The 288,358-nt window shown below is 40.6% G+C and overlaps 8 protein-coding genes and 3 long non-coding RNA genes across 25 annotated transcripts; 6 read left to right on the top strand and 5 right to left on the bottom strand.

Moving 5' to 3' along the window:
• Positions 1-5,003: 5,003 nt before the first annotated feature.
• LOC106034424 (uncharacterized) lies at positions 5,004-39,821 on the bottom strand. The gene is made up of 3 exons (XR_001206056.3): positions 39,667-39,821; positions 14,601-14,679; positions 5,004-5,307 (listed from the first exon to the last, which is right to left on the bottom strand). It is a non-coding gene; the product is annotated as an uncharacterized lncRNA (long non-coding RNA).
• A 5,069-nt stretch (positions 39,822-44,890) lies between these two features.
• Positions 44,891-47,815, top strand: LOC125182897 (uncharacterized). Its single transcript, XR_007163668.2, has 3 exons — positions 44,891-45,300; positions 45,561-45,994; positions 46,819-47,815. It is a non-coding gene; the product is annotated as an uncharacterized lncRNA (long non-coding RNA).
• Positions 47,816-60,360: 12,545 nt separating this feature from the next.
• On the top strand, positions 60,361-82,127 carry ADRA1B (adrenoceptor alpha 1B). Its single transcript, XM_013178582.3, has 2 exons — positions 60,361-61,806; positions 78,114-82,127. Exons 1-2 carry the CDS (start codon positions 60,834-60,836, stop codon positions 78,674-78,676), a joined length of 1,536 nt encoding a protein of 511 aa, XP_013034036.3. The 5' UTR covers positions 60,361-60,833; the 3' UTR covers positions 78,677-82,127.
• A 10,852-nt stretch (positions 82,128-92,979) lies between these two features.
• TTC1 (tetratricopeptide repeat domain 1) lies at positions 92,980-126,086 on the top strand. Of its 3 annotated transcripts, none has more exons than XM_048064782.2 (8): positions 92,980-93,085; positions 93,526-93,876; positions 105,414-105,474; positions 107,316-107,428; positions 109,779-109,815; positions 111,533-111,681; positions 117,722-117,776; positions 125,468-126,086. In XM_048064782.2, exons 2-8 carry the CDS (start codon positions 93,535-93,537, stop codon positions 125,599-125,601), a joined length of 891 nt encoding a protein of 296 aa, XP_047920739.1. In that variant the 5' UTR covers positions 92,980-93,085; positions 93,526-93,534; the 3' UTR covers positions 125,602-126,086. The 3 variants fall into 3 exon arrangements, with proteins under 3 accessions (XP_047920739.1, XP_047920738.1, XP_047920740.1); XM_048064781.2 differs by having other exon boundaries at positions 92,980-93,124; XM_048064783.2 differs by lacking the exon at positions 92,980-93,085 and adding an exon at positions 93,155-93,239.
• A 765-nt stretch (positions 126,087-126,851) lies between these two features.
• PWWP2A (PWWP domain containing 2A) lies at positions 126,852-166,236 on the bottom strand. 6 transcript variants are annotated; one of them, XM_066977222.1, is made up of 4 exons: positions 165,343-166,236; positions 152,313-153,280; positions 128,845-128,925; positions 126,852-128,190 (listed from the first exon to the last, which is right to left on the bottom strand). In XM_066977222.1, the coding sequence occupies exons 1-3, from the start codon at positions 166,038-166,040 to the stop codon at positions 128,918-128,920; spliced, it is 1,674 nt and encodes a 557-aa protein (XP_066833323.1). In that variant the 5' UTR covers positions 166,041-166,236; the 3' UTR covers positions 126,852-128,190; positions 128,845-128,917. The 6 variants fall into 6 exon arrangements, with proteins under 6 accessions (XP_066833323.1, XP_066833321.1, XP_066833320.1 ...); XM_066977220.1 differs by lacking the exons at positions 126,852-128,190; positions 128,845-128,925 and adding exons at positions 136,424-138,464; positions 138,896-151,730; XM_066977219.1 differs by lacking the exons at positions 126,852-128,190; positions 128,845-128,925 and adding an exon at positions 136,424-138,464 and having other exon boundaries at positions 138,896-153,280.
• Positions 166,237-166,476: 240 nt separating this feature from the next.
• Positions 166,477-206,511, top strand: FABP6 (fatty acid binding protein 6). 2 transcript variants are annotated; one of them, XM_066977225.1, is made up of 7 exons: positions 167,406-167,845; positions 186,177-186,264; positions 191,874-192,010; positions 202,139-202,243; positions 203,118-203,293; positions 205,544-205,633; positions 206,384-206,511. In XM_066977225.1, exons 4-7 carry the CDS (start codon positions 202,177-202,179, stop codon positions 206,435-206,437), a joined length of 387 nt encoding a protein of 128 aa, XP_066833326.1. In that variant the 5' UTR covers positions 167,406-167,845; positions 186,177-186,264; positions 191,874-192,010; positions 202,139-202,176; the 3' UTR covers positions 206,438-206,511. The 2 variants fall into 2 exon arrangements, 1 of the variants encoding a protein (XP_066833326.1); XR_010824944.1 differs by lacking the exons at positions 186,177-186,264; positions 202,139-202,243; positions 203,118-203,293; positions 205,544-205,633; positions 206,384-206,511 and adding exons at positions 166,477-167,241; positions 199,337-199,380; positions 199,477-199,636; positions 199,925-199,988 and having other exon boundaries at positions 167,758-167,845.
• Positions 206,512-206,647: 136 nt separating this feature from the next.
• Positions 206,648-238,951, bottom strand: CCNJL (cyclin J like). Of its 3 annotated transcripts, none has more exons than XM_013178502.3 (5): positions 238,681-238,951; positions 226,120-226,330; positions 215,159-215,458; positions 214,218-214,377; positions 206,648-213,121 (listed from the first exon to the last, which is right to left on the bottom strand). In XM_013178502.3, the coding sequence occupies exons 1-5, from the start codon at positions 238,756-238,758 to the stop codon at positions 212,683-212,685; spliced, it is 1,188 nt and encodes a 395-aa protein (XP_013033956.1). In that variant the 5' UTR covers positions 238,759-238,951; the 3' UTR covers positions 206,648-212,682. The 3 variants fall into 3 exon arrangements, with proteins under 3 accessions (XP_013033956.1, XP_066833324.1, XP_066833325.1); XM_066977223.1 differs by having other exon boundaries at positions 214,218-214,335; XM_066977224.1 differs by having other exon boundaries at positions 215,159-215,296.
• On the top strand, positions 220,586-240,298 carry LOC106034383 (uncharacterized). Of its 2 annotated transcripts, none has more exons than XR_010824945.1 (4): positions 220,586-220,711; positions 224,253-224,385; positions 229,896-230,045; positions 239,474-240,298. It is a non-coding gene; the product is annotated as an uncharacterized lncRNA (long non-coding RNA). The 2 variants fall into 2 exon arrangements; XR_007163671.2 differs by lacking the exon at positions 220,586-220,711 and adding an exon at positions 220,742-221,124 and having other exon boundaries at positions 239,474-240,297.
• Positions 240,299-245,970: 5,672 nt separating this feature from the next.
• C1QTNF2 (C1q and TNF related 2) lies at positions 245,971-254,391 on the bottom strand. Of its 2 annotated transcripts, none has more exons than XM_048064784.2 (3): positions 254,072-254,391; positions 249,371-249,619; positions 245,971-248,171 (listed from the first exon to the last, which is right to left on the bottom strand). In XM_048064784.2, the coding sequence occupies exons 2-3, from the start codon at positions 249,609-249,611 to the stop codon at positions 247,558-247,560; spliced, it is 855 nt and encodes a 284-aa protein (XP_047920741.2). In that variant the 5' UTR covers positions 249,612-249,619; positions 254,072-254,391; the 3' UTR covers positions 245,971-247,557. The 2 variants fall into 2 exon arrangements, with proteins under 2 accessions (XP_047920741.2, XP_013034039.2); XM_013178585.3 differs by having other exon boundaries at positions 254,076-254,389.
• A 7,215-nt stretch (positions 254,392-261,606) lies between these two features.
• Positions 261,607-273,498, bottom strand: SLU7 (SLU7 homolog, splicing factor). Of its 2 annotated transcripts, XM_013178552.3 has the most exons (15): positions 273,081-273,498; positions 272,271-272,424; positions 271,909-271,989; positions 271,141-271,305; positions 270,087-270,152; positions 268,565-268,612; positions 268,000-268,131; positions 267,615-267,712; positions 266,156-266,223; positions 265,811-265,950; positions 265,002-265,163; positions 264,435-264,539; positions 264,213-264,287; positions 263,832-263,936; positions 261,607-262,809 (listed from the first exon to the last, which is right to left on the bottom strand). In XM_013178552.3, exons 1-15 carry the CDS (start codon positions 273,242-273,244, stop codon positions 262,630-262,632), a joined length of 1,743 nt encoding a protein of 580 aa, XP_013034006.2. In that variant the 5' UTR covers positions 273,245-273,498; the 3' UTR covers positions 261,607-262,629. The 2 variants fall into 2 exon arrangements, with proteins under 2 accessions (XP_013034006.2, XP_047920666.1); XM_048064709.2 differs by lacking the exon at positions 268,565-268,612.
• A 135-nt stretch (positions 273,499-273,633) lies between these two features.
• On the top strand, positions 273,634-276,950 carry PTTG1 (PTTG1 regulator of sister chromatid separation, securin). Of its 2 annotated transcripts, XM_013178551.3 has the most exons (7): positions 273,714-273,773; positions 274,164-274,248; positions 274,366-274,468; positions 274,751-274,929; positions 275,352-275,445; positions 276,274-276,423; positions 276,794-276,950. In XM_013178551.3, the coding sequence occupies exons 3-7, from the start codon at positions 274,387-274,389 to the stop codon at positions 276,865-276,867; spliced, it is 579 nt and encodes a 192-aa protein (XP_013034005.3). In that variant the 5' UTR covers positions 273,714-273,773; positions 274,164-274,248; positions 274,366-274,386; the 3' UTR covers positions 276,868-276,950. The 2 variants fall into 2 exon arrangements, with proteins under 2 accessions (XP_013034004.3, XP_013034005.3); XM_013178550.3 differs by lacking the exon at positions 274,164-274,248 and having other exon boundaries at positions 273,634-273,773.
• Positions 276,951-288,358: the final 11,408 nt, after the last annotated feature.

The raw sequence follows: 288,358 nt of genomic DNA, 5'->3' as shown, positions 1-288,358 counted from the left end.
TGTGGTGTTTAGCTGCCAGCCGGGTTAAACCACAACAGTATCAGACAGAGGAGGAACTGCTGGAAAGCTGGGGCTTGAAAGGGGCCTTGCTGATGGATATTGTTTACAGCTGTCAGCGCAGTTCGGTTTCATCTCACTGAAGCAAGAAACAACCTCTGAGACAAAGATCTCGGTCTCACTGCTGTCCTGGCAACACACACACTGCACCAGGGCACTGAACAAAGGCCCATGGAAATGTAACTCTGAAGAAAAAGGCTCATCATAGCACATCATGTGTAATTACACCGCTCTGGAATAAAGCAAATTTTTATGTTTATGAGTGAAACACCTAATCAATAATCAACAGGTCCTCTCAGCTCATCGCTCTCCGCCCACGCTGCGCTGCTGAATAACAATGATGTTTTGCTGTGATAGCTCCAGGCAATGCCCTGAAATGCAGTTTGTTAGCATAAATTCTTCTACTAATCTTAATTTTCTGAGGATTTATGTATTTGCAGATTTTCCTCAATATAAAACTAACCATAATCATGGTCTTTGCTCAGGTTTCATATATAATGTCTTCCCAAGTGTTAAATCTTGCAACACTTACGCATGGAAAAATAGCAAAAATAGGGCAAAAATTCTAATCAGCACTTCTCCTCTTTTCTACTAAGTAAGATTAGTCATTATTAATTTTCATAAGCCCCAAATTATTTCAAAGGTAGGAAATTTAAACCCCTCTAGTTAGTAAAATCCCTCTAGTTAGTAAAAAAAACTCATTTATTTACTGATTCTTCAAAACAGATAGTACCTTTTCATCAATAAATAAATCAAAAGTTTAAAATTTGATGAGTTATAATCTTGACTATTAAAGCACAGCTAACAGTGATTTGTATCAAGTGTCTGATGAACTGTTGCACAGCCAAGTTGATTAAATCCTGGATTTAGAATTGATATTAGAGAGCGTTTTTTGAAATTCACATTTTGGGTTTTGTCTATTCATTTCTGTAGTGCTCTAGGCATAAAAAGATCCATAAAGTGGAATATATAATTAATATATCAATCCCATTTTTGATTTTTCTATTTTTATCATTTATATCACACCAAATTAAAATTAAGAGAAATAGAGCACAATAAATGGTTTAAAAGTAGTTAGAAGTTGCTGTGTTTATTTTTGTTAAGTATAAAATAACCTATATGCATAAAAACATTAACATAAATAATATGCCTGAATAATGCACTTGCTCAAATAAATGCAAAACAGTTCTCATATTTATTTTTCAAATTTCTTCCAGGAACACATACTCCACTGGGTTTCTCAGTTTTTATATACTTGACCTTGGAGCTCAGGAGAACTCCTGACTCGGTGGTTCCACAGCAATTCATCCAACTTTTTCATTGTACTACTTCAGGAGTCAAATGGACTCAGTGCATGAATTTGTCTTTTACTGTGCAATATTACCTAGAAATTCTTCAGAAGAAATCTTGCTTTGCTGGCATGGCATGAAGCTTTTTCATAACTGCACAGCAATTTCTGTCTGCAAATCACCATAGAGATTAACAAGTAATCTGTAGCAGTTTTCTCCACAGAATTACAGAATCATTAGTTTAGAAAAGACCCTTAAGATCATCAAGTCCCACCATCGACCTAACACTGCCAAGTTCACCACTGAACCATGTCCCTAAGCACTACATCCATACATCTTTGAAAAACCTCCGGCGACTCCAGCACAGGGCTCAGAGCTTCACAGAACATTTCTCAGCACTGCTGGTGATCCCAGCCCAGGACAGCCAGTTCAGAGGCTCCCCTCAAAGAGCATTTTCTGTGGCAGCACCAGGAGGGGAGCCCCTGAGACCAGTATCCCCAGCCCACCCCTCAGCAGCTCCCCACTGCTCTGCATCAGCACTTTGGGCAGGTAAGGCCCCCGACGCTGCCTGTGCTGCCTGACTGCTGGCCCCAAGTTGTATGAACTTGAATCTTTTTTACTTTCCCTGTGTAATTTCTACATAAACATACTGCGTGTGCAATAAAAGCTCATCAGGGTGCTTGTGCTCTCATAATTTATAACTTGAATATTATTAGTGTTGTTTTCACTTTCTGTGAGCATTCACACGTATAAGAAACTCACTGATAGTGAAGAGATGAGAACAACCACTAAAGGTCAGCTGAATCAGATTATTTTTGTTGTATTGAACCAACACATTGAATTGAATGATGAAGCTTCCCTTACAAAGACACGACTTGTTGTCACACTATTTGCTCTTATCTTGCTACACCTGCACCACAGCCCCACAGAGGGAGTTTTAGCCCAGTCTGCTCCCATGGCCCCTTCCATTTTGTGCTTTAAAGCTTTCAAGTTGTAATGCTATATTAAATGTGTGAGAAAATGCTACCAGTTGCAGGGAACAGGTAACCCCACACCCCCAGTAAGCCAGGGTGATAGATCGTAGAAGCAGTTGGGCTCTCAGCAATGGCGTCTGGTCTAATATCTAGTGATAAAATCCATACATATTCCCTCTAGGCTGAAATAAAAATCTAATGCATCAGGAGAAATTACTCTTTTTCTTTAAAGGTGCATATTCAGTCCATTAATTGAAAAGCAAAAACTGGAAATTATCAGATAATTGATTCTTGCTGTAAATGATTTATTGGGCATTGTAATAAACATAACAGCTCTTTCCACTTTAAGGCCACAGCTTTCCTCACCTAGCTGCTGCTGCTAAGTTAATTGTCCTAGGTTGGAAATACATTTATATTATACAGCCTTTCCATTAATGATCCAGGTTTAAATGTCATAAAATTAGATGTGTTTTTCAGTAACACTTGAAAACGTACCTTAATTACAGCAATGGCTGCAAAGGTGCAGCTGTAAACATGATACATTGCCCTGAAGAGTCTGGAATTCTTTACTGATCTTAAAAGCTTCCATGTGATTGAAAATCAGTGTTGTAACAGCAAGATTCAGCAAGGAATTTCACCCAATATCACTTCAGCAAGTACAGCCAGTGCCTTCCCAGGAAATGACCACAGTGTGTATGGCTAACTAGACCAAGGTGAAGCACAGAGCACGTACGGATTTACACGCACACATATATGTGCATATATATGGACACATAACAGCTTTCATTTTTTAAATTGCTGCTCTTAGCTGAACTGCTTTGCACCCTCTTAAGAAAGCAGATAGGAGAGATGAAATAATATTGTATCTCTAGGATGCATTTAGAAAACATCCTTGCAGCTGAAATGAATGCAGCATTATCCGCTAAATTAAGCTGGCTCTTTCAAGGAGAAAGTCAACTTCCAGCTGCTGGAGTGAAAGAACATTTATTTACGAGAAGAGTATGGGTGAAATGTTTACTGTATTGTCCAGGGAATTTTTTACTCATCTTCCCAATGTGCTTTTGTGAGATCCCAGCGAACTATGAGGAACAAGCACCCAGGAGCCCACCCAGCCCAGAACATTGGGCCTTAGAGAAAAATGTGAAAGAGGAGACTCAGAGTCTCCACTGGCTGATATTTCTTGCAGTATTTAATCAGGTTGGTTTTCTTGCTTCCTGTTTTTTCAAGATCTATGAATATCATCTGCAACAGAAATCATAGTGATTTCCTCATGAACTGAAGGATCCGAGCTGCCCTTGCCATGGACCTGGCTGCTGCCTGAACCAGCTCCCCCGCTCACTGCCTGGCCACAGTTCTCCAGACGTTGTTTTCCAGTTATACTTTTTGTTGTGTAAATTCAGATACAACAGAAACAGTTATTGTTGGAAAAGGAGAGAGTAGGAAAGTCACAAATACTATCATGAAACAGTAATTCTGTTAAGAGCAAGCCAAGCATTCAACTTTGCCAACCACAAGCCCCAATCAAAGCTCTGCTAGAGTACAACCCTGTTTCTTACTTCAGAAAACAGCATTTTTCATCAGCTTAATTATTTCATAGGAAATTTTAATGCAAATACAACATTAGGTGGGGAAGCAGATGCATTTGGTGAGAGCCTTACAGCTGTGAAAGAGTCATGTAACACTGTTTTTTCAATTGTTATTCTTATTATTGCTTCCAGATATTGAAAACTGCTGTTTTCCAACTGGAAAACAACCAAAGCTGGAAGACATCTCTATTATCATGCTTGGATGTCAAAATAATACCTTTTTTTTTTTTTTTTAATAGAATAGATGAATAGATTTAAGGATTTAGATCAATCACAGTGGAAACCAAACTCCCGTGTGTCCCCAAAAGCTACACATGTAGTAAGTTTACCCAAAGGTACGCATGCCCCCTGAGTGATTAAAATGATTTACCGTGGTCTGTGAGCTCTTGCTAATGAGCAAAATCCTTGAGTGCTGCTCTGCTCATTTTCCCCAAAGAGGTACTAACTTTGGCCATTTTTCATGGAGTGACTCACACAGCTCAAATCATCCCTGCTCTCTCTTCTCTGTCACCCATGAAAAATCCTTGAAGCCGTCTATCCCTAATCAGCCTGATTATAATTCAGTTCCAAATCAGTGAGTATAAAACAATACAAGGACTGGAACAGGACAGAACGCTGGCCCAGAAAACTACAAATCTATGAAAAATAACACTGTTCAACAATTGTCCGGATTTAATTTTAGGATAAACAGTAGAATACATCACCTCTTCTTCTGCCTGGCCTTGATTTAATATTTGCAGTACTAATTTAAACCTTTTAATTCGCAGAATTTTTAGGTCCATCATCTGTTCCCACAATTCAGTCAATATTGTGGTTCAGCTCACACAAGAAATTGATCTGCCGGCCACGCTTCACAAGCCAGATTAATTTTTGTTGATTGATTGATTGGCCTCTGTCCACGACGCATACTAATTTTGGACCATTTTAAGCTCATAAGGCTTTATATTGAGATCCATTGATTGCAGTTATGAAATGATGAATGGGTTTTCAATCAAAAGCAGACAACTGATGCAAGTTTGAGGAGAGAAAACAAAATAATCCCTATATAGCAGAAAGTGCAGAGCTGCAATTTTCTCTCTGGTTTTGTTCCGATTTTCCCCAGGTGGTTGGTGGTTCAGTCTTCCAAGCCATGCAGACCGAAGCAATACTTAAGGCAACTCCAGGCACTTTTTCCAGGTCTGTGCCTCAGAGGGCACTTTGCTGTCTCCCAGTCCTAATGTCCAGGTAAAGATCTCCTGGTTAAAACACAGCTGGAAGAGCCAGCCTGTCCCTGGCTCCATCACAGCTGGTGACCATGGATACACCTTTTGCAATCTTTTCTTCTGCTTTTCTTATCTATTAGTGGGGCATACTGAGGGTTTTGATCACTCTTCATTAATGCTCTAAAACCACATATCCTTCCTGGAAAACAGTTTAAGTATTATCATTATTGGACTATGATTTCTTATAGAAATGTAATACATATGCCCAAAGGTACCCAAAACTACGTAATTTTATGGTAGAATATCATGTCTTTAAAAGCATTTTCATAATTTTTTTCCTTGTAATTCTGGAAAGATTATGCAAAGAAATTAAGATACTTGCTGGTGTTTAAGAAGATTTTGTATCCATTCAGTTATCTCCTAAAATTTCCTAGTTGAAAAATCGATCTCACCATCCACTTTTCTATAATCAGCCCCGTCACAACACAGCTGGGAAACAGAAACCTGAACATTTATTAAGCATTTTTTCCAGGTAGTGTTTAAGGTGTAAAGAAAACCTCTAGTATATGTAGCCCTGCTGGGGATCTAGTCACTGAGGAATACCAGCTGAGAGCACTTGGCCTTCTGCACCTGCCGTTCAGTTTTCCAGTATGGATGGAGGAATGTTCTCCAGAGGGGAAGCATCATTTGGATATGGTTTCTCATATCAGTCTGCGGTATTCAGGGGCCTTCAGGTTACAAAATATGATGTGTGAATTATGTCTTCAGTTTGGTCTTTGTGTTTTGGCAGCGTGCTGTGTCTTACAAACTGAAATATATAACAAAATGATTCTCTCTTCATCATTCCTCAATATTTTAAGTTATAAAATCTGGATGCCTAGAAAATAAGCACCATCACAATTAAATAATAAACACGTGAATCTGGAACATGATCCAGTACCTGAGCACAAGAAGAATCCTGTCCAGAGGAAAGCCACCAGCGCACCTCTGTTGGAATCCACAGAATTCTTTTGATTGAAAGAACCTGACCCCAACCCTCTTTCTTTTTACAGGTTATAGTGTCAAGATTTATTTTCACAGACTATTCACTACTTTGTATGTTCCCCACAGAAGACTGGAAGATTTCCAATCCCCTTCCCCTTGGAAGACTTATCTCGAGAGAGAGAAACACATACTGCTTCAATTTTACCTTGCTATTATAGCATATATATTATGAACTACCACTTCAGCCCACCTCCAGTTCCATCAAATGGCTCTGAAGCAGATGTTAAATGGCCAAAGACGAAAGCATTTAAGTCTGGTCTGAGCTACACTTTGTAAACGAACGGTAACATTTTTGAATTCATTGCAATTACTCTAATTTCTGCACCAGCATATCTATGCGTCTCTTCATTTTTCTCTTCCATCAGGGAGATTTGTATACATTTTGCATTTAGAGATTTTGTCATGCTGAAAAATAAATCTTCTACCCAACTTCCTACTAGTTAGAATTAATTTGAAATGGAACTTGTTAATTTGCGTATCATTGGACTATAGCCTTTCCAATTGCATATCTTTGTAACTCCAATAAAACCGTTAATTGATGTTACTGCCTTCAAATTACAAGCTTTTTGTATGTACAGATAACACGGAAAAGAGAGAAAATCCAGAATTAATAAAAAATAGCAGCAGGTTTTAATTTTCAGAGTACTGTTTGTATTCTTTTAAGACATCTATACTATATTGGCTGAATGCCCCAAGAATAAATGTACTTATTTACTTTATTAGTGGTAACATTGGTTTTGCGTGCTCTGAAATTAGGACACTTCCTCAAAGAAAGGCAATAGAACCAAGTATTAACAGTACTCTTGGGCTTGCCGCAGAACCTGGAGCTGGAATTCTTCAAAGCCTTGTGGGAATAAAAATATTGTTTTTGCAGAGCTACATTGTTTAAAGGTAAGGAATGGAGTATTGAGATATGCTTGCAGTGATAAGAAAACTTAGCAGGCAACCTTGTAAAATGCAGACAACCAGACTCCTTAGAACAATTAGGTGAAAATCACAGTGTTCAGATAAGTGAAGAAACATTACCACTTCAAACAGTAAAAAAGTCAAAAGAAATTTGAAATTTAACAGGCCGGCAATGGAAGGCCATGCATTGTCTGTGAAGCATCAGATAGATTGTGAACCTGGATTACCCACTCAGTGGGGAAACAGGGGAGGGTCCTGTCATCAAAAAGTATATAAACTGTGTTTTGGAACCAGTAGGTGCGCTCCTGCTTGTGGGACGCCCGCCATTGCAATCGCGAATAAATTACTACTTCACTGAGATCCTCGCCTGAGCCTAAGTTATTGGTTACGGAGTGTTTCTCACAGCCTGCCCCAAAAGAACGTTTGTCAACCTCTTCCTATAAGAAAAAATATTTTTTGGGAAAAAAAATAACAACAACAAAAACTGCACAACTATCACTTGCCTTGTGCAGCACCAGCATCATGAGCATACTCATTTATAAGCAAGTGAAAATAAATTTTCTGTACATTTCTATACATTTTTGTACCTTTTCATAGTTTATTGTGTTTATTTTCACCCATCTTATTTATTTGCTTGTTTGCATGAATAGGAATGCATGGATGCAGTCGTATTTGTACATTGTAAATATCTCACAGGCTGTTTTTTCATGTCTCACAGAAACACAGCCACAGACAGAAGGCACTGAAGGCCGAGTGTTATTACACTGCGAGGCAGCTATGAAGCACAGACCTGGAAGTCCAGCAGCCCCACTGTACAGACCCTCCTTTACATGTACTTGCAAGGAGAGCTGAAGGCAGCTGCTGCTTCTTCCAGCACATCGGGGGATTTCTGAACCCTATCATCATATGCAGCCTCAAGAGAAAAGAGCAGGGGATTTAGGGAAGATCAAGAAGGAGATGGACAGTGAATATGGGGCATAAAAGAAGGTCCAAAATAGTGAAGACTTCTTTAATTGTACATATGTAAATTTTACAGAATACATTAAAATGAGTTTAGCATATATGCTCATGTGTCCAAATAGCTCAGTATCCTGGTGGAAAACTGACTGAAGAGATTGGAGCAAAGGCAATATGGTCGTTCCCACTGCAGAGCTTGGAGGAAGATACGCTCTCCCATCCTGGCTTTACCTCTTGCCCTCTACAGTCGTGTGGATACAGTTCCCTAATTTAAAAGGAGGATGTTTAATTATAGCTGGATATTTTAAGTTCAGGAGAGAGGAAGGAGGGGAGAAGCAAACAGTTTTAAGGATAGAACAACGCCCTTTTATTTTTTTTATATGGGAACTCTACTGCCTTGCTCTTTATTTACTCTAACTTAAAGGAACATCTGAGTTTAAAACAAACAAACAAACAAGAATCTGCATGTACTACCAAACACTGAGAAAAAAGTTGCAGACTAAGAAGACCTTTTCACAATACTGCCACGCGGTAGCTGCCTGGGTCGTAGAGAGAGTGCATCTACTCATAGCACTGCTTTGCCACTGGGAGACGTGGAAATGGAGTGGTAATACCGGCCTATTTTGTGAATTGCTTGGAGATTAATGGATGAAAAGCAGGTAAGAGCAGGAATATAATTAAAGAAGGGCCCAGGATATTTCTTATTCTCTTCCCCTTTCCCAGCTCTCACACCAGTATGACGTGTCGTTAGGCTAACAGCAAGGATTATTCACTCTAAATCCCTAGTTATACAGAATAAATAACAGCTGCAAGGCACAGGATAAAAACATGTCCCTCTCACAGGTGTTAACCTTGAGACATATGAATGTTTCTGGCTGGAGGTCCGCTGCCTGCAGGCTGGGCAATTCAGAGCACTAGGGGCAGTAATTGACAGCCCATAGTTTGCAGGGAGCATCCTGGGAGACCCTCCAGGCTTGCTGACGGGAAATCCGTATTGAAGCTGAGGCTGGCAGAGAAAAGCACTGTACTCTCTGTGGTGTGCTAGGGGTTAGCTATTGGTGATCAGGGGTGTAGGACACGTGGGATGGGACAGGCACAACAAATGCTCTCCAAGGAAAGCTCTGCCATTCAGTGCTAAAGTGAAGAGCACATGATTCCGTGCCACTCGAGTCCCAAAATTTCTGTCCTTTACATAGGCATATGCAGAGAAACCTGTAATGGGGATGATGATTTCCTTACAACAGAGACTGAAGTTCAGGTTCAACACTTTAATTTCAAAATCTGTCACTAAAATCACCATTACTGGGTAATGTTTGTCATAGAGTATGGCCAATGAGTGGAAATTACCCAGAGAAGTTCACCACTTTTTTTCTTTTTTTTTTATTTTTTTCCAATGAAATCATTGCAAGTAGTTGGCTGTATGAAACCTTTCTTTATCATTTCAGTAGTACCCCACAACAGACATTACTCTTTTAAAATCCACAGAACTGCTTGCAGATTTGGATACTGGTTAATGAATAGCATGACCTGACCTGAAGTTATATAACTTTCAAAGTGGCAAAAATGTCTTGCGTGGGCAGAAACCTGTGGCTTTGGGTAGTTATAGGCTGGGAACATAACAGATTATTTCACAAGATTCATTATATACTTGCTATTGTAGAATCATAAAAAATTTATGTGGATAGCTTTATTCCACTTTCCCTTCCTCTCACCTCTCCTATAAATCTATCAGAAACAGATACATCAATGTCAATAAACAAGGAGGAATATTTATCACCTTCATTCCTTTAACATGATCTGGACATCAGCCTTTTATAATAAAATTAAAATATAATAATAATTAAAATAAAGTACCAAGATAAAAATGATGGAAATAGTGCAGAAACCCAAATCTATGTCATTAATGAGTGATACTTGCACACTGCTGCACCAGGTAAGATGGAGAGAACTTAAGGTCTCAGGATTTAAACCTGCATTTTATCCAGAATTAATTCCCTTTAATCACATTCTCAGCAACTTCAGGGCTATTTCTCTACAATTCTCTACAGGCCTTGTTAGCTAATCTACAAAATGTGTCTTGTATTGAAAGAGTGAAAATAGGCAGCTTTGCATACTAATAACATGGTAAAGAACTGAAAAAAAAATGTAGATCAGCTTTATATTGTCAGAGGTGTTATCATGTTACCATCAAAAGTTGGGCTGAATAAAAGTTATAATTAAAGAAACAGGAGAACCAAAATAAACTGTCATCGTATTAAAAAGTACCTTCACTAACACAGTTTTCAAAGACGTTTACAGTATTGTGGGTTGGCAGCTAAATTTTGAACACATCGTATTAAATAGAAGCAGTAATAGAAGAGTTGCTTTTTTGAAAATTGATAAAATTCCTATATTTTGTAGGATTTTAGGGCAAAAGAAGAATACAGTACAACTAATCACTGGCTTGGCATCTATTTCTCAAGCCTAGCCTGTCACTTAACCTGTAAAAATGAGATGCAGTGGAGATTAAATACAGTTGTTGATGCTGGAAATACATCACTAAAATCTAAACTGGGATTTTTTTCTCAGTCACTGAGCTAATGAACATTTCATTTCCACATGTGATAATGCTTTTTCTGACATGAAAAGATGTTTTAAATATACAGCCTATAGGATTATAACAGACCTATAGGACTGTAACAGACCAAATTTAAAAGAAGGTTAAATTATTGGGTGCCTAATTCTGCCAGTAACAACTGGCATATCTCCACAGTGAAATCCCATTCAGCTGGTCCTTACTTCAAAGCTAACAAACAAATACCAACATCTGGCTAGCTGTCTAGACCCCCTTCAGCAACAGAGGGGACAAATAGGCTTTCCTAAATGGCAATTCATTCAATATTTTAGACTTCTTTAGGAATCATCCCATAAAGGTGCTACTTTCCCAGTATGGATAACTTGGGCAAAGGGCTCAGAGCTGATGTGTATGTGACAGATATCTCAAGTTCTATCATAACATCTATGTCCAACATTTCCGTAGTACAGAAAGCTCATGATGAATTCATCTTAAGGAGGGCATTTGCAGCTGGCAAGGAGTCACAGAATCATAGAGTGGTTTGGGTTGGAAGGGACCTTAAAAACCGTCTAATTCCACCCCCTGCCATGGGCAGGGAGCACCAACACACAGTGTTTATGTTCAGATATTATTCTCCCAGAGAGAGGAAAGTAAGCAGGCCAAAGATCAGCTATGTGCATTAGATATTTCTCTGTACTGGGCTATTCCTATCTAACATTTCACAAAACTTCTTTCCAGGTCTTCTGGGACTGCAGACTTCATCGTGGGCTGAAATAACTGTTTAATAAAGATAGGAGGCATCTGTGATTCTGAGCAAATGTATGTTTTGGCTTAGAGGCACCGAGCAGAGTTGTGGGATGCTGAAAAACAGCATGTCATTGCCTTCAGTAGCTGGCAGGTGTCACTCATGGAGGAGGCTAAAAGAAATGCTGTGAGCCTGCTGGCTTTGACAGACAGAGGTTCAAAGGTGCAGCAGAGCTGCCTCTTGGGTTCAGCTTCCAGGAGGTGACAGACAGTGAAGTGCAGCCTCGAGAAAAGAAGGGCCTCCCTTGGGAAAAGCCTTCTGAGAGAGCTTTATCAACCAAAGCATGGCTCCCCACTATCCCATCTGCAGTTAAACTAAATTTCGGTCCTGCTGCTTATTATTCTATGGAACTTTCTTGCCAAAAATAACCACGAAAGGGTCAGAAGCTAAGCCAAAGGTCCATCTATGCATGGACAACATTTACTTGTTCACAAAGTTTGCAAAAACATGCACATTACCAGCAGGACTCTGACAGCAGAACTTCAGCATACGGAAAAGAAAATCCACTTTTTCCAACTAAAAATAAACACAAGATGTTCCATTGCTTAATTTAACTAGCAGCATTTCTGATTCTTCCCTTTGAATTTCATAAACCCAAATCTTAAAATAAAGGGTGACAGACAACACAAATCAGGCTGGAGAAAAGGGAGGTCCTGCATTTCAGCCTCAACTTTGCCTCACATAGCTTCAGAAGGTAGGCATCAGCCAGTGCTTTTATTGTGAGCAGCTGTGGGATGGAGGCAGCACTGAACTGAATATAAAGTATCCCTGCAGTTCCCTGCACTGTGAGGAGGGAGCTTGCGCTGCTCTGGAAAGTGCCAATAAAATACTGGATATTTTCTTAGCTTCTCCCCAGTAAGGCCCTGCTTCTGAACACAGCTGAAGACCCTGGATCTTCATAAAACTCATCAAAAGTACAAGGGATGGGTATAGTACAAGCCTTTTGTCATAGTTTTTATTGGTGCAACACCCTCTTCCAGCAGGAAAAAAAAAAAAAAAAAGGAAAAAAAAACATTATAGGAAGGCAGTAGGAAATACTAAAGATGTTGATTTTTAAACAATCTGTATGCAAAAGCACACTTTTCTCAAGCATTACAGTTTGTTTCTACCCGAATGGTTATTTTACAGACGGATGCATTCACTGAGCTGGACCACCCAGGAAGTCGTGATAGATGGCAGAAGAGAAGCCAAAAGCCACAACTAACTAAGCCACTGACCAGGCATCTCCAGAAAACTGAGGTAGCAGGTTCCCGAGGAGCAGAGGGGCCTTCCCGAGCGTGCAGCAGTCAGAGTTCCCTCTGGAGGCTGCACAAGTCACACTCCAAGGGATAGTGCACAAGAAGAGCTGAGCACCTTGACCAGGAAGATGAGAGTTTCCACACTACTCTACAACAAAGGACATGGTTTACATTTTACGTCAACTCACAGCTTGGAAGATGAAAGTAAGTTTTCTGCTAACACTTCGAGTGGTGACGTTTTTACCCAACGAGGTGTAGAGCAGCACTGCCCGTCATGAAATTACAGAATAGGAAAGTTAAGAGATGTGAATTTCAGTTCAGAATATTCCTCAGACTTCAGCAGAAAAAAAAAAAAAAAAGTAGAAAAAATAGTGATACTTTAAAAAAACATTGTATATGTTTATATTGGTCATCCCATTGTGGATGGGACTCTGGCCAAAGCATTTTTCATAGCAACTCTTGTTGCTTCAGGGACAGTAACATCAGCAAAGTACAGTGCCATACTCTTAATTACTCCTCAGTTTTATGAGCTACGTCCCTGTCATATTCATAAAATTATTTCATTTCTGAGTCCTTTAAAACAATTTTTAACTACTTAACCAGCAAATGTTCCTGAAAATAGCTAGAAAATGGCTAGACTTAGATGATGTATTTATGTTTACATTAAAAAGGCATCATAATCGATCAGAATCATTATTATTTAAAAAAAAATATGTTAAATGAAGAAAAATTATTTAAAGCATCACAGTTTTAAGAACATAAATTAAGAAAAATGCAGTATCTAAGAAGTTGTGGAAATAATTTTGGCAATAAAATGACTTCTCAGAAGTAATGAAAAATAAAAAAATTGTTTCCTTAATGATCGTATATTGCCTTCATCAACTTTAAGGTAAAGCGCCTCTGTTTGTTTAATATAATATTCTATATTAAATGCACATGCATACACAACTAATTCCAACATAAAAATTATTTTTGGCCTTTCTCTGCATGCAGATTAATCCATAATTTCTGCAGAAACATTTGGAGCATCTAAAGAAAAGCAGAACATATTCTGCTTTTATCCAAAACATTTTATATCTGTTTAACGCGAATACTCAAAACCACTCTGAGAGTGGGAGGGGGAAATTCGTTCATTGGCTGTAACGGTGGATGGAAAACGTATGTGCTTCAGGGAAAAGGAAATATTTCTAATATGAACTAAGGCATCTGAGGACAAGGGCAGGGGAGAGCAGGGGTCTGTTTGTTGTTGCAAATTTCCTAGAAGACAGCATCTGTAAATATGTTATGTCTACTCATAACTAATAACACAGAAAGTGCAAAGTTGAAAAGAGTGGGAAAAACTCTTCGGCATTCAGATACAGAGTTCATCAGATATTTGGTAAATACAAGCTATTGTGAATCTCCTGCCAACAATATACTTTCTAAAAAGTAGTACATGGAATTGCTTGCAGTGAATCCAGGCTCCCTAAAAGCTGGGAAAGGCCTTTCTTGCAGAACACAAATAAGGCGTTTCAAAGAGAAGACTACCCAGAAGAAAATACATCTTTTTCAAACAACGGCGGTTCATTTCGTAACAGTGAGATCCATCTGCCCAGAACAAATACAGGAGTGTCACCGCTAGAAAATCGCTGCTCTGTATATCTCTGGTTCAGCCTCACCATCCCCACCACCCTGCCCCAGCCTGAAGCAGGACCAGCCTCACCATTAGATCTGGCTTCACAGTCAGGACGTGTTGCCCAGGGCTATGCCTCTTCAAGGTGTGAATGTCTTGGAGGATGGAGATTCCCCTTCCTCCCAGGGCAAACAGTTCTAATTTAAATGCCAGTTATATGGAGCTGCACGTGTGCGCACAGCTCAATAACAGAGAAAATACAATGCTTTTCAAAGAGTGGAGCAGTGCCGTAGTGGAATTATAGACAGGGAGAAGCTCAAGTGCTGGGACACCTTGGCAGCATCTGTAAGAAGCTGAATTGACAGCTGTGCCTTACCTTGGTAATGAACATCTCTAGCTTTATTCAGCCTTTCCGAAGATTGCTGTGTGTTCCAGATGTATCTGTGCTAGGAGACCTGGGAAAAGGAGACGTCTATCAGATGAGAAAACTTAACTCTTAATGACAGGTTTGGTGGGCAGTAACCTTCTGTTAATTAATGTAATATTAATATGCAAATTAGAAAACTGCTTAACAGAAGAAAATCCAAGCAAAGCTTATTCTGCTTGTGCATACAAATCATTTCATATTATGCAGTCTACTTAGTCCTTGAATGCTAATGTTAAACAAAGGGACAGATCCCTGCAATATCTCTATACTGGCAGGTGCTTCCAGCTCCTGGTACAACAGATGAGTTGTTATTTTATGCTCCCCTGTGCTGAAAACCAGCAAGGTTAATCTGAAGAGCAAATGGGAAGATTTATGAAGACAAGACAAATAAAAAACCTCCCTCAGAAGATCAGGAAAAGAAATACTTACAATGAGAGGCAAGATTATCTAAACTCAAGTTATATTTTTTACTTGGTTAGACAACAGGGATGTGGAGTAAATGGTGTGGAAATTAAGTACATTTATTTTAGAAAATTAATTAGAAAATCACTTTCAAATGGGGTTATAGGTATGTGGAAGGATTATCTGATTGAGATAACTGAGACAAAAGTACTGGAATCATTCCTGAATCCCATTAGGTTTAAATAAATTAAGACTGTGAACAAACATGCCAGGAAGAATGTAAAGACTCTGGCTCCTGTCCCTGTTATTTTCTTGGGGGCTGTCCTCTAGGGCAATATTTGTGTATCTCTTCTGTTAACTGAACTTTTTCAAAGTCAAGTTTTCTGGTGACCCTGTGTCCAAATATTTACTAGAAAAGAAATAATAAGCTTATATGCAACTGATAAAAGTGATGAAGCTGCCACATTTCATTTCAGAGGGCTACAGAAAATACTTAACCTTGAGAGATATGGTGGGAGGATGTAGGAGGGTGAGATTTTTCTGCTTTAGAATGAAAAACATTATGATGCCTCCCTCTTCCACTGCCAATTACCTTTATTCCTCCATTTAAGGGTTACCTCTCCCTGGTTGAGAAACATCTCCAGTGGTAATTCTGTTAATATGTAAACCTCCTTTGGGCACATATTGCTTCAGAAATGTTAAAAATAGGAAAGACTGTTCAGATCCTACACTCAAACCCCAGCCCAGTCAAGGTCATTATATCTCATCCAGTAATTCCTGAACAGAGCTCAACAGACTGCAGCTGAATTTAAGACTGTACCATAGACAGACATCACTCTGTAATTAATAGCCCTCTAAGACGAAGAAAACACCAGATCTCCCAGAAGCTGTTTCGGGGTCTCATTACTCTCATCGATAACATTATTTGCATTTCTTCACTTCTTGATCTTTTATTTATTATGCAAGTGAGGAAGGGAAAAACATTTTCTTTGAGCCAAAAGTTACACAACTCGTTCTGGAATCGTTGGCCAAGTTGTATCTCAGTTTTCTGTCACACTGTAGAGCATGAATCATGGACTGTAAACCTTCAGTTAGTTTTTTCTTTCAAGATAACACTTACTATCTGACAGAGCAATCCAAGAAGCGGTGAGGAAGAATGCTTAGTTCTGAAAATATTTTTTAATAATATGTGAGCTGATAAAACTCTCATGTTATTATAGAGAAAGGTGCAAGAAATTTGACAATGAACAACCACCTTCTTCCCAAGACAATTTATATCACGAAGCATGAGGGTTACTGCTTTTCAAAATTGTATTAATTTGTTTTTAGTATGATGCTATCATTATTCATATCGAGTATATTAATAAGACAAACCTTTGGGTGTAGTATCTGATGGTATTGAAGTCCTGAGACAGCTGTATGGGCTGTGGGGAATAAAACAACCCATCAACTCCAACCCTTTTCCATTAGATAACCAGAATAGTATGTGCACAATAGGCTTCCTTTGTCAAGAGCCATGACACGATGATCTTGTTTTTAATTTAGTGCTGACCCAGATGTGAGCACACAATAAAGGATGATATGGAAAACTCCTTATGCTCCCTTTCATGAGCTCAGCTTTGTATTTAACTGAATGATGTCATCCCAGGGGTAATGAAGATACAAACATCATCAGCTATCTTGAAATTCCTAGCATGCAGTTGTTTATTGGATAGTTTATTTTGTTTTTACCAGCTTAAAAAAATAGCAGCATCCCTCAACAGGCTGTCCTAACTGTGATTCAGTGAGCTTCAGTTTAAATTCAGAAGAATTAACATTCCCTGGTTTCCAGGTTTATCCTGAAAACAACTTTTGAATGAGCAACATATGCAGTTATCTATAAAAATACGTCAGAAGGATGCTTGGGATATGTATCCTTCAGCAGTGACAAACACCCATTTCTCTTACCCCATGCCTGGCATACTTTCTGTGTGACATTCAAAAAAAACCAAACAAACAAAAAAAAAAAAACAATGTCAACCAGTGACCCACAAAAGAGCTCCTGGGGGACTGGAGGAGGTAGAAGAAATGGAGCTGCTCTCTGAAATATTTGCTATTAGAAATGGCCATAATGAGGTGACAGAGGCTTCCTTGGGATCTGTGCAAATTGATAAAAACCACAATAAATATTTCATAATGCTCAATTTACAAGGCATTTTCATGGAAAGTGGTCAAACTTAAGTATCCTGCCCTGCAACTTTGCCAACAGTTCAGGGTACAACCAGATTAAGGTGACAGTGTACGCGTAATTCTGCTTGCGTTCACACAGCAACTTTTGTGCCTTCAGAATGTGCCCTCTCTCTCATCAGTTGTTTTAGGGCAGTGCTCTGGAACATTCTCGCAGTCTGCCTTTGCCAGGAAGCATAGGCTTTATGAAAGTTGATTTATTCTTTACTTTTTCTCTCCTGTTGATCATTTTCCTGTGTTTGTTCTGTGCTCCCGATAGGAGAATTGCTGGTTTGTAACTTAGGCACAGTGGCACAGTGTGGACTCTGCGTGTTGGCAATCACACTAAGCTGGCCAGCACATTCAAAGAGGGTGTTTTGGTCAATATTGTTGTATACGGGTGGTTGGGAAATTAAAGAAGTGAAAATGGGTAGAATTAGACAGGGATTTAATTTGTGCCAGCACCCAATAGTCAAATACAGAACATTTCTATTAGATCAAGGCCCTGAGTTCAGGTGAGGCTACTATTGCACAAAACAAACTTACTCTTGCCTAGTGACCCCACTGGATCTAAGAGAAACAGGTTTGTGACTCCAGGCAGGATAGAGGAAAGGAGAAAGCTTCAAAAACAGAGGAACCATGAATCCATCCTACTGCCCCTTCACACTGCCAGTGAACAGAAGGTGTACCTCAGTGCATCACGCGTCCCATTCAAGGTCATGGGATTTTCTATACTACAGCCAACTAGGAAACTGCACTCTGAAGTGGGTTAGAAACATGTAAAAGACGTGCTGGAGGTCACCACTTTGATTATGCGGGAAAGTTCACTGGCAGTGCTTTGAGCACGGAATTGGGAAAACCGTATTTATCAGGGCCTTTGGAAACAGCCAGTAAATAAGAGGCTCTCCACCTGAACACAGGCACGTTTAGCACAAGCAGTTCCTAAATATCAAATTATACACCGTATTTCTGACTCTCCATAACATTTAGCTGCACAGTGACAACTGAGGCATAAATACAGTCAGAGTCTTCACGATACCAGTTTTCTGTTGTCGCTTTTTAATTCAAAGCCCACGTACACTTTTTAACTTGTCATAAATCCAATAAAAATTGGTACTTCTGATTTTCCTTAGAAAATATACCATAGGCTCCAATTTGCAAGTTTTACAAATTGCTGTAACTACAGCAAAAGACACGTTCAACAAAGCAGTTTTAGGGCTTCATAAAGACCAAGCTGACTTCAACAACCCCTTCCCAGCCACCATTAGAGAACTGAGCTCCAAACATTCAGAAAGCTCGCCATGACAAAGAAAAATGCCAGATGCTTTCTTAAGAGCAGCACTCAAGTATTTACTGTTCACGACACCAGATATTTATGATTTTTGAAAGATATGGTGGAAAATAATAGTTGCTGGCCTGAGCAAGTTTCCATGACAACTGCTTGCATCACTGCAATGCTTTCTGTTTTATATTTTGGTCACTCACTCAACTTTAAATAGAGGGCTGTTCCATAAATCACCGAATTATGCTTGAAGCACGTTGGTAAAGCATTGGACAAATCAGCTTGCCAGGCAGCCTACTTTTTCTAGAGATACAAAACTGACTGAAGAGGTGCTGAAAGAAACTGATTAACGAGCTAAAAGTCGTATTTGATACTGCGTGTTCACAAGCTGTCAGTGAGCCGCTGGGTCAGCAACGCGAGGCTTACCCAGCGCAATGGGCAGCATATGGCTCCAGCTGTTCTGCAGGATGGAGCACAAGTTCCTGGCCTCACTGCTCCAGCACTGATTTGTATGAAAACATCATTGTGAAGAAAAAAAAAAAGACAAACCCACATGATCCCAAAATGTTTAACTCTTTTTTGCCTTAGCTCTTCAATTTATTTTAATTGTAAATGATCTTGCTTTAGGAGCAAAGAACCCACTTATCCACCAGTGTTTGAGCACCAGACAATGTGCTGAGATTGTGCCATGGCAGAATGAAAATAAAGCAAATTTTAAAATATTTTATTGACACTATAAAATTTAAATACCCAGTACACTGGACTTAGAGTGAAAAAAGTACTTAGCATTATAAAAGCATCAGGAATTGGAAGAGCTATTACTTTGCTGTGAAATCAAGATGTTTAATACTTCGCAGTGGTGTTATTTTATTTCTCTGGTTTCCTTTTGCATCTTTTTAATATAGTTTATTCGTATTACTGTAGTTAGTTATAAGACTGTAAGCATTTTTCAGCTAAATATTGCTAAAAATTTATTATTAGAAAAAGACATCTGAAATTTCTAAAGCCACCTCAGTAGCCAAAATGCCTAGTGGCACTAATTTTAATGGAGAGAAATTTCCAGCCTTACAAAACACAAATTTGCAATCTAATTTTGCAAAGAAGCTGTATATATTTTTAAATTAGGTTCTAGTTTAATAAAAATATTAAGAAGTTGCGGAAGTATTTTCTCCTCAACAATTTTTGTTAACAGTACCAGAGCATAGCTGTAACTAAGGCTCAGTTGGTACTCGCATATGAAATCCTCAGAGTATTTAACTTCATGAAGTCATTACGTTTGGATTGATTTTTTTTTCTGCAAATTTTCCACCAAAATTGATTTTTTAAGCCATTTTGAGGACTGTGTGCTTTAGCAGACCTTTTTTTTTTTTTTTGACAGACTATGTCACTTTTGCCAGTTATCTCTCAAACTGGAAAATAAAATAAGAACACTGCCCCTGAACTGATGCAACTTTAAACTGGAGGTTTGATGAGCATATGTATTGAAGAATCAGGTGTCAAGATTTTTGCACAGAATCTCAAAACCCTTCCCTTGGCTGGAATTTTGTTGTGGACTGTCTTCTTCAGCAATCCCCCTCTTGCCCCTTTGGCAAGACAGCTGCTGCTGAAAGTCATGGATCTGCTGCTGCAGAAGGAATATTTACACAGACAAGGAGCCCCCACTCTGGAAAAGCTCAAGGAATGTGCTACAAAGAGCTGGTCACCACAAGTGGCATGGGGGGAGCAAAGCAGGAATGCCCAGGCATTGAATCTTCCAAAACAGTTATGAGGAAGCATCTAGCAAAAATTAGCAGAGAGCAGATTCAAAATAACTGTCCTTATAACTGTCCCTATTGTGAGCTGGAATTCCTTGCCATGGGATGCTGCAGATGCTAGAAGCGTGTATGAATTGAAATGTAATTGAAAAATTCCCGGGAGAAAATCCATTAAAGACTCATATCAGCTGTGAATGCAATGTCTGCTATTTCCTCATTTCTTTTCCCCGGGACTGATCCCTAAGCAAAATTAGATATAATTTTTACTTTCTTTCCTTTACCTTAGTTGTGCATATGCAGCTTTTACACCACTTTGCAGAAGAGCACTTTCTACGCCTTTCCAATGAAAGGGCCTGAAGGCAAGCACAGTGGAAGAGCAAGGACAGGATGCTGAAGAATTGCAGGGGGAATTGGATCCTCCTTTTCTCTTTAGAAAACTTAAGCTTAAGGAAGTCAAGTTTGCTCCAAGAATCTAAGTGGACTGTTCTCTGGACAAAATCCTACCCTGCGTTTGCTCAGGATCAGACAGCAAAAAGGACCACCACATGAGAAGAAACGCTGGCTACAGAGAAATGGCTTTGAACTGCTGGTTTGCTCACCAGGACAAAGTGGCACAGGCAGATTTAGCAGGCAGAGCTGATGTGTTTGAACAAGTCAAAAATCAGGAAGTGTGAGGATGGAATCAAAACCTACTGAGCAGCAAAGCAGAATTCATGCATTATCAAGAAACTGCATTTCATCTGCCTTATAGGAACCAAATATAGCAAGTAACAGTTATGGATTTACTAGACAACCTTTGTAAGCCTATGAAAATATGATTCATTGTCAGACATCTTTTGAAGATGAACCTTGACTTCATTTCTTTTTAATGGATGCTGACCCTGATAACCTGACTAATGCTTTTCTGAGGAAAGGCCTGGGTCTGTAGTTTCCGTGGTGCCATCAGGTCTGCATTGAAGGGTCCATGCACTTGCCAGTATTTGCAGTTGTAAAGGAAACACTGCAAAGGTTTAAAAATTGTCGTCATCATCATCCTTATCAGGTTTTCTGAAAGATTGTGAAATGTAAATTGAACACAATCTGTGGTGGGCAGGCAATGAGAAAAGCTTGCTAATAAATGTCCTCGCTTCTGATGTACAGGATGGTACATTACTTAGTTACTTGGCTACTCAGAAACGTCTGTGTGTTTAAGTTCTACCACATGTCCTGTGCTATACCTCTGTATCAATGGTATTTCACTTAATATTAGTAGTTATGGTATAAGATAAAAACAGGTAGCAAGCGAGGAAGAGGAAGCTTTTCCGTATTTGAAATAACATCTGGGGCACTTACAGCTTGTGAAGGACACATTTCTCTTCTGAGTTATGGGACTGAAGCAGAGGCTAGTTTGTGCTCTGCAGTGCAGCCAGTCCAGCAAGTCTTTCTCTGAGCAGCCAGGGCCAGGAGCAGATGGAGACCCAAGGGTTCCAGCAGGACACAATTGCAGGGCAATTCCTAGTAATGTCTTTTAAGAACATTTCTCTCTTCTGTGACCCTAAGGCACTACCTTCCAGAAAGTTTCTTACTTTCACTAAATGGTAGAGATTGAAAACAGCACCAGTAGAATTCTTAGAAATATTTTTTTGCATTGACTGTTATCATGGGTCATGCATTATCTGCCATGCAATGTTGCAACCTCTTTCCTTTCAGTAGAAGGGAAGCAATACTGTTTTCCAAAACACTGCCTAACTAAGGAGTTCCTGGAAAAAAAATGGAGCCCTTATGGCTGCAGAAGAATGTTGTGCCACTTGAACTGAAAACAAAACAAAATCAAGCTACTGACCATATTGTCTTGCTGTACGTTACTGTTAATTCAGTTTACAGAGTTCAGCGGCTCAGTATGTAAACTAATCAACTTGGAAGAAGTTATGCTAAGTTATGCTATGGGATTTTTCAGCCTACAGTCAACAATGAGCAAATGAACAGGCCTCTTCAAGATGCTTTGTGAATAAGCAGCATTCCTGTTTGCTTGCACTGGATATTTAACAGGTAACAGATTCAACAGTTAAAGCGTAATGCAAACACCACTTCAAACAGCTCGCACCATGCTGTCTCATATTGAAGAGCCACCTTTAAATATCACCTCAGTGCATTCAACTCATGAGTTGCCCTTTCTGAACTCCTAAAACTTATCAAAGGCTACCACAGAAAAGAAGCTTGGCCTTCGTGGTTGAACTAGTCCATTGTAAAAATACACAGCCTAAGCCTGATCGTGCTATTGACTCTGTAGGGACGAGTTTCAGTCTGTCAGTTACACATCAAAGTATTTCTGCAGTAATGGAATTTTCCAGGTGTCAGGCAGATTAATTATAAAACAGAAAGGAATGACAGTATCTAGGAGTATTTCAGCCACCACATTTCCAATACGCAGCATCCAATTTCATTTCACAAGTCACAGAACGCAATTTGTCCAGGCTTTCCAAACCTGACTCAGACTCCCAGGTATTATGATACAATAAATGTAATAATTACCCATGATGGCACTGTCTTGAAAGAAATGTATACGACAAAGGTAGATTTTATTGTTTTCTTTGTTTCTGTGGTTCTTGCACTCACATGCAGAATTGTCTTTTAAATGTAGATCGAATTTGTCATTACAAGCATCTTAAATATCTGTCCTAAAAATATTGTGTCATTGACACATAAATACAAGTATTTAATACTTATAGTAGAAATGCATTTGCTGGATTCCCTGCAAATGTTTGATAGCTTATGTGTTTAATTAAACTGCTTAGCTGAAATTTAGCCGTGTACATGACCCGAAGTCACTAGCTCTTCTCCAGAAATGGCCAATGTACTTAAAATTCTGCTCTTGAAAAATGTTCAGTGCTTGCAGGCAACTCTGCCAACTGTGCCAAAACCACAGAAAGTTGAACTTCCTAGAGCAGAGCCCTGGACGATACATAGTATAAAACAGCATGCAGATACAGTAGGATATTCTATTCTAATTAAGCCATCAAATTATTTCCATTATTAAATATAATCTAGTTATTTCCCTAGCTGATGTTCGAAGGTTTTCAAAATTCCAGTTTGTAAAATTTCACTTTCTGGAGTGAACTAATTTGATCATTGTCCCCTTTCTATACATCCTGCTATGGATGTGCACAAACCTTTGCGTTTAATTTTTAAATGACAGTGTTCAAGTAGATTGAAAATATCTGATTTATCCTTCCAAAATGCATCTATCTCATGGTTCAGGTGAACTTAGTGAAAGGACTATTTCCCAAAATAACATTTAAACTAACTGCAGAAGTATTCCTGAGAGCTCATTTTGAATAAGCAGTTCTCCCTATTGACACCGACTCCCCAAGTCCTATCAGCCCTGCACAGGCTCTGCACCTTGCCCCCGAGCCGTGCACATCAGGCCCGAGGACAAGCAAGTCCCCGACAAACTCTAGCACACTTTTCCAAGTGCATTCAAAGCTTAGGAGAGAAAAAAAGAAATCAGCCTAACGCTCACTTCATTGAGATAAACTTCTAGGGCAGTTAGGGTCAGCAAAAAAAAAAAAAAAAAAGCAACTGTGAACAGAACCCTTCAGAACCTTTTCATTGTTTTTTTTGTTGTTTGTTTCTTTGTTTTAATTATTATTTATTTTTACCTATTTGTTTTGTTTTGTTTTTCAATCAATGGGATTATTTAATAAAATACTTTCACAAAAGCATGCTGCTTTTTGACAGAAGATACTGGTGTTTGAGTTACTAATTACATTTTACTGACTGTAAAATTTATGCTTAAATGTTGTGTTTTTTTTTTTTAATTTTGCACTTGTACATAGTAGAAAAATATTACAAACAATATTGAATTAATTGTTTGTCCATGACCCTCACAAACTTCTGCTATCTTGGATGACGTTACACTCCCCATATCTAATGCTTGCTCAATATGAAATTTTAATAATGTGTCTGTTTACAGTTTATAACATGGTAGAAAATGTTCGTTTTCTTAGATTTTGGGAGTGAGCATTTGTTTTATCCTGAAAGGATGAGAAAGAAGAGAAGACAGAAAAGTTGCCATTTTTTATCTGTGTTCAGCCTCTTAAATTCATGTATTATTAAACTTGATATTTGCAAGGTCTTCCGCAAGTGCCTTGTAGTTCAGGTGTCCCTTTGCTCTCTCCTGGCCCTTGAACGTGCAGCAACAATGTTGCAGTAAATTTCTATTTCTGCTTCCAGGCAGGCTCACGGTACAAGAAGAATATTTTTCCTTATAATTTATTTTAGGCCCTGAGTAAAGCTAGTACCGCAGAACCACAAACAGGAAAACATAACACGGGGAAGGGAAGAAATTAATTCACATTTTCAAAAAATGCACTTACTCATCAATAACTATTGTATCTGTACTGTCGCTTATGTTCCACACAAACCTGTCCATAAGCCTGAGGAATGAAAATGAAACTTTGGGGTGGCTATCGTGCACAATTGCTTTAACTGGATGGTTATGCATTACCATGTGAACAGATGGGTGCATTGACTGATGGCACATTCGGCTATTGCTTATAACTCTAGGCCAAACTGACATTCAAATTCCCTTCCCAAATACTTCATGGGGTATTTTTCAGCATCCTTATGTACATATTCGCACTCTCTCTGCCACGTCCTGGCACCCCGCAGCCTGTGCTCAGCCCCTGTCTACATCCCATAGCTCACGCTGGGGACTGTGCTGTCTCCCAGCTTGGCAGCAGGCTATCACTAAGAAAGCTGATTTCACAGCTGTCTTGTCTCCTTATCCCACCTCCTTTCTGCTCAGCGCCCACAGTGTTTAAAAGGCAAGTAAAAATAATATAGCTGGGCTCCAAATGTTATTGACACAACCAGCCCTGTGCTTACTTGGAATAATGATGTATGTGTCTGCCTCGGCTATGGTGCCAAATCCAGTTATTTTCTTGCAAGTTGCATAGTATGTCCTTAAGGCCCCTGTTGTGCAATTATGTGTTGAAAAGAAAGTTTCTAGGCTACATGTTTCTGGTGAAAGGTTTGAAAACACAAGAAGCCTTATAACCTAAGGTTCCAAAAAAGGCAATTAAAATTAAAATAAAAACCCTGTGCTGTTTTCTTTTTTCTTTCTCTAAAATGTTTCCATTTTATCTTTCATGGTGTGAAGAAGACTTCTGCAGTTGTCTGGTACACCACAGTTTCTGAATCATTCTTTCTTCTTCTGCCTGTTAGTTGATACCATACAAGTGAAGCCTTGGAGAGAAATCTTTCCTCCCCTTTTATACTTCACATTATCTTACACCTACCAATATAAATTATCCTTTCTGGAATTATCCTGAAAAAAATGAGTAATAATTCACATCAAAATTTCAGGACTGGCTTTTGGTGCTGGATACGTAATTTTTTACATGCATTTGAGAAAAAAGTTCAACACTGTGCATAAATATGTCTAGAAGTTTCTCTCCGCTTTGTGGACACTGCACTGGCTGGGAATCTAGCAGTTTCCAAATCTGAACCTGCTTTGTTGAATTTGATTACATCAGCTCCCTTGGACATAACCACCATTCCTATATCACTGAACTTTGTGCTTAAACACAGCTAGAGATGGAATTACATCGAGCACTATCAGTACACGGAGCCTTTCTTATCAGGGACTCCGAACCATAAACCCCAGTGGTAAGTCAAAACCTACTAAGATGCATCTGAATGACATGAAAAAATACTGCTCTGGCCTGCTTCACTGTTAATCACACATTTCTGAAATCCCAGAAGTTCAAGGAGGTTAACTATGGCTTTTAAGTTACACCAAACCAGCCTGCTTTGACACATTGGGAGCAGACTTGAAGACACTGGCTAAATTCATTTGATCCCAGTAATTCCCACAGAGCACCTAAGACACGCATCACTTTGCATCATGCAGCGCATCTTGGCCATGCCCAGGAGCTGTTCATCAAGTTGCAGGTTATAACAGCAGATTTTAGTATCTACTGCCTTAATTAAACTGTCTTAGCTAATCATTGATTTATTTACTATTTCTCCCCTAAGATACAGCTAAATATGGCTGTAATACAGACTTTCCTATAAATTAAATTATTATTTTGAAATTTAAGGGTTGCTGCTGCGACATGACTGATCAACAACAGAAAACAGGCATGGTTTAAAATAAGCCTACAGCTTTATACTTCGGAAGTCAGGTTTATCAATTTAACGTTGGTTATCTCAAGCTATACAATTAGTTCATTGTCTGGGCACCCTCTACAACAATGAGGAGATGCACTGTAAAGGACACCTCCACTCCTGCAAGTCAGGATGGGGTGACTCTCAACCCAGTGAGATTTCTGAGTGTGGCTGTTCCCAAGGAAAAGCCTCTCGGTGCAGCATGGGGGTGACCAGCCACATTCAGAGGTCACTCCGAGTTCAGTTCCACTCTTTGCTCATCACTCCAAAACAAAACGTTATTTTTATGGCAGTGTCAATTTCTCACACACACACATACACACACACAAAAGCATTTTAAATATGAGAAGTATAAATCCTATCCATTGCATGCAAGACAGTAGTTTGAGTGCAGTACATCACTTCATGCTGTAATTGAAATCACTGCACTTCCACAGATACTGAGTTGAATTATGTACTGCAACTGAAAACTGATAAGGAGATTCCTTTGCACTTATAGGAGCAATAACACTTAATCCATTTATGTCCTACTACATGTTCACCAGATATTCCCCTCCTTCAGGTATCTTTCACTAAAGGACCCAGCCAGCACAGTCCTGATGGAGGTCCCGGAAGACAATGAGCAGGCAAGACAAGCTGTCTCAGATTAGAACACTAGTTCTCTTCTGGGCCATTTTAGCATGCTAGGAAAAATGCATCCATAGAGATAGGGGTAAGGAGTTATGACCATTTCAGAATGCAGGCATAGACAGAGAAGTAAATTTACAAGGGTATACTGAACTCAAATGTGAGTAGTCAGCTTGCCAACAGGAAGATATTTTATCCTGTTACTACAGGGCACTTATGGAAGCTGTTATGATTCATATATGAACTTGTGAAAGAAATTATTATTATTATTAATAGTATGTGAACAGTAGGGCTTTGGTTCTTGATCTTTATCACTGGCAATTTCTTTCTTAGCTCCCTAGAATTTACCAAAAGCAAAATGTGTGCCCATCTAAATGTGCAAAAAGCACACTACTTGCTGTCCTCTGGTTCTTAATGAAACTGTAACTCCAGTACTCATCCAAAAGCAAAATGTGACCCTTTGTATATTAACTACATTTATGAGGCACTTGGTAATCCAAGACAAGACATGTTTGCTGAAATGTAAAACAATAAGCTGTCGGGAAGGGTTGGTGAAGGTCTTCTGTACAGTGTGGCATAACAGCACTCAGCAGTTTCAAAGTAATTTGCATCACTTCAGGAAGCCCATTTATGTTGGTGTTAAACAGAACTTTTTTCTGCATTTCAGGAGGTGGGACATACAAGTAGACAGGCTCAGGACAGTTTTTGTAAAGTTTTTTTTCATCTGCAGAAGTGTATCATCTCCCTGCTCTACGTCAATGACAGCAAAGTATTCCACTCAGTTCTAACAGGCCTCCACTCTAACGCACCCTCCCTTCTTCCCTATGTCCAGCTGTCACTCAGTTCGAATGACGTTGTTATTCCAGTTGTCAAGGTTTTAGAAGGGCAATACCAAAAAAGGTATTCAGATTGGAAAATATGTTATGTGTTCTTGGAACTGCCTATAACTGGTGACCTCATGACTTTAAATATAAACGTGGAAACTTAAGAATTTATCTGAAGGAATAGTATGATTTCATGCACGTTTTGTCAATCATGCTCAGTTAGAGTGACTCAAGAAGAGTTCTTGTTTCGTTCCTTTTTTTTCTTAGAATTTGCTTCTCTGTACTTGAGAGCACTGAAGGGAGCGGGCCAGCACCCGCACGCACACACTTCTCCACCAGGCCCCTCATGCTCTCTGGCCTTACCTCAGAGCGGCTCTGCCAACATGCCTCAGTCTCCCCTTGCAGGTCCTTACTCCTCCTCCACCTGCCCTGTTAGTCCTTCTCACTCACTCTGCACTGGGATGCTGTCCAGGACTACAAAACAGGTCTGTAACAGCACTACAGCTGACTTCTCCAGAAGGAATACCAGCGTGGGCGAGACCAAAGGTCCACTGCACTCAGTATCTGCAATACCAGATGTGTAGGAAAGGGCTGTTAGCAGCAGGGTGGGCAGAGGGGGACTCTTCCCAGTCCCACAAGCACTATAGCACATCTTTAGCTCACATGCACCTCCACATGTCCTTACTTCCATATGTTCTTAGTACAAGTTGGCTCAGAAACAAGTTGCAACAAGGTGGCTCTCTACAACATCATGAACACTGCAGCCTTTTACAAATTGCTTCATAAATATAGCTACCAGTCCCAAAGCCACGGTTACTTCCACACACCACATCTCGGGATGCTTACAGAGATGCAAACACGAGACAGCTTCCAACGACTGAAGCCATTACTTCTGTTTTGGGAGAAAACGAGACAGGACAGGTCAAGTGTGCTGCCCCCTGCCCGAGGCTGCTGAACGAGGAGCTGCTGCTGCTGCCCAGCCGTGGGGAGCCGCAGGGCCGCGGGGCTCTGCCCACATGCACCAAAGAAGAGGCACGAGCACGGGCACTGACCACGGTCTCCTGCAGAGCTTTCCCCTGCAGACAGGGCAACCAGCAGGGAAAATCCCCTTCATTATAGACCCGCATGGACAGCGCACAGGGAACAGCGGAGTTTGGTGTAAAAACTCCAGGTGTTCCCAATTTGACTGCAGTTCATGCCTGACTGTAGCCCCAGGGAAGAAAGACCGTGATTACTTGCATCAGCATGCATGGATGGAAGGAGCCAATTTCACTTTACCCTTTGTTTGAGCTGAGTTGAGGGGGATTTCTCATTGCAGTAGCACTGACGGAATAACTATGCCTGTCCCTGTGCCCACATGTACCCCACCGTGCACACCGCATGGCAGGATAAAGGTTTTCTTACTCCTAGTAATCACTGAACTGCCTGGGTTTAGCTTTAAACAGTCAATGGTTGCTTGTGTTTCCTGAACAAGGTTGCAGATGTTTAATAAATATAACATGTTCCTAGAATAAATAATTTAAATAAATCTGGATTCTTAATAGACAATATGTACAGAGGCAAAAAATATTTTAATTTCTTTGTCTCCCTGATTCCTGGTTTGTTATATTTTTGAACTTGTAATTTCATTTCCCGTTCCTTATTTATATTGTTCAGTACACAACCCCTGAACTATGCTTTGCCTTTCGATGAGCGTTCCCTCTGGTAAAAACATCAGTACAACGGGCCAAACAGCCACTGTCAACTGAGCTGGTTCCTGTAGCTGGAAGCAGAGTTGCTCTTATTAGTGCAATTAACTTTGGTAGCTTAGAAGAACATGCACCCTTGCAGATCTACAGTACGCAGCTGATGATTAAATTCCAAAAAATTCATTTCACTAAGACATTTTGTTCTATTCCAGTTCTCCTGGGATGATCACATGGTCATTCAGAAATTGTTGATATGCTCTATTCTGTCTTAAAAGGACCTGAGAAAGCTCCTAATACAGGGACATGAATTATTTCTTTTTAATCAGACTACAACAGACATTCTAAAAATAGCTGAGGAGAAAACAACAGCTTCTTAAAAGCCAAAAACGTAAACAATAGATAAACCTAGCAGAGGATCAAAACCAGCACATGCCAAAAAATAAAATCAGATTCTCCCCCACCCAAACAAACAAAAAACAAAAGCAAAGAAAAGGAAAAAAAGAGGTGTAAAGTGTCACTGGAGACAGTCATGAAGGCTGATAAAGTCAGAAGTGCACAAAAACAAGGGCAGAATAACATCTTCAGCCAGACACAGAGAAAAAGGGAAATCTGGCTGTGGAGAGCATTTATCTTTGTGTACCCATCATCGGTACAGAGGCACCAATTCCTTCAACATATTTGCTAAATTTATGTACCTTGTGGGCACCAGATATTCAATGATTGTTCAGATCTTTCATATTAAACTACCAAATAGGTGAGATTTGTCCTGGCACCGCTGGACATATCAACACTGTTTCTTTGAATCATAGTCATTATGCATTCAGTGGAAGAAACAGTTACTGGCCTGAAGAAAAACAAAGTTAACTGACAGGCACTTCTGTGCAATGGCAAGTGATTGGAATGGCCTCTAAGTCTCACCTGACTGTTAAATAAAAAAGGTAAGCCCTTGAAAGTCTGTTGAAGCTTTAGCACAGACAAGTTAAAAATTGGCCCTCAAGGGAAGTGATATTCCTGGATATTCACAAAAGAAAATCTTGATTTTTTTTTTTTTTGTCATTGAAAAACTGCTTTAAAAGCAGATAATTTTCTGATGAAAGCTAGTTTTGACCCCCCCCCCAAAAAAAAAAAAATTGTCTAAATTTGAGTGAGCACTCTGTTCTTCTAGTCTATTTTTCCTTGTCACGCTGCCATCATCCCCTCCTTTCAACTCTTTTCTCTTGCTTATTTAAAAACAAAACTAAAAAGCCTCTGGAATAACCTTTAGTTTCTTGTCTGACCAAGGGGACTGCTTCAGTTCTATTGGTCTTTGCTTACAAGCATTGCCTTGACAGTTCACACCAGGTCTTCTACTAGAAAAAATTGTTCTGTCTCCATGCCTTAGACTGTAAACATTTTACAACAGGGACTGACTCACTTTTTTTCTGTTGAAGAGGATTCTTATTCTGCTTCATGAACTATATATCTCTGTTCATATACTGGATATATAGATTTACGGCACAAAGATACTGAAGAACTGCAAATCTTATTTACAACTCAATGTATATTCCCTGTTTTGTAATCACATGACATTATCAATCAAATTAAATGTTTAGCTGAAATTTCAGTCTAGCTGAAATTAAATAATACTTTTTTTTTTTTTTGGAAACTCTCACCTGTAGCCAAATGTCAGTCATTGTGGTATGCTTGCTTGGAAAGAACAGAAGACTCTTTCCAACAGAGATACTTCTACCCATTGGTGAGAGGTAAAATAAAAGACCCAGTTGCCTTAAAACTGAAACAAGCAAATAAATTTTCTTCTGCCCCAAGCCCTACCTAAACCTCAAAAAATGTTAACATCTCACATGTGTCAAGAGGGTTATTTATGAAACTATTTGCTTGTCAGCCACTGCAGTACATTCTGTCCCTTTGCTAAGATACTGTAAATTCATGAATGATGAGTAAAAGTCTTACTTTGGCAGAAAAATTTATATTTATCTGAAAAAGAAAATTATCAGCCTGCTTCAATGCTGAGATAGTCTTTCAATGACTAGTGGTAGACAATTATACCACGCTCTCTCCCTGTGCTAGGGAGAGACAGATGCTGGGAGTGCAGTAAAGGATTTCAGTTTGGCTAAAGCAGATTTTCTGCCTTAACAGCTTCAATTTTTTCTTCTAGTGCTAAGTTTACAGGCTTTGTGCACATGCTTTCTATTGTGGCAACTTACGGACAACTGCAACACCCTCCTGCAGAGAGCTGGGTGCTAAAAGCACCGTGTTCGCCAGCCTGTCCCGCAGCTTCTGTGCGCCGGTGCCCAAGCAGGAGAAAGCAGCGCTCTCCACTTGTAAAGCTGGGCTTGTAGCTCACTTACTGCACTCCCAGCCGATGGGCTCTGGGCTGAAACTTCTTACTGACAGGTTTTCATGTAACAGCCAAACTCTTTATGCCTCTCTTTAGCAGTCTGAGCCAGAAAAAGGCTGGTGTCTGGAGATGACGGTACGTGTGACTAACTCCATAAACCAGGCTCACCAATAAACCAGGCACACAGATGCTTTCACTAAAGTACAATATGTTTTGCTGCTGTTTAGGGGAGCTGATGATCGGAAACCAGATGAATTTCCACAGCCAGCACTAGGCTGGACTCAGTGATCCAGTTGTCCATCTGCCCATTCAAAGTGCAAGTGAAACACAAGATGTTTTTCAAAGAAACAGAGAGAAACAGGCTGCTGTTTGAGCACAGCTGTAAATGGCTCTCCTCTGAAAAGATCAAACAGAAAGGACAGGAGACCACGTTTATGCTACATCCCGAACATCTCCCTAGGTGAACAGTGTAGAATGGACTCCCCTGAAGCTCATCTCCACATTTCAAAGGGACAACAATTGGACCCTAGTTTTCTCCATTTTTCTTTTAAGCCAGAGCATAAGAATAAAGCATGCCAGTTAAAAATAAAAAATTGCAAGAATGTTCTGCAGTTCACCTCAGTAATTCATCCCAAATGGTGGATGCTCCTAGGACAGCACGGATCCAGAAGCACTACAGAATGAGCCTTCCTCATGACAATGCCCCCTCATCAACGCGGGCTCCAACCAGGAACGGTGGTCTCCTCCCAGAAACTCTCATCAGTGAACTGGTGTACACTTGAGACCGGAATGGGAAAAGTTGATCTAATTAAGTTTCCATTAATGGAATGTTAACCTCTTTGCTCATCAGAAAGAATGTGGATTGTGACTTTATAAATACATGTCTGTAATTATAATCATAATGCTTTATAAAGAAGAACAGCCATCCTGGCTGGAAATTAGCTGTAAATTTCCATGCAAACCTGTAATCTATATTAAGTGAATGTAAGTTTGGTACATGTTATCAAACAGTCAGATGTAAATTTGGGTAATGCACTCAAGTAGTCACTTACTAACAATAAATAGAATGTTAAAAAATAATTAAAAAAAAAAAAAAAAAAAAGCTTTCCATGGGACTGAGCACAATTCCAGCTCATTAAATTCTCATTTTTTAATGCAATGTTTGTTCTCGTTATTTATTTCATAACAGAACACTTGTTCTCATGAAAACATAACCTTGTTCTCACACCCTTTCACTGTGCATGCCAAACTTGTTTCTAACATATTTAATTTTGCTGGTAATCCACTACAACTTGGAAAAAGCAGTTACTGAATGACATGAGGGAGCCATAAACTTTAGCATAGGATGATCTCAATGCCAACAAGTTATCTGTAGCATTTGTTACAAAGTTAGCTGAGCTTCTGACCATCTGAAAAACAACCACTGATGAAATTCTAACAGAAACAAACACATATTTACTGTTATCAGAAAATCTTCAATATTTTGACAGGGAAGCAACCTCAGATTTATAAGCATTTTCCCACAGTGCAGACATTTTATAAAATGCAATAACCAGGTAAAATCACATTTGTAGCTTAGAAGAGGTGTGTATATATATCTATATATATATATTTGTATTTTTCACAATTTATGCAAAATAGAACAGTTATTCTTTCATGGAACCACCAATAGAAAGAGGATGTGCTTAGGGAGAGGACTGGATGTGTGTGAAGGACTAGCTGATGATTTCCAAATCTCAGCTCTGCGTAGCAAACCCTGTGCTCTGTAAGTCCGAAGAGCACCATTTTCAACACTCCCAAGGTCAAAGTCTGGGAAGAGATCCCTGAGAACCTCAAGAGTTTTCACCAGTTTTCCCAGTGCTGTAGATTCTTCTCTTTCCAGTTTGACAACGAATTTAGATTCCTTTTCCTTATTTATGGATTTTAAACAAACAAAACTTCACCCACACAATATGCAATACCCATGAGATATAACTGAGGCCAGTGTCTTAGATCTGCAAATCTAACCAATAAATTATCCTTGACCTCCCATACATTTAACAGAAAACAAAACCCAATAAAACTTCCTGGGACGTTAATAGAGACATACTTTGCCATTTCAGAGTTGCTTCCAAATATAGTTTTAGACCACTCCACACCAAAAGGAAACACAGCAATTGAGGTGACTCAAGAATTATCTTCAGTGTACGTAAGTACACTTTAATGCTGCTTTGCACAGTAGTGATGCAGAACAGCTGTGCAAACGGAGAACCATACATTATTGCTTCCACTCAGAAATAAAAGGGGGTCTGAGCCAAGCTCTCATCGCCAAGTACCATTTTGATACTCAAACTCCTCGCCTTTTCTTTTTTCCTCCCTCTCTTCATTCAAATTTCATTTCCTTAAAATTAGTATGTTTAAAATTCAAGTCTCATTCTTGTGTCTTAGCCCATTTCTAATCAATACCTGTTGTACTATTTTCTTGTTTTCCATTTCACTGAGCAAAACAGAGTGCTGATCTGTCCATCTTCTGCGACAGATATGAAGCTAAAAAACAATATCATCTTCTTTATTCAATCACCTACAAAACGATGGGCATTGCACCCTGTTTTTCATCTATCATCGAATTTCATTCTGGTTGGAACACTTTAATAACAAAAGATATTGAGAATCCCTACAATTGGTGAATATTCATTAATGCAAAATCACATAGCAATTCCTTATAATTATATGATGTGTCCAAAGCATTGACCATTGAAGGAAATTATAATTAAAGTTATTAAAATGAATTAGAAAAGGAGCCAGTAATTACATCACAGTTGCTGGAATGTAAAATTACTCTGAAATTGAACAATACGGGTGGTTCTTCCAGAAATGGGAAGGTTGGCAACATTTCTTACTTATGGCCATTCAAAAGTTAAGGTAACTTTTATGGTAAGACTTTGTCTTTAATAAAAATACTTGAATAAAATTCTATACCCAAGAAAACATTTCTAAGATATTTATCCTGCTGGGTTTTTTGTTTTGCTTTGTTTTATTTATTTTTCTTCCTGCAAAACACATATGAGAATAGAATAGTTCGGTTGGAAGGGACCTATAAAGATCATCAATTCCAACTGCCTGAGCACTTCAGAGCTAACCAAAAGTTAAGCATATTATTGAAGGCATTATCCAAATGCCTTTTGAACACTGGCAGGCATGGGGCATCAATCACCTCGCCAGGAAGCTTATTCCAGTGTTTTTTACACTCAGCTTCAAGTCTTTCTTGTACAAGAGAGACCACTGCTTAAACAGGTCTCGCAGAGCTCCATGGCAGGCAATTCTGCCGCAAGGAAATCCAGCGGCAGCTCCCAGACTTGAGAGCAACTAGAGGTAGATTGCTCTGCCTTGCTGAGAAAGCAAGCTAAAATTTGCTGGCTGTTAGCAAATAACTTGAGCCCACCAAGGCAGATCTCCCACTTGCTCCTCCACATCAGGCACTGTTTGCTCTCCCGAACGTTCTTCCAGAAATCATTTACATTTTTTAAATGAATCAGTTCAGTGGAAAGTTGAGTCCCATACACATGAAAAGAAAATTTTAATGACTACTTCTCTAAAAGTTGAGTGCATCCTCGTTTGTGTAGACAACCAACAAATTAATCCGAGTCATCAGAAAACTCAGTGCTCCACTATGAACCTCTGAAAAGGAAGATGTGTCCATGCAGAAGCTAGGTGGAATATCTCATTTTCCTGGTTATAATGAAGTCAGTCTGTCATTTTTCAATGACATCCCAGAGATGGGTAGACCAAAAATGGTAGAATTCTTATAAAAACAGAAATTAACTATCTTTTAAGACTTCCAAGACATTAACTACCTGTGATTTAAACACAAAAACATGAAACACATTATGCTATAGGGCCACAAGAGACTAAATTATATCCTTATGAGTAACAAAATCATTTCAATGCTGTTCTTGTGACTACTAATGGACATACTGATTCACTGTCCATTGCTAAAATAGTAATGGAAAAACATTCCTGTGCAGAAAAAAAGAAAACAGAAACTCCAGAAAAATCCCTTTCTCAGCCATGAGTAAAGGAAAACTCTAAGTAATACAACTCCAATTAACCATGCTGCACAATGCTTAGGATTTGTGTTTAGTTCCTGTATGAATACAGTAGAAGATCTGGTCTGTACTGTGGTCAATTCAGAAGTTACAGAACCCAGTCCCTTGGGTTTTGTTTCCTAGTCTGACTGGTAATTGTGCAGGCAAAAACAGTAAGATGGAGTCTGGGCTGATGAGGACCTGCAGGTCTGGACAGCTACAGAGAAGTCTGCAGAACAGGCTTATCTATTCTGTGCTCACATCCTTCTCTGTTCCTTATCTCTGATTTATTACCTCACTTGAGTTTTATTTTTTTCAGTCAGATCTTCTCACCAGCCTCTCACAGAAGCGTATGTGCAGGTCCTTGTCTCCCAGGGCTTTCTCCTTCCTGACACCTTGCTCCCAAATGAATGCTGTCCTACTCTCCAGCATCCCTTCACCCAGAGCGAGACGGAAGCAAATCAGAGCTCCAGTACCTTGGAGGGATCAGACACAACCAATCTGCGCATGAGAGAGCTCCCAAGGAAGAGCCTAACTCTTACTATAACAGCCTTATAATCCTCCTGTCCGGGGAATGACTATGTGACACATAACCATTATTCCTGCTGCCATACCTGACAGCTGGCCAATGGCTCCTGAAAGCCTGGAAAAAAATGCTAAGGTTAACCACAGTCAGAAGGAACTTGCTGCAGTTGGGTTCATGTCCATAATGGCTTCTGGGAAGAGGCTCAGTGCTGATCGAACTGTGCTTGCTTTACTGGGATTTCTTCAGCAGGTCGAGCTGTCTTTTAAACTTGCTTACTTCAGGCTAGGTTTGAATATATTCCCAAGACTGACTATTCCTTCCTAGCAATGATAGAATTTCAGAAAGAATATTGGGAAGGAAAGGCTGACCTTCTGTTGGATAGATTACACATGACATTTTATGTAGAAGGAAGAAATAAATTGTTCCTTTTGAAACGAGAAATCATCACCAGTTATCCAGGCAAGACTGCTATACTTCTGAGTTTACACACCCATGTTTACAGCTCTTCATCAGCAAATGTCTGACATAAGCCTGAAATGATGTCTTAAAGTACGCTCCCTTCTTCATTGTAACTGGTATCACATTACAGCAAATGAAAAGGCACTCAAACACTATAGGAAGTTTGTTACCTTTCCCTGGAATATCAGATCACGAAACAAAACATGGTGAAAAGGTTTCACAGCTTCTGGATGTTAAATCAAGTCCTTTGGAAGCAAAGCTGTCATTAGTTTAGAAAAGAAAAAAAAATAGATTGCTTTCATACCTCCTTACTGAAACTGAATTCTGACTGCTCTGTAGTGTACTCTGCTAAATGTCAGGCTGTGAAGAACAACTGATTGTAATGACAGCAAAATGCACACAGCAGACTTCAGAAAAGCTTTTGCTATGAATGCCATATGTTGCATCTCCACTGTTTTTGCTTTCAAGTCAGTACAGCATGTGTTTCAGTGGCAGATGACAGTGCCATTTCATCCCTGTTACAGATGGATTTCCTATAGTCTGATATTGAAAACAGCTTAGCTAAAGGAATCAAATGATTTGTAGTGTGCGTATTACAAACATTTCATTAGCATTCCTTCTTTCCTGGGAGGAGAGGTTCTATTAGCTGTGTTATTGATTACCTTGAATTCTCCTCTTTCAGAAAGTGATGTGTAACTCAATTAGTTTATGGAAAAGATCTTCAGTGAAACTCAGTGGCTTCTATAGTTGTGGAAGCATTTTTGCTTGTACCAAGACTTGTCTGAGTGGTGCTATACTCTTCCCATAGACTAAGCACCCTAAGGCTGATGTAAAAATGGTCTAAAAATGCAGTCTTTCTAGTAGCATCTCATAAGAAACTCTTTTGAGTCTATTAACCTATATAGTTCCTATTGGCCTAAACGGTTTCTTTTTTTGGAGAAGAAAGACAAATTAGTGTCTACAAAGAAGACAAAAGCAAATACACATTCATATGGTACTTCACCAATAAATCTTTTCTACTAGATTTTGTATTTCTCTAAAGAGCTTATTTAGGAAGTCTAGCACAGTCATAATATAGCTGGCTCAGAATACCAAATAATGTATCTTGATTAGTTTGAAAACCAAACTAATTCTTTCTGTGATGTTTTCTCCATTGAGTCCCATGACCTCATCCTGATATTCGAAATAATATTTTCCCACAGGTCAGGGGATACAAAAATAAATAAAATAAATAAAATGTCCACAGACGCAAGTTGAAACCATTTCAATGACTATACCTCACTTCAGCGACGTGTTCCAACAGAATTTTGCACTGATCATTAAAACAAAGTAAAGACTCTAGCTATTTTCAGCTTTTCAAAGACCAAATATGAACTTCTATCTTAAGTCGACTGCAGCAGCAGATACACTGGTAGGAAAACAACCAGTGAAACGGTGGATTAAAAGAAACCACTTGACTCTTCAGGTGACATCTTTATTTTCCCTGAATTATTTCTGGCAGCAAACTCTCTGATATCTTATTCGAGTTTGGGTAGAGAAAAGAACTAAGATTACTTTCTATTTCCTTGCCACAACCAGAAATGTTTCAAATACAGCTAAGTTTTAAAAGGAGATTATTTTCTTTTTCGTCTTGTTAGAGACAATGTATTTTGCATGTGGTAAACCTGCAAAGTTTCTCTCTCAGTGACATCTGCATTGAATCTGTTTTATCAAGCCAACAGATGATTTTCCTGTTCAGCTCTGTCAACAGCACGGTGATGTGAAAAAGAAAGTGATGTCCCCTATCATAAGCATTGAGCCCTCTCTCTGCCAAGGGGTGATGTTTCAGAGGCAGAAATCTGTAGAAACACGTCAGCAGCAAGCTTCCGTAGGTCCCTTGATGCTGCTGGGTCCAAGAAATAGCATTTAGGCAATGAACTTCCACAGAGGTCATGAGATATCTGTGGGTTTACAGGCCAAAGCCAGCTTCTCTTCCTACTCAACAAGGGTCAAGCAGATCCCAAAGGAAATGACTGACATGTGTTGCCTGGAGCTATTTACTTGTACTATTAATCCACCTCTGGTTGTATCCTTTCTCCCACATACCCTCCCAGTTTTATACAGAATTTTTATAGTATTTTAATCTCTAAGGATTTCATTCATTCAAATAAAGCCAGCCTGAAGGGAGACGTCTCTGCTGGATAAGGAAGAAACATCCAGTAACTCTTAGCCACAAGCAAGAACAGAGTTAGGAGTTATTCTCTTCTTCCACTCAGATTCTTTTAAAAACCCAGCCACTGCTAGTCCCTAGGATTTCAACGATGCGCTTGTTGTTTTAGCCATAGCTCATGGCAAATACAAAGGGGAAAGACAGACGCTAAACAAAAGGTTCTAGCAAAGAAACGACAAATTAGTCAGAAAGAAAACTGGCTGTTTCCTTGACAGATGATCTCTGAAAACCAGCAAGCTTCCAGCAGCAAACCTGGCCTATCCACACTAGCTCAGGCCCACTGAAGCCAGGAAATCTCTCTGCCACCAGCAGTAAACGTTACATTAGCCCCTAACCATCATCCCCATCATCTGTTATCCTAGAGAAGAATTTATCTACGCAGTCCCTATGTAACTAGCTTTGTAAGATCTAAATCTGTAAAATGTAAAATATTTTTGAATGCACACAGTGCTCTCAAATCAGAGTATCAAAAGGGGACAAGACTTACCCTTCCTCATGAGACAGAATAACCACCCAGCCCCAAATCCAGCCTGACCCCAGCCAACACTACCACAGGTGGCAGGCTGTTAAGCAGCCAGGTGGAGTCAATTTGAGGAAAATCTTCCTTAATCCCTGATAGTAAGACTGCAGTGTAAGCCAGGAGTGTTTGTAGCCTTCCAAATTTCTGCTTTTTCCTTTTGTTGTTTGCTAGTATTTCTAATTCTTTCTGTTATACTCCATTTACAAACATTGGCTTAACTTTCATTCATGCTGCTCTTACGCATTTTGAAGACGTAAAAACTGCATGTGAAAACCACTCATAACAGCGCCTGCTTTCAGCCCTCTCCTTGGCTTCTTTTTAATGTATACAAGAGAAGCCCACTTCTTGCTGTCACACTCAGCCTCTTATTTTGGTTGCCAGTGGTGTGAGCACAGGACATGAGGATGTTTTCACATTCTTGAGAGCTTTGTTTTGCATCCTTTGACAAGGATGTTACTGTACCATTACGAAAAGCTTAAAGTCTGCTCAGCTGAAGTGCAGAGACTTCCCTCACATCAGCTTCATAGTTTAGTCTCTAGGTTTGATCCTGGTCCTGACCCCAAGTCTTTCACAATAATTCCTAGTCCACTTTTCCTCAGTTTATCATATATACACTGAAAATTAAATCAAACTAATTTCAATTGCAAAGTCAGACTCTTAAAGGTTGCAAAAAGGCACGTTTATTGAAGCTGAAGCTAACTTTTTCTCTCATTGTTCATTCATTTTGAAAATTGAAGGAGACAAGGGTATACGCTAAAAATAAATTTAACTGCTGCCACATGGTTATGATAAACTAACACCTGCTACTATGATAGGTGGAACTGCATATGTAATACAGGTATATTAAAGGGAAAATTCAGCTCACCTCAACCTCCTTAATTCATTCTTTCTAGGACCCCCTACTTCAGGTGTGGAAAAGTGGGAGGCTGGACATATAGCGGGTATATACTGCTGGGGAGAGTATCTAAATCATGCCCGGGCTTTCTCTGTCCTTTTAGTCCTCACTGCAATTTGTACTGCTGTTGACCTCTGGGGAGAGAGACCCAGGTCTGTGTCTAGTTTCAGTGTTTGTAGTTATCAGCCTGGCAATATTGTGCTGGAGAAGATAAGGGAGAGAAGGGAACTCATGGCTTTTTACTGTTAATAACACAGCCAAACCTGAACTGCCTAGGAGATGAAAAGATGCAAGGGCTTTTCATCCTGCTGAATGTCAAACCTCATCTGCAAACAATGGAGATGTTAGAAGAGCTTTTAAAAATAAAAGCAGTTTGCAAGAACGCTTCTATAATCAAGACTGTCAGGCACCTAAGAGGCCAAGAGCATTGTGTAGCCCTGCCTCAGGAAGCTGGTCGGAGAGCTCTGGTTAGCAACTCCGCAGTGAGGACAGGTCCCCCAGCCTGCCCAGGAGGCACCAGGGGCACATGTGAAGCCATGTACAGTGCAGGCCTCTCTGCTGCCAGGCGCAGGCCCAGTTACGTGCTAGAGGCAGCACCTTGGACCCTTGGCAAAGCAGCCAGCACTGAAAAACTTGTAGGATACCAAGAAGTGTCCATGGATTACTCCCCGCTACAGGCTTGCCTTGAATGTAGAAACTGGAGTCCTCCAGGTGAGGAGCAGCCAGCCGGGCGGTGTGGCTGTCGCGGGGGTCAGAGATCCAGCCCAGCTCAGACACTAGACAGGGGCTGAGTATAATCTGGGCACCTCTGGAAAAATATACCCTCTTCCACAAACAGCAGTCCTGCATCATCAGTACACTGTCTGCCTCTAACACTGGCTCATATTTTTGTCAATTTCTAAGGGTCCCAAAATCTTGGAATCTTCTCCACTTTTCCCAAGTACTGTCTTGGCATCAGCACAGGCTTTCAGTGTGCTGAAATTTTATTTATCATTCTTAACTGATCAAAGTGGCTACCAAATGTTATTCTTCACAATTGGCTAAAATTCTGCACTGTATTCTCACTTGTAAAACAAGCCTTTAACTGCATTTGTGTCCTCCTGGCTCTATGTCATGGTGCTGAGAAAGAAGTTCCTATTCTAGGAAGAGGAAATTTGCAATGAACTTTAAGCTATCCTGACCACAAATTTATAGATGGTTCTTGCTCCATGCAACCACAAAACAGTAAGTTTGTTTTCTGTAAAATGTTCATTAAATTCTCATTAGATATAATCCAGAACTTCCGTACCTCTGTCAAGCTATCTGCTATAATTCTGCTGAAAAGTCAGCTAAGTATCAACCCATTATGCTCATTATCCAATCCATAAATGTCTGAATAAGAAGTGGAGGAGAATCGTGAATCAGAAACAGAGGTCTGTAGGAATAGCAGCACTCAAGCTGTGAGTTGCAGCAGCAGTCTTCTCATCAAATGTAAATCACCGCTGTGTTAAACCAACTTGATGTAGCCATGATTTGACTGAAATAATAGGACAGGAAACAGTAGTCATTACAGCACGGAATGGGTAAAACACACAAATGAAACAATGTCTGGAGAAGTTCAACCTCAGGGGGGTAATAAACTTGAACTAATTTAATTTAAAAGAGTTAGAAGCTTTCGGAAAGGAAGCAAGACACAGTTTATAAGTACAAGAACAGAGGGTTGAAATGACATGGTCATTTTTTTTTTATTTTTTTTTTCTGGCACCACTTCTTAAATAAGCTCAGTTTCTGCCATCCTTTCCACATGAGCTCAGAAAGCTGTCATTGCCTCACAGCCCCATATTCTGACAGCAGAGCTCCTAGTTCTCCCAGTTCTGTGATGTGCCGAGCCTCTCGGATGATTTCATTCAAAGTGCTTCTGATTTTGTTGGCTGCCCCTACGTCAGTGTGCCCACAGGCTTGGGCTGAGAGACCCAGGACTCAGGTTTTTCCTCAGCACCTGTAGAATTTCGCACACCCTGATCTGGCCTAGACAGATGCAGGCGGGTTGCAGGAATGGGGGTTACTCAAAATGAGACAAAGGTAACACTTTCAGAGGATTGTGGCCTTCGGGGCACTGACTTACGCAGATAACAAGCTCTTCTCTGTCCAGATTGTCTGTATCAGAAGTGCTACATTTATATCCTAGAAGCCTGTGTCTCAGAAAGCCGAACGCTTTTGCAGGGCATCTCCTCCCAGCAACGTTGGCAAAGCTCTTGAAAATATTTCTCGTTTTTGGCTGGCCTTTCTCAGCAGCTCCATGGGTCAATCAGCCAAAATCCCCAACTGGGTTCAAGTAGCATGCTTAGCAAAAACCTCTGAAATGTGGGAAGGTTCATAAACTGTTAAAACAAGCAAAAAAATATCCTGCATCATATCTTTTGGATGAACACAAATGAAACAGACCATTTTGGAGATATCCAGTCTAGTATAAATTCTGTTTCTGTCAAATCAAGTAGGTCAACAGCATGCCTACAGATGACACAGCATGTTGTCCTTGCTTAAACCTCTATAAAACATGGGACAGCTGGCATAAGGTTTAACAAAAATAAATATTATGACATGAAACGCTAATGTTGCTCCTTATCTAAGAACATTAATAATGGTTTGCACATATTCATCCAAGTCTAGGAGTCAGGAAATACGTGTGTATGTCTCTTAGAGGATGAAAGGTTAAACTGAGTAACAAAAACGTAGCAGGGATGATGGAACAGAGCGACAGGACAGGGAATGAACTTTCAGTGTTCATTAAGTACTGCACTACAAAATTAAATTGATTTTTGGAAAGCACCCTGAGATACAGAAAAAAAGCTACTATATATATGGTGCAGTGTTAATGTTACATCTGAACGTTTCTTGCAATTCTTTACGCTTATTATCATATCTATTTTAACAGAGTAATGCCATTTCCTTGATGTCCATAATAATAGGAGCACTGAGGAGCAATGATGTTTTATTTATACAGATGCTTTTTTTTTTTCTTGTATCCTAATTAAGCAGTATTTCAAAGCCTTATTGAACTCATCAAATACAAAAGAAACACTACATCTGCTTACAGATGGGCCCAAAGAGATGAACAACCCAGGTAACAAAGCCATTCTCTGATTAAGGATGCTTCCTATTTACGAAGCTTTAAAAAAGATGACTCTAGTCAGAACACGAGGTTTGTGCTTAATAAAAATTAGACCATTGTGTTCTTTAGTTTTTTGGTTTTGTTTTTGTTTTGAGGCTTTTATTGGTAAGACCTTTACCTGCAATATTTAATAAACACTATTCCAGCTAGCCCACAGCACTCCCATATGTGGCAAAACAGAATGAAGGAAAAAATCAGGCTTCAGTATGATACGAATAATAATTGTAAGTAAATAACATTGTTACTTACTACCAGTTGATCAAAGACTCTGTCTTTTCAGATTATTAATTTTGTGAGGCTTACCATCATTCTACTATCTGAACTTGTTTTTTCTAGATAAGGCAATAAGAAAAGCAGCTAACATAACAACCACGCCTTTCTCCTTAAAATGCATTTTACCTGAATCAGTTATAGTAATGTATTTTTAGTGTGTGGAGAGATAACATAAGTGGAACAGTAACAAATGCAGGTCAATTATTTATTTGAAGGTAATGTGCTCAACTCATTACATATATACAGGAGTGAAAACATTATTTTCAATAAATAGGCAAAATGCATTTACTGTAGAAAGCTATTTTCTTTTTGCGATACAAGTATACTAATAAGATCCGTTTTTTCCTACAAAGGCCTTTTCAGCTAACACACAAAAGATCAAAGATCTGTAAGAAGGTTTTGTGTCTTCTGAAATGAAGGTTGAGGTTTGATTTGTGGAAAATGTGGCTATATAAAAAAACAAATCCTCAAATAGGCATAATGACAACATCACAGCAAAAATGAAAATAGCTGGTAAAAAATGTTGTGCAGTGAAACATCTTATTTCTTCTTTACTTATTACTTCTTTTTGCTCAGTATATTAAGCCATTAATTAATTTTCCACTTACTTACAGCGCCAACGTGCTACCCAGAAAATTGGAGTTAGATTATGCAGTTAGAAAAGTCCTAAGGAAGACAAAGAATATATTTTATGATGAGAGCCCAAAACCCCAGGATTAAGGAACAGGCAGTCTCTGGCATAAATTACTCTAAATACAGCTATATCTCAAAGCAAAATGAACACTAGGGAATCATACTCCTGTTTGTCAGAATGCCAGCAACTGAAGCCCCCTTTTGTCATTTTCAGAAGATCACTTCAGGTCAGACTGCTCTAAATCACCATCACCACAGCTGTGGATCTCCATATCCACGCCAGCAGCAGCTAAACCAACAGCTGCAGCCTTTCAGCGAAACGCTCACTCGTTCACCAGCCAGGGAAGAGCAGCAACTTGTAACTAGCTGAGAACTCCAGCACTCAGCAGTCTCATCAGTCCAACTCTGAATAAATGCCAGCAAGGAGAATTTTACTGTAGTATTGTTAGCTTTTAGTCTATGTTCAGACATGGACCTGCCAAAAGAATAAAAGTTTCTGCTTTCTGCCCCTCATGCTTTCCCTCCATGCTTTCTGCCGTCCGGGGCCTTGCCTCACTTGCAGCCAGTGTTTCTTTTCTGGAAGGGACCATCTCATGATGGAGCTTTATCTCTCTGATACTGAGCAGAACTTCCACCCTGCTGCTTAATAGTAAGTAAAGTTTTAGGAAAATCTGTATGTTCCCATGGGAAGTTTGGATTACAAAGAATTACAAGGAATTTGTAATGATTTCAAAGAATTTCTAGTGGAAATCTCTTTCCTTGGAAAATTCTGATCGGCATCTCTGTAAAATGTTTGCTTACCAGAGACACAGTTTTAGGCATATGGAAACTTCTTGTGGTACAGCTCAGCAATAACAGTGAAAAAACAGCTATTATTGCCTATTTGTGAGTTACCTGCATTTCTTTTAGTGGCAGTTTGCATTCACCACACAGCTGCTGTGAGCGAGACTTGCAGTTGGAGATGCATCATATATTCAGCAGCGCTGAGATCACAGTGACGTGCAAAACAAGGCGAGAGAATCACCCCTTCATCCATTCCAAAAATACTCCTCTTACAGCCAGCGAGAGCACGCGCTGCAGCCAATCCACCTTCCACCACAAAGACCCAAGTTACATTTCCAACTGCTCCATTTTTCCAAGACTGGAGGACATCACAGAGACAGGTACCTCAATAAAGTTCTCAGTTGCTCGTTTATTTTTAAATGTTTATGTTATTTCTCTCTGTAATAGCCTCAGAGTCACACGAGAGACAAACAGGCACTCACCCTGTTAGTATGCGTAAAAGGCTCCACAGGCTTTGTGAAAGATTCACTCTAGCAGAAGCAGACACAGGAATCATGATTGTAAGTATAAACAGAAGGGAATCACACTTGCACTAAAGTGGGTCTGGGTATATATGTATGTGCATGTGCGAAGGGGGGAAAGCCTGGGTGTTCACTGAATTCTATTTCTCCCCCCGCTAGTAATAGTATCCTACTGTTGTATTGCTTTTAGCCAAAGATCTAAATGTATTTTACATAAAAGACAGGCAGCATCATTTTCTTGTGAAAGGATGAGAAACTGAGGCACTGGAAGAGAGCATGGCTTGTCTTTTATCCAGCTGTGGGCTCCCCGGTAAAAAAAGGGACAGGGATCTCCTGGAAAGAGTCCAGCAGAGGGCCACAAAGATGATACGGGGCCTGGAGCATCTTCCCTATGAGGAAAGGCTGAGAGACCTGGGTCTGTTCAGCCTGGAGAAAAGAAGACTGAGAGGGGATCTCATCAATGTTTATAAATACCTGAGGTGTGGGAGACAGAGGGATTTGGCCAACCTCTTTTCGGTGGTTTGTGGGGACAGGACAAGGGGTAATGGCCACAAGATGGAGCCCAGGAAGTTCCACACCTACATGCAAAAGAACTTCTTCACTCACAGTGAAGGTGACGGACCACTGGAACAGGCTGCCCAGGGAGGTTGTGGAGTCTCCTTCTCTGGAGATATTCAAGGCCCGTCTGGATGCCTACCTGGGCAGCCTGCTCTAGGGAACCTGCTTTGGCAGTGGGGTTGGACCTGATGATCTCTTGAGGTCCCTTCCAACCCCTACAATTCTGTCATTCTGTGATTCTGTAAACTCATTCAGCAATCCATTAGAAGAGCACAAACTACAACTGCTGTCTCATCACGCTCCAGCCAGTGCCCTACCCAGCAGCAATGCTACTTCTCTGCGCCAGACCCCAGAGGCGGGGTGTTGCAGAAATTGGTGTGGTGAGAAGAGACCGCAGCCCGAAAGCTGAGAACTGTGGTGCGAAATCTGTGACATTCTTCATGTCCATGACAATTCTGCCGGCTTGGTAGGGCCTTGCCCTTGCATATATACACAGGCAAACATAACACAGACAAAAATAACACACGTGACAGGAACTTTTTTCTCCTGTGTCAGCTCTGGAGAAGTCCAGGATCTAACTCTGACTGCAGTTACTTCATGCTCACAGTCCAGAGTGAAAGATGTTGCATCGAGGCAATCTGATTTCAGCCTTGTAAATACATCTGTCCCTGAATATATTTCAATACATTTGTGGTAGTATCAACACTCTGAGGCGGTAGGACTGGAGAAAAGATAGGCACAAGGATGGGATGCAGACTGCAGTATTATTCTGAATATTCAGAATGAAGGTAAAAGCAACAAGTGAAATGCAACCTTTCATCCAATGTATATTCCAATAACTCTTGCAGGGCTCCACAGAATTAACCTTGTCTCAGCTCTTTAGCAGTTTCACTGTCATAGTGTGCTTGTTTATTTTGTGATGGAAATAGTGTCTTTCAGTTATCATTATTCATTACTTTAGCTTCTCCTACAGTTTTATTTGTCCTCCTAAAACTCTCCATTGAGTTTGGTCGGGATATAAATAAAGATCTCTTGGGATTCTGGATCTTGCTTTCTGAACAAAAATTTCAGTGACTCATTCTCATACATATTTTCTTCCATTATCTTCATCACGGGCGAATGTTCATTCTCATTCCAAAAGGTCAGAAGGAAAGAAGCTGCGACCAGCTCCTGTCAGAATTAGGTCAGAACACTCTTTCCTTAGATGTCCTTAAACAAAGGTGAGTTATTTTGTAACCAGAGACTCTTGGAGTAGTTTCTGGTTACAACTAAATCTCCTGAAGCCGTGGAGTTGTGGGGAGATTCCTGTCCAAAAAAAGGCAAGTTGCTAATCAGAAGAGTGGTGCCAAACTGACTGACAAGTCTAATGACTTCATTTGGCATCTCTAACTTGTAAGCTAGTCGACGCCTTATTGTTTTTTGTAACGGATATGTATGGCTCTGGCGTCAAGAACTGTCATTCCTGATCACTACAAATATTAGTCTGAGTAATAGACTTGGAAAAGGACAAAGTCTGCAGAAGCACTGCCTGGTGGGGACACAAATTATCTGACATACACCCTGTATATCAGTTCATCAACAGATTATTTCTAAAGGATAATTTCCTATCTACTTGAAACAGGCATTTTGTATAACTATAAAAATCCAGGGCCGGACATCACTGGCAAAATCTCAAAACATGAATTTCTGAGGATGCTATCAAGTCCCTAGTCCTTTTTCATACATTTCAATGTACAGTAGACATTGGTGCATTCAGCTTTTCTAAAATATTCCCATTATATGTCCCTTCACATACTTCTGACAGATTCATTCAGTTTCATTCACAAAGCTCTCAGATACTTCTCCAATCTTTCCCCAAACACAAAGTCAGCCATATCTCTCCTCCATCACTTAGTTCTTTACACCAAACACTGGCAAGATAATCAGAAGTCTGGTGGTTGTGACTGGCTGTAGATCATGCACTGCCCAGTGCTGGTGGGGGACAACGTGTAGGATAATCTTGAGAAAACTCTCTGAAAGTGAAACTTTTCCTGATGGGTCAAAACTGTTGCCCTCAGCTCACTTTTCTTTCTGACTCAGTGACTTCAGACAACTTCATAAATATCACTTGCAATGTGTCTAAAAATGCAAATTTAATCAAAACCCAACTTTTTATCTCAGTTGAGCAATAGTTTGAAGCCACTGCATTTTGCAGAATCACACTGCTTTGCTTTTGGTAAATCAATCCAAGAGTAGATATTCGTGCGGTTATAGTCCTTTTCTGGAAAAGGGCTTTATCTCGTATGCCTGGTGTTACGGCTCTCATTGTTTATGTAACAAAATGACAAATCAATAGTTGTGTTTACATTTAATAAATTATTGATAGCTCTCTGAGGAATCTAAGGCAGAGTGGTACTGAACTATGCAATCTCTTCTCTGTACCAGCTCTACACTGCTGCCAGGAAACTTCAGGTTGCAGTCAAGGTGCTAGTTACAGACTGTAAAGTTCTTAATGGCTTGAATTCCATCAGCTTTCCTTCCCTGTCTTGCAGCATTTAGCACTGCAATAATTCAGCAAGCTTTCCCAATGCTGAAACTTCAGAGGGTCTGGTAGTTAGGGTCAGGCTGTCCCCAGAAACAAGCCTTCCTGCCTGGTGGCATTAGCAGGAGTTGGCCATTGGAGCATTGTTCGTGCTTCTCGATCAGATTTTATCTCCTGTTGGAGGGTATTTCTTGTTCTTGGCTTATGCTAGTTACAGATGTTAAAAAAGATTATAAAGCGTAAAGTCCGTGTAATGGTGAACTCTTCTAACTCCAGATTGTGTTACCAGGTTAGAGCAGTGCATCAGTGGGCACAACATATCTGTGCAATCTGTAACAAACAGTCAGACTCCTTAGGCATTGCAAAAGTATTTAAACAACCAAAGGGATACCTGAAAAGGAGCCTTGTACTTTTTTTTCTACCTCGTCTTTGCAATATAGAGAGGGGTGAGGTGATTTCCTTGGCTTGAACCCATCTCCACAACGATTCCCAAACCATCTGCCCTCTCCTGCGTTGCGTTGCCATAGGACACATGTGGATAAGCAGCAGCCAGATGTGGCGTGTCCCTCTGTGAAACCACAGGAATATGAAAGCAACAGAGATCATTTTAGTTCTCCGAAATAAAGCTGTTCTCATTGTTCTCTGACACTACTGTCAACAATGAGACAACACACACTGCAGTTCACTGTTGTATTTAATGCACGCTTAATTAGAATTAAATAGCATTAGGTCTTTCACATTGGCTTTAATCGTAGACATAATTCTTCCAAATCTTGACAGGAAAAAGACTAAGAAAATATGTTTCCTTTCACCTAATTTTTCTCTGGAGAATTGAAGAGTTGTTACAGATTTTTAAGGCCTCTCACAGGAACAAAATGTGGAAAAAGTAACAGGTCCATGAATATTTAACATTTATTCAAAAAAGAACCCATTGTTCATTTTAGCCAAAAATACCAGCTAAACCCTGTCTAATTCTTTTCTTTGAAGTTCTCACAGTCCCATGTATGTGTTCTAGCTCCCAAGTACTTGACAGTCACTGATGCACTGGCTAATACTGATAAATGCATTTATAACTCCTCTTATATCAAAGGATGGAGTAGCATGTTCTTCTTTTATATACTGAGTTGGGTGAAACCACTACTGCTTATTTATAACTATTATGAGATGTTTATATGCATTCAAAATATTATCATGAAGGAAGAAGAGAATCTGTAACACTTGAATACCTGGCTATCATGCTGAGCCTTAGTGAAGTACTATGGAAGAGGGAATATCTCGATTCACTAATTAAATAGGATTTTCTAATTGTCCTTACAAAAAGGGAGACAAAAGAGATAGTCCTTCCTGGCAAGTTCCAGATTTTACACCAGGATAGTGCAAAACTTTCTTTAGACTAACAGACGAGTTAAGAGCAGCACATTTGCAGATGCAATAGAAGTCACTGTACCAATTCTGTTTACTAATACAGCAAATATACTTTTCTTTCTCTTTCTTTCATTCCCTCCTTGTATAGCAAGGATCCTCTTTGTCCTTACTACCTTCATGTTTTCAACGCTGCACCAAAGAAGCTGTCTATCTGGTTTCAATCTTTCTCTGAGCAATTCTGCCATTTCTTATTATCATTTCTACAGCAATGAGTTCAGCAAAGGAAAGGGTGGATAATTACTGAGATACGGAGGAGAAATACAAGTTTCTAGCTTCCCTAGGATTTCTAGTTGGAGTAGGGAACCAATAAGACAAGAAGCCTAGAATTGCTTCCTTTTCTCAGATATCTACATTTTAACAAAACTGTAAGTCAAAAATGCTTCCACAAGAATAAACAAATGGCTTGATTCCAATAAAGACACCCTGGAGTACACCTAATTACAGATTTCTGAAAAACAATACATGAAATCAGATGATAAATTGGTATCAGTTTATTTGAATGTAGATCTAGGGGCCATATTTTAAGACCTGTATTACTGCGCACATAAAACTCAGTCACTGCCCTTCCTAGGCATTTCTATCAAGGCAAAACGTCCGAGTGGGTTGGTATATCACCACAGCAGGATGAATTTCAGACTTTATCGGCAGTAGGTCCACATCCACTTACTGGCAATAAGATATTTATGATGCAATTGCAAATTCTCAATGCCATAAAGATGTTATGAAGTACTGTGTATACCATGATCAGAACTTAATGAAATGGAGATGAGAAATAAGATTATTTTTTTTAAAAAAAAAAAAGGAAATAACTGACCTTTCACAAAAATCTCCCTAGCTGTAAAATTCAAGTTTAGATTTCAAATGCCCCAGTACTTTGGGACCCAAATTGCTACGACCTGCTAGAAGCAGAATAAACCATCTGGATATTTAAAAACAAAGGAAGGGCTATCAGCAGGTTCAGAAGTAGTCCTGGCTCTCATGCACAGTCCCAGAGGGAGGTTTTCAGAAGTTCCTAAGGGCCAATAAGGTGTTCTGGTGATAAAAAGCAAAGATTGAAAATACCAGGCCAGCACAAATTCCCACTCAGTGCAACTGCATCGTTGAGCCAGCAAAGTATTTTTGAATAATCTCTTTCTCTGTGACATTTCTGCTCTGCTAAAGAAGTTACTAAACACTCATCACCTAATTTTTAAAATGAATAAATGTTTCAGAGCAAGGCACAGAAACGAGACTAATTACTTATGACATAATCTGCCAGTGCGAGATGATTCTAGCCAGCCTGAATTTACCTTCAAGTTTATTTCTTGAGGCATGGAGATTTATAACTTGGCTGTCATCTTAGTTAGTTTATCAGTGATTGTTTCATTAGCCACATGAATGTCTAATCTGCTTCTAATCTTGCACAGCTCTTGGCGCAGTTATTTTAAGAGAGTAACGCGAGTTATGTGTTGTGTTAAAAATGTTTTCCTGTTTTTCAGCATTTAATTTTTGTCCTTTTAATGTCACATTAAATATTTTAGATGAAGACTGGTTTATTTATTGTAAGTGAATATATCCAGCAATGTTCCTTTTGTTTAAAAAAAAAAAAAAAAAGACTGCAGTCTTTATTAATTTTAATTTTTACAATATAGAACAGACTATAATATGGAGACGGAAACCAAACGTTCATTTCATTGTAATTCTATTCTAAAAGATTCAAATAATGAAATTGCTTAAATGTACAGGAAAGGAAAGGATTCCTTTGGGAAAGCCTGGCATTCTCCTTCAGCCTCACTAGCACAATTCAACCACTTTACCTTGGCAGTGCAGGCCAGCATCCAAAGAGATGGGTGTGTAATTTTGCAATTTTTGCATATAGCCACTCGTAATTCATAATGAAACATTATTTATCTCTGTAACTCGGTCATTCTTGCTGAGGTTGGCAGCAAGGTGTGGAAGAAGACTGGTTGCTAAGGGTGACCCCCAGGCAGGCATGGACAACCCGGCCTCACTGCACTCATATACCTCGGCCACACGTTGGCCAGCTCTGGTCAGCGAGCCACAGAGCTGTCTGCCAGAGGCCAGGTTAAAAAGACTTTCTGGGAGAAATAGAGACTGAGTGCAGCTCGGTCAGCCCCTGCAGAACATGGAGAAACTCACAGAAGCACAGAATCACTGAAAGGATTGGGTTGGAAGGGACCTTAAAGACAATCTAGTTCCACCCGCCTGTCATGGCAGGGACACCGCCCACCACACCAGGTTGCCCCAAACCCCATCCAACCTGGCCTTGAGCACTTCCAGGGATGGGACAGCCACAGCTTCTCTGGGCAGCCTGGGCCAGGGCCTTACCATCCTCTGAGGGAAGAATGTCTTCCATATATCTGAGCTAAATCCACCCTTTTTTAGTTTAAAGCCATTAATTGGATTAAAGTTCTCAAAGATTGCACATGTCAAATTTCACTAAGGCTTAGGACTCATCTCTAGCTGGGGTCAGGAAGAAATCCTCTTTCCTTGGGGCTGTTTGGAACAGCACCACAAGGGATTTATCTTTTGTTTCGGACAGCCTCTGTGCAGGTTATCATTGCAGAAGGGATACAAGCCAGCCGAGACCAACCACCACACTTTCACTACAGGTCTATCTTCTTACACCCTACAAAGGCAGACTCATTCACTTTGTAATAACTTTGTAATTCTGCTGTGTTTCATTTCAAGTGTGAGCCCTTCAAACGGCCCGAGCTGTTCAGCTCCTTGGATGCCAGGTGATTCCTGGCAGGAGCTGCCAATTGACCAAGAGTCAGGGCTTCTTGCAGGCAACTGAGCCTTGCCAAACTGTAGTATATAATGTTCAGGCTGCTGGAGCTTAAATCAATTCTCAGCTAACAAATCGATAGGGTTATAAAATAATCTAAACAGTTTAAAAGGTCATAGCCAGGACTGAGGGAAAATCTGACCATTAAGAAAGGATGAAAGATGAGAAGAGAAGAAAATTAAATAGGACTTCTGATCAGCCAAAGCATCAATCATTATTAGAAATTCTTTACAGGCAGCACTTTAACCTGCATTGCCAGTTACCCAGGATTCGCCACTACAAGTCCATGGCCTTAAACAAAGCTCTTTAGTTTCTGTAAAGTTTGATCCTTGTGAAAACAGCTCCTAATGATGAAGCTAACGCCCAACATCCACTGACCGGCTAAAATACCTAGATTATCTCAATAGTAAGATAAGGGGAATAAGCTGCTAAATAGTGGAGTCTCATGGAATTAGAGATGAATTCCTGAACCCAACACACATTTTCCTTCCATCACTTTTAATTTCAAGGTATAGTTAACAAGGGCTATCAACTATATTTCGGGGTGCAGATTGGTTTCCCTGCAAGGCCTACATATTGCAAGTACCAATTAAGGGAACACAAGAGTACTGTCTGAAAAATTGCCGCTTCTCCTCCTGCATTTATGGATTTAATTCATGTTGTTCTGGTCAGACACACTGCAGTGTGATAGCAATTAAGTGATCAAATTTTTAGATAGAGAAGAAAAGAAACCAAACAAGACACTGTACAATCAGACTAGCAGCACCTATGCTGCAGGGGCAGTTCCATCTTGTCAGCTCACTGAGCACAAGACATTTTTGCAAGCACCTCTGCATTGATATTCTATGACATATTTTCACTATTTTGCATTTAAAAAAAAAGGGGAGGTACAACACCATAGTCCTGCACACATCAAACACAGCTTCATTGCTTTTTCTTATTCTAGTAAGGATATCCTACACTTTATATCAGTAAGTTAGTAAGGTTTGATTTTTATTTGGTTGGTTCTTTTTACTGCATTACAGTTTGTCAATTAATACTATCTTCCAATAGCTCTGTGATCTCCCCATAGTTTACAATAGATCCTAGCCAGCAGGACTTCCTGGAAAAAGTCAAAAGAGACTCAATAAAATGAAATTCTCTTTCACCACAAAAATTTCTTTTGATGCTCCCAGAAATGTGCTGTTGCTCAATTCTACTCAATGTCAGTAGATGGAAATACTTAAGAAAATACCTGCAATTTATAGAAGAACCAAATGAGTGATCGTTCCTGTAGAAATATTTTGATTTTTGTGTGTGTGTGTGAAAATAGAGGCAGTTATAGGACAGAACCATGTGTTTTGTTTCACTGATGGTCCCACTGCAACCACAAGCAGAAAAGAAGTTGTCTGCACAAATTGATAAGAGGGTCATAAATAAGGAAATTCTATTCTCTGTGCCAGCTTCCCAGCAGACCATGAAGAAAAGTCCAGACTTCACAAGTTCTCACTTTCTTCTTCATACTCTGGTGATATTTCTCTGTAGTCACTTTTCCAGCAGTTTCAGTCCTCTCCTGGGAAGATGCTTTCAATATTACCTCAGAGCAGGGCAAAGCAGTGCGGGTGTTTTTGAAGGTCAGCAACCCCTACGACCTAGTTCAAACAGCTGGAAGGAGCTTGTTTATGGTGCTACTGGCCAAGTGCTTCTTTGTTTTTGTAGCAGGAGAGGGGAGGCCACAGCTGCTACTGGAGCAGCAGGAAGAAGATAGATACTCTCTTCCGAGTACTGCCCTCTTCCGAGCTCTGCCCTCTCCTTTCTCCCCAGCTCTAGGGAACAGAAGGCAGGTGCTAAAAGAAAGCAAGTGGTCAAGAAAGCATGTGACCAAAACATGGAGATAAACTGAAAAAAATGCATAGTTTAGATACATCATGATTTAGATACATCATGAAAGAAAAGGCAGAAGAGACTCAGCTGTAGCACCTCATTACTCTTGTTTCCTCTTGTTTTGGGAAGGATGAAACAGCTTGCAGACATCTGTGCTGACTGGATGCTATGGTGATATTATGTTGGGATACACAGAGAAAGAAAAAGGGATCCTGGAGCTTGCTGAGATTAACAGATCTCCCTGACTTTGCTCTTTGTGGGCCTACTTAGCACAGTGCTTGGTTTTAACCTGAAAGGCAGGTAAGACAGAGCAGAAGACACAAATCAGTATCTGTCTGTCTAAAGCTACTCCCTGCAGTGCACATGCGGGCTGCACAGGAGCGGAACCTGGGCACCAAACTGGCCCTACAATTTCTGATAAAGTACAGTTTGCATTGAAAGAGCAGCATCATCCAAACTGTCTCAGAGATGACCTGTAACACTTGGTTTGTCTTCAGAGAGGATGCAATTTGCAGTACTGTGAATTCCCCATTGGCATGTCTTTGTTGAGATTTTTGAAATTCTATTGCTCTGTGACATTTTTGTAAAGACTGACAGCATTAAGTGGGCCAATCAACTTCTCAAGCATTTTTAAGCTGAAAACTACACAGCAACAAGCATTTATTCCTCCTGTTGCTGGAGAGAGAGGCTGTGTTTATTTCTCTCTCTTGAAGACAGGGACATATTTTTTTCCAGGCTTCCAAATACTCATTTTTAACCAGACCTAAAGACATAGTCCCTTACCCTCTGCCCACAAAGGTTCAATTGGCATCATCCTCATGAAGCTTGTTTCTGACATAGGGCCTATATCCATAATTGGTAATGTTGGTGGTCTTCAGCACAGCTGTAGCAGCAATGCACAACTGAAGGAATGTGAGAGAAAATAAGCTTTAATGTGGGAAATGTGTCCACAAAACCTAAAACTGGAAGAGGAATTAAGAGCCACTGAAAACATAAAAAGTATAGTATTTTAGTTAACTGACTACATTTTAATTAGAAAATACTCTTTAGGGTTTTTTACATAAAAATGACAAGCATTGAATCATAGCAGGGAAAAAAAAAGATCATTTAAAATTGCAAATGTTGGCAATTTCCTTTTAGTGAGCTCAAGTTAATAAACTTAGCTTTTAATAAAATCCTATGATACATTTTTCTGACTCTGCAAATGCAAAGGACCAGAAGTTTTTAAGTAACATTACTGGACAACTGAAAAGTTAACATTTTAAATGCACGATTTTCTCCTTTTATCGTGGAAATTGATCCTTTCCTGAGGTTTGGGGTGTGTGCACATACAAATGAAACTAGCTTCTGTTTAGCCATGAAATGCAAGGAACTATATAATCTTGTGCATTTACAATGCCAGTGGAAATTTTGCACTACTCTGATTAAGCCAAAGAGCCTTATGATGGACAAAGATCTGCTAATCCACAGTAATAGAAAGGAAAGAAAGAAATCTTGTGGATCTCACTGTCTGTGGATTTTAAGGGTAGTCCAGGGGTCCTGACAGAAAGATAGAAGACTTCAGAAGGAGCACTTGTGCCAAAAGACTAGTAACATTTTGCAACACCTGCAATTAATACAGCAAGGAAACAAGTAAGTGGATCTATGTAACTAACAGTGGAGTTATTTAATGAAAACAGTCAAGAGGTTCACATTTCTATCAGTATATTTTTAATGACCAACATCATCTACAAAAACGCTGTACTATGTAGCAAATAATCTAGTGCCAATCAGCCAGACCAAATGCATCTGACACAAGTCTACATGCACACCCAAAATGAAAAAAAACAAAAACACAAAAAACTTCCCCCAAACCCACCATGCCCTCACTCCACTCCTCAGGAATTGTTTAATATCAGAGACAGTGGCAAGGAAGTGTGATATTTCTACAACTGCATACAACACCCTCCTCACTGCTTCTTGTTTGTCATACCTCTTTGACGGGTGGAAGGTATTCTGGTTTGCGCTGGTATGGCAAGAACATTTGTATCAAATATGATAGCATATTCATGATACTACTCAAGTCAGAGTGAAAATATTTTTGACACTATAGCCTTGTTTTCTTCAATCACAGGTTTCTAATTAAATCAAAGAACTAAGGTAAATTATATGAAACTCTATGTAGATACACTCTTAAATTCTCTTTTGGCTCATATGGCTGGTTCCCAAGCACAATTAAGAGCAGGCTGCATTGTTATTCACTGCTGTTGCAAAGTGTTCTGGAAGTACTTCAGCTGTGTTTTTGAACTCAGATCAAAATGCCAATAGACACTTTTAACAACACTTTATAAAGAAGAATAAAAAGAACATAGCTTATCAGAAAACTGAGCTATGACAATAGTATCATTTTAATGACACAACAAACTACATTTTAGAAGTTAATCATATTTCAGATTTTGAACTAGCCTGAGAACATATGAAGATGTTCTCCATGTTTCTTCAAATATGTTCTGTATCCAGCTTTTTGCTGCTTCAGCAAGCTTTCAGCAGAAGTACATTAAACAGCTAAAGGGCATTCTGTCTTGGTGACATTATTGAAATAATATTGAGTAGAATCTCCAGGTTATTGAATTTACTTTTTCATTGAAAATTATGAATCATCTGAATGAAAGCAACTCTGCAATGAATATAATCTACGTTTTTCTGATCAGATGTTTTTGAACACGCTAGCTTGAAATGCTACCTTGAACCTGGCAGAAAAAGTAGACTATTCTTCATGGTACCTTTTCTGTTATCCATCCAAAGACAGCTAACTGGTTAATGTTCACGTCTGGGTTTCGGTACATGATGTTGTGTTATAGCACCTGTCACTAAAGATCTCAAAGCAATTTGCAAACGTTAATCAGCTGAGCCTCATGACTATTCAGCCAGTATGTTATTACACACGCTGGTAAACAGAGACGTGAAAGCATGGCAGACTTCTCACTAGCGTCATAAGAGATAAGCAGTATCTTTGTCTTCCACTTTGTCTCCTAGAAAAAGAATTTTTTGTTGTTGTTGATTCATCTAGGGAAGCACAGAAAGCTGCACTAGTAAGGGAAGCGAACTGGCCCCAGTACTCCTGCCAGCAAAAGACACAGCACAAAGGAATGTGCGTGATAGTCTAGGCACTACCAGTCAGAATCCCCATTCCCTTCTGTCTCCCTTTCCTGCCACAGCCATTGGCATGGTGTCCCAGTCGTTGCCAGCAAGCTGGAACCAGCTGGCTCCTGTAAGGCACTGCTGAAAGACCACTGAAATACCTGGCTCCCTGGGGCTACAAAATCCCAACATGGTGTGGCCAAAGCCAGGGAGGAGCTACAGGCCACTTCCTTATGCTTGGTAGGCTAGGTATTTCTCATGCTACCAGCTAAAAATCTGGAGTAAACCCATGTACTCCCTTGCTGATCTTTTCTTCTCCAACCCCCTCATTTTGCAGCCATAGCATCTTCTTACATGCCAAAGGCTGAAACATTGCTATGCCTGGAGAAATCAAAACGCTTCCTTTCAAACACACTGCTTACACACTTGGCCTGCACCTAATCTGTATTCAGAGGTAGCGTTAGTACCTGTGCAGACTGAATGAAACCAGCTTTAACCAAGTCCATAGAAGTATCACGAGCGGGAAGGTGCAGGCTGGGCGACCCCAGGGAGATGCTGAGGCTGCTGCTGCCCGAGAACGGTGCCACCAGCTGCGTCCCCACCTTCCCAAGGGAGTGAGCCCTAGACTGAGGAATTCACGCTTTGAACAGACAAGGCAGAGCAGCAAAATCAGCAATCACAAACAAAACTGAGAGAGGTTAGGTGGAGTCCAGAGAGAATGGGTAAGTGCGAATGATACATGTCCCAAATCAAGGGCTGCTAACTGCATTCATTAGCAGTGAAAGCTCTGTCTTGGAGAGAGCAGAGACAGAAAGCTGAGGCTAAGCTCATAAATCGAGTGTTTGTTCCTTTTCCCTTCAGTGACTCCGTGACATGTCATTCTTGTAAATGTTTCAAAGAAAATTTTTTGAGTGATGGTGCTTTGCTATAGTCACTGCTATTGGGAAGGGCTATACAAACATCTGCCACACACTCCTCAAATAAAATTCAGCCAGAGCTTTTGTTTACATGGTTTGTCCTTTAAAACCGGCACTCAGCTGCAACTTTCAGCCATAGCTGCCTTGTTAAGAATGAACTTTTTATTTTAAACACAGTACATTTTGTAACAGGAAAATCAATATACAGTAACCCAGAGCACTTCAGACAACAGCTGTAGGATATAACCTGATGTCAGAAAGTTGAGAACAGCATTTTGGCAGACGTGTGTTCAGTTAACCTTCCACTTTTTGTTTTCAGTAGTACCAGGCTATAAAGATCTGATATTTCTCCTTACCTGGTGACCAAATGCTACACAAAATGGAGAAACCACCAGTGCTACAAGATAAATCACTTGTTAGTGATCATTTTCTTTATAGGGTACTGTAGGTATTTCCAGAGCTGCAACAGCTTAACAACAGGCCCTGTCTCTGCAACCTCATAGCCCTTGCAAAGATATAAGACCCATTAGCGTATTGAGTACATTGAAAAACTCCTAAACACTTTTCACTACCTTCTCTTTAGCTGTGGGTAAGGATGCTCAGCTCTTTTCAGGGCTGGGATTCACAATCCACCTATGCTTGCAAAAGTTATCGAGCTGGAAAAGAGGAGATGAAGCCACAGATGTGGCTGGTATACACAAATATAGAACAAACATAAAGACCTTACTACAGATTTGGGTTCTGATCATCCATTAATGGAAAGCTTACCACTAGAAACAAACTACTCCATGTACCTTTCTATGTCATTGTTAAATACTGAATCTAGGAATAAAATAGGGATTTTTGGAACCTACATGTTTCTCCCTAGAAAGTGGGAGATGATTAGTCACGCCATCTCTAACATGGCATGCAATTCACTTTGATTACAAGATAAACCCAAAGACATTTAGTTGGTGAGTGAAAGGCAAAGGGTGCTAGATCATTTCGTACCGAAATTGCTTTTTTCACCATAACCCTCTGAGTGTATTTTCCTCAGATAATGAAACTTTTTTTTTTAAAAAAAAAAAAAAAAAAAGGCTTCCAATCCAGATTTCTGTGTATCAAACGCTTTAATTGGGGTTGATATATTCCATTTGTTTAGCTTTCAGATCTGGAAGTTTTAACTTGAACTGCATTGCCCTCTAGCGCTGCGCCGGGGTTGGCCCCGGTGATGTCAGCGGCAGAGGCAGCGAGAGCGCAGGCAGCCGGCTCATGCAGAGCTGCCTAAGTGCTGACAAACCCTTCCTGGAGACGCATGTCACAGCAGCTAGACAGGGGCATCCTTCCAGCAGGACCACGGATGCGCAAGGGAGAACAGTAATACCTGTCTTTTATTTCAGGGACGTCATGATCAAAGCAGCTACTTTGGAGCTCCAGCCAAGCCTTCTGCCTGCTAATTTCTGTTTCAACGAGTTGAGAGGAGAAATTAAGCAAGTTTGAACAGCCTATTATTTCTGACAGGCTTCAGAGGACTTCACACTGGGCAAGTTTTACGTGCTCAAAGCTGACAGCTTGCTGGAGAGATGAGTTCTCAATCCAAAGCTGGCCGGGGCATTGCAGTAACTTCTTGGGTAGAGAGATAACTTCCCACTGAACTCAACCATCTGTGTGTTGTGCACGGGACCCAACTACACCTTGCTATGGAGGATGATTTTAAAGATGAATACCTACTTTGATGAGAAATCCAATTCATCAATACCTGGCTACTTGAAAGTTTCTGCATCAAATAGCGGCAACCTTTCTGCGAACAACTCCGATGAGACAACCAGCAACCTGGATTCACCCACCCTGGATATCAGTAGGGCGATAATTGTGGGGCTTATCCTAGGTGCCTTTATACTCTTTGCTATTATAGGTAATATTTTGGTAATTCTTTCTGTTGCTTGCAATAGACATTTAAGAATCCCGACAAACTATTTCATAATTAACCTTGCAATAGCAGATTTGTTGCTGAGTTTTACTGTCCTTCCATTCTCTGCTACATTGGAAATCCTCGGCTACTGGGTTTTGGGGAGGATATTTTGTGATATCTGGGCAGCAGTTGATGTGCTGTGCTGTACAGCTTCTATTTTAAGTCTATGTGCAATTTCCATAGATAGATATATAGGAGTACGTTATTCTCTCCAGTATCCAACTTTGGTAACAAGAAGAAGAGCAATTCTAGCTCTCCTAGGTGTCTGGGTCCTTTCCATGGTAATTTCTATTGGGCCTCTTTTGGGCTGGAAAGAACCAGCACCCAAGGACGATAAGGAGTGCCGCATCACTGAAGAACCGTTCTACGCTTTGTTCTCTTCCTTGGGGTCCTTTTACATTCCCTTAATTGTCATTCTTGTGATGTACTGCCGGGTCTACATAGTGGCCAAAAGGACTACTAAAAACCTGGAAGCTGGGGTTATGAAAGAGATGTCCAACTCCAAGGAGCTGACTTTACGGATCCATTACAGGAACATTCATGAGGATACATTAAACAGCACCAAATCCAAGGGTCACAATCCCAGGAACTCCTTAGCTTTCAAACTTTTTAAATTCTCTAGAGAAAAGAAGGCAGCCAAGACGCTGGGAATTGTGGTCGGCATGTTTATCTTGTGTTGGCTACCTTTCTTCATTGTTCTGCCGCTAGGTAAGTCGGTATTCACAGGACTGTGGGGAGGGGGAGGAAGAAGGTTAGTTGTTTACTACAAAAATGTCACAGAGAAAAATCAGATGAATGATAAGTAGATATCATTTTGAGAACTGCAGTGAACAGATGAAAGGGAGGGAAGTGAAAGTAATTTAATGCTGATGTTGGCTTTTTTAAAGAAGCTGAAACCTTGCAACATGTGCAGCCTGCAGAAAGCCTGCTCATCTGTTAGCCCTCCTCATGGATGGAGCAGATGACATCAGGGGACGATACCTTCAAAGTTTATGTATTAAAACCCCCCTTATGGATTGAATTAGCTCTCATAAATATCTTTACAGGATGCTTTAACAAAAATTCTGGATAGGTTTGCAAAAAGTTTCAGCATTGGAGTGTTCTTGTTTTAGTTCACTGTTAGATGGTCCAAATGTACTACAGAAAGTCTTCTGGCATCATTAGGTGTTTTAGGTGAAAATGGGCCTGACCTAATGATGAGATGCAAAACTCCCCCGAGCTTTGGGAAGCTGAAAGAGCTCTAGTTCTCAGTTCAAACTTCACTGATCAAATTCCAAAAGCAAGTATGTGAAGCCCACTGATTCTCACAGAAAGGTTCCCTTTGGTTTCAGTAGGTCTTAGTTCAGGCATTTCAGGAGACTATCACGTGCGTTGTGGCAGCCACTCTGTTCACTTCAGCTTCAAAATATTATTAAAGCATTCAATGTAGCCTTAACAGTGCTCTGTGTTCTCAAGTCCTTGGGAAATTTGCTTGTATCATCTTTAATACAAGCGTCAGCTCTGAAATGGAACATTTCAAGACCCATTAATACTGAATTACTAGCTCTCAAAAATATCTGTCCAAAATTCACTTCTCTGAGACACAGACAATCTGGCAGCCTAAATATGGAAAGAGGTGGGGGGAAAAAAGGGAGAAGAAGCCCTTATTAATGTTCGGTATTCGTGTTTACTTAGTTACCCCACCAAAACATTTCTAATTGAGTGGTAAGTGAATACTTTTAGAGACTTGTAGAAAACTAAACTGAGTTCAACTGCATGGTCCTGGTGAAGTGTTTTAGAATTACAATTTCAGTAAATATGTAATGTCATCTAGACGAGAATCTCTGTTACAAGACAACTACTGAAGCTACTCCAGAGCAACTTTATCATCTCTAGCTTAGTGTAGCTAAAGCTGAAAAATCTTAGTAATTCAAGATCTGCAAAAAGTTAATGCTGAGAATGTGACAAATTCCAAGCAGAAGGAAAACTGTGAGCAAAGTTCTCTTTGGCTCCTGAAGTTTAAGTCCTTGCACTGCCTCTTAAAGAAAGTTTATGACAGAGAACAAGTTTCCAACTATTGCAAAAATACACACCTAAATGAACAGAAACATGTTTTCACCACATATGCTAGCAGCACAACCAGTGGTAGCAGCAGGTATGTATCGAGTAGATCATGATCTCCCGATAAAGTAGGTTAGCATCTCCTCCTTGATTTTGAATTATTGAGGGAACTCAGGAAAAAAAAAAGAAAAAAAAAAGTCAGCATGAATGCAATGGAACCTATCCTTAGCTAGCAGAAACCAGTACTGTTCCTGGTGCTATTCAGCAAACACAGATGCAGACCAGTCCATTAAAAACATTTTGCACACAGGACAGAACCAACATGAGAAACAATTAAGTTTCTTGAAAGAGAGTCAGTTTCCCCTTAGAGGGAGAAAGTCCTGGGCTTTCCCAGGAGGTTTAATGGGTCACTGCTTAATACACACGAATGGAGAAGTTATTGCTTGTCAATTTGATTTTCTCTCTCATCTCACTTGTGTCCAAGGCTCCAGTGAGGTGACAGGATGCGAGCCTCCACTACAGCAGGCTGCACGCTGGCAGCAGTGCCTGGCAGGCTGAAGGGCTAACAGGCTGCTGTGGGCTCTGACCTGGCACTGTCTGCATGTCTGCAAACCCTAGCATGCTCACGCCAGAGCTGGGAACTCCTGGTGCCTCACCGAGCTGTGGTTCAGAAAGAGTAGCTATTGTTAGTTAGTATTAGAAGAGTGAAAAAATCAGCATCTCAGTACGGCAGTGTAAACTGCTGGCTCTCCTGTTCTCTGTTTAGAAATCATTTCAGGGGTCCAACTCTTTACTGACAGCCTTTTTTCTAAGAAAGGGAGGAAATGAAGGTATGCACAGTATCCAACATAACATCCACATGTATTTAAATAGCAGGTACATCCTCTTTGTTTTGCTGACTTGAAATAAGGCTGGTTTTGTTCTTTGTGACTGATTTCTTCTTCTAAACTCTCCAGAACCTTGTACTTTTTGTGTCTGTGTACCAGTGCAAAGCTCATTAATGGTGTTAGGGATGACTAAAGCACTACACACTAATGCAGTTGGAGAAAATACCTTTTCCCGACATGCATAATTCAGCTATTCTTAACTGGAGGACTGGGTCAATCAGTGGAGGAGGACTTTTTAAAGAGCTTAATACAGCTGTGTGCTGTATTTTTCATACCAGAAATCTTCTGCTGTGTGTCCTGAAGACAAAACCTTAATCAAGAAGCTATTAAGAACCCTTACGAAAAGCCCACAGTAGTATGGAATCACTTTCAGTGACAGGCAAACTGCAGAATCCAAAACATATCAACGATTTATGAAACTCTCCGTAGGCGCCCTGGGCTACTCTAATCACAGTCTTCCCACTTGTCAGTGCAGGACTGCGAACTACAATACCTTTTCTGCTTCTGAATCCAGACTATATATTTACCGTCACTGGCTTCTTCCTCAGTCTGTATTTTTCACACCTAATATCTGCAACTTTAACTTAAATCATACCATCATATCCACATCCTTACAACTTGTGCTCCTTGTTTCACTCAGTAATTCAATGATTCTGCACAGTGGTGTTAGCAGAGCAGCTCTGGACTTCTGAGGATTTAACCACAAAACATTTGACAAGTCAGTAATCCTTGTTTCTGCAGCACCCCAAAACCATGTCTTAATAAATCTGATTATATGTAGTTTTTTTCATGTCAAAAGTGTTCTCAGCTGTTCTAGTTTGCCAGCCAAAATTATAATTCTTCAGTTGTGACACTTTAATATACTCCACAGCTACTCATTTTGATATCCCAGACAAAGGATCACTGCATCAGGTGGCAGATATATACTGCGAACCGACGTGGTGTTGAAAGCAGGGATATTGCTTGAATAAATATTCCACAACAAAGGAAAAGAAATAATATTAGCACTGACAGTGGTTTTCAAGCAGAAATCAAAAGGCTCTGTGAGGAAAGCTCTCTGACAAAGTTCTGTATACAGCTACAGGGAGGAATTAGAGCACTGACACTATGATGTGTTGAGCATCATGAAACTATCAGAGCAAAGAATGACCCACGATCTCTTTTTGTCCAGAGTTGGATGACTGAACCACGCTTCCTTTAGTGTTAAGTACCTGATAATGCAGCAAAACTGGTATCAAAGAGAATTTGTTTTTATTCCAGTAGCTAACAGATATCATTTCCAGATAGAAATAGAGCTATGGAATGCCCTTGTTGTGCACATTCATAAATGCTCCATAGCTTTGTAAACTGTCATCTTGCCACCCAAAATTATTTGTGGTACAGCATAAAAAATAAAATGAAGACATATGTGTCTTCAAGACAACTGCTTGTGCCATAAATTCAGTGACTCAGCTTTGAAGAGTAAATATCTTCCTTCTTTAAAATAAATGTTTCTTTTCTTTCCCCTCATACAAATTTGGTTTTGGCTATCAGGGCTATATTAAATATGCATTGCTGAAAAATGGTAAGAAAAATTAAGGATTTTTATCCAAAGACTAGAGCTCATCAGATATAAGGTATCATTCAGTAAAACTTCCTCCTTTAAACAAAGATGCAATTTATGCCAATAACTTTATTTAAAAAATTAATCAAAAATGAAGGATCATATGTTTCCCCCTGGCTACTCGGTAAAAGTTTACTCTCATTCCTGTTAAATGAGGCATCAGACAGAGCTTGCCAGCTCCCAGCTGTAGACCTCACACAACACACAAATGAAAACACACAAAACCCACCACCTCCACTACTTTCACCAAAGCATATGAACATCCCCAGCCCATTGCTTAACTCTAGTGGAGATCAGCAGTACTACTCGCTTCCATGCTCAGAACCTAACTGCCCCTGCTCCCAGAAAACCTTTCAACTTCTCCACTAAAGTCAGAAATAAAATTGTCATATCTTAACTGGCAGTAGGATAAAGTCCCAAGAGCCTCATAATGAAGATACAACTGTTTTGACTATCCTTATATATTAAGTTTTTGAAACCTCTCTACAAAATAATAAAAAAGAACATAAAAATATTCTGCATGCTACAGGTCAGCCAATACAAAATGATTCTTAAAATAAAATGTTGTTCGAGTACAGTATGTAGATTTATGTTACACCAGGCCAACCTCTGCATCTCTGCACCAAGAATACCAAATTAGGCTGCTCAGTTTCCCATGGGAAACACTTCCAGGCATTAGGTCCACTGCTATCACTGCTTCTCCTTTCTGCAAGGCTTCAAGCCTGCTTTGTCTTCCACCTCACTTTTGTCTTGCCTCGCCTTCACCTCACAAAGTAGCCTAACTCTCTAGATTTCTTGTAATGGTCACACAGGACTGGGAGGACTTAATGATACGCGTTGCAATCTGACCCTCTGCCCTCTTGTAGGTCCATCTGGTACAAAGTCCAATCGCACAGGTGAGAGCAGGAACCTGCTCCTCCTATTTTCTAGCCAGAAGCCTAAATATGAGCACTTCTTGACCAGTACAGCATGTTTTGCCACAGGGAGAACTAGCTTATTTCAAGGTGATTCATTTTACTACTAAAATAAACTCCCTTAAGCCTTGGTTTGAGCCTTCTGTCCAAAAGTAAATCGCATTCCTGGGATCCCAGTTACCAATTACATACAAAGCTCTACTTTTTAGAACAAATATGTTTCATCAAAGCAGGTGAAAGTCCACAAATTCCGAAGGCTTGGGCACTTCTTATGCAAACTTTCATTTGCAGGTCAGAGGATCAAAGGGAAATCTGAAAGCGTACAGCCTTAGGAAAGTAAATTTGCAAAGCAGTACAGAGAAACGTGAATACAGAGAAATCCACTTGTGATGACTGCTCAACGGCAGGGCTGGGAGCATCTTCCTATCTCAGGTGTGAAAGATGGGATTCTCAAGAACATGACTGCAAGATGACCATAACATAGGAGCATGAACCACACCAGCAGTGGTAATGAAGGAACAAAGCCCTGCTACTACTTTCATTAAACCATGTTTGCCCCTAGAAAAAAATGTTGTGGTTAAACACCAGGGACTCTTAGTGGAGATAGCAGAAAAAGATACTGCAGTTTCCAGGCCCACAAAGCAGACCCAATAGTGTTCTTTATTGAATCAGAAAGCTCCAAGGCAAAAAAAAAGTCAGGACAGAGCCACTGGACAGCAATATCTCAAAAGTATTGAAATCAAAGACAGGAGAGAAGTGATAATTTGAGAGGGAACACTGCTTTGAGCATCCAGCAAGGCAGTGGACACAAGGTTCTTGTGCCATGGGCTTTTGCAAACACATGCCATTGCTCAGGTTAGTAGTCATGAGAGTAAATAAATACATGTGCATACAGCGCTAAAGCATCAAGGCCATACCACAGGATATCAGCTGTATGCTCTTTAGTGCACCTATCTGTGAAATACAGACATGAACAAAAAAATTCATCTTTTTTTAGTAGCTTCACTAAAGCCCTGCTCCATCATCCACTGCAAGATTTAGAGCTATTTTGATGGGCTTTCAAGTGATACCTAGAAACTGAAAAGCAGTAACAATCAGTCTCTAAGTTACAAAGGAGAAAATATAATGGAAGTTCATACAGTATCTTTGTAGCAGTGTTATTCAATTCCCTGCTAGAGTCCTATTGTTTACCAGTGATGTCCAAGACAGATTGCCTCAGCTGTGTCAGAACTGAGAAGGGGAGAAAAAGACACCGAAGCATGCCCAGTAATTGAAGATATTTAAGTATAATAAATGAAATGTCAGCAGACTTAGATTAGTTTTTCTAGATTCCTTTAATCAGCTAATCCTTTGCAAAACAAGCATAAGCTCAGCCCATATTCTTTCTTGTTAGCAAGCCGCTGAAGTCTGTAACTCTTCAGGACAAAATAGTAAAAATATTCTATTTCTGTCCCTACCTACTGTCAGTTTTGGAGTGCTGAACAAGATTCTTCCTAAACTTGTTCTTGATTTTACCATACTTTTGTAATGGCAACACGGTTTACAGAAGTAAATTCTCTCTATGGTGTACACCATCATAGGCATTCTGGACAGAGAGGCGGTAGCTATACCTATATGCAAGGATGTACGGAGTTTGTGTCAAAACTCTAAGCACCTGATGGATTTTTCCATATCTCATTTATTTTCCATATCTCACTCATATCTCTGTATTTTGTTATTGAAGACACACTCAGAATTTTTGTTAACATAACAGCTACAGATAGGGCATGAAACACCTCAGCTCTGTTGCTTTTTTATTTGATTTTTTCTTTTTTGAACTACAGCTTTCCTCTTTCTTTTTCTTTCTGGGCTGAGGAAAGAAAGCTCCTATTTTTCTTTTCTATTCCTCTAATACATACCAACCTGCAAATAGTCTGTTGTACTGTAAGTTTTTAAAAATCATTTTCAACTCTCAATACTTTAAGCATCAACAGCACCTTTTGAATGAGACTGTAGAAAGGAGAGTTGTGGACTTCAGGCCTGAAAAGGATCTCTGGACATCATCTTGTAAAATCTCCCAACCCAAGGCAATTTTGGCATGCCAACATCAGTAGCTCTGCGGTTAGGTATGTAGGCACTGCTGTTTCAAAAATGCAAATATAGCTACCCCGCTTTGCAACTGCTTATACAATAGGTGGAGCAACTTTAGGTTTTAGTAAAAAGATCTGATCCCTATCTGTACTACAGTTGCAATCAGCAAAGCTTCCAGGGATGTGAAGTCCTGGTTTGATTTTGGCCATTCTAACTAAATCTCTATTTTTGGAGCCTTTAAAAGCATCTCAATTTTGAGCTATTGTGAACAAGTTCATGCGGGTCTCATAGAAATGGTTTATTCATTTGAAATAAGAGGCAGCTTTTATCAGAGATAGATAGTGCAGATGGTAAGAAACCGTGGATTTTAATTAGGATAAGAAAACAAACTGTAACCTTTCCCAGTCTATAAAAAAGCAAGGAAAATGTTTTTCTGGGGCTTGTCTCTTATTTGTGAACTTATCTATACGGGAAGGTACTTTTTCTGATCATATTTTACATTAGTGCATTTCTGCTACTTTAATTTACCTGCTTAGGAACTCATCTACAAAGGATCAGGCCTTAGGTGGGCAGAAGTGAATGAATTTAGTTAATACGCATCCCAAGGCAATCCACAGACACACCAATGTACTCCAAAGCCACATACAAATTGCTCACCATCATAACTGGTTTGCAGTAGCTATAACTTAACTATCTTCTTTCTTTCATTTTCTTTATTGAATTTTATTCTATTGATTTTGGATGCACTTCCTAGTTCTCAAGATCTTTTTTTCAGTGTTACCCTGACCCTCTCCTCCAGAAGGCCTGCGGTCCCATTGGCTCTTAATTTTATAACCATTCCCTCTACTTCGTCCTCTGATGTTTGTAAACTGTGGGGTTTCTTTCCTATATCCAGTGGAATGTAAACAAACACTGAATGCTGGAAGGAAAGAAATCAGGAGCTTGAGAAATCCAATTAGCTTTAAAACCTTGGCATGCCGACTTGGCCAAGCATGTGGTAAAAAGGACCGCAGAAAGCTTAAATAAAAGACTAACATCGTTTCCGCATTCTATAAACTCATAACAAGCCTGGTCAGAGGCAGCTTACTAGTTTTATAGAGAGAGTTTTACTAGCTATATACATGTAGCACTCAAAGCTTCCCTGTTCATTAGGCAGCCATAACTCAGCTGCTACCAGCAGGTACGGCTACAGCAGGAATCACAGCAGGAGCTGCAGGGCAGAGGTGGAGGTTCCTGGCCAGGCCATCAGCAGCCATCTACTACCTAGCACCAAGAAAAGGCTCTTTTCAGAGCAATGATGATTTCCAGCATAAAACAAATTTCTTGCATTTCATTTTTTGCAAAATGTTGTCTTCTTGAGAACAAGCTGAGAGACGGGGTTTGGTATCGCTGATGCTCCCTGCTTTCATGTTTCAGGACTCACTTGCTATCATTTTGCATTTTGCAATGCTTTCAACACTACAGAAATTTTTAAAACATTGGAATTTTCTCCTGTGGAGAACATTGAAAAGGTCAGATTTAACTCTGGTTGGAAAGTCTCCATGCTGTAATAAAATGTAATAGTCATCTCAGCTGAATGAAGGAGGATTATGTTTGTCTTCCCGGGATACCTTAACCATTTACATTTGACCAGATTCTACAAGAAAACTTCCAAATACTTATTAACAAATTCTCTGCCTACTTCTCCTTTATGGTACTCAGACAAGACGGTGGCGTTCTCTCCAGAATACCTCTATTCAGCATTGCAAGTTTTAAATTTTCTACTTGTTATGAATAGGGGCAAGTAGTTTCAAATTTTATGTCTTGTTTTAGAGATTAAGACAATGCTGAAAACCTGTGCAGTGAAGCTCTCTTTCGACACGGTTATTGTTTCACAACATATTTTATTGTAGCTGGTTTGCTATTACTGGAATATCAAGTGACACACAGCACAGCACTGAACTCCAGACCATTCTGTTTCAGTAAAAACAAATGCTGTATTTGTTCCAGTAAACAACAACATACACTCACCCTAGGCTGTCTCGCAGCTAAGCGGAACCAGATTTAAAGTTTTTGAAATACAAATTTTTGTAAGTGGTAGAAAACACAGCATGTGACAACCCAAAACTTATTCATAGAGATTTCTTCTCTTTAAATCTAGGAAATTCACGGTGGTACTCCTCCTCAAATGTTCAACCATTATCTAATCTAATTATCAAATACTTCATTCTGAATACAACTGATAATTCTGAGTAATTTATAGACTTAATTGCTATCAAATACACAACTTATATTAAAAATGGATGTTTAATTAATAGAAAGGCAATTATCACAATAGAAAGTGATTTGAAAATAGATGAGCAGTTGGAGTTAAGAACTGAACAAGACATGAGAGGAGCAGGAATTATTTAAAAGAGGAAGAAAGGAATAACTGGGAAGTGAACACACCAAGGTGGGAAAAGAAAAAACAGAGGTATTAAAGAGAAGGCAGACAGTAAAGAAGAATGTGCTTAATTTTGGACTAATTAACCATCAATAGTGTAAAATGTTGCTCCCACTAGGTGCAGATAATAAATACATGGCACTCTTGAAAATCCTCACTCAGAGAATACCCTCTCCCATGAAGATGACTCAGATGAACGTAACACAGGACGTAAAATTATTCAGATGTCCCTATCAGATGCAAGCTGGCAGCATGTTGGGCTGTATCAGCAGGAACAGAGCCAGGAGATGGAGGGAGGTGATTGTGCCCTTTTAATTCAACACTCATCAGAGCATGTCTGCAACAGGGCATCCATGCGGAAAGCTGTATTACAGGGAAGACAATGATAACCTGAAGTGAGTCCAGTGGAGGTGACAAGGATGTTGGAGCCTGGATCACATTGTGTGAGGAGAGGCTGAAGGGACAGGGCTTCTTTGGCCTGGAGCAGGGAGGGCTTCAGGGGACCTAAGGCAGCATCAACTTCTTGATTTTCAGTCCCAAGTGTAAATATATGTATATATATTCCTTGCATGAAGGATGAAGGGAGGAGATATAACCACAACAGAACCCAGGGGTATTTCACAGATGACCACCTGGTGTCACAAACAACTGTTGGTCATTTATCCACACTTATTTCTTCTGCGTGGCTGGAAATAGCTCACAGGGCACAATGATACAGAAAGATCAAAGGCAACTGCAAAAGTTTTGTTTAGCTCATAAACATTATCTTATATCTTACTTTTAAGGCTTAAACTCCAGCTAATTACTGTAATATGTGGTCACCTTGCACACAACTGGAGCACGTTTTGTCCCTTCTCCTGGAAGGAAGTGGAGGGGTGGGAGTGCCTGGTGGGTTGGTTGCATTGGCTGGCCTAATTTTGATGCTAAGCTCTTTCTTCCATAAAGTGGAAGTGGAAACTCAAACATGTCCTGTGTACTACTCTTTCATCAAGAACCTCGCCAACTATTACATTAAGGATCCTTAAATAGAAGGTCTTAACTTTCCCACCCTCCTTTCTGTACGAATATAGCAGTCAGCGGAGAGAGGTAGCAATGAAGCAGATATTTAGATAGAAGAAAAGTAACAGAGCAGGAAAAAATATGAGAGAGCAGTGTGTGTGGGTATTTATTTACATATGTGTATGTCTGTTTCATCTCTGTAGAGGGCAACATCAAAACTTCCTTCAGTGACGAGTTTTCCTTAATTAAGAGGATTGGGATTAAAGCAGTCCAGAAGATTTTCCTGCTGCTCACCCTGCTACTTTAGGGATTGTTCCAAAGTCCACTGAAGCCCTTACGAGCCTTTACAAAGGCTTTCAAGTACTCCCACTGACTCCAGTGGACTCTGAATGTTAATAGCTCAGTGATGTTCTGGCCAGTAACTCTGCAGAATGTGCGAATACCACTGACATGCCAAATTGTTTCCCACGACGTCCCCTAATCTCATTGAGGGTGCTTTACTTACCTTCAGCATAATAAAGCATTCATTATAAAAAACAGTCAGACCCTAAATGAAATTACCTTTTACTAAATGAAATATTTCTTAATTACTTTTCGTGATACTTGCTGTTGCTCAGTGTGTTTCCAAACCAAATAGCTCTGTCAAGTATGGTGAGCACAGCCTGTTAAATTAACGGTCAAAATACAATAAAACCTGATCAAGTTGATTGAGTTTCTGAAATATTTCCTGTTCCGCAATTTTGCGCGACACAGGCTTTGCAAAAACTTCAGTGGTGTAAAAGGTGCAGTCAGAGGTTAGTTTGTGGTGCTATGTTTAATTTATCACAGGGTTTCGCTCAGCAAAATAAGAGGACAGAGAACACACATTCCTTTTGAGTGAAGCTGTTAAACATGAAGCATCAGGAAAGAGATCATTTTGAGCAAGGGAGTCACTCTGGCTACTCCCCTCACAAATAAATCACCCAGGAGATAATAATAGGCAACATTTTCCAGCCATTTTGAAAAGCAATCTAAATCAGTACAGGGAAATATTTAATCTGTTTATCAGGCTGTGATGGGAAAATAGTTGGAGATTAGGGGAGGAAATATTAGTTTGATGTTTCGAGAGTGTGTGTGGTAGGCTTAGCTTTATCATTTTATCAAGGTACCAAAATAGCCCCCAGTTGTTTGCTCCTGACAGGTGAATTATGAGGTAAAGCCAGGGTGTGCAGTTAAATAAAAGGTATTGTTGTTAATTCCAAGAACAACGTAGGGAAAAGGGTAACATTAAAAATATACAAGCTAATCAAAATATTTGTCATATCTTTATATGGTGAAAGGCAGTGGTGCTTTGTATAATAGTCACCAAATTAACCCATATTTAGAAGCACGTGGCATGTATAGTGACTTCCAACTAAACCACCTTCTGGATAATTCAGAACATCTTTTCTTCTCTCTCTGTAGAGAATTCAGGCTGGGATTCCAACCAGTAAGGAAGGACTGAATACAAAAAACTCAGAAACTTTCCGAAGCCTTGAAGAAAATAAGTGCCCAAATAAGTATTGGTCTTGGACATTCCATTTTTCTAACAGTTAATCCTCAACCTAAATAGTGGTTATATTTACCAACGGGATCTAAGACTACAGTGTCAGTGGGATTCCAGTACTGCAGATGTAAAACTCTGCTGGGTTGCCAAAACTTAAGCCATAAAGTTTTCTTGATGAACAAAGTTACAGCCTACAGAGCTAATCAGAGAAAGCAGGACTAGAAGGGATCTGAAGAGGTCATGCAGGGCATCCTCCAACCCAAAGGCTGGATCAGCCATACATAAATCAGGAGATGTGTGTCTGCTCTGTTTTTAAGAGCCTCCAGGGTTGGATTTTTACACCCTTCTAAGGCAGTATGTTCCAGAACTTTCCTGTCTTGGTAGACTGAAAGTGTTTCCCAAGCTGTACTCTTGATTTGCCTTGCTGCAATTTGAATCACTGTGCTCACTATATTAGCCACTGTGGACATGGAAAAAAAAATTCATTTAATTCCTCTTTGTATATAAGTTTTATGCTGTTACATACTAATTGTTGAGTCTCTTCTCAGCTCTTTTTATTCACCATGATGTATCACAAAACTATATTTCATAGCATTTGTAGGTTTCACTGGTGGTCCTCTTTGTTAGCCATGGATCCTTTCATAGGTGGGGCTTTACTAAGGTCATGTAGCAATTCCATACAGCCCCTGTACAGCCAGAGATGGGGATTAACTAGTTTCTGTTGATCTCAGGAAATGCTCCTGAATTCTGCGTTTTCTTTGGGTGGTGGCAAAGGTAGCAGGAGTCACCAACACACTGTTTGAATGCACTGTACTGCCAACTGTGTGTTCTAGCAGTTACGAGTTGTGCCAGACCCCATGGCTTCATTCCTGGTAAAACAAAAACTTTCTTCCTGGTGAAAATTATTTAGTACACGACCTTCAGCTGATTGCTTTTACCTTCCTCCAGCTCTTATTTCCCACTGGTAAAATCAGGAGGATGGTATAAAGGCAGGATGATTGACAGATGAAAAGTGTTACCTGACAGCAAGTGAGGCATGCTCCCATATGTGAACTTGTTCTCACTTGTATTACAGTGACCTTGCTTATTGCTACAGCCTTCTTGGAGTAATTGCCTACCACCTGGTTTTTGAAAACCTAGGAAGTAAAAGTGCATTATATGGTAGACAAAATTCATAGATGCAATTCTTCTCCCTTCAGGGCAGTGTATATATATATATATATATATATACACATATACAAGGAAGGGTGGAAGAATTATGTAGAATTCTGCCAAGTTTTAATGTATCAGCCTGAAATACGAGAAATTAACAGAACAGTATATAAAACAACAGCTTTTTAATCAAATTAATATTCCTTGTTCAGAAAAGCATATTTCTTCCTTGCCTTCTTGTGAAAACAACGCAATAGCTTCCGTGTAATTTAAACAAGCAGCATTTACATTGTGCTGTTTGCAGAACCATGAAAAAAGCGGAGGACGAAGTAGTCATTAATGATCATTAACTCCTTGAAATTTTTTCCCAAATTTCTTAGTTTCAGAACTTTTCTATTATTGTAACTAAACTCTGATACATATTTTTAAATTATACCACCACACAACTTTCCTAACTAACGTATTTCCAAATTTTCTTGTTAATGACTCATCTAGGGTCATGATAGCTTTCAAACAATCAATCAAGGCTCAGTAATTTTTCTAGAATCAGGACAGAACACAAGGTGCCTCTGTCACTCAGGGTCATTATGAGGAAGTTCTCTACACTTTTGTGTTGCTGCCCTTTAATATAAAAGAGCTTTGTAAATTCTTGCTGCAGGTGCTGAAAATAGCCTGCTGTCATTTTTTTCAAATGACATTTGAAAAACGGATTATTGTAAAAGACAGACATAAGCTCCTTACTTTTTTTTATTAAGGAACACATATTTCTTCCAGCAGTTTACAAAGATTAAGCTTTTTACAGCACTCAGCTTTTTACATTTTTCCCTACTTGGTCTCTTAGTTTTTACAGTATGTGGTTTATATTTGGTTCATGTGAGATACTGATTACACAAGTATAACCCAGTTGTCTGCATTGGTTCCCAGTTTTCCTCTCTAACTTAGCTTATTTTATTTGCCCTTTAGGGAATTTCACAAAATTTTTCAGTAAATTTTCTTAAAAATATTTAATTTTATTGAAAGCTATACAACAGCATTTACTATGTCCATATTTAACCTGCCTAAAAAATACTTAAATCTGGTAGAGGAATGTCCCATAGATTTTCAATTATTATAGTATAAGAGAAAGGCAAACCAACTGACCTGGAAAAAGTCACCGCTGTCCATTCAAAATTTACACATAAGAAAAAATGGGAGCTCTTCAGCCACTTCATGAAGTTTACTGGGTTTTAAGAGTTAAAAAACATTTACATTTTAAGGGAGTTCCAGAAAACAATTTAAGAAATTTATCAGGATGAGCTCCATTAAGTTCCTTGGTGTACATAATTATATTTACTTGTTTTGTACAGTCACTAAGCTTTTTCCTAAATCGAAGATAAAACGTTAATAATTATTATTTACAAAATGAATCCTGAAAAAGTTTGCAACTGTGCATGTGGGAAATTTTGGAAGATCTTCCTTATCTTGGCCGCAGTTTTTAACTTGGATCAACTTTTTCTAAAGCTTTATAAGAATCTGATATTAATTTATTGGCTTATTCAGTGGAATCACATGAATTGTTTCTGGATCTTTCATCAAATAGTATTTAACACTAACAATACACAGTTTAAGTGCATGCAACACTTTGATTCATTGACTGGAAATTTATCAGCCACAACTCATAGTTTCTCCCATATTTCTTATGTTCTACTTGTTACTTTCTGCAGTATCAATCAGAGCAGACATAGGATCTCAAACAAATGGAGAGAAAACGCACGTCAAACCTTGCAAATCATTAGCAGTAACAAAGCAAGAAGGGACGTGAATTTAACTTACAAAAATCTTGCACGTGATATAAAAATCAAGCATAGGAGTTATGAAAGAAGTACTACAAACCTTGCAATTTAAAACTTCCATTTTAACCTTAAGGGATGACATGATGCTTAGCTCCAAGGTAATAGGCAGAGATAGTGCTAAGCAGTAGCATCCCTGTACACAACCAGGGGAAAAAACTATTATTCTGGATCCACAGGATATCTCCTGGATCCTGTTACCCAAGGTGGGGGGAGAGAAACAGACTCTCCAGAGAATCAATGCCATTTTAGTACCTTATTTTCTGAGCCAGCTCAGGAACTACTTGACACACTGAGGTCAGTGGATGTGTGAGGAACAACGTGTACTTACCTGGCTTCCTTGTGAGCAGAGGAGACTCAGACCCCTACAGTCAGGACCTGGCCAGAATTGTCCTCTAGATAAACAGCAGTATCTGCAGTGACATGTAAGCGCTATTTACCCGAGTAGCTGGGAAATGCTTTTGCATAGTTTTCAGGCACAAGCCATGGCCTCTACATTGCTATGAGACATGGGAAACATGCCTAGAATCACACCCCTCCCCACTAAGGCATCCTGACAGTCACAACTGACTCAGCTGCTTTCACAGCCCAGGGAATCTGAAACTACTCCAGTGTACGTGTTGCACTTCTCAGAGATGTGACACTCGGGTTTGAGCATCACCTTCCACTTGAAAAACCTCTACAAATCAAATTCTACTTCTTGAAAGGAGGCTTCTCTCCTGCACCCCTGCTCTGTGATTTCTTTACCAGACACAAATGTATTTTCCCAGCTGGGTAACTGTTGAATGTCTGCTCTGCTTTAAAAAATCCGGACATTCTTTTATAGAGCTCCATTTGCTAAATTTAGTTGATCAATTACATGTTTTTAATGCTAGAAGTACATGAAATGGATTTCCCAGTATGAGTTTTTCATTTGGGCAGCTTCTGTAGGTAAGCTATTTGGTCGTGAACAGAAGAGGAAATAAAGTCATCTGTTTGTTTGGGTTACATCATTTTTATGATTGGCTGAGATATATGACCTACCACAATTAACTTCTGGTTTCAAGAGGTTTGTACCCCTCTAATAATCTAGATAAATGTGGTGATGTTTATGAGCTGCACAAAAATGTATAAGAATTGGTAAGTGTGTCTGTGCACAAATATTCCCAGAAGCCTGGGAATATTTAGATCTTTTTCTTCAAAAGGTGATAGTTAATAGCTCTTTGCAGAAGGCATGACCTTGTTCCATGTGTGCATCATAGAGCAGCTTGAACAATGAACATTTTGTCTTTCACTGGTATCCATACATGTTAGTGCAACAGCTATACATATAATGACAAAGAATGCTCTTTATTTTAATTCTACATTAAATACGTGCTCCTTTATATTTTGGATGGTGGATAAAGCAGTTCCTTGTTAGCTTTTAAAATAACACAAATAGCATGTAATTACTAAAAGACCAAAAATGAAAGCTGCATGCATTAAAGATGTTTAATAAATAGATTCTGAGAATGATCCGATGGGACATTTACCTTTCTTAAGAACAGACAAACCATTTATCTCACGTATTGTCTCTGCTTGTTTCTTCTGAACAGGATCTCTGTTTTCGGCTCTGAAGCCCCCTGAAACAGTCTTCAAGGTGATTTTTTGGCTTGGCTACTTTAACAGCTGCTTGAATCCAATCATCTACCCTTGCTCAAGCAAAGAGTTCAAGAGGGCTTTCATACAGATCCTAAAATGCCAGTGCCACCGTCGAAAGCAGTTGGGGTGGTGGGCCTACAGCTACAGAAACTGGAATCGGTGCTCCTTTGAACACCCTAGGAAGGACTCTCTGGAAGACAGTGGGAGTTTCCTAAGTGGCAGTCAAAGGACATTATCTTCAGCATCTCCCAGCCCTGGCTACCTGAGCAAAATCACTCACCCACATATGGAAATGTGCACATTCCAGGAATGGAAAAACTCCAGCTCTTACCTGAGCCCCTTACAAGAAAGCAGCAGGCAAAAGGACCCATACCAGTTCTTCACCTTCAATCTCTTACCAGAGCACAACGGACACATTGCTGCTAGCAGCCAAGCTTCCAGCAACAGGGACCCTGAGGCCATCTGTGACACACTGAATGGTAAAACTGACTGCAGAGCAAACAGGATGCTGGACTGATCAGATTCTAAACAGTCTGTGCAGTCTCAGGTCTCTTCATATGCTACCTGTTTGACATTTAGCCCAGGTGAAGAAAGAGACCTTTGCACAATTTTTCAGCATGGTATTAGAAGGAAGCCAGCAAGGAACAGGCAGATTAATGTCACGAGAGTGGCAAAGTCTAGGGGCTAACTGTATTCCCAGTTAATTGCCAAAGAGGCTACTGAAGCAAGCGCAGAATGCATGGAAGGGGCTGGATAAACCCAGGGAAGTGCACAGGCAATTATTTAGCTATTGTGGAAGTGCTGTAGAACAGCCGAACACACATGTATATAGAAAAAAAAACGTATAAATATGGGGTTGGGCAGGGGATATGTGTATGAAAGTGTGCGTGTATACATGTGCTAGCCGCATGTTTGGATGCCTGAGAGTGGAAGTGAGCAACGCAGCTGTGTAGTGTTGGTTGTACCTCTCCAGGGTACTAGTTGCCACTGATTTTGCCTGTAAAAATCTTGTTGTTGTACTTCACTGTACATTTGCACTTTAGAAATGGAAGACAATGTCTTAATTAACGATTAAAGTAATTTCGCAACAATTTAAGCACTTGCACATATCACTACAGAACTGGAATTTGGCCAAGTTCCCTCACCACAATACTAAATCCAAAATAAAAGACTCGTGGCAGTTAAATTTGCCATTGTAACTCCTAGGATGTTCTTGAATCTCTCTACAGTTGCTTCCCTGCCATTCCCTTATATCAACAGTTGAGAACTCCTCTATCCTTCACCGTGTTCTTTTTTGAAAGTTTGAAAATACCACCAATGATAAGAGCCCAGAATCTACAGTTCAGCAGATCAGTAAGTGTCCTGAAAAACATACAGGCTACCAGATCTGATTTCTAAAAGCAACACTCGTAAATCCCTCCCTCGTAAACAGTGCGGTGAACTCAGCACAAGAGAGCACTGACCGCTGGAGGCCCAAAACCTGACTTCAAAACAGATGTGCTGAGCCCTTGGTTCTTTCAGCACACTTGGAAAATAGCACTGCACTCTTAGAGGCTTTTAATTTGCCACTTAGGTAAGAAGAGAAGGTATAAAAACAATGCAGTATTGTAAGAGTTTCACTGCCATTAACAGTTTTGTGCCCAATCATACAATACTGTAACATAATTCCCAAGAATATCGTCTATGACATTTTAGGTCATATTTGGAATTTATTTTTGTCTCTTGCAACTAAGTGTCAATCACGAACCTAATGACTGATTGTTTTTTTACTCGAAGTGGTATAAACCATGAAAATTGGCATTTACTCCTTCCTCCAACTGAGGCTTTCCTCCTTTGGAATTTTAGTGACATTTTTATTAAAGCCTGAAACAGAGAATGAACCATAAACAGATGTACTAAAAACACCCAGGGACAGTTTAACAATGCTAGGTCCCAAGGGAGAGCCATTTCCTTTTGTTTCCTTAAATGTGTATTCTCAAATTAAGTTGACAGGAATGGATGTGGCTTGTGGTTAGATGAAATATCTCCCAGTTCACTGAGCAAAGATAGGAAAGTCATGTTCCAAGGTCTTCCCATGGTCATATGTTATAGTGAGAACCATGTAAGTACATTTGGAGTCTTACCCTGATCCCATTGTAGTTATGGCAAATCTCCTATTTAAATAATGACATTTTGATTGTAGGGAAGGCTGTAATTTCTTCTTACGAAGATAATGCTTATAAAATTTTAAAGTATTATAAGACAGATAAACAGACTCTTGTTGCTCACATATGGAGGTTGCCACAAAGGATATTTTATCTACCTATGATATACTAGTATGGAGTTACCATCTTTGAGCCTCTAAATGGGAGAGAACTATATTTTTAACATCTGCTATAATTTTTGGAGGGAACCTACAGAAGTCCTTAAAAATTACTGTTAATTGAAAATAAATTTGTGTAACCACCTGACAGCACAATTCAGCTAAATTTATGTATCATCCCTGCACATTTTTACATATAATATTACAAAACCTACAAGGAAAGTTCCCATACTGTTTTTTTTTAATGTACAAAAAGCAAATCTCAGTTATTTTACTACTGGAAAAACAGCTTTCCCTGAATACTGCAACTGATCAGGAAGAAAAGATATGCATCAACATCATGCTTGTCCACACCATTTACAATAGCCAGTGCCCCTAACCCTATGAATCATAGGCCAAAACCCTCAGAGTGCAAAAAACCCCAAGACACATGTCCTATAAGACTTAGAGAGTGGAGGAGAGAAGGTGTTCACAGGCAGACCGCAGTATTTTTCCCAAAAGATCTACCGTTCTTCTGAAGGTTTGGGCTGGGAAGGCTACTGGGCTCTGCCGGGACAGCAATATGGACTCATCTATCCCTGCTACTATGCCTTTTCTCACAGTCAGCCACAGTACCACCGATCTTCACATCATAATGTTTTAGTTAGCATGGGAGGCATATTTGAACTGCATGCAAAATGAATGAGGCTCAAGAGCCAGAAGACCTCTCCCCTGCAGTGCTTCCCTTTCTCAAGCCCGAGCCCAGCAAGTATATTAAGGGCTTCCTTCCTGGGAACATGAGGAAGTTATGCTGCTTTGACAAGAAACAGGAAACTAAGGGAAGCTCTGCTTTGGGATCTCTAATACTAGGGAAAACAAGAAAGTGAAAAAAGTTTATTGAAGTTGGAAATAATCACAGGCAATCAAAACAAATATATTCTGTCATCTCTAAGACAGATATTTCCATCAGACTCACTTTTCTTAGCGTATTCATTAGGCCACATCCTAAGATGATCTTAAGGGATCATCTGATATCCCTGGCATCAGACAGATGAAGGAATGACGGACTGTAGGCTCCTGCACAGCAAACAGTGATAATAGAAGGAAGTGAGAATGAGTTCAGGCAACACACAATACATACTTCAGATACCATTTTAACAAACTGTCTTATTCTTCATCACTGCCCAATTAAATTTTAAGATTAGAGAGCCCACAACATATAACTGTAACAAATATAAGATGGATGGATTCCTAACATATCTCCAAAACACATTTCTGCAATATTTTTTCCAGGTCATGAACATATCTTGCCATGCCAGGCTCTTCACAGCCATGCATAACATTACATGATATTTCCATAACAAATAGACCACTGCTCATCTTCTAAGTTCTTTACCTTTTGTCTCATCAATTCCTATTTTTGTAAGGTTTCATACAGCCTGTTCTTTTACTAAGCAACACTACACCAGTGGGAACCAACCCATGCAAGTTTGCTAAAAGCACGTAAGACTTCAAAAGTGTCGTGTCACATCTGCTCATATATAGAGCTTACTTCATCTCCAGCCACAGCTTCAATGAAGTTACAGGCAACCATAGTGATTGTTAACACAGAAAAAAAGCAATACATGCATCTGGAGGTAGGACCACGAGGCTTACAGAAGAGAAAGTCTGCCATACTCACCTTAAAATATGAAACTCTTGCAAGGCCACCTGATTTCTCTAGAATTAATCCATTCTAAATGCCTTTATTTTTGCTACTGGAATCTTCTGTGACTGCCAAGCCAAATGAGACCGTACAAATTACCATCATCCATTAGTCCTTCACCTGTAGCAATGTTTGCCTTTAAAGGAAAAACTATTTGGGTCAGGGCATCATCATCAAACTGTGTGGGCCAAGCCCATATTAGCCCGATTTTTTAGTACAGCCAAAATTCACTTGACAATCAGAACATCCACAATCTAGTGAAATGGCAATTGGAACACCATGGCAGTCTATCAGATGCAACTACAGTCCATCATGCATGTTTTTTTCTGCATAATAACAGACCTGCTCACGAACCCATTTTGTGGGCAAATAGCTTTGCCTCCAAAGAGGAGTTGCTGCCATTTAGCACAGAAGTTGCTCGTAAAACACTGTGAATTTCTCCAGGTTAAGCTACTGTGTGGAGCTTAATCGCTAACTAGAGGTTTGTACAAAGCCATTCAGTTGAGAGGCACAGCTGTAATGGCTCACAGAGTATTGTTACAGCCCAGCTGCACATAAATTAAACCCATTAGGCTTCAATGCACTCAGCTATCATGAAAATGCTTATTTTTGAAAAGAGTTATGGTAAAATCAATCCAACTGAATGAGACTGAAACTCTAGAGCATTCTACACTCTTTAGTCTTTGGAAATGCAGTTTTCTATTATCTTTCCAAATGCGATAGGAAGAGAAGAGGGGACATTAATATTATAAAGTGCAGTTCTAGCCTGGAAAATGTAAAAATAGTAACTTTCTGTTGAACAGATGTGCTCCTTGTTCTCAGTCAGTGCGCTTGACTTTCACCTGACACAAATGAGCATGAAAATGCACATCACAAGAGATGATTATCCACAGCAGATATGGTATGAAGGTATTGGTATACTAACAACTGCTTATTTCTGTCAGTGACCACAAACTAGCCAGCTCATTCCCAAGAGAATAAACTGGACTCTGTTTTGATACACTCTACAGCAGATACACTTACCTTTTTTCCAAATCAGGCTTGCAGTGCTATGGCTCACACACTTCATCAAGCAGAAGATGGTACTGTGGGGATGATGCATCATACAAAGAAATGTCATTTTCATCCTGAAGTAGTGAAAAGGAAATATTTCAGCTACAGCTAACATGAAGTCACATCGTGATAGTTTTAGTCACTTTAATGTAACCAAAAAACGTTTCTGCCCACCAGGACTTTTTTGGGTCTTGAAGGAGTACTAGTTACCTTCTATGTGAAGCATATTATAATGCAAAAGGTAAATCATGATTCCCAAGACCAGGAAAAACACCTGATTCAGTAACATAGTGGTCAGCATTTAGGAAAATTGCAGCCTCTGCTTTTTTTTTTTTAATGTTTCATCTGCAGGGTGTATAATATAGTCTGCACAGACACTGCACAGAGCAAAGAACAGTACTCCTCCCTTTCAGACGTCTGTGCACAGCACTAATGACATATCCTCCTCTGGCACAATGCATCTTGAGGTCCCAGCTATACATGCTACAGAAGCATGGCTTCCACAGGAAACATCCACCAAAACTTTTTCTCTAGGGTTTAAGGCACTCTCCAGAGTGATGAGAAAATTGAAGCCAAGGGTCTCTCTTACAGAATGACTGCTATGCTAACTGCCATTCTGTTCCAGTTTGTTCTCTTCCGTTTTTTTAAAAAGGTTGAGCTTTACTCTCCCCTACAAAGAACAGTTGAAAGTGCTTACCCTCAGCAAAAGTATCTAGACTGTGGATCCTAAGCATTTGCAGATACCAAGGTCCTTGGACAAGGCAGGGTTTCGGGATGCCCCATCTCCTTCCAGCATGTCCTAGTGCATGCCAGCAGACATCTTTCAGCTTAGCGCATGTTTCAGGGAGCGTGTGTTAGATCCCACTGTCAAACAACTAACTCTCTCCATGCATTGCATAGGACCCATAGACAATAGTATTTTGTTCTCTTTTGTTAGCATCCTAGATAACCTTTATTTATGCATGGATATTTTTTATTAACAAATATTTTTCCATACACTTGTCCTGCAAAAGTATAATACTTTCTAGAAGACCTATGCATAGCATTCAGCAAATATATTAAGTATGAAGGAAAACCTTCAAAGGCTCACAGAAGAAAGGGGAGAAGCTATTTTACATATAAGTGCCTCACTGGAGCCATCTGCTCACTAACATTACAAACAGACAGAAATGATTTATTTTCTTAAGCTCTCTCTATCCATTACTTACTATTTTAGGTTTGTATACATATATATACAAACAACTCTAAATTCCTTCATGATTCTCTTGGGAAGTGTAATTATTGGTTTGTCTATGAAATGAGAGAGAAATTTCTCTCTGAATGCATAGTAATCAAAGCATCATTAACCATGCTATCTGTGGTTAAAGTGTACAGAAATCTTTTACTCTGTTCTCCTGTCTGTTTAGAAATATTTGTGCCAGCCAGCTGAGAACAAGCATGATGTTTGAAAGGCACCAACAAATTTCATATACATTGAACAGTATATAACATTTTCTGAGAAACACAGAATGAAATCTAGATATAAAAACAGATGTGGTTTAGCCCATTCATAGAAAATTCTGGATTCAGGAAGACGGTCCTTATTCCGATATCTTATGCAAAGCTGTTTTCACCTTGGTTATAGATGAAAACATGGATACATATATAAGTTTGCGAATAACATATGGCTCATTAACTTGCATGAAGCTTTACCCTGGCATTTTAAAGAACTGAGGCTTACACGGTCACGTTGTCTGTCCATCCATCTGTCAGCTTCTTTTCCCATCCTCTTCTCATTAGCCTTTGAACCTCTTCATTGATTTCTACCAAATTGAACCAGAAAATAAAATAAGAAAGATAATCAATTCCATATTATGAAAATTGGTGGCAGAGTAGAAAGGACCCAAACTAGTGTCTCCTCTCAGATGAAGACCTTTCTAAGTCTGTCCCTTGATCACTTTCAAAGCCTGCTGGCTACTTAAGCTTGTACACGCTGACTAGCTAGTCAGCACATATACAGCCCTGAAGCAGCTAAGCCACATGCTCCCATTTGCCTGATAAAACAGGGCAACGTGCAAGAGGGCATGTTGACAACATGGAAGACAAATGAGGGTGCTGAAAACACTACGTGAAACAGAGAATAGCCCTTTTTCATCTTAGTGGTCACAGGACAACTTGTTATAACATGTTTATCTGACTGGTTTATAATTAAAATGAGCATAGTGTTCCTGTAGAGAAAAGCAAGACTATTATGTCCATTTTATGTCACTACAATGTTAACTAATGCATCAGCATTCCTCTGCTCTCTCATCTTAGTTGTAAAAGCATAAAGTTAGGTTCAATTTATACTCAGTTGCAATCTATGGTTTGGCTTTTTCCTCAAATATCCATAATTTTTGGAATATCATATTCAAAACTGAATGCACAGTTCTAAAAAGGTATGTATCAGAAACATTTTTTCCTACTTCTTTAATCATTCACAATGACATAGAATCATAGAATCATAGAATATCCTGAGTTGGAAGGGACCCTTAAGGATCATCAAGTCCAACTCTTGACACAGCACAGGTCTACCCAAAAGTTCAGACCATGTGACTAAGTGCACAGTCCAATCTCTTCTTAAATTCAGACAGGCTCGGTGCAGTGACCACTTCCCTGGGGAGCCTGTTCCAGTGTGCAACCACCCTCTCTGTGAAGAACCCCCTCCTGATGTCGAGCCTAAATTTCCCCTGCCTCAGCTTAACCCCCTTCCCGCGTGCTTATCACTGCTTTTAATCAAGCACTGGGATAATGGTAAAGCTGTATTTTTTATTTATTCCTGTAACCAGTGGACTCCATAGACATTACAAACATGTCTCAGTAACTTCATTTTTCCGTTAGCATCACTGAGGGTGTAAGTCTGAAACCAAGTGAAAAAGCAGCATGTCCCAAAGGAAAGTCATTATCTGCAAGATGAAATTATTTATCTGAAAACTATAAAACTTACTGTGGCATATCTTACCTGAGGGAAATATTTTATTACCATATGTTAATAATTAAAAATATAGACACATTTACAACTGTTCATAATCTTTGCAACAGGCAACCTAAAATAACAAGATTAGTCAGATTTCATGTATCAGGATAAAAAGGCTATCTGCTGGGCCTAGTAAAATTTTTCTCCCAATGTGGAACACTGAAATTCCACCTATGCTAGAAATCACTAATCCAAAATTTTCATATTGCAAAGAATATTTGCAAAGAGAGAATGGAGTGATGACTACAGCCATACATCATTCTGCCATCTTTTCTTTCAGGAAGGATCACGTAACATGCTTTTTGCAACTGTTTACATGGATAATCAATACGAAAACATGCTCTGTTTTATCTGTTCTTAATGTAGTAAGCCTTTGAGATAGCCAGTCACATTGAGTACTTCTGCTTCTTCTCACTTCCACTCGCTTTTCTTTTAGGAGTGGTACTTGCCCAGCTAAATCTGCTGACCAGCTGTGAGAGCCACAGATTACAGTTTGGGAATTCCTGAATTAAATGTCCTCAGGGGATTGTTTATAGTAGTCTGAACCCCTCCATTTTTTAGTGTTTAGTATTGTCATTGTTGGCCATGCAATTCCACTAGATGAATCAGTGACTTCACTCACAATGGTAAATCCTGTTTTAGACACTCTAATGATGTGAATTGGCATAGTTTTGAGCTCTAATGAGACAAATTCATTAACACTGGCTGAATAACAAGCATCTTGCTCTACAAATCATGTAAACAATGATAAAGACAAAGAATAGTCTTAATTAACAGGCTGGGATTTTATTTTATACCCACTGAATTTGAGTCAAAATGAAAACAATAGGTATTGGCATAAGGTCTTTCAGGTAACTGGAAGATGACAGGGAAAGGAAATCTAGTGCTGTTACTGGAAATTTCTGATGTTAAAATATATTAGCTGGACCAGCGAAGAACAATATGCCTATTTATTGACTTCCATCCATTTTATAGGACTTCAGCCAAGGCATGGATAAAAAGAGAATGGACAGTCTAAATGAGTAAGCATCCTTCACGGTTTCTTGAATAAGTCAAACTAAAAAGCAGATGTAGTAGAACTTTAACTTATAGCAGATTAAAAACCCTTTAATTGCCTGTTTCAAAATTTCCTTTAAAATGTCCTATGGGAAGCACAATAATTTGATTCTACTGAGACTTGTGTGCAAATGTTTAATTCTAGCATAGAACCTGAACTCTATATGACCTCCAGAAAATGGTAATTATTTTTCCTTTGCTTGATTTGTTAAGGTTTGGTTTCTTCACTGTGAAGATCAAAAAAACTGTCCTCAAAACTAAATTTAGAATATGCTCTCCAGCCTGAGGTAATTATAACAGCTTATCCCCATTCTTTTAGTTAGCTTAGCGTCCAACCCTGAACTATTTTAATAAATGGGATCTTCAGCCTTGATTTCCATGAGAACTGCATCAGGTTTACAAAGAACAGGGAACCTCAGCATTGCAAATCCAACATCGCCACCTACTGGATTTCTATTCCAGTTGGGGTTCACAAATACTGTACAGCTCAGAATTTGCTGGAGTTTACACACTACTAATTCAGCCTCTTTAACAGTGAATCAGGAAGATCTTTTCTTAAGGCAGCAAGAGTGTCACCCAGAAGTGATGAGTTCACAAAGCTCAGCTGGTTTTGTCTAAGAAAAATGTTTCTTTTCCACAGTAAAATCCATGAATTAAAGCTAAGATTTGCAAGATTACAGATAAAATAGTCAGCTAGTTGAACTCTGCAAGTACCTTTAAAAAAACCCTCCTTAAAATTTAAGCACCTAAAGCCACAATTTGGTTTCCATAGAAATTCACATCTTAAATTTTTATTCTGTGTTTTTTTTTGGTTTTGTTTTGTTTTGTTTTGTTTTGTTTTTTAAACAGAAAATGCTGTACAGGCAACTCAGGACTAGAACCTATTAAAAAAAGTATGGCTGCTTCCAGAGATAACATGCATTCTTTTAGTAGAAACTCTCTTACTTAGCCTTCATTTCTAAAATAATTTGCTTCCTGTGTAAAATATACAGGTTTATTACCATTCTGAAAAAAAGAAAGAGAAGCTACGGTCCCAAATGATGAATTTCAGCAGCACATACTGTACTTTACTTCCACACATGCCCACCGGCCTACCTGCAGCCAAGCAGCGCCTCAGGCGGTCCGGTGCCAGCGCTGCTGCCACATGACTTGAAGCTCCTCAAGGCCTCGACACCCACACGATAAACTCTTGTACGCCCGTTCATTTACGTTATTCCTGTTTTAAGAAGCACCAATTTGATTTTTTTCCTCAAGTAATGCATGCTTTTAACATACATCAGGAATTACCACCAGCAGATATACTTTATAAAATTGGCTGTAAATTTGGCCATTTTCACCCAACAGTAAATGTTCCTGCTTTCATGACTGAGACCAGACCAGGATCCTACTGCAACACTTAAACTGAGAGGAGCTGCATGAGCAAGATGGGCAAAAGAACAAGCCTGGGTCAGGTTGCTGGGAAAAGGCCTTTTCAATAGGCAGAACTCAGAACCCCAAAATGCTCTGGTCCTGCAGAGCTCCTCCTGTAAAGCTCACACATTCTGTGACAAACAAGAGATACCAAGATGCATACACAGCACCCACTTTGTGGGCCTCACGCTGCCCCTACCCTGTGAATCTTCTGCTTTAAATGTTAGTATTTGAGAAAGTTTGAAGCCTGCAACATTCAAATGCATACCCTCATAGTCTCTGGCTGCTTGGGCCCAAAGGTTTGGTTCTGTCTACTGGAAAAATTCAAAGCTTCCTGCAGGCCCAGAGTTGAAATTCCTGAAGACCTTTTATAATTTATGAAACAAACAAGTTCAGGATCACCCCAAACTTACATGAGAAAATCCACATATTCCTGAGCTATATGAATATGAATTGTTCATCAGATAAGGGAGCTCAGAACTTGAATAAGTAACAGTTAATGGAAACTTTTAGAAAAACAACGTGGCTTTCTGGAATTAAATATTAGAAAATCGTCATCCGCAAAGAGAAATGTGTAATAGATTGGTATCAAGTCTGCAGGAGGGAGTGCAAGATTTAACAAGCAAAAAGCTGCTTTTATTTACCACAAAACAAACAAAATGCTTTAAGGATGATTTTTCAAAATGCAGGGATATCTGTTTTTTACGGTCAGCTTTCTTCCTTTCTCATATAAACCAGACAAATAAACAAATGAATTTCATCACTAAAGTGTCACCCAGTGGGTCCCTCAGATCACCGTAGTTGTTCATACAGATTAGATGCCTAGTTATGTACAGAGCTCTCTTGAAAATCTGGCCATAAATACTGGAGCTACAATCTCCCAATGTGAGATTTAGTGTCAGGTACTATTCTCAGGAGTTTGTTCAGCAGAAAATCATCTGGCCTTCAGTACTTAAAGCTATTTTATGTCTACTAATAGATTTTAGGAACATTTTACCCTTGGAAATAAACGAAATTCTGACCATCTTTGGTCTTGTTAGAAGATGTTTGAGTCAACTCAAGGGTATTGGGCCATGAATTTCCATAACTTTACTGAAAGAGCGGAGCCATTTCACCAAATGCCAACTAGGCATTGCTGCAAAATAGAGCGTAACTACTATCAACTGTAAAAATGGGATTTTAACAATCTGAATAAAATGCTCTACACTTCCCTGCTGCCCTCTTGTCTTCTGTAATAGCATTGACAGTTGTAAAAGATAGGCAAAATTTAAGGTTATCTTGAAAGGAGTAAAGAGTAAAAAAATATATATATATACACAATCTAGTAGAAAACTTTCATGTTAGAAACAAAAGAATATAAATCTTACATATTCGTCCTCCCTTTTTTTCTTTCAGCACTACTGAGAAAGTTAAAGCCAACTCAACATTCTTCACTTCCTTCAGCTTGTCTTTTCACACACTACATTGCACTTGAGTCAGTTTATCATGCCAGACAACATCACCCTCCTCAGGCTGTGGGTTTGGGAAGAAACAGAAAAAGTTTGGAAAGACAAAGAAGGTCTTGGTGGAAGAAAGTATTGAGATATAAACTCTTTCTCTGACTTTTGTCTCTTCAGCTTATGTCTGGCTCAAGAAAAGTGTTGTAATATTAAAATGTTCCACCTGAGGTACTTAGTGACCCTGGATTTTGCTGCATGCTTACCCTGGGGAGGTAAGCCCATTTAAAACGGGGAATGAACCTCAACAATACAAGTTAAGGCTTCCATAGCTCAACTCTTATCCAAACACATCTACTTATGCAGGATTACATGTTCTTGATTTTTTCAACAGGTATTCACTTAAATAAACATCACTGCTCTGAAAAATCCCCTAGCACCAAGAAGATTAAATAAATGATACTCAGATTTCATTTTTTGTATATGTACAAGCTTCAGCTATTCATACACTTCTACTTAAAGCAATGAATTACAGATTCTAAAAGGTGGATTAAGGCAGTAACGTGTTCTGTTTGAACAAATAATAGTTAGCAGCAAAAGCCGACAACTGCCCTATAACCTCCAGGGTAAGTGTTTCTTACTAAAATGTGTATATTTGAAGATACTACAAGAGAATTTATTTCTTCGTTTTCCAAGCATAAAGCAACCTATGAAGACAACTCTTCTCTAAAGTTTCAAGTGCAGTGAAGAGAAAGTGAGACATACAGTTGTGAGCACTCAGGAACCTTAAGGACAAAAGTCACACACACTGACTACGTTGGTACGTCATGAGGAGTTGGAGTCTTTCTGCTCATTTGCCAGCTGGAGGACTGGCCCCCTGCAGAAGGCAGAGAGCCCCTCAGGTTCTTCTGGTGGCTTCATGCCCTGGACACCAGTGAACTCTCTGGACTTCTACTCCACAGTGGCATTGAGGGACACTTCTAGAGAAGGGATATTTGAAGACTTTCACGGAGCTGCATGTGCTCAGGGCTAACATCAACAATCATAAACTGCAGTCCTTTCTGCTAAAAAGGACTCCTGGGGACACCCCCATCTTTAATGTACTAGGACCCTGGGAAAGCTTGCCCTTCTTGCTAGATTTAGAGTAAAGATTCATGAGAGAATGAATTCGTGAGAAACCCTTGATGCCCAGTATTATTCTCACCAGTACAATTCTTTTGGGGGATGGAACCCTGTGTCTTTTTTCCCAAACCCCTGTGCTCTTTGCACAGCCAGGGGAGTTTTAAATAGCATTTTATCCAATTTAAAACTGCACAGCTTGATTTTGTACCACAACTGTAATTTCCTTCTCCCTTTTCAAATGAAACAATATTTAACAGGACAGTGTAAAGGTTCAGAAATATTTTCTGTAAACCAGAATAAATTACAGTGCTAGCAGAACAGCAAAAAGGCACATTTTTGTGGGTTAAATCACTGCAGCTGGGATGTTGCAGAATGCTGAATCTACTTTTTTATCCAGAGAGAGAGGGAAAAAAATCAGCCAAAGACATCCTGTTTGCTTTCACTGTAACTAGCCATGTTCTTGCCAACTTACTGCAAAGGACTTCAATATAATTTAATGCCCACATCCATTACTGATACCAACACACTCAGTTACTAGAAATGTTCATCTAGAAACCCAAATCAAACCAATTAAGACCAAAGATGAATCTAGCATCTAGATCTTCAATTTTTACTTTAACTTTGAAATGCTGAACAACCCACAGGCCCTTCAGACTTGCATCAAAGTATGGTGATATCATTTAGAAGTCTGGAAGACAGGACAGGTCTCAAAATATTTTTAAGGACCCATCTCCTCCCCAGGACGTTCACATATGCTACATATGCTTCAGTCCACCAGTGGAGATCTGGAGATTTAATAATTTCTTGGTGTTTTTAACAACTGTGTGTGGTAACATAAAGAGCTGGCACAGCTTTAATAGTCTCAGCTTATTTTGCTGTGATATAAAGGCAAAGAAGAAAGGGAATCCCCTTCCTCATAAAAGACCAATTACTCTGTTTTTAAGAACCCATATTCACTGAGGATCATCCTCAATCACATCCTGCTGATCAGGACAAATTCTACCCAACATGAATCTGGAACATATCTCTCTATGTTGCAGCGATCTTTTAGTTGTTGAAAAGCTTGCTGAAAAACTGTTTAGAGCAATGAAAGCCTCATAAGAATACGTACTGACTGCCCCATGGCTTGGCACAGCGATTTTCCATAAAAAGACGCTGCCTTGCATACTTTCCACTAGGTCAAAACTTGTGGAAAATTCAGTTTTGTTTCTAAGTTCGAGGCGCAACATTTGTGTGGTATGGAATGACCGGATGCAAAGCAAAGTGACAGGTGACAGGGGGCTTTATTCCAGTACTTAAGTTACACAGAATTTGGTTTTCACATGCTACTGGAATACAAGATATATAAACCTGAAGTTCGTCACACAGCCAACCAGTTCAGGGTGCCCTGTAAGCGGTACAGCCGTGACAAGCCATATAGCTGTTGTCACTAAAGGAACAGGCAATAGGACCAGTATCCTTGGGTCCAGTACCCGGGCCCTCTTCCTGCTCACCCACCGGGCCATCCCTATTTCCCTCACCCTTATTTTTCAGGGGAGGGCGTCTCGACCCAACGTGCCTCCTCCAGCCCTCCCCCAGGCCTTATTTGTGGCCTCGCCACAGCCGGGGCCCTGATGGGGCTCCGACTCAGGCTCCACACGGCTCTGCCCTCAGGGCTATAACGCCCCCCCCTCCCCTCTCCCCTCCCCTCCGCTCCCGCAGGCGGGCCCGCGGGCCGGCACCGCCCTCTACGTCCCGAGAACTACAAATCCCAGCAACCGTCAGAAGCCGAAACCCCGGCAACGCGTAGCGACTACAAACCCCAGCAAGCCCCGCGCGCAACGCCCCCTTTCTATTGGCTGGCCCGGAGGCAAGAAGCGACCCGCGAGGTGAGGCGGGCGTGGAGGAAGGCGGAAGAGAAGGCGCAGGTCGGGGCCTGGGGGTGGCCGGGCCCGGTGGAGGCCGTACTGGGGGGGGCGGCGGGGGGTCCGCTGCACGCAGCTTGGGGGGGCCCGCGGGGACGGCAGGGCCCCCGGGCTGCAGGTGGACGCGGTGGGGCCCCGCTGCAGGACGGTCGGGGCCTGGGGGGGGCCTGGGCTTGACGGGGGCGTGGCGGCAGCGCGGTGCCCCCCTCAGCTGTGTGGCGGCTGGGAGGGGTGTCTGCTGGTGCCTTCCTCCCCTGGAGGGGCTATGGGTTCCTTCGGGTGATGTCATCTATTAATAGCTCGGTTATTTAGGTGTATCTATAAGCATTTTAGATACTTGTTTGCTGTATTGGGCTTATTTAGGGTGATTTCTTTCTCGTTTCTAAAAATCTAACCTTTCCAAGGACTCCAACATGGAAGAGTTTAAAGATGGAAGCCCACCTGAAGAATTACTTGGTCACTTAAAGCTTTCTGATCAGAAGGCATCGCAGAGCACCAGCTCGTTGGCTTCTGGCCCTAAAGATATCCACAATCCCCAAAATATGGGAAGTGGCTATGCAGCATCTTCAGCCAAAGATCCCACGATAGCAGATGAGTGTTTCCATGACTGTCATGACTCCTTTGAGGTGAAAGAACCTATACTGGATGATGAAAGGAATATACAGAATGATGAGAATAGCACAAGGAAGCAGACAGAACTAGATGAAGAATACTTACTGGAACTAGAAAAAGATATGCCAGAGGAAGAAAAACAGGTAATTCAAAGTACCCACTTTCAGTGTCACTTCTCTGAATGGTTTGTGACCAGCATGAAAATGGACCTTTAAAACTCTTTTATGTGACTAATGTTACTGTTCCCAATTTCTTTTTGGTACCTGTTATTTTGTTAGCTTTGCTTACTGTTGCTAATCATCACACTCTGTCGCAGGTTTTTATCTGCTTTCTGCAGTGTGTAAGGTTGCTGTGACTTAAGACAGATTGTAAGAAACAAAATTTTCCCTGTTTCACGTTGCTGAGTTTGTGTGCATTATTTGTTTTCCCCAGATTATCTGCAGAATGCTTTCCAAACACTCGGGGGGGGGGGGGTATTCAAGATACTTTTGATATCTGAAAGGCTAGCTGATGTATTAGTGTTTTGGGATTAACGTTGAAATTTATCCCTATAGATTACTGAGGCTTTAAACAAAATGCTTTAATGTTTGGTTTTTGTTTGTTTTCAATGTTGGGCAAAACGTTTGGGTAACAAGCTGTGTGAGCTTGTGAGGAATAATGAAATAGGCCTGAGGGTTTGTTCAGCAGCCTCTAAAAGTGTCTACGCCACAGTAAGTCTGTGTGAACCAGTTGTTGTGACACTTAGTCAGTGGTGTCACTTGACAGACATTAGCTTTCAAGGTTCTAGGGTATTATGGTCATCATATAATTTAAAAAAAAAAAAACTTTTTGCAACTTGAATTTGTGAACGGTGGGGAAGTAAAAATACTAAATCAAAACCTATGTGCTAACATACAAGTCCTGTAGAACACTTGTATATTGTGTTTCTCCCAGTTCTTGAGCACTCTACTGCTGATAAATTAGGAGGAACCAGGTTTTTATAGCTTGGCCTTTAGAACAAATAACGTTTCAAAGAGCTGATCCAGCCTCTTAAAACCTGATTGCATTACCCTGATGAGCAGTTAATTATACTAAAAACTGAAATATTGATGAATAATACTAGTATATTTATTGGCAATTGGGGAAAAGGTGGAGTTTTGACCTATCATAATTTCAGAGGGGAAGACTTCAGCAAACTTCATTTTATAGTCCTGTAGGCGTGAACGTTAACTCTCTAGGGAGAGAGTACCTAAAGGGGGCCTACAGGAAAGCTGGAGAGGAACTTTATCAGAGAACATAGGGATAGAACAAGGGGTAAAGGCTTAGAACTAAAAGAGGGTAGGTTTAGGCTAGACATGAGGAAGAAATTCTTTTCTGCGAGGGTGCTGAGGTCCTGATCCAGGCTGCCCAGAGAACCTGTGGCTGCCCCATTCCTGGCAGTGCTCTAGGCCAGGCTGGATGGGGCCTTGGGGCAACCTGGTGTGGTGGGAGGTGTCCCTGCCATGGCAGGGGGGTTGGAACTTGGTGCTCTTCAAGGTCACTTCCACCCCAAACTGTTCTGTGATCTTATCCCTATAAGGGGGATAGAGTCCTTACTGGAAGTAGGTGCACAGCTTGGATTGTAGGTAGCATTGCATAAGTGATTATAATGAGGGACAGAGAGAGTTGAGCAAGGAATGACAGCTGGTAATAGAAGGTGGGCTCCATCTCCAGAAAGCATTACTTCACAGGGGAAGATATCGTACTGAAGGGCTTATTTCAGAAACTCCTAAATCATCATTACCGATGGTAATGGACATGGGCTATCAAAATAAGGAAAAGAAGAAATGAAGTGTCATAACTCTGTTAAGTGCATAAAATATGAATGTGTCAGTGAATGCATAGGGGCTTGGTACTTTTTTTTTGTATAGGAAGGCTGGTCCTTTCTTATTCAACTCACTTGATAAAGCTGTGCCACTCTCTTAACTGTTGACTAGCCCTGTCTATGTTGTGTAAGTAAATAACAGATGTCTGTACGTTGCCCCAAAAAAGCTTGGAAAGAGGGAGGGGCTAGGCAGTAACTTGACTATACCATGGTCTTACTGTCAGCTAGTGTAAACAGAGAATGGTGAGCAGAAATATGCAGAGCTAAGATCACACAGGCAACTGAAAACTAAATTCTTTTTTACAAGCAAGTATAGAGAAACTTAATCGAGCTGTGGCTCAGATAGCTCCCTTGCTGATAGGGTGGGCTTTCTGACCCAAATACATTGGTGAAGATAAAAGGTAAGTTTTCATCGGTGGCACGGTTAGTAATGTCAATGTAAACATTCTGTGGGGTGGGAAAACTATGGAACTCGTGGAGGAGAGGAACATAGAATGCAATCTTTTTGAAATAAGAATGAAACTGAGAATAATACATGTCTTCTGGTTGACCTTGTGGAAATTACTTCATCTCTCTATGTCTCTCCCTCTGTTTTGACATCTGTAAAATGGGCATAATGATGCTCGCTGGGTGTAACACTTTGAGATTTAATAATGAAGAATTGAAAAAAATCTCAAGAAGTTTTCTGGTACATACTTTGCCTCAAAAGGGCCTGTGAAGATTATCTAGTGGAAACCCCTGCTGAAAGTTGGATCAGCCCGATCAGGCTGCCCGGAACTGTGCTGACATCTCCCAGCCTGGAGATTGCACAGGCTCTACAGGCCTCTGTTCCAGTGTTTAACAGCCCTCATGATGGTGTTTTTTTTCTTCTTTGTATCTAATTAGAATTTCCTTTTTTTGCAGCTTGTGACCCCTGGACGTGTTTTTTTCTGCATGCCTTCAGGAGGAGTCTGTCCCCATTTTCTCTAGTAGCCAGGTCTCCCTGCGACACCTTTTCCTAAGCCTGGATGGACTCAATTCTTATAGGCAGGCTGCTTTGGTCATGTCTCCAGTGTCCTGACTGTCCTGGGGGCCTTCTACTGGACTCCATCCAGGAAGTCAATGTCTTTTTTCTTGTATGGAGGATCAGGAAGGGAGAACACCATCAACAGACACTCTCCAGATGCAGTCTATCATGTTGCCCTTGCATCTCTTCCGGTTTAGATTAAAAAGTCCCTTTTTCATACCTGTATTTACTGCTGGTGCGGCAAGGGTTATTGTGAGTGTGAGTAACGATGAGGCTTGAAGGCAGTTTGAGAGATTCACAGACAAAATGCTAAACTTTCAGGGTGAAAATTATGTCTGAGTTTTAAGCACCAGAAAGAGAAACAGGCCTGGAAATGTGGTGTCATAGCTTTTGTGCTTCGCTTGTTTTTGTTGTATTGTTAGGTAGTCATTTAATTTCTCACAATAATTTTTGCCCTCTGTAACATAAGCAAAAGAATGTTGGATACTTACATTCTGCTTTGTTACATTCTCCATTGAAAGATGCTGTGCAGGTACAAAATAATAATCGTTTAAAGCTGGAGAGATTTTCTTAGAGAAAGATATCTGCAGCTGCCAATTCTTTCTGCAAGATGAGATCTTTCTAATTTTTATTTTCAGTGGCATTGAGAGGTTATGCCCTTCAACTTGGTTTACAATTACACTTAATGAATTAGAGAGAATTCATCTTGTAGCATCACCACAGCTATTAGATTAGCAATGTTTGTAGTGTGAACATTAGGTTCCTTAGAGAGCTTTCTGAGTTAAGTATGTAAGCAGTCTTTAAAATACATCTTTTTTTTCTGCAACAATATATTGTTGGTATCTGTTACAAGTACAGCTTGAGAAATCCAGAAATGAGAGAGAAATTAGAAGCTTGCAGCAGGAGTTACAACTAATGAAGTAATCTCTTAGCACACTCTTACTTGACATCACTGTATATTTTCTGTTTAGAAAAAACATGGGGATGGATTATTTCCTGAATTTCCACTCTTAGTTTTCTTTATAATACTTAGAACTGTTGCTTAAATTTATTTTAGAAAGTGAAACCTTGTATATTTTCATTATAAGGAAAATCTGTTAAATGATGCCGGTTCTAAGAAAAAAATACTTCTGTTATGGTCTGCAGGCAGCTGCTGCACATCCATTTATTCAATTTTTTAAAATATTTTTAACCACAAGTTACTCAAAAGGATTTTCTTGAGGAGAAGGGCAATATGATTTTCTTGCAGCTGAAGAAAATGAGGCAGAAATATTCAGAACTTGTTTATTTGGTAGTATTACTAGGTCATGACTATATGCTGAGCAGCAGTTCTGTTTGCTGCTTCGGCAGTCCTTGATCAGTTATTCTGAACCCCTGCTGCCTCCCTCACTGTGCCAGCACACCTCTCTCTGTGAATGTGCAGTGAACCAGTTACGGGGACTGATTCAGATGGGGGGGGGGGAAAAAGGCTGTATTTTTAGATCACAGGCAACGCTGCTGAGTCACAGGCAACGCTGCTGAGAGTAGGCATCAAACTGAAGTCTCATGATGGCATTTACGTACAGAGTAGATGGATTTTCTTTGATTAGACTACTTGCCCATCCAAGAGGAAGCTGTGTTAACTGTGGTTGCAACACCAACCATAAATTATATGCTCAAAATACTTGTAACAACAAGAGCTGGATGTTAGCCCTGCTCAAATCAAATTATGGAGTATATAAACCTTTGTAGTTTCTTAACTAAATACACTGTTTTTGAGTGGTTTTAATAAATTGGTACTTCTGAGCAATGTTGTCTTATAACTAGGCTGTAGAAAAAGACTAATTTATTCTGGAGATGCGGGAAGAGATTTTTAGTCCTTGCGCTGTGTTTATGCACATCTTTGTGTAGCACAGTAGCAGCTCTGAGTAAAAATTCTCACCTATGCAGAAGCTGCTGAGGAGATCAAAGGGAAGGAGCAAGTGGCTGTGTATTTTCTCTGAATTATGTTTCAGGAGCCCTTTATAGTGAGAATTCTGATTTTAAGTAATAAGAATTATTTCCAGGGAAGCAGTAGGATGACATAAGAAGCTTCTTCTGCACAATGAAGTAAAATAAAAACAGGAAGGAAAGAGTTTATTAAGACATGAACCTGCAAGAAAAATTCTTAAAAAGCAGAAATAGCTTAGAACAGAGTCGGGTTACTTGCTTGGACTTGGAAGTCTGAGTTTTTTAAGAATTATACAGCCTGAAACGAAATTCTGTTTTATAAGGTATTTTTTTAAGTATGCTTATTGCTATCTCAGCAGAGGCACTGAGCAGTAAATTGCTTTTGATGCATTACAGACAGATTTTCTGGTTAGTTGCCATTGACATTGATGGCTTTGACGTTGGTCTAGTCTGCAGAATTAATCAGAGGACACCCAGCAGCTGTTACTTGGTAATTTTTTCAGTCTGACCTGGTCCTCTTCTGGAGAGACACCCATTAATTATGAGTTTATCCAGCAGCAGCGTTCTAAATCCCTCACGCTCTTCCGTCATGACAGATGTTGCTTGTTCTTCAGGCCTTGTCTGGCAAAGACTTGAGCACCTGGCCTAGGAAGCTCTCATGGATATAGAACACTCCTTTCTAGCTGCTGTAAGGCCTGCAATAAATATGTAATATTCCTCAAAAGCACTTGCCTTCTTTGGGCTGTTGCGTGTGCATTAGAGCTACAGCTGTCTGTTACCATGCTCATCTGCTATTCAGGAAAAAGTCAGCAAGATGAGGAGCACAGCTCTAGTAGAGGAGTTTCTTCATTAATTTTGTTAGCAACTCTGTAAGAGTTAAGTAAAACTGACCTTTGAGAAATATTTTTTTGAGTTATACATGAGATATATTCAGTTCTGGTCTAAACAGTAAAACTTTTTTTTTCCCCAGAAATTCTAGGATGTGTTAGAGAAGATCTCTGTCCTCATCAAGAAATTTCCTTTAAACTGCTCACCTATTCACCCTTTCCTTCCCCATGCCTCAGGTTGATCCCATTGTTCTTCCATAAGTTATAGCTTCTGTATAGAATTTGCTTTTTCAGGGGCTGAAGAACTGATGTGGGATTTCTTCTGAGATAGCTTCTCGAGTAAAGTCATTCGTTTCAGTATTTGATGTTTTCCTAGTTCCAGGTATCTGCCCAATATGGAGTAGTAACCTTGGCTGTGAAAGTTTAGCTGTTTTCATCTGCAATAGTTACAAAATATAAGGTAAGGTACAAAGTGGAAGAGAAGATGCAAAGAAGTACGTCAAAATTTGGAGCAGACCTCAGGTGTTGGTCACTTAGAGGTGGTCTTAGAACTTTTCAGGAAGAATGAGCTGGTTGGACCAAAGCCAGATAATTAATACGAGACAATGCAACTGACTGTACAGCACTTCTAATCAGCATTCAAAATTATTTTGCACAGCAATAAAACTTGCAAGACAACTGGGTTTTGAAGGGGTCACAATGCAATTGTATGGAAATATAATATATAATATAATATATAATTTAAAGGTGATTCCCCTATTAAAATGACCTACTTTAGTAATCTGAATCCTGTATGCAGTACAGCAGTAACACTAGATATGTTGTTGCTTTGGTCAAATCAGAGTAAAAGACAGATTGCTGGATTAAAACAGCCCTGTCTGATGGTTTTAAAAATAGAACAAAACATCCTGTTTTATTTTCTGAGTTAAAGCACATCTGAAAAGTCTATCTGTATCTGCTAGAGTAGCTAATTCCAAGTGCTGGTGAGAAGAACCTGGGTAAAGTCTGCAGTTATAGTCTCCCTATGAGATTCAGAGTTTCAGTTGCATTTATAAACTTTTTTAAAAAAGTCTTTGGCAATTTAATAGAGTGAAAAATTATACCTTTGGTTTTCTTGCAGTGCTGCTGTTTTTATGCTTATATTCCATTTTGCATTTCTCTGGAAGTTGCTGATCCTGTCGAATCGAGACCTTCAGTTTAGAAAACTGAGAGGCTTGTGCATGATTGAAGGTTTTCACTCGTGGTGATGGATTAAGTGGTCAGCTTCACTTTTCTGCTGGAGGCTGTTGCCTCCGGAGCAGGAATGACAGGCTGGCACTCAGGAATAGGCACAGGTTTCAGTCTGGCACACTGTGGATGTGCCCTATTGTTTCTGTAAGTGGATGTGCCCTATTGGTGGATGTGCCCTATTGTTTCTGTAAGTGCTGCTTACAGTTTTAGGAGAAGGTAGTGATTGGCAACAGAAAGACTAAATCCATCTTTACCGTGAAGTTACAATGAGCAGGAGTTGGGCGGTCTAGCAATACCAATTACTCTACCTCTTCAGCAGAGAGGACAGATTTGGCACAGTTTTCAAGTGACAACTCTAACCAGTTTTGAGAGATTTTGAGTGACTACAACCTTAAATTGAAGTTCCTTAAATGAACGTGATACAGCAATAACTTCACAAAACTGCAGGGGGAAGCAGATGACTGCTAGTAGGTGGCTTACAACTAGAAGTGGTATTTGAAGGTGTAAAATATATTCCTTATCTGTTTAAATTGCTTGCTTCCACAGACCCTTTGAACCCCAGTAATTTTAAATGACTGCTGCTGGATGCCGATATGTAAGGGTTTACGAGCTGCAGATGTGCATTGTCACCCTGTATAAATATCATGGGAGAGGAGAAAGTATGCTTGCTGCTCTTCATGAAACTGGAGCCAGGAACAGTTCCATTGCAAAGTTAAATCAATTAATCAAATAAAATTCATAGGAACAGCCAGAGGAAGCGTGCTAGAAAGCATTACAAACTGTGGGTATTCAACCTCCAGCTCTCACCAGCTATATTTAGGGATTTCATTGCCAGCACTGTTATTATATTGGTTCCTTCTGAAGTAAACAGCAAAAATGTGTAGGTTGCTCTCTCCCTAATACTTGAATAATGCTTTAATTTATTTAACTGAGCTTTTTGGCAGAGAAGCTGAAGCTAAAGGACTGTATTTGATGATGGTCTGTTCTTTTTTGTTCTTTTTTTTTTTTTGAGTTGTTGTACTTTATTGTCAGAAGACCAAGCTGTCTTCTCTCTTTACTTCAGATCAGGCCTTAATTCTCTGCACCTCTTGCTTGCCAGGCAGGTTTAGGTTACGATCCTAATTTCTTCAGAATACGGATGATCGTAATTCAGCATCCAAATCTGTGAACCTTTATAATCAGATCATTTAAGAACTATGTTTTTAGTTAAATACAGTTATTTTTCCTTGTGGTTAAAAAAGAAAATGTACATCAAAAATTAATGCCTGCACTTGGAATTTGTCATCTTAGAATTTGCAAAAAGCAATACCAAAGGTTTCACATCTTTTGAATTGCAGAGCATCTTAAGGGAGTGTAAGTTGGGGAAGTTGTGACTGATGCCGTGCTCATATGTGAGCAGCCTATGGGAATGTAGTGGGTCAAGATCTTTGTTCCTGAAGCAGAGCATTCAAGGAGTTCAGTCTGACCGACTTCCCTCACCAAGGAACGGGTAGCCTGCCCTGCAGCTACTTAAATCTTTTGCTGAAAAATGAGTGGGTCGGGACACGGAAATGACATCATGCAAAATTTGTCCCAAGGACAAGTCACTTGCAATCTGTTCCTCTCTGGGCTGATATGATCACAGTAAACTGATGACCAGTCCATCAAAGCTGGAAATGCAGCATACTGAGTGAAGAGGTTATATTTTCTAAAGGTGCTTTATTTCTTTAATTCTGGATTTGAATAGAAGATTCCAACAGCATTAATTTGAGCAGCACACACTCCAAGAATCCATTCAAATTAAATGTAAATTAATCCAGAATAGTTATCTTTCTGCTGCTTTTGTATTGTGACTTTCTGTTAAAGAAATGCATACATATGCAGGAACACATTATGTATTTCTCTCACAAATACATTGTGTGCTTTAGAGGCTAGTGCATTTAGGCTGTGACTTCTAATATGTATGCTTTGACATCCTGTGCATTTGCTTTTAGGGGATGATAGTCAGCTACTACGTCTCGCCAATGGGTCACGCTCCCAGTGCAAATACAGAACGATGCATGAGGTACTCTGCAGACTTCACCTTTTTTGAAAACACAGTGAAAACTTGTACAGTCTGGAAGCTAAGTAACAGCCTGAAACATGTAATACAGGAATATGAAGATGTTGGTGAAGCTGCAGCAGAAATGCTGGTTTTGAAGCAGGACTGCATTGCTTGCATAGCTGCTTTCCAGGGAGCTGAGTAAGCTGCAAAGCCAAATAAGGTTTTCTTGCCAGAGCTGCTGAGACACGCTTAGACAACACCTTTTCTGGGCAAATAGTCAAAGTGACTGCGAGACACTTGCTGACATTTGTATGGCTGTAACAGTTCTGTGGCTAATGGTCCCCTGCCCTTCCAGTTTGTGAAGCTGGATTTGCGAGCAAGAGGAGATATCAAAGAAGAGGCTTTCAGGCAAGGAGAGTTGAATGAATCTGCTTCCCAGTGTGACAGCCCTTAAACTCCTCAATTGCTCAGGACTTCTGTTTGCCTGTGTTTCCCCAGCAAATGTGGCCATACCTTGGTCGTCTGTGCTGTTGAGACTCCAGTTCACAATCTTCTTGACTGTCTGAGAAGGAATCCCATGATTCAAAACTTTTTTTTAATTCCTATTTTTAAGCTTAGTCTCTTGAAGCCTCCTTGCTTCAAAGCAGTTCTTAGAATTGAATACTTGACTGGGATAAACATAAACTCTTTTGTAGTATTTTTAATAAAATGAAAGAAAGTCATAGAATCATAGAATATTCCAAGTTAGAAGGGACCCGTAAGGATCGTCTAGTCCAACTGATAATTATCTAAGTGATAATGCAGGTAAAGCTTTTCATCCAGTATCCCTTGATTTTTAGGGTTTCTGCATCAGGAGTACCACAACCATGCTGTAGTTCTCATAGGAAAAATTCTTCTGTTACATTGCACGCAACCCGACCTTATGCAACAGTGAATCAGTTAATAGCACTTAAAGGCCAGTTCTAAATAGGTCATGAGCAATGAAGTCAGTAGGGCTGGTGTTTCAAGCGTTTCTTATCTTGGATGAGGATTGTCTTTGTAGATCTCTCAGCTTTTCCAGTAAGATCATCATCTCCAAACCTGCTCTGTGCTGTTCACTGGTGTGAAAATGACCTCTGTTGTGCAAATTTCCACTCAATGTGCATTCAGGATGTTTTAAAAATGTGTTTCTGTGGAGAGACAAATGAGTGCGTAGCAGTGACCTTGCTGGAGTGGTTCTGTCGAGCATTTCCCAAGTTTGGGTGCAGATTTCAAATGTAGCTGTGTATTCCCTGTGCTGAGCAGCCAAGTCCCACATATATACGAAGAACGTGCGCTTTTAATGCAGTTGGTGCTGTAAGTGCTCAGATTCGTTCCTATGCTCATAGTCAGAAAGCACTGACTGGCTCGGGTGTGCTGGTGCAAGTGACGTTGTGGAAGGACCAGCGTAGGTCTGGCATTGCACCCGGGAGGAAAGCAGATTGCTAAGTAGTGATGTGTGTTTTGTCCACTAGTGTTGTGCGAGGAGCAATGAGTATTAGAGAATGTTTTAATAGGAGATGGGGGAAAAAAATTACTGATCTAATCACGTATCAAAAGGGTCAGATGAGATTTTAGTGTGTAGTTGTGCTTGTGACCACCGAGTGCCACTTCTCTCAAGCCTAGCTTTCGGAGCACTGTGATCTGTTATTACAAAGATGGTAACAGTGGTCAAGTGAATTACTTTCCAAAAGCAATAAAAGTAAGAGGAGAGAACCTCTGATTTTGTATTGTTTGTCAGTTACTTGGCATAGCTGTGAGATGGTGCAGTGCTCCATGGTGCTATATTTAGCTGTTTCCAAGGAGATGTTCTGTGCGATATTGATAATTGCATTAATCCTTGATTTACAGAATCTGCAGGAAAGGAAACTGTTCCTTTTCCTAGTGTTGGCTTTTTAATTGCTCAGTGATCTGTGATTTATAGCCACCTTCATTTAAGTCCTTTGTGCATGCATGTTTTGGGGGCAAAGTCAGCGGTCAAATTAGTTTTTTTAACCGTAGAAATGACTCATGAACGTGAGCATTGCTGCTTGTTGATATTGTCTGTCTTACAGTGCTTTGTTTTTACTTCTGTGAGGTACGTCTGCATGTCGAAGGCTTCCTTTGTAAGAGATGGCTTATGACATCCTGTATTTTCAGTGTCAGAGGCTAAGAGCATTCATGTCAACTTTGCTTGTGCCAAGAGTACGGTTAAGATATTCATGGATGAGAACACAACTCTGCTTAGCGTGTGCAATTTTCACTGTGTAGCAGAACAATCTTCCTGTCTCAGGCTCTGATGGCTTATTCACTTTGCATAAGAAATCTTTCAGGGCACTATTATCCATGGACCTGCTTCTGATTCAGTAAGCTCAACATGCTTTGTACATCTCTGGAGGTAACTGAATTTCTGAGGTAGAATTACTTCAAACAAAAGGTTTTTTTTGAGACTTTACATCTAAAATGCATGCTACATAGTTGAGCTACACTGAATTCAGTTGAATTGGAAAGGAATTAAGAAGCAAGCAAACAACTAAAAAGCTAGCATACTAGTTTAAACCATATAATTCACTATGAATGCTCTTTGTGCATAGTGTTGTTAATGAACTAGAGCTTTTTAACTGCCTCATTGGTATACTCCAGTATTTTATGGATCTATAAAGCATATCATGCCACAGTAAATGCAAGCAAGTGATCTTGGTACTAGTTAAAATTCTTCAGGTTATATTCTATTCTGATTTCCATTCATAGCTTATCTGGAACTACAGCTGACCTACTTGTTCATTTCAATTAAATATTTTGAGACATTGTCTCTTCTTTTGTAGAAAAGAAGAAAGGAGAGCACAACCCTGAAGGAGAAAGGAAATGAGCAGTTCAAGAAAGGAGGTGTGTTGATAATCTTTTAATATCATGTGCAAGTTAGAGAATCTCGAATTAATACTTCACCATTATGGTGATATTGCAGAAAACCTGTAGGAAGATCTCGTACCTATCATTGTTCAAAGTTATCATCTATATCATTTTTTCACCCAGCTCTAGGGAACAGAAAGAGAGAGACTTCCTTAAGAGTTAAGTTTAAATCACAAAAACTTGGATTGCTAAAGCAGGTTTCTCATGAAAGCTGTGTTTAAATCCAAGAACATGATACAGAATTGATTGCCTTCCAAGTGCCAGGGTTTTTTCTCCTAATCAAAAAAGGCTTCCACCAGATTGAGTTCTGCTAATGCAATTGCTTAGAATTGATGGAGGCTCAGTGGCTCAATAACTCTCATAGCTTTGTACCTTTGTATGTTTCTTTGTATCCACTGGCCCTTTTCTTTCTTTGTACATTGTGTACATCTCTATATATACACTATATATGGTGTGTGTATATATACATGCAAGCATCTCTATGCATATATGTGTATATCTTTATATATGTAGAGATATACACATATATCCATATATATGCATAGATATATAGATACATATTTTTAAAAAATCTAGAGGTGTGCAAACTTCTAGCTTACACTGGAACTCGATATGTTGTAAACATAGTTAATCTGTAACAATAGGTCTGCAGTAAATAACAATACCAATGATTTTAGTTAAAGCACATGAAGGGAGAAGGGATTTTGACCCCTACCATTCATGTAATGTTCCGATGGTTAGAGGATTTTCAAAGAAACAAGGAAATGTACATTAATGCTTCCCTCAGTCAACAGGGTTACACAAATGAGTAACTTCTGCTTCCCAGAAGCATATCCTGATAACCAGACAGTGGTCTTCCTGCTGGAGGTCTCTAAGAGAGCGAGATTGCTGGGGAATGGTTTACCAATTCAGGCAAGTGTCAGAGCAGGCAGGAAGGAGCTGCTGGGGCTGTGGAAGTAGCAAGCCTGTAATATTGGCTCAGTCGTCGTTTGAGATCTTATCCATAGCCTTTTCCTGAAAAATTCTTTGGCAGATGTGTTCAGTGTGCCTGTGCTGCTGATGCCTGTCAAACTGATCAGGAATGAACGACCTTTTAAGCACCTGTATGGTCGCTGGCTAACATGCAAAAAGAATTGCTCTGCTTTGAGGAGAATGCATTTGTCAGCTGGCAGGGCATTGTTCAGGGTCACTATAGGGCCTTTTTGTTCTTTGACTCTACCATTATTGGAAAACAACTTAATAATCTCATGTGCTTTATCACTGGTCTGTGCTTTAGATCAGACATGAAGATGGACGACCTTCAGGTGCCAATTGATAGGTTTGTGGTGACTGACCTTTAAGTCAATCGTTGAGGATACTCTGACAAATGAGATATTTCCCTAGCTGCTGTGAGCAGGTATTGGTGCAATAACATGTCCCAGCACATGTTTCCTTTCAGATCAAGGATACATTTCAGCTGAAAAGATTCAACCCCTAAGGCTGGTGGTACCCTCTGAACAAAAAGGATGAAACAGATTCGGGTGTGAGAATTATATGCACTACATGCTGCAGTAGTTACGCTGAGCACAGGAACACTTTTCTGCTTCTGTGAGGGTGCTGATTTTAAAAAATAATTGGTTGTCATTGATACAAGTAGTAGTCAGTAGTGTACTTTGTCAGAAAGCAGCTACTGATTCTGACCACTGCTTTAAATACCGCACCATATATTGAGAAAGGTTTCCAAAGAAATTCTAGCCATATGATTCATTGACCATACTGGCATTTGAAATAAATGATCTGTGGTTTTTTGTTGTTTCTTTTCCCTATTGCATCTGCAGACTATGGAGAGGCAGAAGACTCATATACGAAGGCTTTGCGGATTTGTCCAGCCTGCTTCCAGAAAGATAGGGCTGTTTTGTTTTCAAACAGAGCTGCTGCAAAAATGAAGCAGGTGAATATCTTTGTTTTATGAAATGACGATTATTGTTTATATGTCAAATGAAATTATGAAGTCATTAGGGATGCATAAAGGAGGGGAAAGGAATTAAACTGTTTGCAGGCTTTGTTGCTTGTACATTCTCTTGTGCTCCCAGTAGAAATGCTGGTACACTTGATTTTACTGAGGATTAATTCAAAACTGAAAGTTGCAATTGGAGCAGCTGTTCAAAGTTGCTTTGCTGTATTATATTTAAAACAGATTGTTTTTTCATTTTCTTTCAAATAAATTCAAAGTTCATGTGGAACAGGTATGTTCAAGTGTGTTTAATGTATACAGACCCATGTATTAGATTGTCTAGAAGTGTAACTAGGTAGTATTTGTTTTTAAATCAGGTTTTTTATCCAGGTTTTTAAAACCTGGATAGTCAGACTTGTCTTCATATAATTGGTTCAGATGCTTTCAGGCATAAGTAGGGCTTCCTATGACTTAATTAATACAGTTAGCGTGCTTCCTTCACAGTTATTATATAGCAGCATGGACCCTATGTAATAGGGCACTGTCCCGAGAGAATGGCTACAGCTGTCTCTTATTTATTTTCTATTCTGTGTCCAGGGACAGATGCCCACATGCTTCCAGAATCTGAAATGTACTGTAAGCACAATGGAAAGCCAACAATTTAACTTATAAGCTAATAATTGATTTTAAAGAATTGAGGATCTCATCTTTACATATAAGTTGCCGGACTGCCATGTAACAGGAGGAGTGAGAGGAGAACCTTTATGCGTGTTTGATCTCATACAGTTGTATTAGTATACAGCTAGTATGTGTATTTCATACAGCTCACACATTCTACTAGTTGACCACAACAGGAGCTAGGAGGACCTATCAACAAGCATTCAGTAATATTTCTCTGGCTCACAGGCATTGTGTGTCTAAATTTAGTTGTCTGAGACACTTTTATGGCTTTTCTATCATGCTTATTATCATACTTTCAAAACTGTCTCTTCAGGCTATAAGCTATAAACATGGTGCTAAATTACCTCTTCTTTCTAAATAAGTGAAAATAAGAATTGAAGAGAAATTACTCCCTTATTTTTGCTTTGGTTTTTATATTATTATGGAAAAATAGCATAGTAGCTCCTATCCTTATTTTATCCTCCTGCAAAGTGAACTTCCTTGTGGTTTTCCTCCAGTATTGATGCAGATGCAGCTCTGTCTGTAAGTGTACTGTGCAGCCATATTTAGGTGTAAATAAATTCTTGCTCAGCTAGAATTCACTCTTGGGATACTGAATTGAACAGGCAAGGAAAAAATGAAATTCTGTAATAGCAGATGTTGGAACCTTCCAAATATGAAAGCTGAAACCTGAAAAAGCTCCTCATAATCCAGATGTTAGCTAGGAAACTAATCCAATATTTCCCAAATGAGCACAGGATAATAAAAACTGTGCACAAACTACTGTATCACCTGTATAGATAGTAGAACCTCACAGACCCAAACCTTACACTGAAAATAGATTCACATTATTAATAACTTCCCCCATTAAGTATTTTTTCTTTTAAACTTGCATCACCCATTTGCTTCGCACTACCATAAAAGCTCGTCAGGCATTCTTCTGTGAGGCAGCTTCCGTTTAATGGAGAAGAAAATAGTTCCTGGGGTATAGAAATGCAGGAACTACCCTTATGAAAACTACTGTGTCAATCAACAATACAGGCACAGAACAGCCAGCCTTTTTCTTGGTGTTTTTTTTTTCTTGAAGCCTTTTTAGTTTAGATGAAAACAGGATCTCTGTCTCGGCATTCTTGCCTTTTTTTTTTGTATCATTATAAGCAGATTGCCTGACTCATCCTCTAACTGTGGTTGTCTGGGCACACTAAAATCTTGTCCCTACCACTCCTGGCAGTCTCAGCTTCCTCTGCAAGGGACAATGCCTATATTAGTGCTAAAGGCAGTATCTGCTTTCCAAATGTCTTTGCTCTTACAGACAGGAATTTATCTGGGAGTCCTGGGAACTGTCTATTCCAACCCCTTAATTAATTGACAAATGTAGGAAAGCTGTAGCTCGGTTAAGCCAAGGCCTGCAGATGTGACTCAGCCTTTTGATGGTCGCTTGCTGCAGGCTGTTCAGTGCAGACTGATTAGTGGGGCAGCCGTGCAATCTGAACACTGGCAGCCTTCAGAGAGAGGAAGCTAATCGCTGGTAAAGGGCTTTAAATCAGAAGCAATGGTATGAAAAGCCTTGATTACGTGAATGTACCCATTCCTTGGAATGCCAGACAAACCTTTTTGCTTGCAATTGTAAGCAAGCTGTTTCCCAAGAAATATAACGTACATATAACAATGTTGTTCTCTGTTCTAGGACAAGACAGAAGCTGCCCTAAGTGACTGCAGCAAAGGTATGACTTTTGTTTCCTGTGCATCACTCTTGTGCCAGATCTTTCATGGATAAATTAAGCCAGTTAGTGCTTTACCACAGAGCTGTAATTTTGGGCATTTTTATATAAAGAATTTATAGAAAGGTTATAGTGAAAGACACCTGAATCTAAAACTATTTATTTTGTAAAATGTCTGTTGAACTTACTGCCTGTAATAATTTACTTTCTGTTCTCCTGTGGCAATAAGACTGCTGTTGGTACTTTTTCCAAAAAAAAAGGAAGTATTTTAAGGAAGCTGTTTCCTTATACCTACTATTTCAAACGTAACTGCTATTCCCACCAAATCTTGGTTTAATTTGAGATTCCAAAGAAGTGTGGGGCCTCACAGAATTAAAAGCACTATCAAGTCCCTTTTATGCAAGGCTCTTGCTTGGTCACAAGGGATTATGCTCTCTTGTTTTTGTCCTGCATAGTTTTATCTTTGCAACTTCTTGTAAAATCATTTCAGCTGTGTATTGCTTTATTGCTTCTACCCACTCACCCATGCTCAAATACTTTTTAAACTCCCCATGACAGCTGGGGAAAAGTGTCCAAATTACCAACCAAAAAACTAATCCAATGGCTGAATGCCAGTGGCACTTGTACAGTAAATTTCAGTTTGTATGTTCTAAAAGGAATCTTGAAGGTAACAAAATCTAGCTGACCTCTGTTACTGTTGGGTTTTGCCTTGTTTTGGTGGTGGTGCATTTTGAAAAATACTTCTGATAATTTCTTGGTGGCTAAAAGGGAGCAGGTCTGTTTTGCTGCAGTGAGATTTAAACTAACCATTGCTTGATGCTGCCCAGGGATTTTTTTTACAAACTGCAACGGAACACTTAGCACACAGCCGAGCAATTCACATTAACCTGCAACTTGCTGATTGTAGTGTTGTCTTTGTCCTTCCAGAATAAATAAACTAGAATATTTACCTAATCTGGGGTTTAGTTGTCCTGAGAACAATTTTAATGGGTTAGCAATTAAAAAATGGGCAGGTTTTTGTACTTCCTTTTCCTATGATGAAAAATGGATGAAGAAATCCTTGAGAAATTACCATGCACAGGCTATTGTTAAGTTCAGTATTCAGTCCTAACTGAACCAGTAAACATGCTCACAACTGCCAAGGGAATAAGGAGAAGAAAAGATTTAATTCAGTGTGAATGCCTCAGTGGTGACTTGTAGAGCTGGTATAACCTTTTGTGGCTTCCCAACACAATTTTAACTGTTTGATTTTTAGAGATATTCAGAAGAACACCAGTAGTTGTTCTGGAGTTTGTCTCAACTTGCACTGAGATAAGCAAGGAAATGCTTGGTCTCCCTACTACATATACCTTTAGGTACATTAACTTTAGGTGTAATCTAATAATATAGACTTATTTTTCAGTTTTTGCATATATAATGTTATGGATTCTTCATGTTTCTGAAGTGCCACATGATTTCTAATGCACAAATAGAGCTTGCTTCTATATAGTGATACTTCATTTAATGTCTGTGATCTACGGTCAATTGCATTAGACCTTTATAGGTGGGTGTAAAGGGTGCCTCTCTAAATTATGATTTATCTCTTAAACCATGACTCTGATTCTAAGCTGCATTATAAAACATCTATTAACATTAAGACTTTAATACAGGCTTAAGAATTCATTTGAGGGGGTATAGAAATGTTTGAAGTAAAATACTGTGTTTTGTTCTTGTTTTCCAGCAGTGGAATTAGATCCTAACTATATTAGAGCTTTGCTGAGGAGAGCAGAACTATATGAAAAAACAGAAAAACTAGATGAAGCTCTGGAGGATTATAAAGCAATCCTAGAAAAAGACCCATCAGTTCATCAGGCCAGAGAAGCTTGCATGGTAAGCCTTTTTAGTGTACTTTGGCACGACTTTAAAACAAGGTCTTTCTTTTCCTAGTCTAAATATTCAACGCTGTTTATGCAAGCTGCTTCATACACAGTGGTGATAACTTTGAGTCTAAAAGCGTACTGTTTCTTTCCTCTGTCTATACATAAGAAAGATTACACGAAATGCCATGACTTCAATGACAAGGCTCAGGTCCCTGAAGCATGGTCCTCTTTTAACCTTTATAAAATGAGTGGAAGTAAATATATGTTCTGTAAGCATATAACTACATCTTTACCTGTTGAATAACCTACCCCATGTCCCCCACAATACATGTGTGCATGCGCGGTCACCTCCCACACAATTTATCAATGAATATATTACGATTCTTCTAGTTTGATTCTCTACCAGGAATATCTTGGAACTGTTTAAATGCATTAACTTTTTTCAAACGAAGTTATTTTAATACATGCATTTTCAAATACAGCATTCTGATAAATTTCTACTAAACATTGAAATTTTGCTTGATTTTTAATTGTACTTATACATGCACTAGAAAAGGTTGTTTAGGTCAGAACCTGTACAGTGCTGACTGTGTTAGTGAGCCACTGCTGCATTTTAGTAGCCATCACTTCAGTAAGGATCAGCAATTTGGAAATCAGAATACAAGTACCCCATAATACAGTTCTTGCTAGGTATTTAATTAGTGGGAGTCAATTTTTCTTTTTGTAGAATTACTTTTCTGATTAGTGAATTTGTAGTTGAATAAAATAGATACTTTTTGATGACTTGATTAAGAGAATGATGGAGACAAGATCTGTCTGAATTATGTGACTGAAGTCTGCTATTAATTTTCAAGAACTTAGTCTTTCATGTGAAGAAGGTGGCACTTCGTAGTTGCAAACAGCACTCTTTTCTGATTAAATTACTTTTTTGTTCCCAAATACATGAGTTCTGCAGCTTAGTACTGTGCTCCAGTGTCCGTTTTCAATCGACATTACAAATACTTCTGTATTAAAGGCTTCTTGAAGAAACATTGTCATATTTCTAGAAGTATATTTTAAAAAATAAAGTTACCTTGGACTTTAGGATATGGCAGCTTGGATGAAAAAGGTAAATCTCTAGAACATCTTGAAATTCTAGTCTATCATGTAAATAATCCCTACTCAGTGGGGATTTAAAGTTATTGCTGCAGCCTGCTCATTTGAGGTTTCAAATAATTTTGTGTAAAATACAAGCAGGAAGGGATTTTTCTAGTGATACTTAGTATGTTAATGCTTGCTGTGGAAAACAGCTGTGAATTTGACAAGTTCAAAGGGTCTTTCTGCAAGAGTTGGTATAGCAAGAAGGGCAATTTGTTTTTGTGTGCAAAGCTCTCTGTATATACTACTTGCCATTCTTAATTTTGAAAAGAGGTAGGAAGGCTGTGTTGAAATGTGGTAGGTATGCAGCTAGACAGCATGTGGTTCTGGAGGAACATCCTAATGGAAGGTAGCTGCTATCAAACGTACAGTAGCGGTCATTTTATGTCAAAGTGGGAGCCTCAGGTCACCGTGGGTGAATAGCTTGCAAGCACCAGAGAGCCTGGAAAGAGCTGACCATCTTCCGCAGTAAAAACAACTGAACTATCTTTTACTTCCCTTTTAAGATAAATAGATGCAATTTTAAAACATAATGCACAATTGAGCGCTCAAATCCATATGACAGTACTTGACTTCTTCTAATAGCTTGTTAAATTTTCAGAGGGCATCATTATTTTAAGTTCAGCTTCATGTCAGTGAACATGCAACCTATTCTGCCCCCTAAAATTAAAATAAAGTTTAAAAAAAAAAATACAAAATTATCTCTAAAACCACTTTGTGGTGTTAATGCAGAAATATATTTGCAAGGTTTGTTTAATTATTTTAATTTCCATGTGGGTAAATTATTAGTAGTGATTTCTGTTTTATTTTTTAATTTCTCTCCCCCTTGTCCCCCCCCTCATATGGTGTTGTACTGACATAATAGAAACTGCTTTAATAGCATATTAGACAAGAAGGCTTGCCTGAAATTACTTCCTTTGGGACTGGATCAATTGCACTTATGGCAGAAAAATATTCTGCTTAACCGTGTAACTCTTGTTAGTGTCAAGGGTAAGAACAGATAAACCCATGAACTGCCAGCTGCTTTAAAAGCTGTCCAGTCGCTTTCCTTGTGTTAGCGCTGATACAAGTTCATGATGGACCCTACATGGATGGCTGGTTATTTTTCTACATATAATATGCCAGAAGGAAAACCATCTATCTACAAGGAAAGAAAAGCCAGCAACCAATAACCCCCAGAGTGAATAGGTTTATATCGCCATGGCTTTCTGCTATCAGATGCAGACTCAGATCTACTGCAATTACTAGTGAGAAGGAAAGAAGATGTGGTCAAGGCAGTGCAGGAATTGGGGCCATCACTTCTGGCAGCACCCAGTGACAAGGTCAGTTTACCGTACTGTGAAACAACCCCCTGATGCTTGTTGCATGCACGGCAATGGTTTAATAAATGACGAGCTTGTCAAACATCATTACTGCATGGACAGTGAATGCGATGCATCCATCATAGTCTAGAAAAGATTATTTGTGTTGGCCTCATTTATAGTCTCCTAGCTGAGACTGTGGCTTATTTGATCCAGGAATTCAGCCAAGGAGTCTGCTGACGTTTGTAAAGGAAACGATGGGATTTAGTTTTTGTAGCTTGTAGCCTTTTAGCATTAGCCTAGATCCAAAAAGAGGCCTAGCATAATCTAGTCAGTTGTTTGGTAAAGTAGCCTTTGGTGCATTTCAGCAGCACGCTCACAAAGAGTGACTGTGAAGATTAGACAACTTGTTATGAACCACCAGTCAGGACTCCACAGATTAAGACTTGGGAACACTGTCAGTAGTTGGTTCGAAGTGTGAAGAATTTTAAATACTTATATTTTGGCTGATCGGAACCCCCTAAAAGTATAGGTACCGTCTCTTATGTCTCTTGCAAAACCACAATCTTCCTTAAGTGAGTTTGCCTCTAATAATCTCATAAAAGTGCCAGCGCTCAGTTACCACTGGAGATTTGTTTGAGGAAAGGATCATAAAAAATGCTGCTGTTCGTTCTGGCCATCTTTCAGGAATGTTTTAGAATGATCAGTAATTCTTAATTTTTGTAGCTAGGAAGTACAAGCGTTGACTGTTACACATGCCTTTTGCTCCTTGACCGCCTTTTACTAGGCAGAGACTTTAGGCTCACATGTGGTGCAGAACACTTTGTACAAAACGCCCTCAATTTACGCTGCAGTGGGATGTAGGGCATTCTGCTCTGAGTTGATTCCATTCTTTGTCAAGTTTCAGAGCAGAAGCAGTCTTATGAGATTGAGGCTTAAATCTCACCTCTTGAAAATTTTTTAATGAAATACTGACAAAGTTAGTCCTACACTTCTAAAAAATATCCATAATATCTAAATTTTATAACAAAAAACAATTCCAGACTCCACGTATGTAGTTAGCATATCTGTAATACGCAGGGGGACTAAGAGGCTCTGCTTTGTTGTAATGTAAAGTGCAGTGCTCTTTGCAGAAATAGTGCAGCACTTCTGTGCCCCCACTGGTAATGAAAACGATGCATCAAGAGAATCTGCAAATTAGCCTCATTCAGTGTTAGAGCCGATCTTCTCCCCGTGTGTAGAAAATATTTCACATGCTGCTTTAGGGAATGTCATAATCTTATTAAATGATCTTTACTGTGTATTTAGTTCTTTTTTTATAGTTCTTTGATTCCTGATTTGTTAGCTGCTCTAAAATTTCAGTACTGTTTGTATTTCAGGAGTACAGCGCTAGTGTTTTGATTTTAAAGCCCCCTGTTACACACTTCAGTTACTTTTGACATCCTCAATGTCAAATTAAACAGTTGGAAAATATAGTGTTTTGTGGTCAAATAATCCCTATTGATCCTTTCCTGGAAAGTGTTTAATTATGTGGTATCAATCTTCAGGTTTTGTTTTAGCAGGTGCATAACAGTGTTGGGTGAATTTTAGCTTCAGCACAGTTTCTGAGGGACTGGCAGACCAGATAAACTTATTTACCAAAAGAAGCTGTACTTTGAGATAAGTATCGTAGACACCAGATAAAATAGCTGTTTATGGATACCTTTCTATAGATAGATAGCCTTGCAGGTATGTTTCTGGCGTGAGAAATGCTGAGTCAGTGGACTAAGACTATTCAGACCGACAAAACATGGAACATGTATTCCATATCAAGTTATTTGTGTCTTTATTTCCTGCTAAAGCACGATCTCCAAATGTGAGAGAGACTCTACGTATATCAAAGTGATCCAAGACTTAGCAAATGTCACAGCCACAGTGCAACCGAATTTGGAGCCTGGGGATATTCACACATGTCTTAATGCAGGCAGCTTGGGTCCTGATCTGCACCCAACTTAACTCCCTCTGGGTCAGCAGGAGTCAGATGAGGTCTGACTGGGCTAATTAGATCTGGTGATACTGGGCCTGGTCTGGTTTCAGACTTATCCATCTGTGTGTATGTGCATTGTACTCCTTAGTGTTCATTTTTCAGTTTTTATGGGGTATACCACCTCTCTTCCCCATCAGTGTAGAAAATGAATGTATTTACCTGTGTTCATCAGTGTATATACTGCTTTGAACAAGAATAGTCAGACAGTCTTGGCAGCACATGTTATTTTTGTTTTTTTTTTTCCTTCCAGAGGAGAACACCTTATTTCTCTGTAGCAGTGATATCAGAATGACAAACCTGTGATGCTCTGTGAGGACTGGAGCTATAAAATACAGGAAGGAACAAGATTAGGAAATTAAATTCTTTAACTATGTTCAGAAGCCAATTATCACAAGCAAGATGTATAAGGAGTGAATTGCACACCTGTTACCATGGTTTGCGACAGTAATTAATTTACTGATAGCACCATTAGAGCAAGTCTGTCTTATCTGCAGTGACCTCCACGAGAAGAGACAGCATAGTTATGCATGTAACTGCATTCTGACCTGCCAGGATTGTATAGTAATAAGTATGGTATAAAAAGTTGAAATAGTTGCTTCTGAAAATATGAAAAAGAGGTATAAAAAGTAACGCTCATTCACAATATATTTTGTTTTAATATAATATTTAACTTATGAACAGTAAATACATGTATTTACTTAATTGTAGTAAATATAAAATTATAATTCTAAATGGTGATTACAATCATTGAGTAAAACACTGGTACTGTATAAAATGGAAGATGAGTCACAGTTGGTTTAGGTGTAAATGGGGATCTCAAATCATTGGAATACATAGAATACGGTGCAGTTATGTAATGCTCATTAGAAACATGAGAAGCTTTTATCTATGATGGTGCACAGATCTTAACTTCGTCAGTTTTGAGGAGAGGGAAAAAAAAACACAAAATCAATGAACTGTTCCTTGGACTAGTACCTTGCTCAGGATGAACTTGTTGGGAGTTCCCTACCCATTTGTAATACTCTCTCCTCATTAGAAGTATGCCAACATTGCATAACAAAGTGCTGCTTATTAAACTACATCCTGAAATTCAGTGATCTTCTGATAAAATATTTGTATGTAGATCTTCATGTTTTTGTTATGGATTCACCTGAAGCGGCGTGCCAGTGAGAGCAGACATCATAGATGTTATTCTGTGTTTGATTAATTCCTCTGACCTCTCTTAAACATATTTAATGCATGCAGCAGAGGAAATAGGGCTAAAATGTATATTAATTATAAATCTCTTAAATTCAGTAACTTTTCAGTTAAAATACCAGGCAAACAGATCAGATTTGTTTTTCAGTAGTAAAAATTCATGCCTGTATGAAACTTGCACTTGCAAGTTATGACTTGCTGCTTATATGAATTGATGTCACAGAATGAATGACAGGTTTCCAAAATAAGATAAGTGTTGGTTTGACATAAGGATTTTTTTAAAGCTGTAAACTGTATATCCTTGGTATGTGTATGAAAATTACATAAGCTTAAACTACAGTATTATTGAAAGCGTGGATCTGATTCCAGTTTTTTCTTCCTCTCCACAGCGATTACCTAGACAAATTGAAGAACGGAATGAAAAATTAAAGAAAGAAATGTTAGGTAAGTAGCATATACATGTAACTTGCATAATAATCATTGTAGTCTACTAGGAAAATAAAAATTTGTGACTAGAATCTCTAATATAAAATTTAAAGAAGGTAAGTTTTAAAGGAAATACTTGTGTTAAACAAAATTCACGATTTCTTCCTAGTTCTCCATTGCTTAGTTCTACTAACAGTAAGTTCTAGCCAAATAATTTTCCCCTACAGAAAAGGCTATTAGTTAAATTTAAAAACAAAAATATTCAAGACCTTCTAAAACAACATGTAAAAGCAGGGGGAAATGGTTTGAAACAGACCAATTGCACTGTCCTTTCTTTCTGCAAGTAAACATTTAAAGGAGGCATTCCCATGAATGGGTTAAAACAGGTTTTTCACTAAACTGTACATAAAAAAAGTCAACCAGCTGTAATAACTGAGCATGTTTGATCTTGTGTCTGAAGAAATAAATTTGGTTCTTTTTGTAGCACTTTCCACCTATAGACCTCCAAGTCTTCATGTTTATCCTGGTTTATATACCGTGTTTCAGCTTTGTTTGTGTTAAGGCTGGATTAGGCCTACCCTAGTGTTACAGACAGGCCTCTGGCCTTGCTGAGATAAAAGTGGATTTCCTATCTACATAGCTCATTATATTTTGACTTTTACAATTTATACTAAACGATACTGTTGACTGAACTTCTTTGTGGAAAAGAGAATGTGATTTAATATAAGCCATTTGAATGTGTGGGCCTCCAGCGTTGTGTTGTGTGGTATCACTATCGCTTGGATAGCACGGTAACTGGACTGCTCTATTTCAGAAGAGTAACTACTTCAGTAAAATCACCCAAGCATGATTGGTTTTCCTGTATAATACTAATTTGCATAAAGCACTTCCTAGCATAACTCAGAGTTATAATTAAACTAATAATTTTAGGGTGACCCCCTTTCCCTCCCCCCCCCCCCAAAAAAAAAAAGACTGCTGCCAACACTGTCTATTGCCTCCTAGTTAGAAGGATGTGTTAAGTTCTTATAGGTTCAAAACAGTGCAGAAGCTACTCTGACAGTCTGTTGCTTTTTAAAATGAGTTTCTATTTTTATCTTTTCATTTGTGCTGTTTAGAAAATCCACACAAAAGAGCAAGGACAAATGACAGTGTAAGATAAAAAAGAGAAACTGTCTGTACCTGACCTGTTTCAGAAATGGCTGTCAACGGTTACGTGTTTACTCATTCTAGGTGTGACAAGTAGATGAAATGCATTTTTTAAGATGAGTAGGCTTTGTGAGTTTGGGATAGTGTTTTGTTATTCTGTGGAGAATCAGGTTAAACAAACTCAGTTTGTCTTGCATACAATAGCATTAATTCCTAAAATACTTGGGAAGAAGAGACTCTTTCAAGAGCTTCTGTTGTAGTTGATATTTTCCTTTAATATTTGCTTCTTGCTGTGCAGGGAGTCTGGTTTGCTCTTGTTTTGTATCTGTCTTGACCTATTAAATTTAAATAAAGCTGCAGTAAGGCTTTCTAGAGCTGCTGTGCATCACATTTTGTTTCTATCATTGTGCTTAGGTGAAGTTATAAATAAATAAGGTTAAGTGTGGTAGTGGTATAAATGAGTGAAAAATGCAGAAAACCTTCAGAAGGATTATGACTATTTGTAGGGCGGGGATGGTTTTCAACAGAGTAGTAAGAAAACAGCTTCTGAAGAATTCTCCCTTTGTAACATCCTTAATGCTTGAAGGGCCTAACGAATCAGAAGGGCCTGCACTGACACAGTAAATCCAGCATTACAAACTGTCATTACAAACCTAATTCTACACTGGTAATTTTTGTCTAGATTTCAGACTAGATGTGAAATTACTTAAGTGTTAATCCAGTAGCAGTTAGGATTTGGGAACTGGACTGGCCTTTTGGGAACCAGTTCAGGCTGTGTATATTGGGATTCCAGAGATGGCAATCCCTTCTTGGTGATGTTAAATATGCGAAAGGGGATGTTCTGATGTTTACTGGTGGAAACAGCCAGGAAAAGCCACACTAAGAGTGGGTTTGTATAGCATATAACCCTATTTTCACTGACAAACTCTGTGTGACAGGATTCACATAAATCGTCACATTTGTTATAATTACATGGTGTAATTTGGGCATTTATTCTTGGCACTGGTCGTGATCACTAGTGTGTCATAAATTGGGGATATTTTTCTGTAATACATTCTCTTAACAGAAAACTTGAAATTAAATTTTGAATATGGGCAAGAACGAGACTCTTTTTTTGTTATTAAATGCCCTATATCTTGTATTTAACAGAGGCAGCAGTGATGTCATGGATCTACTGATGCAGGCCTGGGAAGGAGATACTTCTCAGGGTTTTTAAAATGCTGCTGCTCTATGTGAGGTTAAATAAAAACCCGACAACTGAAAAAGGGTTGGGGGGGCGAAGTGGGAGGTCTAGGAATATAAGATGACAAACTTGATGCAGCATGGTCGTTAAGGCATTTCTTTGGATTCTTCTTGTTGCATTTGTTTTAAGGTGCTTCAACTATTTTTCAAGAACTTCATTAATGCTCTTTGCCCATTGAATACTGTCAGAACAGACAATTGCTTGCTGTAATCCATTAGGGGATTATTGGTTAAACAGTAGCAGGTGCACAAGGATTCATTCAGCTGCTTGCTCACAGGAGAGCCAGCTGTGGTGTCTAGGTTTTACCCCAGATTTTGTGATTTCCAGGAGCAAGTCAGATCATCCAAATAGTTCCAGGGTCGGCCTGGTCCAGGAGCACTAGCACTAAAGTTAAATTAATGATTGACAACATATTCTAGAAAGGATGTCACACTTCATCATGCTTTGGCTCCTTTTGAAGTTTGGATATTGCCTTGAATTCCTGTTTTAGTCAGTGAATCAGTCAGTAACATTGTTTTTTCTAGGTCTTTATTCTTTCAACTGAAAGGAAGCGCTTGTACACCTACCCAGCTGAGTAATGCCATGAAAACTGGAGCTGTGTATAAACTAAAATACACACATACATATATGTATGTATACTAAAAAAAAAGTGGAGTGTATATTCCTCCTTCCCCAAGAGTTTCCTTTTTTCCAGTGCTATGGCTCATTACCACGTAGTTTGTCAGAAGCTGAAACCACTTCACAAGTGATTATATGTAAATAAATCAGGGTACACATCCTTGGCTGGATCTTCTTTTCCAGTCTAGCTAGCTATGAATTCTTGCGTGTAAATGGTAGCACATGTGATTAATGAAATTCTTGTTGTTAGAAAAAGCATGGTTTACTGTCTAGTTCAGTAGGTAAAGCAAAAGCTGCTTGCACAAGCAAAGCAAGGAATCCGTTCACCACTTCCAGTCAGCAGGCAGGTGCTCAGCCACTGCCAGGAAAGCAGGGCTCAGCATGCGTAATCTTTTTTTGGGAAGACAAATGCCATCACTCCCAATGTCTCCCCTTCCTCCGTCTTTATTCCAGCTTTTATTGCTGAGCATGATGTCCTGTGGTGTGGAATATCCCTCTGGGCAGCCTGGGCCAGCTGTCCTGGTCCTGTCCCCTCCCAGCTTCCTTGCGCACCCCCACCCTCCTTGCTGGCGCACGAGGAGCTGAAAAGCCCTTGGCTCTGTGTAACATGGCTCTGCAACAACTAAAACATTGGTGTGTTATCAGTATTTCCATCAAAAATCTAAAACAGCGTCGTGTGAGCCTCTACGAGAAAAATTAACTATTCCAGCCAAAACCTAGACTAGATGCTCTCTAAAGGTCCCTACCAACCCAAGCCGTTCTGCAGTTCTTTCCCTTTATGCTTTCATAACATGAGCATCCTCTGTTTCAGTCACTACCCAGGATTAGAACACATACTAACCATTTCCTGTGTTGTTTTTTTAGTTTCTCTTCAGATTTTAAAACAAAAGATCTCTAGCTGTTTGTGCAACGAGCTAGTCTTGTTTAGACTGAAATTATTGTGATAACTAGGACCAGCAGCTGTGGGGAGAGGGTGTGAGGTGAGAGGAGGCTTGGACCTGTTTCAGCAAAGTTTAACAGCTTGTGATCTGTGGTGGTGATGCAATTTTCTGCATAGCCGTAGGAAAGCCAGGTATATTGGATATAAAAAAATTGGGATGGAACATGCCAATCTGTGTAACCCATTTTATACAAATAATGCATCAAACCTGATCAGCTTTCAGCTTAAGTTATAAAATGAGTGAGTTCCAGACAATAATGTACCTGTGATTAATGGAAAGGCCTATCAGAGCACATTACCTGGACTTTTTGATCAATAAGCTTTTTCCAACTACTTAAGGTTAGTGAAAATGTTTATTAGGCTTAATGCCTGAAGAATGAGTTTCTTCTTTGATACTGAAGGGTATAGTGTATTTGACACTAAGCTGCTGAAGCCCAGTACTGTGTGTAGGGAGAACATGAGGTCACTTAAATAATTCAAACCAGAACTGATACGCAATTACTGTGGGTTCAGTCCTTCCCTTATTAGTTAGGGAAGGGAAGATGACTTGTCCTGATTATTTCAATTACTTCATAAATGTTGGTAATGCAAAAAGTTATACAAAGATGAGACCTTCCCACAGAACTTATTTAAAACAAAATATATATGGCTTTTCAGCTTCCAAACAACACATTTAACACTAGGAACTATATTCAAAGAATTGCCAGGAAGACTCAACAGCAGTCAATTCTGGCTGTTACATCAGGAATAAATGGTGAGAAATCTTTTGTGCATCTGCCTTTTGCAGTAGGACATTAAATTTCAGTTTAGGTGAATCACAGACTTCTGAGCCCTAAATTGACTTTTACTAGTTAGTTTTCCTGTAATCTCTGAATATTGTTTTGCTGAATAAATTTGACATGCTGGAGTTCCAGGTGAGAAGTAGACATACGCTCTTTAAAACACAAAGAACAAGGTCTATGGAAATAGTGTCTCAGGAGAGAGTGACCCTGCTCCAGGACAAGTGAGTGTTCAACTGCTGAGAACTCTTTGCAGCTGAGTCACAGCTCCACAGGCTTTTTTGTCTCCTGCAAGCACAGTCTCTCTTTTAAGAGAACTTGTCTTTGGGGGAAAGGGGAGGTTGGACTTAACTACAGATCTAAATTTTGGGATGAAAGGAGAGTGGGGGAGGAGGAAATGGTGCTTTCCTACAATGATGGGTTTATGTGCTTCAAGCAGCAGGAACAGTGCTTGGGGCTTGAGTTCCCGGAAAAGGCAAGGCTTTCTTCTACTTTATTAACAATTCAATAAATGTGTCTGCACCAAAAGGCATTGCAGTATGTGGGTTTAAGTGATAGGCTGGTGACCTCTAACTGTATTGTTTAATACTCAGTCACAGCTTGCGTGAGACAAAGAATAAAGGATTAAATATATCATATAATCTTTAGCTTCTCCCAAAGAACTGGCCTGGCTACAAGTAAGAATGCCAAGGCGGTTGTTCTGTGTTTATTGGCTCTGGTATGACCGGAAAAGAGCCATCATACTCACTCCAATTAGAAAAGGCCTTTCAGTGTTTCCTGAAACAGGCAAACTTGTCTGCCTGCTCCTGAGCCAGCTGCAGTGCTGGGATAACTTGTAAACTGTTTACAACTGGCTGTAGGAATGCCAGACTATGCCAAATTCTTCCATCAGTAGACAAAGACACATCTCACCCCAAAACGTGGAGCTAAGTAATGACCAAGTGTTTGTCTAAAAGTACAATAGCAACTATTCATCCCCATCCTAGAGATGCTATGAACATCTGTAGAGCTTTATAACCAAAGTGCTTTTAGGATGCAGTGTAGAATTATGAACTTGACTTAGAAATTTATACCAAACAGTATAGCAATAAATAAATAAACAGTAGAAGGAAGCTAATCCTAGCTGAGATGCCCACTGGAGTAACCTTGGCCAGATCACTCAGTCACCTCATCTGTTAGGCCAAACAGGAGAAAAAAATCAAATTGAAGAAATTGTCCCACCAACTAGCTGCTTTTGTAGACAAAGATTGCTTTTTTTTTTTCCACTGTATAGGGCCACAGAATTTCCATTTTGACTCACAGACCAATCTTGCTTTAAAATAGTTACACAAATATCCGAAAGATACCCAGTTGTGAACCAGCACTTTGATGCAAAAGCTTAATGACATTGGCATGCTTGGGAGTACTGTAGTAACAACTGTTAAGTTTCTTTATGCAGGATTGAGTTGTTCCTTAAATTAAGATGTTTACGTTTTCCCCTGGCTTCTTTTTGTATTTTCTGTGAATGTACTTAGAAAAAGTTCCCCCTGCCCCCTGTTCAGTTTTGCAGATGTTGTTAAAAAACAGTCTATTTTGGTTTATTGGGGTGGTGATTAACCTGACTTGAACAGTTGCCAAATAGCTGCCCCTTATCTCTTACATCCACTGGGTAAGTTGAGACTGATAGAGTTTCAGTTTTGAGCAGTTACAGGGCTGCAGCATCATGCTAAGGCAAATAACTTGATCCATTTGTACCACGTAAATGCTGTTTGTCTCTTTGCAAAGGACTTGTGTAGGGCTTGGCTTCTTACATTCCTGTATTTGTTCATCATTCCTACAAGAGTGGAAGGCTTTTTAAAAGGTGGTGTGTAGCCTGTGGATGCAAACCTAGGGTAGGCTTCAGCTTGTCAAAACTTCTGATTGGTTTTTGGGAAGTTAGTCTACTATTGTGCATTGAAGCCAAGAGGAAAATAATGTTCTTAGTTGGGAACCAACCGTCTTTCTCCTTTGTCGTCTTATGCCAGGGATCAGCTAGCTTGTGTTTAGCCAACATAAAGTTGCTACCTCTGCTTTTTGTTTGATTTTATGCATTTTATCTATTTGATTTATTTATTCTACAATCGATATAATTATTATTTTTTAATGGTGTCCTTTGGTTGTCCTTCTTTTACAGGTGGTAGTAAGACTCATTTTCTAGAGTCAGAAACCTTGTGTAGTATATGTTAATCGAAGCCCTTAGATTTTATTAACTATCATGCTGTCTATATATTTATCAGTGCTAATTAAATAATGGGTACTTAGAACTCCTTCCAGTGATAAGTTAGCTACAGAGAGCTGTAGTTGTGAAGGTGAGTTCATGATAATACATCAGATGACACCCTGCCAAGTTTTTGCAAGCAAAACAGTTATAAAGTTGTATGCTTCAAAGGGAACTGCTTAGTTTGCAGGTACAGGCACATTTGTATGGATTGATTTATTTTAATGTTCTTCATATCAATGTACACATCTAGAAAGGGATCCGTAGCAATTACACGTGAGCAGAGTTTGAGCTTTGGTTTTCTCTGTTTCTTCTGGTAGTCTAGGAAACTGGGCAGATATAACATACTTGAATGTTTATAGAACTGTAGCTGCACCAAAAGTGGCACGAACGGAAAAACTTGTGTCAGAAAACTGAGCATTGGCAGCTATCAAAATTATATCCAAGTGTAAGTACAGGGGAGACTGGTCTTCTTCTGTGAGCTGTTCAACTCTCCTTAGTTAGGACCTTACGACCTGAGGAAATAAAGAACTTCTGGATAGCTGTAACCCCCAAAACTGACATCATAACTGCCCCCCCTTTTTTTTTAGTTTATGTAAGAGCCTAATATTCAACTAACTAGAGAGATTTCCACAGCATTTACCTTAAGTTAGTAGATAAACTAATAGAGCTGGACTGTGTATTTGGGCATAATTCAGTGGGAGTTTTCCCTCTGCTTACTACTCACATATTTCTTTTTCATTGTAGGCAAACTGAAAGATCTTGGGAATTTGGTTCTCCGCCCCTTTGGCCTGTCAACAGAAAATTTCCAGATAAAACAAGATTCATCAACTGGTTCATATTCCATCAATTTTGTTCAAAATCCAAACAACAATAGATAACGTGAATTCATTCTAGTTCTGCTGGCTTTCAGGCTTTGTGACCGTGCTTGCACGTACCACTAAAAGGAATCAGCAGACATTCTTCACGCTATCCAAGTGAAGATAGACTCAAGCATTTTCATTTCTCTGCTTGTAAAATTATTTACAATGTGGATGTACAGAAAGTAATTTGACTTCTTAGTGATAACTATGTCCAGTGTGTGATTTTTCACTTGCAGTTTTTGGCATGTCCAACAGTCAGGTTCATTATTTTGGCCCATTCAATGCTGGCAACAACATTCTAGCAAGTAATTCAGTTGAATCAAAATGCCCGTGCACCTGTGGCTAAGAACAAAGCCTAACAGCATCTTGGGGGATTAATGCAGCTAGCAGAAGCACTTCTCCACACTCAGCAGGTGGATATGACTGACAGCATGCATAGAACCAAGCTGACCTCTTCTGTGGAATATTTTTTCTTTGTAATAAAGGCTTGGTATTTCTGTTGGTTTGCATTGTGAAGTTCTTGCTTTGTATGATTCCTTCCCATGGGGGTAGTATTGATAAAAATGCTTATAAATAGCATATTTGCAAGACATTACTTTGAGCCATTTGAGTTTTTTCTCTTGCTTATAGCAGCATCAGAGACTACCCTTACCTCAGACTTTGTTTACTTTTTATTTTGAAGATGACATGGACATTACATGCCAATATATATACACTTTGTAACAGTACCCTAAAGTTAGTGAAATTTGCTTGTCTGAGATACATTACAGCTATCCATAGTGGCCAACAAGTGATATTACAGTTGATTGCAAAAGATTCTTGTAGACTTTGAGAACTTTGAAGCATCTATAGATAGATGCATAAGAAGAAATACATGTATGTGGTTTTTCAAGGGTTTTCAGGTTTTGAAGGGGTGTCTTCTATTTACTACTTACTGGTTTTTATATCAATGCTGAAATGTTCACATTGCAGGCATTTTTCAGTTGTCTCCATGCAGCTTTCAGTACATGATTTAAATAATTAGTGGTAGCTGTCTGATAGCTATTAGTCATCATCTTACATTTCAAGAAATGGTTTTTTGGGTCCTTAAGGACTGAAATTGTAATAGTTGCATGTCTTGAGCTCCAGTCTTTACACTGATAAGCCTGAAAGGAATAGTGTCTCAAGCTAAGGTTTCTTGGTGCTTTTCTTCCATTTTGACAGTGCATGCTTAATGGTGTGGGGTGGTGGTGTGTTTTTTTTTATTGTTGTTTAACTATATCCTGATGCATTTTTAGTTTTGACTTTGTTAACTGTTTATAAACCATTTCATGTCTGCAAGGAGTATGTATTACATCTATGGGAAATAAAATGTCATCATTGTCAAAAGAAGAAAAGACCTAATTCACAGTGAGGCCTATGCTGCCTTTAACAACATCTGCATAATTAAAATGTCACTTAACTAAACAAAAAGAGCCTCTAGGATTTCCATGTGCTTAAACTGTAACTATGTCTTGTTTTACTGGAGTACTATTCCAATCATGCAAGGCTCAGTTGTCTTTGCTAAAACTGGGCAGACTGGTAGGTGTGTAAAGGGGAAGTTTTAAAGAAAGATTTTGCTCCTGGGAGCAGCCACAAGGTAGCAGGAGCTGGAGAGGTGGTTGCTAGCCAGATGCTGGGTGTGTTGGGCTCTGGTATCAAGGGAGAGGGGCTGAGCTTACCTGGGCTATGAGGGAATGTGCTGGGAGAGAAGTGTGCTCACACCTGGAGTGTCTGCAGGTCCAGAGTGGCTCATTAGCTGGCTTATTGCTGGCAGCTGTAAAACCATGCTGCTTTCAGAACTGAGCTCTTCAGGCTCAGGGAAGGTTTATTAGCTTGGACAGAATGTTGGGACTAGTGTAAGTCTTGCTAATTTTTCCTGAAACCTGGAGTACCATGGAGCAGAGGTGTCCAAGCTCCAAAGGAGCCCTGGGCAGAGGCAGTGCTGGGCTGGCTGGAACTCGTAAGCTTGGCCTGAGCCCAAACTGAGGAGGCACTGGGGAATGTGAATTGTGCTTCACCGGAGCTCCCAGTTGAGCACACATCAGGTAGAGATGCCAGTAGTTGCTGTTACAGGCTCCATATTGAAAAAGCAGCTGGCCCTGGAAGCAGTACAGTGTGGCCGGAGCTGGAGCAAGGCTCCACTGCCGAGCTTCACTAGGTGACGCCTGAAGGGTGGGGAAAGGAGCGCATCTAGGGTTTTGTCTGGTTTAGCAACATCAGCAGTAGTCCTGCATCACTGCATGAGGCAGCTTAGGTCTGCACTGTGGGTTTCACTCACCTGCAATATATGTGCTCTTAGACCACGCATAAATGGAACCATGTAGAAGCTACCGTGGATACTGTACATTTGTATCCTTTACTACCAATTAATGGCTACCTTTACTCAGCCTGTGTGTGTTTACCTATTATTTACCAGTATATGGCTATTGTGCAAAGTTACAGGCAGTGACTTAGCAAGCTGCTGCTTTGTCTTACAAAGGAGTTTGGTGACAAATATTCTTCCTTCCATTCTGGTCTGGCTTCACATCTTTGAAGGCCTGGAGGGCTGCAAATATACCTTCTTGGGGGGAGGCTGTTTCAATTATTCTGGAAAATAAAAGCACAACAAAACTTTTGATATTTCTACCTGCTGCACAAGCACCTAAAAAAGGTGTGCAACTTCCCTGCTGAATGCCTGATGTGTACCTCTAGTTTCCAACTGAAAGGAAGAACAAATGAAGCTGAAGGATTGCAGTTGATTTGCTTTTCACACTTGTGTTTGTAATTTAATTGCACTGTGTGAAAGAGGCAGCTTAATGTCACTGGAAATTGCACCCACCATTACAGAGGACTCAAATCTATAGGTCATATGTACTCAAAGTGCCACTCTAGGGCTAGAATAGAAACCTCTGGACTGTATTATCTGACATTACAGCAAGTTTTCCTCTAGGTAAAACTCCAATTAATTGCCTAATGGAAGCCCTTTTGCATTGTCCAAATCCTAAACAGCTGCTTTTTTTTTTTTGGCTTTTTATTTTTAAAGGGATTTTTTTTATGTCTAAGTTGGTCATCACAGCTGCCAAGAGAAAGGTAATTGGTACTTCCTCCTGTTGTAATTGGCCACAAATCCACTGCATTGCCAGGGTGTTTTGAGGCACATGCATTGGGTTTACAACCTCTAATAGGAAAAAATGTTTTATGAAACAATCTTTTAAACATAAATGCTCTAAACCAACAACTTCCCTTGCTTCCAATACTCACCTTGTGTTTCCAACAAACATTCCTTTTTTCCACTTGGTGTTGTCTGTCCTCGGCTCCCAGCCTTTGTTCCTTCTTATTCCTCTGCAAAAATAAATGCTTTTAGTACCTGGCATTTTCTCCCTGCGCATGTTTGCATAGTAATGAGGGGGCCTGCTGGTCTTCTCTGTGAGCTGAAGAGACAGGGCTTCAAGTCTCTCCCTACAAAGAATTTTCTCCAGGCTTTCCATAATGTTTGTGTCTCAGACCTTCATCTTTTTTGACATTGAAGAAAGGACATCAGAACCAATGCTGCGATTTGTCTCCCTTCTGCTCTATATGTTCTTGCTCACTTCTTCCTTGTTTAAGTGCTCAAACACTGTGGGTCCTTTTGGCAACAGCTGTGCCAAGTTTTAGACCTCTCCTAAGCCTTTTCTGAGCTAACTGGTTCCTGAGACACAGACCCCCCTTTCCTGCAGCTGCAGTGTTACTGCAGCTAAACACCGAATTAAGTCATGTTTTCTTTGGTAGGCCCGGCTTACTGAAAAATACAAGTTGTTTTGTATGATTTCCTACCACACTGTTGCTTACCACCATTTTCAGGAGTGACTTTTGGTTTGCCTCTCAGTCACAGACAAAAGAGTTGACTAGTAGAAGGCCTAGCAGGATCTCATGGGAAGCATCCCAAGTTGAAGGACAGTGGAAATTTTTTTGAGATTAAGATCCTTAATCTAAGTGTGCATCATTTATTTAATATTGTGGATGTTTATCTATGAATATTACATATATTGTTGAGTGCAATGCCAGGTAGAGCATCTCTATAATTAAATTTACTAAGCCTGGTTCAATGACAAGATCTACTTTTGATGAACTAACGCTATACTGTAGCCACCAACTTCCAGGACACGGATTTTTGTCTCTAGACATCATAATATGGTCCAAAGTAACATATCCAGGATGTCATGCTTCAGAAAATAACTTCAGAAAACTGAGTGTCCAGTCTGTCTCCATCACTTTAGCTTTTCATTACAAGGGCACTCAAAAAGTAGCTCATCCATTTTGTGGTGGGGCCGTTAGCACCATTTCCTGAGCTTTACAAGCACATCCAGTGATATGTGCTCAGTAGCCTCTTTTGTCCATGGTATCTAAAGGTGCCACTGCTTCTTCATTTCTATCCTTTCAGGATAGGTAATACCAAGTAATTGCCAGTTTAATCATTACAGTACATTACCATATGCTACAGCTTGTATCTTTTTTTGTCTTCATTTGTGAGACTGTGCCAACTTTCTTATTGTACAGGAAATATAAGGAGTAAGTGCTCTCTGATAATTCAATGCAGGTTATTTACATTAAATTTAGGATTATATCACTTCTGTTACCTCTACTTTTTCGTGTGTGATGGGAGTGGGATACCCAAGAGAGCTGTCTTCACCCTCTTTTTCTCTACCACCACTCAGTCCAGCTCCTGCATCAGACCTGGACACAGAGAAAGTTAACAGGGTGGGTGTTTGGGTTAGCACAAATTAAAACCTAAGTTACTTAAAATCCAGACAGTCCAGGCCACAAGCAGGTAAGCTGCCCCAGCAGAGCTTGCATGCTACGCTCAGCCCACTCAAGCTGACCTTCCCTCTGAGGGAGCTCTCTGTGTCCTAAATCCAAGACGTGCAGTGACATATGGCTGTTTCCAAAACCTGTCTTCACTTACTCAATCACTGAGGTTTTACAGCTTCACAGGATGTCTCAGAAGCTGTTCTCCCTCCGGTGTTCAGCACCAGCAGCAGACACTTGCTGGGTCTCTGTAACCCCCTGCCTTGTAGCTGTAGCTGGCATTTCGACGCTTGCACCAAGGCACACTGCAGGCACAAGTGGTGGCAGACATGCAAGGCTTCCAGAATCAGTGGTTCAGAAAGCTCTAGGCTGTACATTACAGGTTCCTGAGAAAGCAAAGGCTCTTACTTACTCCCCAGAAGAAGCCTTGTCTAACAGTCTCCTCAGCAAAGGGCAGCCAGCCAAACAGCCACCAAGGAGGTCTCCACAAACCTTGTCAAAATCCTGTTTTTAAAGCCCTTTGCCGTGGCTTACCGCAGCGGTGCGTGGGGCACCCCCAAGTTCTCATCCTGCCACCTCTTGTCACGTACCCTGGTGAGCAAACCCAAGGGAAGGCACCGCTGCCAAGCCACCCGAGAAACAAAACCGCTGCTCGCGTGTCCCTGGGCCGCCCACGCTCAGGGCTCAAACCCCGCTGGGCTCCCTCACTGAGGCCACTCAGGGCGCCCACAGAGGCTGACCCCAGAGCCTCTCCGGCAGCGTGCCACATCCATGCCTCGCTCCTCCTCCGGCTCCCAGGCCCACCGGCTGTGTCATTGCCCTTGTGGCAGAGTTGCTCACTGTGACCGTGCTGCTCAAAGCAGGGGAGTCCGGCCAGCTGCAAGTTGGAAGTGCCCAGCAAAGCCGCCTCCACCGTTTCCCCCCGGTAAAAGGATAAAAGCAGGGCCACGAGCTCAGCTCAGCTTGCACAGCACCCTCAGGGGGCATAAAGCCTCGGTACCCTGCCCAGAAGCTCAGCCGGAGCTGTGGGGGTGCAGTGCTTCTGGGAGAGGCTGCTTGGCCCAAAGCATGTTTTTTCCAGCTGATTTTGGGTTCTGACCATGAGAGGTGTATGTGCTAGGGGTGTCTTCTAGCAGCAGAGGCTCTGGGTAGCCTGATTGTCAGAGACACAGCCCGCACAGGAAATTGTCAGGCTCTCAGCTGCTGTGGCATTCAGCCAGAGCCATCACAGCCTACCCTGACAGACAGAGCGAAGTCCTTTATAGCTGCAATGCCCTAAAACAGCCGAAAGCCATTAACCATGTTTTTCTGACCCTGCATGTTCAGTGGTTAATCCTCCCAGTTGGGGCCTTCACTGTTTGCAGCTCCGGCTCCAGCCTGGAGGCAGGCAGGATTCCCCGTACCTGCCCGCTTCCCAGCGGCTGGCCCTCAAGAAGGCCTTTTCCAAAGCCACCTTCCCGACAAGGACACGGCAGAAAGAAAAGAGGTTTGCCTTCCCTAACTCAAGCCAGACACACACTGTGGGGCAGGTGGATTTCTGTTCTGTTTCTCACTCCTGAATGTGAACCCAGCCCATCCCCCAGGCACAGCCCCGGGCGCAGTGGTGCGGGAGGCGTTGCTGAACAACAGCCCCGCTGCCGGCTGACGTCTTGGTGAGGTGAGATGTTAGCGAGAGGGGAAATGGTATTATCCAGCCTGGTCGGTGGATTTGAGCCTGGCTGCTGGAATAGCTTCCTGAACGTATTCCTGGAGCAGTGATGGCAAGTACCAAGCGATAAAATGGGCCCCTGGGGAGGCAGCAGAGCTCTGCTGGGCTATTTGCATCCACGCACCGCTCCCAACAATTGCATCTTTCTTTATCTCGGTGAGACTGACACATTTCCATTAGCTCATTTGGCTGCAGCATTCCATCTTGGGGCATTTTTCTATCTGAGAAAGGAGCTGAGAATTGTAACATCTGGGAACCTGCGGAAAGAGGAGGCCGGGAGCGTGGGCACTTCGCTGCGTTCAGCCAAGGGCCTGCCCCTGCCCTTTAGGCAACAGCTCTCTGACCCAAGGTACCTGTGTCCCCCACATCAAACGCAGCAGAAGCAATGATACTTGCAGCCAGCAGCAAGTTTACTAAGCCAAGACGCAACCGAAAGCTCTGATATAATTTCACTGTATGAATGGAAACACGATGTACGTACATTAGTCCCTGTCCTCCCGGCTTTGAAAAGGCAAACAGAGCAAACAGTGACTCACGAGAAGGTTAGTCTTCTCTGTCTGTACAGAGGAAGTACTTCTGGGACCTCATCTTTAGCACAGTCCAATATTCCTCCTTTTGCACTCCGGAGCCCCAACCCCTTTCTCCGATGGCTCGGAGTACTTCAGTATTCGAGTGAGTCCTCAAGCAGGCACAGCCTTGGTTTAATATTTAATGACCAAGGTGACCACGTTTGGAAATTCCAGTCCCTAAGCTTTTAAGACTTGGAGCTCTTAGATGAAAATCTGGATTTCAAAGTTAGAACTACCTCTCCTTGGCTTTGAATACTTGCCCAAAATTCAGAACAGCCCAAAAGCTGATACACTGGTCACAGCCTGCCCAGCCCTGAGCGCCCAGCAAGTGAATAGAAACAAAGACCACACAAACACCCAAGGGAAAAACCTGAGCAGGACCATAAAAATAAACTGCAGGATGCAAACAAAAACAGCCAGCACTGTATGAACCAGGAAATAACCTGAGCTTTTTTCTAATGCCATCCAGTAGGTGCTGAGCCTTGCCACGCTCTGCCTTTCCCAGGCAGTGCCTCCACGCAGCCTTTCCTGCACAAAGAGGGAGAACGACACATCCACTTCCAACGACTTGAGCAAGGACAAGAGAACAAGAGAAAAATGGTGACAGCGAGGGGCAGTTGATACCAAAGCCACGTTCAGGCAGGCTGGTTCCCAGCCCTGCAGTTGCTCAGAGGGTCGCGCAACGCTGCTGCATCATCCTGCTGAGGCTCCTGGCACGCTCGTTAGCATTTGGCAGCTGGAGCATCACTGCGCCATCAACTGAGCCACGGGACGAGCACCCTTACAGCACGGTTCGCATCTCTACTGCGCTGCGAGTGCTCCATGCAAGACACTACCACACCGACCTCGTGCAGCAGAGAAGCATTCCAAGCTTCTTGCACTCCCAACTTTCTAGGAATTGCAAAAGCAGCAAAATGACTTTACCATGCAAATCTCACCAGCCCCTTACACTCTTAATAGCCTTGGAGGATGCTGTCCATCAGGGAAATGAGCCCAGCCCATCACCGGGGAGCACAAAGGTAACGCAGGAGAAGCCCCGTGTGTGATTTCCTTAACTACAGATGAGGCTTCGGGTAGGTAACTGGCTTCCCTCTCGCTGGGCTCCTCACCACATAATGCTTAAAAATAACGAGTATGTGATGGTGTCTGAGTTGACTACATCATCTCTCTGTTAGTGATTTATCTGATTTCCTAAAGAAGTCTTCCCATTGGTCTCACCCTAAAAGAAATCTTATTTCTGTGTGTCAATCCTCCACGTTTCAGCTGGCAAGTCATCGCCAACCCTCCTGCACCAGAAGCTGCATTAAGCAGCTGCTACCTGCACTTTTGCCCTCATTAAGTATCACCCTTTTGATGCTTCAGGGAAGCAGTAAACATTATTACTGAGTGGGATTGTGTGGGACTGGCTTCGCTGCTGAAGGTTGGATTACTTTTATACTTTCATCACCAAACCGCTGGAGTGAAGATTAATCAATGGGGTAATTGCAGAACTCTGAAAGCTGTGTGGCTAACCTCTCCTGTGGGTTTCACAGTCTTGCAGCAAATCCAGCAGGCTCCCACAGCGAGACGCTACCAACACAATGTCACAAAGGAAAAGCCATTAGTGAGCAATTACATTTCAGCAGGATTTCCCCTCTCCACCGAGCCCTAATGAGGATAACCAATTCAAGAGGAACTGCTGCAAGAATGAATGAATAATGAGAGAAAGAGGATGGGAGTTCCTGTAGTCCGGACAGAATAAGAAATCACCCTGTGCAGGCAAAGAAAAACGTATGCTGGAGCTCTGTTCCAAGCGACAGACAGACGTGGAGACTCGCTCACAGTTACAGGAGGAACCAACTGATTTCAAAAGCATCACAGAGGTCCTGGGCCAAGGTCTGAGTTGCTACAGACAGCATACGTGCATGTGCTCACTCCACTCCAAAGCTGAATCAATTCTGGGAAAGACTTTACTGCTGACAACAGGTCACTGCAATGAAATGCCTGACTTACAGGAGGGTTAATACCTCTGTCTTGCCCTCTAGTTCCAGGCATACTGTGCATCAAAAGAAAAGTAATACTACCTTGAAATAAGAACTTCCTTGAAATCAAATTTACCTGAGCAACTTTTTTTTTTTTTTGCTTTTACCTAGGTGCTCAATTACAACTAGGATATCTTTTCTTCACAGTAATAAAAATACAAGTGGGAAAAAATCTATATACGTGCTATCTTATACATACATCATAATCTCCTACAGATTCTGCCACCTGAAGAAGCGTCTTCCAACCTGCCCTCCTCTGACCGCAGTGCCTGAGACGCAGAGCCCCGTTTCACAAGGCAGCTGGTACAGCACAACCTGCTCCCCTCCTTTAGGGCACCACGATGAGACAATGCAACTCAGCACAAAGCATTTCCTCCCCAAACGGAGAAACACCCTATTACACTTACCTGCGATGGACAACTTGTCTGAAACTGTTAGCGCTCGAGTGAAAAATGGTCAAAGGAGAGGTGAGCAGGCGGGGCGCAGGTATTCAGAGGCCAAGCACGTCCTGTGCTCCTGCTGCGTTGTGCCTCGCTGCAGCTGTGATGGCACAGCCCTCGTGTGCTTCTGGGGAGATTAGCTCTGCACAGCGGGGCCAGGGAAGCCCTGAGCTCACCCCCAGGTCTGCAGCTCGCTCGGCACTCACTGACTGCGCTGGAAGCACGGCCGAAGGGGCAGCAGCCTCTGAGCAGGACCTCCACCTTCCTCCTTCAACCGGGCTGGGTGCGTCTCAGTCGCAGCCATGAAATGGGGCCATCGGGATTTCTTTGCATCTGTGTCTACAAAGTATGGGTAATCTTGTCTCATTAATGACACAGCAAGAAAAAGAAGAGCTTTTCCCCGTTTCTTGTGGAAAGCATCCGGCTGGTTGAGCGTGACTTGGCATCTTTTAGCCACTGTGGTGAAATGTAACCTTGGATAGAGATTTGTCCAGGTGATTCACTTCCAGCAGTGGACTAGTAACCTCAGTTTAATCTTTGTTTAATTCAGGGAAAAAGAAGGAAAAAAAAAAATCAAAGGCTTTTGGGTCAAGGACTAATAAAACAAGGAAGCTAAGACATCAAAACATTATTCAACATTATTTCCCTTTAAAAGAGCACTGAAAAAAATCAAGGCTTTATTTGAATAAATGTTACACAACATTCTTTATCATTTACTTCTCAGCAAATCTTAAAGGATGAATCATATTCTCCTCATTCAAGTCTACAAAATGAAAGAGGCATAGTGACCATTCAATATACAGACAAGAAGGTAGCACGGAGCAAAGCTTAAATATTAAGCAACTAAAGCAAAAAAGTGAAAAGCAATACATTACTGTAATTCTCTATCATTAGAATATCCCTGACAATTTCATTTCAAAATGAAAATCTGGTTTCAAACAAAATGGCTGCAATACTTTCTGTGAAAACAAACGCAAGTACAATTAGCTACCTTGTCTATTTTTATGCTATTTGCTTATATACCCATATTATCCAATGCAGAGACCTGCATCACTCTTGAATGTTTTTGTTTTTCTCTGTATTTCAGCTGCTGTGCACAAGTGCTCATGATGATGAGGAAATAAGAGCACTGGTTAAGAGTCAGATGTCACACAGGCAGGCACTACTGGCTTCTACTTACAACATCAATCAGTTTTCAATCCAATGTGCAATAACCCTGCTATTACAGTCCTGGGCCTTTTTCCTGAGCAGAAACTGTTTTGTGCCATGTTGTTTGGTGGCTTCTCTTTTGTTCGGTTGTGGGGTTTTTTTTGTGTGTTTGTGTGTGTGTGTGTGTGTGTGTGTGTGTGTATTAAAATGTTATTTAATAGGCCAAGACCCTTGTACATTATGAATACAATTGGGATCTAGCGACTAGAGGGTGAAAGGCTAGCACATACTCTATACCAAACTGCTTCCCCTTTCACCAAATCAGACATCTTCATTTTTCTAAATTCTAGTTAAATCTCAGGCCACAAACAGGACCAAAGCACTGATCCTCTGACCGGTGAAAAGGAAGAGCACTGTAAAATATTAATCTGAAATTTTAAAAAGTCATATTTTATTATGAAAAACGGTACAATTTGAACCTACTGCATAGCATTATACAGCTATTTGTTAACAAGCAGGCAGTAAGTATTCAATTTCCAGCTTTATAAATAAATTACCTCTTAAAAAAAGGAATTGAGCAAACACTAAGCATGACCTGGCTCAGTGTGTGTGCATCATTGATACGCCTTTCCTGGATCTGGATGACTGTCCTCACCTCTCACTTCCCTCTTCCCCGACTGCTTAACAAGTTTAAACCCATTGCCAACACCAAAGCCAAGCAATGGAGTTGTCCTCACTTCGAATTCAGTGTTACTTAATTCAGGCGCCATACTTGAAGGCTGTGAAACTGTCTTTGTGCTGATACAGATGCCTCTCGGAAAGGTATCTTTCTTTTTAAATGATCTGGATAAAGACACTATTTTCTCCAATTGAATCAGGATGCTAAGGAAGAAGAGTTTAATACAAGTCTTTTCAGTTCTCTAGAAACAAAAATTTGTCTTTGAGTAGATTATGTGCACATTTTCACTTCTTCAAAACAAATATTTTCGCAGGTTATATAATAAATCCCCAGTTAAGAACATTGTAATAAATGACACTGCTGAGAAAGTGTGCACACAATGTCAAATAGTGACAAATAAATTAATATTTAATAACTCAGTATTTCAGCAGCGTGTCCAGCATTCACAAGCTCCACTGAAGTAAGTCTTAGCAAACACCTTTTTGGGGAGGGGAATAAAATGGATAAAACCCACTGGGTTTGGTTTTGTTTGTTTGTTTTTGATTTACAGCTATTCAAACAAGTCAATGTAACTGAGATCAACAACCATCAGAAACACTAATAAAACCTTTGCTCTACTGGTTACCTATCTGAAAAATATCTTTGTCAAAAGGAAAAATTAACCCATGATTAGAAATAGAAATGCCATTCAATTTAATCTCTCTCCATTCACGACTCCCATCTTCTTATAGTATCATAAGCAAAACGCTACTCTCTGTTGTAGCCCTTCTTAACATTTTTTGCAATCCTCAATTCCCTAAGTGTTACAATAGCATAAATAAAATGCAACCATATTCACACAGAAGGAGCTTTCCCATAATACAGAGATACATGGAGTTTGTGGTCACTGTCCTTTCCATCACCTCTACGGGAAACATTGGTCTCATATAGCAGGACTGTTCATATTTTACAATACAATTGGTTTGGGACATGCTTTTGATCACAGGTCACAGCTCTGCTAACACCTGCACTAAATACTAACTAAGCCTCATAGAATGGAAAATTGCAATGCTAAAGTTAAGAATTAAAATAAAAGTTCAAAAGTTACAGTCAACTTCCCAGGCAATTGGCTCCATCACTGGCACCTATCAAAACATACAAACGCGACTGTCACATTACAAAAAAAAACAGTTATTTGCAGTGATTCTTCATACTAATAATTCAAGTGGTTCCTTGCATGTAAGTGTCTTATAGTCTTCAATAATTTCATGCGTCATTTATTGCAAAAAAGTTTTATAAAATATTTCCTAACATCTTTTTAAATTTTAAAGAAAATGTACATTAGGTACAGGTGCCCTAACTGGGTGCAAGGGGGTGCTTTAACATATTTACCCGCCTTTCCCCTTCAAAAAATGTTTACTACTTGGTGAAGATTTCAGAGGAAAAATAGGACAATTCAGTCTCAGATTTCTTTCAGTCCTGATGAGCTGGTGCTCTTCGTGGCAGTGTAGTGAGGTTCCATAAAAACAGCAGTTGACTAGTGTCTCTGAGCTGAAAAGGGGAGAGAAAGGGAAAACAGTTAAAAGCCTTCCAGAATATATTGCAAAAGTAGGTAAATAAAATCTGAGGTGGCCAGAGAAGTTACCGGTTCGCCTGCTCAGTTTTGTGCCTTGTGTGCAGAAGACAAAAAAATATATTTACGTTATCATAAGACATGCACAAGTGAACAAACTCCTCAGTTGACCGGAGTTTTAAGAGAAGCTACCGTACCAGTCTATTACATCTCACCCCATTTCAGCATCAAGAGAGAACTTGTATTTTTAAAGACATTTCGAGGTTGTTATCAAGGGAAGGAAATTAATACACAAAAGCTATACAACGATGTATAGTTGACAGAATAAAACTAAAACTGACGCTGTAATGGCAGTCTGAATGTGAGACCTAAGGAATGCATGGGAGCACGAAAGAATAAAGCTGCTCACCGTGTTGCTTATGTTCTCCCACTTGCTCCACAGAACTCAAACGAAGTGATAAGGCAGGAGAAACAGTCCAAGTAACAGCTTCTGCATGAGACCACTGACTGTTCAGGGCAGTAGAGAATTAATACAGTCTGCACTGACTTGCCACTTTTGTAGTGTGGAGAAAACACATCTCTAAAATAATAATATTGAAGTTGAAAGAGGCCTCTTAGAGGTATTCTGGTCCAACCCCTTTGTTCAAAAAACCCACAGGAGAACAAAAGAGGTTCCAACAGGACCCAGCCCGCCGTGTTGGCTCCTTTTACCACTATGTTGAGCTTCAGACTGCTGGAGCTATTTTAGATGTATATGCACATTTTGCAGTACTGGCAATGGCATTCTGAATAATCCAGCTGAGACTCATACCATGGATGAGAAAATTCTAAGGTTCTTTCTGAATAAACAACTCTCCCAAATAATATCCAAAAGAAATACATATAAAATGAGAAGCAAAAGAGAAGAATTCATGAAAACAGACCTTACTCTAGAGGAGGCAGGGAAAATACAGGAGATAAATGTGGAATTTGTCAACTGCTCAGTTACTCCTTATGCCACAAAGGGACAACAGAAAACACATTGTATACAATGAGATAGAACTCAAATAGGAATAAAATTTTGGGAAAGCTGATACAGAAAAAACAAGGACTAATTACAAAATGTAACTGGGCCAGGCAAAGATGCACCTAGGTGCTATACTTTGACAGCAAACATGTAGGCATTCATTTTAATACCCAATAGATCCTCATTTGGGTATGATACTCAGAACTGATACAGAATTAAACCTATTTTAAGTGTGTTCCACTCCGAGATGCATGAAATAAACCTGCAGAGCCATTCTGTAAAGAGAAGGATGCCAGACAAAGTCCCCCCATATTCAACAGGACTTCTGCTGGTGCAGAGAACTAAACACCGCAGTGTCCCAGGCTGCAAAACAACCAATACTGAGCCTTAAAGCATACAGCCAATACGAAATTCTCCAAAATAAGATTAACGTTAAATTAGTACCATGTATCCATGAAGTCTTGAAAAAGAAGCTTTTACAGTATGTCAGAGAACCAAATGCTACTGAGAAATATCAAAAATCCTACAAAAAGTTGGATGACAGTCCAGCCAGTATGCCCAAGCGCCTGTGCTCCCCAGCTCCAGCCTCAGGGACGCAACTCCTAGCCCACAAATGTCTGTGATCTATGAAGGGACAAGGCAAGACAGGAATCTGGTTATCTGAGTGAGCATACAACTACAGCTACGTCTAAGGAAACAAACAGCTAACTTTACAGTGGCCTTTCCTCCTTCTGAGGACAGACAGTTTTGGTTTTGACACTTCATCTACCAACCTAGCGATCAATGTGGTTGCAATGCTTTTCAGATCCACACGTGACAAAGCCTCCTGTGTACTACCACCAAATCTCAGCTTACAGAAACCAAAATCATTGCATATCCACTATCTAATCCCAGATTTACATTACTATATTAAAGTAAAAATCATGACTTCTTCATGTAAACCGAGCTCTGTTTACAGCAACTGTAGATTCTCCTCACTGCCCCATTTTCTCTCCGTCTCAAGAGATACAAGGCACATGCACACGGCCACATCAAATCCAAGCAGTAAGTACATACTTGGACTAGAAGTCCCAACATTGTTGAGTATTTGCTTGGCTTTAAACACATGCTTTGTATTTCCTAATGGACTTAGGCACGCACTTCAAGTTAAGCATGCATGTTAAGTGTTTCCCTAAATACAGGTTCTCCCTCAGATCTGGGGTTGGAAAGAACAAGGGAAAAAAAGATAAAAGAAAACAGGCTTCATTTTCCTAGAACAGTGGCTCGCTAACTACAGTCCATATGTCAACCAAGTTTTCCACCAAGGTCTTCCTGCTCATGTTTTCAATTCTTTTCCTTGATTTAGCTATTAAACTTCCTTTTAAAGAGACTAAAAAGTTACTAACTTCTTTCCTAATATTACTTTTACACATCAGCAGTGCCTATAATCATAGACAGCAGATGAACTGCCACAAGGTAGTTCTTACTAAGATGTGATCCACATAACAACAGTGTTTGAGGATGGCTGGTTTTAGACAAAATCTTATTTTTTAATTAGTCTTTTTTACCTTTACATTATGCCTGCCGCATTATTTGATCTGATCACTTAATGCAAGTCTTAAGAGAAACAGCGTGGTTGTTTTCAAGAACATGCACGTACATCCTGACATCAGGGCAGGTCAGGGGGAACAGCTATATCAGAAGTGTTCAGATAGAAGAGGGAAATAAAATAACCAGCAGCTCACCACCTCTGGCCCAGCCAGTACCTCCTGGCAAACGTGCCCTTCCCTTAAGGAAGGGGAGGGAGCAGACAGCCCTGCCCCGGCCACCGGCAGCTCCCAAGCCCCCACCTGAATCCACAGCAGGCTGTCAGACACCGCAAGTGAGCAGCAGGACTCAGGCTGATGTAAAACGCTGTCAGTCGTTGAGATCTATGGTAGACAAAATCTGGTCAATGGAAGTAGAGAATTTCTGACGTTTTAAAGAGGAAAAAATAAAGTAACCTCCTTGTCTGTCTGAATTCTTACTGAGTAGACTACTTTTGCTCTCCAGAAAACACCATACCATGAAAAGATGCTAAAAAAAATCTGATACTAACTTTATGTGCTTAAGCTAGACCTTACCAGCAGAGTTTACACCTTCACAGGAAATAACACATCATTTTGCAAACAAACTAGCAGACAGCAAAACAAAGTGTCAACACCAGCAATGTACGTGTGCAAACACTGTACTGCACATGGAGGACTTTGGTGCTCAAAGCTGGAGCAATACTCCGAAATTGTGCTGCACGAAGTAACTCCCTAAAGTTAAAATTGAAGCAATTGGTTATAGTTCATGGTGACTGTGACCTTTTCTATATTTTGGAGTTAAAAAAAAAAAAAGCAAACTTAGGGCACTGTCTACTCAAAATCAATGGCATTTTACACCCAGTTTGTAATGAAGCCTGTGAAAAACCAGATTTACTGAAAAACTAAAAAACCACATTTACTGAAAACCACATTTACTGAAAAAGGAAAGCAAACGTGACAGCTAGGCAGACGACTTGCCATTGCAGCCATACAGCTGGTAGTCAAAGCCAATTAATAACCACTCTCTTCCATGTCTTAGATTTGTCTTGATTTCTAAAACGGGAAAAACAGCAGCTATTCCTCTCCCTTTTAGAACATGAAGCAGATGAGACACCAGTTTTCCTTTCCAGGTAAAAACCATAAAGATGAAATTGCATCTTCCTTTGGCTTGGTGTCTTCACATAAAACTGTGCACAGTTGTGTACACCTCATTAGCAATGGTCAAACTACCCAGCATTTCTTTACTATAGTAATTAAAGTCACTTAACAGAAAAGCAGATGACTCTCAGTTGTAGAGTATATTGGAGTCTCTCTGTATGCTGCTTCACTTTATTATAAGTATTCTAACAACTATCCCCATTTGGCTCCTCACAGCCTATAAACTGAAATTCAGAGCCTTTCTGGCAGTAGCAATACAATCTTTGTGGAAAAGATTATAGTATGGAGGAAACCTGAGACAACAAAAGGTGAAAGAGCAATGGACCAGCTGCTCACAAGCCTATTATGATTAGGAACCAAAGATCCAGGGAAAAAAAGTTGATGAAATACTCTCTTGAAATCAATAAACCTAACTATTGCAGTCTGCTATTCTAATACATACTAAACATACACTTGTTACCTGCATGTTTAGGAAAATTCATGAATACAGAATATTTTGAGATGGAGCCTTTGTCTTGTTGCCGTTATGCGGGTGCTAAGAGTACTGCGTGTGGATTTCGCAGACCAGCGAGGAATAACTGTGGCTGGGATTGCTGTAAGGTACATAAACTGACTAGGGGATGTCTGGTCAAAGGGGCTGTCCAGTCAAAGCTACTTTTATCTGGATCAATAGCAGTGTTTTGTATACAAAAGGTTTCGGGCAGGAATGAATTAAATAAGTCTCCTTGGATTTAGTGACTGAAAAATGACCCCCCACACTTGCAGTTTCTTCTCTTAGTACCCCACCAGCTATATTGTAGAGGAACCTCTCTCGTCCTCAGGGTTTCCCTGTGGCACACCGTGCATGTGCTGGCAATGCAGGGAGCAAAGGTACAAAGAGCCAAGGTGCCACAGAGCACCAAGCAGCACCAGCTCCTCAGAGCGAGCTGCCATGCAGGCCGCCTGCCGCAGCGTTCCCCGGCCCTGGTGGGTGCAGCAAGCCGCCCGTCCCATCAACCGCTCGGTCCCTGTGTTCATTCACTTCCCTGTATCAGCTGTGGCCTGTAGATCAGCAACAGAGTAACCCCATCCCCCCCCGTGACAGGCGGCATGCCCAGCAGTCCGGACTGAAGTCGCTTCATCCAGCTGCTGGAGTCTGCGGAGCCACCACGAAAACCACCGGCAGTGAGAAATGTGTGTCAGGACAAGCACGGGCACAGCTGGTGGCCTCGTGCTGCTGATGTTGCCCAAGTCTGCCCTGCTGCACCCCGTTTTACACAGTCGCTTTCCTGGGAGTTATGGCTGAAATACGGACTTTTAATATGAAATTTTTCACAAGGCCGATGCATTCACTAATGGCCAGAGAGCAGCACTGCTTTTGAAAGTGTTTGTTTTGCTCTTCAAAGGAAAAGCAGAGAAACAATAGGCCAGCCAGCAAGGAGAAAAGGCAGCCGGGAAGGACAAGGAGAATAAAAATAGCAGCATCTCCCATCAAAAACTTCAAAGGAAAAGATACTTAGTTCTTTAAGCAGATCGATCCAAATTTTAAATAGTTACAGTAACATAAACAAGTTCATCGGCTTGCTAGCACTGTCTACACACAAAACTCTGTAACAGAAGAAAGGGCAAAAGTTATTTAACTGCAACAAATTCAAACTTCGACTTACAAAGTCAAAGTTACGAAGGCATGAAGAGTAAAAATAGGCTTCTCTTCCAGGTAATGGATTACTAAAAGAAAGCAGAACTGTCATACTCCCATACGGGCTAAGATGATTTTCAGCAACTGGGCCTTAACTATAAGGCAAACCAAGAGCAACAACCCATTCTTCAGTTTATGTGCCTAATTCTCTGAAATAGCACAGTACCAAGAATTTCTAAAAACCTGCCAAAGCCAGCTTTTGTATGTAAACCGATCAGAAGAGATTAGGTCCCTAAAGCCCTCAACGCCTGAAAAATCTCAAGGTAAGTGTTGTTTTTTCCTTACAATAATCAAATATTGCTAATGCAATACTACAACCAAGAATATTCAATGCTCAAAACCTTCAGCTATGATTTTAACAGCAACATATACAGGAAAAAGCAAAACAAAAGAACAAAAAACTTCCCTTTTTCTCATAGAGAAATATAGGTAAACAGTTTGTGTGGGTGGAAAAGGTTATGGGAGGCAAAGGTCAGGGGGAGTGATTTTTCTTTTATACTTGCACCATGTGTTTTAAAATTCTGAACCACTGCAGCAGTGCAATTAAATATTAGTGTTTCTAAAGCCAAACAAAAAAATCCTAAATGATACTAAATAAATAAATAAAGGATGCAAAACTAGTATTTAAGTAAAAATTTGCCTGGAATTGTACCTGCTTGCTTTACTGACAAAGCAGGTACCTTCTTCCTCTTTGCGCACCTGCTAAAACACAGACAGGCAAGGCCATCAGGGCAGAGCCTGCCACCAGAATTATGCTACGTTTCCATCACTGAGTCTCTTGCTGATGGTAACAAGCTGGTGGGAACACAGCCTGCCTTCCAAATCTCAAAAGCATAGTACATGGCTGGCACATGTAAGAATATTTTTTATTCATATTGTATACCTGACATCAGAACCATTAGTAAGCAAACATGAAAGCTGACCTAGATGTTAAAAAAAAAAACTCATTTAAGGTTGGCATATGATATAAATAATGTCATCCAAACACGATTTTGCATAGTAGAGTCCCCTTGGCAGCAATAGAGTGCAGTTCAGGAGCTTATACCAAGTGAGAGTCCTGCACAACTGAGAACAGGACACACAGGGCAGATAATTCCCTTATCCGCGTGTTTCTGCAAAGATTCTCTTTCTTAAATCCGAGTTGTTAATTACAAAACTACAGAAAACAAAGCTATGACAGGGCCACGATAGGTCATCGATTCTATCCCATACCCAAACACAGGATTAATTTAACTAACCCACTCCTGACAGAGGTTAGCCTAACCTATTGTTTCTAAAAGCTTGTAATAATGGAAGCTATGCAACTCTCCTGACAACATCCAGGATTTCACTGCCGTAACTGGAACAAATATTCTAGTGTCTAATCTTAACTCCCTGTCTTGTGATTTTAACTACTAGTTATTGTCCTAGTTGCAATTAAACAGAAATGTATTTCCCTTTTGTCTCTGCACCTGTCCATCAGGTATTCACAGACTTCCAATATCCTCAGTTCCATCAGCCCTTTATTCCTTCTCTGCCAAAATCGTTGGCATAGAAACTGCATTATGGTTGTTCAAAATGTGCATGGTCCTGGTTTTGAAAATAACTTCCCAAATGTAGCCCAGACAAATTCCATAGAGCCATTTGTCTTCATGCAGTGGAAGAGCAGAGCCTGAATTTAAACTTGGAACAGGGGATCCTGATTTGTTCCCTGCTCCAACATACACCTGCAACCTGTTTTGTCAATATTATTATCCCTTTGGACCACGGGTAGGTAGGTAAGAAGTTTTTAGCACTGTGCATATGAAAACTACCTGAGAGGGTGATGTAGAAGACCCTGTATTATCAATTACATTATTTTCCATGCTGCTGCTTACCCTACTCCACACCAAGAACACACTGATGCTTTTTCTTGAAAAAATACATACGTACATGGAGCCATGGATCCGAGTTCCCTTCCACAAGCAGTAACTGGCAGTGAGCCAGCCAGCGCTGCAGGTCCACCCCTGAGAGTTATCCCCAGCTGCTGGATCTGATGCCAACAAAACTGTGCAGGGAAAAAGCACAACACCATGGACAGCAAAGCGGTGTCTCCACAGCCAAGCCTGGGAATTGCTGTTTTTCCTTGCATTCACAGAAGGGCAAGTGTGTCACAATTTGATTTTATATAAATATACACGCATATATATATATATATAATATTCAGATAAATATATATAAAGCTAACATATATATATAATGCTTATATATATATATAAAGCTAAATTACAGTATGGATCAGTATACATATATGAGGTATTACTGAAGAAAACCTGAAACATGAGAGTAACTCACAGGATAACTACGAGCTACCACTAGGATCTAACAACTAAAAAACGATCTCCAGAGAGATTTCTGATTTAGAGTATGGCAGTCACTCTTCCCTAAGAGTTTTGCAAAACCCCATCTAAATCACTATAAACAGTTCTTACCACCGATGTCAAAGAAAGATGAGTTCGAACAAGAACAGGTGCAAAAAAATGCTGGTAAAGATGAGCAGGGAACAAAAAAAACATCCTACAAGCGGATCTTATTTTGTCCAGTGACATGGCCACATTCTATAAATACACTTACAGCATAACACCACACTAAGGGAACTATTTAAACTAAAATACCAAGTTGTCACAGAGAACAGCAACTGAGGTATTATACCCATTGAGTAGGAACTTGGCATTCCGACTGTCAAGGCCATGAAGCAGAGGTTCTTCCCACTACAGATTAATAACTTGAAGCTGAATACTTGGATCCATATCTCACAAGCCTGGATCTAATGCCTTACACACCTTGACAGCTACTACAAAAGCTGTGATACTGCAGGCCTCTACCCACCCTGCTACTAAATGTGACTGATCCCTCATCACCACAGCCATGACAGAAGCCTTAAGGCATTTATGCAAGTAGGCCTCTGTTGGTATTGATAGCTTACTTTTATCTATAGGGATAATTGTACCATATTATTGCCAAGTATAACCTGTGTATATCTCCAAAAGGTATCCTACTAGATCCTCTTTGAAAAAAAAAAATCCCCTCAGTAAACCAACTTCACATAAGCATAGCCTCACCTGACAAAATCTGGTAACAAGCCAATCCATTTCCCCAAGCTTTAATTAAATTCTAGATGAGGTTAAGTCTGAACAGTTGGCCAGTTGGCCATGGGGCAAGGACACACATCACTATTTTTTTTTCCTGTAACTTCTCTCAAATGAGAACTATTCCCTCCTACTGCTCTTGCAGAGTAACATACTAGTCTCAATGCTATTCTCCTAGTTCTCCTTACAGTATCACATCTAACTCAATCTACCAAGTTCCTCTCTTTTCCTTCAGCTTCCCTATGACCTTTCTATTTATAGACTTAAAAAGTAAACTGAAAATAAGAACGGAAAGATAAATCATCTAAGCCTTTAACCGCTGTAAGTTCTGTGCTGTAAGACCCCTTTCAAGTTTGTTTCTGAATAATACACCAACACTTCTACCAAATGGCTTATGGCAAAAAATAGTCAACTACCCTTTTAGTCATAAAGCTCAGTGTACTTTTCTTCCAGTTCACACTCTTCACACATCTACAAATTAGCGTACAGTGATCCCATTGTACTGGCTGAATTTGCTTGTTTTTGTAGGAATTTATTAGAATACAATTACAAGAAAGAGAAGAACCGAAGCGGCCATCATCGATTGTTGGCTTCTTTCTTTGAGGAGCTCTTCAGCCAAGACGACTGCTCTGTTTGTGTACTTCACAGAACGTGCCTGAGGACAGATGATACTGCTACTGAGGACAAGCTACTTGGATTTAACTTTCAAAAACCATGTTTGCATTATACACCAACAACTTCAGCAAACACTTATAGATGACAGGAACTGCCATTAGCTTCAAGACTTGGGAAAGTTAACCAGTTAACTTCAGAAGAGTTAACGAGAAACAAGTCCAGAAGTGAAAAAAGCAACTCATCACTTCCATTGATAGTTTTTCAACCTAATCACACTTTGAAGCTTCTCTCTCACTCTCAAAAAAATATTTTACAACATGCTGAGAAAAAAAGTCTTCTCAACTTTGCACATTTGACTTAAATTAAACCCACCCTCAATGTCCCTGCTAGTGAGGTAGATGTCAGTTCTGTAGGTTTCAAACTAAAGATAACACTAAGAGGAAAAAAGTGGTATAATCAGAGATAATTATCTAATTTAAGTGTCAACATAAAATTACAACTCTGATTAGAAAAATAACAAATATTTGTTCAATTTCCTGTTGAACTCCAGAGAAACAAGCATTTCACATTTGCTCCCAGCTTTACTCTTGAAACGATCAAACTTCCAAACACCCCAAAGAAATCTTTGTGTTTTGACATAACTACTCTCTCGCAAAACATTTTATCTGAAACTAAAGATTTTCAAAGGAATAGTAGGCTTCTGTTAAAGACTCGTTACTACCTATCACATTTTTTCTCCAAATTGAAATACCATGCATATACAACAACTGTGCTGAGGATTTTCCTTAATTCTAAAAGGCATCATCTGCAATTCATTATATTAAGCTTATATAAAACTAACAGTCAGCCTTTATACGGCCGTTTGTGTTCGTAATGCACAGCCTGCTTGCAACAGTTGCACGGCTTAATTACACAGATGCACTATGCTGGCACCATACAGGCATGCTCCTGTCATTAGTTATTTGATAAGTCATTTAAACTGTCAAGCTAATTCAGAGATAGTAGAAAGAACAGCAGTCCACACTCAGATTGCAGGCATTGCTGGGATCAGGTAGGCATGTAAGAAAGCAGCTTTTTGCAGTTTAAAGCTAAGACAAAGCCTAGTGCTGTGTAAATCTTCAAAGCTAATCTATACGCAGCATACATGCTGCTATAATCAAGGTGACACTGTCAGAACCAGACTTTGCATTAAGCCCAACATTTTCTCCATTATTAACTATTATGTCTAGAGTTTTGGCTACTTCAGAGAGAAAAAGAAAGATCATGGACCCATAAATAGGATATTTTCAACGTAAGGTAGCATGGTGTTGTGAAGAAAAAAATACTCTGGTGGTTTTGAAACCTGTTAAGTCTGAGGCAATGATGTACTGCACTTTTAGTATACACTATAAAACTTAGGAAAGACTTCTTAAAAAGACTGACCGCCTACAAAACTCAAACTCATTAAACGCCTTTCATAAAGTTCATTTGAACATAAAGCAATCAAAAGAAACCCCCTCAAACTTCATGCTCTTCAATCTTAGCAGTGAACACCTGATCAAACTTCAACTACGTATGCTCTAGTACTATGCTAACTTTAAATCTAAGAATACAAAGCTTGCATACAAAGCTTCCAAGTATTTAAAAAAATACAGTGTAAATATTGATTTTACCACTACTTAACTCAGAACAACTCTAACTTATAACCAGTTTGCTTGAGATTCTAAACCTCAAGAAACCAGCATAGACATTTAAACCATGCTGTATGGGTTCTTGGCTTCAAAAAGCAGTCTGCTTTAGTAACAAAGTACGACTTATTTACTTAAATATTTGAGTAACTGTTTCTGTTTGCAGGAAAGAATACATAGAAGTGAAACAGGATTTTTTTTTCCGCATTATGAAATTTGTGTGTTTATCACATTCAAAAAGCATTGACCAGTTGGTTGATTTTTTTTTTTTGTAACTGTTAGAATGCCAAGGAAAAGCTGATATATTTGGAAGCTGAACTAGCACCTAGTAGAGTTCACCAGAAGCTTCGGAGGAAATTTGAATGGCCATGTATTCAACACTTTGGACTTCAAGTAGTTCTGTGGGCACAACGGAATAATTTTAAAAGGTTAAAAGAAACCAAATGCTTTGGAAAGACCAGACAGTATCATGGATATATGAAATTTATCTCAAGTTTAAAAGATTTTTAAGGGTTTGATGATTAAATCCTTACCCCATTTTCATGTCTGTTTAAAATCTCAATTTTCAGTCTAAGCTTAAGTTTTTACATCTGTCATGATTGCCTACTTGGGCAATTATGGAAAAAACAGGATGAAAATTGCTTTGGGATGAACGTTGACAGATTCTTCACGAGACATTGCAAGACTCAAACAGGAGTGGGTTAAAGAAGAGAGAGCAATTCTTATGGTCAGATAAGGACCAAAACTAGAGCAAAAAACATACAATTGATTGCATGAAAATGCTCTGCATTGAGCAACAGACATGCAAGAAAAGCTGAAGTAACAGTGGAGAGTGGGTCTGCTTAGTTTTTGGTAGATGGAGAAAACTGAAAACATTTCCCCACTGTACAAGTGACAGTCTTTATTTGAATATATAGAACAATCTAATTACGGGGGGGAAAAAAGATAAACTTTACAGAAAGCCCTCTACAGAGCTAATTCTGAAACAAAAAGGGCGAGATAATTGCTTAATCTCAAAACTAAGACTGAAGTACAACAATAGTACTTTACATCAAGCAGTTATCTTTAAAAATGAGTGAAAAAGGACAATTTACTTTTTAAAAAAGGTGTCCTCTAAATACGGCATACATATACTCTAACATCCTAGACTTTTTCAAAGCTTTTTGAGAAACACACACAAATAATTCAGATTTAGTCAATTTTATTTACAGTTTGTTTTTTTTTACATTTCAGAGCATTACACAATTACATATTCTCATTTTCTGACCTGCAAACAGATACCTTAAACGGAAATATTAAAAAAAATGAAGTTAGATACATCCAAAATGAAACAATTACACATCTGACAATTCACAAAGTGTAATTAACTAGGACGTATCCTAAGAATTTAGGAACAACCAGTCAGGAGAAAATCTGACCAATTTCAGCAATCAATTATTTACACATTCAAAACAAAGCCTCTCTTAATCTAAAACTCCAGGCAAATGGCCTGAAAGACTTCTTCAGGAAGAAAGACCAGAAGTTATGATTCACACCTATGCAGCATTAACAGCCCTTGATCCCAAATACTGAGCAACTTCTCAGCTTTGTCTTAGAGCTACAGGCATCCCTCTCAGCTTCTGAGACCCTGAAGTGTCAATATTTGTGCCCCCACGTGCATAGAAAGGCTGAGTGTTTAAGAAGTGGTCACTAAGATTAAACCCCATTTAATCTGGTCTTTAGTTACGTGAATTTTTCTTCCTTAAAAATTTCAGCAAGTCTCCCAATGGCATTTAAACTGGCCTGTGTGGATTGGCACGTGCCTCTGAAATGTTTACGTATGCATCAAACCAATTTGCACTGGCCAGACTAAACACATTAGAGAGTATTTGAAATAATGTTTAAAGACCATTTAGACAAGGCTTACATTTCTACACTTCCCTGATGGGCCACCTAAAGAAAAAAATAAAATATCACAGCTACTACTTTCATCCCTTGTGTTAACCCTTTGCCACACAGCAACTAGGTACGTACTGGGTAGAAACTACTAAAAAATTCCCTGCAAATAAGCTGCCTTTCAGCTGAGGCTATGGCTCCTATGCATTGGGTGTTTGAGGAGTTTTTTCTTTAAAAAAAATCTCACTTGAAAAATACTGGAATTCTCACTTTCGGCTAATTTTGATTGCATGTTCAATTTGTTTAACTTTCAAGAAACTGCTACAAATGGAACAACTTCAGTATAAAAAGAGCATTCAACCGAGTGCAACTTCTGACTTGGCAAGTCCTTCATGGTAGTTCTCTAACTAGGCTATGAATTTTGTGGAGCCTCCGGATTTCTTGCCTACCTTACTCTCCATGTTCACGTTTCAAACTGTGTCAGCAGGGCCCGAACTTCGGGAGTCAGCTGCTTAGCAGCCTTAGCTGCCTCTGTGACGGCCTTGCGGTAAAGACCCTTTCTCTTCTTATTAAAGCGCGACTGGAAGTTTTCTAAAAAGGGGGATAGTTGTGAAAGAGTAAGAATAGATGTTGTTGGGGACCCAAACCACGATATACAAGCCTCCTGTCGAACTAAAAGGCCATTATCTTTCCGGCTCACAGTTATGGTCAGAATACGGGCTGGCCACCAAGGGAAGCCATAAATCTTGGCCCAAACAATGTCCCCTACACATATGGTCCTGCCATCTGGTGTAACACACTTAGAGACTTTTTTGGAAAAGACTTTCATTTTCAAGGAATTACTGAGCTTTTTCTCTTCCTTTGAAGAGGAGGAGGAGGAAGGTGCATGCATGCTGCCTGGAGGAAAATCAAAGCTTTCAGTAGAGCTACACTCAGAGTTGGTAGATTTCAAATCATCTGTGCTATCACTACTACAAACTGATGCACTGGAAGAGTCAGATTTCTTTTGATTAAGGGTCATGTAAACCGTTATATTGCTTTTGCTGCCTCTCTTGCCCAATGTCTGGTGTTCATCCTGATCAACAGTTACATGCACTTCACTTGTGTCCTGAACCTCACTGCTGGCCTCTTCAGGGCCTTTTGAGGGGCTCTGATTTTCTGAAGGGGCCTCACCTGCTGAGCGGGTGGAGGAGCAGCGAGACTGGGGCTTAGTTGCCATCTTGCCACTCCGTATTTTCTCAAGTCCTGTCTTGAGAGAAGAGTCATTTTCTTCATTCCGATATCTTTGTGGCTTTAAACGCAATCGAGGTGGGAGGGAACCTGAGCTGGTGTTCTGAAGACGCCGTGTGAAGTGGACCTTTGAGTGTGCATTTTTGGAAGAGGAGGTTGCACTCTGCTTCTTTTGTGCCTTTTCTTTGGCCATTTTCAAGACTTCCCGAGCTTTTGCATGATCCATGTTTTTGCTCTGGAGAACTTTTTTTGTATTTAACTGCGCTTTTGAAGTATTTGCTTGTGCAGAAACTTTAACTACTCTGCTTCTGCTGTGGGCAATATTTGAAACCTTGACCACAGCATTCCTTTTCTGGCTTTCATTTTGGCTTTTTCCATCCACCTTGTGGTCAGTCTTAAGTTTTTTATTCACAGTAGTCACACTCTCATTTCTTCGTTTTTTATTATCCTCATATTTTGAAGAGTCACTTGCATTGCCACCTTTTTTTATTTCCTTTTTTTCTGCAACAACACTGTTTTTGCACTTGTCACATAAGACCTGCCGGGGTCGTAGTTTGATAGCATTCATGATAGAAGTGGGTTCCTCCCTGTACATTTTACGCTTGGGCCGCTTAATTTTCCGGGGTGGAGGCTGAGGTATTGACTGGTTATATGTGTCCCTGATAAACAAAGGAGGAGGATATGGCGCTCCCTCATGAAAGAGAGGAGGTGGTTTAGAAGTCCATAGGCTTTTAGCTAAGCTTGGTTCTGATGGCTGCGTGAGAGAAGAGTCATCAGGGACTGCAGCATTAGATTCACACTTCACCTGTGCCTCGTCTTGGAATGGTTTACTTTGGAGCTGCATGGCTTCGGGTTTATCCTTGTATTCCCTTTTAGGAAATATGGTCACAGGGATTCCGTGGGGTCCAAACCTTGAAGAGAAAAAAAGAATATTAAAGGTTTTGAGAGATCTTTTGCTGCATTTACTAAAAAGCATTTGAAAGCCTGTCCACGTTACCTAACCACCATTTGAAATACATGAATTCTGGGCAAAAACTGAAGCATTACACCAAGCCTGATGGTAAATTTTGAAAAGGCAGAATACCAAAACGAAGTCAGCAGAGAACATGAAATATGTAACTTCACTTATATGCTTGTTTTATTTTCAGGGATTGTTGTTAATAAAAAGTATTACCTAGAAGATTAAATTAAAAAATTTAACCTTATATTTCTAGAAAACACAAGCATGCAAACACTCAGTAAGTCATCCCATCAACTCTAGATCTATACAAGATTAATTTCCATACTAAGTCAACTTATGTGAGGAAGGCATCTTCAGTAACTTTTACAGAGTTCTTCAATTTGTGGCATAGCACAAAAGGCTGAACTTATTCCAGATTTAAGCTGAACACACAATGCGTAAGTATTGGCATTTAAGAGAATGCTATCATTCTTTAGGTACAATAAATACCCACAGAAGATTAGTACTTGACCATCTGATGCACGACAGCCTAAAGCTTGCTAGCCCAGTAGATTGAGTTTCTTTCAGCAAAGCTACCCTCATAATTCCAGTACCGTATAAATCCTTTCCCTCTGTTCTGCACGCAAACAATATTTTAAGATATTGCCTACCTTTCTGCAGACAGCTCTAGGTATTCTATGATCTCTGCTGCCCTATTTGACAGACACATAGGACTTCTCACTGATTAAGACAATAGAAAAATCCCAGCAAGTCTTAGGCATTTCAACTTTCAAAAAGTTCAAAGTTCAACTTTCCTGTACTAACAGATATGGCCTGTTCAACAGGTAACCAGTACCTTCTGCAAAAGGTTATGCTAAAGGAAACATTTCATCAGCTTACAAAGCATTATATTCGCCTTCTCCAGAGAGAAAAGCCAACTGATAAATACGTTCATATTTCAACGTGTCTTTCAAATCCTAGAATGGGGAGAAAGGAATTAAAAAAAGCCTGTTCAACGTTTCTTGTATCTTACACTAGGATCTGCCATCTGAAGTATCAACCTTAGCAGAGCTCTCACGAGGCTGTTCAGCACCCAAGCTCTGCCTGACTCCAGCTCCAATACACACAGAAGTGTTTGGCTTACATGAGGTTATATTTTAATGGTCTAGCTTGATGCAGTACGAACATGACAGATGAGGCTGCAATTTAAACATTAAATCATCCATTCCAAATCACCAAACAAACACCATTCACGTTTATCCCACCTCATATCCCACAAGACATGCGAATTAAGCCATTATCCAGGATTTGTCCTCAGATAAATGCTAGTTCACGGTGCTCTTCGGCTCTTTAACTGCAGCAGCATCTTAACTGATTGAACTGAAATTTATTTGCAATCTATGGTTGCCTCTCAACTGAAAATAAATACTGAATACTGCTCTAGTTTCCTGCAATAAACACGCAGGTTATACAAATGCCTACTTGCTCTCTTTTTCAAAACAAGTTTTGAAGAAATGTGTCATCTAGTGTTAGAAGATCTTTACACTGTCACCAGCAAGAGTCTTCACTTACCTGCCCTTCTGCATATCTGATAAGCTACTTTTCACGCTTAAAATTATTATTGAAGCAAGCAATCCATCCAAGATTAAGTTACCCATCCAGCTTGCGCTCCATTATACCTAATCAAAGGGCAATTCAACCATTTTCTTAATCACAAAAAGAGCAGCAGTTGTACCCATGACAATTTTCAGCTAACAAGTATCAGCACCAGTGCTATTGTTCCACTACCACTAGACGCTGTTCCTCTGCTATCTTTGAACTCTAGAGCCAGAGGCAAGAGCCAGGCTAGCCGTCCGAGCACTGTTCTGTCCTTATGCAGTTGCCCATGAGTGCTCTTTGCCACAAAATATCCTCCCGCCCCATAAAAGTTCATTTCTCAGGGGTGTGCCCCCTCCAGACGTCCCTCCTGACAGGACTGCTACAATTAAATGCAGTCTACTGCCACTGAGGGCTACAAAGAGTTACAAACATTTAGCAGCAGATACAGGCATTTCTCCAGCCTACAGTAAGCATTAATCCATCAAGGACTCACTCATAACTAAGTTTTAAGTTCCCTAAAGTCCCAAAGTCCACCAAGCACGAACAAGTTGCTTTGCCACAAACACTTTTCCTTCCACTAAGGATTACGAATAGGTTATTGAGCTCCAAGTGGGATTTAAAGCAACAAAAAAAATCAAACATACACCTAATCAGCTGATAATTAAATTAGCAACATTTTCAGTGTTACTTGCATCAAGAACTTCAGCTTCTTTTACAGCAAAAGGATCTCAATCCCATCTTTCGCCACCTGATAAAGATTACAGGAGTTGGGAAAACTGTTAACTTACTGTACGAACTGAGAACAAGAACTCCTAGAGGGAGAGAACTCTGCTGTGAAAATTTCAATCCCAGATGAACACCAGGAAAGTAGAACTAGATAGGACTGTGATATTTAAAGGGCAAACTCCATAAAGAAGTATACCACTTCTTTTTCTCTAAGGAACTGTATTTCCTAGTTGCTTACAAGACACATCCATAGGCCAATACACAAGCCTTTCTTCTAGAGGACAATTATACCGACTTGATGTTAGGACGTGAAGCATTATTAGCAAGGATCTGAGAAGAAATAGACAGAAGACTGCAAAAAGGTTCTTCAGAAGCATCCCATTCAAGTACTTCATCTCTTCTAGATTTTCCTTCTAGTGCCTCACAATCAAAGTCAGCATGATCAGCACTCAAAACACATAAAGGAGCCTAATGGAAAGCTCCACACATGACTGATACAATGAAGTCATTTAAGATCATTAATGTACCTCAGACTATCTTCTCCATCTAGAATCTCTAATATAGACCTTTTCCTTCAATGACTTCTGTAATATACAAGTGAAAAAGCTGAGGAACAGGACAGCTGAAGGGGAATTTTTGTGTAAGACACAAACCTGCTTTAGTAAGACAAAACCAATCCATACCAAATCTTTGAGGCTATGGCCTGTCTCACAAAAGGTACTATTTTTATGAATGAGCTAGAATCTGCTGACCCTGTCTACCTAAAAAAGAAGTAAGACCTGCAAGATTACCAAATATTCATAACTACTGTCTGGTACCAGTTATGTAAGAGTAAAGGAAGACAATTTGTGTAAGTTGTACATCAATATGTAAAGACTTGACTAGCAAAGACATAGTTCATTTGAAACAAGACAAATTGGGCATGCCTAGAGACTGAATATTACTTCCAACAGCTGACTGCATCTTTGCTTTGGCCCCATCCAATAGCAGGTTACACCCCTAAACGTTCAGTTTTTACATGACTGTTGATTCCTCCTTGGTAAATTTCTCCAGCCATGCAACTTGGAAGAATTAAATGAAAATTAAAAAAAGAGAACAAAGGCAGAAAGACTTAGAGAAAAGAGAAAATGACACAGAATGGTGTACAGAGACAGAAAGAAGAAGGTAGTAAGCATGACAGAGAAAACAGACAATGGCTTATTTTCTTACCAGAAGAAGCAGAATGAATACGTGACCAAAACGAACATATTCAAGACAAGACATGACAGAGCACCTAATTAGTCTAATAATGAAGTTGAGTATTTATTGAATATACTATATGTAACGTGAATTTCAAGCCCTATTTTCATACCTCTGGACCTTGAAGACAAGTGCTTTCTATACAGTCACAATAATGATTTCTGTTACACCAGCTACACATTGGAAACATCCATGAGTACCACACGTACATAGGTCAGACATAAAAGTTGCAAGAGCTAGCATTTGGGTCATCTACTAACAGAGACGAAGATGAACTAAACAACTACAATTTAAAAAAAGTTTAAAAAAATCAAAGCAGCATAATTCAGGTATATCACAACACAAATAACACATCGATCCACACATCAGTCGGTGCTGACTAGGGAGTAGTAGATCACCTCTTAAAAGAGATTGTTATAGTTATGCTACATCAGTGAGATTCTTATGTCATATGCTTGAATACTACAAGGAATTGCCTTGTCTTTGTTCTAACAAGTGAACATTTTTTGGAATATCACCTGTTCTTACTACACCATTATTTTTGTCCAGAAAAGATCGTTCTTGGAAAGACGTGCTACACTTACTATTTGCTTAAATCAATTTGTGCATATGCACCAGTCGTTCATTGTACAGGCAGATATTATATTTATAGCTCTACTTTAGAATATCACTTGATGGAATAAAGGGATTCTTTGATGGGGGCTCTGAAACTGAACTGTTAGGAAAAAAGAGTAAGAAACAGGTATTAAAACCAAAATTAAGACATTTCTAGAAAGCACTGCACTGCTGCTTCATACCTATTCAAAATTAGAAACAGTTTTCCATGGTGCCAAGCATCCTCCCTCATAAAACTGTCCTGGTTCTTTTTGCTCTGAAAAGGTACCTCTAGAAGAAAATACACATAGAGCCCATTGTAAGAAGAATACCTCCAAGGAGGTTTAAAAGTAACCAGAGTAATCAGTAGGATCTAATCACATTCCTACTATATATATACACACACACATATATATGCATTAAAGACATAATAAATAGCGACAGGAGAAGCAGGGACCATATTTAAATAATAAAAGTAATGGGGTAAAAAAGAGACCTCTTCTAACAGCCTGGGGATCTTTACACCAAGAAGAGCTATCAATTGGCTAGGATATGCAGAGAGAAATATGGTTTTAAAAGTCAGGTTTTATTTCCAGAGTTTGTCAACTGCAGGTTAATTAATACGTAGCCATGGCACCTTTTGTAATTATTTAAAAGATGGTTTTGATATCAAACCTAGAAGTCTGTTACTTACAGCCATATAGATTTGGATGCTAGATATATAAATCTGAGTACTTAAGCAAGGTAAGAACACTTCTTTCATACCTAAATCCTACAGCAGAATTACTACAATATTACTATACAATTTGTATGCAAAGCAGAGGACTGTTGAAAAGCATTTTTAAATAAGCCTGAGATAAGGAACAAATCCCAGCTAAACTGACAACTACACATACATAAACATCTAATCAATACATCTTGAGGCAAAGAGTGTCTACTTCACTAAGTAAAGTCTTATGCTCTGATCTTTAATCTCCAATGAGTAAATTTCACTTCTCCGAAAGAAAAAGGAAAGAATTGTAAAAGCACATTGTTCTGCCAAGAAGAGCCACAGAAGGGGTTCAGAAGTATTTCACATTCGTCTGCAAGCACTGAGTCAATGTCAACAAAACACAGTAGCTTCCTGTGTTAAGTCAAGTCTGTTCGAAATGATAATGGTGAAGATGAGAGTTTTCATAAAGCCAGACTATGGTAATCTCTGTTTACCTTTTAATGTATTGCTCTTGTTTGCTCAGTATCATCCTTACAGAAAAAAATCGATTCAATTGTTTCTTATATCTCACGGATAAAGGCTCAAAGACTGAATGCTGGCAATATAATACTGTGCTCAAGTAAGGATAGGGCTAAGTATATTTGTTTCATGCGTATATCCAAACTGAGGGTTTAAATTATAATATCCAGTGTAATAAACAATTAGATCGTAGTTATTTCAACACGAAGTATTTCCTAACTCCTGAAAATAATCTTTATCCAAGATGCAGATTATGCAGTTACATATTTGTAATATAGGATTTAGTTGGTGTGATACAGCATGTTACAGAACACGTTGGTTTTAGTGGCAGGCACCTTATCGAAAAAAGCATACACGTAAGCCAAGTTATCAGCTGAAAGGCTTACTCACCTCCGAAGCAATATAAGACTAGGATAAAGACACTAGGAAATGCCAATTTCATTTAGAGCACTACAAGCATGGCAAAGAACCGCAGTGTAAACGACTCTCTTGGAATTAGCATGTCATCAAGAAAAGCTGTTGCCTCACCATCACAAAGTCTCAGCACCAAGAAAAAAATGGTTAAAGATATGACAGGTCAAACTAAGAAACCATACGTGTCAATCCATATCTAAGCAAACCCATAGGAAGCTTACGTGATGAAAAGACTTCACTGATCAATATTAAGCTTAGGGTTTTTCAAGCAGGAACACTTGTCTGACATCCAAGCTCTTGTTTTGGGCACTTTCAAAGCAGAGCAAGAGAGAAAAGCAGGGTATGCATAGAAATGCGTTTGAAAGAGCATCTCGAGATAGCCAGTTAGAAGTATTCAAGGTAGCAATGACTTAAATCAGATGCTAACTACTATCATCCTACTGCAATCACTACTAAAATGGAAACCAACTAATGATTACATACAATATGCAAATATACCAAAGGCTATATTAACTTACAGCACACCTCCCCATAAAGTTACAAGTCCTTTCAAAGACTTCAACTTCCATGAAACTGGATCACAGAAGTCCATGTAGTCCGGATGCTGATGCAGACTTTGAAGCACTAGCCTCTGTAGAGACAGAACAATCTCTAAGTTGACAAGCCCGAAGGGTATTCAAGTGGTTCTTAATTACTCCTTCCCTCCCCCCAGAAGTGGAAAGGCACCTTTCACTTTTTCACTGGAAAGAATCTACGTGTGAATTCTCAGAATTTCCTTAATTTTTCTGTAACTTCAAGAGTTCTATCAAGGATGCAAACGTAAACTTATTTTAAAGATAAAATGTGTTTTAAGTTTAGGCTTCCTACTAACTACTGCAATTGTACTGACATGATTGTAAGGCTGAAGGTCCACTGAAACTCAAGTTATCTTTTAATTTTTACATCTGTTGTCACTGCTAGTTACACACATGGTTTCCATTTTAAAGTGGATGCTTTACTGATATATTTGGATGTGTTACAAAATGACAAAGCTTTATAAGGTATCTTTAATATACACTTCCAGATTGCCCATATAACAGTCAAACCCAAGAAACTTGGGTGTATAATTTATTAATGACAGAACTTTAAATCAATTCAGTGTCAAGATGTACAAGTTTCATCAGTCCCACAGAAACATAAAGAAAATAAGTCATTTAAAGCATATTGACAACTTCACTGGCTCTCAATACTTTGAGCTCTCAAAATCCTCTGGCTCTCAATACTTCAAGCTAAGTCAAACTGCCCCCAGAAAACAATGTAACGCAGGCAGAAATACAGAATTTCAATACAGAAAAGCATATCCTGAGAAGAAATGACAGTTCAGCTTTTATCCAGTGCATCGGAGTCCAATAAAGACCAGTCATAGACTACAGCTACTTTAAGGAACGGAAGTTGGAGACACGATCCACAGACACTCTGCATACCAGGGAGAGTAGGGCTCACTGCTTTGAGAAGGGGCAGGGGACAGAAGAAGTCACACTTTTGTACTCACTCAAAGCCAGAAGGGGTTTGGAAAGTCTGTCTGTTCAGTTTAAGCAGCACTTGTAACATGTTTTATATCCATACTAACAACCCCCTAAAAGCTGGTCCAGTTCTGTCAGCCATTTTTACTTTCTACGTGGAAACCTGGAACGGGTAAGCCTTTCAAAAAGCATTTGAGAAGTGACCACAAATAAGACTCAGTAAAGTTTTGGATGTAGATAGAGATGCAAGAGAAGCTATATTCATATACAAAAGTTGAAGCATTACAGAATCATAGAAGAATTTAGGTTGGAAGGAATATTACAAGGTCCTCTGATCCAACCCTGTGTTCTGAGGCTAAATTTGACACTATACTATTCAACATAACCTGTCAATCAGAAAATACGTGTAATTTATGCTCTTAACCACACACACTCACATCAGACCTCTGCTTCCAGTGTTCTAGGGACTGAGCAAATACCCGAGAAATGTTACGGCCATTCCTTAAATGCTCGCATTCCACTAAGCCCACTCACACCTCCAAGAAACAACAAAGGAGAATAGGGGATGATTTTTAGGAACATCTTGCAAACTGGGTATAAATTTACCAGGAAAAAAAAAGTAAAACCCACAACCCCAAGTAACACAGACATTTCTTCACTGCTGAGAATACCAGTACTTCCATAGAGCTCAAACTTTCCCTAGCCAAGAAAGAACAACAGTCCCTATTAACTAAATTAGCAGGGAAAGAGAACTTAAAGCACAGAGAAACACCACATCTTTTTCCAGGTAACACTTCTGCTACTTCTTCCTCACATCACATCCCGAATCTTTCACAACTCGGAGTACCTTTTTTCCCCCTCCACTTCTCTTGGCACATAGAGTTACAATACACTAGACTCACCCTGCAGAGTTAATGTCAACAAAGCGTCAGCATATGTAGACTGCAAGTTTCAAGAAGTGTTAAATGTGATTTAAAAATATAACAGATGTTTTGCAGAGTGAGACAACACAAAGTAGGGAATGTATGCAACAGTTCACTTAACCTTATTATTTTGCAGTAGAAAGTCGAATAAATTGGAAGCACAGGATTTGAGACTCTCCAAGAAAGATTGCTATAAATGAAAAATACTACTAAGATCATCAGAATTTGAGCCTATCTATAACAGTTTATTTTCATCTTAGATTTCACGCATGCCTTGCTGCAAGAAGTCTTTCTTTCCCACAATCAAACCCCAATTAAGATGTAATTTTAAACACCTGTCTTCTAGCAATAAACTGAGCATCTTCTGGCTATCTACAGCTTTTAGGTCACAAAACAACCCTTTGCTCTTCTCCCACTGCCTCCTCCCCCAGGAGCTGCAACATTCACACACAAGTCAGAGGGAAAATAGCTTAGAGAAAAAGACAGTGGTTTGCATTTTTGGTAGACCTGTGTGGTGCCAGGAGTTGGACTCGATGATCCTTACGGGCCCCTTCCAACTTGGGATATTTTATGATTCTAGAAGTGTCAATCACAAGTATAGGATGAGAAGCAAACTTTTAATCAAATGATAAAGCCATATGAAGCCCAAGTCCTGGCTGATGGCTACAGAACAGAATAGAAATTTAATTCTCCTCACCTGTCCCCCAGCACTTAGTTTTTAGAAAGGCAAGAGGGGAACAGTGCAGAATTAGTTATCCTCTCTCCAGGAGAGCAAACTAAAACCAGGACTTTTTAATCCTGCGCTTTCAGATTTACAGATGCTGTTCACATTGGTTATTTCCTTCTGTGCATTTCCTCCAGGTGCAGAGCAAGATTTACAGTAATTCTAAACCAGCAGGTGGCATTAACATCTCGTATACCCTAAGCAAACAGAGTTAGTCAAAGGCTGGATACAGCAAGCTTAAAAGCCCTATCTATACCTAACAAGTACTTTTCAATGAAAATTTGAACAATGGCATGGAAAATTAACCATGTTCTTGCACGAAGCCTTCCAGTATTTGCTTTGACAAACCAACTCGACTGCCTTCCCCTGCCTGATGGCTGGCTGCACTTCCTGCCTCTTGTATCAGCACAGCTCCATTGCATACCCACCAAGGAACCCACATCAGAGCCTTATCCTAGAAGGCAATAAGGCACTTACATGTTATTGCTGCTGCTGTCATCTCTTAACAGTAGGATCACACTTTTAACTTGTACTGTAAGCCTTCAGAGTAAAAAAGGGAGATATGTCCCTACTGAAAGGATGATTTACTGTATAAGATATTGATTTAGGATTGACAGGCGTGGCTTCCTACTTTCAAAACTTCCAGTGCAGCAGCTGACAGGTTGATCTTCAGTACATCACACTGCCATCAGTAAAGGCAGAGAGAATACTTCCTTACCTCAAATAAAGGTGAGAAGAAAGTCCACTGAACACTGAGGTACCTGCATCCTTGTGTTACAGACTCCTAAATGAACATGCTATTCATGGTGGCCAGGGGGTAAAGGGGAACAGAAGGAAATCAAACCTTTAATACATACACCATTAACTTCACATCAAGGTCCACAATATTAAAATGCGAAGTCAAAACATCGTTTTAACAACAGAAACAGAATTGGGAAAAAAAAATTAAATGAACAACTTTAGAACCACAATTATATGGGGATAGTTTTGCTTTTCCTTCCCTCCAAAATTTAAGTAATTTAGAACATGCCTTGAGAAGGCAAAAGAATTCGGTAGACAGTATTTTTCTAAATATTCATTAAAAAGGTACTCTTCATGGTGCTGTATAGAACAAGCACCTTCATTGCCCTGAAGAAAAAAGCAGAAATTAAGATCCAAAAAGGACCAGGAATTATTTTCTTCTGAAAATATACCAAAAACAGTATTAGCTTGTGTAGTGAACACATCAGCCGCTTTATGAAGTTATTAAATGAGTGTATTTCAATACTAAATTTCACTTTTACTCAACAAGAGCTCTCCTACAAAGGCCTTCCGATATTGCTCTACAGGAAACAGAATTTGCATTAGGAAAGTTTATAAGATGCACTTGGATGACCTAGGGGAGACATCTTTCCCTAACCACCCCTCTTGTATGCTAGAAATCCCACCGTTTTCATGTAAATTTATGCTGAAATTGAGGTGGTTTTGATTTAACCCCTAATTTCACCTTCTGGGTTCCCATGTAACAAGTGCCCTTGAAGGAAGTCCAGGATCATACAGATGAAGAGGAAGAAATAAAAGAGTTCAACTGCATAAGAGTATCTGGGAGAAATAGCACAAGCCTTCACCTGCCACTTTTCCCAGTCCTTATGATGAAGGCTTTCCCCAGGGCCTGCACTTCAAAACAGCGGAAATTGAGAGCATGCTTCCACCAAAGCCCCAATGCAGAAGAAGCAGGGCGTTTGCCTGCCACAGGTGACCTTTAACGCACAGTGCTGCATTTGATCTGCTGCATGAGAAAAGGATCGTCAGTGCACAACAAAACCTCAGGCAAGGGATGTTTGTGGTCAATACATGTATAAAAAGATATAATCTCTTTTAGGAGTAAAGGAGCAGACATCTCATTTTGCTTCTTCACAAGCACGGATCCCTAGAAGTACAGAAGCACGTGCTCAATCACCTTCCTAACCAAGGTAATAATGTGATTTTGCTGTGTACCAGACCTTCAGACCTACAAAAGAACAGATGTTAACGAGCATTATAACCTAACTCCTCCTGGCCTTCTTTGGGGCATTCAGTATTTCACACTGCAAAAGAATACAGACTGCAGATCATATTTTAGTAATTGGCTTTGAAAAGACAAATTGTGATTTGAAATGCAAAGTTACCTACAACTTACACGTTTAAAACTTACTTCCATGATATTATCCAGAACTTAGGTTTCAGAAAACACCTTCTGTTTCAAAAAGCAATCAAGATGCTAGGCCCAGGACAAAAGTGGTGGTCACTAATACCTTTCTTTTAGAAGACACTGTCAGTACTGTTATTACAGAAATTATTAAACAGATGATGGTAATAAGACACACACGTGCAGTCTAAATTTTGACAAAATCTAGATTTTCCACATTGCAATTCTTTTTAAAAATAACCCTGGTCAAAATTCACTTTTCTCCCATGTAGTTGCATAGCACTTATATGTTTATAAAACAAAATAGGAACAGAGATTTTCACCTGTAAATAGCAGTTAGAGTGTTTATAAATACAGACTCACAACGATGACTTGCAGCATCCCAAGAGCCCCCTGCTACAGGAAGGCAATACAAAACCAAAATGCAGACCTTGCAATGTGACGTTACTTTGTGAGAACACCAATTCCCAAATTGAAATAAAATAAAAATCCTAGTACTTAATAACCGCTAAACTTCACCCCATTCTCCGCACACAAGGAGCGATTAACATTAATACCCACACTTCAGGACCGTAACAGCCTGGCTTGGAAACCACCATTCTGGGAAATAGCAGGTAGTGCAATTAAGGTTACCTAGGCAATGGGAGACACGAGCCAAGGAGGGGAAGCACCGCGGATCTCCAGGTCTGGCACCCGGCGCGGACGCACGCCCACCTCCGCGGCTCAGGGCTTTCCCCCCCGGGCAGGAGGATGCCCCAGCGCTCGCCCCCCTCCCAGAGCCCCGGTGCCCAGCTCCCACCAGGGGACGGGGCCGAGGGCCCCTGCAGGGGGACTCCGCGTGGCTCCGGCCTCCCGGGGAGGAGGAGGAAGAGGATGAAGAGGCGGCTCGGGACGGCTCCCCCGGGAGATCTCACCTTTTCGAGAGGTCCATGAGGACCCCGGAGAAGAGCTTCTCCCCCAGCCGGAACGAGACCACCAGGGCGTCCTCGATGATGTGATCCAGGGTGACCCGCACCTCCGAGCCGGGCAGCAGCGGAGCCTCCGCCTCCCCTCCGCCGGGAGCCCCGGCCACCGCCGACTCGGGCCCGGCAGCGGCGGCAGCAGCAGCAGCAGCATCCGGCTCCTCCTCCTCCGGCCGGGACGGCTCCTCCCCGGGCTCCGGCTTCGCGGAGCCCCCAGTAGCCGGCGGGCAGGGCTGCGGCTCCTCCTTGGGAAGTTCGGGCTGCCCAGCAGGCGGCGGGCAGGGCTCGGGCTCGGGGCCGGGCGCTCCCCGCAGCTCGGCCCGGGCCGAAGCAGCCGCCACCAGCACCGCCTCCGGGGCGGCGGGCGGAGGAGGCGGCGGCTTCTCCGGCCTCTGCGCGTCCGCCTCCCGCCTCCCGGCCGGACTCCGGGCGGGCTGCGGCTCCTCGGCCTCGCCGCGAGCAACCTTGCCGCCGCCGTCGGCCTCCTCCCCGTCGGGCGCCGCCGACTCCACGGCCTCGGTGACGGCGGGCAGAGGGTCCGCTCCGGCCTCGCTGCCCGGGATGGGCTCCAGCTCGGGCTCCGCATCGCCGGCCCCGCCGTCGCCCGGCACCGCCGCAGTCGCCGCCGCCTCCGCAGCCGTGGCCGCCATTTTGTGTGCTGCCTCCCCGCCGCCTCCCTCCAGCAGCGGGATCGATAGCCGCGGCCTTCCCCCGCCCGCTTGGGAGGGAGGGCCCGCCCCCTAGGCTCGCATCCGGCGGCCTATTGGTGGGCGAGCCGCGGCTCCCCGCTCCTAATGGAGAGCGGAGCCGTCCGTCAAGCCCGCCGGGAACTTGCCGTTGGCCGGCGGGGACTTCATTCAATGGAAGGCCGGGAAGAGGAAGAAGGGGCGGGGCCAGGAGCTTCACAGGCCGCTACGGCCCGGAGGGGCTGGGCCGCTGGGGCCGTCCCGCCGCCCCATTGGCGGAGGGAGGAGCCGCTCCCGCGAGAGGCCGCTGATTGGCGGGGGCTGACATCCATCAGGGGGGCGCGAGGCTGGAGCCGCGCGGCGCTCGGCATGCGCCCTAACGGCGGGTGGGGAGGGGGGGAGAAAATGGCGGGGGCAGGGGGCGGCCGGGGGGGGGCGCGCGCGCTCTAGGGCTCCTTGAGGGGGCCCCCTGCTGCGGGGTCGAGCAGGGCCCTTGTCGGGTGAGGGGGTGTGGGGAAAACGCACAGGAAAAGAGAGAACGTGAGGGAAATGGGGGGCTTGGTGCCTGCCGTGAGGGAAATCTAGGCTTTAAAAGGTGAACAAGGGTGTGTTGGCGAAGGCGGAGAGCGGGGTGGCGAAAGGGGGAGGGAGAGCAGCGAGCGTTTGCCTACCTGGCGTGCTGGGCCTGGGGTTGTCTGCCTGTGGGGTCAGGAGTTGGTATCGGTGGGCGTTTTTTCCCCCCAGGTAGGAAATCTTGTATTTCCTGAAGAAAAGTTAGTTGTTTCATGTGTCGCTTTACATTTGGGGAAGCTGATAGCTTTTAGAAAGGAGGGAATCGTTAAAGAGGGAGGAATGAGGGAAAAAAAAAAGAGACAAAAGGGTTTTATTTCTCCTGATGTTAGGGTGAGGGATACATTGCTCAGCAACAAATGGAACTTCCTGAAAAGTAACAAGTAAAACCTGTAAGATTCTCTTTAAAAATAAAATATTCCTATTCATTCAAGTTAGTGGCTTCTATTTTCAGGTTTTGAAGTTGCTACCAAGCACATACTTATGCTAGAAATAGAGTTACACCCCACTTTTTTCTATAGAAGCTTATAGGTAATGGATGCCAAGAACCAATGAAACTTTTGCAAGAGATGCAAGGAGAAATCCTTGGCCCAGTGTAAGGCCTGGTAGTATACTTGCCTTTTTTTCCACTGTAGGAAGACAAAATTATGTGCTGTTGAAGGATTACAGTAACAAAAGCAATTTTTAAAATAAATGAGGTCTTGGGGTATGCTTTAAAAGCAAAAAGCTATGTTTAACTGCTAGTAAAACGTGATCGTGCAAGCTACAGGATTTTAGTAGATAATATAACGTACTCTGTTGACCTGAACGTTGTGGTTTGACTTACATACATAAAGGCTCTGCCTGTTGTGTCTCGTAATGCTTTTCTTTGCATGGTGCTGTAACGTGTATAAGAAACATACAGGAACATCAGGAAGAACAGGCAGGCGTATTTCTGGAGACATAGATTAGAACTAGACTTAAATTTGCTAAAAATAAAACTGCTTAATACCTTTTTATGTCTTACCGCTGTATTTATTAAATCAATGGTTTGGTAGTGTGAGTGGGTAGAATAGAATGTGTTTATTGGGGGAATGAGTAGTAGATACTGATTTTATTTTTTTTTTCCCAGCCTTGCTTGCAGCTTTGTCGATCTGTATCACAGGGAAACAGCAGATGGATTCAGCGTATGATCTGTGGTTTGAAAGAAATCAGATGTGGTAAGCTTTCCCCAAACTGCCTACCATTAATATTACTGCCTAAATCATTTTGAAACATTTTTGTTTGACCAAATTTGCAAAAGACCTGTTTTCTGTATCCTCAGGCTGTAACACTTCAAAAGATGGCAACTGTCCAAGAGCCCCTAAGGGGCTCTTTCTCAGAATTATGTTCTTTCTCAGATTTCCAGAGAATAGTGAGAAAGTTTGCGTTGCCACTGAATTACCTTAATTTCAGAGCTAGCCCTCAGCAAGGTTTTTGGTTTTAGCTCAGATCTGAGATTTCGTTTTTTTTTTTTTTCTGTTTATTCTGCCAAGGAGAATGCAACAGTGGCGCTGGAAGGTTTGCAGAAGCTGCAAATGATGCAGAAAGAATTCTTATCTTGAAGGAGCGTGTGATATCAAAGAAGTGATCTGCTGGTTCTTTCCTCTCATTATTTTGTTCTGTGTGATTGTGACAACAAGTGATACACAGGAGAAACTTTTTACCTTATTCAGCTGAGTCCTAGAGCAGATTAAAAAGCCATTAGTGAAGATAGCTCATATGTAATACCAGAACTGTTTTTATATTACTTTCCTACGCAGAGAACCTGACTGTGCTTGGAGGTACTCCAACTGTATTTCAACAGTAGACCAAACCATACTCTGTATACACAGGATTGTTCTGCTTGTCAGAGCTATGCTCAGCTGTTCTAAGGCTGGTTTCCCTACACTGTCTCACACTCACAGTAATCTATTTGTTCAACCCAAGTCTGACATTGTGAGGAAAAGGCATCGGGTTAGTTAGTAGGATTGGCAGGGTGCAGGGATGCTTATTGTAGTGTGTTCTATCTTTTGCTCAGCTGTCCCTTACTCAAGAGAGGTAGCACTGTATTTCAGAAACTTCTGGTTATCAGGAGGCTCAGAGAAGTTTGCAAAAGCAAAGCTGCCAGACAGCTTTCATGAAGGAGAATCCAGAACTGGTGTGGTCCTTAGTATAAAACAGCATGGCTTGTGTAGGCGCCTCATGTGGTTGGTGAATTTAATTGTGCTCTCTGGTCAGTTCAGTTAGCCACAGTTCATTTCTCTAGTGCTGCTCTGCTGTAGCAAAGAAGAACAGCAGTAAATTCTGAGCCTACAAGAAATTACCAACTAATATGAAAAGACTACTTAGTCCTTGAGCTAATGGGACATAGCTCTGCCCAGCAAGCTTTTTGTTGTGTTAAATTCAACTTCTGTAAAGGATGGACATAAAACGGAACATTTCCTCTTCCAAAACTTCAGGGAGATTAATGCTTACTGAAAGCCACTCTGCTTTTCATCAGGTGTAGCTTATGGCAGACAGTCACCATTAAAATGCTAAAACTAATCTTTTACTTCTACTGGAGTCCCCAGCAGTCCTTATGCAAAGCAGAGGAAACAAACTTGGGTGTATGGTTTTGTTAACACTGCTTGAATTGTTTCATTGTAATAACAAACAGGAGATAATGTGCCTGGCCCAGCAAGAGGGTCTTAAAAATGCTATGTAAACAGCTCTTTGGCAATATTATTTACATGTTCAAAGGTGCTATACGTGCTTTTAAAAAGAGGTAAATAAGGACATTTGTATGCCACTCTAATCTAGTGGCCAACAGAAATATGATACCATGGGTAGCCCTTAGATGGGAGTGTGCTAACAGTAGGCATGTAGATGCAGGATGAAACTTGTCCACTGAACAAAAAAGCGTTTGCTTTTTAACTTTTCTCCATCCCAAACTTCTTTGATCACCACTTAATTTCTGTTTATTTTAAATCTAGCCTTTAGTCTCTTGAGGATAGGGTTTGCCTTCCTGTGGTTGGTTTGCATAGTGATTAGCATAGCTGGGGCCTTGTTTCTATCCTGCAGCCTTTACAAACTGCCAAAATCATATGAATGAAGTTAATGAAACAAATTGTACTCGTGCACACTTGCTGTAGATTAAAATGAGTCTGTGTTTAGCAATTGGCAGACAGGCCATAAGTAAAAGAAACTATAAATTTAAGAGAGGAAGGAGCTCATAAAATTGGAGTAAATATCATGAATTTGAAAGCAGGAAAAATGCAAAGCTTTATGAAGATGTGCTAACTGCATTTTGGCAGACTGGGGGTGGCAGGAGAAGCTGTAGTAAGCTTGAGCTGAGTGACTGAACGGATGTGATGTGGTTGTGTGGTGCCTGTAAGAAGCAGATATGGTTGTATCTATATGTATGGGTATACAGCGCTGGAAGAATTGTTTGTGTGAGTAAGCTGGGAAGTGATAAGGATCAGCTCTGGCAGACTTGACTGTTTAAAGGCTTGTGCTGCCAGATACTAATTAATGATACTGATTTGTTCTGTCCTGACCAGAATGTATTGTTGCACTGAAGTAAATATGAATAGGAAATTTTGAAGTATGTGAACAGTCACAGCATGTATGTGTTTCAGCTGTGTGTGTTGTGGTGGTATGTATAGTTTTAAGATGTTGTGTAGTGGTAACGATGTCATTCTGTCTGCACCAAGTTCCATAAAATGCACTACCAGGAAGGGGACAACACAACGGGTGATCACATCTATGCTGCAAGGTTGCAACGGAACAATGTACATAAATGGAGTATAATTAGGATTACAGCGAAGCCAAAATGGATTTTTGCAGCATATGCAGAAATACTGGGCATCCTGTAAGTTGATTTAGCCACTGTTACCAGTGAAGCTGTGGTAGCAGACTCAAGAATGGGCTGCACCCTGGTAATTGCTTGGTAGCCAGAATTTGCGTTGTTACTGGTATCCAGGCTGGCTGGGTACACGTATGTTTTCTGTGTCCATTCACGCTGCGATTGCTCTGTCTTAATGTAGGCATATAAAAGACTGAAGTGGATATATGGCTTTATATATTTTATGGATTATTTATAGGGAGTGTTTATAGTGTCTTGGTTGGATAGCAGATTTTTTTTTTCTAGTATCTAGACTGTTACATAAGATTTTTAGGTTAGAGACTTAGACTTTGAAGCAGTAACAAACTTGCTGAGATTCTGTGGCTCCACACCTCAAGGGATTGTGCGTTGTGTACAACCAATAGCTCCAGTCTTTGCTGGTCCTTCAGCAGCAACACTGAGACATACCATAGTGTGGGAAACACAAGGTTTCTCCCTTGGTCAGTTTGGATCATAGTGGCAACAGATTCCTGTGGCTGTCATAGCAGCAACAATTTCCCGTGACCCTGAGCAAGGTCTGAGGGTCTCAAAAACCTTCTGCAAGTCAGGGTTTAGGTACTACAGTTTCATACTGTGCTATTAAATCCATTGTAACATTATTCAGTGCTTCCAAGTCATGGTCCGCTATTGTGAAATATTCAAGGCTTTCGTATTTAAAAGAAAAAGTGTAAGCAATGAAAGCCCATGTATCTAAGCAAGGCAGAGGAGTGTAAGCAAGTAACAAAGTAAAAGTTGGGTCTCCATCATATGCTGCAGTCTTGGTGCGTCTATAACAAGTTGGGAAAGTACCGCTCTTAAGACAGTTATTTTCTGTACGTTTAAACTGTTTTCGAACTTCTTTATTGATTGTGGAGGAAAAAAAAAAGTCCCTCATTCCAATTATGTTTGGTAACTGATTTTAGTGGCTATATGAATGTTGAGCTATTTTTATGAGGTTTACGAATGGTTTTAAAGAATTCATAAAATCTCACTGTATGCATGCATGAAGTACCCCAGAAGTCTACCCTGGAACTTGAAAAGTTAATTACATTGCTACATTTCTTTGGGTTGCTTAAAAAAAATAGCAAATGTAAGTGAGCCCTTGGGACAAAGCACTAGCATTAGCTCGCTGCTGACATGTCTTGCACTTCTCTTATAATTTTAAAGAAGTGTGGGTCTGAAACTACTTCCTGCCTTATCTTGTAATCTGATTTCTGCCATCCTCTGAAATTTGTGCCTCTGTAGGTACTTGTGATATCTACGCTGTATCTCTGCATGTTCCATTCAAATAAAATAAAACAAATCTGAAGATGTAAAGTCGCTAATACTAATGTTTCATATTTCAGGATCAAAAGCCTTATGTCTAGTTTCTAAGGGTACATACATTATAACTGTCTTTTAACAAAAAAAAAACTTTCAGTAGTGTAAGCTAAAGAAAAAACCTACACTTAACATGTGCTAAAAGCAGGGTATGTACTGTCTCAAACCCTGATCAGTATTATTCAATGATTAACTTATTGATTATAACTTATTCTTAACAGATCAAGTGCCAGTTCTCTTCTCACACATATACGCTAGTCCTTTTCCACAGGTGCTTATTATCAGTATTAAAAGTTGTGGTGTGGAATGAATGAATTCATTTATGATTCAATTTTTCAGAGACCTGCTAGAGTGATCAATTTCACTGAGACTTGGAGAGTCAGGAAAGCAAAATTGTCTAAGGTGTAATCAAAAAATTGAAGAGCAGAGTTCACAGAGTTTCATAAGTCTTCTCAGGATGTGAGCCTTTGCGGTACTGTGGCCATGAGATGGATCAGTGTACCTAGAAGAAGCTGTTGGGCTAGGATGTCACTCTGCCAGCACATGAACTGCCTTGTGCCTGAGGTCGGTATGAAATACTCCAGTTCCTTCTTGCTGGAGGTGCAAACCTCATGGTGCCCTGGCAGCCCATCCGACTACGTGTTCATCGAGCCGGTCAGGCAGGAAAGTACTTCTGTTCTGCTGCTCTGATACACGGGGTAGCTTTGGTCTGGAATATGCTAATTGGTAAACATGGACCTAAATGACTAAAAGTTCATTTTTCAAGAGCAGCTTAGCCAAAATGGGAGGTATTTACATGACCTAGTTTTAGGTGCCTAAATTAAATGGCCATTTTAGGAGCTCTGTGTAGGTAGTGGAGAAACACTCTCAGGAGAGTGATTCAAAAAGGTACTCTAAGCTAGCTTTGAAATGATTTCCTCAGATGAACATCTGTCCTTCTGACTATCTAGGTACGCTCATTTCTCAATTTAAACATTAAAATTGTGATTATCGTGAGCACTGCTGTATTTGGAATAGATGAGGAAGGGTCTGCAAACATTAACGAGTGTCTGGTAGGGCAATTAGTGACCAATGGGGTGAGGCATCTAGCTGCGTTTGGTCTCAGTTTGAGCACTAAGGCCAAGTATTCTTGAAAGCATAAAGCTTTCAGCTTTATTTTTCAGCTCTCTTATTGATTTTGTAACTAAATCAGTACTTAATGCAATTTCCAATTCTTTATTCAGAAATAAACTTTTTTTTTTAAATCTAAGTTCTTTAAACAGATTTAAGTATTACAGAATTGTTCTTCCTCGACAGTTGTTTTTTTTTAATTTTCACCAGTGATTTTAGGAAAGCTTAGTTTTCCTGTTCTAAAACAATGCTGCGTGTTTTGTGTTCTCCATGTTTTGCAAATTGTAACCGGTATATTCTCTGGGTGACTGCGTTAGTGCCAAGAGCAACATGCTTGGGGACTGTTACTGAATTTAAGATTTAGGGAAATCAAGAACTTGTTTCTTTTAGATGTTAAATTCTTTTTTTCTTGCTTAAAGTCTTCCTTGTGTGATGAACACAATAGAATAAATTATTACTCAAGTTTTAGATGATCTTTTAGCATGAATTTCAATGTTTTAGCATAAATAAAAGGTGGTACTGAAAAAAAATCTAATACAAAGGGAAACATTTTGCTTCAAGTATTCTAAAACAGTGCTCTTCTCTCCTGTGGGAATGCAAACCTTTATATATTCTGCCTTGGATATGGTCTTCTGTTCTAAGTTTGTGACTCAACTGTAATGTACACATAATTATTTTAAATGTTCTTAGCGTGAATACCTGTATATGCTCCTTTTTACCATGTCTAGCTGCTGCTTTTGTACCCTGATCACATGTCCATTCACATTTATAGGTTTTTACAAGTGAGAACTTACATCTCAGTTCCAAGATGATAAATTTATGGGAAAATCAAAGGAATGTTTTCAAACTCTGAAATATTTCTAATCAAACTTCCTAGGTTTGATGGGGAATGAAAGAGCTACTGTGTCTTGCCAAGAACATTGTGTAGACACTTAATTGTGAAATTCTCCTGTAGTTCTTCAGTGTCCTTTAACTGTAGTTATAATTAACTCTATAACTCTAAAACAGTTGTGGCTTTAAGAGTCCATAGGTTTGCAGGAAGCTTATTTTAGCAGAATGCTTGTTTAGGTTTGGCTCCTGTGTTTATTTAAGGATTTACCATGGTGATCTTTTCAGGATCTTCCCTTTGGTTGTTAGATTCTAGCTCCTTTCTTCTTTCTTGATGCCTGATGATACCATCTCCCTTGACATTCTACCAGTAATTAGTTGATAGATAACTACTCTGTATTCTCTGGAGTTTTACCCCTTCGATTTTTAAATTGGAGAGAAAACTTTGAGTGAAAACTAATCATTCCTTATTTATTTTTTTTTTTTCTTTTTCAGTGAGGTTTATGCCACAGTGTGTGTCAGTTACTCACTGAAATACGGCCCTGACATGGCAAACAGGTCTGGGCCTTACCTGGATTTGAGTAGCAGATCCCTACAGAACACTCAAATGATTTACTAAATGACTCAGTCTTTCCCTGAATCAGTGCTACATCAGCATCCTACCACTGAGTAATGGCTCATGCAGCAGAAGAGTTTGCTCATGGAAAGTATTACAGAACAATTCTTTTTATGGATGCTCTGTTCTGATGGAATAAGGCTCTCCAAAGTGAGGCCTTGCCATGCAGCTTTTATTTCTCATAGTGAGATTTTAACTGAAGCAATTGTTTGCAAGGTACCCTTGCAAGGGTTAGGTTCTAGCCCATCTGGGAGGGAGGTTTAGAAGCTTCCCTGTGGCTTTATCTCCCTGCCATCGTGTCCTCTTTCATCATAGGTACTGCATCAAGCCATGATTATGATGTTTTTTGAATCACCCAGAGATTTATTTGTATAAGTAGCAGTGTTCTGCCAGATCTGATGCTGCATCAAAATCAATATAGAACAGATTCTTAGATCTGTTTCCTCCTTCCTTGGCTCTGAGGTTCTAGTCAAGAATGTCTAATTTAATAAATTCTGTGCATTGTGCATGGCTATTAAGATATTTTTTACTATGACAGGAGCTGCTTGTAACTAAGGCTGTGTAAGTATTTACATTCTAAGCTCTAGTTCTTTGAGGCACCTATGGAAGAGAAAACTTCAAGTTTCGTTTGAAAAGTGTAAAGTGATTAAATGGAAATGAAAGGTTAATTTATCAAAAGCCAAGCACTCTGGCTCTAAGCCTCAACCATTCCAGTCAGCAAAACAAAATCGCATCACGATTAAATGATCACAAATTATATTTCATTCAATGCAATAGATCTTGTGATATTATATATGCAAGTTAGTTTCAGGATGTTTTCTCAGAAATAGACCAATCTGTGCGACTAAAGGTTTGAAAAATGAATGATACAATACTGAGAAGTGCAACCAGTTATTTAAAGGCTATCTAAACAAATATGTATCAGGGGACAAAAGATGTGTGCAATCTCACTTTTGGCATTGCCTGACTCTTCTGTTCTTACCCATGCAAATTCTCTCTTTTCTTGACTTGTTCTTTTTTCTAATTAGGGTGTAAATACAATTATTTCCTCTATGCATACATCATCTTACTCCATTAATTTTTGTTCTGTTTTGTTTTTTCCTTCAATCTCCCTTAATTATTTAAGAATGCAATTTGTGAGAAAGCTCCTTGGAATGTTTGATGCAAATAATCAAAGCAATAAGTATTTATTGAAGATTTTCTGGCCACATATTTCGCATGAGTTAAAGAATCTTAGAACTATGAAAGATGAAGGGATATTTATATATCCCTTATCCATGTGTTATCCATATAAAGATAACAGCAAGAGAAAATATTGTACAAATATTTGCTGTAAATCTGCAAGTATACCAAATCTTTCAAATTCCTTTGAGCCCATTAGCAGTTTTGTAACAGCTCGCGGGTTTCATTGTGTCTATCAGATCACATCCAACTAGATTTTCTTACAGGTTGAGCACAGCAACTTTCATTCTTTGTACCAGAAAAAGGGAGCTGCAAGAATTTGCATAGCATTTCTGAAAAAAATATGTTCGCTATTTACTGATGGCCACCTCTTTTTTGGCAAAAGAAATTTTATTTTATGTCAGGGTAACTGAAAATGCAATAATCAAATAATGGTTGGTATTTGGCTGAAACATTAGACTCTCAATTACAAGTACTTAATCGTATTACCTAACAGAGGATTCTGCACATTACTGTGTTACTCGTATTTTAAAATACCTGACATGAAATCTGTTGTTTAGGATTCTTTTAGTATTTTGGCTTAATATTAGTTATTTGCAGAGTGTTGCTTAGATGTTAAATAATTCTTTTCATTCTTGCTGAAGAATTCCTTGTTGCTGCAGGTAAAATACATACATACGTACATGTGTGTGTGTGTGTGTGTGTATATATATATATATATATATGAGATGTACTTTCCTGAAATCTGAAATAGAGTGCACCTATATTCAAGTTTATGTTTAGTGATGTGATAAAGAGGCAAAGATAGGGACAAAAACTTTCATATCTGAATAGGGTGGCCACAACTACTACTTACAAATTGGATTATGTTTGTTTTGTTTTGTTTCTACAAAAATAGGCAGTCAATTACTTTGTTTTGCATATGTGCTGGAAGGCGGGTTACTCATGGAAGTGGAAAGAATGTTTTCAGAAGGATATTGCCATCCCTCTGTTTTTCTTAGAAAATGTCAGCACTTAGTGTTACATCCAATTTTGTCTGACTGGACTGAGGGGGTAAAAAGCTTGATAAGCCATTTTAAAGGTAGATTGAGTATTTGACTTGCACATTTTGGTGTTCATGTCTTTCTTTTACTAAGCCCATATACTGCCTAACTCAACTGGGACTTGTAAACAAACTTGTAAATGATACGGGTGTGTAACTAAGGGATGCAAATTTAACACATGGCCCCGTGTAATCCAAGTTGCTCTAACAGCCTGTATGAATCCACTCCAACTACCCTGTAGACCTCACTAGTTTTAAACATTATTTCTCTTCTAGAAGAGAAAGCTCTTCTACAGGTCCTCACCAGGGGTATATTTTACTACTCTGTAAACTAGTGTTATTCATTTCACAACAAAAAAGAGAGAAAATGAGATCCACTGTCTCATACTGCGTCTCAGCCAACTAGCTGCAATCTGTTAAACTGCTGCAAGTTGTGTTTGATCATAACCACTTTAAAATGTTTTTGTTTGGAGTGGACCAAATTGCTCTAAGTGAAAGTACTCTTCAGATGCTTCTCTGCTATTCCTACACCTTCTTCCCCCAAAGTTATTATGAACACCTGCATTGCTATCTATATAGTATTATGTTGTTAGAGTAAAATATATGAATATTTACCTTTTAATATATATCTATTGAACAAGATCATCTTTTTCTAAATGAAAACAATTTGATGAAGGTGTCTCAAGTATATCTAGTTCTTTTGTGTAATTCCCAAGCTATTTATTCACACTTCCTTTTAAACAAATCTTTTTAATTTTTAGTGCTGTTAGTAATTATCTTTCCTCTTTTAAATATTGTGTTGAGCTGGCATTTAAAATGCTTGTTATGATCTCTGGTTCTTAAATTGTTTTGCAGAACTGACTTACATAGCCTATGTTCTTTGAAAGAGAAAAAAAGAAGGAAGAGAAGGATGATTCTCTTAAATGAGTACTTGTTATATAGTCTGTCACAGAGACCTGCCCGCTGGCCTACAGCGAAGAGCTAAGACCAAAGCAAAATGATGTAACTGCAGGATTAGTGGGCAGCTGCAGTAACATCAGTGTGGAAATATGTCTTACGATGGATCTAGAAACAGAGCTTTCTAAATTAGATGAGACATTTGACTGTAAACTGTACACTGCTCAGTGACGTTGTATGAGTGGTTTTAAAACGTTTTGAAGGAGAAATAGACCTGGCTGGAAGAATGGGTGAATTACACCTTTGGATAATAGAACTCATTCGTAGAATTCAACCTAGAACAGTTTATCAGCCACCAAAATCATGAGCATTATGTTGTTACATAAATTGAATTTAGATTGCCATCCGTTTCCTTTCAGATAACTGTCTGCATCTGAAAGATGCCTCTTCTTTATGACACGAGGCCAGTCAGGAGCTAACTTGACAGCATGTGTATGTGGACGTGTTCAGATGGTGTCAGGTTAGCTTAACCTATGAAGCTATGTGAATTAAGGGCCTTGCAGGGGAACAGGTCTCTTCCTGCTAAGGCAATTGTATACTTACGTGTTTAAAAGGCTGTGGATTAACAATGGTTTTATGTCTCACCTTTGTCCAGTTCGGGAAAGTAGAACAAACATGCAGCTGCACCCACCTCAACATGTGGACAGCCCCACAGGTAAAAAAATCTTCTGGCAGGGGTGGAACATACTAGTGCTGTAAGGAAAGTCATTTTGTGGGCCTACAGATGATTTGCTGTACAGAACTTAGAATATTTTGTCAGATGTTATATGCACAAAAGATAACATTATAGATATGTCTGTGCTCTTTAGAATCAGATATCTGTTGCTATGAGTTGACTTACCACAGCAGAGTTCGGTCTAAATAGATAACTGGATTTTCATACTGTAAAGTTATTCTCAACAGTATTATGTCCTCAAGCCTGTTTGTTGTTCTGGAATTATTCTGCTGAATTGATAAAGGAATCTGGTTGCTGCAGCATCTTTGTCTGGAACAACTTCTGGGTAGTGCTTCAAAAGTCAAAAAGACAAAAAAAAAAAAAAAAAAGTGCCAGTCTTGCCTCAGGCCTTGAAGTAAAAAAGACTGTTGGGGCTTCTAAGTACTTCCTTTTTTTTTTTAAGACCCGTTCTCTTTTCCCCTTGTTTCCAGGAACACGCAAGCTTGTTAATACTACCACTCTTTGAATGAGAAGAAACTTAAGCACTGGTCTTCATTTTACCTGTAAAGTTGTTCCTGAGTCTTGTCTGGTCTTTCTCTGCAGCATTTCCTAAGTCCATGTGTATGAATTCCATGAGCCGTATTAGCTCTTCTACCTATATGTAACAAGTAACTATATGAACTGAGAGATTATGCAGCTTTTCCTGCAGTACCTGAAAGACTATTTGTATCACACATAAGTGTTGCATTTTTATCCTTGAATAGTAAGCCCAGATCCGACCTGAAATGTTGTTCCTCTCCTGATCTGTCCTTCTGTGTGAAAATACCTATTTCAAATTAATGGCTGCTCTGTTCAAGAATTAGTTGGTTTGACATACCTTGTGGGTTGAAATGCATCTGCTACTGACATCCAGACATGTAATGCATTATTGACATGGTGTGCACAAACTTAACTCATTTGTCATTGTTTGGCAATGTTATCCTAGCTCTAGTGATAAATAGGGGGCCTAACCTTAGCGATAGGTGAGTTAGCATGGCAATTAATTTAGTACTTCCTACACAGTTCTTCTGTATGGGACATGAAATTACAAAAGTCTGTTTTGCATTCAATAAAAATATATCAAAGCAATTCCTTGTTCTTTGGTTATGGAAATGCAGTAGTGTTTCTGAGGTCGTGCTCTATATCTACAGGCTCTGTTGATTCCAAGATTAACAGTACCTTCAGCTGTTGAGGTGTGGCTTTTCCTTAACTCTGGTCCCTGGAGATAAACTTCATGTCAAATAGCAATAACAGGGATGGCAACGGACCTCAATTATGTATAGTAATATGAATCCTACATAGTCTATTATCATTTAGGATTTTATGCTGGCACAGTGTAAGGAGACAGGACAGTAAAGGAAATAGCATTGAGTAGTAATCATTTGGAACCATTCTACTTCCCTAGCTGAAGCAGAGCTGAGCTGCCAACATGTATCTGACGCTGTGTCCTTTTTATCAGTTATTTGTAGCTTCAGGGTTGCTAACTGTGAAATACAGACAATAACTTTTCATTCACAGAGATATGATGTGGTTTAATTACAATGAATGTTTAAAAACAACTTGAGGATGAAAAGTGGTGTGTAACTGCTATTACCCTTGATGAAGACACAGTAACAAGATGATTAGTCTTTCAGATGTCTCTAGTTATTCCCTGAATTCCAAATTAATTTCTGTCCTTAAGAGTTATTGACACAATCAGATTTCTTCCTAATTGGTTTAGATGACCAATTGGATGCATTTCAATAAAACTGACAGTGAAGGTAAATGTGTTTTCTGGCTAGATGTTGCTTTATATGCAACAATTGCATATGAATTGGCTACAAGTCAGAGAGCTAAGCACCACAGTAACATCAAAAAAAAAAAGTATTGTGATTTTTCCAGATACTTTTCAAAAGTGCACGTATACTTGTCCCTCTTGAAGTCACACTTTACCCAAGTAAGAATGAATAACTTTTGTCTGACAGTCTTGTCTTATTGACTGCATGCCATTCATAACTGGTACCTTTTGTAATTGTATCTTTATTTACAAATTATTTTTAATGTTTTGAAAGTTGTAAAATGGAGACACTGTGGAGCCTAGGATTCCATGCTAACTTGATTCTTGCTTCCTCTTGTGATAAAGGTTTGGAAACTGTTGAAAGGGCAGAAGATTGTGGCATAAATGACAATGTATCCAAGATTTTCAGGCTTTTCCTCTTCACCTAGAAAGGCCAAACCAGTAATGAAAGCTGTAGAATACTGCTTAGCAATGTCATCCGGTTAAGCGCTCTGTTTTTTTTAAAAGAGGGAAAGAAAAAAAAAAAAGGCAGCTGGTATTGAGGTCTGCAGTTCTCATGTGACAGAAACACCACGCTGAGCTGGAGTCTTCCCATACCATATAATCACATCAATACAAAGATATTCAGGGTAATATTCATTTCTGATGTAATTTCACTGACTTTTTAATCCGATTACACCAAGGATGAATTTGTCCCTCATGGTGTCTGCAGGCGTGCAAGCACACAAAGCACTGACAACAGTTGGAGGGGTCATGGCCCATTTGTGTGTGCTAATGTCTGTGGCTGATGCACACATTCCATCCCTTTATCAGATGCTCGGTTCTTTGACCAAAATCAGAATAAAAACTTGCAGTTAACAATTTTTTATGCCAGATTTTTTTTTCCTGGATTTTTTTTGGTGATGATTTACTAGAGGATTGGTTCTCATTCTGCCTTTGTCTGTCTATCTTTTCTTTCTGTCCTTCCACAGAATTTCCTTTTATCTACCCTCTTACTTCCTCAGGCCTCATGTGACGTGCATGGTTTACCAAGCCAAGAAATGCTGTTGTCATAGACAAGTGTTTTCAGCTCTTCTGATGCTGAAGACATACCTCAGACTGTGCGTGTCTCTGGCTACTCTGTGTATTTTTGTATTCTTGATTAAAAAATAAATAAATGAATGGACCCTATTGTTTAATAGAAACTTCAAGTTTATTATGGACTGTGAAATAGCACAGATATTGAGGGGAGAATATATAAGGAAATAATCTACAGAGATTGATCTTGATCAAGGTTTTTAGAGAGGGAGATTGTAGCAGGAAGAGAGGATCATTGTGTCCTTATGTCCTCACTTTCTTTGGATGATCATACAAATCCTTAGCTTTTCAAATTAAGGTCCTTCTCCCCCTTTCATTTCCTCCCACAAAATTAGGACTAGTTGAGGAGGTTGTTGTCTTGTCGGTTGCCTAAGGGGACGCATATAGTGTCAGCAGCTGAAGCTAAGTGCTGTCATCCCACCTCATCTTTAACAATGACGTTAATCTTGCAAAATCTCTTCATTTCTCTGCCATGTGCTGAGCAGTTTTTCATTTGAATTGAGGAATTGTGTGTTTCCTAGTTTCAGGTAGGAAATACCTTCCTTCCCTTAATAAAAAGGAGAGCTATGCTGTAATGCTTTGTTGTCACGTGCAGTAATTCCATCAGCAATTTTGTATTTGTGCCCCCTAATGAGGTTTAGGACCCTTACTAAATTTGTAGAGACCTTGCTTTGCTAAAACCCTGTGATCATTAAATATGCAAAGGAGAAAATGCTGTCCTGCTTTCAAATCACAAACAGTCCCTGCACATTGGCAGCACAATATGGTTGGTGTGCAGTGACTTTCAGTGTCCCCTGAAATAAGAGCACTTAAGATGCAGTCTGGCCACAAGTCTGCAGAGTTCAGTCATTAGCGCAATGAAGTAACCACACAGAAGTGGTGTCCTATATTTCTTGCCATCTGAACTTCTGAAAATGTTAATTCTTTTCTAGATCTTAAACCATTTTGCTTTTTGCAGTATACCACATTGTGTTCTCTTACAGATATTTGTTCTCATCAACAAATCGTGTTGTGGTCTATTGTGGATGTGAAGTCGTAGAACCTTTTGTGCTAAGTGTATTTCAAGGAAAAGTCCCCCACCAGTATTACACATTTGATTTGCATGTTTTCTTACCCGATACCTAATCTAATTTCAGGTGGGATCAATTTATGGAGAATTCAAGCTCAGCCTGCCTTCCTGACAGTTCATCAGGATGGCCCATGGCAATCCACTTCCTTTGATGAAGTCAGGTCACCTTAATTGCTTTTACTGGATCATCTGTTGATAACATGTAACTCTGAAAAAAAGCTATTTGGAAATGTTTTGCAAATCAAGAGAGTGAATCCCTCAAGCCAAGGGATGCTCTGTTACCTTTTAAAGGTGTGCTTAGGTGGCAATGGTTGGGAAATTGTTGTGTTGCTTTCATTCAGAGCGTCCCTTTAACTCAAGCCTTCAGCTATAGAAAAAAACATACAATTGTTCCCAAAATAAAGTAGGTTTTGATTCTGATACCATGGTCAGTAAGCCACAGTGGTTTGCTAGGCCAGGGTAAGTGCTTGGCAGCCGGTCCACAAAATCATGTCAGAGATTATTAATGTAATAGGCTTGATCTTTCACTGATGAGGACACATGGTGATTCCTGGTCAGGGAAGACTGAGGTTGGACTAGATGATCTTGGAGGTCTCTTCCAACCTAGACGATTCTGTGATTCAGTGGAAAAATTTGCGAGATAATAAATGCTGTCTGCTCAAAGGTTTGGGGAATGTGGAGTTAGTTTTCACTTTGACTGCATCACTCCAAGAAGGCCTTTCCTTGCTCCTGTCACAGACTAGTCCATGAAATTACAAACACCAAGGCATAACATCACCTCTGTCGGTGTCATTCAGCATGTGGTTAGCCATGGCTTCTGCATATCTATCTGTTGCCAACTCTAAAGGCACACGATTAACGTAGCTGAAACTGATCTTGACAATTTAAAAATCATGGTGTGTGTTCCTTTTAACTGAAGTTCATAAGATATGAGTGGCTGGATCTCGTATTTCAGCTCCAGCGTTTGTTGTTATGATTATTGTCTGTGTTCTCTTTGACAGCTGAAGTCAGTGGAAGTTTTGCCAAAGTATAATGTGCAAAACTGGATTCTAGTTTGTATTCAGAGAGGGTTGTTTTGTTAGCAGGAATCGTGAAGAGTTTTGACAGGCTATTTTAGGACATTGAACAGAGTTTCAGAACACTTCAATGAAATTTGAACTGTTGCATTTTAGAGGTGGTCATTACCAGGACATGAGCAGGAAGATTGCACTGTCTCATGGGGTGCTTTCACTCATGTCAGGCTGTTCTCCAGAGCTGTGCAGGGCCCGTGGAGCCTGGCGGTAAGGGTGAAGTCAGGACTTTGTAAGTGTGTCTCTGTCAGAAAGCTGGAATGAGGTAGTTCAGATTTTTGCCATTCTTCCATTGGCCAAGTGACTTCTAAAGCTGCAGAAGCCCCATTTTTTCTATTGCAGAGATTATCAGAAACACTTGAATTTTTATTGTGTACTAATTAATGTCCTGTCCTTTCTGGCTGATCAAAGCAACTCTCAGTGTAGAGTTTACTGAGACTGTATAGTATTTTTTACAATGTATCTGTATGCCAGGAGTTTCAATGCTGTAATTGAAGCACATACCATTGTATTTTTCTAGGCATATTCTCAATTTCACCACTATTTTTTTTTTTACTGCTTTATTTAAATACTAGAAAATAAGTTGTGAAGTACTATGTCTGCCTTAGGGAAGGAACCTCGAATAGTGGTGCTCGGTAGGTACTGCAGATTCTTAAATGGTAGTAGAATGTATGAAAATAGTGCAGAATGTTTAAACGTTATTTCACTGGGGCAATAGCAGTATTGTCTGATCTTGAATTACCTATAGAGGACAATGCAATATTAGCATCTTTTATAATACAAATTCTCTTGTTTCCAAAGTTGTCCAACTGAAAAACTCCCTTCACATGTACCCAACCAATAATAGAAAGAAAAATCCAAGTCTTCAACAATTGTTTCACTCTCTTTGTGTGTTGGTATAGCTATGCTGCATTTCTCTCTAGTTATGCTAATCTAATTCCCCATGTGGAAGCTTATCACAAAATAGGGGCCAAGTGTGCGGTACCTAGGATATGCTGATGTAGCTGTATATCTCAGTTTATTTTAACAGATGGAATTCCTTCCCACTATGGTTAAAACCACCATACCCAGTAACACATATTCTTCTAGGAAACAATACCTTTGCCAGCCTAAATTTATTTCTGTTCACTGGAACAGTTGGTTAGAAGTGTTTTTGTTTTATGCCATGCTTCTAATAGGCATAGGTAGGCTGCAAAACCAGAACTGGTTTAAAAATGCATTTTTCCCAGAATAGTTTATACTAATTTCAAAAATGTAAAAATTAAACAGCAAGAGTGATGCTTCGTTCTGAAAAGGAAGGGCATGTGCCTGCTTTTTTGCAAGATTATAGGGTTCCTTTATTTATGTTCAACCTAAACAAAAAGAGAGGGAAACTGTTAATAAATATAAAAAAATAAAATGTACCATGTCATTCTATTTATTATGGGGAAAAGATTGAGAACAATTTAAAACTGTAACTCTGCTTCCAAGCAATCTGCATTGCATACGAGGTTCATTCTTTGTGCTTTTTAGATCTGCAGTCTAGATAATTAATGTTTGGAGCACTACTGCAATTTTGGTATTACTTTCACCACCCCCCTGTCACTGAATACTGTGTCGGTTCAATGTTATGTTTACTGAATGTTCTGTCACCAGTCCCCCTTGTTCTTCAGTCTGGTGTATGTCTGGGTGATCTGTTTGTTCTGCTTTGGCATCCATTGGAATGACAAAAATGTTCTGAAATGTAGCTTCGCTTTCATGATGAGTCCTGTCAAGTGATACATTTCTGCAGCAAAAAGGGTATAGTGAATCATAAACACAGTGTAAGCATATGTCTGTGTCCCAAAACAATTAACAAAATGTCGGATGGAATGGAACTAGTCAGGGAGAAAAAAAGACTTATTTTTCCTATTTAAGCCTAGAGATTGTGCAAGTCTCACTAAATGCATAATCATAAGGATGTTAGATTTTAATATTGTAGCATTTTTGTACTTTTAATTAACCGTTTTATAACAAGCATTTGTTTGTTTACTTGTTTTTGAGTATTAAGTTCCTTGAGGTCTCTGGCCAGGCAAAACTCCCATAGATTTTGACTGGAGCTTGACAGACAAATAACTGAACAAGTACACAGTAAAAAGTAGTATTTTATAGTTCAAAATGCTGATGGCTATTTTAATACCTTGTAATTGGGGAAATTTGATGCTATTTCTCTGTGTTTTCATCATGGATTCAAACTCCAAAGTATGTATGCATGAATGAATTTCTTAAATTTCATATCTATGTGGTATAGTGATGTTTATGCAATTGTAAGTTTTTTCTTTCTCCATGGCATAATTGAGTATAAAAGAGCTTTATGATACTCGTTATGTTTTTCCCTTGGAATAAAACCAAAGTGGCTAATTGATGCAGGCTTGGACCAGTGGTAGACCAGGTAAACACTGGTTATATGTTCAGACTGGAGGCCAGGAATTCTTTGTCACATTAGTAAAGATGCAATTACATCTTTACTGTAGTTGCAATTTGACTATAGTTTTAGTTTTTCTACACTAATCTGAATTTGATTCTCATTTCTGAGGTCACCCAGGGTGAGTCAGATCTGGTCAAGCCAAAATAAGCTCTTGAATTGTTCCTAAAATGATGGAAAATATGAGTCAATTCAGAGAGTTGTTAAGCACGTAGAAGCAGTCATAGGCATAAAACAACCACAAAGCTGCAGACGGTGCAGTGGGAGAGAAGGTCCACCCAATGAGTCAAAGTTGAATGTAACTGGATTTCAGGGCTTGTCTTTTAGCAGAGCTGGTGGATAGCTAAAAGAGAGGTATGAGAGCCATGAACAGGGAGGAGAAATGGACAGATGTTTATGTTGTGTGATTGCTTTTGGATTAATGTAAAGTGAAACACCCAGAAGGGAATAGATTTGATCTGTGACTTGGACTTTCTTTTGCAGGAAGACTGAGATAATTAACAATATGGAAATAGGCAGGGGACTTCAAAACTCTGAAAGCAGGTGATGAGACCCTGACATATCTTACACGGTAAGAACACAATTTGGTACGCTCATTACCATTGTTGCCAGTTGTATCAGCCTGGGTACACATATTGCAATTAATAACTCTGCTTTCTCAGTGGTTCTGGGAAAATCTGTGCTACTGTCATACATCACAGCGCGGTTACTATTTTGCACAAGCTGCTGTTGGCTGTGGGAAAATTTCCCATGCAGACTTAGAAAACATGAGGCCTTAATATAGGAAAGTAACCCACCAAACATCATGTTTCAATATACTTTGTTTTTTGATGGTAGTGGTTCACTGTTCATGATCACAGGCAAAATACAGCGCAGGTGCTGAGTCAAGAAGCGTTACTATATAATATAGAGCTGGCTCTGTCAGTGCGGTTACAAAATTTGGTGAAAATTTCTTATTAAAAATAGGACCTCAATGATCATTTTAATTTTTAGTTATGAACATGTGAAGACAAAATCCTTTTCTTTTAGATCTTTTCTCCTCGTTATAGCCTATTGCTGCTGCTTCATTGCTGCAGCGTTCTTTGCTAGTGCAGTAAATCTGGAGACCTAATGGTGCACAAGCCCCTTTGAGGACAGCACTGACTTTTAAAATATTCATTTCTATGCGGATCAGGGATATCCCAGTCTGGCTGTAATCAGAGGAAGAAGGAAGGAGACAAATAATCACTGAACATGACTGTTTAGGGAGCAATTTCTGTCAAAAAAACAATCAGCAGCAGAGGTGGTTATGAGCTGGCCTTGCACCCCCAAGCACAAGTAAGAGTGATGTGGGCTTGTTTGATACTCGTAATAGTATAATTGCTTCTTTCTATTCCTTCATCCTCTAGCCAGCTGCTTCTCCCCTACTATGCTGAAATGCCTGTTGTTTCTCTAACTGCTGAGTAACGTAGGGCTGGTGAAAGGTGCCAGACTGACAGCAGTGGGCTCTGCACTGCTTTGTTTAGATCCAGCCAGCAGGTAAAGCTCAAGCCCTGACAGTGCCCCTCGCTGCAGGACTGAGGTTCAACCCTGACCTGCAGGGACAAGTCACAAGGCAGAGGCTCCTGCAGGGCAGCTCAGTTCTTGGTTATTTTTGTTTGTCAAAATGATGCCAGCTGTGGGAGTGAATTGCACGTTCTGGAAAAGCAGGATGGCTCTCTGTTTCCAGCCAGCAATCCAGACAGAGATCAGTTCAAAGCCTGAGTTATTCCAAATGGAATAGACCTTTGCGCTATGAAATCAGTTTGCAGCAAGTTTCCTGCCACTGGGAGTTCAACTGACTACCAAATTTATCTCACCCAGGCTTAATGAACAGTCATCAGGTAGTAATGATCCTACCAATCTTGATTTAAATAGTGGGGGTTGGATTCCGTATCCCTAGAGTAATTTTTTGTGCCATTCAAACCTCATCAAAGTGTCTCGGTGAAAATGATTTAGGTTAGCAGGTTGTACTGCATGTTGGCCAGCAGCTCAGGGAAGGTGCCTATCAGTTACTGGTGCTCAGTGGCAACGTGGGAGCTCACAGTAACTTCTTGTCTGCCTCAGTCCTGTTTTTTTGCAGAGGGATGCCTAACTCTGGGCTTTTTCTTTTAATACTTCAGGATAGCAACAGCAGCAAGGGTGTGTCCATCAATGACACCGCTAGCTAGTGTCTAAACCCTGTATTTCTTTGAGAGAGATTTGAATGTTCATTTTCACTGTGAAGAAAACAGAATATTATAAAAAATCATATCTGACCTTGTGTGAGAAAACAGAACAGAGGCCTTAGCAACTCCAGGGCTGGCTCAGCCAAGTGATGTCACATAAAAAATTAAAGAGAAAGAGGGCTTTATTTGTATCGTGTCTGTATGTAGGTCACAAGGACTTAAGAGAAGGCACCAACCAGACAAAAACCTTCCAAAAAAAAATACCATTATTGTAGGAGAAGGATTCTTTCTCAATCAGACAACTGAAAATCAGTACTGAAAGAATTTCAGTGTTCGATGCTATCAGTTAGTTGGGTTTCCAGTTCCCAGAGGCTGAGCAGAGGAGGACCTGCACTGTTTGTGTCCTCAGCCTGCCTGGCTCCTGCTTGCAAGCTTACCCAGTACACAGCAGCGAGACGCTAGGAAGCTGATTCAAGCCATTTTTCTTCCTGACTTTCTGTGCTGTGATGACCCCACATAAATCAAATCTAGCTTGATCATCCTTCCTGAGGAATAAAGGGATGTGAGTCAGCTTCACCTACCTCTGACTGCAGCTCCCCATACCAGTCTGTGTTTCTGGTTTCCCTCACTCCCTAATTACAGGATCTGGACAAAAACCTCTCCTGCTGCTCCCATGCTTGTGAGCATCACTCAGGGTCAATAGCCGCTGTAGTGATTCTGTGCTGCTCTGCGAGAATGACTTCTTTCTGCAGGGATCTACACAGTCCATACATCTTTTCTGAGCAAACTACTTCTGAGCTTTGAGTAGCCTGAAGAGGGAAGGAAAGCAGATCTTCTGCCCAGCCCTGTGGTCAGCCTTTGTGCAAGTGCCAGAATACCGACATGGACCAGTAATCTAATAAGCATTTCTTTTAGGAGAGGAAGCTGGAAGCGGCGATGCAGCTGTTAAGAATCAGGGCACAGAAGGTCTAAATGCCTCCGGCCGCAGAGCTCTTAGTGACACGTGGGTTACAAATGGTAATGCAGTGTGGGAAAAAATAAAGGGATAAGCTGGGCCTAAAAGTACAAATTGCTTGTAGAAAAGCTGCGTTAGAAGTGCAGGTTTTTGTTTTTGAAATCAGCAAGGAAAATAATTTCTCCTTGGCTTTAAAATCCACTTAGGTTCCCAGATTCTGTATCACAGTCCATGCATGTTTGATTAGCAAAATTTATTTTTTTTTCTAAGACAGTATCTGGAGATAGCAATAACTTTAAGCCGGTGTTCAGCAGTGGAGGTATATCTTTATAGTGAATCATCTTTTCAAAAAAATTAGGACTTTTGAGACAAATACTGTCTCAGAGGATGATGTTCCTTCTCAGAAAAACTTATTTTAAATGGGAAAGGTCTTTTTGGTATTTTTTTTATGACTTCATATATATATATGAAGTCATAAATATATATATATATTATATATATATATGACTATATATATGACTCTATATATATATTTATGACTTCATATATATATATGAAGTCATAAATATATATATATATGTAATATATATAATAATATATATATTATTATTTTTTCAGTGAAAGTTTGTGTTGATTTTGCCATACCAAATCACTGTTATAAAGCCATTATGTAATTGCTATATTTTCTGGTAAACCAAGAGTTTTGATAAATATTGTATTGCAAGGCAGACCTTTGGCAGAAGCCCTTATGTGTTCAGTGAGTAAACGAGAGCAAAGATATAGTGACTTGATTACAGAATCTCATCAGGTGCTTCCAGAAAAAGAAAAAAGAGCTATGTGTGCAGAAGACTTGCGATTTAACATGGGTAGTGCAGCATCTTCAATCTATATATTTAATAATTTGTCTGAATCTTGGTTTTGTAAGTAGTGTAAAAATCCCAATATTGTGCAAGAAGGGTTTAAATCTTGTAGTTCTTTGTCTCCTGTCTCTCAGGACACAAGCTGCATCTAACCTTGTAAGCCAGAGGTTTTTGTACAGAAATCCATCTGTAGCATAGTTGATTCAGCTGAGGAGCAGAATTAAGGCATTATCACTAGATGGCAGCATGGTTTATGACTCAGACTTCTCTACCTGATTGTCAGAGGCTGCTCTGAAAGGCCGTGCCTTCCTTCTCTGGGGAAAAAAATCACAGAAATTCAGAGGTGGTGGATTTAGAACCACTTCGTCATGCTCACCAAGGGAGTCATCAGGATAATCTTGGGTGGTAGAATCCTGCCTTATTGGTACATGCAAGTGGTTTGTAAACTTCACCCAAATTTTGTCAGTTTCTGTCTGAGGAAGCAGAATATTGGCAAGCTGACACCTTCTCCAGTCACTGAACTAAGTGTCCAGATTTTTAAGCATCCTGAGAATAGTAGCTGATCTGTATGTGTTACCAAACTGAGCCGTTCAAAAATGCATATTTAGGTTGAAAATGAGGTTTTAAAAAATAAACAGTTGTCTTTCTATGTTCCCTGATGCTTTCTCGTCATTTAGGAGGAAAATGGGTTTTGTTTATAAGCTGTTGTATGGTATTATGAGATGAAGTTCAGATTTTCAACTCTTGTCCAGATTTTTCTCTTGATTCCAGAAGGAAACTTTAAGAGAAATATCTCTTATTCCAGGATTTAATATAAAATCACAGTTGTTAACAACATGGTCTCATTTTCTCAGTATTACATCAGCATTGTTTGAGTAATACCAGCATACTTACTGCTGACCAAGAATAAATAAAACCAGGATAAAACCATTGGAAGAGGCACACCACAGGCTAGATGTAATATAAGCATCTAACAGAAAAAGCAGATGTAAAGAACTGCCTTCTTTGGAGATGGTGAAGAAGTGGCATGAGATATGTTCTCTGATACAAAAGCATATTTATTTCTTCTGTTAAACGTATCTAAACAAATATAAACAGTTTTAACTTTTTGTAAAATATTCAGTGCCATATTATGGTGTATCAGACACATCAAAGCAAAACTGAAGCCCAAAAAAGTACTTACAGGCAAAGAAAAATAGTTTTTTTGTTTGTTTGTTTGTTTTTGTATTTCTAGAAGAGAGATGTATCCTTCTCTGCATCACTTTTTCAAAATGTTCTGTTCTTGCACAGTTAACTTGCATCAGTTTTTTCATTGTGGCACACCCTAAGCACTATGCTAGCACAAGAAAAATATATCAAATATTGGTTTCCCTTGTCTGGCTTTGAGATTCTTTATTTTAAAACAAAATCCTTTTTTGCCTGGTTTATAGGGAAGTAACTTATCACCAGATAGCTGTCTGTGCCATCTAACTCATCTCTTCAGATGAGCCACAGGAATTCGGAATAGAGGAAAAGCTTGAGAGAGTGAAGGAGATGGGAGGGGACAAGTAAACATGGTTTTAAAATATAAGGAACATGAACTGCAAAGCAGATAAGTGCAATATGTGGAGGTTAATACATTTCAGGAAAATCAGTGGAGATACAGGGCAATGTGCTGGAGAACCCATTATACCTAAAAGATGGAGGGATGCCTAGTGTTTTAACAGACAGCAGAGAATCAGGATTTCTGGCTATTAATCCCATCTCATATGACCTGGGGCAAACTACATAATCTGTATTTAAAATATAGTACTATTGCTTTAATAATGAAGGGCTGAGGAACAGCAGTCTGGAAAGCAGGATGCTTAATAAAGTATGCTGTGTTTATTCCATGCATACTGAACTCTGAGTAACCCTTACAGTATGGAAGTTCCTCTGGCAGGCCAAGTGGGGAATTTGGCCTTTCTTTAGTTCAGCTGCTTTGTGTATTTGCTTCAGTAACCATTAGTGATCCAGATACAGAAATGCTAAAGTTACTGAAGTAGAGATGCACAAAAATAAGGAAGCTGTGAAACTGCAAAATCATAAGGAAGAAAAAAATAATCTTTTCCATGTCAGAAATATGAAAACATGTTGGTATTTTCCAAAGAAACACCGTGTTTCAAAGTCAAAAGATTTTTCTTTTCATTTATTTCCTCAGGACTTGCTCAGGACTCATTGATAGCCTGCATTTTTCACCATGCATATCATGAAACAAACTCTGCTATGTATGAAAGAAAATGCTCTGGATGTCCCAAGCTAGAGGAAGAAGATGAAGGGAGTGGGACTATTATCAAGGTACAATTATTAAAATGGCACTTGTATATAAATCACTAATGGATTTGAAATCAGACATTTCACACCTTTTTAAAATGGATTTGTTTTAAAGCAAAGACAAAATAAATGTTTTTTTTCCCAATATTAACTGTGATATTATATACATATAAATATTTTTCAGAAATTGCTTTGCTTGTAAAAAATAATTCCAACAAAAAACCTTCCAGCTTTATATAAGCTTTTACATACGTGATTTGTAGAAGTGTGCGTGAAATAATGCGGTTGAGCATCTACGCTTTGTTACAGGTATTTTCTAAGGCAGCAGCTTTAGCTGTGTGGTGTAAAACTAGGATGGCCAGGGATATGGCAGCAATTTACACTAGACAGCGCTGGTGTTATTTGAGACCCTTTCATGTCTCTCCAGATTGCTGTCACTCTCTCTCAACACATTGATCCTTTAAAATAGGGGAAAGACGAGGAAAAGACAGAAGCTCTTAGTGTCTTTGTTCTTCCTTGAAACACTACTTAAAATTAATGAGTGTTTCTATAAATGGTATAAAGTCAAAACAGATACAAATGGAAAAATCAAATGTACTTGTGCTTCAAAATACGGTCTTTTTTAAAACATCTCCTTACCAATGCAAATAAACATTTTGTATTAAGTAAATATGACATGAAGTGAAGCTAATAGAGACAAGGTTCTGCAAAATCCTGAGCATCTCCAGTTCTTGTCAGATTCTCAATTCACACAAGGAAATACCTTGTCTTGCAAGGCCAACTAGTAGTGTCCTTACATTAATTACATAACGTTTGTTGTTAAAAGTCCATCATTTACTTCCTTATTAGCCATAGCTGCATGCTAGTAGCCTATGGCTAATAAGCCAATAATGTGAGTACAATTGAGAAAGGCCAAATCATCATAATTTTCATTTTTTAAGAATTTTCAGTTCTTAGTGTTCATGTATTATATTTTTAGATTTTGAAAATCAGTCCTCTATACAGCAGCTAGCATTTAAAAACTGATTCATTGTTTTATGATGTCTGTGAAGAACCAGAGAAGCTCTTAGCAGATTTCCTGTGGAAAGAAGAAATTAAAACATGCTGTTACATAGTGTTTTTTATTGATTTCAGTAAACTTAAGAAATGCTGCACAGAGCTTGCCTTCAAGAAAACCTAAACCAACGTCATATAGACTAAATCATCAGTTGCTTGGTTTCTTAGGTGGAGCATGCTTCCTACTGTAGGGAGCTGCAGAAGGGATGTGAGAGAAGGAATGACAGTAAAATAAGCAAATCGGTGCAGTGCCCTTGAAAATGAAGAAGTTCTAGGACTGATTTCAGAAAGTTGTCCAGCTATCATGAGAAACCCGCTGCCAACAGAGTCCAGGCAGAACTCCAGTGTATACTCTAGAAGCAGGGTAAATTTGTGAAACATCCGGGTCGTGGTTTCATCCCACATTTATCCCACTGCCTCCTAAGCCTCATTTGACAAAACTTGTACAATCACATTAGAAGTTCATTAGGTAACTGTAAGTCCAGACAGGGATTCCAGGGCATTACTGATGCCTTTGAAACACGTTGTGACTAAGGAAGAAGTTATTTTGGGTGGTGTTGTATGGTGGTGACAGCCTATTTCAGAAACCTGCATCCAGATACCCTCCTGCCAGCAGTTCCTGCTAACGTTAACTGCAGGTACAGAGCACCTTCGTTTTACAGGGGGATACAGCCGTTTTTTCCCCTTTTTGATGCTGACTGAGGATTGCTTAGAAGACCACAGCCATGTGACAAGTCTCCAAATTAGACTAGATTACCTTGAAGATAAGTTCCAATTTGAAGTTACGTTGTTCTGATATGTCAGCAAGTATTATCATATAGATACTATCAAGTAATAAAATCTTTACAACGCATCATATGAACTATGTAGATAAAGGGGATATGACTATTATTTTTTGGTCAGAAAAGTCAGAAGGGGTAGTTACAATGATTCCTGTCTTTAGGGATGTCAGATACTAATTTATTAGAACAATGCTTGCAGTCTGTTAGGGACTTTCAATATAAGTATGTCAAACAAATATATGGAGGTAGTATCTTTTAGCTCAGTTTGCTTTTATCAGAAGACTGCAGATAAGGCTGAATTATAATCTTGTTTTAGCAATTTTTAAAAACTTCTCTGTATTAGACCAAAACTGTTGAGGTACAAAATGTTCCATAGTGGCTTTTAGTCCAAAGGTGATATTTCAAAGAAAGCTTAACAGGTTTGTGTGACCCAAATTGATGGGAGCCAGTCATTTTTCTACTGTGCACTTCCAAATTTTATATGTCAAAAGTGGCATAACAAAAATCTTCAAGTCTTCTGTTGAAGTCTTTACTAAAACTTTAAAAAAAAAAAAAAGATACCTTCCTGTTTCTGCTGTCAGTCCCCATTACCATTGTTTTGGATACAATTGATTAAATAAATGTAAGATAACTAATTAAAGGAAAGAATCCTGAAGAAAGAAAAGAACAATTAGATTCAAAAGAAGTCGCTAGTATCAGTCTTACTGTACGTTATGTAAGTTATGTTAGTATATCCATTAATGGCCTTTTATTAAAAGGTGAGTAGTGTACTAACGAAACTTGTTGAGCTGGAAAACATTTGAGATCCTAGTAAAACTGGGGTAAGCAGAGTACTAGGATGATAAGAATAAGTCTGTCACTTCAGAATTGTCTTAACAGAGTTTGGCGTGGCTTAGCCTGATTGCTTTAGTCTAACAAAAACAACAAAAAATGGTGCCCTCTAAAGAAATTTGGGATAAACTCAGAGAAAGAAAGGGCAGTTCTGGCGCAAGTACAAACAGATTTAGAACAACAATTCATTAATTTAAACTATAAATTAAAAGAAAATTTTTACATACCAGGGAGTAAACTGCCTGCTAAAATAACAAAGACAAGCACTTCATAGAGTGCTATCAGTTCTAAAAATCTGAAATGGTAACAGAGATATCCCTCCCAGTTCTTTGTTTGGGTGCTTTTGAGTTTAGGAGTGCAGATTTAATTTGCTTAGGTGTTGGATTCTGAAAAGCCAATGTGTAATACAAAGTTCAGAGAATTTATACTGAGCCTTAAGCTTGCAGAAAAAATGTTCAGTTCACCCAAACCAGACACGTACCACTAGCTCAGTTAGCATGGCCTTCATTTTTCTCCTAATAGGCATAACGAAGTGTAACTCAGATCACAATTGCAATGAACATTTTTCGGTGGCTATATCCACATTGTGTGGATACTCCCCCAGCAGCTTGTTTCCTTCTCCATGCCAATACTTCCACTGTGCCATCACAGGTATTGGTGTGATCATCTGAGTAACTGGATCACAGCACTGATCCAGCTGAAAAATAGCTTTATATTTTGGGGTATTTTTAATTCAGATCAGGCCCTTGCTCTGGTTGCTGTGTTACTGCATAAACACTTGTGCCACCACAAAGCAAGAGGTGACTCTTGAACAATTTAAACAGTGCCTTCATATCCTCAGGCTGCTCTCAGTCACTGCATGGTTTGCAGACACCTCTAGGCCAATGAAAGGGCTAAATGTTGTTGATTGTGCTGGTGCCATTGGTCTTCCCCTCCTCTCATACCTCCTGCTCTACTGGCAGGCTATGACCACCTACTGAGACAGTTCAGGGAACAAAATCAGCTGAAAAATGGTGAAACCACCTGAAAACTAATCAGTTCATTTTTTCTTACTTTTTTTTTTTTTGGGGGGGGGGGGAGTTTAGTTTTCTGTCTTTTTAGTTGTCCAAACCAGACCTCAGCAGTCCTGTTGAGATGACATTCAGAGATCAGGAGCACCAGCCAGGGGCAGCAGAACCAACCACTTCTTACAGAAGCTATGCCAGCTTGAACCAGTTAATTATCTTGCTCACTGGAGGTCTAAAGACTCAACAGACTAAAGGTTTTCCTGATAACAGTGCTTTGGCAGGAAATAACGCAAGTTTCCTTTATGGGAGTCCCCAAAATACTAGTTTTCTGAAGGATTTGAGCCTTCCTCCCCTGCAAATGTTCCCATCTCTCAGCTTCTGGTAGGATCCTTTCTTTCTGTGTTTTTTTTTTGTTAGGCAGATTCAACCCTTCAGAATGTCACATGTGGGGCAAGAGCAGCATCTGTACTGAGTCACCTGTAGAGGTGTTGTACAGCTGGCCAGAGCATTTCTGTTAAATGTTTGGAGTCTGTACAAGCATTAGCTTTTCAATAATTCAGCCACATCTTGTTGGTAATTACTTTTCTACTGCTTGTGAGTTTAGAATAATAGCACCTAGTACTATGCTAAATGGATACTTAATAAGGCAAAATTACAATACAACTCCCATGGAATTACACATTACATTAACACCAAATGAGTTCATTCTGAATTCATTATGAATGATTACTCTGAATACCAAAGGAATTAATAATCATTAGCCATTTCTGTGGAGAGTTGTTGAATAATCACCAGATACAGCTGTGTTAAGAATTTACAAGCTTTCCTGATCAGCATTCATTCTGAAAGGATCGTTAAGGGTAACTTTCTTTTCAGGGGAGAGCTCCTACTTTTATTCTGAATCGGTATTCCTTGTTCAACTGCATTCCAGTTTTAAAAGCACTTCAAAGACAGTCACTCAACCTTGTTCATTCACTAATGGAATTACTTTCCTTATCTCCACTTTGTCTTTAAAGTATCTCAGTTGGCTTTATACTACATGTCTGAAAGGTTAATAAACTTTAAAGCATGTTGGGAGACATTCAAGGGCAGGGTGACTCCGACATGACAAAAAGAATGCAAAGGCGTTATATTTATGACTGTGGCAAGTAAATTCTGAAAGTAGAGGTATCCTCGGCCTTTGATTTGGTTCCTGAAAGTTCCTTCTGTTCCTACCAGCTTTTGAAGACTCAGCTGTTCTGCATATCAGAAGTAGCTGACTTGGGGGGCAGCGGGAATTAACTACTCCCTTTAGATGAATTTTTCCTTTGGGTATAAGCTTCAATGAGGGTTTTACTTCTCTGAAAACTTACTCGTGCTAAGTGTCTGCAACAGCCACACAATTTCAACTCACATGATCCTAATAAATTTAAATGCACTGTTGAGCCTTTCTGAATAACTTCTCATTGTAACTAGTGGCTTGAGTCCTTCCCATAGTATAGGAGGCTTGCTGTGTGCTGATGTTAGAGAGGTGCCTTAGAAAGCCATCAGTTAGATAAGCTTTACTGCGAGTGTTTTGTTGTGCCTTTTTTTTTTTTTAATTCCATGAGACAAACTCAGTATAAAAAGCCTGTGTGCCTTAAGTCTCACAGAGCAAGGTTATACCACTTCCTTGCAGTCTGTCTGCTGACAGTGGGGCTCCATATCAGCACACAAACCCTTGTGTTTCTCTGTGCTGAATCCACTCAGTGGGGTTTGTAAATGCTAGTCTGCCACAAATAACATTTGCATATAAAGTTAGATTCATTAAGTTGTTTGTGTTGAAGCTGTAGCTTCGCTGTAGGTGAAGCTGAAGAATTCAGACTGAATTCAGGGAAGCAAGCATTTGGCCTATGTTCTGTAATGTTTAATTAAATCTATATGAAGCAACCCTGTGTATTATTGATTGCCCAGATAGCAATAAAATGTACTTAAGCAAAGACTAATAATATATGGTATTTCAGTGTTGCCATAATCCAATGTTTAGGAAATCATTATCATTTAGAAATATGTCCCAAAATGAAACATGAAGATAATTGCTTGTATAAATACTGATACACTTAACATGACTCTTACTGAGCTGATTGTCTGGCTCAGGCGGGAGATTTTTCGTTTCACACAGTCATAGAACAAGGAGATTGGAGACTGGTCTTGGAGCTTCAGCTGTGGCATTGCGCTAGATACAAACCCTGGCACGCTTTAACTGAAGCCAGGGGGTTTTATGGGGGGGGTAGGGACTTGCTGTAGGACATGCTGATTGGCGTACAGGCCTTGGCCACCAGATATTTGGCCACCAGATGGCACAGTCCCCTATAGAATAATGTAACTTTCTTTGACCTACGTAAAGGGCAGCTGCATCTTCCTCCTGAAAATGATTGATAGTGCCAGGTACCCTGAAGTTAATAACCCTTCTGAAAGCTGTTTTTAACTTTTACACCTGGAGTTTTTTATTCTTTTGTCTTTCTCTATTACAGCTCTTGCCTCATGCCTTCTTTTTACACCCTTGTATGTGTAAAGGGAACTGCCTCTCATTTTTCCACTGGTCTCAGTTATAGCTGTTAATTCAGTTGGATTTCAACTCAGTTGTGTTAAGCAGAAACATGACATAAACAAGGATGTTTGCAGCAGTGTGCAGCTACCCACATTGCTGTAGATGGAATGGATTATATATGTAATGATGTATACGTGTATTTTGAAAAAAAATGTGGATAATTTTGGTTTAATTTATTGTGTTTTTTTGGTTTTTTTTGTTTGTTTTTTAACTGAGTAATTCTGCACCATTTAGCTAAGTGCCCAGCCCACCGAGGTTGAAGCACTGCTGTAGAGGTATGCAAAAGCAACATCACAGGCTTACAGCTCTGAAGAGGCAGGAAAATCATGAGTATTGTAAATACAAAGTGTAAGGTCATTAAATGAGAATGCAGTTTTTAGCTGAAACTGAGAGGAACTTGGATGACTAACCTTAACAATTGTGCAAGTAATCATCACCTCAGTAAAGTCAGAGGGTCTCCATCCCTTTATTCTTGGAATAAATATTGTCCTGACTCAATATTTGAAAGACTATTTAATGAAATTCTTCATTCTCCAGTGCAGTCTTGAATTTCATTACATTTTATAACAAAAAGGCAGGAACTAAAGCAGAGATTTATTCCAGAATGAGTGAGCAGAAAATGGATGCAAATACAAAATGCACATTAGAAATTCCTCTGCACAGATGGGTACAGACGGTATGTTTGCTCACAACTTGTTCTAAACTGGTTCGGGTCCCAAGCAGCCAGGCAGAGTAAGCATGGTTATTGACACTGTGCAGTCTTACCTTTATTTTTTATATGGATGTTTTTAATACATTCTGCAATTCTCACATACAGCGTAGCATTACAACTCCTTGGAGGTGAATAAACTCCTCCTTAGTGTAGCAAGAATGACCAACCCAGCCAAGTAACTATTCACCTGTAATTTACTGTACGACATGCCGGCGCTGTGCCCACCACATTCCCACTGCAGACAAGCTCTAAGTGTTGTATAGCTGTGTATATGTCAGCATTTTTATATCACATCACAAGATAATTATCAATATAATTTGATCTTTATAAAGAAAGGGAACATAAAAGCCCAAGTACTGTTCATATAATCTGATTATCTTTTTCCTGTTTCAGAGAGTTGTGCCGTTTTCTTTATCCAGTTTGATCTATCTTCCAAGGTCCGTGTGGTGTTATTGTGCCAATGGCATTGTCCCCTAATAAGTTCTGTGTAAACAGACGAGTTTATGGCTTGAGTTCATTTACCTTCTTCACAGGGTTATACACGTCTCTCTGAAACGTTGAGAGCCTAGTGCAAGACAGAGGCCTTCGATACTGAGCTAACCTGAGGATGGTCGCACTGGTCACCCACTCCCCAAAAGCACAGCAGTGGCGGGACCTTTCGGTACATGGAGCATACAGAGCCACATGAAGGAGGCAAGTCTCTTACCTAAAGACTTGCACAGCCAGTTGTGCTGAGCAGCAATAAAGATTCTCACAGCCCATCAGTGGAGCAACTGCAGAACTCCCTGGGTGACTGAAAGTAATTGGCTCTTCAGAGCTCTCACCCTTTGCTTCTAAGGGCTTGTTTATTATAAGAATGTTTAAATTAATGTGCCATGCTTGGACGCAGGATTTATGCATGGACCTAGGATTTCTTACTGACTCCATCATTCTTTCACTATACTATAAGCACTGATAGGTCACTTTTTTTTCTGTTTTCAGCTTGCCCATGTATGGAAGGGGGTTGAAGATACCTTCCTGTAAATTGAATTTTCGAATTTATGTGAGTGAAATTACGAGGGTTTTTTGCCTCTGTAATGGCACAGAGTTTTACACTGTTGTAGCTTAACTGGTAACTACTTAGCTTTGCCCTGGCAATAAGAACAGAGGTCTCTGTGCATGTGCAGCCACTTCGTTGGGTTCCATGCTAATGCTGTTTTATTTTATGGAGACGAGGCCTAAGGACCTGGGTCTAGCTGATGAAGGAAGTTTCCCTTTCAGTTATCTGCTCCTGCACAAGCTTCAGATTAAGCTGAAACAGTTCTAATAAAAAAAAAAAAAAAGAAAAGAAAAAAAGGAAAACAAAAGTGTCAAATATGGTGGCAGAAGGGTCAGAATCGTTTTACAGACACTTTAAAATCAGGTGCAAAGGTAATACTGACTGCAAAGCAAGTTTCTCTGTTCCTTCCCTGAATCTTATGAATTTGTAACTGATACAAAAACCAACTATTAAAACACAGGCATGAGAGAAAAGTACTTGAATGCTGATCACGGAACAGGGAGAATGTTCGCAGAAGTAAGGTATATGGCTTTCTGCTATTTCAAGTAAGGAGACATCCTTTTAATGGCAAGCAGACAGCAGATGGTATGGCTTTTGTGGCGTCACAAACTCTAGCACAATACAGTCAGCCGCTGCACAGCATGGGACAATTTAAAGCTGAGTAAATATGGGGGGAGTTGAAGGGATAGGGGTGGGAAGGCACTAATTCCTGGGACATTTGTTCCATTTTTATTTTACAAATTGACCATGATTTTTTATGCTTCCCTTTTGTTCACTTTCTGCATCTGCATCTGTGCTAGAAAACTGCTTTCCTGCCATGAGCGCATACCAAAATCAGTAGTTTTAACAGGACTGCTGCCTCAAAAACACATCTTCATGATAAACTTTTATATCTTTTTACAAAGATGTAAGATTTTGAAATTGCTTTCTGTCAGACCTTAGAAGAGGAAGTAGGTGGAAAAAAAACAAACAATGTAAATTTCCAAGTAATAAACATGAGGCAAGATCCTTTCCAGTCCATAGGTATGATCTCTTACAAAACTGACTCAAGATATTCTGAAGCTTTTTGTGGTCAGAAAATTCTTTTCTATTAGAAATCTCCTTCTTGCCTGATTCAGACTCTTAACCCACCAGTCAGTTTGTTGTTCTGGAATCCCTCTTATTTTGCCCCTGTAAGGAAAAGTTTCAGAACTGTGAAGATTTTTCTAAGATAGGTAACGTTTTCTTACTCAAACCTCAGATACTCTGTGTATTCCAATGTTATGACACTGTTAGCACATAAATCCTAGGAAGGTTTTTGTTCAGATTAAAAGCTGTTGGTCTATATCATCAGCCAGTGGAGCAATGCCAACACACTGTAGCTGGGAATTTCTTACCCTGCTCTTGTATGTGTTCTAAATTACCCCATGGACTCTCACTTTTAGCATATTACACAAATGAGAGTACTGATTCTACTTTTCCCAAATAAGTATATACTTCTGAAATGTTTGTACTTTGTGCAAAAGTTCACTAAGCAATTTGAAGCACGATTTGTCTCCTGATATTAAATAAGATATGGGAACATGGTGCCATGAGTGTTTCTAATGTACTTTACATTCAAGTACTGTAAAATATTTCACAATTCTTGTCTTCATATGGGGATAAGGAAGGATGTGCAGGTGCAGTAATTTACCCAGAACCTTGGCATTGCCCAGGTCCCAGCAGAATTACTTAGGAATCTGGGCAGCCTGTTTCCTATTTTCACATATTAACTAGTATAGGATATGCTTCCAAATACAGCGAGGTTGTGATCGAAGGACGCTGCTTTGAAGATGTTTTCTCCCTGTTTCATCATAAAATATTTTACCTTTATTCCATCATCTCTGCAAAATCAGTGGGATCTTTAAGGGAAATATATATTACTTTCTTCAAATATGCAAAAAAGAAAACCCAGCTTTTGCCCTTGATATCTGCTGATCTCCAGATTACTGTCAAGGATCTTTAATTGAATTATGGCCCTTTTCAGATAGGTCAATGGCATCCATGTTAGTGACTCACATAGATCATAAAAGTATATTTCACAGGGGCGTGAGTACAGGTGGGCTGAACAGCTTGGGCTGGCTTATAAAAATGAGGGCCTCAGGCCATCTGCACTTACCAATTCTTCTTTGTTTCAGCGGCTATCCTGCACTACCAGCCACATCACCAGGGCAACATGGCATTCACAGGCAAATACGAATTTGAAAGCGATGAGAACTACGATGACTTTGTGAAGGCAATTGGTAAGTATGTCTTGGCGTGTAAGTCTTGAAGGTTATAAATTAGAAATACTTTTTTAAAGGGGCTTTTTATTGAAATGTCAAGAGAGCAACAGGAAATACCAGTCTTGGTAGGAGTGCTCAGCACTTCAGCAAGAGGATTCAGTTTTCATTCTTATAAGAAGCACTATTAGCCACAGGAAATAGTCCCCTTGTACAGAAGCAGGTATTCGTGTTCTGTGGCAGCAGAATGAAGGGCAGAGATGTTTGCAGTATAATAATCATGAAGATCACTTTTTCTGTTCTAAGTATTCATTGGTGGAAGTAAAGTTTTAAGTATGAAAGTACTTGTCAAAATTTTTTACAGTAACAGGTTACTGTGAACCCTTTCAGAAGACTGCCTAAGCCCATTTCAGAGATTACCCCTGTAAAATCTCTTAGGAACACTATGATCTGTGTGCAAAAGTTCAGTGCTTGTGTTCATTTATTTACAAAGCAATAGTAAATAGGAATGCCCAGCTGTATAGCAGAGGCAGAAGTTCATAGACATTAAATTCCATGTATCTGGACATGTAGCCTAAGAAGAAAGAAAGATGTGAACATTTATATATTGCAGCTATATGTTTACTGTGTATCCTTTCTAAGGGAAAAGAAAGCCAGACTAAAACCTATTCTTTTAGCAAATGAATTGATGTCCCTGTATCTTCCTTTATATAAATAATTTAAACTCAGCTTTGATACTGCTGTAAAACAAACAGCAACAACAAAAAAAAATTAAAACACAAATCAGATGTTCAAACATCAATGTCTGACAACAAACACACTGTTAGTATGCTTCAATTCCAATACAGATAGTAGGATATTTGATTTGATAAACTGTATTTTTCTATTTCTTAAGGTCTCCCCAGTGAGAAGGTTGAGATGGGAAGGAATTGCAAAATAGTCACTGAGGTGGTGCAGAATGGAAATGACTTCACCTGGACACAGCATTTCCCAGGAGGTCGCACCACGACTAACACATTCACTATTGGCAAGGAAGCAGACATGGAGACAATGGGTGGTAAAAAGTTCAAGGTAAATTAATTTCTCCCTTGAGTTCTATGTTGTCCCAGTTGTTTTTTGTTTTGTTTTGTTTTTTTAATGTAGGGTGAAAATCAAATCTGTCTCAAGGATGCATATTTTTTCCCCATTTCTTGATGACCCTAGCAAAATATCTAAAGCTGATTTTAATGAGCGCTAGAGCTTCAACACTGTATTTACTAGTAAAGAACAAGGGCAGAGTGATGAGCATCCTACTGGTGTTGTAGCTGAAGCAATCATAATGTTAATTAAAACTCTGACAAGGTGGTTGACAGCTGTCTGCGTTGTCCAGCACCATGCAGCAACTCGAGCACACTCTATGAGGAGCGCTATGATCCTTAGCTCTGCCTGTGCCTGACAGCAGTGCTTGCCTTTTAAAGTCACCTGTGCTGAGCCTTAAACAAAGGACTGCATAAAGTGAAGGGGAAAAAAAACTCTCTGTATTCTCCATACTATTGGAAGTATAGAGCAACTTGCAACTTGAACAGTCTTTAGTGATAAGGGAGACTGTGCAACCTTGAGCTGATCCTATCATGGACAAAATCTTGATACAGAACCTGCTGTAAAACAGTTGCTTTATTGCCTTATTCACTTCTCTTCCATTAGAAGGGATAGGTTGGGGTAACTAAACTCAGCATTTGTGACGTGTCCAGAACCATACAACAGATTACTGGATAAATGCTTTGTATTGAAGAGACAGGAAAACCAGCAATTTTTTCAGGGAGCTGTGACAAAATGAGAACAGTAATAGTATTGCATGATTTCCAGAATGCTGTTTCAGTCATACCTTTCTGATTCTAAGAGAAATATAAGAAAGAATGTCATTGCCTTTGAGAAATCTTTATGAAGCCTAGTGTATGGAAGAAAACATAATTCTACTTGGTCAATTTATTGCAAACTTCACAATTTTGAAATATTATTAATTCTGTCTTCTTTTTGAGCACTTCGGCAGTCCAAATCCTATTAAGTAGCCAAAGATGAGTGCAGGGTAAATGACTCAGCAGAGAAACCACTGCCTTTCAGCACAGAGTCACTAACCAATATATAAATTAGTAAGACTTTCCTTGTATATGGTAAAACATGTTTTTTTTTAAAGTCCCCTCTTCTCTTCACTTTGCACATTACTTTTTTGCTTTCTAAATATGACTGGCTGATCTGTCTTTATTATTAAAAGCACAGGCAAGGCTGACTAGTTATGGAGGCAAGACTAATTTTCTGATGGAACTGCATAGCTAGTTTTGTTAGTCAGCTGAAATGTTGTAGCATTTGTAATCTTCGTATTAGCATCCTGGCATGCTCCTCCCATATAGAAGTAACTCTTAGAATAGAGTAGTTCACTTGGAAGGGACCTTCAAAGATTATCAAGTGCAACTGCCTGAGCACTTCAGGGCTAACCAAAAGTTAAAGCATATTATCAAGGGCATTATCTAAATGCATCTTGATCATGGACAGGCATGGGGCATCAACCACCTTGCTAGGAAGCTTGTTTCAATGTTTGACCACCCTCATGGTAAATAATTTTTTCCTAATGTCCAGTCCAAACCTACTCTGTCACAGCTTTTGTGCCATTCCCTTGTGTTCTGTCATCAGTTACCAGGGAGAAGAGACCAGCACATCCTTCTCCATTTCCCTTCCTCAGGAACTTGCAGAAAGTATAGCAACTGACACGTTATAGTATAAAGGTGTGACTGCAGACTGTACAGTCATCTTCATCTATACTTAAATGATAGAGGTGAACTCTAGTGTAGTTAAAGGCATGAAACTCAGGATCTAGGGTGAAGATTAATATCACTAGCCCACAGTGACTTTTGAGCTGCTTGCAGGCAGGTTATCAGTATATGAGAACGCTACTTTAAAAATAACTCATACAATTTCACTTTTTACTGACAAAACAGAAGAACCACATAAAACGTTGAGGACTGAGAACACAGTCTGCAATAAGACCGTCTTTAGAGCTATGAGTGAACATTATTTATGATTTATTGTGTAAATATGGAACCGGGATGTATTGTTACTTGAATATTTTTCTATTTAATAAATTGTGGATGCTTATATTAGCTTTATTAGTTTATGCTTAGGAACTAAAGCACAAGGATTTTAGTCTTTATCATGAAGCTGTTTATATAATACACAAGTTTTACTTTTATTAAAGGAAAAACTTTAACCAGCAGGTGCACAGATGCTAGTGTTTACTTTAGTAAATGCCAATAGGCCCAGAGAATATTAAACCTCTCTCTATTACAGGCAACTGTTAAAATGGAAGGGGGAAAAGTAGTAGCTGATTTTCCCAACTATCATCACACTGCAGAGATTGCTGGAGGAAAACTAGTAGAGGTGAGTTCTCAACTTTTTTTTTTTTTAACAAAATAATCTAGATAAGATCTATAGCATTAAAATTCTGAGTTTAGAAAAAAAAAAGAAATACAGCAAAGCTGTTAATTAACTTTCCCTTTCAGTCTAGATCATCTAAAGTTTTACGCAGGTTTAATTGAAAATTAGATGAACAAAAATTACATATTTTTAATAAACTTGTAATGCGTTTTGTATCCTAGACACCGTTTTTTAGCTGTAAAAGATTGGAGTGTTGAACCTGAGCTATTCCTGAGTTACTGTGTCTTTGACCATATTCACTTAATAAAACTTCTAAAAGATAGATTTTTTGAGAATCAGAAATCATAATGCTTGATAACTCTTCCAGAATTGTGACTTGTATTTGTGTCAACTACGTATGCCTGAGTATGTTTTCAATAGATGCTACCCACAAGTAAATTACTGTCTGAGTCAGGAAAGGACTCTCACCATCCTTGAAAGAGATACTGTCAATCATTTACTGCTTTTGGAGAATAATCATCTGTCTTAAAGCCCGATACTAACTTGGAGTTGGTGATTGCTAAGTCTAGCAACACAATGTATTTCAAAGTAGACTAAACCATTCAGCTTATTTTTCAGATATGTTCTACTAAAGGGTACATGTGCTTCAGTAAAGGGTGGGTTCTAGGAGCCAGCTAACAGGGCTTTTCATTTGTTACACTGAAGCTTTAACTGCTCTGTTCAACCAAATTTTTGGTTTGTTCTTTATTCCAGCTCTCTACTGCTTCTGGTGTAACCTACAAGAGAACCAGCAAAAAGATTGCTTAAGGCATTAAAGCACATTTTCCAGTGTACTGAAAAATATGCAACAATACAATTAAATAAAATACACTTCTGATCTATTTCGCTCTCTCTTTTCTTTACAAAGATGAAGAATTGTTTTTCAGAGTAACATTATTCCCAGTAACATTATCCCATAATTCCTGAAGATCTGAGAAACATTCCTCATAAAAAGCACAAGACACAACAACACGGACTTAGCGATGCTGCTCCAGTATAAATATTTCAGGATGTAATACATACTTGGCATATTCAAATGTTGTCTATCATATAATAGAAGCTCTATTCTGCTGTCTAGAAAACAGGACAGTATTTTGCCCAAGGCTTACATCATGTTGTTGGTTGGAAGGCAGAAATATGGGAGATTTAAAAGAAAATTTATTGAAAGATGTGCTTTCATATTGTTCTCAGAGTTACTTCATTCTCATCAGTATCTCTTCTTTATCCACACTCCTGGAGAATGTTTAAGGCTTTCCAGACAGACTGTTGTGGGAAACTGTGGAGTCGTTCTTCTTCAATGCAATGCTGCTTATTTACAAAGAACACGTGAAAACCCATTTTCTTGACTGCAATAAGAATTAGATATAACAGGTTTTGGATTCACCATTCCAAATCACTTCTGGCCAACACCTGGTCCACAAAGATTTCTTTTTTAGAACTCCCACTATAAAGTCCTTTTTTGAGCTGTCTTGCCTTCTGGATCTATCTAGCTGCTTGTCTTCACCATTTGCTAATTAATAACTAGCCAGGGCTTGTAATTTGTGTACACAAGTTCATATTCTAATTTCTGTCTTGTACAAGACTGATGACCCCAATCAACTCGCATTAAAAAAGGCTCTTAGCTGCTTTTATTTTTGTCCCCTCGATAGAGACAACAAGGCTTTCCAGGCTCCATCAATTTACCCAAAATAGGCTGCACAGAGCTTAAGCATTGCTCAACATATTACTTATTCTGTATCCAAAGAAAAGGATAATGCTGAACTCTTGATTACAGAATCACATTAGCAAAACACAAGTATTAAACCTGCTCAGTCTTAGAACATTCTTTTGGTACATGCAGCAAACAGATCTACTGCTTTAACTTAAAAACAAACAAACAAAACAAAAACAAAAAACAAACAACAACAAAAACAGCCTCTTTGGTCATATTGTTGAACCACATAAGGGAGACCAATCATTTCTTCTTTCAACAAGAGGCATTCCTTTGGCTTTTACTTTCCCTACCCTGTAGCCTTGATGTGGTGGAAAGCAACACAAAGCATAAGTGTTGAAATAAATCGCAATACCCAGGGCTGCAAAGCTGTCCCTTGCTGGGCCAACAGAGCCATTGTGCCAGCTGCACAAACTTTTCTTAATCACACAGCTGTCTGAAAACTTTACAATGCTGTAGATCCCATTGGAAAGTCCTTTGACAGACCATGAATAATAATTTCAGTTTTTTATGCTTCACTGTCAGCTAATTTTGATTTTAAAGGGAACTAGAAGAGTCACCAGAACCACACAAAAAATATTTGCTAAGTGGAGCAACCGATTAAAGAGATGAGAAATGTCTCAATGGAAAGCTGGACTTGAGTGCTAGATTCTCGTGTACTCCCTGGGAAATCGGTATCATTTCATCAGAGAAAAATTCATCTCAATGAATATAAATACAGTTTTTTTGCTCAGTACTTACAGATTTGCAGGTTCCTGTGAAGGTTGGTGCAGGGGGTGAAGAGGCAAAATAATTACTTTGATAACTTGTTTATTAATCCAAAGAATTTCAGTTATTAGAAAGTTTTGTCCAAGGAAGCAGTGCTTCATTCTGGCCCATACCATATTCTAGTGTGATAAAGAACAACATCAGTAGGGATTTTAAAGAGAAGAAAAGTTAAAGTTTTATCTCTATAACAAATTAACAGGTCCCAGATAGTGGAACTGACAAGTAGCTGACAGAATAGAGTTAATTCTTACTGTATTATGCATAGCTTTCCTTACTCATTACCCTTACAGAATTGGCAATTGTGAAGAAATTAAGATGTCATTAAAAATGTCAACAGAAATATTTCTGCAGACAATGGTTCAAAGTCTATGCAGTATATGAAGGCTACCTCTAAGAAACAAGAAGTACAATAGGCATTATGTTTTTGTTTCCCCTGAATAGGGATGTTTTTTGCTGAATGTCTGTGTTGAAGGAGTTCAGACACTAGCAGCAATCAGAAGAGCAACAAGGAGCATTTCCAAAACTTCAACTTTGAAAACTATTGACTACCATTATGCAGATTTAGGGTAAGCTTGATGCAGCTTTGATATTTCTTTGAGACAATAACGTTGTTGTCATTTTATATGAGGAAGCTGAAACAATGCGAACTCAGTTGCATGATGTCATATTGAGAAGTAAAAAGGAATCTCTTCAGGCTAAGTCATTTCAGTTCAACTCAGCTAGTACATTCCTCTTCAAATAATAACAGGATCTCAGAGCATCTGGATTTAGTATGTGCCACAGTAAAACCTGTAGAGGTTTTTGGGCATTATAGGAAACTAAAGCTCATACTAGAGCTAAGGGATGGTGGTGTTTTGTCTGAACAAGTCACACCCATAAGAATCTGCTCTGAAGGCGCCAATGCTGGTACCTGGTCATTACCTGCTTTGAAAACAGAATGAAAGCAGACGACATTAACTTCAGTTCTAGAAGTGACTACACTTGGTGCTGCCCCACTGTCACATTTCGGTTTTGCATTCTGCACATGATCAGGTAACTCCCTATTAGACACCAATGGTCTTGAGAGGAAGGGTGTGATTTTATCTAGGTTCTCTGTAAAGCACAGAGAGATGTTTTCTCAGGGGGAAGAAAGCATTGCTGCCTTTTCAACAGGACATTCTTTAAACCTGTTTTGAAATGGCAGCGCAGAAAGCAAAATAAACATGCCTTAGAAAAGAAAAAAAAATTGTCACTAAGAATCACTCTCTGCTTGGAACACACTTGCTAGCATCTCGACTTCTTAAAAAAATAACATGAAGCTAAATTATATTAAGCAACATCTGGCCACTTTACCAAGTAGCCAGTTATACTGTTCAGAGAGCATTATATCCCCTTTAAATTGTTCGCTACAGTCTGTAAAACTTGCCGTGGCTTTGACAGTTCTGCAAACACAAAGTTGTGGCTTTCTTACAAAAATGGAAATTGTATATTTCATTCCTCATTTAAAACAGCAGAATAGCAGCAAGCTGTAGCTGTAAGATTCAAGTATGTTCATTTTAACCCTAGATGCCTGAATAAATATTAGCTGGCTTTTTTCCCCACCTGCATCATTGCAGAGGCCCTTGTCAGGACTCACAAATACATGATGAAAGATGTTATCTTTCTCATTTGCTTGGTTACATCTGCATCCTCCTCCCACGTAGGGAGGAGGTTACTAGTGCCATATCCCATTCTGGCAATTTAAGCTTAGCGCTTTCTATTCCCCAGCCATGTTTCTCTGTGAAGTAACTTGCAAAAGCAAAGTCTGCCTGCAAAGTTCGAGTTAATCAGATTGTAAAAATTCTGATCTATGACTACACACCAACTAACAGCATCAAACAGCATAGTCACAGGGTGGGAATTTTTGTATCAATTTGTTTGAAAATGAATTCAGCTTTGCATGCACCTCTGCAGCTCCCTGCAAAAATAGTTGTTGCAAAAAAAGGCTTTAGAAAAGTGTCTTTAGGTTGTCTGAACTGTTCTACATTCTTTCTTAGTTTTCACAAAAGAAAACAAAAGTGATAGTCAGTTAAAAGAAAAATGTTATCTGGAAACTGAGTGAGTGGAACTCCCACCCACATTTAAAGCATTCTGGAGAGAACAGTCAATACGAACAGTATGAGGCCAACTCTAAATTCTGAAATATTTCCCATCCCTTTCAGAGTCTGCTGTTGGACTTAATCTGCCTCAACTCCACCCACAATACAAAGGCACAAACACAAACTGGGGAAGTCAGTGGACAATTCACATTTCAAATAGAGTCACCAGAAGAAAGACTGAATTTACAACCGTGTTTTATATAGCTTTTCAGTTTTCTTAGGTAAGATTGCACCTGGCCCCAAGAACTGATTATTCCAGCTCATATATCCTACCTTGTCTGTTTCTTCAGCCATCTCCTCAGCCCACTTGGTACTTCCTTACATACACTAACACTTCAGACTTGGAATAACACCTCACTTCCTGTGCAGTGATCAAGTTCCCGATCTATCCAATCCTTCCAACTTATTGTTTGACAAGGCCCTTCCACCACGTTTGTCCTACCACTGTTCTGTAAAACATTATGAGTGTTCAGATCAATTATTTTTAAGGTATAGACGTGTATTCTTTGTTAGCTCTTAAAAGCTCAAGAGAAAACACTAAAAAAAATGGAGGGCATTTCAGGTATATGCTTGTTTATTGGAAGCTTTCACTGAAAACTTTGCAAGTATTTTCACAATTAGGCATGATGGCAGTCCAAAATATAACAGCACACATGACCTGAATTAGAAGGGTGATAAAGCAAAGAAAGCACATACAACAGTACTGCCACATATATGTTGTTCGTTAATGACAAATTGTAACAAAAAAATGCATTACAGTGTTCTAAAAATAAAGTTTAATATAAATACAAATCCAACAGAATGAAAGATGAACCAAGTTCTCGAAACTTCTAGAGCCATTTCTGAAGAGTACTGCTTCTCCATTTACGGTTGTTTTTTTAAAAAAAATATGTAACGATAATAAAATTCCTCTAGCCTGCTGAACGCAGGAAGTTATTAACTCGATACCAAACACTGCATTCTCAGAAGACAGTTAAACACACATTAGCATGCGGGCTAATCTTTTCCCCTCCACCCTAAAACACCCTTTAAAAACAATTCTCTAGAAATATAATTTAAAAGAACACTGACACGACTTTGAAAAATTCTTCCAAGTCAGTAAAAGCATATTGCACATTACCTGTACTGCTGTCCTGAGAGCCTTAAGAAAAAAAGACAAACCAACAGTACTGCCTTCAAAGAAATACACAACAGTGGTTCCACATCAAAACTGAAGTTTCACATTTGCAGAAGTCTCTTTCGTGTAAATATCTACATTACAGTTAAAGAAAAAGCCTATACAATCTTTGAGACGACATCTCTGGTCCCAACTGAAAAGGAAACCTTTGGATATTTGAGAGTAGATGTGTCTCATTGTAAAGAAACAACACGATCTGTAATTTACCAGCTACATTTTCAAGAGAATGCCAAGATGGTATTAAAAAAAATAAAGTTAGCATTGTCTAGTACTGCAATTAAACTCTGATTTCATAGTAAAGTTAGCCAGTTCCCTATCTCTGTCCCCATTACCACCAGTTCCTCTGTCCTGAGCTTGAACTACTGCCACAAGTCATTGGCGCAAAAGATGAAATAACTGAAGGCAATGAAGCTTCTTCCAATAGTTTTTTCCAAAATTTCTTCAAGTAACATTAAATCCCTGATAAAGCTTGTAAACAATTTTACTAACGATCATCTCCAGTCTCAAAAAGCAGCAGCATGTTAAAGAGTTTTTTTTTAATAAAGGCAGACAGAGCAGTGTTCTGTTCAGTAGCACCACATCTAGATTCCAAGAGAATTTTATGTCAAGAATTATTTGATAGTCTTCCAGCCTTTTTTTTTTTTTTTTTTCTCTCTATAAAGCCTCACTCCTGAACTATCACTCCAGGTCAAAGAAAATGGAAAGTGACACATCAATTTCTGCAGAAACAAAGAACATTCACATTTAAGTGATAACTGTTTCAGTATACTTTTAGTAGAAGCTTCCAGTAGTATTAGCTGCCACTGTTCAAAAGAGAGGTCCCTAGGAGAGGGAGAGAGAGAACACTCCGTGTTTTCAACAACATCCTCTAAGTACATTGCCAGAAATTCAACAAACACTCCAGCCTGAAATAACACTTCGACACGAGCTTTCAGCCAACTCTGAGTCACTAACTGAAGACTAGAAGGTAGTAACATCCACAGGGTTTCTATTCACATCCCTTTCAAAATGATTAAATGAGGTATGTTACTGCATTTCTGTTTCTCTCTCATTAAGAGCCAAAGGTACAATCCTTGGCAGGTTCCAGTGATCAGTGGATCCACACTGATGTCCTGTGGATGAGTGAGTCATAAAGATTCTGTTCCTTCATGGTTCTCATTCAGATACGCATCTTGGATCACACACAGGGTCTCTTCTTCAGCTTCTATTCATATCACCTTTTCCCCCCACCAATATATATTCATCCATCAAAACACCCAGCTGCATATGAGTGACAACCAGTGAAATAACTGCTACCACAAGCCATGGAACTGCAGTGGCTGGGCTCTGTTCCTAAGGTCACCTGCATAGCAAGAGGCGTTTGGATGTGCAGAGTCTGAGCAGACGGCTGAAGGCTGGCCTGAAGAGCAGCGTAGGAGTGCAACGAGCTGTCAGCACTCCCAGCAAGCAGACCACTAGGCCTGTGCACCTGTAAGGAGTCACGGTAAGTAGAGCACAAATCTTGCACTGGCAACTGGGCAAGAGTAGCTGAATGCTGAGCTAAAGGGTGGTAACTAGGTTGCTGAAATAGAATTTGAGTAGTGGCTTGATGGCTCAGATTTTCCATTCCTTCCTGTTGTTGATGTTGGATTGTTACTTGCTTCTTTATGTTATTGATTTCTTTGTCATTCTCATAATATCTGAAACAAATTGGAAGTTAGATTTTATCAACAAGGTAAGTTCAGAGAGCTTGCCTATATCCCAAAGTTTTCACTGGTCAAGCAACATCAGCTTTTTGGCTATAGTTATATACAATAAATGAACTGTTCACAGTTCACTTCCAATAACCCTGGTGGGATCTTCACATCGTAACAACATGTGTTATGAATAATTTTGCATCCCAAGTATATTTTTACTGATGAATTGATTAGGGAAGATTACAGAACCTTAAGTCCGCAACCATCTTAACGTAGTTTATGTAGGTATTTATGGAGTATTAATGTGCGTAGCTAAGAGGAACAAGGGTAATTCCTGTGAGATGCTAAGAAGAAACATTCACATTTTTGATAATCATTAGGATGATCAGTCACCGAAACAAGTTACCCAGAGAGACTGAGAAATCTCTGTCCTTAGATAGCCAACACTTGACTAGACAATGCCCCAGAGCAGTCTGGTTTAACTTAATTTGGCCCTGCTTTAAGTAGGAATTATGATGTTAGTCATAATTGCACAGTACACTATCATTCCCAACTTAAATCATTCTATGAATCTTATATGTTTTCTGTTGAGACTCGTATGTGCTCACGTATATCAGACCAATATTGACATATTGCAGTCGCATCCTTTACTTGAGAAGCAGCAAAGAATAGTTCTGAAATGTTTCCCTACTGTATTCCCAATGTTAGGGATGCACTGGTGTCTCTCTGCAGCAATTACTTTATGAGTACAATTAGAAAGCAAAGGAAAAAAGCTTTCAGCAACTATCTGTTAAAGCTTCTATCCAATCACGTAGGTAACCAGTACAAGAAGATGTGAAGAGCATTGGACTGGGCACTCCATCCTTCCTTGCATGTATTATCTGTTAAAATACAGTATTTTGTAAAAATGAATGGATTTTTCCCTTTTATTCCTCTCCCCAAACTAGAGATTACCAATGTAATTTTAATTACAGCTCAACTTCATTAGCTATAATTAAGCATAACATTTTTTTCTGTGTAGTTTTTGTTTTGTTTTAATAAAACAAAGTATTAATATCTTCCTAGGAGCACTAAGAGGCTACTTTCATTCTGATCTTACATGAGCATCATTTCAATGCATTGGGCAAGATGCTCCCAGGAATAGCTGGTTAGCAATTCAAGCTGGGTTGTCCAGGCAGGAGAAATCTGCATACATATCCGTGAGGCACACACAGAAGCTGCAGCAATCAGAGATGGACGAAAATGGAGGAAAGTGTGATCTACAAAAAGAAAAAAAACTAAAAATGCATGGATTATACTCTTACTAATCACTGCAGTGAGCCTATTACATACAGACATGGCAAAACAGGACAAAATTAAATCCTCAACTTTGTTCCACATATCTGAGAGGAGTAACTTAAGCCCATAAGAAGTCTCTCAAAATTGGATGAAGCTTTTCTGAAGATATCAGTACTAGTTTTTGCTATTATCACTTGTTGCTATTATTCATTTCAAAAAGAGACAAGGAATAGACTAACTATACTGGAATTTTTAGATGAACATAAGTCAGATATTGACAATCACAATTTACATTAGCACTGAAACTGGCTTACAATGATGCCACAACTCATTGCCTCTCACATGGGCAGATAATGGAAGTGGTGCTGCAAACCAAAATCGTTATAAAACATATTATTCTAAATATCTCATATTGCAGCACAGGACCCTCAGAAATATAATTAAATCTGTGTGAGATCACACCTGCCACTGACAGCAGTTTATGCTCTGTGCCAGATAACCCTTTCTGATAGTCTCCCCATTAAGAGTTCCAAGCTAAAGAAAAAAAATGGACGTTGCCTTAAGATCTCTGAAAAGAGACAAAGCTAATCTGAAAGGAAAGGACAACCATTTGGCATCGGAAATAACTGCCTAGCGAGATACCCTTCTGCATACACAACTCTGTAGAGTCCATTGTATAACAAGTTTTAAAGCCCTTATATCTTTCAGATTTTTGTCTTCTGCCAAATGGAGGATCATTCTAGCACGAACTAAGCCTCTTACCTTGCACTGAGAAATCAAGGAAGTAATATGCATATTTCTCCATAAAAGTTTTGACTTTTGTCACCGAGTTGGTTGGCCAGCCGTCGCGAAGGTCATTCTCACCAATGGACACATGGAGGTAGTAGTCAATGTAGTGTGCTGGCGTGGGTAAACACAGATTCCAGTTGAAGTTTTCCAAAAGCAGCATTTCCATTCTAAGCAAATCTTTCTTATTCAACACCACGTTCACATTGCACATGTATGCTAGGTTATTTAAGTGCTCCAACTTTGGAACTTTATCTTCTTTTTCTTCAAATTTACCTATCAAAAGAGAGAGTTTTCTGAGAAGGCTTATTGTTATGATTGAGTACTCAAAAGCCAAAGAACACTCCCCCAGACAAAGTCTAACAGTAAAAGGTGCTTTTAATAGATTTTTAAAAATTTATTAAAACAAGAGGGATAAAAAAAACACTTTTTTTAAAAAAAAACGAGGGATAGGAAAGTGAAGTGACACAAGTAGAAAAAGGCCAACAGTGGTCAATATCTTCCTATATCCTTTTTATATTTTATTTTTGCTTATATAGCGTTGATGCCAAAACCAAGATTGATTAATTAGGATGAATAGCAGAGCTGAAACAGCACAAGAAATGTAAGATTCATAACTGTAATGTTATGGGTCTTAGTAAGTTTACAGACATTATTTCTTAGAAAACAGGTACAGTTTTGAAACTGAGTAGCCCAAACAATTTATTTCACATTAAAACGCTCATCTGCTTTTTGCTCATTAAAGATTGTGTGTTCCAACTGTATGTAGTTTCTGTGAATGTCCACTGTAAGAGGGAAACTCTTTAAGAAGTAGAAAGCATTTTAGTGTGGAAATCTTTGAGACTTAAGTTGTAATCTACTGATTTTCCTTATTCTTGATGGGTAAATTCATATTCATCCTTTCTGAGAAGGCTGCTGTGTCATTTCCGGTCACTTGCAAAGGAGACATTTTTCCTGCTATAACGTAACCTCATTTAACAATAAACTATTAAAACAACATATCAGGTTGATCGTGAGATGGCCAGAAGCAAGCCATTAGATTGACCCTGCCTTTCCCTTACGTTATCTCTAGAACAGAATTGACACTCCCCTGCCAAATGCCACTTTAGTGCACTAGAGTGGCGTGCAGCAACAGATTTTGCAGAATTAGTAATTTGGTGTTTCAATCAGCTCACAACAGCAAGGCCACCCATTCCCAGCAAAGCAGAGATACTGCTTGGCTTCTCTCAGCCTCTACATAAATTGCAATCCACAGCAGGAGAAGCCATTTCTGTCTTTTCACTGTAGGCACGAACAAGCTAATGGACCTCTACTTACCCAAAGAGAGAACCAGACTCTGCTATGCTACAAGAAATTATAAAAATATGCCCGAAACAGAATGCAATGAGCAGCTTTCAATACTAGATTACAGAAGTACATTAGTTTCTACCCTTGTTTCACAACGCTGTTCAAGAGGCCTTCTTACCAAGGTAACCAGGATGCCACATTCCTCTTATTCATTCCTCCATCAAAATTACTTGGGGGACAAGGATGACATAAAAGTTACTGTCCCTTCTTCTCAAGCTGCCCACTGAATGCAGTTTTAAAACTAAAACAAGAACACCAGTAATCTCAAATCCCAGTTACTTGCTTAAAATAGCAATTCTGTCAAAGCATCTCTCCTCCTCAAGTTGCTTTTGAAGCCAGTTTTTTTGACAATAACTGGAAGCGGTTTGCTGAAAGGCATTCAGTCAAGTACGAAGAAGGCAGTGTGGAGAAAATAGAGCAAGGAAGATCTAATATTGAGGAAAAAAAGCTCCTTTGGGTATGAATACTATCCTTTGGGTATGGAAGCTAAATGCACACGCTACAAAAAGGAAGACATTAAAAACCCTCGGGCAACACCACCTTTGCCCTTGCTGCTTCAGAATTTCTCTTTGTTCCTTCCTGTCTTGGAGGGCCTCATTAGCTAGGGTCACTGAAAGGCTAAGAGAAGTACACTCTAACTAAGTGATTAACATAAATAATTCCTATGGGATTAGCAGAGAGCATACATTTTCAGAGTCAAGATAGCTGAACAAAGCTGCACCCTTTTCTAAATTGCATTTAGCAGCCTATTGAGACCACAGCAGTCTCTAGAATGACTCAGTTTTTCACAAGCAGCTAAAGTATTGTCACTGTGTACAGAAAAACAGGATCTCACTCTATTTACCCTTCTTTAAAAAGAAGAATATATATTTATGTGTGTGTGTGTATCCATAGTAGATCTGATGCCCCCAGGATTGGACCTATCAGTAATAAAGCAAGGTGTTACTTTGCTGCTAAATTAAGAAAGCACACTTTTTAAAATTCTCACTGTTACCAAGCCAAAAATGACATATCTCCAGCCCTGCTTTGTTCAAAAACTAGCAAGAAGCAATTGCCGGTAATAATAATTGTCCAGTACTACTTAAGTAACATCCTTGCTGAAAAATCCAAACCCATTCACTTAGGTGCATTGCTATTTAAAAAGTATTTTGGAGTTATTTCTCTTTGTTCCTGGAAGCATGTATCCCACAAATGACTTTTGCTTCAGTGATCCTCCCATCACCTCTACAAGAGTCCTCTTTTACTAAGACAGATTAATTGACGAGATATTAGCATGTCATATGGCTTCAGAGTATTCTTGTCAAATCTAAAAACAATTAAAAACAGTATTGTACCAGAAAATTATGTTAAAAATCTTGATATCCATTTAGGATAGCAATTCTATCCAACAAAATGTCTCCAGTGTCTTAAAAGCCTGACAGAATTTTCTGTACTATTAGCAGCTTAACTATTTTTTCGACACATTTAAAAATGTATTTCTATCTTTGAGCCTGTTCAGATATCATAGATATGGAATGCATTAAAAGTGTAATAGACTCCACCACAGAAGACCTTAACAGTAAGAATGAAATATAAAATTCACCCATCATATGGAATAAACAGTCCTTTCCTGTTCTATCAGTGAAAAAAAAAAAACTTTAAAATTTAGGAGTCTGTATACACACATTCATGAATCCCCTTGGTAAACCTGAATTTAGAACTGTTTAAGAAAAATGAAAATTGAGAAGTTAACCCTTTGGGTCCTTTTCCTACCCAAGGTGACGTCACAGTCTGATACAGAAGCTTAAGGATCGTGCTAGCAGAAATAGGAGAAACCGCTGTATGCCCAGGAAACCAAGGATCTGTTATTCTAACTTCTGTAAGTTACAGTTCCTTCTAACTTCCCACTAAACCTTGGAAATTTCAAGATGTCAGACTAGTCTGGAGAACAGAGAAAGCAGACTATCAGCATGGTAGCATTGGAAAGCTACCATACTGACACAGGGCAAAGCTGTTTAAAAGCTAAATGAACTTGGTCAAGTCAAAGTTAAAATTAATGGGCAACAGTTAAATTTAGTGATTTAGATCTTTTTTTTTTCCTCCTGCTTTTTAATACTAGTTCTTAATTTTAATGTTAGATAACAGCAGTCACTGCAGCAAATTGGAGACCGAGTATAAATGTAGCTAGATAAACTGAAGATCCCAGAACTGAGACAGGAATTGGTAAGTAAATCAATTGAGGAATGTCACTTTAACTAAACTGTAAAATTCAAACACAAGCTACTTTCCAAAGCAATATGCAGCCAAAGTAGTCACTTTTTCTTTCACAGTCCCACCTTAACCTGAAAACTTTACTTGCCAAGCACTGGCCATCTATTTTTAAATTGAAATCTGGAAATGACAGCAAAAGTTAGCTCATTGCACCAGACCAAATAGATCACAGGCACGCTGGGAAAGACTAAGTTTAGGATGATTTTGAAATGCCATGTGTCCTTCTCCAATACATTTTCTTCCATAAGTTAGAACATAAATACTACTGCTACTTTGGCTTCTTTAGCAGTACTACAGAAACTCAGATCCTTTGCGCAGGGTATTTATTATTTACCAGGATCTCCAGTAAAAATGTTGCAAAAATATTCAAGGCTCAGGCGAGACAGTTGCAAGCCTAGGGTAGTCCAGGCAATATACTTTAGCTGGTTTAATCAACAACACCCTTAGGGAAGAAAAGCAAAACTGTTTGAGCAACATTATCACCTGGAGTCTGGAGTGCGAAGTTTCTTAGAATTGCTTATCTGAGTCATCTGCATGCTTCTGAAATGCCACTATAGACAACCTCAGTTTCAAGGTTTGCTGTTGTATTCAGGCTGTTAGTTACCTATAAAGCTATTTAGTTATCACTGTTGTCCTCAAAAAGAGTTTTTTATTTTGAGGTGACAGAGTCCTAAGCCTTTAAAGGAAGGTTTATTTTAAGTATGTCTAAAATTTACAACATCCACAAGGAGGCCTACTGAGGTCAATAGAATGAATAAAATAAGGTGAAAATATAATGGAAGTTTACATTTGTTTGTGACTAACTTGTTTTTAAATTCTAAATAAGTGGTCATGTGCCCCCATCCCCACACACGAAAATAAAAATAAGTGCTCTTTATAGTACATATCAATGCTTTTGATGAATGAAACACTGATTAAATCCTACTGTCAGGGGAACAGGTTTAAGTTATAAAGAGTACATTTCATTAATATATTTGTCACATTATCAAAACAGCCTATCCATCCATTCCAGCTTTTCCTTAGGAAAAAATAAAGGTCACAGGAGCATCACTGCTGTCAAACATACCCTGAAGTATTGATTCATCCACTGTAGGAGGTAAAAGTCACTAGGTACACCTACCTGCAGAGCACACAGTTCAGAGTGTTTGTGGCAGGTGGGTAAATGGTTTTCCTGGCATTTTGCACGGATACTAAAACAAAAGCAGAATGTGCAGGCAGGTTTTTTTTATTACATTTTCAGGGTCCTTGAGAAGACCAAGCAACAAAAAAAGGACTGCCAATTTAAAGAGAAATTAAAATGCAAGTATTTTTTGTCCCGTAAACAATCAAAATTGATCCAAATAAAGGATAGACCAGTCAAGCCCAACATAAAATCCAGACCTGTGGCTACTGACACAGCTTTTTTTTTTAATTATTATTCCTATCTTGGTCCAGAAGGCACTACAACAAACTTCTGACACTCTCTCCCATGCCACTCCTAGACAAATACAGTTTCTAACAGTCCTCTAAGCAAGAGAGGAAAGAGACAGGCTGATTAGAGATACCATGTTGAATTCCTTTTTCTGTAGTGTCTTGCAAAGCCAGCAGTCAGGGATTTTTCAATGGTCTGTACAATACCTAGCACACATGCAAACCATGGTGCTTAATGCACCTGAGTTTCTAATAACTTCCTAGTAAAGTTTAACATATTAAAGAAAATATTCTGCCCATGTTATATCACCAGGTAAATGAAAAATGTATAACTTTATAAGCAAGTTTTATAAGCACAACTCCATATCTGGGACTGACACACACTATTGTCTTGCTCAGCTGCCTTTGTCAGAAGAGCTACCTGCTCGTGAAAGCGGGACAGTAAATGAAGAATGGATCACAAAGCACAGGCCAGTGGGAAAACTGACTGCTGATGGTTTTACACAGGCAACAGGGAATTAGGTAATAAACAATTATCCATGCCCTAAATTCAGCCCAGTTAGGACTAACATCTTTTCGTGCTCTAATTTCTTTAGTGTCCTAACTCAGCTATTAAGAATCCACTGGCATATTAAGGAATTGGGCAAAATAAAGACAACCACAAGAAAATTAACACAGTGCTCTGTAAAGCAATGCAGCACTGGATGTGTTAAAGCTTTGCTTACAACAATACTCAAATGTAAAAACTGTTAGTGTGTCTCCATAGCAGCAGAACCCTCCAGAAAGAGGGGCCCATAAGAACTAGAATTGCTGGAACATTCAATGCAGCTGAATGGCTCAGGGAGAGCAAGCTGGTGCTTTTATCAGCTGCTGAAGCACCTGCTACTGAAGAGGGTTAGCTAATCAGGGAAGAAAGAAGCATCTGTAAGGTGCAGGTAGGATTTTACAGCAACAGGCAAAAGCTGTACTGCTTGAACTATAGTTACACACCGTAACATTGCAACAACCAAATACCACGGTTACAAAACTCACAGGAGAAACAGTTGTGGTGGTTTAAAACATACTGCCCAGGTGCTTGCTGTCTCCCCAGAGTTTACTTCTGCAGCTGGACCAGTTGAACAGTTTGTATCAGTGCATCTCATCTACTTTGGGGCAGCTGGTTTGGACAGCTTTTGGCAGGCAATTTAAGGCAAGCAGCACTATAGCAGATGGGATGTCCTTACATAATCTTTATCCAACAGAGCTAGAGCACCTTAAAAATATCACACCCATTTTCTGTAATAAATTGCCTGATTAAGATGCAGTCTGTAGCATTACAACCTGCTGCTGCTCAGCAGTGCTCCTCTGCAAGGGGCTGCCTTCCCCCCAGCTGCTGAGGACATGGAGTGAAATGTGAGTTCCTCAATTCTCTCCAGCCAAAACGTTACTTAACATTTACTTACATGTGTAACTTACTTAAAATCAATCCACTTACAGAAACTATTTAAATGCCAGCTGATTTTGTCTGGAGAAAGCCAGAGATTACTCAAAACACTGGTGGGAGAGGTGGGGAGTACACTACAGGTAGACAAGGAAAGTAATAACACTTTTCAGCCATCTTATCTGTTTCCAAAGTGAGCATCTATCCATGGCTGAGTGCTGAGACAAGGATCCTGGCTTCTGTGCAGGTGAACTGGTTGGTAATCATCCTGCACCAAAGCCAGCTGTGTTGCCAGAAGACCAGCAGTCCCAGCTGCACAGCACTGCCACCTACCAAAAGCCACCATCTCCCCGGTTTACCAGCAAAGCAGTCAACCTGGGTAGTCACTAGTCTGCATCAAGCAAGGGACACATGGAGTTTCTTGAGCAGTTTTAACTGCTGAATGTCACTGAGGATCTTCTTGCAGCAGCAGGAACCTACAACCTCTTCCATTAGCACAGCTGGACCAGGAAAGGAGGTCCTCTGTCTTCCAGCCATGTACCTAGCCAAAATGTCCATGTGGACTAGGTCTGACTGTGTTACAAAAGCACGTTTCGCTTGTGATTCTGGTTTGGAGCATAAAGTTTCCTTTAATGTAAGTGAAGGAAAAAAACATCTGTTCTGAACACATTCCTGAAGTACCTAAAATCAGTTTTTCCAGTGATATTTCCTTCCCTCCCCCAATAGCTTTCAGTTCACCTCTAGATTTCGGTGAACAAGTATCATTCATTTTCAGAACTGATTCAGAGGAAATAACTGTTGATGACGTTAGTAAACTTCAAAGCTTTTATAGCTGTTCTGAGGGGCTAAACTATCTGAGAGGAATTTCCAGAGGCCTTCTCCAATTATCACTCAGTGCATACATTGCAGAAGAAACATACATCTTCCGACTAGAGAATGACTGGGTGATTCAGGGGACACACACCCACGTTCCTCTCAACTGCAGCAAGTCCAGGCTGAACATTATTTGGCTATCAGCACAATTTGTCTGGAACAGTGTTATCTTCCCACTCCCTCATCTCCTCTGCAGTTATTACTGTCGAGGGAAGCACTATCATCATCCGGTTTCCATGTCTGGGGAAACTGATGAGCCAGTCAAAATGCTTTTCTAGAACACAGCAGGAGAAAATAGCTCCAGCTAACTTACAGACAACCAGGGAAATGCTGCGATCCGTGTCGCGAGAACACTGCTGTTGTATGCTCAAAGATGTGTGACAGTAAAGTTTGTAGGTGGAGGGTAAAAAAAAAAAAAATTTTTTTTTGAGCTCCTTTAGATCTGAGATAGAAGCAAACTTCAACCTAAATACAAGTTGCCAACAATTTCTCTGAGCTTACCCAATTGTACTCAACTAACATTTAGCTTATAATTTTGTTGCTTCCATTTCAAAAGCTGTGTCCCCAAAAGCTTCCCTATTGACCCCTCCCAACCCTCTCAAAAAAAACATAAACCATCCCCGCACTTACATGTAAGAATTCTTACCTCTAACCAGACCTCGTCTTGCTTGTGGTCTGCACACTACCCTTAACCTCTTGCTTTTTTCTAAGGAAGTTTGTTTTTTCCTCCTGATTGCTTTCTCAAAACATGTTTGTAATGTTTAGTGAAAGATATTCTGTGTTAAACATTCATCTTGATGGAGTAAACAGCAGCATTTTGAAAAATTGCTAACTGAACTACTTCATAAAGCTGAAGTTTTTGTTTGTCTAAAGTTATATACGTATTTTTAATAAGTACAAAGTCTTGCTACGCAGACTGAAGAGCACTTTCGCTGCAATTCTTTGCTGAAAAACAATGCAACTTCCTACAGTAATACTTTGCAGGAAGTTCTAATTGCTGCATTTGCAATAACAGGCAAGGAACCAGTTTTATTCTTCTTTGCTAGAGAAAGACACTTCAGGTGACTTCAGGTCAATACTCCGAGACTTTTAGTACAAAGCTGAAGAGAAAAATCATATTACAAGATTTTTTCCATTTCATATCATTTTGAAAATTACAACCTAAATCCAGGAATCCCTGCTTAGTGTCAGATAACTTTTCCTGACTTGACTTGCATCAGCTCAAGCTACACATACCAGAAAAGAAGGTCCTTACTACACATTAAGATGGCCCTAACAGTAAACAACAGTGTTTGCTGTGCTCCCCAAAGTCTCCAGACTGAACACTAGAATATAAAACCTTATCTATAGAAATTATTTAGACATCGTTTTGTGCAAAGCTGCTTTGGTTCAACTTTCAGTATTTTACTTCTACACATTGGTAGGAAAGCTACCTTTACAATAACGGATCTTTCCCTATAAGGCATGATTCTATTCCAGATCCGGATGTACGAATGCTGCTGCATACGCTAGTGTCAATTTTAGAAAGATTCTCATATTCATTAGCTCACTAGACCCAGACCTGCTCTTTTAATCAAATTGCCTTAAAAAAATAATAAAGCAGAAGTTGCAAAACATTTCCCTCTAGTGCTATTGCAGGGCAGTTTGTGAGCTTTCCTTTGCTTCACAGTTGCTTAGAAGTGATATAGAGTTGCATTTGACTTTATTCATTTACATAAGGACAGCCTCAAAAGCTTTTTATTATTATTATTATTTCTTTTTAAATCCTAGAAGCTACAGGAGTCCAGCCCTCCCAATCTCATAAAGGAAACTTCTGCCCAAGATCCTACCATTATACCAACTCTGACAACTCCTACAAAGTTTGAGGGTACCACTTCCATCCTGTCTGTGTAGCACTGCAAATGTAAGTTACAGCTATAAATTCTTCCTCTAAATCAAAAGAAAAAAAAGTTTTTAATAAGAACCATTGAAGCATCAATTTTATGCTGGGAAAAATGGAAGAGGAGTATCCTTGAAATAGTCAGATTTAAAGAAAATCCTATTCTCTATTCCTGAAGGTCACATTCATCCATGTACTTGGGAGGAAAAAAAAAAAACAAAAACAAAAACACAGCAATGCTATGAGGCTTCTTGCAGTTATGATGTTACACAAACACACACACATACTAAAAAAATAAATCCATCAGAAGGTCCAAAAGCTGAGGAGTGCATTTCTGAACAGACTTCAGTCTCCAGGCTACCTGAACCTGGTATTTCATTCTGCTGCATTTGAAATAAAGGGCGCAGTTTCCTAAAAATTTTAAGGTCAGCCTTAGTCCCTCTCCCCTCCTTTGCAAGGGCATGAAGCTTGTCTGACCCCTCAGGAGAGTGAAGAAAAATCTTTGGTAAACAGAAAGAAAATACTTCCTCAGCTGGGATAGTTTTCTGCCAATTTACTTTTCCAAAGGAGCTCACAAAATGTTCAGGTCAGCAGAACCGCAACAGCTCTACCCAGGGCTCATGTAGGCTGCAGCAAAACTACACCTACAGAAACCGTTTCGATTCTTTGTTCTGATTTTAATCTTGGCCTTTTTTGTAACATGAACCAGCAACTGCTCCATATAATTCACCACCTTTTTCTGATGAGTGAACAGTGCTTAAATATACCATATGTATGGTTTGTTAGTCTTTTACCATTATCTCTGCAGATTAAGCTCTTCAGAGCACACCCAGCAGGGAAAAGCAGTAGCAAACCTGCATCCTGAGGAATAAGCAAATAACATCACCTTATTTCCTTGAGAAATGGTTTCTGGGTCTTCATAGCAATTTTTACCTTAATCAGTATGACTACTTGCACCTTCCAGCCACTAATGCTGCAGTTTGCGTAACTTTTGTTGTCCACAACAATAGCATGCTTCTCTGCCTGGCTCCTATATGGCAGGATGATTTCCCTGTAACCTAGAAACAGAGTTTGTAAGCCTGCAAGGGTAGTCTGCAATTCATTGAGGCACCAGCCCCACTGCCTTCCACTTGCACAGCACTGGCTGCAGAGACTTCAAGAAAATACTAATGACAAATATTCAAGATCTTTTTTCAAGTGGATGCCAACACCAGACCTTCAGTGTTACATAGCAATGACCAGCTATTTGATAGGAGCCCAGAACAAGCAACAGACATTCCAGCATCATCAACATATCCTCATGAAACAATTTTCCTTTTGCCCCTGTGCAAGAAAACTCTGATTTACAAGGAACCGATTATGCCCAGTGATAACAGAGGCACAGAGACAAGGACAGATCTCCAGGAGAGACTGTGTTACACATGCTATTCTCTACTACCGATTTTTCCCTAGAACCAAACTCTCCCAGTCTTGCCACCTCCTTTCCGTCACTCCCTGATCTTCGTCATCCCTTTCCACTGATCCAGCTTCAGCTACCCAAAATTCCCCTGCACGTTAACACCAGCATGCAGATGTGCAACACAAGTTGGGCAGAATTTAAGACTACTTTATGCCTTTCTGTGGACTTCATTAGGCACTTACCCTAAGTAGACAGAAGCTGCAGTCTTAACAGAGAAAACAGCACACGACGTGTAAGGAGAACAACCATCTGCTCAGAGAAAGTTAAAAAAAGGCCTTAGTAGACAGCAGCCAACTTACTTGCTAGGAGAAGACAGGCAAATGAAGTGATGTACAGTTGCTTGACACTGATATTGTAGCGATCCATGAAGAGGTCCAGTAAGTAGACAGCGAGATGCCGGGCTGTAGGGCAGAGGCTGCAACGGTTGCTGAGGATGGTCAAGAGATCAATGAAGTACCGGCGCATCCCAATCTGTGGTGAATGGGCCTTATACAAAGGTAGGTTAAGCTCCTACAGGGGGTAACAGAGAAGGAGAAAAAAAAAAAAAGGAGGAAAGAGGTAAGGAAATATCCCATTTATATACCATTTTGCTGTCTGGAATCCCAACCACCACCTGCTGCGGCAGCCACTTAGCAAATACAGCACTGATTGACACAGAAATCAGGGCTGGGTCAGGGCATGTTTTGACAGTCAATTAACTTCTAGTTCTTGGGTCATCCATGCACTTCCCTTACAAACATTTAACACGTGCTCAAATACTTTAAATTAGTTTAACCCAGGAGCTTGCAATTCTCAGGAACACCAAAATCCTTTGCCATGAAAGTTGTCCCTTAAGGACTGCTTTTTATTTTGTTCACCCAAACTGGACTGTTAAGTACTGTTTCATAGGCTGTCACTGCAAGATATGCTTCTCCTATACTGTCCCTTCTTTCATTGCCCAACTTCCTACATCCTGTGCCAAAAAAAAAAAAAATAGGTCTCTAGCATAAAGAACTATCTAATGTTAAAACACACGCACAGTGCATAGCTGCAGTAAGAAAAAATATAGACATTAACAAGAAAAAATCATGGGAGAATGATTAGACTTCTAATTACAGCAAAGTCAAGCACTTTCTGTACTAACCTATTTCAGCATTATAAAAGCTAACAATCTGACAGATTGTTTCATGTGGTATACAAATTTTCATTTTAAAGGCAGAATTATTGAAGTTTTCGGTCTACCTATGCTAGATCTTCACCTGCAAGGGTTTTCCACACAGGTTTGTAGCCACTATGCAAAGAGTAGGTTAAGGGAACGAGTGAAGATCCTTGGGAACACCCAAAAAAAATCTAATGCCTACATTTAATACTTTCTTAGTTTAGAAATAATCATTTACTAATGCATTACCATGACCAGACTTTAATAAAAATAGGCTGAATACACGTCAGTAGGCATGGATAAGGAAAAAAAAATCAGGTACATCTCAGTAATTCAGATTCCACTTATACGTCATTTTCGTATTACATGTATTTGAAAAAGAGTTAGAAGTAGCATAGTGCTGCAAGATAAATGCGTATTATATTGGAATACAGAGTGGTACATAGAGCAGTTAATCCTACTAAACAAATCAAGACGAAGAGATCAGAGCTCCAAAGTATCTGCACTGGCTGCACCGTTTACAGAGGAGGCACCACCATGCAGAGCTGGTGCGGTGGCTGCCCCCCCTCTCTCGTCTCCCTGGAAGGAAGCACTCGGTGAGCAGGTTCAGCTTATCAGGAGAAAAGAGCGACACAATCGGGCTCAGAAGGGCATGCAGAACTGGAAACCAGAGAGGATCCCTAACAAGAAGTAACTTAGGAAGACAGCAAGCCAAGTGCTGTTAGGGATGATTGCTTCCCAGGCCTTCAAAAAAAGAAAAAAGAAAAGTCAGTGAAAAGGCATTCTGGACTGAACGGGCACAGACTGGGGACAGGCACACAGCCCTCTTAGATCTGGGGCAGCCTTCACTGGGAGGGGATTATAAAAAAATCCCCCACCAGTAACAATTTATAAAGGAGAGAGACAATGGAAGATGTCCTCCCACATTGTTTTATGCCCAGAAATCCCTCATAAATTCAATTTTTTAATTGCCTTGCATACCCTTATGCACCCCTACTCACTGCACTCCACTGGAGAATTTATGAAGACCACTCAAAGCACTGAATTTAAACCAATCGGATTATTCTGCCACTAGTTTAACACAGACATTTTACTCCCATTTAAGACACCTACCTTTTTCCTTCCTCCCATCACCCCAATCAGTTGCTAGTAAAGACTGTGAGAGGCATTCTGATTTTGTGCACCAAAATAAAACCATGGGGGCTTCCATATAACAAGAATTAAACTAGGCAAGATTCAATTACAGGGTTAAATTAGGAGATGCTACAGGCCGTGGTTCCTTACAAGCTCCCAGGTATTAACTGATCCAGGGTTATCATCTGTGCACAGGCAAGAGCCTTGCCGTGCAGCACATAGCACCAAGCAGCTAAGTACTTCAGTAGGGCTGCTTTTAGGATCAGCCTGAAACGCTGAGATGGCTTCCTATGAGAGAGAGGCAGATGGTGTAACAATGCAAGAGCTGGATAAGCAGGCTCACAGTTGTGTTTGGCAACCACCGAAGACCTATACAAAGTGAGAAGCCCTACAAACAAAGCCGTGGATATGCATCCCCTTCCATCAACTCCTCTTAGGTTTCTTTTGCATAAGTTCATCAAGGGAAAAAAAAAAAAAAAGAAGTTACTTCTTGAATGCAAAAAATGCCTAGCTACTTGGAGATACTGTTGAGGACTAGGAACTACAGCTCTGGAAAAAAAATATCGTATAACAAGAATAAAATCATTTCCGATGCTTAAACTTTTCCTCTATCTCCAGAAAAGCAGTAGAGAAGAAACTGTTAGTCCTGCCGCCTGCTGGAATTGCCCTTTCATATACTGCTTCTGCTTATCCCTGACCTGTTCTCTCCTCTCCACTCCAACCGCCCGGCTGTGGGCTGCTGCACCATCACCACATCAAAATGCTAAAAGCAGCAGGATTGTAAGAGGCTTACAGGTGTCTTGAAACTTACTCAACAAACTTTGCTCAACGTATTGATCAGCATCTCTCAGCAAAAAGCCTCCAGAAAGACAGGGCACAGCATTTAAAGCGATCACCACGATCTCCAAACACAAAAAGGTTTGTAAAATCGTGACTGCACATGGACAGCAAAAGAAGCTGCTTTAAGGCGAAGACAATTCATAAGCCACCTCCCACCAGCTTCAAGACCTGACCTAAGAGAAGGGAATCAGTGTAAACATGTTTAAGTGGTGTTAAAGACAGCATATCTCCCTCAGCAATCACATCCGAAAGACAGCCAGGCTCCTGACAGTGGCTCCCCATTCATCACACAGCCACAGCTCCGGAGGCAAGCTGACTGCCCAGCGGGCCCAAGGGACCAGGCTGCATCTGTGTATCGGATGGTTTTGTAACTGGGCTGAGCAAACTCTTCAGAACCCACCCCTAGAGGAGATACAAAGCAACAAGACTTAACAGAAGCAAAATAACCGAGCCAGATGAAGCTTACACCTTCACTGGCTGTTTGAACTAAATCAGCCAAACTACAGCTGAAGAGGAGAGGACAAAAACTTGACGGGATCAATTCCTCCAGCTCCCTTACAGCAGCAGTTGCCATAGTCCTGTCTGCCCAACATTTACTTTGGTTGGAGTACTACATCAGATAGCTTGGGTGTTCAGTATGGAAAGAAATTCCACACAGACTTTTTGCTGTCCGATTTCTTTTCAGCACAATTCTCCCACTGATTTAAGCCAGTAATGAACTGACAAGCAGTGGGAAAGTTAACAAGTGATGTGACAGGATGGTAATAAGTCATACCAGTAATGCTCAGTTCTCAGAACAAAAGTGAAATTCATCAAGGTATTTTAGAACAGCTCAGAGGCTTCTTGACAGGAAGATGAAACTAACAAATATGCCTCAGATTCTGAAATTCATGGAGATGTTAAATGAATTTAGCTTTCTACCATGTCACTTGGACTTCAGTCTGGATCTGTTCTCCCCCACAGGCGAAGCAAGCAGCATCCTGACTTCCTGCAACAGCTCCAGTGTTTTTGCCATCTTCCTCTACCTCTCAGCACCATCCATCTCCTTTGCAAGACACCCAAGCTGCTGCACACAGGGATGTCCAGAGCACTGCATCTTCTGTGGAGAGCCAGGTAAATTACCTTCCCATTTCTGGAGCAGAATGAAGCACCTAAACCAGAGCTACTCAATGAAAGTAAAGTCCATTCATCTAAAAACAGCTGTTCAAATACTTCCCCTACATAGACACAAGTTCAATTTACAATGGTAAACCTGATCCTTATCTCACTATTATTCCTTTTTAACCCCATTAACTACTTCTGTTTCTGGACATGTGAACAGAATCCAGAAGATTGCCCCTGCTACCACAATTCACAGATCTTGATTACCAATCCTAAATCAAAATCAGAAAAAAAGGTTCCAACCAATTAACAAAAATGCCCAGCAAAGTACGTAAGCCTCAACAAGACCTCCACAATCCTTCTTAATCCAGGGGAACGCTATCTAAACCCAAGAAAGCACCACTTGTGTGTGATGTCAATATATGGCACTCCAATTTAAAATTAAAAAAAAAAAAGGACATGGAAAAGGCTGCTAAGTATTTCAAGTCAGAAGACTAGTGAAAACAAGGGTGACTTAGGCAATCGCTTAACGGTCTGTATGTTGCATGTTCTGGAAAACAGCAAGTAGGTTCCTTCCACTAGATTCTTAGAATTCCAGTAGTAAGAACAACAGATACTGCAAAACTGTTGCCATTAAAACAGGAAGGAAATGCCTGCAGATTAAAAATAAAGGGAAAATTATCTAGCATGCTATTAAGAGTAGGTCTATGAAAGAGAAAAGCTCCTTCCTGGTTTGTGTTCTAACCAGTCCTCCAGCTGGGGAAGAAAGGTATCAAATTGATCTCCCAGATATAGTTATTGCACCAAGTATGAGAAATCATGAAAAGCCAACACCACTATACCATTATTTAGGCAGGTGAGAAGATTATATACAAGGAATTTAAAAACAAGGCTTGAGAGAGGGTTAAAAATTTAGTTTATTATTATTATTATTTTTTAATTATAGTGACTTGAAAATTCAGAGCCCTCTGCATGCTTTTTCACAGTTAAGACTAGATAGCATCCTATCGATTTAATTCTGCACCTATTGGCATGCTACTCACTCTTCCCCACAAAAACAGTCCTTCAGCAGCACAAATTGCAGTGCTAGCCCTTCCAGTAACAAAATCATTTGTAGAAAGCTTGTTGGCAAGTCTCTCTGTGCTGGGGCAGCTGACTGCAATTTAATGAATAGGTCAGAAAGGTTACGAATTTGTATGTTTGTGAACAGTCTGACAGTAGAGTTGATGAATTTAGCATTTGCTAATCTCCAGGGTGCCCGAGCAAACTCAACCTCAAAGAGAAAGGCAAAGATAACAGAATCACAGAATCGTCTAGGTTGGAAGAGACCTCCAAGATCATCTAGTCCAACCTCTGCCCTAACAGTAACAAGTCCTCCACTAAACCATATCACTAAGGGCTACATCTAAACGTCTTTTAAAGACCTCCAGGGATGGCGACTCAACCACCTCCCTGGGCAGCCCATTCCAATGCCTAACAACCCTTTCAGTAAAGAAGTTCTTCCTAACATCCAACCTAAACCTCCCCTGGTGCAACTTTAGCCCATTCCCCCTCGTCCTGTCACCAGGCACGTGGGAGAACAGACCAACCCCCACCTCTTTACAGCCTCCTTTAAGGTACCTATAGAGAGCGATGAGGTCTCCCCTGAGCCTCCTCTTCTCCAGGCTGAACAACCCCAGCTCCCTCAGCCGCTCCTCGTAAGACTTGCTCTCCAGACCCCTCACCAGCTTCGTTGCCCTTCTCTGGACTCTCTCAAGCACCTCCATGTCCTTCTTGTAGCGAGGGGCCCAAAACTGAACACAGTACTCGAGGTGAAGCCTCACCAGAGCCGAGTACAGGGGGACAATCACCTCCTTAGACCTGCTGGCCACACTGCTTCTTATGCAAGCCAGGATGCTGTTGGCCTTCTTGGCCACCTGAGCACACTACTGGCTCATATTCAGCCGACTATCAACCAGTACTCCCAGGTCCTTCTCGGCCAGGCAGCTTTCCAACCACTCATCTCCCAGCCTGTAGTGCTGCTTGGGGTTGTTGCGCCCCAGGTGCAGGACCCGGCACTTGGCCTTGTTGAACTTCATGCAGTTGACCTCAGCCCATCAGTCCAGCCTATCCAGATCCTCCTGCAGAGCCTTCCTTCCCTCGAGCAGATCGACACACGCACCTAACTTGGTGTCATCTGCAAACTTACTGAGGGTGCACTCGATCCCCTCATCCAGGTCATCGATAAAGATATTAAAGAGGACCGGCCCCAGCACTGAGCCCTGGGGGACACCACTAGTGACCGGCCTCCAACTGGATTTGGCTCCATTCACCACAACTCTTTGGGCCCGGCCATCCAGCCAGTTTTTAACCCAACAAAGCGTACGCCAGTCCAAGCCACGAGCAGCCAGTTTCTCGAGGAGAATGGTGTGGGGAACGGTGTCAAAAGCCTTACTGAAGTCAAGGTAGACCACATCCACAGCCTTTCCCTCATCCACCAAGCACGTCACTTGGTCATAGAAGGAGATCAGGTTCGTCAAGCAGGACCTGCCTTTCATAAACCCATGCTGACTGGGCCTGATCGCCTGGTTGCCCTGCAAGTGCCGCGTGATGACACTTAAGATAATCTGCTCCATGAGCTTCCCTGGCACTGAGGTCAAACTAACAGGCCTATAGTTCCCCGGGTCTACCCTCCAGCCCTTCTTGTAGATGGGCGTCACGTTTGCTAGCCGCCAGTCGACTGGGACCTCCCCTGATAGCCAGGACTGCCGATAAATAATGGAAAGCGGCTTGGCCAGCTCCTCCGCCAGTTTGCTCAGTACCCTCGGGTGGATCCCATCCGGCCCCATCGACTTGCGTACATCCAAGTGTCGTAGCAGGTCACCAACCATTTCCTCATGGATAGCAAGGGCCACATCTTGCTCCCCATCCCCTTCCACCAGCTCAGGGTACCAGGTATCCAGAGAACAACCGGTCTTGCCGCTAAAGACTGAGGCAAAGAAGGCATTGAGCACCTCAGCCTTTTCCTCATCTTTTGTAACTAAGTTTCCCCCCGCATCCAGTAAAGGATGGAGATTCTCCTTAGTCCTTTTTGCATTGATGTATTTGTAAAAACGTTTTTTGTTATCTTTAACGGCAGTAGCCAGATTGAGCTCCAGATGAGCTTTGGCCTTTCTAATTTTGTCCCTGCACAGCCTCGCAACATCCTTATAGTCCTCCTGAGTAGCCCGCCCTCTTTTCCAAAGATTATAAACCCTCCTTTTTCTCCTAAGCTCGAGCCACAACTCTCTGCTCAGCCAGGCCGGTCTAGTTCCGCGTCGGCTCGTCTTTGGGCATGTGGGGACAGACCACTCCTGAGCCGTTAAGATTTTCCTTCTTGAGAAGTGCCCAGCCTTCCTGGACTCCTTTGCCCTTCAGAACCTAAGTGACAGGGCAGTGCTCTTTGGGTATAACCAGCAGGATGCATTTCCTCTCAGAGTTGAAACACATGGTAAAAGTCCTCAAGCATCCACACTAGATTCGGCTGTGCAAGCACAAGCCATGCTGTCCAGTAACACACACAGAGCAATCACAACTGTTAGATGTTAAAATGATAAGGGACAGCCTAGGATTCACTGCGTGATCTGTTACTCTTATTCTCAGCCCTGCTGCGACCTCCTTTCAGTCAAGCCTGGAAGCTACTGAGCTACTGTTTCCTTTTATTTAAGGGCTCTTCACTTCTTTCAGACAAATCTTAATCAGACTGTCAGAGAAGTGCCAGTCTTGCACAGCATCTGGATTCACAATGGAGGAAGTAAGAGACCAACCTGGCAGAACCACATTAAAAAAAAAGTCAGACAATTCCTCTTACTATTTCTAGTGAAAATTTAAAACCCAGAGATTTTCTAATAAGGGCACATAGACAACATATCCTTTATTTTTCTCTTGCTCAGCAGCGACCAATCAGGTGGATGGAGCAACAGCTTAAACACACACTTAAACCACATAGATCAGTGCTACCAGCTGCTACCCTTACTGATTTATGATGCATTCCATAGATGCACAAATGAAAAACACCATAAATTAAGATTTTCTTCTGTTACCATTGCTCCTGTACACTCAAATGAAGCACGAAACTCACATGCACCTCCTTCCAGAACTCCAGCCACGTAAAGGAACCACAAGTGCCAACCTACTCAATGACTTTGTCTTACACTGGGCTATTTCACTTGCATTTTCAAAAAACAACCCCGTTTTTCAGAATACCCAGAAAGAAAAGCAGGCTCCATTCCTTAAAATCAGAGCTTTGTTTAAACTCTTAAATTAAGCTTCAGTCATACTACCAAGATGTCATACAAAAAAACCCTCCAAACACATGGCAGACCGGGCCAGTCCTTCAACTGCACTTACGAACTTTTCGAGCTTACACATACTGCCCTTCAGCATCCTCCCAACAGTCCCAAACATTTGAACTCTAAGAGCAAGTTGAACTACTATGGTGCTTGAAAATCCACTACTTCATGTGTTTCACTGTGGTATTTCATCAGACATTTCATTAAGTCCTTCTTACACAGTTCAAAGCAGTCAGAAGTTCAGCAGCTAATCTGAGAAGGATCAGAGAAAGGAGTGTGAAAATTGAAATTCTACTTTAAGGAGAAAGAGATCATGAGTAACCATGTACTTTACCAGGACACCTGTTTCTTTCAGCTTCATGCATATGCTGCTATCAATAACATAACCAAGTTACAGCTAGCAGCCAGCAATGCTATTGTTACCGCTTTTCAAAAGCTAGATTCCTCCCCCCCACACCAAGTGAACAGATTATGCTGTTGTTGCTGGACTGCCACTTTTGGAAAAAGCCTAATATTAATAAACCTCGATGCCTCTAACACCTACTCTCTTCTTACCGCTCATTCAAACTGGAGAAGCTCATCAGAATAAAAGGTTAATGTTTTATCTTTTTGATTAATCGTAATGGCAGAGAGTCCAAACTCTTTTGCATGTCTACAGGTATCTGGGACCCCTGAAGTTCTCATCTAGAATTCATTTTAAAATCAAAAACAGAAGCATCACCTACACAATGCCGTAGTGCCTTCCCTCTTCTTAAACTGCATGTGCAGTTGTCTGGTCTGCACCAATCCAGATTTCAGACCGTGCCAGGCAGATTTGAACGTATCAAACTTACCATCAGTACTAGGTAAGCATTGAAAGGATGACAAGTTTTTAAAATAACAAGGACAAGAGTGGACTTACTGGCTAAAAATAGTACGTGTTACATTAAAATCTTCATGCTATCAACAGGTCAAGTAAACCAGGTGCTTCAGCAGAACTAGAGAAAACACAAGGACATAATCTACTATAGAAATACAGGCACATACACTGGATGCAGGGAGAAGAAGAAAAGATTGTATTTTTACAGAATAAACTTAATAACATGATACTGCACTACTTCTAACAAGAAGATTTAGAACTGTAAGAAATGTGCATATGGCCGGTGAAGATAAGGGCCCCTCACAACAAGCTCTGTGTGCCTTGCGGTCCTGCTTCAGGGACTGCAGTCCAAACTGAAACTGTGGATTCAAGCTGAGGGAAAAGTTGCATGTCAAAACAGAACGAAACACTTCACTGTGGTAAACAGCATTTCTCATGAGATCTTTAAACCCCAAGAGGAGGTGGGAGACAGGAGCTTTCTCCTAGAGGAACTCACTCAGACCTTCTTACCACTTAGAGGCACATTTTTACAACTTAAAGGACTGTTTGGTTTCAGCAGAAAGAAGATCAGCTCTCCTGACCTGGCTGAAAGCAACTGCAGACTGCAATTTAGACTCCCATAAAAAAGATCAAGTTACAATATTAACCTTTTCAATTCACAAACAACAAGTCCTGTAAAATTTGGCCCTCCTCTGAGATGCTATGCAACAGATGAATAAAAAGGGAAATGCAGGCAGATCTAGTAATTCTCATTAATTGCAGGAAATGAACTTATCCTGGAAGGAAACAGCCCAGCAGAAGTACAGAAACAGGAGAGAAATAGCCACCAGACATCACTCGGTTTGCTGGGACACTAAGACTGCCGTCTAAAGTAAAGAATTTCCTCAAACAGAACAAAAACCAACCAAACAAAAAAAACAAACAACCACACACTGACTTGTTACTTAGCTTTCCACACTTCTGGAGTATTCAAGTGGGGAGAGTTTTGTAGAGATGTCGCAGTAGTTCCACTTCCATTTAGAAAGCTCTCTGATTTCTGATGGAGAAGTCAGCTGCCTGGAACAACCAGTACCTTTCCATTATCACCTATTTCTACAATGGCCCTATGTTACTGAAGAATCAGAAAACATCAGCACACTCAGCACCTTTTATGGCTTGGCGTATGTCAACTTTCCTAATACAAACATACACAGTATGCTTTGTTTTTTATTTTTCTTCCTGGCTCAGGCTTGCAACAGGTTTAATGTTCTGGTCTAACCCAGAGAAACAAACTCTCATTTAAAGTCTAAGGATGAGCGCAGCGCTTTTGAAACATAAGTGTTGTACTCTGATAGACCAGCACTCCCAATACCTTACAGAATACAGCCCTGCAAAGCTATCACTGCATCCCAATAACCACAGCACAGGTATTTCACTAGTCAGACAATTCAGGAGCTATTAATTTCCTCCACATTGAACTAGAGCCTTTGGGAAGTCACAAAGTCTTGCAGTATCTTTCAGCCCTCTCTGAAGTAGAAGCCAGGTGCATTTGGTGTGTGCTCTGTCTGATGGATGTGTTCTACATGAGAGCAGACAACATCTGGCACAAAACCTCCAGCTTCCAAGTTGGTTAACAAGAACTTCCAATCCATGTGCGTGTAACATTTTTTGCAGTTAACATAAAACATCGGATTGTTTCAACTTATGTCTTAATTGCTTCTAGTTGTCCATCAGCTGTTCTAGCAAAAAGAGCGGTGTGAAATTTTATTTCTTACCTTAAACACAGACTTTAAGGTACATTCTTCAAAGAAGTTGAATAGCCCGCAACACGCATTTCAACCTCCTCGACAAGCATCTTTTATTAAGTTACTTTCCTATCAGACTCACATACTTCAAACTGAGACCTGTTTGTTCTCACCCAAGACACACCGGTCCAGACTAAGACTCCTCAGCAAGCATCTTAAAACAGAGAAGTCGTGTAGGCTTGAGAGCACCATTGCCTGAATTTTCTGTATCCCAGTATTAACGAGCTAATATACTAATAATGCACTAACACGGTAGTGGGGATGCAACAACTTCAGTTTATTTTGTTCTATGCAGTTTTGCTACAGGCATCCCTAAAACTGGTCTAGGCTTACAAAACTGGCTTCAGTCCCTCAAAATTGATCTTCCCAAACTTTGCTGCAGGACCCTTTTGAGCAGTTTCACAACATTTTATGATAAATTGTGATGTTTTGAACAAAAACAAAACAGAGAACCTCAGCAATACACTAAGAGCTGTTTCTGCAGAATATTACTTGAAAAAAAAAAATCACAGAAAGTGAACCAAAGAAGTCTTAACACCTGCCATTATTTTTCCTTGATACATGAGCACTCTGGATTGTCATGTTGTACTTCCTTCAAAAAGAAAAGCAACCTCACAAGGTGGGTTGAATTAGTATATGAAAGCATTGTAAACCTTCCTCACAGCAGAGAAAGGGCAGCCCAGAGACTCTCTCCCTCTTTGAAGGTTTTTTCAGTTCAAGCAGTTCTTGTCATTTCAGCTAGCCTAGGTTTAGTATCCATCAACAAAGGAGTGGTTTTTAGGAATTTAGAGCAGTGAGATGCATCCAGAATGAAGACTGAAGAATTAAGTTGTTGATTAAAAGGTAGCAGATACACTGAACTTAAAAAAGACACCAACCACCAAAAAAATACCCCCAGCCTCTTCTTCCCCTGTCAGTTGGCTTCCCCCAGTTCTCCCTGCCCCGTGGAAGGCCGAGGAGCCCAGCCTCAGCTGGCAGACAAGAGAACAAACCAACCCGATTGCGAGAGACCTGGTAGCAATTGCATCACCTGGCAGAAGTTATTGCTAGACGACAGTAAAGAAGACAAAGGGTGCAGAACATCCAAAGCGTTCACTTTGTTAGCAGTAACTTTATGAGCTTAAAGCTGTGTCAACTACAGGTAGGCAATGTTTGCTGTGGGCTCGCTCCCACGTTCCCCATGTTAACAAGCTGCATTTAGAGCTTCTTCAGAGCTGGGGATCTACCAAAGGAAACAAAGAGCAAACAAGTAACTTTAGTTTTACCTGCCCGCAGTGCAAGTACAGGAATTCACTATTTTGTGTATTGCAAGCCATTTTTTTGGCTTTCTAATCTGCCTGTAACGACACCCTAACTTCTAGAAAAGTCATTACAAGCCCTGTTGGTGCATCTTTCAGTTCCTTTACAACTTGCCAGGGAACAAGGTCCCATATTTTCCTCGAATCTTAGCATTTATCTTGGTGAAAAGAAGCAAAACCATTTCTTGGCTTCCTGCGATGCGCTGATTTTTCTTTGCCTCCGTGCTCTCTTGGCATCTAACCTAAGGAGCGACCAGCAGGCCGCCTAAGTTAAAGCTGCCGACCAGTCGGGGCAGGTGGCGGGTCGTGCGGCTTCGGCTTGGGGCAGGTCCCGGCCAGGAGCACACCGCAGGGGAGGGGAGAAGGAGGAGGGAGAGGAACAGAGCGGGGACAAACCTTCGTCCTCAGGGCCTGATGGATGTCTGCCGCCAGCTCCCCTTTCCACCACCGCTCCTCCATCCTCGTTCTTCCCATCCAACCAAAGGTCCGGAGGAGGCTCGGGGGCGCTCTGCCGCCAGGGGGAACAAACCGGCCGAGGCTCTTGCCGCCGGCTCTTTGCCCTCCCCGGGGCCCCGAGTCCCCCCTCGGTGCTGCTGCGGCTCCCCCAAGCCCCCCGCGGGCCGGGAGCAGCCGCTGCCAGCCGCCGCCGGGGGGGCGGAAGCCCCGCGGCCGGGGAGGGGGAGGGGGGGGGAGGAGGAGGAGGAGGAGGAGGAAGAAAAGGCGGTGGGGGTGCCGCTGCCCCCCCCCGACGGTGCGGCGCTGGGGTTAATTGGCTGTAATTAAGAGGCGGCCGCCGAGGGGGAAGCCGAGCCTCTGGGAGCCTTGGGGCTGGGCGAGGAGGGCTGCCTGGGAAGCGGGACACGGAGCTTCTCCCGGCTTCAAGCCTGTGAATGCTCAATAGTACTCTCGGTGTTAACATAAGAAATGGGTTTTGTTCTCGTTTTATGAGTCTGTGTTCAGCTGCCAGAAACTTGTAGACCGCACGTTTGCTTGGGGCTGAAAGTGAGCTCTTCAGACCAGATCTGACAGGAGCACAGCTCCCTGTCGGGCCACGCAGCAAGGTTTGCCTCTCCCGGTGACCAGCAAGCAACTCCGACCTGTTCTGATGCCGAGCTGGGACCAGCCAAGGGATGCACTTCCCTCCTGTCCCCATACCTAAGCCATAACTTGCATCTCTTGTTTGTGACAGGTCCCGTCCTTGACACACAGACAGAAGGACGCTGACAGTAGCTGCAGATTTGTCGTTTGCCTTCAGCCCAGCCTGGCTAAAATTTCAGACTGATAACCACTGCTTTGCTCTGGGGGCTCGTGGCCCACCATCCCTCCCAACCTATCCTATACCAAAGTCTCTCTATTGATCTGTTCAGGATAAAGAATTTCCTGAGAAATTTCACCAGGCCTAGCAGCAGCTTTCCCATTTAAGGAAATGAACTCCAGTTTCAGAATTATTATTATTTAAAATAAAATACGCGAATTGCCTGTCATTCTACACAGGATTTTGCAAAAAGAACCTCACAAAATATTTTCTTCATTGCTTTCCAAAAGAGAAGAAACAGAAGAAACCTGCATGCTTCATTTAAAGTATATATTTGTGTTGATTTTAATGTTCCTGGGAAAGTATTTTTGTGATCAACAAATTTGTTGACCAATTCTTCTGGTGAAAACATACTGTGGTTGTTTATGGTCTATTTTCTGGCTTGTCCCCTGCTGTAAAGGAGGAGCAATGAAGTTAAGTGGCAACAGCTATTAAACCTACAGATAAAAGCTGCCACCAAGTGTCCATCAGAAATAATTTTCCCCTATTTTCTTTCTAGTACATCTAATTGTCCTGGTATCCCTTAAACAAAGTACTTGAGTCCCTTAATTTAAGCAAGGACACTATTTTTTTCTCTTTTTACTTGAAACTGAACACATGCTTAAGAAATGTGTTGCATAACACTGAGCATTTCCTTACAAGTAATCCATTCATAATTCATACAATGTATTCATTTCCTATAACTTTTTCACATCTGTATTATCTCAACATAATTCTCAAGTTTATTCATGTTAAATAATTAATTGATATAAATTCTTCAAAATAAAGTTTCAATAATATGAACATAGTATGGATTTTCAAATATTCTTTACGTCCCTATCATCTATTGCTTTAAAACATTTTAAATCTAAATTATTTAAGAAAATCTTTAGAGATTCCATTTAAAAAAGAAAATTGATCCCTATAATGCTGGTTTTAATTTACCAGCCAAAAGATTTTATTTTTCAAGATTATGGCCCACATACTTCACCTGTTCCAATTGAAAATTAATTATCATGCATCAAAAGTGTTCTTCAGTAACTGCATTGATAATGAAAATTGAAACAAATAATGAATCGAGTTGGTTCTCCTTTCTCTAGCATAACAATGTTAGTAGTGCTCAAATAGACTGCCTTGCTGATTTAAAAAAAAAAACACAACAAGTTTATTTGGTATCATAAACTATGCACAGTAACAAACTCAACAGAACAGTAGTTCTAGGATTGATAAGAGCTCAGGCATAGCCTTGAACCTTGGAATTGCTTTATTTTGAAGGAGGGAGTGCCAGCAAGGCCACGTACATAAAACAGGGAATCCAGTACTATTCCATTTGATAGTCAAACAATCTGCAGACATTATACCATAACTTGACTTGTTGATATTCTAAAAATTGGCTGCAGTTACAGTATACTTTTTCAATCCAAGCAGGATCATTCAAGTCATCAAAAAGTTCTGATATAACGGTACAGTTTGGGTTAAAATACAAGCTATAGCCACATCAGAACTGTGTTTATTAAACTTTCAAGTGTTTTAAAAGACAGACTGAGCAAGATCAAAGCAAAATCCATGAGGGCTCCTAAAGTAAATAGGCTTACATAGAATTTATATTAATTTAGAGAAAGTTTATGTTAATTCATCATCATTAATAAGTCAAGGCTAAGTAAAGCACGAGTACAAAGACAGTAAGGCTTCATTGATGTAAGCCTAGTTTCAAATCAATGACATTGAGTATTGAAGACTTTTTCTCTAAAAAAATAAACAGTTTAACTCGAGCAGGTCAGTATCTTCACCACTCTTCCATTGTTCTGAACGCTAAGACAATGAAATTTGTATAACGCTGAACAAAGCTATCTGAAAATAGTTAAGGACACAACCTTGAGTTTGCCAGAGTGTCTCAGGCCACCTGCATTTTACCTGCCAGCACAATAAGCTCAGAATAGCCAGAGGCTCAGTTAGGGAAGCAACACCATGGAAATGCTGCTGCATTGCAGAGAAAGTGCTGAGAGATGCTAAGCCTGCATCAGTAAGGAGCTGGGGTGCTCTTAGTTGAGCCTATGTAGAAAAAAGGTGCTTCCTAGTCAAGTCTTACATGCAATACAAACAGTACCAGCTCACGACTGTACCCCTATCAGGGAGGCTATGTGTGCCCAAAGGACATCTAGAAGCAACTCAGGCCAGTTAGCTCACCCCCCCACCTGCTACCAGAAGCAAAGACAAGCTCCTCTAGTGCCTATTGAGGGGACCAATGCCAGCAGGGATGACCTTGTACCTGTCTAGGGCCCAACACCCCCACTACATATTTCCTTTCCCAGGTGAGCAGCCCAGGTGGTTACTACCCAGGTGCCTCCCATTTCAACAGGATCCCAAAGCCAAGTTGGCTCATCAACAGCTTGAGCACTAATTTAAGTCAATTTAAGTGCTCTCAGTGGAAGTATAGTGTGATAAATTCTTGATGTTGAAAAAAAGCGATCTTCCTTCTCTCTGATTCTCCATGTCTCTCTATCTTTTCCTATCCTGGTTCCCTTGTTCCTTTGTACTAGTCCTGTCACTCATCACATGTTTTCACTCCCTAACGTACTTTATTAAGTCTGTTTTTTCTGTTAGGCTAATCTTTTGTAATTTTAGTGTTATATGTTCTATGAGAAGGATCTGAAGCCAGTACTAAATAAGCAGCAAGAAGGCACAGCCAGGAGCAGTGAGATAAGCAGGGCTTCTTCTTTCAGCAGCATTAAACTGTTGTGGTGGGACTTACAGAGAGGGGCCCAAATCCACTCTGTCCTGTCCCTTCCCAGTATGAGCACTCACGGGGCTCAGCAGAGAGGGGCTCATCTAGCAAAAGACACACAGAAACAAACAAACAAACAAACAAAAAAACAGTGAGCTGCTGCCGGGTGTGTGTCCATGCCAGGCTATTGAGCCTGTGACAAGACAAGGAAAGAACAGCCCTTTGGGTTCTATTCTGATACTTGAGGAAAATACTGCTGCTCTTTCAGACAGTTTTATTGACCAGCCTTTAAATGGCTGCTGAGTTTTCCTTCCTGCTGGCACAGAGCGGGACAGTGGCTTGCTTGCAGCTCTCCTGAGGGTGCTGAGATCCATGACTTCATGGGCATGATGCCGGCCGTGGGTAGAGGATTGTGGGCCCTCTGCTTCCCAGCGGCCTGCTGTACCTCAGTGCTGTGCCCAACAACTGAGGCAGAACCAGGCCCCCTGGATTTCCCCTGGGACGTGCTAACTGGAGCACCGGGATTTCCTCATTCCTCTTCCCAGCCACTGGTTTATGTGGCGACAGGAAACTCAGAATTTACCCTCTCTTGCAGAAGTCTTCCGCTTCCTGACCTGCCTGTCAAGCGCCCAAGGACACTGCCTCTGCACCACAGGTTTGCTGAAAAATGCCATGAGGAATCTCAAGCTAACTACAGGGTTATAATAGGATGGGACAAGAGAACCATTATCATTTCCCCACAGTAAAATCCCTGGTGCCACATTTGGGGGCCAGGCCAGGGCCTGGGGGCAGCTGAGGCAGGAGCGCTGGGGGCTCAGGGCCCTGCAGTCACAGGCCTGTGATGTCCAGATGTAATTTGGCAGCTTCTGCTGAGGGACCTGGGTCACTTCAAGTGCAGAAATGTTCCTTTGGCAGGGGCTGGTGTTACTTAGCAAGGCAGCATTGACACAATCTGGAAGAACAATGCCTTTTCTGTCTTTAGCACCGGGGATGCTCACTGTTGGGTTAACTGGTCTAAATGGGCACGGCAAACCCATGTGCTAATAAACCTCATGATCCTGTTGTGTAGACAACCCCACAAGGGGAAAACAGGCTCTGGGAGACCGAGTTAAGGGATCAGAAGCAGCATCAGACAGTGGGGTTTATCCTGGGACTTGAACTCTCCCAGTGCTGAGTGCTTCCCAATTTTCCAATATTTGTGCAGAGTGCTGCAAAATAACAGCTTTGTCTGAGCTGAAAGCAAGCCTGACCCTGCAAGGTACACCACTGCATGGTGTTGGGATGGACATGGGAAGGGGAAAGCCCTGTGGTAGCAGATATGAGCTCCTCTGGCAGGAAACTTTTTGTCACCATGGAGGGGACCTGGGCAGGTGTGTCACAGCCACGTCTGTGCTTGTCTCTAATGAGCCACAAGATGAACCTGCTGAGCCTTTATTGCTGAATGAACACAAAAGGTAGATGCTGCAGCTACCTTTCCTCACCTCCTCCTGGCATGCTGAATGCCCAGAGGGACTCACCTGTGACAAAACTTGGAGTAGAAGGCAGCAAATGGCAGTGCTGGTGCTCACAGTGCAGGAGGCTATTGCAGTGTAAGAGGTCTTGCATGAGGGTGGTAGATGCAGATGGCATCCTGCCTTGGTCAGCGTGTTCCTCCCTCCCTCCCTTCCTCCCTCCTTCCTGACAGTATCTGCCCATGTGTTTGCTTGGCCAGGATGTTCCCAGCTCTGCTTCCCCTGGGATGGAGGTGCTGGGAACTGCCTGGGCTGGAGCAAGCAGCCTGTGTGGGAGTGGTTCTCTCCTGCGAGAGCTTGGCTGTGAAAGCCAGAGCTCTTTATGTGGTGTTTTTTTCCAGAAACTCCTGGAATATTTTATTCCTGGAATAAAATTTTGTTAATCCCAGTCTTAAAAATAAATAAATAAAGCTGCCTGGCTGGAGGAAAATGGAAGCACAAACCGAAATGCAGCCTGAAGATGCCGAAGCAAGCCAGAATGTGTTATTTCTGAAAATCTCTGAAGCCTGAGCCAGTCACTTTAGGAGAGGGGGGGAAAAAGCCCCACATTCAGTGTTCCAGTGGTCGGCCTTGTGATGACCCAGTCACTTGCTGCCTCGCCAGCTGCTCTTCCCTCCCTCTTCTCCTGGGGAAACAGGAGGAGGGAAGCCTGCAGCTGCTTAGAATGATTCTAGTGCAGGATTGGGCTGAGTGGAGACATTTTGTTCAGCATGCAAGTTGCTTTGTTTGCTTTTAAGGCATGCTAAGAGGAAATTAATCTCTTTCACAGAAACCTGCGCAAGAGTGTATCACTTCAAACACTCATGCTTCTTTCACAGAAATAATTGATGCATGGTATCTATAACTGACTGCAGCCCAATGGGAGGTTAAATAATCAGAGAAAAATTAATACAGAGGAAGCTGTTCCTCTCCCTTTTGCCTGCAGTATCTGAAAGGGCTGAGTTTTCCCTCGTGAGTCCTTGATGGCAGCAGATCTGCAAGGGCTGGGGCTAAGCCCTGCAGCACAGAAGCCACGCTGTGACCTGGTGTGGTGGCAGGGGCAGTTCCCAAGGGTCAGTGTGAGCATGGTGGAGCCAGTGTTCCTGGTCGGCAGGGAGGACCTCAGCCCCAGACTGAAAGCAAGCTGTATTTTACTGAGCACTTAGCGGGGGGTCAGGGGGTTTCTCTGTCGTTTGCATTTTAATCTTCCAGACATAGAGACTCATTTGCAAATTTTCTTTTTCACTAGACAAAAAAGATGCTTTGCCAGTTAATAACTCCCATTGCTTCTCATCAGGGGAAGCCAGCTAGGGTAAGCCCTCAGAGGACTGATAAGGGGAAATGCTCCCTGCTGGGGCCTTCTGAGATAACAGAGGACAACTGGGAGTTTAGCCATATAGGATGGTTGATGGTTCAGCTGAGCTAACTCCTGACTGCTGCTTTCCTTCCATGTTCCTCTTCTCAGTCTAGGTCCCCACAATGCTCTCCCATCCCCTCCCAGCTCTGGCACCTGCATTGCACCAAGTGGAGTCACCTCAAACCCGGTGAAAAACTAACCTGCCTATACATCAGAAAAACAAAATCCTTTTGGGAATAGGTGACATATTGAATTGAGTGGGGACAGGACTGCGGAGGGGAGCACTCTCTTGGCAGCAGTCCCGCCACCTCCCTCAGGCTGCCTTTAACATGGTGCTGGGGAGCTGTGTCAGGGCAGAGACTTGCGGGCACGTTGGCTCTGCCCAAAATCTGTCCTGGCCCCAGCTGGGCTCCTGGGCTGTGAGGGTGGGAGTGCAGGGCTGGGCGCTGGGAGAGAAAGGCAGTGCTTGAACTGCTGCTGCCTTCAGGAAGCTGCCTGCAAAATGCACCCCAGGACATCCTAAATGACAGTCTATAAAGTGAAATGTTATCTGAGCAGCCACTGCCAGGGAAGGGACACCTGCCAGCGAGGTGAGCAGCTTCAGGGGAATGGACAGATCCTATTCTTCCACCTTGCAGATAGTCTTGGATAGAGAGCAGAAAAGTGGGGTCCTTGGCTTATTGGCTTTGGAGGGGAGAGATATTCTCTTGGCACCTGGCCCTATGAAATCCATCTCTAAAACTAAAAGTGTCTATGGAATGTGTAGCAGTTCTGAAATAACTTCTAGAACACTGCTTTATTAGTATCAAGGGTATTCCAGTATTTTTGTTCAGCTTTATTTTTATAAAATGTATTTGAAATTATTTTCATAAGATGTAACACAATTACTGTAGTTCACGAAAATCATGCAACTATTTTAATTTGTAAAAGTAAGATTTAAAAAAAAAAAATCTTAATTTTTTCTTATGGACTACCCCTTCAGTGCCTGAATATGAAGATTAGAGGAGCTGGAAATTCGTATGAAGTTTAGCGAAGTGATAAAGGAGCCAAGAAATATGAATGTGGAAACCAAGAAGATGCATCTGATAGTGAGGAAGTGACTCCTTCCATCTGGCTGCTGAGATAGCCCTCTGTTACAGGGTGGATTTGACATCCTGGGGCAAGGCAGCCGAATGGGCAGCTTGATAGCAGGAGAACTCTTCTTGCTATGGTAATAGCAAATCCTTTTGGAGCACATCCCTGTATTAGCTGATGTTTGGGTTGGAAAGGAAAGCAAAGGTCAACATAGCAAAAGCAAAAAGCTCAGCTTTTGACTTTTCTGCCTCTTATTTTTTAAATACCATTTAGCACCAAGACATTGATTTTAGAGTATCTGTAATATTGACATACAAAACCAAAAAAACAAAGCATATCGGTAAGACCAGAGTCTGTGTGTAGCCTTAAGCCCTTGAGGAAGATCTCAGCAGCACCACAAGTATCTCCTTCCAGCAGAAGCTGCCAGGGATGAAGGAAAAACTGGCAGGAATCAAGAAATGGGTGTATTACTCAAGCTGTTTCTGTAGTGAAGGTTCATGCTGTCTCAGAAAATTCAGTCCTATCTGCGAAGTTCCCTCTCTGCCAAGGGAAGGAGGCTGGCAAGTATTTGGCTTGCACAGCCAAAGTCTGTCTCTGGTCATATCTTATCAGTGCTCGCCTGAAAGCCAGCGCAGGACCCCAGCACCACTACGAGCAGCTGAAATCTGAGAAATGCCAGCAGTGCTCGATGCAACAAGATGTATCTTACCAGGAGTTTTACCTTCAGCCTTAAATGAGCTCTCTCCTTTGTGGCACGTCCTGTTTAGACTGGATGCCTTTGCTTATTAGTTCTGATGAGGCTGAGAGTTACTGGCACTTTTGTAACAGTAGCTGATAACTTCCTGACTTTTAGGAAGCTGGTAAAGTGTAACAAGGCTTATTGTTGTTATTATTATTATTATGATTATGATTATTGGGGGTGGGGGGCAGAGAGGCACTGATACAATCTCCAACATCAATGGCACTTAGGAGCTCAGCTTTCAGGAAATGATTTTTGATCTCCACGCTTTATAATAATACAATAATGAAAAAGTTCTGCACCAGTACTTGAGTTACATGTCCTTGGCACGTTTGGATGGTGGTGGGAAAACATAACGGGTAGCTTCAAGGTTTAGAGACTCATGAGGTTACTTAAAGGTTGTTCCTACTAATCCTGGCACACCCTGTGGACTAGTTGGTGACATCAAGTAAATATCTAAGGAGCCAATACAGGCTGTTAGCGCGAAAAATGTGGAATGATATAACACCACACATGTCCATGTACAGGCTACACTTTGCGGGACTGAGGTTGCATCCATTTCCTATTTTTTTCCCGATGGATTTGTTTCTCGCTCTATATTTCATTGAGATAATCTTGATCAGGATAGATCAGGAAGCCAGTGAATAAGCTGTCTGTCCAGTAGGGGTCATAAAAGAGCCCGTTTTGTTCAGAGTAAAAGATCTGCAGCCATACTTCATCCTCCCGCTTCAGAGAAAGGATGGTTGATCCAGAGGCAACGTCGTGGTTCCCAGTGTTGGCGTCGAAGGTCTTGATCCGGTACTGCCCGTTGTGGACCAAGCCAATGGCCAAATGTTTGTTGGCCAAGGTGATATCATAAGTGAAGTAGTAAATACCTGGGATGCTGCATATAAATTTCCCACTGGAAGCGTTGTAATGTCCTCCTTCGTTCATAAGGATCCTGTCAAATTTGATGGGCAGCCTTTCCCTTGGGTAGCTTTTGGAGACAGCCACAGAAAAGGCAGATTTGGCTTTGTTGGCATTACAGGTGCAGGGTCCTGGCATGCCAGTCTCACCCTTGTTCCCTTTGGGTCCTTTCTTTCCCGGTGCTCCATTTTTTCCAGGATTGCCCTTTAAACCCTTTGGTCCTCGTGGGCCTGCCTTGCCGATAGCTCCCGCTTTCCCCTTTGGTCCTGGCTTGCCTGGGTTTCCTGTTCTGCCCTGTGGACCTGGAAGACAAATAACCTTATAAACTTTTTAGTTAAATATGGCGAGTGGAAAGGGATTATATCAATTTAGCAGTATGTTTTCATTTGGGAGGAAAACCTTGCTAGTGAGAATCCCGATGAAATACCACCTGGGGCGGGACGTGTCAGGACTGATTAACCACATTAAGTAGCTGGCATGATAACAGGACTCGGGAGCAGGAAAGCCTGTCCTCTTTAAGGACCGAAAGGCTGGTTCAGTTATCTGACTCACTTGAGAAAAAGGAGTAATAAATTATAAAGCTAGCCGGGAGAAAGCTTTAAATCTTTGGGTTTTGAAGGAGCTGGATGGGTTTGTGAAGCTTTTGGAAACTAGCTTTGAGCAGATGGGTACATTTAATCTTCTGCCTATTTTTTTTTACATTTAACATGAAACTGTGTTGTAAAAAAATGGATTCTAGGTGTAGAAAAATGCCCAGTTTAGCTGGGATCTGGGCCAGTTGTGAACCAGAAGACACCTGGTGCAGGGACTGCCTTGAGATGGGGAGCAAGCTGGGCTCTGTCACAGTGGTGCTGAAACTGCTGGTGAGCCCTGAGCGTGGTAGTATCTGATACAAGAAAATTTCAGGGGGATTTATTTTGTGTCTCTTGATCTGCTGTAGCGACAAGATTCAAATGCAGCTGCGGCTGGAAACTTGTTCTCCAGAGTCTGTTTTGGGGGTGAGAGAAGATGCAGCATTGGTATGGTGGTGTTCTGCTGAGCCAGGAGGGCGCTCTGGGGTGGCAGCGGGAGATCAGCGGGTTCTGACTCCTGCGGGTCCTGATGCTCACATTAAGGTCTGAGCTAAATGGGAATCCCACCTCAGGATTAAACTAGGGTTGACATTTGCTTTGATTTAGGTGGAGCAAGGTCAGAGCAGTGTCTGCTACCCTGTTAGAGCGCTCTAGGGAGCCAGTACTAAATTTTTGCTTCTGAATTTGTTTCCCTTGAAAGCAGCAATCCAAGACCAGCCCTGTGTCTCTTGGCTAGGGCGCATGTGTCAAAACAGGGAAAATCTCCCTCTGGGGGAAAACGTGCAATATTAAAATGAAGATGATAAGAATTACATGCAGCATTAAGACTCTATCAGCAAAAATATATATTTTGGAAGGTTTTGTCATGGTGTTTGGGATGATGCTTTTGTATTTTATTCTTATTTCCCAAAGAATTTCTTCCCTCTTACCTTCATCACCGTGCTCGCCTTTGTCCCCGTCCTTGCCATCCTTGCCATCTTTCCCCGGGAAACCCATCCTGCCGACCGTCCCTGGAGCACCGGGAGCACCGGGAGGACCGGGGGGCCCGGGGGGGCCTGGCAGGCTGCACGCCAGCTGGGGACCCTCCTGCAGCGCTGCCTTGGCAAAGCCCCCGAGGATGTGGTTTGCCACGCAGGGCACGGTCCAGAGGAGGAGGACAGCAGAGATCATGGCGCAGCCTGTAGAAATGAGATGGGGGCGGAGATGTGCGGGGAGCAGTGGGTGAGGGCACGGCAGTGTCCCCTCTGCCAGGCCTGCGTGTTGTGGAGGCTCATAAAAATGGAATGTTTTTTGGCAGGGCAAGGAAGCTGTTTGTTTTGGAGGGATGCAAATTCAAGGCTTTTGCTCAGGGAATTTTCCAGGTCTGAGCAATATTTTCTTTTCAAACTTGCTCTTCTCTAAACTCCTATCCATGACCACCCATCCTTTTTCCTGCTCTCCCACCTTTCTCATGCTAATGTACCTGGCAGCTCCAGCTCCTCTCTGAAGTCTGTCTGTGACTGTTTATCTATGCGCAAGGAAGGACTGGGACAAGGTCAGAGTCAGAAATGATGTCTCTGGCCTCTCACACAACCTCCCCAACCCCTTCACTGCTCTCCTCCTTTACCATTCCCCTCCTCTTTGCCCTTCCCTTCTCTGAAAAATAAGCCATTGTTTTAAGCATAGAATATAGCAAGGGGGGATTTTCTGGAGCATCCTGGGCTCTGCCTTCATTCACAGGAGGGTGCTGGGCCCCCTGAGCTTGTCTGACTCCACTCGCGGACGGGAGGAGGGTGTTCTGACAGGAACTGATTTCTGAACACAGCTATTCCCATGGAACTCCCGGTGATGCAGAGCAGTTATCCTGCAGTATAATCTCCCTCTGGACGTCTGTGTGTGGAGCTGTTTGCAAGGAGCTGTGCACAGAGCAAGCCCTCTGCATCTTGAAGCAGCACTCAGGTGCACTGCCAGCTGAGAGAAGATTCTCAAAATCAGGCTGATTGACACGAGCTCATCTTCGTGCACAGCCTACCTGAGACCAAACGCTAGAAGAGTTTAAACTAGAATTTGTGTTGGTTCTGCACATGGTTACAGCTGTAGTTAAGAAGAGGATTTCCCCTGTGTCATCAGTTTCTGGCTACCCGTGGGTGCAGTGCTCGTGCTGTTCCCTTCCCAGTTCTGAAGGATGCCGTGCACCTGGGGGTGCCCCAGCTGGGGGTTTTCCCCCTCCCTTTGCCAGCAGGGGAAGTGACAGCCATGAGCTGTGGGCGCTGACCGCGGGCTGCGGCAGAGGCTGATGGGGTTGGGCTGTTTTCCAGTGGCCTGGGTGTAGAAACGAGCTGGTGGCGGGTGAAAGGCTTCCCCTGACCCAAGCTCTTTCTTTGCGCTTCCATAGTTGGAGTAACCCTTGAAATGAAGCCCAGAGCCTAAAGCTGCCCCTTACAACTCTGGCCAGTTCATTGTTTGCTCGGTAGCTCTGTGATCAGTCAAGGTGAAGCCAGAGGAATGTTTTAAAGGTGTTAGCCACCTGTCACTTTGGTACAACTCCTGTCCCCCAGGCTAAGAGGTACACATGCTTATACGATGGCAAAGACTCCTGTGAGATGCAGTCTGTCCCTTACTGCAGCCACCCTGTACTGTAGGAGGCTCTGAAAGCCATCCACTTGTGTGGGCATTCTTATCACATCCTCAAGTCCTAAACGAGCTAAACACAGAAGCAAGGCTTATAAAGCAAGAAAACTGCCTTTCATATATTTCTTCGTACTCTGGTGCTGGAGTAAATTTACAGCTAAACATAAAAGTGACAGATGGAGGAGTTGTGACATCCCAAACCTCTCATGGGCCGTTTGGTCGGGCAGGGTCCTGCTTGGTGTCAAGGCAAACAGTGGCGGGCTTTGGCTTCTCTCCAGCGTGTTCTGCTTAACTCCGGCACTGGGAAGGAGGTGTTCAAAGCACCGTACGCATTGCACGTTGCCTTAGTGCTCTCCCTTGCTATCGGCTCCTGAAGGGGGTGGAAATGCACATTACATGCTCCAAATCCAGCCAGCAATATGCGACACGTTAACGCTGAGTGGGAGCCCCCCGTCCTGCGATCCGTGGAATTAGGACCCTGCGGAGGAGTGGGAAATGCAGAACAGATCTCCGGGCTGGGGCTGCCTGCTGAGCCGGTCTGTTCTTCTGGTCTCTTCCGCTTTTCTTATACGCAAGTTTATTTGCTGGTGAAAAGTGTTGGTTTAATGGCCTTGTGAGACCCAAACCACAAACCGGTATTGATGTGGACAGCTATATAAAGACTTCTTGCTCACAGAAAGGGGAACAAAGTGCTAAAATGCCTGCGGAGCAGGGAGATCCTAAGGGAAGCTCCATCCCCACTTCCCAGTAACCACCTCAAATGGGGCAGAAGAGAAGGGAGAGGCGTTTGGAGATGGATGACACTAGTTGTGGCAAGGAGATATTTTGTTGTGGGGCATAACCAAGGGGGTGGGAAAAAAAAAAGGTGGGACTGCTTCATGTAGAGGAGAAATGAGTACGAGTGAGCACAAGGCAGAGGGCAGGGCACCTTCTCTTAACCTTTCTTAGCGCAAGTACTTCTGTTTACCCTCAAATAACCCCAGTAGTTAACCCAATGGGATAAAACACAAAATACCCCGAGGCTAAGAGGTTTGTAGAAACAATACTCGAGCGGACGGGGAATATTTGGCTACCTGGAGCAGTGCTCTGGTGCAGCTCCCGAGTCAATGGTAATTTTTGGCTCTGCAAGACCTCTTCATCCCACACCACAGCAGTGTGTGTGGGGTGGGAGCATGGTCACATTCACAAGAGAATCTATAAATAATCTTTTAAAGAAATCTCTTTGAAAGAAAACAAACCCCATGCTGTTCCACCTTAAAAGGAAAATTGCTCTTCAATGCAGAACATATGATGAGCTCCAAGAAGCAAATTGGAAACAGATCAGCATCTTTCCTCTCCTCGGCACAAGCAGTAGATCTGGCACTGAAGACCAAGCAGCACAGTTTCAGCTGAGATCTTGCTGTTATAGTAACATTTTAATTAATGCCTTTTGTAATAGGGTCTTGGAGACTTAATGGCCATGACAAATACATGGTGTGTGGGTCACAACCCCCCACCATGCCCTGGAGGCTATGAGAGCTGGTGGTGGAGCACTGCTTGGGTTGGAGACAAGTCAGGGGTGGATGTGGTGGAGATGGTGGAGCTGAGTTGTTCAGAGGTAGAGCTCTTGGAGGAAAGACCCTCTGGGCTCCCAGGTGCTGGGCAGGCTCCAGGCTGAGGCCCCAGGTCCTTATCCCAGCTGGGTCGTTTGTCTTCCAGCCTCTGGGCTCTGAGAGAGGCTCCAAAATGTACTGTGAATGCAGGAAGCCTGAGCTGGAAGGATGCAGCACAGGCAGGGGGAGTGACAGGTGTCCATCAACTGGGATTTAGATACAAGGATTCCCTGTGTCCTTCAGCTGAATCCACAGAAATTGTTGCTGTGGCACCCAGGGCATCCCCTGGGGCCAGTGCAGTCCCTAAAATAGTGCTGTGGAACCCCACGGGATAATTTTGGGGGATGTTTGTGAAGAAGCAAACTGGGAAGGAGATGGCTTTAGAAAGTGTTCACTCGTGAGTCTTAAAGCATGGCTCTACAGAAAATGTGTCAGGCTTCTGTGGCCCGTGGAGCATTTCTGCGAGGGGACTGCTGTCTAATGGCTTTTCTGTGCATGCTGCTTGTCCCCAGAGCATCTCTGTCACGTGGGAGCCCCCTCCCCAGGAGCTCTGTCCCCACAGGGCTCCTTGCAGACCCTGCTCCTGATTGCTGGCTTGCAGCAGCTGGAGGTGGCTCACAGAAAGGAGCTGGGGGGGACACATCTCTCGCCGTGTCCCCCTTTGGCTGCTGCAGCATCCCTGCCCTGAGTGCCTGCTGGAAGCCCCCGTGCAACCACTTCTATTGCCTGAGCTATTTCTGGAGATGTATGTGCATTTAAAAAGGGCATCTGCAAGAAACAATTTTGCCCATAGGAGTGAGCCCCAGGTGCAAAGGAGCAGCTGTAGCTCCTGGTGCTTGTGGGGCGGCTGGGCTGAAAGCACACCGGAGGTAAAGCCCCAAGGGTTTGCCAGGCGTGGTGGCCAGACGGTGGATTTTGGCCAGGGAAGCCACCTTGTGCAGTTCCATGCACCTCTGCATGGGGAGCAAAAGCTGGAATACATGCATTTAATTTCTGATACAAGCTGATGAAGTAGCTATAGCAGATACAAATTTGATTTTTTCCACAAAGTAATGTCAAAGGAGATAAAGGGAAGTAATGAATCTCCTGCACCCAAAATAGCATCACCTCCTCCGCTGCAAGCAGCTGCAGTGCCTGTGCCAAGCCTTCCCCAGCCCCAGGACAGACCCGTGGCACAGCAGCTGCTGCCTGGTACCGCAGCGAAGGGGGAGGCTGTGGTTTCGGCTGGGCGAGGTGGGTGCTCCTGCTGGAAACCCGAGGAATGTTTCCTTCCCAGATGGTTTCTTTTAACTTGCCGCTGCTGTCTTTATGGATTCCTGTGCAGGCACTGGAAACCTGAGTGCTTCATCAGTTAGACCTTATTTGGTAAGTTTCCCAAGTTAAGGTTAAGAGGAGGAGGGAAAAGAAAAAAAGGAAAAGTGAACTTACTCACCCAGGCTGATCTCTTCAGCGAGATCTCGACAGGCGCTGGAAGCCCGCACGGTTTTGCTGCTGTTTTGCTGCAGATCGCTGTCACACAGCAGAGCACAGAGCCCGTCCTGCCACGACAGCGTCCTTCTGAGGGTGCTCTGCAGTCCTCACTTCTTGGCTCTTTTGTCTTTATTAATGTTTTACCCCGTTTTGCATGTATCACTAGCTTCCTGCAGCAGCTCTAGGCTTTGGCTCCACTTTGCCAAAGGCATAGTTTTATTATTGTGTAATGGGTCCGAGCCTCTTCCTCTGTCACGTGGTGTGGGCAGAAAGCTTTACGCACACATGGCTGGAAAGCTCTCGGTGCCTGGGGAGCCTCTCTCCTCTCTCCTGTGCAGTCTGGGAGGAAGGCTCAGGAGTTTGCCTGGGCCGTTTCTGGGAGGTTCTGCCTCTGCCATAGCCACTGCCCGTACAGGCAGAATTTGTAAGGGTACAGGGACTGAACCAGGGAATAACGTAGAAGCTTGGTCCTAGAGCACTAGCAAGGGAAGCAGATCTTATCCTGAGGGTGGAAGCTCACTTGTTGTGTCTAAAGTAATTTAGACAAATCAGTAAGGGCAGATCACTCCAGGCTTGAAGTAAAAGACATCACCATGAAGCAGCAGCTTTGTAAATGTGAGTTTTGAGAGAAGACAGCAGATGCTTCACAAGTGCCCCAGGTGGATGTGGGAGACAAGACGTGGAGACCTCGACACCAAGATGTCGGGGCAGGACCGTTCCTGCCTTTGGAAAGGGTGAGGGCTTTGTTTTAAGCTTGCAGAGTAATTGTGAAGCCCTACCAGTTGTTGAAGATAGGCAGTAACGCTGGAAGTGGTGCCTGAAATGGGCGCTGGGCCACCGTGGGGTGCCCAGCGAGTGGTGCCAGGAGGGCAGCGGTGTCCTGGGGCCGTCCTGTCCCACCGGTGCTTCTGGCTGCAGGCTCCTGCCCTGCCCAGTGCCTGGGACAGGCGTGTGCTGGTGGCTGGGCTGCAAGGTCAGCCAGCAAATGTCTTCTGCTCAGTGCAAGTCCTCTGAAGTACTCCACAAGCTTCGCTCCTTCTTATGCCAGAATTCATCCTTAGCAGAGCTCTTTTTTTTTTTTTTTTTTAAAGCTTTGCCCTGAACTTGCTCTCAGAACACGGTTAGAAAGGTTTTAGCTGCATTTATCTGCATTAGAGACATAACATAAAAATGAAGTGTGTCTGCACTTCGCTTGGTGAGCTGCAGTCAGTGAAGCTGCCCTGGAGGGGCGGGGATGTCTCACTGACGGAGCCCAGGGCTGCTGCCGTGATGTGCTGGCAGCTCAGGCACCAACACACAGCACAGCAGTGTTGCACAGCATCATTCAAATATTATAAATATATTATAAATATATTGTCCTTGATGGGGCCCTCTCCCCCACACACAGGACCAGCTTTTCCCACCCTGAGTGGCTTTGCGCTGGGAAGTCCCTGGTGCAGGAGCAGCCACGTGCAGAGGAGCCGTCAGCACAGCCAGCACCAGGAACGAACTGAGGTGGAGAAACCCAGCAGCTCTGCTGGGAAACGCGAGGCAGGACTGAGGCAGCTGCAGCTGCTGGGGGTTTGAGGCAGCGAGGGCCTGACCTGCTTCGGTGGCGTGGGGACGCTGCGTGGGGATGCTGCGCCCGCCGACACCGAGCCCGGGCCTCAGGCGGCTCTGCTGGCGAACGTGCTCGGCAGCGCTTCAAGGAATAACTGCACTGCCCGTCCGCAGGGAAACACAGCAGCCCCGGCACGTGGGCCTTGGCTCTTCTTTGGTTAGCTGGACACTGCAGGGAAGCGTTACAAGAGATGGTGTCATGTCTCTGCTGCTTCTTAACGATGGGCTCCCTGCAGGGACTGGCAGGTGGGGGTGTCTAGCACAGGGAACGGGGCTCGCTGCCTGCCTCTGCACATCCCTGGTGCGGGATGTGCGTGGGGCCGGGGCTGCCCAGCCCCTGCGGAACAAGAACTGCAGTTTTAAGCTCCGCCATCTCCTGTGGACATATATGGGGTGGGAAATGTAAGCGCCTAAACGTGAGTGACTGCTGGTTCTCTTCTGAGATAGAGGCCAGGACTGTGTCTCAGCAAAAAAGGCTTTTCCCATGCTGGTTTGGGGAGTGCTGCTGCATTGGACTCCTACAGATACTGACCTTGCACCAGTGACTTCGGAACCAAATAAAATGAGTCAGCAAAGGCAAAAATAGCTGCAGTTAACACGGAGGCTGGAGACAGCCTGAAATTCAGCCTTCAAGGCGAAGATGGGAAACGGCAATGCAAGTGTGCCTCTCTTCAAAGATGTGTCGGTCCTTTGATTTTTTTTTTCATCACTGTTTGGAAGATACTAAGGGGAGGGAAAAGTATTTTCTACCCAACAGGTCTGCTGGCTTAGCATGGAATAGTGATTTGGGTAATTTTTATTGCCCTGCCTGAAAGGAGCTTGGAAGTCTCTGAGCAGTCTTCAGAGAGTGATTGTCCCTCTCCAAAAGCCCCCATAAAAAGAGTCAAATCTCTGTTTAAATTTCAAGGATACCCTTGAGACCATTAGCTTTGCTTAGGAACTGCAGCCCTAACCCATTAAGATAAAAATAAATAGAACTTATTTTGGGAAGAGGGAAGCGGGAACCAGCCCAAACACCAGTGAGCCGCTGCCAGCACACTGCAGATGTGCTTTTTTTTTTTTTTTTTTAATTTCTGTTTCTTTTGTCTCATGCATCTTCTAGTTCAAAGTGAAATTTCACAGTCTCTTTGACTCGCTGAATTTGAGGTATCATCTGATCACTTATTTAGACAAGAAAAGACTCTTCTGAAAATGTCTTGTGTTTCCCAGGAAGGCTTAAAAAAGAAAAACAAAAAGCATGGAAAATTATAGAGGTCTCTAGGAGACAAATCTCATAGGCAGAACATTGAGTGACAGGGAAATGCAGTGACTTTGGTTTCTCCAGGAGCAGGTTAAACAGAGCCAGTGACCGCCTGAAAGCAGCCCAGAGAAGAGGTGGATAGCAGATGACTTACGTAGTAAAGTGGGCAAAAAGCAAAATGAGCTCCTTAAACTGCCAGCCGGGTACAGACATCAGCAAGAAACAATGCCCAAAAGCCAGAGTTGGTCCAGAAACCTTGCAGATTCTCCATAAAGGTGTAGGGTCCTAAAGGCCCTTGGGGGCTGGACCTGGGGTTAGCCACATCTCCAGCCCCACTGCTGGGGGCTGAGCATCACCAACAGCGATCCCAGCACCGGGGGATGAGGGCAGCATTGCTCAGGCCAGGAAAGCCAGTGCCACCCGTGCCACAGCACAGTGCCTCTGCCTTCAGGGCAAAGCTGCATCCCCCAGAGACGGGAAAAATGTCTTACATGGCATGTGAGCAGTGACAGGCTGCACAGAGAGTAATAGCTACAGACAAATCCCCTCTCCCTCTGGTGCTTTCCAAGTGGGGAATTTTGCATTAGAGCTGCCCTTTTTGTTCTCAGACAATAATTAATTTGCTAAAAATGGACTTCCCCCACTTCCTAAAATATTGAGAAAACACCGGTGTATCAGTGGCACGTGCCGTGGGGCTGTGCTGGCTCTGACCTTGAAAGCTGCGGCCAGGGGCTTTTGCTTCTGCAGACGCCCAGCGTGCTGCTCTCTTCCAGCAAGGAGGGGCAGCCGAGCCAAACCAGCAGGCAGCCGACCCACCGTCCCCTCCCTTCCCTTTCCCACCCAGGGTGTGCAGAACCAGGACAAGTGCTTGGGCTGGGAAATGCCTCAAAGTGTATGGGTGTGCGGCAGCCTGAGCCGGAGGGAGCCAGGGTGTGTGTTACAGCAGGTGTGCGTTATGGTGTTAGCATGTTCTGTAGCAGCTTTTGGATGAAAAGCAGCCCTGGGTGTACTGGGTCTGGCTGGGATGTTAACTTTCCCTGCAGCAGCCCATACAGTGCTGTGCTCCGCACGTGGAGCTAGAACAGCAGTGGTATCACACTGGCGTTGTGTCTGCTGCTGAGCAGGGCTGGCACAGCATCAGGACTCTCTCTAACCCTCCTAGGGGGTGGGCAAAAAAGTGAGAAAGGAACATCAGCGGGGCAGCTGACCTAAACCAACCAAAGGGCTATTCCATACCATAGGATGTCACACTGGAAAAAGGAAGCAGAGGGGAGGGGCGGGCTCGCGTTGTGAAAACGTCTGTCCTCCTCCCAAACACCGGCTATGTGCGTTGAGGCCCTGCTTCAAAGACGTGGTCAAGCATCGCTCATTTGTGGGAAGTAGAGAGCAATTTCTTTCCTCTGCACTTCCATACAGCCTTTGCTTTTTTTTTTTCCCTCCCTCCCTTTTCCCCTTTCCCTTTTCCCCTATAGTTAAATTGTTTAATTAATAATAATCTTTCCTAAATAATTATTTCTTCCCCTTTAAATTATCCTTATCTCAACCCATGAGTTGTTCTTTCCTTTACGTCTTCCCCTCCTCTTCTAAGGAGGGGGAGTGAGAGCGGTTGTGGTGGAGTTCAGCTGCCTAGCACGGTAAAACCACCACACTGGGATAAAACTGCGAGGGAGGTGTTGTTGGAGCCAAAGTTGTAGTTGTTTGCTTTACATTAAAAGCCTGGAACAAATGCGTGTGCAAATGTGATAAGGAAGGAAAAGCAGCTAGAAAAAAGTCCCACTCTTAAGAGACGTGTGGAAGACAGGGCAACAGGCCAAGGGCTGCGCTTAGATCCCACTGCAGTGAGTGGCTGGGTGGTGGTGCCTTTTCAAAAATGTGTTGGAGTTACTGGAATATCCTTTTAAGACTGCTGCTAGGAAATTTTGGGTTTGCTTATTTGTCCATGGAGCAGCTTCCTTAGATTTTTTTTTTCCTGTTCCACTGAGGCCTGAAACGTGCTAGTATTTTGCAGACGCAAACCCATTACTGCCTGCTCTCTCTGGCTGTCTCTGGTTGGGTCACCTAAGAGATGTGAACAAACTTGTTTCATGTAAAATAACCAGTTTAAGTCAGAATGATATTTCTGTCTATTTCTTTGGTGCATCCACCACAACTAATGCCAACAGGAGAACGAGTACAACAATGAGGAGTTGCCTGGACATAGTGTTTTGGCCTGCGTGGAGTAATTAAAGTTATACCCCAAAATGGCATGGAAAACTGCAGCTGTTGGGGGGGCTGGGCACAGACAGTGGTTTAGTGGGCACAGAAAATGCTGTGCAAGATAAAGGACCAGTTCCATTTCATTTGTAACTAATGCTACCATTCCTGCTTTTTTCTGATCCCCAAACAACTGCGCACCTAGAACAGCACATCTCTTTCATTAGCCCAGGCAGGGAAGCCATAAAGATCCAGTTACAAAGAAACATGGAGAGAGCGAAAGAGTGAGCTTCTGGTGTGCCTCGAAGGCTTTGGAAGATAACACAGGATGCTAAACTTTCCAAGAAAAAATAAAGGATTCTCCTTTAACTTGTGTGCTAAAAATGTGATCCTCTTCGAATCAACGGGCTCATTCACAGTTTGCAGATCGAGTACGCCTCAGACAACCAGAACTCAACAGGGTAAAAAATGAGGTAACTGAAGCAATTACTGAAAACAATTGGGAGTTGGGGAAAATAAATGGTGAGCTTTGCCAAAGGCGAGATTCAGAGAAAGCTGCCCTGAGTGTGCTGGGTGGGTCTGTTTTGTGTTGGGAGAATTTGACTAATTTAACAGGCTACAGAATTTCCTCTCACTTCTGTGCGCATGGAAGAAACACGGTAGTTCTGAATTTCTGTTGCCTCCACTAGAGTAGACTCATTTTCATTTTAGGTTCAGGCCAAGCTCATTGACAAACTTGTTTCAAACTCATTTTAGAAAAAAAAAAAATCAGCTTGTGCCATAGGAAATAATCATTGAATATGCAGTCATATTGCATGCCAAATCCAAGGGGAAGCAAATGGAGGAAAAATTGATCCTCATGATTAGATTCACAATGTTCTTTAATATTTAACCTCTATCCTATAAATAGAACACCACAGTTTAATCTTTTTGTCCTTTAACTGTGTAGACTGATCCAGAAGAGATCTACTTTGTGTCATTCATGTATTTTGAGTAAGATGCTACTAACTGCTTTTTTCCCTGGAACTGCTCTAGGATAGAGGCTATTGGTCCCTCTTCCCTGCAGCTTCTCTCTTGGCAGGGCAAGACAAGGCATGCTGAAAAGTAAGTTACTGTCATGTCTTCAGGTACTGAAAAGATAAACCAACCACACAAGCATGCTTAAGGTAGGATTTGGTTAATTTTTCTAATAAACGCATGGTCCTAGAGCATCTAGCATGTTACATCAGCCTCTAAAATACACGTGCCTTTAACTCTCCTCTTTTTCCCCATGTCCATAAAAAATATACACATTAACCACAAGTTTAAAGGCTGCCTAGACCAGTGACTTATTTTTTCTTCATTCTGAATTGACTCCTTTATAAAGGATCAAATCTCTAGCTACTTTTAGAGAGGTATCCAAATGGCTGAAGTAACTGGCAACATGGACCCTTTTGACATGTCCTTGTGCCCCAAATTGAACGTGACTCTGAACAGCCATAGGTATCTGGGCACCTAGAGGTATTGCTGGCCAGTACTTCAAACATTACGGGCCTCAGAAGAAGAGTTTACAGTTCAAACCAACTAATTCAGAAAAATCATTCAAGGTCAATTTGCATTCAGATCATAGCAGAAGATCTCTGGAACACAGTAAAATAAAATTTTGATCATCAGTGACAATATCAGAGAACTTGTAACATAGAGCTGCATTGCAGACTAACACAAGATTTCCATTATTAGCATTTCTGTATATTAAATTAAAATACTTACTCCTCAGAAGGTGGCTGTGAAATCAAAAACATGGCAAGACATTTAAATTTACACTTACTGTATGTAATTCCTTGTGGAAAAAAAAGAGAGTAATATTCGCTTTGAAATCATCCATAAGGTAGGAAGGTCAAGACCCGAGCTGATGTGAAAACTCAGAAAGTGAGTCACTGGTATAGCAGAAGGGAAATAATGTCCCTAATAGTTTTCCCTTTGACTTTCTAAGTCCATGTTTTTTTTGTGAAAATATAAAAGCAACCTCTGGAAAAACTAATTTCCACTCTTTAGTTTTTCCTTTCTAGTACTTGGCTATATTAACAATTCCACCTTGAACGAAGATCCTCGGTGTCACTAGTTCGGTATATTTCTTCTGCAAGTGCTAAAAGTGCTTTATATAAGATTTATTAACCTGACTGTGGACTTTTATTTTAATAAAGCTTTATTTTAAAGTCTGCATTCAGAATTAGTATTTCTGTAACAAAAATAAAGGGGAAGCAGATTTGGAGAAAAAAATAGCTTAAAAAAAGAAACCAGCCTTACAGGTGAGAGTAGGTGAAACATACTATATATATATATTTTTTTTTAATCATTTGCTTCTACTAACTGTAGAATATAATTCATTATTTACAAAGTTGAAATTATAATCAGGTTCTTCATTAGAAGAGCTAGAATTACAAAGTTTTCCCTGTCCTACCATTAATATAACCATACTTAATTTGGTTGTATGTAAGCCACATTTAATGAGACTGTTTAAGCTTCAGTAGAACAAATTGTCAAATCCTTCTGCTTCTAAAGCTATGGCATCAAGTTTTTCTCCCATTTTTTCAACTTTTAATAGCTACATTGCAGAATTCCCAGTTTAAGGAGGAATACTGCCAAACATATAGCAAACGCTGCATGACATCACAAGGTATTAGTCTAACACTTAGCATCCCACCATGTAACAGGATTCTGGAAGCTGTAGAAGTAAGATGTATGTTGTTTTAAAACAGAAAACCAAAAAAACTTAGATCTTCACAGCTGAAATATATGTTAACATCTGCAGAAACAATCAGAATTTAAAAGCTCTATACAGTTTCTTCTAGCCTTTTAGTTACAACAGATACATAGCATTTAAGACCTTTATATTAATTTAACCAAAACTGTACAATCAATTTTACATTTCCAAAATTCTTACTATAAAGTGATCAAATTAACTATTTCTCCTTTTAAAGCCATATGACAGGAAAGTCCATTTACAAATAAAAGTTAGACTTCAGTAGGTGTACAAATTTATCTTTGACAATTTTTGCTTTATATTAACAGCGACACCTGCCGATCACTTCTTTTGGGTAGTCAGTTTTACTGAATTTATTAAAGTCTTCATTCATTGCCAAATAAATCTGGAATTTCTGGAATTACAGCCAGCATCAGATCATTTCCCTTCCAATCGAGAGTTTAGAGTGGATGTAGTCTTTTTCTTTATCATCTATATGTACACACACACACGCATATATATGTGTGTATATATCTATACACACACAGTCACAGATTATGTGCATACATACACACACATACAAAATTGCTCCAAGTACTGGACTGCTTACATCTGCTGAAAGAAGTTTTTACCAACATCTGTGTTGCAAAGAAAATCTCTGCCATTTCTGGCATTTATTAGCCACATGGAAGGTAAGCGTCTATAGACTCATAAACAAGTATGGAAAAAAATTCCCGTGTACTGGAATGATTTTCTTCAAGGCTACTGTCCAAGAAAAGAGGCCATGGGATCATCAGGTCTCTGACGTTTCATTCTATAGGCTTCCATTTCCTCTTCGGTTGGCTCTCTGGTTTCATATACACTGTTGTATGGTCTCTTCCTCTCATCTAACTGCATAATTTCTTTAACTTGGAGGAGACGAGCCTCTTCTGCATTTAATGCCTGAAATGGAAGAGGGAAAGGGGGGGGAAATCCAAAGAAAGTTAAGCAAAAAAAAAAAAAAGCAAACAAACCCAAAACCAACAACAAAAGTTTACATTATATTCTAGTATAACAAACAATTAGCAGGCAGAATGGTGGGCTAAGCAATGCACATCATGCCCACCTACAGCACACTTCACATGTGCTATTTAATGCTTATTTTTGAGCATTTAGCATAACATGATAGTAAATTAGCATTTTGCAAACAAGATAATTTAATGCCCTTCCAATTGCCAAAATCCAGTAAGAAACTCATGGGTTTTAGCTAAAATGTAATCATGATCCATAAAGTACAAAAGCAGATAAGAAAGCATGTCATCTTTGTGTTTTGTTCCCCTGTTTCAGAATGATTTTAAAATGAAAATATGCTTTTTGAAATACAAATTATCCCATTTTTCAAACTACTACTGTTGCTCCGTCTTGCTATTGAAAAGAAATTACTCTTCTACAATGTTTTGATTAATCACAGTCTAACATTAATATCCCCTGCATACCCAAGGCAGGGTGTTGTACTTGCACAGGGTCCATCCAGCAACAGTCAATAGATTGTGGACGGACTTACTGCATCAGCTATGAGACTGGGCCCCAAGTATGGGATAAAAAGTTCTAAGTCGAGCTTTGACAATGCCTTTGTTCTTTGATCTCAAGTTGCTGTGTTCTGCAATGTCTTTGTATCTATTGCTGTAACAGGCGACTAGGAAAGAAGTATTCTGTATCTTCTAAACTAAGTCTTCCAAAACTGGACTATTTACTGCATGTTTGCCTGACAAATAGAGTTGAAGCTTTAGAACATCTAACAGCACTTTAAATTTGCTTCAGCTCAAAATTAGCATCAAAGAACAGTCCACAGAATTCCACAAGAAATGTTACAGGCTTCATAAAACTAATGTTGTAAAACATATCTGAAGTTCTTTTTGCAACAGTGCAAACTTTTTTTGCAACAGTGCAAACTCTTTTTTGCAACACTGAAGAGTATAGCGCACCTTTTTAAGTTTTTCTTGCTTCTTTTTCTCTTCACCCTCGCTGTCTGAATTTGAGCTCTTCTTATGTTTCTTCTTTTTCTTCTCTTTCTGTTTCTCTTGGTGGATCTTTAAGGCCGAAAAACAGCAGCAGTTAAGATTCTGCTAGTAAACAGTAGCAATATTCTACGATTCTATGAACTAATTTCAAGCCCTCATAGCGTTAGTAGACAGTAGGGATTTTTGAGAGTTTAGTTTTGAACAAAGATGTAAATGACACAGTAATTCAGTTTGATGGTTTTTAGACTCCTTAGAATGACTTGCATAAACTTGTAGTTATACATATGTTCGGGTCATACAAAATGCTGAGGAAAAATATGTCCCTTCAAAAGGTAAACAACTCACCTCCATCAGTGTTTTGGGTTTTGTCATGTGTTCTTCCTCTCTGGGTTGCTCTTCTAGTAAGCTTGCTTCAGTATTCTATACAACAGAAAAGGGAGAGGATATCCATTTACAAAGCATGTTTGAAAGGGGAAGGACAAGTTAAAAAAAAGCAAAACCACCTAAAGCTTATGCAGATGAATGCCTTCCAGCTCTACTCAAATAATTAAAAAAGACAATACTTACAGCAATTTCTTTCCCAGCTTCTCCTGTACAGTACGAGTACTTGACAAACGAGTGGCAGCATTTGTAACCCCACTTGCCTTCTTTCCAGTAAGAACCCCAAATGCACTGCAAGAAAAGACACCACAGCAGTTACATCTATAATAATACTCCCATAAGAAGCAGGCTGCAAATTATTCCTGACATCATTTCCTCATTTCCTCATAAGCAACCTATTCAAACAGTCCAGAAGGGGAAGTTATGAGAAACACTTTTGCAATTTTACCTTAGTCTTACAGGTATGGTTTCAAAAAAAAAAAAAAAAGAACAAAAAACACAGCAACTTCCTCAAATTCATTCACATTGCAATCATGAGAAGTTAAAATTCCTCCTTAGTAGTAGAAGAGTGTGTCACATTTAGGGAAGGAGAAGTTTATCTACTTGGTGTTTTAACTATATTGCACTGCATCTACTACACCTCTTTCCCTTCCAAAGGAAGATTTTTTTGATATATATGTGTGTGTGTATATCTATCTATCTATCCATACATAGATATAGATATATATCTATTTACTTCAAGTAAGTACTTACTGTATGGTTGTTGATCTTCACATCTTCTTCATATTTAGAGCACGCAATAGCTTTCTCTTGTCCTTTGATAACTGTCCCATGTCTAGAATACTCCACGTAATCTTCTGTTTGAGCTAACAGCAATTCAGCTGGTGGGGTATCTAGATGTTCTTGTCCTCCATACTATAATACAAAAGAAATGACATATGATAATTTAGCTTAAAAAAAAGTCTATGTAGTTAAGCACACATGAAATTTTTTACATCTTTGGTGCCTTCTCTGTCCACACCTCTAGAACAAAATACAACAAAAGAAGTAGGTAGAGACAATTTAATCTTTAGTGAATAGCTAAGAGAACTATGTATCCTCTCACAGCCACTGACGTTTTCTTCTATTCCTGGAGAATTACACCGGTAATATTTCTTACTTTAGAGATTATTTCTAAGCGGGAAAACTTTTCAGACCAAACCAAAAGGTGGAAAAATACAACCTTGGTATAACCAGAGCAGTATGTTCCTCCCCCCGCCAAACTTGCATCTAAGATTTGGATTCCTCCTCCATACCGGTGTCGGATTTTTCACTAGAGAAATTCTGACAGTTAAGGGAAGAGCTCCCAGTAATCCAAAGAAACACTAACAGATCTTCAAAGGTTCCTATGTTAAATAATATAATGAATCCAATAGATGAGATTATATATATACACACAATAAAGCTCATCAGAACAGCTGATGCATTTTCACATAGCAGTAGTAGTAGTATGTATTTCTTCCCTAAGAACCAGAATTCAAACTCGACAGAATTCTTATTAAATAAAACCAAACATCTATTACCTTCTCTAAGATGCTTTCTTTCTGCTGTGCCTTGAAATCTTCTTTTTTCACTTTGAAGGATTTATAGAGTAGCTCTAATTTTGTAGGGTCTGCTTGAAGATGCACTTCTGAGCCTTTGTCATAAGCCTCCCAAGCAAACACTGTGTTCACAAGAAGCAATGTTTATTCTCAAAATACATTCAAATTATTATCTTTAATTTTTTAATAGTTTGAAAGACAATTTCAATCTAGAAAGATTTCTCTTTTGCAAAAAAAAGTGTTGCTAACTTAAGTCTTTAAAACCCATTCTTTAAAAACAGAACAAAAAAACAAACCCCATGAAACCACAGAAAAATAAACACTTACACTGAGTCTGTGCCATTGAAATGGTATCTCCAGTGTAACGAACAAAGTTGTCACCTGCATAACCAACTCTGCAGGAAAGAACAATATTATTTTTGGCATGCAAATAACATGATTTTCTTTTAAGCAAATCATATAACACCAATAGGAAAGTAAAAATTTTCTTTTATGTCCTGAGTTACAAACGGATGGAGAGAAGCATTCGTTCAATACATGAAATTAAAGTCTAGGCTCACAATAGAGTCATGACAGTATTAGAAAGCACTTTAGAGTACTCATGCTACAGAGTCTTGGAGCTGTGTGGGATACCATGAGTCAGGCCTGGGCCTAATTGCACAATAATTGCACAAGTGGTACGTGATACTGTAGCACTGACCCCTGCTTTTGGATTTGTGAATCTCTCCTTCTGCTCAGGCAATTTCAAGCTACAAAATAGCTTTACTGCCCTGTTACCTTTTGCACACCCCTTGTAGAGGTTGACAAAGAGCAGATGGAACGCAGGCTGAAAATGAAAACAGTGGGAAACTGAATTGTCAACATTATTTCATCTCCCAAAGCCACTCTGAAAAGCTTAGTCTGCAGTGCTGTTGCAGAAACACAGACTGAACAAAGGTCAAATTACGACTCTGGAGAGAAATGAAAGCATCTTCATCTGAAAATAAAATTGACTGGCATTATTCTTGCTGGAGACAGGGAGAGGTGGAAAGAGCATTATTTGCTAGCATTTAGCCACTGCCATTCTATTTCAGGCAGCAAGCTAATCCAATTACAGTACCCTGAAAAACATTTCTACTCACAGCCTGTCTACTCTGTATGTCCACAGAGCAACATGGGTCAAGGCAGGGTCACAGCTCAAGTGCTTGACTTGGGTTTTAAGCGAGACAGCCTTATGTGCAACCCAAAGCCTGCCTGTGGCACTCTGTAATTGTCTATCTAGACAATGCCAAAGTTTTCAGACTTTTTCTGTGCAGACTCCATTAATACACGGGAAGCTTTTGATCCTAGTTCAGGCATTTAGTCAGATACCACAAATACTCCAGGACAGTCTCCAGGGCTGAATGCATCCCAACAAAAAAGGCGTTGAAATTTTAGATCCATTACTGAAAATACTTTACGTGTACAACATTACTGTTTACCGATATCTCTTCTACATACAACAGTGTTCTAATCCTTGATCTATGTCAGATTAGTACACAAAATGGTAGTTCCTGCATCCCTGAGGATTAAAGCCCACTATCACTAACACACTAATTTTACATACTAAAACAAAAAAAGTGTTAATAAATAAAACATTTTTTCCATGTTTACTATAAAGCATTATTGAAAGACTCTTCTATCCGTAACTGACTAGGGATTCATTAATAAAAAGACACACAGATATGAAATAAAATACAAAACTTTTAGAGCAGTCTCCTTTTTAAGACTTTGTTGGGTACACAAGCATGACCCTGTTTTAACTTACTCATCTGGATTCTTGCCTGTATTGGCATATGGGTTCTCTCTCATCGCTCTTGTCTTCGGATCGTAATAAGCTGAGTTTGGATCTAGATTCCTTAGGTACTAGGGAAAAAAAAGAAAAACACAAACATACAACGTAAAAGATATTCGATTAAAATTTATGATTTTTAAAGAATTGAAATTACTGCTATATCCCCCAGCTTAGACATTTTAAAATAACGGAATATCTGTGCAAGAGATAGACCTTGAAGAAGTTATAACATGAGCAGGAAGAGAACTGTTGACAGACTTTAACCTCTAAGCCCTCAAAACACACTAATAATTGAGGGTATGAGTTTTAAAATTAACTAATATGAATATAAAAGGAAAAAATAAAGTTCTTTACTCACTTTTGCAATATCTTCCCGAATACGTAAATTTCGGACTGTGATACGTCTTTTAGAGTCAAAGTTCTGCCCAGGCATATCAATGTCATCTGCATATTTATCTTCGTCTTCATCTTCACTGTTACGCTCTCTTTCCTGAGGAGAGAAACAGAAAACTTCCCAGAGACAAGTACAAGAATCTGATTTTAGTGGTTTCATTAAAAAATGGGCCTAAGCATGCAAATCTATCATGCAGATACACTCAGCATTTCAGAAATACTGATTAAGGGACTTCCATTTCCTCCAGTTACAAAAATGTAACTGTGACAATATTAAACCAATAGTTATCTAGGGCAAAATATACCATGCAAATAACAATGTTATTTGCTCGCACCCCTATGGTTTGACAACACGTATGACTTAAACAAAAAACCCTCGATGAAATCCAACAACCTCTTCCAAAAGGGAACAGACAACCAGTGGCATGAACCCAACATTGAAACCCTTATGCCACCCTTGTTTTGCTATTCCACTAACTACGGGTCTTTTTTTCCTGCCCATGGTGTGATGCAGTGGGTAATCATCTTACTGTCTGGGAATTTGGTTCCTCTTCTCCCCACTGGTGTCTTGGGGAGTTCTGCAGCAAACAAAGAGCACATCAGCAGAAGAGAAGACAAGACAGTGCAGATAGGAAAAACGGCAGAGAGATAAAGACCAATCAAAGCAGAGCTTTGAGGCTGGTTGCGAAAATACAATGCACTTGTAGCACAAAATGCACAAAGATCACTCCATTTTGAATATTCTAAAATAGAGTTGGTAAGTATCACTATTACAGACACAAGCTGGAGACCTTTTCACTGGATTACAAACCAAATTTCTAGAATTTGCTTTTCTTGCAAAGGCTTTGAACTGTCACTTTGATCTAAAGCTTGTTATACCTCTGAACACTAATGGTTTAGACTAGAATATTTCGTATCATGTAAATATAACTAAGATTCACCTCTAAAAGCTTAAAAAAATCTATATTAAAGAGATATGTATGCAAGTATTTTGTTATGACTGACATGAATAAATTATGGCTTCTGATTCACGCTTGGTAATCTAGTGAAACACAGCTAGATTTTTTATTAACCTTTTTAGCCCTTAACCTGAGAGTAATTGCCATGGCAAAGCTGTCCAAAAAAAAAAGTATATGGAAACTAAAAATGTTTGTGGTGAATACAGGCATTAAAAACAAACAAAAAAACACTTTTCTACCCGTAAGATCAGTAGTCTGTATTTTGTGTTGGGTCAGAAATTTAGTTCATTCTGCCATCTAGTGACAAAATGAAAGGTGATAATCATGGAAAATGGAGACCCAATCACATGTGGTCTATTAGTTGATGGTGGTTTTAAATTTTTTTTTTTTAAGAATACCAATTAAAAAAATACTTCTGACCAGTAACAATCTCTGCTTTTTCACCACTTCATAAACTTAGAATATTATCATGAATGACTTTAAAAATCTGAATTTTGTATCAAAGATTATCAAAAGTGGTGCCTATAACCTAAGGGGAGCTTGTAGAAGTTAACAGAAGATGCGTACTCTTCAGTTACATGCCAGAGGGAAGTAGATATGTATGTTCAGCCTTCAAATAATCAGACACACTGCAAGTAGTCAAAGCAATGACTGAAGAAGAAACAAGTTTGGGTTTAAGATAAAATACCTTCCTATTCCTATTTATACTAAGCATTACTAAAACAATCTGCATAACAATCAGTGCTCCAATATCAGTCAGACAAAACAGTCCTTAAATACTTAAAACATGTCTCTGTGTGAACTGAATTACATGAAAAACAAGCTTTCTGAGCCAAAATTCCACATCATTAATTTTAGAAGATTAATAATCAAAAGGAATTTTTGCCCAAAAGGCAAGTACTGTCATTTAGAAGAAGGTATTCTGAATTCTTGTATGTGACAAAATAAGCTGGTGCTAGGAAGAGCTTTAAATTACTGAAGAGTATAAAAAGGAGTAGAAAAACAAGTACATAGAATAAAAGCATCAGAGAAGTAACCTGTTCTATTTTCACTCAGCCTAAACAAAAATAAATTAGGAGTTTGATTTACTTACCACTTGCTCCAACTTTCCTGATGCTAACTCTTCCTGAAGCTTCTGCGCTTTCAGTGTACGTTTGGCCTGCATATCATGCAAATGCATTTATTTTAATATTGTCTTTTAATAGCAAGTACGTAGTAATTTCATAAGCATTTCTCGTGATCGCTGCCATTTAAAATCTATTCATTATTATAAGAAAACAAATTTAATTCTTTGGGTGCTCGTAAAAAAAAAAAAACAGCAGCCTAGAGGTAGTCTCCTCTACACCTATGCTTAACCACACTACTTTTAAAGCCTCAAGGAAACTACATATACTAACCATTTTACTGTTTTATATTACGTTGGTAAATAAACCAATTTACCAGAGCTTATGCAGCTATACCATTACTATGTCCATCATAATTAAAGAAAATACAGCTTATTTTAGTTCAGTAGTTTTTAACAACAACTATGCTTTGTTATTGTGTCCTCATAATCTAGTTAAGAATTTCAGTGCTTAAGGTAGTTCATGACAGATGTTGCAAGCATTTATGATTCACACAGGAACCATCAAATTCTATCATCTAAAATGACGTTTTAAAGCAGCATGAAGTTATTTTTTACATGTATTTGACATCACTGAACCACAGAGACATGTACAAATAGTTTCCTGCTCCACAATGGGAAGAAAAAGGATTCTTAAGTAAAAAAAAAAATACGAATGATCTTACAAATACAGCTTTATTGACTCTAGGTAGTAAAGACAGCTTAAAAATTCCTTTCTTGCCTGCAATTTAATGTGCATCTTGGTTAATAAACTCTAGAACTTGTGTAGTAAAAGGTAAGCAATCCGGAGAGACACTTCATTTACTGCAGACCCATACTCAGTTGTCTGTTCTGATTTCAACTTTCAGTTCAAGTGAAGTTTGCTATCAAACACAGAATCCACCCCGCTTTCCATTATGAATACCGCACAAGGTCCAACATTAACAGTGCACGTAGCAAGCACTCCTCCACCTAGTGAAGCCAAACGCTGAACTTTTCCCAGTAAACTATAAGCTATAAATTATAAACTATATAACCTACGCACCAGATCAACCTTGGCATATTCCTCTACAATCTTCATGTGCTCTTCTGGGTTATAGCCATTCCAACGATCTCGCTTTCCATCGTAATCAAACATCAGTTCAGGTTGCACATGTTCATCTGGTGCAATATTCATGCCTGTGTATTTTGCTCCAACTTTCCTGGGTCTCTGAATAAATAAATAAATAAATGCATTGGTCAATTAGATTGGAATATGCTGCTTGCTAAGATACACACCTTTAAAAACAATATCAATTTATATAAAATTTATAAAAAAATCAAGTTAAATTCAACACAGTAAGCCTCCAAATTCTAAGTAAACGTGAGCAGTTCAATTCTGTATTTTAAAGTAATACAACCAACTCAAAAATACCAATTACTGACTCAATTTTCAACAGTTAAAGAAGCGATTAGTTTCTGCAGACTGCTTCTAGCTGACGTGAAACAGACAGCCACAACAGCATCTGAGTTAAAATAAATTAACATGAAGAACTAAAAGCCAAACACTTTTACCTTTTATTTTAGTGCTTATCACAAACAGAAATGATGAACACCACCCTGAACAGTAGTTATTTTTTTCTTCACTTTTCAATTGTTTCTCCTACAGCACTATTGTTTTAGAATCTTTCAAACAGAATTTTGATACTTGTAACCTTTTTTAAAGTAACTTTTTCAAAATAGTAGTTTTTTACTTTAGCTAGCTATTTTTCATTAAGATTAGAACTCATGTTGTTTTCAAAGCCATTAAAACATCAACAGTGGTCAAGTTTACCTCCATGCAGTCTTTCTTTTTGTGTGTCAACGCACCACAGTTCTCACAAGCTCCTTTACGGTATCTGGTAGCTATTGCATGCTAAACAACAGAAAAGACAAGTATTGTACAAGCTTGCGGCAACATTCATGTATGTGTTTCTATCAACTAATTCATTTTTTTCAATACCACTAAAGCACATATGCTCTAGCCAAACCCAAAATGCTTATTTTGGTTATCACCAAACACAGGAACATGCCTGCTGAATACAAATTCCCAGCTCTTGCCCCCCTCAGAAACACAGACCTAGAAATTGCAGGATGTCAATGACTCTTATTTCCTCAAACAAAACCTTTATTTCAGGACAAAAACATTCTGCACACCTCTTGAACTCCTCGTTTGTACCAATCTCCAGAAGAGCTGTACTGTTTCTGCTTCTCTGGCTGGGGTCTCTGATGCTTTAGCGTAGGCCTTTTAGAAGGATCTATGTACCATGGCACTGAAGAAATGTACTGAGGAATATGAGGATTGATATCTCTGTAAAAGATGTCATGAAATAAATACGTGGCACAGGAAAAAATAAAAAACACACCTCGCAATTTAGCCTAACAAATAACTCTTACATTAAGTTCAATGCTTTAAAAGTGATAATAATCACTGAAACTATAATGCTGTAAGTAAGGTCATCTCAAGTATGCAAACGGACTTCCTTGAGATTTTGTTACCATTAATTCACCTAAACTCCTGACTCCAAACTAAATACTTCATTCTATGCAGTTACTGAGAACGAGAACATTAATGCTTCTCTTTCCGGAGGCCATGGGATGGTGAGCAGGGGCCTTGTAGATGCCACAAAGAAAAGGAATAAACAACCTGTAAAGTCCCCCAGTACTGTGTATACCCCTTGTAAAACACCCCTTGTAGGGGTTCGCATAAGGGGGGCAGCACCCAACAGATCAGGTAAACATCGATTTATTGGGCTAGCACCCCAACAGACCGGGTAAACAGCGAATGCTTCGTTTTGGAAGCAGAAGCGCCGGTTTTCTGAGGAAGGCCGGAACGTTCAAAGTAAATTCATGAACCCGCACAGCTTCCTCCCGCAGCGCAGAGCGCCCCCCAGAGCGCTGCCATCCCGCGCCCAACAAGACCGCTTTGTGGCCTGCCCCTTTAACCAGCGCGCTAACAAAACTTACTTCCCTTCTTCGTCCACTTCAGCAGGCGCGTTCCCCAGCTTTCTCTGTTCCTCCAGCTCCTTCTTCTTCCTCCAGTCTTCCCTCGTCATCTTCTTGGGCTCCTCCAGGCCCACCTCGCCCGGGCCCCCCGCGGCACTGCCGCTGGCTGCCGCCCCAGCCGCCATTTTGTGTGCCTCCAACCGAGACCCCCGCACGGAGCCGGCCCGACACCGCCGGGCAGCACGCCTCGCGCAGCTTTACTTCGTCGCTTTTCCACCCTTCCCCTCCTCCAGCGACGCCACGGGCCCCTCCACACCACCGAGGTGACGGAGCGGTGACTGAGGGGTGACGCAGCGACACTGCACCCCTACCGCCCCCAGCCTTCCCTGTCGCCCGTCTCCCAGCTAGGCCTCAGCACCGCGCCGCCACCCCACCATGCACCGCGGCTCCTCCTCGATCCCCGCCCCTTAAAGGCACCGCCCCCCGAGGCGGCCTCACGCCGGCACCGCAGCAACGCGGCGGCGTCGGGGGCGGGCTCGCTCCTGCCCGGTCCTGCCCTGCCCACTAGCGCCGCTGAGCCAATCGGGTGCCTGAGCGTTAGTCGAAGCAGCCAATGGGAGAGGCAGAGGCGATTTAAAAGCTGGTGGCGGGAGGGCGGCGCCTCAGAGCCAGCGCCGCTGCTGCAGCTGGGGGTTCTGCTGCTGCCTGCCCCAGGTGAGTGGGGCTGGGGTGCAGTGAGAGCGGCTCGGGCAGGCCCTGGGGGCTCGGGCAGGCCCTGGGAGGGGGCAGCGAGGGAGCGCTGGGCGCTGCCCCATGGGCAGGGACGCCTCCCACTGGGTCGGGTTGCTCAGGGCCCCACCCAGCCTGGCCGTGAGCACCTCCAGGGCTGGGGCACCCGCAGCTTCTCTGGGCAGCCCGTGCCAGGGCCTCGCTACCCTCCCGGTATTGCTCTCCTTGGTGGGGTAAGCAGCAATAAACACCATAGAAAAGCGAGGCAGTGACCCAAAGATATTGGGCCTTGCTGTGTAGGATTGTTAGGGAGACTTAGCAACTTTCTCAAATCCATGGGGGATGTGAGCTTGCTATCTGCTTGGATACTTTCAGCCATAAGTCTCTAGTCAAGCTCCTATGACTTGAAGCACGTCGTTCTCCACTCAGAAACCTCAGTGCTGTCTATGACAAAAGCCAGGTGATTTTCTCATCTTCCTCTTCTTGGAACTAGCTCTGTTGCCTGTAGTGCTGCTTAAAAACTGTGCTGAAAGAAATAATAAGAACTTATTCCTTCTCTCTCTGTATGCCTTTCTAGAGTGGTCTCACCAGCCTGAAGATGACAACGCTAATCTTCTTAGATAAGGAGAATGGTGAAGTTGGTGCTGCTAAGAATCAGTTAAGACGCCCTTCAGGATCATGTGCGTATATGCCCTGCTAAAGTAGTGGGGAACAGAGTAAGATGCATGAGTTGGGTTTCATTATTCACCAATTTGAATAGAGAGCAGAACTGGTTAATTAGATATAAAAATAAAACTAAGCTTATCAATTGTTATGAAAGTGAAAATTACTTGCCTTTCATAGAGAGGGCTTATGCTTCTGAATTATAAGTAGAGAATGACAATTTGCTTTCTAGCATGTGCACCTAATGAAGCAGGCTTTAGGGTTGACATGGTGCTAAAGCTTGCTCTTTCCTCCCCCAGCAAAAGTCTTGTCTGAAAGAACTCAAGTCAGTACGCCACTTCCTAAAAAAACAATTAAAACATCTCCAGCCACATCACACTCTGTCAGAAAGGCTCTTGGAAACGTGAACAGGACTGTAGGAGTCACAAGCAAGAAAGAGCAGATGAGACAGAAAAATCTACCTTGCACTGCAAAGAAAGTAAGTACAACTGCCTTCCATAAGGGTGGGTGGGAAGGAAGGAAGGGGTGCAGGGCTTACCTACATAGATACAAGGCATACAACAGCTTAGCGAATATGTAAAGGTAAAGAAGTGGCTCTAAAGAAAATGTTGCCTGAGTTACTGTCTTGTTCACATTTTAATTAGCAGGGCTTTAATATAATGAGCCTAAATGTTGTACAGCAGAGATTTGTTGCCAGTGCATATGGTACAGTTACAAAAGCGAAGCAGCATAAGGGCAAATGCTTCAGCTACTTTGCATAGAAGGTGTTAGAATTTAGATGTAACTGAGGACTGTATGACAGTATTCTTGTCTATAAAGCTGTCCAGCACAGAAAAGACAAAAAGGATACTACATTGAAAAAACAGATTAGCTCAAGTAATGTATCTTTTCCTTGTTAAGGTTGCTGAAAAGACTGCTGGATTAGAGAGCCAGGATGTGATACTTGAAGAACCCTTCCCTGAAATAGAAAAAATATTTTGCTATGATCCTGGAGGTAAGAACTCTTGGGGTAATTATTAAAACAAAGAATCAGGCTTTAAGGGTTGACGCTGTAAGAATGGCCAAGCTGCAGTGGTAAACAACCTGATGATGTGCTTCTCCAGAGTCCATTCTTAAGCATAAGGGTATTTACCATTTTTTGAAGCACCACCTCATTTGTGTTTGAATGTTTTAACTGCAATAGTTGTGCTCCAAACATGTAGTAGTCTCCATGTCTGTTATAGTGGCAGGAAGCTAGTTCCAAATAACCAAGTTATAGTTCTTAATTCATTAAATGGCATCTAGCAGGCAACTATATAAAGGGCTACTTGAATGTAGACTTCTCCTAAGAGTGTATGCCAAGATGGTACTCTGTAACTGAAGAGAAATCCCTACTCTGTAGGATAAAATAGTTGAAACTTCTAAAACTGGTCATCTCTGTGGTGGGGAGAGCTATCTCAGTCCTTTACAATGTGCCTTCAAACAGTCCAGGTTATGTTGAACTAAATGTGCAAAAGCTATTGTACTGAAGACTTTTAGTGTTGGTTTACACATATGTGCTGCTTGATGTAGTTGACAGTGTAGTGATTGAAAAGAAATTCCTAAAAGCTCCTGCTTTACACTAGCAGTTACATACACTTTGATAAGTGTTAGCATAGAAGATTTTGTGGGCAGCTAAGGCGTAGCTGCAAATGAGCACCCTCATTTACCTCACCCTCAGTTACAAGATGTAACTAACAGACTGAGTCGTTCTGGAACTACTTTCACTTCATTTAATCTAGGATGACTTGCAGCTTCCCATGCTACTGTACACTGTTACTATACTAGTGTCTCTCCCAAACAGACTTTGAGAATTTTGATCTTCCTGAAGAGTACAGAGTAAGCGATATCAACCTGTATGGTGCTCCTCTCCAGATATTTACAAGCACCTCTGAAAAACCTCTGAACATGGTTCCTTCACCTGTGAAGACTGAAGAGATATCATGGGAGTCTAGTAAGTGGAAAACCAGCATGAGTTTCAGTGCATACAGCGCTCATTAGTGGTCTGGGAGGGAAGCTAGTTGGCTGCAAGAGTGAACTGTCATCATTTTCATAAGTGCCAGAATAGGACACTCATATCAAGCAACTCTTGGTGTATAGCCAAGCTGAATTTAACTGGTCAACTCCACTGATAGTGGTCTCAAAGCCATATTGCTGTGTAGCTTTCTGCAGTGTATTGCTAAATGACTAGTTTGGACGAATTGTCCAACAGTATTTCCCATAGTCATTCGAGTGGCTTATGCGAACTCACTAGGAGCTAGCTTGTATGAGACTAAAATTCTGGGCTTCATGAGAAACTGATTTGCTCTATTTCTAACTTTCAGACTTGCTACAATCAACTACTGACTTCATTTCTACACTGGATGAGATCATTGATATGCCACCTATGAACCTATGAGCTTTAAAAACATTCTGAAGCTTCTGTTGAATTCTATACTTTTAATTATACTTTTAATAAAGGCTAGTTTAATGTGTGTATTACAGGACTTCTCTCTTTTCAGTAGAGCTAATATACCAAGTGTATAAGATGCAGGTAGTAAAATACTGCTTTGAAAACAAGGCTATCTGACAAGCTATGAAAGCTGCACATGTAAAATCATTTTTGATATAATGCAAATTACTAGAACTAGTACTGCTCTGACACTCTTACTTCTTGCACATGTTTGCTCTTCTCAGTGGTTGTCTAGGAGGGCATCTTAGATCCTTATGTAGATGTGTACTTCCACTTAGTCTTCTATTTGTCACTGCATTATGTGGCTTTCACTGTTGGTATTGTCTATGCTGTGTGAGGCAAGGATGGAAGAACCCTCATCCTTCATGTCACAAGTGCAAATTCAATAGTTTCTTCTTTCACACTTGTAATGGTCTCAGTTCCTTTTCATAATGGTTTAAGACACGTCCACCTTTTGGAGGTGGTATGACTTACAGTTGGCTGCTATCCAGCATTGGATAAAACTTGGTTTGGGGTGACTTTACTTCATTAGGGTTGCAATAGGCTACTCCATCGTAGTGCAAGTTTTATGAAGGTTGTACAGGCGATTCCTGATATCTTCTATAAACAGCTGCTCGAAGTTCAGGGGAAAAGAAGCAGTATGATCACTTGCAATGTCTGTGCAAGCTGGTGTGCCAGAGACAAGGCTAAATTAATAGCAAATGAAGTTACTTAATGCATACAGCTGTACTTCTGATCTTTATTTTTCCTCTAGGCAGCAAGAAGTCAGTTCAGGAGCAGAGTTCCTAGTGAAAGTCAGGAATCCTACCCACTACTAAATTTCTTATGCTTCCAGTTTTGCAGATGAAACTAGCAGTTGGCCTTAAGATTTAACTTGCATTTATAGTTTCTGGGGAATACTCTGATCTACTTGAATTTCAGCAGCCTGAGCTGCTTTCAACTCATCTTTACCACGAGTCAATGGTGTGACTTTCTGGTGATTTGCTAAGATGGGAGGTCTTTCTGCTCTTGCATGAGGCACCTGAGCTCTAGTATCCTGAACAGGAACAACCATGTCAAACTTAATGTAATTGTGACTGGCAAATAAGGGATGGAAACTTCTCCACAGCTTTGTTTTTGTGGTTGGTAGGTATGTACTTCAGATGACTTATTCCAGGACTGGAGGCAAGTAGGTGTAAGAGAAGCAGTTTAATGAGACCAGGTTATTGGCTTTTGAGACTTTGACATCTTTCTGGCATAATACTGGGTAGGATTGCTAACTTTTCAAACCTTAGCCCTTCCTTCCCATCTCCTGTGCACAGAAGTCAACTTTCTAAGAAAGTGCTGCCCATTCCTATGGTGGTACTTTGCAAACACCAGGATGACTGCTGTAGTAGGTAAGACACTAGCATGCCAGGCTTTATGCCAGCATTATACAAAGATGTCTCATTAAGTGGTGTGCAACAGTTTGCTTCTACATAAAGGTGAACTAAAAAAGTACATCCAATACTAGTGGTATGCCTTCTACAAGCACTCGTATATTCTGTTCACTGCCTCAGAATCCCTTGAAGGCAGGTATTGAAAAAATGCTAGAATTTGCTGTGGTCTGTAGGTTCTACTGATGTGTCAAAATCTGCATTTCTGTTCTTTTCCCTCCTTGTGCCTATCACTAATCTAGTACCTAGACAGGCATTCTACAGCTTGCTCCCAGTTTGGAGAATATTAAGTAGCTAAACATTCTATTTTTTTACTGTGCAGCTCAAAGGGCACAATGACACAGTGCTAATGTTTGTAATTAGGGCCCTTATGTTCTGTAGGCTGTTGTTTTTATTAAATTTTGTTAAGGAGTGATGCTGCTATTGCCACTCAACACACATGGAGATTCTGAGCAGGTTGTCAGGAATGTGAGACTACAGATAGATTTCCAGAATGTAGTTTTTACAACTGCATAGAGTTGGAGGGAAAGTGACCGATAGATCCCATCCAAAAAAAAAGGAGGAAATATGACATAGTGAAGACTGTTCAGAGAACAGCTCTTACAGTATTTCTCACATGCAGGTCTCTGACTTCTTTTATGCTTTAGTGAATCTTTAAAATGAGCTTAGGTGCCAACAGCTTGTAGCATGTTCAGAACTGTTAGGCAGCTTGTTATGCTCCTGTAGAGCACAGCGCTGCTGGGTTTTGCAGAGAGAGCCTGGGAACACTACCTGACTGTCTGGAGTGAAGGAACCCCTGTGTGTTCGATGTCTGGCGTGTAGGTGCTGAGGGGAATGGGTTTGCCCTGCTACACAGTAACAGGTAGTGAAAACCCTTTTCAGTCTTTGGAAGTGTAACAGGCAGAGCAAAGAATCTGTTTTAACTGTTCCCTAGCTTTAGAAGTTTCCTCAAGTTTCATCTCCTTACTGCTTTTTACTCATCAGGAGGCAGGTGAACCTCTAGGAATTTCTAACTAGACAATTTCCAACCTTTAATCTGGTAGGCATAGAAATTTTCTATTTCTGAATTATCAGACCTGAAATAAAAGTAGACAATTATTGTTTTTTCCTCAAACTTGTTTGGTATCAGGCAGTATTAAATACCAATGAAGTATATAACAGCTATTCTTTCTCTAGTTTCAAGCCAAGGGCAAGAAATTTTTTAAAAAATCAGAAGGACATCTAACAAAAAAAAAAGGACATGATTAAAGGTAATTCTGTACAGAGACTTCAGGTTTCTGCAGATCTTTTCTTTAGTGGTAAGCATTAAAATTAGCTGGGCCATCTTGGCTGAGATCAAAGTTTGGGTATATTCTGCCAGCCATGGGTGTTGAGACCTAACTATAAAGTTAGGGTTAACAATTAAAGTGAGGGAGCAACTTAATTTAACTTCCTGTATCTACCAGTTCAAATGAGCTGAGAGAGTTCAAACCGAACTTTACATAAGTTCCTGTAACTAAGGCACTGAAACTGATTACACAGTGCCATCGTGTGGTCTCTTATGCAGCCACACAGGTAAAAATGCTTGTGTGGTATAATGCAAGACACAAAATAACATTACAATATCTCAAACCAAATTAGGACAATAAATTAATATAAATGTAGGCTGTAACTGCATGTCCAGACACTACATCTGGAAAGACACTAGTGCTTTATGGGAAACATTTTGTAGTAACAATAACTTATTTTAGAGGAACTTAGAGTTCAGCGATCAAGCACATAACTATTCTTCACCTCCAGAAATTCTTTTTATGCCATGTTCACAGCATATGCGCATGCACACATCCAAATACATTTAGAGCATGATTGCTAGCTGCAAGATTTCATCAGTGTGGATAAGCATTTGTATAATGATCATAAATGATAATTCAATGATTCAGATAAGCCTCCTGATACTGGTAGACTTCAGGCCTGAAGGCTCCAAAGTTGTTACTCTTGAAACAGTGGAATGTGTGTGCAGAAAGCATAGTCTGTGTCAGAGCTTCAGGAATACTACTGGTCTGTCTGCATGAGAATGAATGCTGCTGCGGTTTAGAACATAAGGTAACAACAGTAGGACAAACTAATAAATTCATGCCAGTGTTATTTTACTTTGCTTAAGAAATGATTAAATCTTTCAAAGTCTAGGAAAAAATAAACAGTCATAGGTTTTGAGTCCTTTTTTCCCCACTCACCTCTCCAGTTTTTAGGGAACTTTCCAAAAATTATGAAGGAAAGGTATTTTGGGTATGGAGGAATACTTTCTGTAGGATTTCTTTTACAGTATTTCATCTGATTTTTTTCTACACATACTTTTGCAGCTGCTGGCAAGTAACACAAGCCAGTCAAAGTTAGACCTGAATAAGAAGCAAGCAGTTCTTTCAAGGCTTTATCTGTAAATAGTTGAGATCAAAAAGGTATACATCATCATGCAGCCGATCTGAGCCAAAATGGGAGTGCTGCTAAGAATGTCATGATGGGTATAAATTTGTATTTAGCCACACAATGCAAAAATAAGATTTTTGTTACCACTGTAGCTAATTAATATTTAGTACTTAAAGATTAACTTTTTAAAAAAAGATTAACTTTTTAAAGTGTTAGTCATGATCTTTTTTTGTCTAAAAGATCAAATAAAAAATCTGTTGTCCAATACTAGACATGTCAATGACAAAACCTGGAGTTAAGTTTCTAGTAGATGAATGAAGAAGTTGACTTCAATTTTCTTCAGATGCTAAAGTTCAGCACTGAATTTTAGGTGACTGGACTTGTTTTCTACAGTACTGTACCTCCTTTGAGGCTTCTTGTTCTCACAGGGTTCTCTGGCTAATGCAGGTCAAAGCTTATGTGAAGCTTTGTTTTGTAACCATTTGTCAGAAAGATCTATTTGTTTCACCTGGCTTTTATTTTCCCATTTCATGTGCTTTTCAACTCAGTTGGCTGGGATTAAAGGGAAATGCGTGTCCTTGTGACTTGCATGAGAACAAAGCTCTGATGACGCTTGATCACTTTGGACTGAACATCCTGCTTTCAGCGACTCAATGAGATCACAGTTGTGAAGACATAGTCTTTTGTATCTAGAAAATATAAACTTAGCCTCAGCTGCAAAACTTGACTATTAAGCCCACAAAGTGCTGTGTTTCTGAGGTGCAGGCAGCCTGACCTCTGGGAATTTTGCACTGCTTTCTATCATTTTAATTAGGTATAAACACTGACTTCTAGTGGTGATTTAATTTTTTTCCTTAACTATTTTACTATATATATATTTATATTTTATATATATATAATTGTTTATGTTGTAAGGTTTTATTTCTCTGTAGGGGTGTTGTCAGGAATAGATGCAACTCGAGTTCAGAATGGTGTCAGAGCATTATGATATGTAACAGAAGGCCTCCTGAAAATTGCTTGTAATGTTCTGGCTTACTTGATAAGATTTATACTTCCTGCCAGCATTTGAGTTATCTGGGATTTTAAATCCACAGCTTGGAAAATGAGTACTTGTTTGGTGAGTTATTCTTAGTTTGAATGATCCTTAATAGGCCAGTTTAACTGTGTAATGGGATTGGGAAATCTGGACTGTAGCAAAGTACACAGAACAGGTACTTTTCTAGTTGCTATCAGTCTGTCAAGTGTTGTCTTTTCAGTATTCTGATAGTGAGAATCACTTTAAGTCCTCACCTGAATTTCTCCAAGGAGAACTTGGAGGCTCCCATAAAAATAATCTCTAAGCAGGCTCTGTAAAATTACTTAAGTGCACATCAGATAATTCATCCTATTTGTAATGTTCTGGCAGCAGGAGGCACCATGGTAACATCATGCATTACTACATCTCGCTCCTGCAACCTGACAGCTGTGGTGTGATGTTTGCCTTTGGTGCATCATGCACAGTACAGGCATCTGTAATGGGTTTCATTGTGCCATTAATGTGAAATGGAGGGTAAGAGTCAGCACTAAAGAATTCAGTGCGCCTTTACCCTGTGGCTACAGGGAACAGTGTATCAGCCAAGGGCATTTTTATCTTCCATTGTTTAAAAAGAACACAAATTAGAAGCCTGGAGGCAATTGGTCTCTCTAGGGCTAGCAAAGCCATGAATCTTGTAACTTTTATTTTCACTGTAGTTTTAGTGTTAGCAAAGTACTGTATAGAAATACAATCATGTCCCTCTAACTGTCCCCAAAGTGGTACTCACCATGAAACGAGAGACACTGGCACTTGGTGATGCTACATCCCTCATGGTACCATAAGCTCAACTTCCATAAGCTTCAGTAGATCTTAAAACAGCCAACAGAACATCCCAGAAAACACCAGTTTCTAACCTGAGCATATTTAAGCTTTATTACCCTTGTAACATTGAGATGTGTTCTGGCAGCACTGCCCAGTTCAGAAAGCACTTGCTTCAATTCACAGCCCTGGTATTTAGGGGTTGAATGTTTTCCTCAGGAATCCAACTTCTGGAAAAAATCCCAGACAAATAGCTGATTTTGGGCTGTTTAGACACTTAGGAAAGAACCTGTTACATCCATGCATTTGGTTTGGTGTCAGGAATGTGCATTTGGTTTCAGTTTCACAATCAACCCTGGGCCTTCTCGACAAAAGGTTTCTTTAGCTGTACTGTCAGCCTCTTTGTGTCAAGAGAGTTTTCCCAACTTGAGACAAGGTCCTGCAGAAGTAAAAGCATGGGTGGGGCAGTCTCTGAAGATAAATTGACCTCATTTCCTCTGCCCAGCAATCCAGAGGTAAATCACCAGCATGATTAAAAAATACACTTTGGGTGCAGGCTCTGACAGCGCTGCAGCCTCAGCTGAGTGCTGCCTTCATGTGGATGCTCAGCAGCCCTGTGGAATCTGCTCCAGTGCTTCCTAGAGACCAGATCCTGAGTCTTCTGTTTCTTCCTAATTCAGGCAAAACTTTGAGAGTAAAATCCCCTGGGTAAAAGCAGTCAGGAGTATCAAAAGTGCCTGGGCTACAGCTGTGCTGCTGTCAGGAGAGGATAACTGCAGCTTTTGCAGGCATGTCCAAGCATCCAGGCTTTAGACCTGTTGAGCCTCATCTGTTACATGTAATGTTCCTTTGGCTGTTCTTTCTTGCTCTGGAGCCTGTACTGTCTGCCTTTTTTATCCCTCAGTGACTGAGTGCTGGAGGAGAGCACTACTGGTGCCTGCCAGGTCTCTGAGGTGCAACTAAGCAGTACTTGTAGAAACTGCAATTTTCCTTGTGCCTCCACCCTTTAACTGCTGCAGGTTGAAAATAATCAATTCTCTATTTTGGTACTCTGTGTGTGGTGGGATAGTTGGGTATGCGTGAACTTCATGCTCTGGAGGCAAAGCTGGGCATTGCCATGCTGACAGTGAGGGGCTGTGCCAGGGCTGGTGTGGGCAACCCCTTGCCCTATCTGAAAGTGGCTGAACTGGGCTGGAAGGACTGGGAGAACTGGGCTGTCCCTGCCACAACTATGAGAGAGCAGTACCCCGTGCTGGTAGGAGAGACAGACCTCAGCCCTTCTGCTTGGGCAGCCCTTGGCTGTGGTGGTACTGAGGGCCTTTCTGGAGGAAGGCCCTTTCCCACCAGACCCTGCTTCCTGGAAGTGGGGCCCTCTTTATTGCAGCAGTGATCATGAGCTTGGTGCTGTGCAAGACCAGTCTTTGCCCATGAATACAGAAATAGATATGAATTTAAATATGAACATATCTGCATGTACATGTTGCAAAGTACACACTAGCTACAATGCCATGAAGATGCACGTTGATACAGGAGTCAGGAGGCAGGGCATTTGCTGTCTGCAGTGGTGCTGAGCATTGCTATTGGAACAAGTCTCCAGTGAAGGGCAGAGCCTGACCTGGGGTAAAACAGGAAAAGTCAGGGCGGAATCTTTGAAGGACGAGGACAAAAGACTGATAATGTGCTGTGGGTTAGTTGAGAATAACACATTTCACCAGTGAGAGAGAATGTTATCACTGAATACGGAATGAGCTCACAGGATGGCTGCAGAAGGATTTGGAGGCTTCGAGGGGCTTCAGAGCTGGTGCTGTGAAAAAACGAGAGGGGTAAGGATGTGGCCGACAGCTCTTGATGGGAAGAGGGGGTGAAGGGAGCTCAAGGAGTCACTGGTAAGAAGGGGCACCCCTGTAACTAACTAGGGTGGGGCACACAGCAAGGAACTTCATAAATCTTTTTGCAGCTGTTCCTTTTTCGACTTTGGCAAGCTGAGCCACTAGAGGGAGTCTGTGTTGCCAGATGTCAGAAAATTAGGGTTTTAAGTAAACTTTTCTTAAATTCCTGTTGTGGTAGGGCTGTATCGCTGAGGTGTCAGCCCCCAGCTCCACTGCAGGATGCAGCTGTACCACAGGGATTGGTGCTGAGACGGGCAGAGCCTCTGCCTTATGGCTCCTGTGTACCTTGCTGCTCAGCATGCTTTACCAGCTACGCAGGGAGAGATCTCAGCAAGGCTTTCCAGTGTGATTTCTTTCTATGACTGCAACAGTCTGTGCATGTGACATAGATCCTGATGAGAAGTCTCCTTGATCCTAAATTACAGACCCTCCTCTTCCCAGAGGGCAGAGGCTGACCCTTTCTTCAAAAGAAAACCATCTTTCTTTGTGAACTGTACCAGTGTGGTTGCTGTGCAGCACCGAGGGTGCCTTTTAATATTTGTGACTTTTCTCTCTGCTGCTGCTCAATTTTTTTCTGGCACCCAGGCACAATGCTGCTGTTAATCTGTAAATAGCCAGATGAGATACTGAATGCTAGTGGGATTTAGCAAGAATCCCTGGAAATGTTCATGTTCCCCGCAGTGGGTCTTTCCAGCTCTGCGGTCTGAGTGTGCACCTCAGAACATGGAGAGAAGAGGAGCTGTGCCTCAGGGAGAGTAAGCAGAGCTCTTGGGGAGCTGAACTACAAGTCATCCTATTCTTCCTTCTCTGGTAAATTCCTGGCTGTCCACAGAGATACAAAACCATTGTGTGCCTGTCCCTGCAGTGAGGGATGTCCCTGGGACTGTTGGAGGGAAGTTCTGGCCGTGGGGCCCCGGCGGCCCTTGCTGCTCTCCAGAGCAATATGCAGTTCTCCCCCCTGTGGGGTGAATAACGTGGCCAGCCTTCCTTCTGAGGCACTGTGGGGAGGTGTGAAAAGTCCATGGAGTAAACAGGTCCCTGCTAGGGTCTGAAGAGCAGCACCAAATACTTCTGTGGGACAGCAGTGAAGCTGCTGCTCCGTGTGCTGGTGAATTGAGTGGCTTGAGAGGGACAGGCTGTGGCTTGTGGCAAATCTCAGCAAGCACAAGCACCTTCTGTACTGGGACGTCCCCAACTGTGGATGCCAGCTTTCAGCTGAACCGCTTTCTCACCAGGAGTATTTTTTTTTGCCTGTTGTTCCAGTTTGGGTTCTGCAAACTCTCTTTGATTCAGTGTTGCAGTGAGGGGGGGAAAAATACAGCTTGAATCGGTTATTGTTTGGCTTCAGTTTTCTGTAAGCCAGGTGAGGAAAAGCATTCCAGCTTCGGGACTCAAGCTAACATCATGTTAAGCTAACCCATCACCTTGTTCCTTAATCAAATACAAGGTGCTGCCAGAATTTACTAGTTCAGAGGGTTTTCCACTTCATTGAACTTGATAGCAACCTCCTTGCAAACATCTGATTAGCCAGAAATGGGGTTCTTTATACCGGCTGCTTGGAAACTTCTGGCAGGAGAAATAAGTTGCGATTCTCTGATGGCTTGTTTATTTTCAGGGGGTTCTGTTGGCCTAAACATACCAAGCATCGAAGAGTGAGTGGCAGTTTCCTTGCTCTCCATACCTTTTCAGCTTGAAAGTTTTGTCCATACAGTTTCCTTCCTATGTCTGTTTAGGTATTGTCTAGTCCTTGCCCATCACCTTCTTTCTTAGAAATACACTATCCTTGACAAAACAACCAGCATAGCTCTTCTATATGTATGTGGCCACATATCATGGTCTGAACTTTTGGGTAGACCTGTGCGGTATCAAGAGTTGGACTTGATGATCCTTAAGGGTCCCTTCCAACTCAGGATATTCTATGATTCTATGATCTTTGCTTTCAGCCACTGCACGATCCTTTGCTTGGTAGAGCCTCTTATGTTTCACCTCCTGGATTTTGTGAAGGAGCTTAAAAGTTCTTTTTAGGTATTTTAAATTGTCAGTTGAAGTGTCACATTCTTATAAAATCAAGACTTCTAATTCCAAACCTGACTTACAAAATCTTACTCAGTAGAACTTGGAAATGAAACATCTTTTTGTAGATGCAATGTTTCTGGTTCCAGGAACATTTTGATCTATCAAAGTACTTGTAAGTAAAAAAAAAATAAAAAAAATAAAAAAAAAAGGAAACATTCCTGTGGGAAATATTTTATTTCAACAACACAGCACTTTTCTATGAATAATTATTCCACTGGAAAATGTTCAAAACCTGCAAGTTGTAACCAGGTGCTGGATTTAAATTTTTTTTTTTTTAAACCTTCTACCCAGTCTTGCCCCAGCTTATTTTCTCCTTCCAGGTAAGGAGTTCTCAGCAGTGTCTTTCAGTGTTAGTAAACTTTCTTCTGAAGTGCTTTTCTTCCATGCCCATCTTCCCATGTCTTATTCTAAGATTCCTTTGTAACTATGAAGGGCATGGAGATGCTTGGCACTGAAGTCTGATTACCTCAAGGATGGCTCATTGTACTTGGGCTGTGTCCTGGTTCCGCAGCCTGGTGTATGTGACCATGCTGTGACCTGAAGTCTCTTGTTACAGTGGCTTGCTGCTTTATAGAAGATTACTCTTGGGAGGAAGCAGCAGAGGGGCAAGGGACTTCTCTAGCACTGGAACTCAGCCAGTTTTATATTTTTCTCCAGATGTTTATTTTTTGAGCTGGAATTAGCATCCTATCTTTCTGATAGATATATGGAGGAAAAAAATGTTCTCCTGAAAGCTTCAACACTGTGCTTGATGCAAAGAGCATGATATTAGGAACTTAATGTATTAACTATGACAACAGCTAATTCTATCTATTTTGTCCTGTTTAGGAGCCTGCAAAAGCTGGTGGGAATTTGTTACTAATCTAGGGTCTTGGTGCTTGTGTGACTGCTCAAGCATAAGAGCCGTGTGTTATTTCCTGATGCTGTAATTGGGAATGCAACGTTTTTGTGTGATAGGCAATACTGTCAGGTATCTGGAGTATAATTTTCAAAGCTGTCTGTGTGACTTCAAGTTCTGTTTCTAAGTGTAGTTTGCATGCCTGCATGTACATCTGCAAAAGGACTTGGGCCTCTTCAGTGCCTATCCTCAAACTGCAGCTCCCCAGATCTCCTGTCGTAACACTGCTGAGCTGTGTTCACAGTGATGGCTTGCGGCTCTTCTGATTATTCCAGATGAATTCTGTGATAAACATCTGTTTCTAGGCAAGCAGCTAGAGTCTAGTTTATGCCGAAGCCTGCTGAGGTGTTCTGTGGCCTCCTTGTTCTGTGGAGGCTGATGTGACAATGTTTTCAGAGAAATTTCTTCTCATCTTGGGACTCAGGCAGAGAAGGATGGCAGCTGAGGAGGAGGTGTTGGCATTTCTATTTCCAATTGCACAGTACTCATCTGAATGTGTGAGAAGCCTGCGTTCAAATCTCAAGATGCTTGATGGGCCCTTGAAATCTCAGTCCCAGCTGAGTTACTCTGCAGGACTTTGAGCTGCTTCTCCCCAGTGGAACTGCACAGGAGTTTGGAGGAGCCCTGGTGGTCCTGTGGTCAGGCTGCTTGTACAAGAAGGAAAGCTGTCTGGTTAGGTAACAGTCCTCTGCATGGAGAAAATATATCCTGTGGCTGGTGAAGAAGTGGCCCTTCCCCTCCCTGTTCCTGCCCTGCTGGTGCTCCCTGGTCCCAGGCCCATTTACCTGGTTCTGGATATCCGAGTGCCTGGTGCCTGTAGTAGAGGGTTTTGCTGTTGGCTGTCCCTCCTGCTCAGGGCTGACTCACATCCTGCCTTCATAACTCATTTGAAACCTTCCTGTTTTTAATTTCTGACTGCAAA

This window comes from Anser cygnoides, chromosome 14 (genome assembly GCF_040182565.1).
Source record: "Anser cygnoides isolate HZ-2024a breed goose chromosome 14, Taihu_goose_T2T_genome, whole genome shotgun sequence".
Classification (NCBI taxonomy): Eukaryota; Metazoa; Chordata; class Aves; order Anseriformes; family Anatidae; genus Anser; species Anser cygnoides.
Note: the sequence above shows the minus strand (reverse complement) of the source record. Positions and strands in the feature narration are given on the sequence as shown.

Excerpts from the sequence above, each read along its gene's own strand:
- ADRA1B (XM_013178582.3), top strand. The coding sequence starts at position 60,834 with ATGATTTTAAAGATGAATACCTACTTTGATGAGAAATCCAATTCATCA. Across the intron at positions 61,807-78,113 it reads CTTCATTGTTCTGCCGCTAG|GATCTCTGTTTTCGGCTCTG; the intron begins GTAAGTCGGTAT and ends TCTTCTGAACAG.
- TTC1 (XM_048064782.2), top strand. The coding sequence starts at position 93,535 with ATGGAAGAGTTTAAAGATGGAAGCCCACCTGAAGAATTACTTGGTCAC. Across the intron at positions 109,816-111,532 it reads CCTAAGTGACTGCAGCAAAG|CAGTGGAATTAGATCCTAAC; the intron begins GTATGACTTTTG and ends CTTGTTTTCCAG. Across the intron at positions 117,777-125,467 it reads ATTAAAGAAAGAAATGTTAG|GCAAACTGAAAGATCTTGGG; the intron begins GTAAGTAGCATA and ends TTTTCATTGTAG.
- PWWP2A (XM_066977219.1), bottom strand. The coding sequence starts at position 166,040 with ATGGCGGCCACGGCTGCGGAGGCGGCGGCGACTGCGGCGGTGCCGGGC. Across the intron at positions 153,281-165,342 it reads CTCATGGACCTCTCGAAAAG|GTTTGGACCCCACGGAATCC; the intron begins GTGAGATCTCCC and ends TTTCTCTTCAAG.
- FABP6 (XM_066977225.1), top strand. The coding sequence starts at position 202,177 with ATGGCATTCACAGGCAAATACGAATTTGAAAGCGATGAGAACTACGAT. Across the intron at positions 202,244-203,117 it reads TGACTTTGTGAAGGCAATTG|GTCTCCCCAGTGAGAAGGTT; the intron begins GTAAGTATGTCT and ends CTATTTCTTAAG. Across the intron at positions 203,294-205,543 it reads TGGGTGGTAAAAAGTTCAAG|GCAACTGTTAAAATGGAAGG; the intron begins GTAAATTAATTT and ends TCTCTATTACAG.
- CCNJL (XM_013178502.3), bottom strand. The coding sequence starts at position 238,758 with ATGGGAAGAACGAGGATGGAGGAGCGGTGGTGGAAAGGGGAGCTGGCG. Across the intron at positions 226,331-238,680 it reads ATCAGGCCCTGAGGACGAAG|GAGCTTAACCTACCTTTGTA; the intron begins GTTTGTCCCCGC and ends TACCCCCTGTAG. Across the intron at positions 215,459-226,119 it reads TGCCTGTCTTCTCCTAGCAA|GTAAATTTGAAGAAAAAGAA; the intron begins GTAAGTTGGCTG and ends CTCTTTTGATAG.
- C1QTNF2 (XM_048064784.2), bottom strand. The coding sequence starts at position 249,611 with ATGATCTCTGCTGTCCTCCTCCTCTGGACCGTGCCCTGCGTGGCAAAC. Across the intron at positions 248,172-249,370 it reads AGGCGAGCACGGTGATGAAG|GTCCACAGGGCAGAACAGGA; the intron begins GTAAGAGGGAAG and ends TTTGTCTTCCAG.
- SLU7 (XM_013178552.3), bottom strand. The coding sequence starts at position 273,244 with ATGGCGGCTGGGGCGGCAGCCAGCGGCAGTGCCGCGGGGGGCCCGGGC. Across the intron at positions 271,990-272,270 it reads ACAAACGAGGAGTTCAAGAG|CATGCAATAGCTACCAGATA; the intron begins GTGTGCAGAATG and ends TCTGTTGTTTAG. Across the intron at positions 264,288-264,434 it reads AAGCTGGGAAAGAAATTGCT|AATACTGAAGCAAGCTTACT; the intron begins GTAAGTATTGTC and ends TCTGTTGTATAG.
- PTTG1 (XM_013178550.3), top strand. The coding sequence starts at position 274,387 with ATGACAACGCTAATCTTCTTAGATAAGGAGAATGGTGAAGTTGGTGCT. Across the intron at positions 274,469-274,750 it reads AAGACGCCCTTCAGGATCAT|CAAAAGTCTTGTCTGAAAGA; the intron begins GTGCGTATATGC and ends TTCCTCCCCCAG. Across the intron at positions 274,930-275,351 it reads TACCTTGCACTGCAAAGAAA|GTTGCTGAAAAGACTGCTGG; the intron begins GTAAGTACAACT and ends TTCCTTGTTAAG.